At 43.1% G+C, this 242294-nt stretch overlaps 2 protein-coding genes and 1 non-coding gene across 3 annotated transcripts; 1 reads left to right on the plus strand and 2 right to left on the minus strand.

Annotated features, from left to right (window-relative positions):
- Positions 1-11233: 11233 nt before the first annotated feature.
- On the minus strand, positions 11234-43063 carry TFCP2L1 (transcription factor CP2 like 1). The gene is made up of 15 exons (XM_064718815.1): positions 42916-43063; positions 38600-38751; positions 25854-25930; positions 24178-24283; positions 23824-23930; positions 23088-23240; positions 22105-22215; positions 20283-20374; positions 18892-18940; positions 18702-18795; positions 17750-17840; positions 17069-17169; positions 15955-16097; positions 13520-13571; positions 11234-13081 (listed from the first exon to the last, which is right to left on the minus strand). The coding sequence occupies exons 1-15, from the start codon at positions 42975-42977 to the stop codon at positions 13044-13046; spliced, it is 1428 nt and encodes a 475-aa protein (XP_064574885.1). The 5' UTR covers positions 42978-43063; the 3' UTR covers positions 11234-13043.
- A 20468-nt stretch (positions 43064-63531) lies between these two features.
- CLASP1 (cytoplasmic linker associated protein 1) lies at positions 63532-234225 on the minus strand. The gene is made up of 41 exons (XM_064718115.1): positions 234097-234225; positions 222239-222713; positions 189178-189256; positions 188839-188942; positions 188263-188354; positions 188103-188178; positions 185450-185547; positions 184056-184123; positions 153712-153864; positions 152674-152747; positions 151912-152004; positions 150439-150584; positions 149579-149714; positions 148784-148854; positions 147750-147809; positions 146954-147031; positions 144996-145163; positions 144181-144230; positions 142844-143014; positions 133920-134027; positions 132417-132443; positions 130839-131006; positions 125630-125737; positions 122035-122097; positions 118063-118166; positions 114419-114663; positions 110764-110827; positions 109439-109441; positions 109037-109200; positions 108075-108153; positions 107662-107805; positions 95569-95712; positions 94228-94334; positions 89222-89338; positions 85503-85653; positions 84617-84863; positions 83660-83850; positions 81896-82024; positions 71548-71754; positions 69320-69436; positions 63532-67578 (listed from the first exon to the last, which is right to left on the minus strand). Exons 2-41 carry the CDS (start codon positions 222431-222433, stop codon positions 67492-67494), a joined length of 4686 nt encoding a protein of 1561 aa, XP_064574185.1. The 5' UTR covers positions 222434-222713; positions 234097-234225; the 3' UTR covers positions 63532-67491.
- LOC135450723 (U4atac minor spliceosomal RNA) lies at positions 190408-190524 on the plus strand. The gene has a single exon (XR_010441141.1). It is a non-coding gene; the product is annotated as a U4atac minor spliceosomal RNA (small nuclear RNA).
- Positions 234226-242294: the final 8069 nt, after the last annotated feature.

Below are 242294 nucleotides of genomic sequence, written 5' to 3' on the forward strand. Positions count from 1 at the left end.
CTAAGTGTTGTTCCAGTGACCCTCAGGAAGGCTGATACAAACATCCAAGAGTTTCAGCTGCAGTACAACATACACCTCATCCATTTTTGCAGCTGTCCAGCAAAACCAACCCTACAGCTCAGTCATAGTTTGCTGTGGAAAATATTTATCAACCCATGAAATCTTTGGATCTACTTGGGAATATCTAAATACTCAGGCAAGCCCTTCAAAGAGAAAATATTTCTGGGTATCAAGTGCTACAGAAAAATTCTTACTCAAGAATACACAGGGCAGATGTTGGTGAGTGTGGTGGGATGCACTGCCTGGCCAGCACACAGGGCTGTTTCACTGACCACCACTGAAGGGATGCTGCAGGGTGTGCACACCTCAAACACTGAGCAGGCACACCCATCCCATCTCCTCCCTGTGGAAAAGAGGGATCAGCCATGCTTCCCCAGTTCAGTTACTGCCACAGGTTTCTATCAGACCAAAACTATGTTTGCACTACAGAACTTCCCTCTTCATAAAGATTATGTGGAAGAGAAATCATCAAGCCCCCAAAAGTCCATCTGAACATAACAAAAGTGTAAAAAAAAATCTTGCCATTTTTCAGCGACTTTTGCAAGAACTAGGACATACCAAGCATGGCTGCCTTTTATATGCTGAGAAAACTCAACAACATTAAATTTCCCCAGAAAAACACTGTGTCTTTTTAAGGTCTTTCAAAGGCACTCCACTAAAAATACATGAAGATATAAAGTGTTACAGATAATAGTTAGCAAAGACTGGTCTTAAATTTAATTCTAAGAAAGTTCCTATCAACCCTATAGATCTCAGCTGAACTGGTCCCAGGGATGCTGCAACAATACTCAGGAGGCTTCCAGACCTATCAAACATAATTCCATGGGTCTTGGGGCCAAGCCATCATGTCAAGTACCTGTTCAGAAAACAGTTTGTGTTCTCAAAGCAGTGAGAACAAAGTGTACAGGCTAAATAACTTGATAAATAAAAATGTACCTTAAGCTATTAGTGCTTTACCCAGCTCTGCTGCCTTTAATTTACTGAGGTGAAAAATGAATTTAGTAATACTCTGCCAAGGGGAAAGAAGTCAGTGTCAGAATATCCTATTTTGAAAATGAGGCAGGAGTAATTTTGAATGGCAAAGCCTAAATTTATGATTTGTTGAATTGCAATTTTTAAGTAATATTTTCACCCTAAATATCAATTACGCCAAAAAAATCACTATGAAACAGAATAAATCTTTTCTTTTCCATAAGCTTTATCAGTCACAGGTAGACTGTTTGAAGGAAGCTTGAAATTAAATTCCATGATGCATTTACTACTGAACGTACCACAGTATCTACAGATGCTCAGTAATGTTGGCAGGGACTATTCTGAGTAGAAAATATGTCAAGTAAGATTTTAAATGGAGAAAACCTGAAACATAGAACTGATTTTATTATCATCATCAGTTTATGCCATTTTCCACATTTAAATCTTCCTAAAGTCAAAACCCTTTCTAGCATGCATCTCACATTCTTCTGAGAGAGTTGCACTTAGAACAGGACTCTTCAGTGTGAAGTCCATGGCCACAACTTGGGTGATTTAGTTTTCCCATCAAGTTCCCTCTAGAATTTTCCACCTTTTTGAAGGAACACAATGATGATTTTCCTCAAAGAAGACACATGAAGGCACCATGTAATGCTTCTTGTGCTTATATAGCCCATGATCCAAGCTCAGCTTGTAAGACTCTCCTTAGTTTCAGGATACAAAGCCCTGCCAGTTGCAGCCTCTCCATCCAAATTAAAATGCACTGAAAACAACTCACATCTTTATTTACTTCAAGACTAACTTAAGGATAAGCATCTCTTATCCACCAACTCCAGAACCATTTCTCCTGTTAATTGTGTGTTCTTTCATCATGCACAAAAAAAAAAAAAATAAGCCAAGTTAATGCAACCTCTCACATCTGGAAACATCAGAACAAGCAAGCAGAGCTGAGAATCTGCAGCACACACAACCAATTGCACAAGAACCCAGTTTGGAGATTTAATGCATCCACAGCACAGGTTCCCCAGGCTCCCCAAGATGTAGACTGCGCTGCCAGGGACATGTGGAGCATGATGGCATCTGCACAGTGTGGAAAAGCTCATCCATTGAAGTTTCACCCCAATTTAAAGCCCCTCAAACTGCCAATCCCACCCATCATTGTGAAGCAGTACTGTTAGCAAGTACAACCTTAAGTTTTTAGTGTCCAGCTCCATCTTTAGCTGGCAAACACACCACCACAAGAACTGCCCAACTTGGTAGAAAGTGGTTGCCAAGTCATATTTTTCCTATTTGCTGGGGAAAATTAATAAATATATCCCAAGTAAAGTAAAATATAATTTCTAAATAGACATTCTTAAGGGATGAACTGAAAGATAATTATGGCTTAGCACACCTATGTTGTTTTACTTTTCTCCCACCCACCACTGAAAAGACAAAAATTGTTTTTTAGTGATTCATAAATTCTCTGAGGCAAGAATGGGATATTATAATCTGTGGTTGGATTGCCTGGCTAGCACTGGCCATGGGCTTCCCCTGCTGACCCTGCACAACAAGCAGCCTTTGGCCTAGCCCAGATGACTTTTGAAGACTCCTTCCACACTAAATTACTTTATGAGCCTGTGAGTTTATAGCCTTTATCACAATAACAGGTTGACGTCAATCACACTTTCTGGCAAGATAGTGAAACCTGATATTAAGGCTGGGAGCAAGTTTCACCCATACTGCCAGCTTTCCAGAGTAATTATTCCATTGAATGCAAAATCGCCAGTCTGTAATTGCCTTAATTGCATCCTTCTCCAGCTCCAGCCGTGCCAAGCACTGCACAGCCAGCCCTGGGCTGGCAATTCCTTGAGCAGCCCCAGGTGAGGGAGGTGTGAGCCCCAGCAGGAGGGATCAGCGCAGGTCACAGCTGCAGGGGATGCTGCTGGCTGTACCAAGGTTTGGCCCTAGAGTCTGGGGACAGAAAGTGACTTGACCATTTTTATGGCCTGGACAGCTGAGATGTGATGAGTTTTGCTCTGAATTGCTCAGGATTTGTCTCATTTACACACCCAGAAAGGCAAAACCTGGAGTCACACAGGCCCTTAAGGAACACAGCAGAAGGAACAATGGAGCACCACTCACTAAAAAACCATCACCAGTTGCTCCCATCACAAAACTTCTCCAGACTATGCCATAGCTTCATTTAACAGCAAAACCTTGTATCACAGCTGGCATGAACCATGCACTGCCAGTCCCTGATGAAATGAGAGACAAAGAGAGAAGAGGGGAAAATACTGCAAGGGTGGGGAAAGCATTAGGGATTTTCATGCTGTGGGACCTGGTACAGACACTTAGGGAGCTTTATTGCAGCTTTCCATACTCAAAGGGCAAACATTTTAGCAAAACTTATGAAATGGGACAAGGGATAATGGCTTTAAACTAAAGACCCACAATAATGACTTTAAAATTTATGACCCACATAAATTTTTAAATTTAAATTTATTTTAATAATAAAATATTTTAACCACTCACCTGAGATACCACCCCTGCTCTGCCCCCAACTCCACCACCAAAGGAGGGAAGGATGTGGTTTATAAAGCCAGGTCTCCTGAGCAGGTGCAGGGAGGGCTCCTTGTGTCCAAGCTAGTAATGCTGACCCCACCGTGGGCCAGTTTGGGAAATCAAAACTCCCAGGAACACCTGCTGGCTCATCTGCACCTCCCAGGATATCCTCCCAGCTATAGCAAAAAGGGTATTTTCAGCCCTGGCTTCCCTGGAAGACCACCTAAAAAGTCAAATGTGGGTGAAAAAGTGTCACTCTTAATTAAGGGCCATCAATTCCTTCCCCAACACCTCCTTGTCAGCTTCCTTGCCCTCCACCCACCTGGCACCCAGCTAAGGTGACAAGGAAACACCTGAAGAAGGACCCCGGCTGTGACACTCTGCTGGGATGGGGCTTAGTGTCTTGTACTCCTGACTATCAAAATGGCCTGTTAATGTTTTACCTAATGTCTGACCCACACTTCAGCTATAAATCTCCACAGGAAGAATTAAGCTAAAAATCAGACACTGCAGAGAAAACACGTGGCAGAGTGCTGCCGTGGTATTTAAATTCTTACCATTCTTCCTGTGCTTTGTGGGTGTATAGAATGGAATTCCTTTTTTAAAATGTATATGTCTTTTATTTATTCCCTTCTCAAACCTGAAATCACCTCCCCACATTTCCCATATTTTTTCAACCAAGAGTGGTGGCCACCCGTCAGGAATGTACCAAGAGTCTGGTGGTTTGGGGGTTTCTGAGTTTCACAGCACTGTAATGTCATAAGAATTTAATTTTATAAGCAAGTGTCATGCTAGTTTTTCTCCACAGCCCTAAACCCTTATTATCTCATCCATCTCTTTGGCCCAGGGTCTGAGTTTGGGCTCTTGGTCATGCTCTTTGCACCACTGGGGCTCAGATGCTTTGCACAAAAATATAATTTTAAGGACATTTTCACAGAAGGAGACACAGAGTTATCACCTGTGGGCATGGGAGCCTGAAAGATGACAGATGTTCATGAGAGAGAAAAAATGGTTTCATTGTTTTAAAGTGGGAGTCTCCAAGAATCCAAAGGTTCATTTTCTCAATTACTTTGCTTGTGTAGCTGGCCAGCAGTGACCAAACCATCACCATAACTGGATCAAAAAATCAACTGTTGGAGAATTGAAAAGTGCAAACATTGGCAAGGGCTGGAAGGACCAAAAGGGAGCCAAAGCTTTATAAAAAAAAGAATGTCTCTTCCTTTCTTCCCCCAGTAATCACTTCAACAATCACCAAAATTATCCCCACATTTTCTTTTGGGGATACATTTCTTTCTTCATTTCTTTCAAGCCATGCATGTGGCAGTAAATAACTATGGCTGCTAGAGGAACAAGAGTTGTGGCCTCGTAGGCACTGCTGTGAAATGAGGTGAATCTGATGGAAAAGGGAAACTGTGGGCTGCTCTGGAATGATTTTGTCTGGGCCGATGTTTTTGTCCTCAGGACAGCTGAGCACCCTTGGCTCAATGCATGTGGCCTCCAAGCCTTTGTGCTGGGTTTGCTCTGGCCATGCACCCTCAGCCAGGATTTCCTACCTGCACTGAGTCATGGGCTCACCTTTTAACTTAACTTTTCCCTTATTTTACTACCACAGGTTAAGCCATTAGGTGTTGTCATGGAGATCTTAATTCCCCAAGTGGTGCCAGCCCATCCAGGAACTTTCTTCTGGGAGATAGTAGGCTTTGAAAATATTTTCAAGGAGGAATTCCTCTCACATTGCTTTTTTTTTTTTTTTAAGTGTATCCAACATAATATTTCTAGCACGTCTCTTCTCTACATCAAAGTCTTCAGCATTTAAATTGTCACTGGAAAAACTATTTCTCAGTGCACTAATGTGCTCAGCTAATTTTGGATTCTTGCTAATCAAACTTTTTTCCAGCTGCATCATACTTGCTTATTACTTAATATCAGATAAATCAGAACTGAGGCTTTTCTAGACAGCAAAATGGACAGTGGCACTGATTGCAACAGCCAAAAATAGAAGATTTAGGATGGGATAGGATGAGACAGTCCTGCCTCCCTGGGCCACACATCTCTGGGGAGCAGTGGAGTCAACACTTGTCTGAAACTCCAGTTTGATCAGGACAACCAGCCTCTGCTGTAATATACTAAAAAAACCTTCAGCAATTTAATTTATTGCAGGATCAAATCTTTCCTACTCAGGTAAGCCTGGAAGCATATAGCTTCTTTACAGGACGAGTATGACAGGTGGTATTTCCCTGTCTGCTCTATAGTTGTGACTAATCTAGCTGAAAGACTGCATTGTTTTGGGAATTAGAAAATTAATTTCAAAATGTTTACTTTCTGTTGAGGATTTAGATGATACTATGTCAATGCTTTGACTAAACAGCTCCAGTCCTAAGTCTTGTTTCTCCTCACTCATTAAAAGCTCTTAAGAATTCCTGTCCAGTCCTATAGCTGCTGCTAACTTCTGGATCTATTCGAAGTTGTTTACATGTGTTTCCCACAGAAATGCTATTGTGCAGAATTACCACTTTCCCAGTCCTTGAACCCTTTGTATTAGGTAAAAACCTTCCTGGTGTTCCTTTCCACATTGACCAACCCTTGCCAGCACATGGGCCAGGCTTACAGGAGAGGGATAGCTGTGTGTGGAGTTTGGTAGGAACTCTCCATGCACATGGCACTCCCACCTTGCAGGATCAGGGAGATTCATGCCCAGCTCCTAAGAGCCCCAGGGATGGCCCCTGCAGCAGGCAGGGCTCATACACCCACCAAGGCACCAAGGATTTGCTGCCAGTGACCCCCCACACTCTGCGCCCTCCAGCCAGCCCTGAAGAGCCCAGATGCCAGCCTTGGACCCTGGAGTGCCTACCAGCATCCTGCCCTCAGGGAACAACCCACCCAAATCCCCTCAAATCCCCTCTTGCTGCCCCGATGTGGATTTGAAGCTGCACTGAAGCTGAGTGAGTCCTGTGGGACACAGTGCTGCCTCACCATGCATGGAGCAGCTGAATACAGTACCAGGCCTCAGATGGCTGGACTTCTGCCTCCAGAGGAATTTCAAGCTAACAGAAACTGGGGTAGACAGTCCCTTTCCTCCTCTCAGGGACACGTGAGTCACTGGTAGGAAAAGATATTAAATTCTCTTGAACCTCTACCTAGGAACATTGTCTGTGCCCTTATTCTTTGCATATGAACTGCTATTCACACCCAAGGCCCAAGATGTGTTTTCTAATTTTGAGATTCAAATACTTCTTCAGCAGAGGAAAGGAGCTGAAATGGCTTGAGGTCAATTCAGACTAAGGAGCACCCTTACACTGGTTGTACAGCCATTCTCACTACTTTGCCTTGACATGAAGTTTGGCTGCTGGAAGAGTATACTATCTCCAAACTGGGCTCCATCTTCTCTGACTGGAAAATGACTCTGAACATCTGCTAATTTCCTGACTATGTAAGTTACTAGATCTATGGTTTAAACCTTAGAGGATACTGGAGTTCTTCCAGCCAAACCACTGTGAATGCTCCACAGTCCAAGCCTCACTGCCGGCATGTGCCTCACAGCTGCTCAATGGGACAGAGCATTGCCGTCAGGAGGGACTCTGCTCATCTCTGATGTCTGAAATGGCTGTGCCTTCTGAGCACTGCAAGACCAAAGCCAGCTGCCATCTGACACAGCTGGTGCCCCCAGTCAAGCACATGCCTATGGTCACAGCCCTGCAGGGATGAGGCTTCTCCTCGTGCCGTGACCGGATCAAACACGAGCTGGGCACTGCGCTGTGCTGTGGGGAAATGGAGGCAGTCCCAACTCGAGGAAATCGCTGCAGGACATTTGGCTGCAGCCAACATGCTCTTCCCAGCACTCTGCACCCCCTGCTCCCCCTCACCCCGAGGTGGTGCCCAGCCCCTCATTGAGCAGCAGCCGATGCCGAGGCGCTCCTGTGCCCAACCGCACCAAATAAACCAGAGACCAAAGCGTGCTTCTTACAAACAGATTTATTTGCATTTTGACTGGAGCACAGATTCTAGATACAGATTTCTTCTGCACAACAGTACAAGAGCCAGTGCAAAATATGCTTTTTTTATTATTTATTCATGTACAAAAAACCCCAAAAACCAACAAAGGAAAAGACGAAGAGTGTGGCAGTATTTACTCACAACTGGTACGCCTCAGCCTCCCATCGACCCACCTCCACCCACCCTTGCCCATCATGCCAGCTTTGTGGCCAGCACTGCCTGCCTCTAACAGCTGCACTGTCAGTGAAGAGTGGTAACTCCCTTTTGAAAGATAAACACTCACCCCAAGCAAACCAGGACAGCAGGCTACTTTAAAAAGTTGGGCACACCATCTGGTCACCAATGCACCCCCTGCCAGGGAGCAGATTTTTGAGGGAATGGGAAAAAAAAAGGTACAAATCAAAAATGCACAAAAAATTAGGCACTAGCTTAACCCATTTATTAGAGAGAGCCAAGTATGTTAGATACACCTCCAGTCTGCCTTCTCATATTCACCCACAGTAGTGATGATCAAAGCCAAACACTCCCCACTCTGAGTACCCTGTGCTGTCAAAGAGATTATAATCTAATGAAAATATTTCCATTACTAGCATAAAGTTAAACCATTTCATAACTGGAGGAGAAAGAGAAGCTACAGTCTGACTATAAGCATTTCTTTGAAAAGTAAAGAAAATCCCAACAGATAAGAGACAAAAAAACCTATTTGAGTCATCCACCAGATGATTGTTAGAATTACAGCCAATGCTTAAGCAATACAACATTGAGCTAGGAAAAGTCATCGTATGGTTGTTCTGCTTATGGAGTAGCCTTACTAGTTCACTAAGCATTGGGCAATCTATTTTTCTGTTACTCTAACTAATTTTCAGAAGCTGCAATGTAGAACTGCAGTGTTAGTGAAAGTATATGCTCATCTTCACCAAGGCCTGGGATTTGTATTGCAGAAATTTATCAAACTTACATCACTCCAAGTGTACCATGTCCAAATCACCTAGTTGCTACTATGGACTTTTACATTTCTACCCAAGGAATGGCTGGGTTTTGAAGCTTGATCAACCAGAGTCTTTTACACTGAACTGCAACTAAACAAAGCAGAGTACCAGTTAAAGCCAAAGAACACATGTACCCAGCACAAATATGTGTTGATACAGTACAGTATGTATGTGGATATATATGTATATATATATGCATATATATGTATATGTTACATTATAAGGAGAGTGCCATTCAGGGCTTCTCAAATGCAAGAATCCTTTTACCACCTCAAAGTCTTGAAATTTCAGCCCATTAAATTTCACACTAAGACAATGAGAACTCCAGTATTTTCCATATTGAATGATTATTTCTACTTTAGCCAATTAACCATGCAGGGCCAGCAGAAAGAACAGGAGCTTTAATTTTAATAGCACCAGTCCTGCCACCTTAATCAGATGGCCAAGATTTTATCACCAGATCGTTTGCCCTCTCCCTGCCCTGCAGGTGTGTATCATGGGCATTACTGTGAGTTTTCCAGACCTCATCAGAGTCATATTAATTGATCTCTGTAATTTTACTCCATTGATAGAGAAAATGCCACAATTTATGAAATTTCAAACAGACAGTACAGATCCGACAAGAATGAAAGTTTATACTCTGCAGTACTGGCTAGAGTCATATTGGTATTAATCAGATAATGATCCTGCCTTTTCATCCCCAGCAAGCCCTTCTACACATAGTGGCTGTCATCATACATACAACTGAAGAGCTGGACAGCTTGATAAACAGTGTTACTCACTGTTATCCTAAGCCCCAGTCCTTATAAAGTTCTGCTGCACAAATTTCACATATAGCTGTAAGAAGTTCCAGTTAAATCACTTTGAGTAGGTTTTCTTACTTTTTAAGAAAGAAGTAGAAGCAACAACTATAAAAAAAGAGTAAAAATAAATGTAACAGGCAATTAGTAAAAAAACTAAATGTTATTTAGATGAGTGGGAGCTACTCACCTCCCTTGCCTTTAGCCTATCTAGAATTTAGATATCTAACCCAGACTAGACACTTGTGCTTCCTCCACTGTTGAGGAAACAAAAGTTTCCTTCTGGAGGCTGTCACTTCCACAAACGAGTCAAACAAGTCCCTCCAGGGATGGCAGATCCAAGGACAGTCAAGGATTACCTGACACACAGGTGAGACAAGTCTTTCCTTCTCTCTTTATCCCTCTGCACTTTCCTCAAGGGCAGCAGGGGAGGGAGGTGCTGATGTCCCCTCTCTGGTGACCAGCAGCAGAAGCAAGGGAAGGCAGTGAAGCTGAATCAGGGCAAGTTCAGACTGGACATTGGAGAAGGTTCTTCACTGGGAGGGTGGCTGGTCACTGGGACAGGCTGCCAGGGACCTCCCTTGCCCCTGGTCATGGCACCAAGCCTGCCAGAGTTCCAGGAGCCCCTGGGCTGCTCTGGATGACGCTCATAGTAACAGAGATCAGTTTTAGGTACTTCTGTAAGGACCAGGGCATTGGGCTCTGTGACCCTTCAGGTCCCTTCCAACTCAAGACAGTGTGTGATTCTAAGCTGAAGTAACTCAGCAGTCTCCTGGACACCAAACCAGCCATGCTGTGCCTTCATGGACGTGTATGTTACTTAACCACAAACCTCCAAATTCCTGATGGGGCTACAGAGGCTAAACAAGGACTAGAACTACTCTGTCAAATAAGGATAGGTATTACACACACCCCTAAGCCATACAGCTTTACAACAGGCTCACACAGAGCCAACCCATAGGAAAATATACATAGGCTATGGGATTGTTTACTCTGGTGTATCCTTTTAGAGCATGACAGCAAGATATCAAATTCATCCTAAAATTATTTATTTTAAAAAATCTAAATACAGGAAGGCCCTAAGAGACTTCTTTTTGTTCAAAATTCATCAAGCAAGTGCAATTGAAACACTATGAGGACCCTGGCATATAATTCCTTACAGGCAAGAGTTAGTTTTTAAAAAAATCAGGAAGTTAGACATTTTATAACAAAAACAGCTCTCAGTCCCTAACTCTGGCAGCAAAGCCACCTCTATCCTGCCTTCACTCTACTGTATCAGTATTGCTGTGTCCCCTCAGTTAGAGGGCTATCACATCCAAGTGGATAGGATATGACACAGGCTACACTCCTGGCAAATTCAAGGTCTATTTAGAACCCTTCGCACAAGGTCAGATTCACCTGAGCTGCATGCCCATGACAGTCAGTATTACAGAGCAGCATGAAAAACCACAGCCAACATCCATCTTCCAAAGCATCTTCTAGAAAATAAATCAAGCAGCTCCTGGTGCACAAGGGCACACTTGTCCCACCTGCTCACAAAGGCATCTGGAATTCATTCACTGTTTTGGAAGGCAGCTGTGTTTGGCCACAACCTGGATTCCATGGCCAGGAGCTCCTCCTTGCCCACACAGCTTGGTTCTCAACCAAGAAGCCTCAATTTCTTCATTACAGAAGGGGGAACCGCCACATCCCAAAGCCTAAACATCCTTTTTGCATGCCTACAATTCATGGAGCATCCATGACAGTCACAGTTGAGCAAGATCGTGCCTAAGGAGGCATTGCTGCTCAATTAGCTGAGTTGGCTGAAGGCTTTCCCATTGTAACACAAGTTTTCTATTCTAGTATTATTTTCAGTGTTTAAAAAAAAAAAAAAAATCAGTGGAGATGGGTGGGGTTTTTTGCGCAAAACTTGATGCTTTAATGAAAAAAAGGTTGCTTTTCTCAATATTTTGCTGTTTATTTCTGTTGGGAACACTTGAAACACATAACTTTTGTCAGAGAGATATCAGTCCGTGTCTGTCCGAATTCCTCCAGTGTCAGCTGGGAGCTGTAACTCAAGGGCTCCGCGGCCCCCTCTCTCCCTGGGCACCTCTCCAGCCCTCATGACGCATTCCCTGTTTGACTAACCCAGGGTAGGAGCATCATGGGATCTGTGATTCAGCCAAAGAGCTCAGCCCCAAGGGAGACATGGCGCACAAGGCACTCGAATGACAATTTCTGAGGGCTGCAACAGTAGCTCAAACTGATGCTGCTTTAAGGGCCAAATGGATTTAATTAAATGTTTCCATTTCAAAAGGCTGGAACATTTTATTCAGTGTTTTCCAGTTGACAATTTCTCATTTTTTCAAAAATTTCCATTCCAGGAAAATGTTTGGTATTTCAGCTTTCCATGTCAGTTCAGGATGAAATTAAATGAAATGTTCAAGAATCAGATTTTGATGGTATATGGACACTCAGTTTGGGGAAACAGCCACATTAGTTAGCTGTCAAATGTGAAATGCTTTCATCCATGCAAGAAAGGTGCAATGCAGTTTGCCTTTGACTTCAGCAGAAGCCACCTTTTTAGGTCAATGGAGCTTGGATGGAGTCCCAAAAGACCAAGGGAGAGTGGAGCTGATCACAGTTACAGATATGGGAAACAGAGGTCAAAGGTGAAAGAGCAAGAATATAGGAAGCAGCAACTAAGATGATCTGTTACCTGGTCTTGATCAAAACAGTTTTACTTCAGTAACAGGATGAAAATCCATTAAGATTATAACTTCTAATTCCCAGTTACAGTAAAGATAGCAGTTAATCACTAATTTGTAGAGTAGAATAAATCCATAGTATGAATTTGTCACGAGCACTATAGCTTCCAATGCTCAAAAGAGTTCCTCAGAAAATCTTCATATGCTCCATTCAAGGAGACTACTCTTAAGCCACAGATAATAAGGTACTCAACTGCTCACCACAAGTTGTCTGTCCTGCACTGAACCCCCCAGAACTGCTCTGCTGGATCAGTACTACAGGAGCTCTGTCAGGAGGGACCAGGGTCTCTGGACTTGGAGCACACCTGCAGGTGCAGAACAGCAAAGTGTGGGGGGCTTCCAGAGCTGACACTTCAGTGAAGGGTGGGCACCAAACCCATCCTCTGCACTGCCCAATCTGTTCTGGGAGTAGCCCCAAGCCTTCCACCTCAAAGAGTACAAGAGGAACCCTGGGGAGTCCACATCCATCAGCATCAGGGTGTGTGTCGAAAGCAAGAGAGCACTCAGAACTGTAAGTAAATCAATTCACCTGAACATGAGGGGTGAAGAGAATTGGGATTTGTTTATCTTTCATTTCCCTTTAGTACATGGCAGATGTTTCTAAGTAATAAGCAGAAACCTCTACAATTTTCAAGACTGAAGAGGAAGGGAGGGAGGAAAAAACATGTACAAGCTTTGAGGATGTTCTCAGCTCCAGCTTAAAAAAAACAAAAGAACCAAAACAAAAATGAAACCAAACAAACAAAAAAAACCAAACCCACCAAAATCACACACCACCAAAAATTTCTATCTGTAAAAGCAAGTTTTTTCTTAAGCTGTTTGGTAATTCTTAGTTCACAGGAGCATTTATCCAGAAGGTTCTTCGTGTTTCCAGTCTAGGTTGTAGCAATCTCAGTGAGGCACTAAGTTTTAGGCCGTTAAAGTCTCTCTGTGCAGCACGGTCATTTTAAAATGATGTGGTAGCCATCATTGCTCTCAGCTATAAAAAGAAATGCAAAACATGTTTTCATTGCTTTAAAGAAACACCAGAGATACAGAACTTGAAATTTTCTTTCTAGGTAGTTTGCAATAGTTCCTACACTTGTTTCAAAATCCACTCATGAAAACCAATGTTGAACAGCTCAGTCAAATAATTTACATTAAAAACTCCTACATACTATCATATTTTATTGTTTTACTCAAAGGCTTCCTGCTCATTTATGTCAGTGGTGTCAATGCATTTATGGAATTTTTGTAGCAGTGTAACTGAAAGTAAAGCATTGATCAGTCTATCATAGTGTACTCAACAGCTTGACTTATACTAGATTAGATTACTTATCTTTTCAGGATAACAGCAGTGAGTTTGTGATAACATTTAGCGCAATTGAAAGGAGGAATTATCTTTAGAGAAACAGGTAACAGCAGCAGGAATACACACCTTTCAATGTACTGATAACAAAACAGGACTCGTCTTGGAAGTTTTGCACCATCTGAAGGGCAGAAGGAAAAAGCCAACACAATACATTTTTAGCAATTAAATTCACAATTCTTTCAGAGCCAGTACAGACTTAGAGGAGAGGTATTAAACAGCATTTGGTGTCTAATCCTGCCCAGTCCTGAGTAACCCTGCCCATGAGATTATTAATGTACATGACTGATCAATAAGGTCCTTGCAATGGCTACTGTGTTTAAGGGAAGCTCACACTAAATGTGCTTGCCTGAAACTGATCTAGCTTATTCAGCATTTTACCATCCTCTTTGCAGCTCTTGATCCTGAAGGTTCCTTTACCACTCCAAATATTTTATTAAAGATCACACCCTTTGCTGTGTTCAGTGAAGCTGTACTAGTTTAGATAGGATTAAGGTAGTCCCTTTCCTAAAAATCCAACAGTGGTAATTATATATTCAGCTAAACTATGGAGCTCAGCTAAACTTACATCAGCATTTAATGAAAACCTGGAAATGGTAAACCCCAAGAAATGGACTCCCTGCTGAATAAAGGAATTGCTACTGAAAAGCCACCTCAGCAGCATCCAACTATTTTGATCAGACATTAAGTACAGGTGCTGTGCTTGCAGGATTCCTTTACCTTTTTGTATTTTGTCAAGGAAGAAGAATTGTAATGAAACTGTTATAAGAAGCAAGGCAAATCATGGGAAGAAAGACCAGAACCTAAAGCTATTGAGCTATTCATGAGAGGCACCTAGATTTTCAGAAGAGGTGCAGATTCTAGTGACAGCCTTAAATAAGGAGATAAAGATTATTTCAGTTGCGATATGAAAAGCCCATTTAAGCCTCATCCTTAGTCAATGCTTCCTCCCATCTTAGAGTAGTTATGTGGGACAGAAGAGGTAAATTACCTTCAGGATGTGTCTCATACAGTTGAGGCAAATGCTGGACACAATTCCAGAGAAGGGAGGTGTGACCTGAACCTCTCTGATCAGTTAATGAAATCCAGCCTTGTGAAAAAGCCTTCTCCTAGCTACTGAGTATCATTCAAGAAGTGCATTTTTCAGCTGTAAATTCTCACATCAAAACACCCTTTTCAACTTGGACTGATCTCCCTATACTCTTTTGGATTTAACATCCAGCCCCTACTCCTCCAAATCAGGCTTCTCTGGCCAGTTTGTGTGTCTTTGCCTAATGATGCATGAAGTACATTCACAGAGTGCCACACTCTTGCCACTGTAGTACTAGAACAAGAAAAAAATATTAGAAAAGCAATAGAACTTGTTAATAATTGACTTAAGCAAATACTTAAAGCCTTATACCCAGGCTGGTTCATGCAATTCCCCTACCAAGAGCTGCCTCCAAGCACTTTGCATCCATAAAGCACTGAAGTTTCAGATTTAATCAGGCTGGAATAGCAAGGAGACTTCAGGAATAAGCATTACAGCCTTCCATTTAGGCTCCAGTTGAGACCTATGCTCTGCTTCATTTGTTTTAACAATGCTTCTTTAAATGAAGCTCCTTAAGTGACTCTGGTGCATGAATGAGTAATTTAGTAGAGGAAAAAGAGGAAGAAGGGCAATTCACTATTAACCTGTAAGTTAATGGAATGGACTAAATTAAGGCATCATATAATGGGACACAAACAGTATCAGAGGTCCATAAATTATAGTATGCATATAGTGATAGACCCAGTGCCTGGAAACATGGGCCAAGATGTAAAACTAATTGCCCTACAGATTTTAAAACTTACCTTCTTTGGGCAACTTACCTATTTAATTTTGAAAGTTCTTTAGATCCTTACTTAAAAAAATGTGTGTAAGTAGCCAAAATGAAAAGAAATTCATAGAATCATTTAGGTTGGAAAAAACCTCTAAGATCACCATGCACAAACATTGACCTGGCACTAGCAAGTCCAACTCTAAACCACATCCACAAGTGCCACAGCTACACAACTTTTAAACACCTCCAGGGATGGTAACTCAACCACTTCCCTGATCAGCCTGCTCCAATGCTTGGTAACCCTTTCAATTAACAATTTTTTCCTAATACCCAATCTAAACTTTCCCTGGTACAACTTGAGGCCATTTCCTCTCATCCTGATACTTGTTATTTGGGAGCAGAGACAGAGCCCCACACTGCCACAACCTCTTTTCAGGTAGAGCGCAATAAATGACCAATTTAGTTTGTTTTTTTTACTTTAAAAAAGCAAACAAAAACCCCAACATCTTTTACAAAGCAAAGGTCTTGAAACCACACCAAAATCAGTGTTGTGCATGCTGATTCGCTACTTTAACTTGGTGGGATTAACGGCTTTACAGTTCTCCCTTGAAAAAGCATTCCATAATTTGAAAGTTCATTCTAACTCCAAGAAGTCAGACAAGTGTTGCACCCCTGACCAAGCTGCAGCCCTCAGCCCCTCACCTCATTGCTCACTAGGACGTGGATGCCCGTGGGTCCCTGCCGGTAGATGCGGTTGATCTGCTGTGGAGAAATGCTGTACAGGTTCGCAATCTTCTCCAGCAACTCCAGCGTGGTCAGCTCCTCCAAGAAGATTGCGTGGTACACTGCAACAAGTGGAAAGCAGCTACAGAATAGCAAATACAGATGGCACCAAGACACTCAGCATCAACAACCAAATGGGTTTAAGATGAAGGTTCAAGTGGAATAAACAAGTTTAGTATTTTAAAGCATCCTCCAAATATCTGACTTGATGATTTGCAGAAAAATACCCACTATTCCTATGCAGCAGGCAATTAAAACATCACTTTTACCCAGAGGAAAACATGGGGACTAATTACAACTTACATCATGAGGCACTAAAACAGCCTTCTCATAAAGCTGCTTATATTTTTAGATAATCTTTTTTTACTGATTATTGAAGTTTAAAAAAAAAATAATTCAATCAAATAGTAAAACACATGCTGTGTGACACAAAAGCAGTGTTTTATTAGACACCATTCACTGATTCCATAGGCACAAACTAAAACATACAATGTAAAAGGTAACACCATGGATGACAGTATTGCTTTAGAAATCCAAATTATAGCTACCAGGTAGGAAAGCTGTGCCTGTTTATTACTAAATGCAAGATTTAAGGATAATCTTTGTTCTCATTTGATTGCACATTGTGTCATGAGGGATGAAAAATTCCCAAAAGCTTTGAACTTTCAAGAATTATAACATTACTTTAAGACATACTCACTTTTAATTTCCCTGAATTTTTTCAAACAAGAAGACATAATCTAAAGCAAATTGTGGATGGAAGGGTGGTTTTTAATGCTGTTGTGCCTACTAAGAACTGAATAGAGATTTTGCTGTGGCATTCTGCAGATAATTTGTAAGCTGAGTCTGTCCCCCAGGCAGACAGTGTCATTTGGAATCTGTAGCTGTGAAACCACAACCAAAGTGGCAAAACTGGGATAAAAAGGATCCCTTCAAACACTAAGGACACCAAGCTGTCCTGCACAGGAGCTCAGGCAGAAAGCAGCATTCTTACCAGGTAAGTGTTTAACAAAATCCATCCATAAGAACTTACCACAAAGACTGCCATCTCCATTTTCTCGTTTTTGGTGGAGATGAGACCTGTTTTGCTCTGGTTCTTGACAGACATAAATTGTCATCTTGGGCCTCACATTTCTATGGATTAATCAAAGACAGTAGTAAGTTACCAAGTAGATCTGAAATAGATCTGGAAGTTCCAAGTCAGCTATCAGACAATAAGAGATGGAATCATTCATGCCGTGCATAAGTAACAAACTAAGGGATAGTCTTGATGCTGGTGACTAGACAGCCTAGGATGTCTAGCAAGAGACTCCTGGGAGGTGATGCAGAGCATCTTAATCTTTTCAACATCAGGTAAGAACAGTTTACAGCACTTGCTAAGCAGTTCATCATACCTGCCTCTACTGAGTTAAATCCTGCTCAGCTGTAGAATTTATGAGCAGCATAGGGTAGTGTAGGCTGTGTATCTCATGAAATGGATGCAAGCTATCAGCTGGTAGCAAATAAACCACTAGAGATCTACATTATGTTGCTTTGTTTTGGCAACATTTCTGAGCTGTGCTTGGATTTGAATATCATTGTGATCTCCAGTCCCTGAGAGAACCTCTCTGAAGTATTAAAAGGAAATTTAAATGCTACAACTCCAAGATTAACTTCTAGTTAACACTGAAATTATCAAGGGATCATAAAAAAATAGGAAGGAAACAGTACAAACCTTCCTTTAATTGCATTAAAGAGCCGAATTCCATCAGCAGGCCCACAGATTTGAACAAAATCTTCTTTGGACATCTTCAGTAAGTCGGCACCTACATATTTCAAATTGATTTTTCTTCAGAAGTTAAGCAAATCTCAGCTTCCAAATAGTATGTATGGGCAGCAGAAAAGGGCAGGGGTAGAGGGCATAGAGAATCCACAAAGCTAAACCAGATCGATTTATATAGAGAAGTTGCAAATTCAGAGAGGTGTGCACTTTAAATCAATCACTGTGGAACTGAAAGCTGGAAGCTGCCAAAAGAACAGTGCTGCATTGGAAAATATTCCAGCCAACTTATAAACAAGCCAGATATTTCACACTGGCCATTAAATGACCTGGTCTTCTGTAACTGTCACATTCACTGAGTTATTTCATCGTGCTGCAAGCCAGAGAGAGTCTCCTCATGGTTTCAACACCTCTAACAGCTGCCCCTTCCACCACCTTACTGGTGTGTACAACTACTGAATGGAGGGCACAGTGAAGGTGCCAGATGCTTCTTAAATATGCACATGGACAGGATGGGAGGCAGCAGACAGAAGATGAAGTGCTGACTAGACATAAGAATAAACATTTTCACTGTCAGAATAGTTAAGTATTTGAAGAAGTTTAGAGACACTGTGCAATTTCCAGCCTTGGAGATGTTCAAAGGCAACTGCACAAGGCCCTGGACTTGCTTTGAAGTTGCACTTCCTGAACTTACAAAGTCCCTTCCATCTTAACTTATTTCCTTCCATTTTTACTTACTCTGTAGGTCTACAAACAGTTTTGATAACTGGTAACTAATCTAAGAACCAAAGAACAACCACACTGGATCAGACCAAGGATCCCATCAAATGTGGCCAGCAGCAGATGCTACATGAGCTGCACTTACAGAGGAGAAAAAAACCAGAATATTTGGACTGTTTAAACTCACCCGAAAAACTTGAGAAGAGTCTACAGAATGGAGAGAACCTATTACGATGAAGCCACTGCTGGGCATCTTGAATAGAAGCAGAAGGAAGGAGATGCTACATTGCAAAAAGAATAAGAAGGTCTTGAAATGAACTGTTCACCAGTGTCCTAAAAGAGAAAAGCACCACATTAACATGATCTCAAGTACTTACATCATTGGTGGGAGGCAGGAGCTCCATTTGGTGGGTTGGAGAACTGTTGCTAAAAGAAATTATATAAAGTTGGAAGAGAAAAAAAACACATTATTTTAAGTTTTACATTGCAGTGTCCATCCTCTTCCCCCTCCTCTATTTGACTCAATTTTCACAAGTTACATCCAACTTGGCTTTTTTTTGTCTATCAGATCTTTAAAAAGTGTTCAAAATTTGGTACAAGAATTTTAAAAAAACACTCTCTACCTGAGTCTTTTTTTGGTCAGTTGAGGCTCTCCTCAAAACTGAGAGAAAAACCTCAGGTTTACTGACCTCAATCAAGCTTTTCCATACGGTTGACTCACTAATGTGACATCACCTAAGCAAGAAAATCGTAACCTACAGGGTGGCTGAATTTGAAATTTCTATGAGCCAGAAATATCCTAACTAAATCCATTGTCTAATAATAATTCTTTTAAAAAATTGAATAAAGGATCTTATAATTCAACCCTGGTGTTATCTTAAACATAGTCAAGTGGCATAAATCATGCAAAACCACATTTCTAGTAAATTCTCCTAAACACAGACAGGACTCCTAAACATATCAGAGATTTTGCCAAAGGCAAAAAATACTCAGCAGATCTCTCTACTAACACAAAATTTTGTAATTTCAGTGTTTGTTCTTTTTCATAGTCTGAGGGGATTCATTGAAAATTAGTGATACAACATGGATGAATACAACATGGTAATTAAGTTGTGTGGGAAGGCAGTAAGATGGCAGAGTCCTACCAAAAGTAAAAGCCTATACCAAATTCCTAAGGGGAAGTATGTAGCAGGGAGGACTGATAAGTACTGAGGGACACTTCTGTACCTTTCTGATACCAGTTACCATCTTCAGCATTTCAGAATCACTAGAGCTGTCTCATTATGATGGCTATTTAATGAATTAAACATATCTTCATTAGCCCTTTGTTCTGAAAAGGCATCTCAAAAGCCAGGCTGTTTTGCCCCAAACAGGATTTCTTTATGTGTCATTCACCCAGGAATTCAGCACCCCAAACTACCTCAAGACAGAAATTAAGGAAGAAACACCTACTCTGAAGAGGTGCTGAAAGCCTTTACACACTTGTGAGAAGATACTGGGGTTGGTGGTACAGGGCATGGTGTGTTCTCACCAGGGGTTGCCTGAGGCCCTCTGATGCTCCCCTTCCAGCCACCACATAAACATGTACAAACAGTACTCTGCACTACAGGGAATTCCTGGATGGAAGGTCTTAAAGGCTTTGGGAAAATACTTTCTGCTTGCCAGAAAGGGGGGAGGTCCTTAACATCATCTTGCAGGGTAAGAAATGCACAAACACACAAAGGCTACCATATCAAGAGGGAAGATAATGCATGTATTTGTTACATACCCATCTCCGAGGTTGAAGCTGTTGGGAGAACTGTTGTAGCTTGGAGATGGAGCATTGTTCATTTGATAAGGCACATCTGGCCAGGGAGAGCACTGTTGGAAGAAAGGCAGTGGGGAAACTTTCATAAGGATGGAAATAAAGGATTTGATTCTCCTCTAATACCACATTCATGCTGTTGCCACGCCACTAGCTTCAGCTCATCACTCCTGCTGGGAGGAGGAGACAGGCCATGGATTTTCTACACTGCTCTCCAAGTGGGCTGTCAGGGGGCCAAGATTGATTCCAGTTGTGCATTCCACATTTCTTTCTCCCATTTCACAAAGCCTGTCCCCAAATAACACTGGGCCAAAGCGTGCACAGCTGTAAGTCAGAGCAACACCAGTAAGTCAACTCAGACTGAAGGCAGCAATGATACAGAAATACCCCTGGTCTCAATTATAAATCCCTAATTAAATCCAGGCAAGAGTGACAAAAATGCTCCTGTGGCATTGCTTCAGGTTTATACCAGCAAAAGAGCAGAATCTGAACCAGCCTGCTGAAACCTCTGGCTATTAGCCAAACAGCTCCAGACATAAATGGGTACTAAGTGGAGAAAATTTAAGAAAGACAGACAGACACAAAGCTACTAAAAGCCTTCACAAGTATAGGTCAGACTCCACATTCCATGACAGTAGTATAAAACCAGAGTAACCCAGCTAGAATTGGTGACTCTGTCCTGAATTTAAGCCACAGTAATCAGCAGGAGAAATCTAGCCCTGTTGAACCCCCCACCACCAAGAGCTCAAGAAAATGCTCTGTAGTGGCCTTGTTTGCAATGATGAAAAGGCAGCAAGTGTAGCTTTGGAGCTTTATCATCTCCACAAACACTAGCAAATGTTTTATAATCTCCGCAAGCACTGGCAAATATTTAACTCTTTGGCAACCCACATTTCCCCACGCAATATGTCAAAGTGCATCAGAGCTCACAGGGAGAGTCTGGGATCTGCCAACTCAGTAGAATTAGGTCTGTCAATCAGAAAACATGCTGGTTGCTCCTGGCAACATGAGGAAAATGGAGTGGGAGAGATTGGATCTCACAAATAGGAAGTTGATTTAAATTAAGAATAATTAACATCATTTTTGGAAGTCCAGCAAGCCCCTCCAAAAAAAGAAGAACTCAATCAAATAACAAGTCATTCCCATAGGGAGACTGAACAACACTTTTAAATATCTTGAGTCCTGTTGCTAATTCTAATTAGACTAATTCTACAGCCCATGGTAAGTTTATACAAACATCTTAGTAATGACAGGGAGGGGCAGAAACACACACAACGCTACACCAGATGCATCAGAACATAAGACAAGATATTCCTAGAGTACAACCCAAAATCTTGCATGTAACAACAGCTTCATAGGCACACTCACAGAAAAACAGATTAATAATTTAATCAGACAGCCTATTCATCTGCTCGAGTGTCCCATCTTCAACATGAGCTTTTGCCAAGCAGTTCTGAAAAAAATACAGACAACTGTATTTTCATACAATGGGCACCTGAGGGCCATGACAAGTGCCCAGGAGCACAGTGGTGAAAACTGAGAAAGTTGTTGTTTTGGTGTTTTTTTTAAGCCAGGCTTCTAAGGGTTATAGTTTATACCCCAAGACAAACTTTGGCACCTTTCACAAATCTCAGCAGTGAGTCATTTTATAATTTTGCTTCACTCTCAGTTTCACTCAGATCTGAGCACACATGTCTCCACAAGACAATCTCCAGGGCTCAGATGCTGTTTTCTTTTAAATTTATCTCCCAACATGATGTAGTATGATGTGTCTAAAACACTTTACCTCTGTGAGAATAGTTGTCTCATAGGAAGGCTGATACTTCTCCTTCTCTTGGGTGGTCTTCTTTTCCATTTTTTCCCTGTCAGTCTTCTGTTTTCTGTCTGCTCCTTTAGGCTATAAGTACAAGCACAGGCTCTCCCTTATGCCAAGCATTACTAGTTTGGAGACAGAGGCCAACAGATTTATCTAATCTGTTCACAAAAGCCTCCTTAAGATTTACATGCATTCTACATATGAAACAAGATCAGATCTGCATTTTCTAGACAAAAGAATTAATCAAGCATCCCTACTGTTTCTGTACATCCACCACTGATGCCTATTGCAATTCTGAAATAGACTGACCACAGCCCCGAGATGTGATTCCAACTACTTCAGTCCATAAGTTATGCACCTCAACTGGCATTTGTAGCATCTTTCCAGAAACAGGAAAGACACTGCTCACAGGAACAAACTGGAGCAGCAGATCCCTTGAGCAAACAGGCCTATGGAGAGTTTGTGGTTAAGTAGCTATAGGTCTGCCATGCCTGGATTAGGAGCTTCACAGATGCTTGTTCTCTGAACCTTTTTCTCCTCCAGGTACCACAGAGACAAACTGTGCACCAACAACAGCAAAAAGGTATTTAAGATCTCCACAATAAAATTTTATTGTTCATGGAAAGCTCAAAAAAGAAACTGAAGATGCCCTAATGCCTTGATTGCCTAGGAGCATCAAAACACACTGGATACCCCAAATATGTCAGTATTTTTGTAGTGTTTGAGGTGCAACAGACTGGCACAAGTCTTGGTGTAACATTTCAACTAGAATTACTGTGTAGGTCAGTGTTTATAGCAACATGTGCACAGGAGTCCTGTTTAAGATCTTAAGCATATCCAGTTAAAAGTCTGTTCTTTTACGTCAATATTTGCATCACTCCTATACCACCTGAAATCTTTGCATGTTCCTGTGCCTTAATCTAGTTGATGACAAAGCCGAAACTACCTCATACCTTGAACACTTTGATCTGGCAGCTTGCAGAATGCAAGTGTTCTGTGTATTCACCATTTTCATTCTGCTTAAAGGTGTCGATTTGCACCCGGAAGGGCACCCCCTTCTCTCCTCCATGTTTCCGTGGAGTAAACTCTGTGCTGATGCAATGTACCTGGCAAAACAGAAACTGTGCTCATCTCTGGAGACAGCTGGAACCTGTGCTCATCTGAATTTCAGATACTGCCTGAACATGAGGTTTTGGCTCCTCACAAAAACCTAAGAGGCAGAAGAGCTTGTATGTTTTCATTTCTGTTCCTTTTGACAAAATAATCAGAACAAGCAGTTCAGAAAGAAACAGGGCATCAGGAAAAGCACCCTTTAAGTAAATCCCTCATTTAGATTAAAAACAGATTGTTGATGCTCAGAATGAGAAACAGTCATGAAAGAGGAAAGCAAGGAAAACAGGTTATGAACAGTTTTCTCAAAATAAAACCTATGCTTAGAAAGCAACACCAGTGTCTGAGTACTTTTTTAAAGAAAATCCTGGCAGTAGCAGGTAGTACTCCAACATTAACAAGTAGCCAGTGAATTGATTTAGCGAGTATCCTACAAATTAATTACACATGATTATCACAAGTTAGTAATTATCATTACCACTCTTCTCTATTGTTCATGTACTGGCTATTTTGTCTCCCCAGGTCTTTAAAAGATATCTAACCACTGTATTTAGCACAGAAATATGATTTATCTCTTACCTGAATGAATGCTGAAGCCCTCTTTGACGGATCCCAGAGAAATTCAACAGTGTTCAGCTGGGTTGGGCTAGCCCTGGGATCCAAGATACCAACTGACAGCGGGATATCTGTAGAAGAAAACCCCTAAAATTTTAAAAATATTAAATTGAAGAAGAGAAAGCATTTCCATACAATCAGAACATGCATGTGAAAGCGAAGCCATCAAAGACAGCTCTACTCGGGACCTATAGCGCTAGATCTCCTTCCCTCCCAAAGACATACAGGATTCTTAGGAAACCTAAACACTCATGCAAACACTGCATGCACCACTCACGTCCCCAGCAGAGCAGAGGTGCCACAATGAAATAGCCTCACCTATATCAAGGATGCGGTCCCCAGGCCGACTCCACCTCCAGCCCTCGAGCTGCTGATGCTCCGTGTACTGCAGGCGGCGGTCGTGGAAAACCACACGAATTATACTCTGTTAAAAAAAGACAGCAGCATGAGCAATGGCATCCAGAACCCTCTCTCAAGATGACTTTGGTTTTCCAGAGTAGAAGCAAAAGCTGATCTGTTATGCTTCTCACCCCCATTGATGAGGAGAGTAGAAGGGTCCCCCTAAGAGACCCATCATCATGGGTATCAAATTCCTAAGGGACCCCTGAGAGAGAAACACACTTCCCCCTTCACAGGGCACATCTTACAGGAGTAACACAGCCCTGTACAGCTTTCTGGGATTCACTCTGGAATTCACTATAGCAATGTCCACCTAATCTTAGGTGTCATGGCATGTAAACGTCACTATTTTGCCTCAACACCAAAAAAGGCTCATATGGGGGTAATATTTAATGAGTCTGTACCATGTCCCAACCCCAGTATATCCCGTTGTGATATGCAAATGTGGAAGTCAGCTCACCTGTCCCTGTCCCAGTGGAGCTGACATGTCCAGACACCTTGTCAGTGGGAATTAAACTTTATTCCAGCCATTAGGAGCCATTCATAGGATTTGCCCCAGAATAGTGAAACAAGGGGAGGTAGAGTAGGAAAGCATCTGTAACAGCAGGCTGGTCTGCAATGGTGCAGCCATGCCAATAACTGGAGATAAAAGGCTGGAATAAAGGCAATCCCCAGGGCAGACAAGTCCTAAGTACTCCTAACTGAAACATTCTTTTGTATATTCACAGTGCTATACTTATGTGAGTTAATGACCCCTAACATCCCAGTTTCTCAAGCCCACACTCTTGCTGGGGACTTCTGTATCAAGTGAGTGAGAAACTTTTGCCAGTGAACCTGAGAAATGCCTAAATCAAACCCTAGCTTCAAGATGCAAACATGCCACAGTGGGAACACCTGCAAAATTGGAATCCCAATCCACATACTACCTGAAATGGGCCAAAAGACAAACAGAGAACGGCCTAAACTTGGACAACAAATCCAAATTGGAATACTAATTTTGCAACTAGTTCCCACTTCTCAAAGGAAATCCTGAGGCAGAAAGTCAAGAATTGAAGGTTGGATCCAGAACCAGGGTCCAGACCAATGTTTTTGAATTTGAACTGTTTTGGCAGTGGAGGAAACAACAGGAAAAAGTCCCCCAAACCAAATGATCAAGTTCTATATGTTCATCATTATGCTCATTACCAAAGTAAACCAGAGCTATACAGAATCTACCTGGCAGAACTATGTAAACACCTGGGCCCTCCATTTGGCACGTAACAACCCAGGCATGCTGCTGTGATTCAGCAGGGAGACAAGTCTGCCTCTCCACAGCTTTGACCGTGTTCACCACTGAACTTTGGGATTCCCCTGAACCCAATATTCATAGTGAAACTCTGGGGTCATGATCACAAATAGAATAAAGGTCGCCCTGAAGCCCTGCAAAGCCAAGCTGCATAGTCCCATGAAACTAGCACTCAACAACTCCATCACCCCTGCTTCCATTAAAAACAATGGCAAAGTGCTTTCCATTGTCTCAGTGGGAGCAAGGTCAGGCCCTTCATTAAAGGCTGTATGTAGTAGCAGGAAGAAAAGAAATCTATGTTTCTCCTTACCTTTACATATTTTGTGTTTAAATCTTGAAACTCTCCCAATTTCCTATTCTCAAGTAGACGGATTTCATAAGACTGACCTAGAGTTTAAGGAAACATTTCCAAGGTGTTTAATATGTTGTAGCAATGAGAGAGTCATGCTGGCATTTATGTGGCTGATAAAGCAAACGTTTGATCAGGGAAAGCTTATTTTTGCTAACATAATGCATTTGCCCCAGTAATCGACAGGCACTAAAGCACAGCAGAAATCTGAGGGGAAGGTTTGCCTTTTGGCAGCTAAAAGCTCTGCATTAGGGCATCAATTATATCTGTCTCCCGAGGCTGCTATGGTTTTCTGGTCACCCTCCAGAATGTCACCGGGGTGCTTGAGGCAGTTGTCCCCCCATGCCACATGGCTGTAACAGCACTGCCTCTGCCTCCCTTCTGCCAAAGCAATTCTGCCAAAGCAGTGCTTGTTCGAAGAGGTGCTGGCACAACAGGTCCAGGAACAATTCTGCAGAGGATGGCAACTGGGGAAAATCTTGCAATCCTCAGGGAGCAGTCAGGCCTGTAAGGTGTTTTGGTGAACCACAAAAAAAAAAGTTTCATAAGGCCTGGAAAGTCGCTGCCAAGGGCATAAATATTCCTCCAGACTGGTGTGGAGGCAGCAATGGGTATTACAGCATGTGCAAGGACCAGTTCCAGGAAGGGAATACACACTCCCATCACCCCACCACCACCCTCACATAAGGAATTTAGTCAATTCAACAGAATTCAGCTAACTGGTTTATGAAATAACATCTCTTCAAGGCTGACAGCAGACAAAGGAGGCTGATGTCTCAATACCTTACACACAGAAATGACTAAGACAGTACAAATGCTCACTGTACTACACCAAGTCTTTACAATAAGCCGGCAACCAGTACCAAGGCAGGGTAGGATCATTAGGATTAATGGAGCATATGTGTACCTTATGGCTAGCTTTTCTTGTTCATCTTGCTATCCTCCCTTTTCCTGAAAAATGCACAGGGTAGGACAAGGCAGGCACCAAGAAGCAGACCAGTTTGGTTTTTCTGGCTCAACCAGTATCTCTGCAGAACTGGCCCTGCAGAAAACTGCAAAGCAGATCTATCTCCCTCTAAGCAGTTTCTACCAGCAGAGACAAAAATGCTGAATTTTCAGATCTGGATTTAGAAATGGGAAACTTATGACAGCAGATGTGTCAGAAAGGCAGACTGCCTTTTGAGAATCCCACCTGCATGGGCACAGACCATATCCACAGAGCACAGAGATAATTGTGCTTATTCAGCTGGCTGGCAGATAGCAAAAAGAAAAAAAAGGAAGGACAAAAGAGGGCATATTGAAGCCCCAAATGTTTGCACAACAGCCCTTCTGATGTTAGCAGGAGTTCTGCAAACAGGAAATGACCCCCTGAATCCAGCAAGTGACTGAGGGCATGGGGAGAACAGAGAATAAACCACATGAAGTACCAAAATAACCATGGCAACATGCACCGATCTTTACCCATCTCCTGGCACACGAGTAAAACAAATTAAAACAGTGACCTGCTTCTGAAGACTGCTAGACAACAAAAGTAGATTTTGTAAACCATAGTCCTGAAATTGAGGTCTTCCACACTTAAACTCACAAGACTTTCCAATGCTTCCATTGATACATGTTAATATTGTTCACCTGGCAAATTTTAGAGATATGTACAGCATCAATTCTGTTATATTAGCATAAAAAAGATCAAGGTCAGGTTAAAAAAAATGGGTTTCTCTCAGAATCATAGAAAAGACCCTTTAGACCATCAAGTCCAACCATTAACCTAGGAATGCCAGGTTCACCACTAAAACATGTCCCTAAGGGCCACATCTGCTGTGCTATGCACTTGTATGTGCTGTACATGTTTATCTATGTTGGCTGCTCAGTGGTTCACTCTGGAGATACACTTCAGCTACAGAGTGATACAGTTCATCATCTTGAGCCCATTCACACAGCCAAGTATCCCTTGCACTTACAGTTCATTCCCAAGCAGGTATGAGGCTAATTAATCATTACAGAATATTAATTTAGGTTTTGAAAGCAAGAGACAGTAAAAGACATCTGTGACTGTACTCAGGGGTAACAAGGACAGCAAAATGTAGTGGTATGAGCTGTGCTATGGAGGAAGGCAGTGGTCAAACCAGAAGCATTGTCAGCCACTCAGCAAGTATCTCAGGAATGAGCAGGTTTTTGGGACACCCTTGTGCACTGATACACTCTCGCTCTTTGGTCAGCCTGATCTGCTTAACTTCAGTTACAATGAGACAAAAGAAAAGAACAGGTATAAAAGCATCATCCATATTCCTTTCAAACTAGCATCAAGCACTCAAAAACTCTGCAGCACGCCATCTCTGACCCCCTTGCAGGGATAGGGGCAGAACTGCAGCCTGGAATGCAGTAGGCACCACACATCCCCACCTGACAGGAGTGATTCACCTTGGAGGGAGTCAGAAACAGATCCTGCAGACCAGTGAAATAGAAACTGCAGTGTAGACAGAGTTAATATTAAACAGAAAGCCAAAGAGGAAATAACATGCTTTGATGAAAGATATATGGGTCATCTGATGGAAGCCCTGGAATGCAGTTTATGCCACGAAAAGCCTCAATCAAAATGGTATTTTATGCTAACTGCTTTCCCCTTGAACTCTGAATGTTTAACTTGAGTTGCTACATGATTATCAAACAAGACTGCTCCCAGCCAAGCTTCAGAAAACATGAGGGTATTTTCTCCTTGCTGTGAAACTCTATCAGTGAGAATTTGGTCCCAATTCCTCAAAGTTCCCTTATCTATCCATCTTCTGGCAGTGGTTTTTAATTTATTCTCCTTAAAGCTTTCTAGCAAATTCATTGCTTTGTGGCTTATGGTACCCAGAATTTATTAGCATGGACAGCATTCAGATACTTGTACTTTTATAGCACCAAACTGCTTGGATTATACTTTTTCCTTAGAAAATACCTTGCAAACCTTGTTCACCCTGTATTTTCCACCATTGCTACCAGTAAAACTAGTGAAATAGTGAATTACAATCTCAGCCCTGCAATTATTACTGTAGAGAAAAAAGGCTCTAAAGAATGACCACTTGGATGTTGGAAAACAAAATCCCTTGGTAAAATAAAGCAAATAATAGCAATCTAACCTGAAGGAAGCTGAACTCCCCCTGGCATCAAAAAGGGCAAAGAAGTCACACAAGGCTCTGATAGATCATTTATAAATCCTGCACCGCTGACTCACCAGCACGAGCAGGCACACACTGACAGTTTTCTGCTAAAACTAAATCTGTAACAGATCATTCTTAGTCAGGTGTCCAAATCTGTACAGAAACATGTCTGAAAGTGTGATTAAACAATCTGCACTTCCAGTTCTCAAGTTAAACTACAACTAGCTAAGCCCAAAACAAAGCTGAAATACAGAGTTCCCCTATACTGAGTTTTTCCATGTGTCTCAGAGGGAAACACTGATAAATACCAGTGCTGAGACGAACAGTGATTTGATTGAACAGCCCAGGCCAGGTGTAATACTGGGCACATGCACAGGGGCACCTAAAGCACTTCTGTCACCACCTGAAATGAAGGGGACACTTTGCAAGCAATCCCCAGCACAGCTGATGCTGCAGCAGCCTCCTGCACAACTGTGTGACCCTGTGCTCCCCTCACTCACCACAATCCTTCTTCGCTACCTCAGGCAGAGAACAGGACAGTAATAATACTCAGAAAACCACAACACATTCCTGAGATGCTGTTTGTGTCCCAACTTCACTGAAAGCTTCAGGGGCACCAATAAAAACCTGGGCAGGTGAAAATATACTCAATACACTGTAATTTCTATTTTAAACAGACATTCCCTGGGCAAAAGGAAATTCATGTAATCTCCTCCTAGGCTAGAGCTTGAGCAACTCACTTTACAAACTAAGTAGTACCCAGTAAAATAGCAACCACCCAGGCCCAGAGAGTTCCTGGTTCATAATTTATGAAGCAATTTCACCTATCTGAAGGAGGATTTATAGACTGCTTACTTTTTCAAACTTGCATTGTCTTTGATAATTAACACACATTAAATGTGGGCATGGCCACTTAATGTGGGGCCAGTAGAATTTAAAGTCAAGCACTTACTACAGATGAAAAATAATTCTGTTCAACACAGGAATGATATCACCTGCTCAAAAGGTACAAGTTTAACAGCTTACTGATTTCCATGGAATTTAGACAGCCACAGAAATTTTAGGCAATTTCTGAATACAAAAGATTATCACTATTTCAAGCTCAAAGTTACATTCTGTTCAAATGTCATTTTACTACACAACCACAATATCCTGTTTGCTTTTCTTTGTTTTGGTGTTACATTTCAGGGGCCACTTGCACTATGCATTTTGTGGTTTTCTGCACAATACACCGATAAAATACACTCATTTCCAATTAGGATGCTGATGTTCCAGGCTGATATGACTCAGGCCTTACTTAATCTAACAAAGTAGCCTTTCCAGAAATTAATTAAACCCTAACCTTTGAATCAGCAATATCCCCAACTAAAGTCTGTGGAAAAGGGAAAAAAAGCCCCAAAAAACAACAGTGTCCTCTTTCTCAGAATAGATCCACATAGCACTAGACAGAACCAGCCTGGAAACTGTTTGATTATTAAGCCAAGCCAATAAAAATTCCATTTAGCAACTTTATATGGACATCCTAAAGAGCGCACAGATAAAGGCAAAGGAATGCTGACAGTCAAATGCACCATGCAGAAGGAGGGGGAGGGAAGAAAAACCCCAAGCATTTATCATACCAAACCAAAGACTATCCAGCAGGTGATCCAGGAGGATCACCTTTGAAACAGCCAAAACAACTATTCACGGCATCAGGCACACACAAAGATTTTTCTGACAAGAAAGATTAATGAACCCTCAGGGTAAACACACAAGAGTGGCAGAGCTGGCATGTGAACTTGCATGCTTAATGATACACACCTTTTTAGCCAGTCACAAGCTAAAATAAAAATTAGCATAAGACTTGCTCGTGTCCCATGTGTGGACACTCTGCAGGACAAGAGGCAAAAGCAGAACCCTCAATCCCTGAACCACAATGACAGTGAGATATTCTGCAGTTGCTTGCTGTAGCCTCCTTTGACAAGATGCTGTAGATGTTTATCCAGTGGATATTTTGAATTCACCAGCTACACAATAGGCCACCCTGGAAGTTCCCACTATGCTAGGAACATGGAAATCCTGCAAAGGAGGACAAGCTGTGGGCCAAGAAATGCAAAAGGAACACTAGAGTCGTTCTAACACTGCAGGCCCATCTTGCCCCACATCCCATCTTCAACACAGCAGTCAGAGATGGAGCAGGGTCAATAAAGCCAGCCTTTTCTTCCTTGCCATATCTTCTCAGCTTCTGGTATTCAGAGTCCAGACTGCATCTACATTGAGCTGCCCAGCCATGACCAATGCTCATTAACTCTTTTGTGTGGTCTCTTTCTGAATTTGCTTGTACTGTGGCCATCAGAACCACAATTTCCACACACCTTGCTTTAGCACTGACAGTCTGGGCCTTCACCTGCCTCCTGCCTCTCCCCTTGCACAAAGCTCCCTTAGCAACACCGTATTTTGGTACCCAGGGGTTTAACACTGAGGATTCCTGCTCTGCTTGCCCCTACCATCAGGGCAGCAGTGCTACAGGAAGACAGCAATTCAACTCCTAATTCTACCACCACACCACAGAGCTTCACCCTCATTATGTCCCTTTTATGTTTTTCCTCCTTTTACAATGTGCCCCCAACTCAAGGGGGTTTTTCTTGCCCCCTTTTTCTACTTCCCTACCTCTTTCTTGTGGGAAAGCCAAAGAGCTGCCTGGGAGCCAAGTTCGCTGCAGGAAAATTTCACTGCTCATTTACTATATGAACATTTTTCTGAGTCCTACTCTCTACAGACTTTTGAAGACGGTCTATTTTACAGTGGTGACACTTCATAGCTAACAGGCACTAACAGAAACACTCCTCATTTACAATGGTTTCCACTCAAGAGAGGGAGGTGCATTTAAATCCCCAAAGTCTCACTTTGAATCAAGGACACAAAACAAGCCAGTGGGCACAAAAACTCTTCTAGTTGCTAACTTCACTGTGTGCACTTGGGCTTCTGTTGCATAGACTTCCACTTGATCTCACCTAAGCTAAACCATGTTATAAACTTTGATTTTTAATACAAATTAATCAGAAAAAAAATTATGGACCTCCGATGGAAAGCTGAAAAAAATACCTACCCTTTGAAAATAATTTCTTCCTGTATTTCCACTCCTTCAGCATGTACTTGAAACACCCAGGATTATCTTAGTCACATCTGTCCAGCTCAGAAAACCTCAACCTTCTCTGTGTAAGTAAAAAATACAGGCTTTTTCTGGTTTCAGCCTGTTTTAAGTCAATTTGGACAACAGGTTTTATAGCTTTGAAGGAGTAGCTTTGTGTGTAATATTTACTTGAGTTTCAGATAACTAAAATGAATGGTCCTGGGTGAGGGTGCTGACGAGGGATGCAGAGGAGCTGAGTATGACTCCTGACCCCACCTAGCAGCTCCCTCAGATGCCCCCAGGTGAAGTCCCTTCCTCCACCACATTTCTGCAATAGCAAACTGGGAGAAGCCAGTCCCACTCCCACCCGTGGCTGCTCAACCAGGCTGCCACCACAGGGCAGGGAAGGGGATGGGATAAAAGCTGACTGTACCTTCCACACACACGTGGCACCAAGCTGGGACAGGAGGAATTTCACTACTTGCTGTCTAGTTTCAGGGACACATAATAAATGCTTCATAGGAAGCAAATAGGAGAAAAAAAAAAGGTGCTTTTTTTCCCCCCTACGTCTTATGGAAAAAAAAGTATGGTCTCTTACAAAAATGTATATTATTCCTACAAAAACAGCCAATCAGGTCAAACCTACAGTATTTCTCAAGCTTCTTACTGCTACCTAAAATGTGAACTTTTAGGGCACAAATTAGAGGAGGCTAATTGGAAAACTTCTATACCACCTCACATTGACAGTAATATTCACACAAACATCAAATCCTGTACAATCAGAGGCAAAAAATTCTTTGTCATAATTAAAGGAATCTCAGATATGGATAATGAGGTAAAGTAAAAAAATTACGTGGAATATCAGGCAAAAGTCTTCCCAATATTTTCATACTTCTTACTACACTCTGAGGAACTTCTGAGCACTCCCTTTTTTCACAGATATTGAAGATTTATGGGGGAACAAAACACAGTCTAGGGGCTTCCAGTAGGATCTGTGCACAGGCTACAATCCAGCAAGCTCACAATCCCGTTTGAATTTCATCCAGATGTTAGCAACAGAAGAAAGGATTACAAAAAGAATAGAAAACAGCCTCTTGGTTAAAAGACAACTGAGATTCTAGCTTCCTCGGGACAACAGAAGTCAGATGCTCTACTTACACAGAGGTGCCCTGTCATCTGAAGCAAGATTCATGGTGAGCTTTGGGATGGTGTGGTTTGGAGACAGGGTTGTTTATCCTGGGCTGCCAAGTGAAGACAGAGCTGCCAAACATATGGGGAAATTGCTTCTAGCACAATTAATGGCTTCAGCTGAGACACCAGAACCTACTCAGAGCTGTCTTCAAAGTCAGGCAGGAGACAAATTCCTTCTCCAAAGATGAAGTGCACCACAAGAACCAAAAACACCAAAAGCCACTTTCAGAAATGGGAAAGACAAATTAGCATTGTTAGCCATTTCATTTTTTAAGCCATCCAAACCCCAGAACAGAGTGGAAAGGGGTCAAGGAGCAGTATGGCATCCCATAACAATTAGGAAGAAGGATGCATGGGTGGGTGGGCAGGAACCAGGAGCACCTGGTACTCACAGTCTCAATGGCACAAAGCCACTGCTGTGCCTGTGATCGCAGGCAAGGGTGGAATGTTTGTCCACATGGGAGAAGCCACCAGCAGCAGAGCTCCCACACATGCCCAGGGCCTGCTCAGTGGTGGCAGTCACTGTTAGGAAAAGAGGTAGTGCTAGCATGGGACAAAGCAAAAATATCCCCATAAACAGAGCTATAATTAAACCAGAAGCACACACAGCCAGAGCTGGTCACTCAACTTTCTCTATACTTCATTTAGGCAAATAAAGAACCATTCCAGGAAAAGTATAAACATCCAGGCAGTTGTGACCCCATAAAAACTCAATTACGTAGGAGTTAATGTCAATATAAAACAGCATTTTTCATTTACTGTAAAGCTCAGTGTTTAAAACTGGGTTCTCTTGCTGCAGATTAGGCAACCAAATTTGAGCTTTAGACTTTTTAAAGGAGGCAAAGGTTCTCTTCTTCCTCCTGCTGTAAGCAATTTCATCTCCTACTCAAACAATCAGGCATCTACTCCAAAGTACCCTCTTGCCCAGTGCTTCCTGCACCTTTCTTTGGAGAAGCAACCTGAGCACATCTATAGTTGAGCTGAGGCAGGACAACACCTAACAGATTTTAATGCAGCACCATTTAAAATGTATCAATTTATGCACACACATCTTGAACCCGGATATATGCCTTGGCATTTTGGGGTTGAAATTTGGGCTTTTGTTTAGGTGTGACCCAGACTCAAGTCCATCATGAGGTTTATGAGGCATCACTTGCTAATGCACCTCTACAGCAACACTCCCAAAATCACAGGTTCTCTCAGATATTAGTGGTTTTCCTTCATGGCCTGGGTTTTTGGCTTGTTTGTCTTCTGAACCGTGCAGGACTGGCACTAAGGCTGACTCCTGGTAGACACCATAATGCAGGGGTGTCCAGCCTTCCAAACCCCAGCCAGCTGTACACTAAAGTCTTTGCAGAGCCAAGAACCACAAGTCACACACTGCAGATCGGGAGAGCTGAACGGAGCCCAAGGAAACTTTACAGCCAGATGACGGCAAAGTTACTGTGAAATACCTCTGGGACTCTGGGCTGGATCTCTCACACAGCTCTCAGTGACCTTCTGCCACCAAACTTAGCCTCCCTCCATTTGAAGTAATTACCATCTGAAGTTCTGAGCCAGCTCAACACTGGTCATGAAATAAAATCATGACTTGAACAGCTCACAGTCCACATGTGGTTCTGGCACTACAAGCTGATTCCCCTGGGCAATGACTTTCAGGTTTTTGTGATTTTTGACATTTTGTTTTTCACAATAATGACTTTATTCCTCAACTTTATTAGCATTCAGATCTACTGTACACAGTGCTTGTTTCCTCCACATTCCTTCTGCGGCAATTTCTGGAACCACCTTTCGTTGCACCCAATTCTGTCCGTGTTTGAAACTGGTTTCAGCCAGCCATGGTGAAACCACACCCCATATGACCATGGAATATGCACTGCATCAAGCCATCTTGCTGAAGCAGTGGTTTGTAATATGGTTGCTGGTTGATTGTTTGCTTGAAAATTCCTATCCACAAGAGACACTGAAACAGTGCTAAAAGGCAGGCTAGTTCCAGAAACGTTAGGATGTTTGTGCTGCAGACTTCTGGACAATGTAGTTCTTGTTGACAGATGTGATCCCCGACCAAAGGAGAAATGCCAGCAGCAGCTTCCAGTGCAAGGACAGCACCTTTACCAGTCTCATGGACTGAAGGTGGAGTGGTATTGAGACACCTTACTAATAATGTACTTTGTCCCATCAGATGAGTAATCCTCCTGAGATCCAGTAAAGACCTCTTAATGAAGGAACTGCCCTAAGGATCAACAAACTAATACTGAGTTCAATTTGGCTCCAGTCTCCCAAGGAATGTGGGAAGGCAGGAGAGGAAAGAGATTGGGACTGACAAGTGTAATGAGTCAGTCTTTGGAAACCAAGCTACAGATCTGACTCTAGTTACCTCATTTACAGGCTGGTTCTAGAGTTGTGGCCAGAGAGCACTCATGGTTTCAAACCGGAGCAGAAAAACTTGGGACTCTGCCACTGCTGAATGTCCCCAAGTCAACTTAACAGCTAAGCTCACTTTGTTATGCTCCCTCACAAATCCTTCCCCTGCCCCTTTGTGCAAACACTGCACTCTGGTTTCCAGTCCTCTCAGCCTCCCTCCTTGGGGAGAGTCCAGACCAAAGATCTCTTCCTCCTCCACCCCACTGACCATCCCTCTAGGTCTATCCCGCAAGAAGCAAGGCTCAAGAGAAGCCATTATGCTTCACAAGTCTGGAGCCCTCTCCCACGTGCACACAAACACAGCCACAGGACAGTCCTCCTTCCTAGCCAATATGAAGTCTTTTCAGACCCCACACGGAACTCTCCACTGATTCCTCTTGCATCTCTGCTACTCAACATGGCCTTCAGTTTGCTACCCAGTACTTCCAGCTTTCCACAGCCCATAGGTCAGGTTGGTCAGAGCTTTCTTCCATGCACTTCTGCATATGGACATTCCTGAGCTGGTCCACTCACCACCACTGGAACCTGTCACGTGTGGAGAATGTGTTCCAGAGCAGGAAGCAGAGCTGCTTCACAGTGACAAAAGGTCATAACTGAGTGGTGAAGAGCTAAAGCTGAGAAGGAACATTTGAACAGCAAGAATCACCTAGCAAGCAGAAAACCCCAAAGCCCTTACTCACAGTTTGAGAAAGCAACCACAATGGATGTGAATTGCTTTGTTGGGGCTGCTGGGACAGCCACTGTCTTTGTACCTACCTTACTACAAGCCAGCCATGACTGACACACAGGCAGGGCAGAGGAACATTCATTAATGAAGTTACCGATTTGCTAAAGTAATCCATCACAACACTCAAGAAGGGAAGTCTTATGTAACAGTGCTTGGCCAATCCATGATAAACACAGAGGGAGGTTAAGGTGCAAGAGGTGTCCCTTTGCTTACAGCCAGCACAAGGTGATAAGGTACAAGGAATGGTCCTGAATTGCTTCATGAGATGTGGCACTGCAGCTAGGTCACAGTGCTTTGTAGTCAGCCAGTTCTTCTCCCATGCCACAAGCATTGGTTCCAGAAACTTCAGCTGCCTCGAGGTCCCCTTCACACACCTCCTCAAGCTCATAGAACATAACTCTACTAAGGGGATTCATTTTCTGACAGAGCCTTTTAATCCTCACCCCTTTTTAACCCATGGCAATGTTCTCACCAATAGCCCACTAACAGAAACTAGACAGACCAGCTCAGCCCCTCTGCACAGCTCCTGCCAGCCCCATCCCTGCTTTGCCCCTCCAGGCCTGCCCACATTCATGCTCTTCTGTATTCTGCAAATACACATCCCACCTCGAGGGGTGAAAGACAGATGATGTCCAAGAAATGACAACAAAGCAGGAAGCACTGTCAAGATGTAACAGTAGACAACTCCTTGCAATAGTAAGCAGGACAAAGCCTAACACAACATGGTCTATATAAAAGGCAGTAACAGTCTCACTTTACAAAGGAAAACATGGATTGCTCCAGTCACGCAATTTTTAAAAAAACTCACGGTATTGCACTAAGAGTTGTCTAACTTTTTCCCTGCCAAGGTAAAAAAGTAGGCACTGCTTCAAGTATGCTAAAATATTTGGCTGTCAACAGATTTTCATTTTAAAAAATCTTTTATTCCAGTAGGAAAGAATTGCGTTTCATAGGAAGACTGATCTCAATCTCTCAATTGATATGTCCCATTATAATCTCCTGGGATCTGCTGTGTTTAGATGACTAAATTGAGATGACAGAGTCACATATCCCAAGCATCTTTTGATCCTGAGAGACAGAACAGTGCCAGCTTATGTGACAGGAAATACCTCGTTCCTTGGGTAGAGCCTGATCTTTCTGTGGGGGTTCTATGGGTCTACCAGCTGTCAACACAGATCCAGCAGCCAGCTGCACCTGAGCTCAGAGACCAAAGGAGGTCAGGGCTCTGATTTCAACCAGCATTAAGAGAAATCTATCCAGAGAGGCACCCAAGTGGGCATCCTACTCAGGGCATGAAGCTTAGACATGAGGCAGTATCCTGAGGCAGGAGAGGATCTCAGTGAGAGGGCAGACAGCCTTCAGCTTGTTGTTAGGCCCTTTCTTACAGCCTGGCAGAAACTGAGTGAAAATGTGTTTTAGCATAATCTGTGCATGGAGAGGTCTCATCCCCTCAAGACCCACGCACAGGAGGTGCCGCAAAGCAACAGCCAAACACCAACCACAGATGTGTCTGCACAAACGCTGCCAAAGGGGGGAAAAGAAAAGAACACAGAGAAACAAAGTGCTTATCCAGGAGTACCAACCACTCTGTGAGGTCTGCTATAGAGGACCCTGCTGCACTGAACCCCGGCAACTTGTCAAGTTAGGCACAGAGCAGAGCCACCAGCCTGTTGGAGAGATGTCACTGCCCAGACCTCAGAGCAGCCCTTGGATACCTGCTAAATCATTGCCTGGCTATGCCCTCCAGCAGTGCCAGGGGACTTGCAGTGGTACGAGCCCTCCCCAGTCCATCATCAAACTGGCCTTGTGAGATGAAGGCAGGAGACTGCAGCTTAAGGTGTGTGAGATCAAGCCAGTATTTTGCCACAGGGAACTGTGCATGCTGTAACACTGCCTTAAGCCAACAGTTAATCAGTGGTATTTATTTTAAAATAGTTGATAATCTGGTACATAAATGTGGAAAATTAAATATTCCTCCTTTCTTCCACCCCCCTCCCCACTTCTACCCCTCTTTTCCCATCCCGCTACCCTCCCAGTAAGGCAAATTATGGGATCACATCTCATGAACTGTTCCCAGGAAACATCCTCTCCTTCAGTGTACTGCAGACCCTACCTTGGTTGAGGTAGGTCAGAGTCTCCTCGTGCAGTTTCACGGCGGGGGAGGTGGCTGTGCAGAGGACGTACTGAAAGGGGGGCAGCTTGGCATCGTTCTCAGGAGACAGCTGCGGCTCCTCCTGCTTGAAGATGGGCAGCGCAAGCACATCTCTGCAACGCACAAGTTACACACAGTCAGAAGGAGTTTATGGGCTATCCTAGCCTCAATCCGCATCTGCTTCTCATGATCTGAGATAACAGGATGGTCTCTGGAGAAACACCGGGTTAAAATGGCTAAAAGAGGAAGAGTTTGGCCTGTTTAATATAACCAGGCAACTTCTGCATCTAAGATATCAGCACTGCACGGAAAAGAACGTAGCGCTGGCAAAACAGAGTATGTCTGAGAACTAATGCAAGTTTTTAAGAAATAAATCAGATTCACTTTTCAGTTAAACAGTCTTCTTGACAAGGAAAAACTATATCAAAATAGAGCCTTCATCCTTGTGGACATACTTGATTTAAGAGTTCTCAGGTTCTCAGACAAAAGCCTTTCAGAAAAAAAAAAAAAGGCAAGAAAGGGCACTTTGACAGCCAAAAGTCAGATCAGTAAAATGTCTTCAAGCAGCAGCCATGGGTGGGAAGCAGACACAACTCTGGTGTACAAAGGAGATATTCACGTAAATGATGGCATGCACAGCTGGATTAATTTATTCATAATATCTCCTTGCATTCTAGTAAACCTGGTTCGAGGGAATCACACAGCTCTTAAGTCAGCACTGGGCTACCTTTGTAAATGCACACCCAGATGTGTGGGAGCAGCTTCACTAGGACCTGCACACAGCCCCAGCTCCCACTCCTTTACAAAATGCTGATAGTGACCTGCCTGCTGCTTTAGTCCCAGGCTGATCCCAACCCACACTAATCCCCAAGCAGAACTGGTATTAGCAAGGCTGAGAGCTCAACAAATGATGAGTTGATTAGTACAAAATGAGATGTCAGGAATAAGCATCCTTATCTCAGCCTGTCTGATACTGAAGAACCACATTAGCCTTCCCATGCCACTAATGCTGCTGATCACTGTGTCCACCTGCTTAAAACATTAATACCCTTCCAAATTAGGAGGATTATACTGAACACAGTGACAATTCAGAACAAGTGATTCTTTTTCTCCTCTATTTCTTCCAGATTGTCTTTACACAGGCTGTAGCTCTGCTCCTTTTGACAACCCCATACACAAAATGCTCCAAGAAAAACCATCCAGCACATACAGGCACGCAACCTGAAAGGGCATTAAGAATTTTTTCCTTGCCTGTTCAGTTAATGATCCACTTATAGCACTCACAACCTTGAAGGCTACCCAGGTCATCAGTGAAACAGTGCAGCAGTTCAGAGTAAACTGCTCAAGTGCCTGGTTCAAACACAGGTACTCCTGTTTAATAGAAAACAATGCCAGAGAGCAAATTGTGCCGTTTCAGATGCAGACAGAAGAAAAGAAACACCCATCTCTGTTTCCATTCTCTCTTCCAACCCCACGCCCCCAGTATTATCAGGGACTCGAAGGCATCCAGCCCCATTTGCTTCCTGGCATTACTGACATAATCACAGCTCTTGCCTAACTGCTGCCACAGAGAGGCTTTTTTTTTCCTTAGTGATGATTTACTACAGCAATGAAGTGACAGAAATGCCTGCAGTAGATTTCTGAAATAGATAGCATTGCTCCACACACATGCAGGATCTGATACTGCTCCGGAGTCATCTCACCCAGCCTGGATGCCAACATTTGCTCCTGAGGATGCCAACATTTGCTCCTAACCTGCTCTGCACAATGCTCTCTGAATGCCTGTGGCTTTGCAGATGAGAACAGGTCAAAAACTCCAGCACGAAAACTCCCGCAGTCTGGCAGAAACAGTGCACAAAATCCAGCCTGGGTTTAAGTGTTGGGGTGAGGAATTTGTACATACACTCACCTGAAACAGTTCAGAAATTTAGGCAAGGGGAAGTCAAAATTTAAATACCATATTTCACATCAGGTTCTCTGCATCCCTACACCTGCCAGCACAGCTGTCTGATCACTGAATTCTGCAAGCACGGAGGAATCCATGACTTGCTTTCTGGAAAGCTTCACCATATTTAAGCTCAAACAAAGCCACACAATCACATTTTTACTCCTAGAGCATTTAAACTAATGGCCTGTGCTATAACTGCTTTCGGTCAAGACCTTCTTAAGAGTTCGACCTTATTGTAAGTGTTTGGAACTTAGAATGAGGTCAAAAGAATTTTTAAGTTATAAGCATATAAGCCATCACAACACTTATTCAACTCTTCACTCAAGAGCAAATCAAGTTTAGGGAAAATCAGGCTTTCACAACAGTTCCTATCCTTAAAAAGAAAAAGAAACGTTGAACCCCTTAAAACTATCCTGATTTTCACCGTTATGCTACAAATTTACAGTTCTGGATTTAAATAAAAATTAATTTGCATAACTAGAAGGAGAGAAAGTTAATTGAGAGTTCAGTCAGCTGACAGAACAGAGGGTAAAACATGTACTGCGTTTTCATAAAAAATGAATGAAAATTTATAAGAATTTTTCTGTAGCATTATCTTGCTCCAGCTACAAATACCACTGAAATATAGCAGAACTTACATGAATACACAGAAAGCTCTCAATCTCTACAAAATATAACTTATACAAACTTTTCTTACAGCAATTTCAAATATTGTACTATTTCAGTTTCTTGTAGTCACTAAAAGGCGCTATGGAAAGCCTTCAGAAGGGCATTGCTCAGCAGAAAAAATGCCCCTGTTAGAAATGCATGTCCTGACACATTCTCATGGAAAGTGAATTGGCCAGAATTAGCCATCTCTACATAAAAAAAACAAGGGTTTTGTTCAACCAACCTCCCCTGAAACATCTGAGGGCATTGTTGCCATAAAAGTGGCTATAGGGATTTTAATCCCAAATCAAACGTACCACTTAACAGAGACAGGTACTCATTAAAACTGAAGTTTGTTCCTAAAACACCAACAGGTCACCTCCATACCAACAGCATTCCTGACAGAACAGATATCTTTTATCCCCCAGTTAGCACCAAGCCAGCAAAAATAAGCTAATATGTTTTCTGGCCCATTAAACGGAATTTAAATTGTGAAGTAAAGCCTGACCCAGACCTGATGATCTTGTAGAACTCCTGCTACAAATCCATGGAGTTACTGCAGCAGCCTGATCACCATAAACACTCTCTAATGGAGAATACACTGATGCTTCTCTGCTAGTACCATTTTCACTGTCCTAAATTAATCAGATTTGCAAGTGCAAAGCAAGAGAGAACAAGATTTTTGCCACACACATGTTGTGAAACTGAGTTATTGACATAGAGAGAGGAGATGAAGAATCTTGTACGAAGAAACGGAAAAGCTGCCAGAAGGCAAGAATCTCCCAATATTGTATAATTGGATAACAGGGAATTATTATTTAGTCCAAAATAAAATTCCTTTGCAAGTACACTGATAGGCTGCAGGAATAGTCAAGATAGCATGTCTCCCTGAAAGAGAAGCATTATCTGCATTCGAAGTGCTTCCCCCGACAAACTCAATGCTCTCTCAAGAGTGGTTATTTGGGGGTACATTGGAAAGTCAGGGTTCTTGGGCCACAGCCAGGCTCTCCACTGCCACAATTCAGCAAAATCCCACTCCGGCAATCGCCACCAGCTGACGGCTGAGCTTTACATCTTCAGAAGGCAAATAATTCACAAGCACCCAGCAAAAGGGGAACTCCCAAAGTTGCCTGCTTTGACATCGTTTGGAGGGAGGAAACACGGGTTTGTGCTACACATGTCACAGACTATTGTTTAGCAGCCCTTGTACTTAAATTAGGCACATTTAATTAAACGCAACTGTGCGGAGGCAGGAAAAAGCTGGTTTAGGCAAGTTCAGAAAGTGAAATTCTGCGCTTTTCACACATCGTCCTAAAACGCAGAGAAAGAAATCCCATCCCAAGAAAAGTGGGTGCCTTCTCAATTTGCCAGCAGGCGTTTTCCTCAGACCTCTGACAGCGCTCCGCCGCCGCCGCACCTCCTCCCTCGGAGCCGCGCTACCCCAGCCCGGAGAGGACGGAACCCGGCACAAGCAAGAAAGCAACGCTGCAGAGAGCTGCCTACCCAGGCGCTAAAAAATAAAGAAGGGAAAAGAGAAAGCAAAAAAGGAAAACGGTCTCTCGGGCAGAGGGAGCGGCGCTGCGGGGCACCGGGAGGGAAGGCGGCGGGCGGGCGGCCGCGGGACGGGGGCACCCGACCGAACACGCACCCGGTGCCAGGGCTGCCGCCGCCCGGGACTCACCGCAGGTAACTGCCGGTCGAGTGCTGGTTGTAATGCTCCGGCTGCGTGTGCCAAAACAGCATCTTGGGGGCGGCCGGCGGCGGTCCCTGCGCTGCGGAGCGGCGGCCGCGCTGCCCTGCCCGCCCCACGAGCACCCGACACGGCTGCCGCCAACTGGAGCCGCGGCCCCGGCGGCTCCCGGCGCTTTTATGGCCCAGCCCCGGCGGGCGCGGGTTGGCCGGGCTGGGGCGCCGCAGCCCGGCGAGCCCTCCCCCGGCCCGCCCCAGCGCCAGCCCCGGCCCCCGGCGGGCACGGGCCGCGCGGCCCCGGGGCGGAGCGCCGGCGCCGAGGGACGGGCCTGGCCCAGAGCGGGGTGTGAGGGTCCTGGGGGGCCGGCCCCCGGGCGGACACGGGAACCCCAGGGCGGCCCAGGGCGATGTCCGCTGTGCTGGGGCTGCCGCCTGGGCTCTGGGCTGTGATTTAAACCGGGCCACTCCATCCTACAGCAGTGTGAAAGTGCTGCTCAGGCTCCTCGGAGGTCCCTGTTTTCTTGTAGTGAACGACAGGTGATGGCTTTAGGCCCGTGCTGTCTCTTACTCTGCCCTGTGCCTCAGGTTAATGCGACCTTTGTGTCAGGGGGTGTTTTCCAACTGAGAGAGCAAGAGGCAAAGTTTGCCAGAGGAGATGGATGAAGAAGAGAGCAGTGTCAGAGACTAAACTCACCTCTAGCCCATTGGAAACCCTCCTGTCCTTTCTACCTCAACTCCCCCACACAGTACGGAGAAATCTGTTTCTTTTCCATTTCAAATTGCAGATCCTGATCCTCACCCACAAAGCTGCCCATAGCTGTCATTTTCCTAAGCCCCTGCTCTCCGGGCACCTTCATGTCCTACCAGTCCTTCTCCGGTCTGATAGTTTGGACAGAAGGGAATAAAAGGGGAGAGGGATTCCCTGTTTAGTCATTTCATACCTGGTCTGTCCACCAGCAGAAATGGGAACAGATCCTTAGTTACTCTGAGTCATTAAACATCTTTCAGTCAATTCTTCAGGAGAGGGCTTCCTATCCCTGAGGTTCCTGGTCAAATTTCAGCTGAGAAAAAGGCACTTCCCTCAGGGTACTTGTCAGCACTGGCTGTCAGATTTCACTGTCGGGTGAGTTTTTTCAGATAGATGAATTTTCTATTCTCCTGCCATTATTATAGAATATTGATATTGTGATAGGATTTATAGATCATAGTTAGGTCAAGCCCAATAGAGTCAGATGCAATATAATGATGGTCATTGGTGTTTCGTATCTTGAGATAAAGAACAAGGTAGCCTGAAAAACAACTAAGCAGCTTTACAGAGATGTTATGAGTCTAAAAGTTTTTAGGATGCATTTTTTATATCTGCTTGTTAATTTCAGAGTAAGAAATTGCACAAATCAATGAGCCTTTACAGTACCCTCGGTTGCTACAAATTTAGACAAACACTGGCTCTAGCAAAGCAAAATGGCTGGAGTTATCTTTTTTATACTCTCGAAAATATTTAGCTCTGCTCACACAACATCTGAGACCTTGATTAAGCAAAGACTATATATAGCTCTTGGACAGAGAAACAAGGCAAAGTTTGCAGAGCTGTCCAAGGACTTCTAGAAATAGTAAATATCCTTCCACAGTTTAAGTAGTTAGCTGCACCTACTGGGGAAATATGAAGTCCAGTGTAAAAGTAACTTGCCACACTGTGTGAAACAAAGGACCCCATCAAGTTTGGTGTGATATGTTTTCTTTACTATCCTTCTAGAAAATACATATGTTGGAATGAAAATTAGTTTAAAATTATTCTACTCATTTCCTCTCCAGCCTGTTGATGAATGTAGAAAATAAAGTCTACTAATTAATTTTACAGAGACTCTGGCAGCAGCTCTGTCTTCTAAACGTTCTCGTCCTTCCCATTCCTTAATCCCATCAGAATCCCATCAGATTCTAAGCCAAATCTGATGAAGAAAAAGACTTCTTTGTTCTTTGTCTACCTCTCCTGAAAGAAATCTCAGCCATTTTCTGGTCTAACTGCTGCTCTTCCCCCAGTGTGGAAGTTTGTGCCACAACATAAAATACCTTCTCCTGGCCTTCAGAACCCACCACATCACATAGGCCAAATCACCCTCTGCACTTCTCTCTCTGGGGCTCCAGCATCTGCTCTTCCTTTTATCTTAACACAACCCCTCACTGAAGAAGTCTTGTCCACCACGGCTTTGTCACCCAAACTTCCCTGTACTCTCCTACTTCCTCCCAGATTAAAGTAATTTCTTTGCTGTGCTGATTGCTTTTCATCTCTCGTTTTAGATGCTTGTTCAATTTGCCATGGTAAAACACTTTGATCATATGATTAAAAGAGATTGATTGAATATTTTGTTTGATGGATTTTTCTACTTGAGGTAATGCTGTGAAGGGACCTGGGGATACTTTTTGTGTTGAAAAAAGGTATTTAAAAACACAGGTGTCTTTTCCTGTAGATGTTTGTACCTGGAAACTCAAGTAGTGTGCCAGTGAGTTCAGTCCAAAAGTTCATTCTGCTGCTTCACTGTTTGTTGCAATCCCTTTAGTTAAGTACTGAGTGGGAATCATCTTTCATCTGCTTCACTGGAGAGTCGAGAGGTTTTGATCAGCTTTTCAACACCTGGAACCAAACTAGCAGAATTTGCAATGAAGTGATTGAGATATTCACATATTCAGTTCCATTTCTGCTCTGGAAAAACAATGTTCCCATTAGCCAAGGGCTAAATGGACTTGAGCATTGTAACACTGTAGAGATGGCTACAGGTCTGTAAAGGGATTGAAACACTTCACTTGCATGAAACTGAAAAGAAACAGAACATCTCCATACCTTTATGACTTCCATTACAAACATCTGAGTTGCTTCTAGGAAGTCTAAGAGGATGTTCTGTATCAGTTTAGCAATTTTGTGTTCACAAAGCCCCAGATTAAAGGATCAAAGTTGAACATTATACTGTACCCAAGAGCTCCCAAAACCAGACAGTTATTCAGGGATTACTCCACCTCCTTCCTGATTCACAGACCATGGAATCTGGATGGACTGCAGGCATCTGAAATGAGCTGCAGAGACTTACTGAGATGGTCACCCAAGCGCTGAATATGCTCTTATGAAAAATAGTCAGCATGTGCCTTTGTGCTGCCTTTCTGTGTATTTTAGCTCACAGGTTTCCAGCCTTTTGCTTGGGGATCCTCAGGGGAGTAATATTGAAGGAGGCTCTCCAAGATAACCAAGAAATGTGACTGGGCTATGACTGACTAAATTTGTTCAACTTTCCCTGGAAAATACTGAAGGCACCAGAAAACAGAAAGGACTCCAAACCTGAGGTTTTAATCAACAGCAATATTATGAATGAAGAAAGGAGCAGCTTTTACACAGCCCTTATTGCTTTAAATTAGAAAAAGCATTGCTTTGGCTTTGACAGGGTTTGGGACTGCTTCCAGTGGCAAGTACAGGCTTTCACAGGTACTGACCCTCAAGTTCTTCTCATCTATTCCATGCTGGTCTACTTTTCAGATGGAAACCAGCCCAGATGGGTTCCCATTGCCCTCTGCTGAGCAGAAGCTCTGGGCAGTGGCTACCACCAGGAGTATGAATGCAATGATGGTATAACAGCCAAGAAGGAGGACACTGAACTGGAAAAACTGAGAATGAATGAGGTCTTGAAAGTGTGCATTATACTGACAGAAACACAGAGCTTATTTTGGTTTTACAAGAGGAAGATTAACAGGTGACTCAATCATAGTCTATAAATACTCCCATGGAAAATCAACATTTTACAAAATATGCTCCTGAACCTCAGAACAAAGATACAAGAGCCACAGAATAAACACTGCAAGTTAATAAAGTGAGGCTAAGAACATACTGCAGTGAATGTAATCCACCATGAGTGTAACTTTCCCAAACTTTGTGGTTAAAGCCACCTCCTGCCACCCCTATTTTCTAGATATAATTACAGAGTAATTTTTTTCACACGCACATAAAAGAAAAGAAAAGAAAAGAAAAGAAAAGAAAAGAAAAGTTGAACAGAAAGGAGTTCATTTAGGTCCTATGGCCAGTTTGAGAGAGGAGAGCAAAGAAGCTCATCAGGACTCTTTCTGTCATTACAATCTCTGACGTCTCCTGCCAAAGGCTTCCAAAAGTCACCTCCCTGCTCTACCTCGTGATTGTGGAGCAATGTGTCCCCTTCTCTGACAGTCAAACTGCCCCATGCTCATATGTTGTGATGTGCTGTCAACACAGTCATCCTGACACAATGAGAACCACATTAACTGAACTTAATAGCAAAACAAATATCAGGAAGAATACCACACAGACTGACTTATTTTCTTATTCAAGTCATTCATTAAAACCCTCACCATTTTCTTACTTATCAGAGGTCACCATCAAATTTCCAGCTGCCACTAAATTTCCAGGCACAACATAGCACTGATGTATCCACGAGGTCTTTTTGCCGCAGAAATTAAGCCTCATTTGCGAGCTCTCCCCAATGTCATATTAATCATTTTGACTGTCCTGATTTTATCACCAGAATCAAAATTTTCTTTCTTCCTGGTGAACATTTCTTTTAAAGTCATTTTGTCGTGGAAACAAAAAAAAATATTTACACAATGAGGAAGACGGATGATTGGATGACAAAATAAGTGCTTTTTAAATGCTCATTATACATCTATTGGCATTGGCTGTCTCATTGTGAGCTACAGGCTGCAATCATGGGGACACACAGTAGCCGTGTTTACATTGCTGCAAGAGGGATCTCTGGAGCCAGCAGCACAAGTAGGAAAGCAGCACATGATTTAAAAAAAAATATTAAAAAACTAACAACAGCAAAAAAAGAAAAATCATGTACTTTTTGGCCAGCAGCAGACACTGACTCTGCAAACAGCTGTGCCCAGAACATGGCTGGGTTTCAGTTCTGGTCCCTCTGCCTGAGGTCACCGTCTGTGCTGCGCTCCTGTGCTGGCTGGAGCAGCGTGAATACATCACACCTCACACACCAGGGTGGCAGAGAGGGGGGACTGTCACTGCCTGGAGCTTTGTGGGGAGCCGTGGCAGGAGGTGAAGCATCGTCACTCAGAGCTGACAACAGCCCAGCTCTGCTCACAGCTCTGCTGCTAGAGGAAGCTTTGCTTCATAGCTGAAAAATTGTAGCTGGGCCAAAAATATCTGTGATGGCTGAGTGTATCCCACATCCGCCCAGCAGCCTGGTCTGCCACCCTGCCCCAAGCACTGGTGTCAGCACTTGCAGGGAGAGGAGAGCAGGGAAAGGAGAGGCCAGGAGCCAGGCTGCAGCAGGAACTGACTGCTTCAGCCAGCTTTGCCCCCAGTGGGTGTGGGAAAGCAAAAGAGGTGCCAGAAGATGTCTAGTCCTTAGATCCCACAGACCAAGGCTGTGTCCTCTCTACTCATGGAAAGGGAGTCCTAAAAGCCTGAACAAGAGGCAGAAGACTCCCTCTGGAGATTTGCAGGCACCACCAAACTGGGTGGGGTGGTTGGCATTCTGAGCACCCATGCTTTGATCAGCAGGACCTCGGGAGGCTTGAGGCCATGAGAAACCTCAGTGAGTTTTGCAGAGCCATGCAAAGCACTGCACCACGCTGGAATAACCCCATGCATCAGTTTCAGGCTGGGAACCAGCTGACTGCAGAGCAGCCCTGATGAGGAGGACCCAAGTGTTGTCTTGAAAGATTAAGTACAAAACAGCAGTTCCCCCTTGCTACAAATGAGCAAACCATTCCTCATAATGCAGAGATCAAGGAAAGCTGTCACACCTCTCCTTGGTGCTGGTGGAACTGCACCTGTTTGAGCCTCCTGTTCACGGTGGAGAGTTTGGACAGATCCAGCAGGTGAACTGCTGAAATACTCAGTAGGGCACAAACCACCTCTCCTGTGAGGAGAGCTTGAAGGCATTAGGCTTGCTGGGTCTGAGGATGATGAGGTCAAGACAGGTCCTAATAGCATCCCACTGTGCAAAGGCATTAAAAAAGGTGAGGTCAAGCACTGCTCATTAGCAGCAGTGATCAAGGCAATGTCCACAAGCTGTCACTTGGAGATTAGACTGAGCATTAACAAAAACTTCTTCACCCGAGGGCTGGAACAGGCTACCAGACAGGCTGTGGCATCTCCATCCTTGCAGGTGCTCAAGACGACAGCAGCAGAGCCATGGTTGATGCAGTCCAGAGGAGGCTCCAGCCCTGTTTGGAGGTGGAGTTTAGATTAGAGACATTCAGAAGTCACTTCCCACCAACATTTCAACAAGTCTAAGAAATCCTGCAAGGGGTGCTGTGGTCCTGACCCAGGTTTTAGTCTACATGCTCCATAATCCCCTTCCTGCTCAAGGCAATGTCCAGGTCTTTACCAAACGTGTAATGGGATGTCCACAACTTTCTACTTCCTGAAGAGACTCATGGCAAAAGGTCTGCAGACTGCTCTACTGCATGTGCTGTCCTGCCCCAGTGAGACTACTATGCAAAAGCCAGCTGAAAAGTGGTTATTTTTAACTCTAGAGGAAATGCTTTATTATAATCTGGAGTTGGCAAAGTTACAGTGTCAAGTAGCCACATCCTCTCCAATGTAAACTCTTCAGACATGAAATAATTTCAGGGTAATTACTAGACACAGTTGAGCACGTAGAAAGAACTCAAATCTCCACTCCAGGGCATTTATCTGTTATAGGACAGCACTAAGTATGAAATACATTACAGTTTCTCATTTCCCCTGAAACACTTTAGAGACATGTTAAATTCCTTGAGAGGAAAACAATTCAAGATGCTTCATGTACTCAAAACACCTTTCAATAGTCCTTCAGAGAATGCTTAGTACCTCAGCAGAATCACATAGTCCTTCACAAACACTATGTTTAAAAACTCAAAATACAAGAATACATTGTCAATATTATCATTATTATTATTATTATAATATTTGTTCTTTGCTTCAAAGTAAAGCTTCCATCAAATTAGGTTTTTCTTACAGAAATGGCCTAGTTAGATAATTCACACAACAAATTCATAACTAAGAAGATAGACTGGAAAAGGGAGTGTGGTTTTCTTTTATTAGCTACATGTAGTCTGACTGTAATTATTCCCAACTGGAATATTTGTACATAAAAGCAATTTTGCAATGGCAGTAATTTGTACAATTATTCTAATAACATGTTATTCCCTTAATTTTTATAAACAAATTCTAAGACTTTTTTATTGTGTTTGCAGAGCAATTCCCAAGTCAAATAATGAGGCCTCCCAAGTTCCCTGCAAGGTAAGGTAAGGTGAGGTGAGTGGAGACTGACCTCTACTGCTAGTTACAAATGCATTTATTTCCTCAACATTCCTTTCTCCCCCAGGATATCCCAGATTTCCTCCTTATACAAGGTGTCCTCTCTTGTCTCTGCAAGTCCTGTAGGGCAAGTAAATACATGTATTGTATTAATGAGTTAATACATTTGTATTAACTTCATATGATGGCACAGAGTGTGGGTGAACCTGCAAATATCCCATCACCATTAGATAATGACCACGTCACCTCACACTGCAGGAAAATTAAGGGCAAGCTGACATCACCAAGAACAGTGGTGGATGTGTAAGTCCCAGGGTGATGAGGCCCAGTCTAGCTCTCCTCAGCAGCCATACAGTAGGGCCATGGAGAAGCCATCCCTTTCAAGGTGGGGCGTGCAGTACTGACGTCTGTGATTTCACTTTCTTCTTATGCATCCAGGGGTAAACTTAAGAATTGTCTGACAAAAAGTAGTGGAGTTACAGGAATCTCAAAAGTGTGCACGTGGAAGAAGAATCATAGAAACACAGAGTATCCTGAGCTGGAAGGGAAGCACAAGGATCATCGAGTGCAGCTCCTGTTCCTGCAGAAGACATCCCAAGACTCTCGCCATGTGCCTGAGGACATTGTCCAAACTCTTCTTGAGATCTGGCAGGCTCAGTGTTGTGACCACTTCCCTGGGAAGCCAGTTCCAGTGTCCACTCACCCTCTAGGGGAAGAACCTTTTCCTGATATCTTAATATCTAACTTGGAGACTTTTTATTTTCCACATAACAGTGGGCACATTGATGTGACTTTACAATAACCAGAGTGGGACCAATAGAAATGTGACAATTCCAGCACCTTCCCACATAACCCAGGGCAATGGTTTAAGATACTGTACTTTCCAAATTTTATAAGACTTGAAATCCCAGTTTCAAGTCTCTAATACACAAATCATCTGCCCACCAAGTCTTGTGCTGTGGATAGACTTCCCAGAAGGAATGGGATAGCATCTGAGGGCACAAACAGACTATTTGAATGAATACCCTCAAATAAGGCAATCCCAGTGACCAAAGCACAGAAGTGCTGCACCTGCCCTTGCAAAAGAGGGATTGTGGTTTGTTTTCACAGTGCAATGACCAACCTCACTGTACAGCCCTCCTGGGGGCCATCACTGCAGCTTTTCCCATGGTGTAGTTGGGGAAGGTCAGCAGCAGTTCAGATGCACACTATTCAGTACTGCTGGCTACAGCATGGCAAAAATGACCCATTTCTTGCCTCCTCTAGGTCTGACTGTCCAACAGCAGCTGGACTAAAGGGACAGCAGATACCAGGGGTAAAATTAAAGCTCACTGTACTGAGTAGAAACTGCTGTCTGCAGCAGGATTTTGTCTCAGGCTAGAAGCACTCCCGTATTTCATAGCAAAGACAAGCGCAGACTTTCAGAGGGAATTTTTTCTATTGTTCCACTTTAATCAATCAGTGCCAATTAACCAACATTTCGTTTCAGCTTGAGGAAGGAATGACAGAAATAATTATGTCCTGAGACAAACATCCCATCAACTTCTCCAAATCATTAACTGCCTCAGATGAATTGGCAATCAATTAACTGAGATTAAAAAGTCTAACACACACACCATTTTCATTCCCCTGTCTAGAACCAGGATGACACAAAGTTACTACCCAACCTCTGCATGTGTTCGTATAAATGCAGCCTTACTCTGTCCATAAACAGTGTTGCTAGTTCATCTCAGGGCAGGGGTCCCTCTGACACTGAAATTCAACGTGGATTTGCTCTTAGCTGACCCTGAGCAGGGAATGGAATAACCCCTCCTGACATGTCTGTTTATAAGGCATCAGCTAAACAGCTGTGCTACCACGGAATGATTCAATCAAGGGCCTTGTGCTATAGATGCATGTTGCCCATTGTAAAAGAAATTTGTGGGCTTGAAGACAGATTATTGTAGATAGACTAAAGATAAAAAATAGAAATACTAGTGTGAAATAGGGTAAGGTTGTAGTAGTTTCACTGTAGCTCTGCCTTCCTTATTTGAGTTATTATAAATATTTTTTTAGTATAGGGTGCAGAGCATCCTGAATTCCCTGGATTGTGCCAGTGTGATTCCATTGGTATAAACACTGAAGATGAATCAGATGAATCCTGCCAAACATCTGCTTTCATTTATCAAAACAAGGATAAGAAACCTGGTCATAATTTATAAACATCTCTTGGGAAGGGTCTCTTCTTGACAGAAGAAGAGATGGTAACACTGAAGGGGAAGCTGAGTGCATCCAGCAATGACCAGCTCATAACACCTGGTGTGGGCAGTGGCAGTTATGGGGATTATTAATGGTGAGACAGGACCATTTTTTAAATGATAAATAAATAGAATAAGCCCAAAGTGACATCATCTACTTAGTAGTGTCAAGCAGTCAGATTAATCTAATCATCATTGCTGCTTTTCAATAGTTTCCATTTATTTGCAGTGGCTGGCATTTTGATTTTATCATTATACCTGCCTCTTGTGCTTTTTTTGTTCAAAAGCATAAAATACATTATTCTGCAGGTTTCTTGTTTGGCCTGTTCTAACCTTAGCAGTGAGTAAACTTACAAGGTTTTAATCCAGCCATCCAAACATAAGCTGCATTGAAGAACTGGCTGAACCATTGGTGCCAGTGTACAGCATGACTGGGAATCCATGGGGAATTCCAGAAAAAAGGCCAGATTGTGATAATATTTACAAAAGGGGAGGGATGGCCTCCTTGAGCAGCTTGCTGACTGCCCAGCTGTAGGAATCAAGCAGTGAGGAACACAATGATATGGGGAGATGTCTCTTGGTAGAGGCTGTGGGTGGCACACCTGGTGTTATCCCAGCTCAGCAGCAGCAGTTGGGAACAATGACCTTGGAGTGAAAAGAAATGTGCTTTAATAAAGGTAACTTCTCCTGCTGTCCCCCCTGGGATGGTCTGAGGCTCTGTTTCACCTGTGGGATTCCTTTGCTGCAGACCATCCCTTGTTTGCTGGCTCCAGCGTGATGTGCATCTCTGCCAGCTCCAGCCCAGCGCAGCTGGGTGTGGATGAATGTGACCAGAAGGGTTTTCCTCTGCAGCCCCTCACCTGTGGGGATTTAGATGCCAGCAGCTGCAGAGCAATCCCCTGGCTCCTCCTGGATGAGGGGGTGATGCTGCAGCAGGTTCAACCCTGCAAGGGCCCAGGTTGCTCCTCGTGTCATTTCCCCTCCAGTGGAGAGTGACTGCGCTCCACAGGCCAGCTGCCTGTCGATGGGACTTTTGGGGGATTCCCATCTCTACTGGAAATAAAAATAATGGTTGAAAATCATTGAGCTACACAAATGCAAGAGCCTTCCAGTGGCCTTGAATATGCTATTCATTGAGGTCGGAAGCTGCTATGGAATTTTTCAATACATGATTTAATCTGGGCAGCCTGAGCTCCAGAAGCAGAGGGAGGAAACCCTTCCACTGTGGAGCCAGGGCCCCCAGGCAAGGAAAGGGAACATTTTCAATAGCTTTTAGAGGACACATTGGCCAAGTCATGCATGTTCCAGCAGTTCACTGGCAGCACTGTAAAGCTAGAAAAGAAGTGTCAGGTGAGCTTTCTAAAAGGGCAAAGATTGCTCCCTACTCTGGAGCATGCTAACATTTGGACATTTGTGGGTTTTAACTGCATCATGGTTTGAAGGCAACCTCTCAGCACAGAGATTTTTGGCCACCCTAAACAGAGTCAGCAGAAGCTCCTCAGCAGGCAGAAACCTGCTGTGGCACCCACTTCTCAGCAACTGAGGTGCCCCTGGTTGGGTCTAGGGTGACACAGCCCTGCCCTGAGAGCTGCACTGCCTCCCCATGCACTTCCATCCACCTGCAAGACACACTATCCCTCTTCCCTCACCTGTACCAGCAGTGCCAGGAGGTGAGCAGCTCCCTCTGGGAATTGTTCTTTCTTCAGGAGATGAAAATATGCCTTTTTTGGTCTTCAGTTTGCTTCTGAGATGGATCAGTCCCTGGATCTGAGTCCCAGTGTGGAGTGGTGGTGCCAGCACAGTGTGGGGAGCAGGGAGGGCTGGGGATGGATTCTGCTCTCAGCCTAGTGAGGTGTGAATACTACTGAGGGTACAGCATAGTCTCAACTCCAAAGAGACCAGTGTCTGAGCAGGTTTCCATGAACTACTTCCACATCTTCCTGCCTTGATGGCACTCCTTCCCTCCTGACAAAGCTTGCTGACATTTTTTGCATACAGCATCTTCTTTTCTATTCCAGAAAATCTGGAACCTTATTAATAAAGTAAACAAACCCATGAGTCCTAACCTTCACTGTTTTGTTTCATTCAGTCCCAAGAACCCAAGGGAAAGTAAAACACAACGTTCACTGAGTGGCTCCTGAAGGGTATGGGAGCAGCTCTCAGCAGGGAGAGGAGACCCAGAGCTGAAGGACACAGACTGTCTCTCCTCACCCTGCACTACACAGCTCTCCAGGCCCTCTGGTAAATGTGTGTTGAGCTTCAAAAGTGATGTCCTCAAGTCAAGGGAACATCATAACCAAAGAGGCACCTATTCAATTTTCTGTCCTTCAAATGCCAGTGGCCTTTTTGTGGGTGTCTTTGATTTTAGAGACTGGTCAAGGAATTTGTGCTTCACACTCAATTGCATCCAATTGCTTTTAAAGCAGAGAGAACTGCCTGCCCAAGAAATACAATCTTATCCCAAGGCCTTGAGAAACGTGGTGGCTGTTTTTAAGTGTCTTCCTCCATCACAAGCAGCTCTTTGTCAAGGGCACCCAAGGCTAACCAACAGTGATAAGAGGATCACATCCCCCACTGCAGCTCCAAGGGAATCAGGCTCTAAAGGGAAAACCTTGCAAGGCCTGGTGCACCAGGGCTGAGGCAGAGCTCCCAGCCCACCCCAGGTACCCCTGGCACCAAGGGTGGCAGTGCTTGGTTCAGGGTGCTGAGCTCACTGGCCTGAGTCCCAAGGGCAGTGGCATCATCCCACACAGGCAGGGACCATCAGCTGCATTTCCCATCTCAGGGCCAGTTACCCTGGGAGAGCCAAGGGAGGGGAGCTCCCCCTGGCAAAGGTGCCTTCTGCAACTTCCATGAGATGGGGGAACCCAGGACATAAGGTTAGAAACTAACCCTAACACAAACAGAGCTGAAGTGATTGTTAAAAAATGGATAAAATTTGAATGTGTTTCAGCAATGGAGGAAGCCCATGACTGAACAAGTGTTTTAACTCCCTACAGATATGTAATAGCTGTGGAGGGATCCTGAAAGTGCTGAGAAACAGCAGAAAAGCAGAAACTCACCATCCCCTTGATAACAGGAACCCTGAAGGAAGATGTGCCCCATGTCCCCAGATGATCTCCCAGTGACTGTACACTGCTTTGCTAATTTTTTTTCTGGATGCAGAGTTTGCAAGGTCTTCTCCTGAAAGGGACCTGGTTAGTGCAGCATCCCATGCTGCTGTTTCCCCACCTGCACATCCAGGGCAACTGGGCTGTCACCACAGGAGCACTGGGAAGATGGATTAGTTAATATTTGCTTAGTGCTCTGGAGATAGCACTATATAAGTCTAATTGCATTTTATGCCCTCATGTGATAAGGATGTCATCTTGGATTAGAGGGGATTAGTTGTTAATGCCATTCCTGTACATACCGGTCCCCTCCAGGCCTCTCATTTCTGCTGAGAAGGTTATTTACCCTGCTCTCAAATCAGTGAGGTCCTCCTGGTTATGATCATCGTGGAAACCAAAGATTTTTGATGGATGAAAACAAGGCTTGGTGAGTACCTGACTGCTGTCAGCCAGCCATAGGTGTGTGCTCAGTGAGTGATGGTGTGCACTCTCTTGCTGTGGCATCCCTAAACCTTTGGCAAGGCCAGGAGAAGGGGGTTGAGGGTGTCCCCTCCCTCTGCACTGAGCTCCAAACACACCACCAAGTTATTAAGTACAAATCTAAGTTAATGTTTAGCACTTGCCCAAAACAGAGTGATTGCCAAAAGCCAAAACAGAGTGAGGATACACACGCTGGTAATGACTGCAGGGAAAATGCCACTGAGAGGACATTCCCACATCCTAGCAGTGCTGCCCTCCAGGGAGTGCTCCAAGCTGGGGACATGTCCCAGAGGGATGCAGGGGGCCTCTGGCTCCCATGCTGCATGGCAGGAGCTGAGCAATCACAGCGATTTGGCTTTTTGAAGCCTGTCGCAGTGAAGCTTGCATCCCTTCCCCACAGCGACCCTGATGGCTCTCAGGAGAGCCAAGGACCCTGCCCTGGCTGCAGAGGTGTCACAGATTATTCCAAGATCCCTTTCAAAGTTCCCTTTTCAGCACTCCCAGTTGCTCCAAGCATTATTGTGGAGCAGGCTGATTTCAGCTTCTAGCTCAGAACTAAAAGGGCTGTCCTGTCTCCTCCTCCCACCAACCAGGGTGTGTCCCAGAGGGAACCCTGGATCTGTCTCCTGTGGCTGACCACCCAGGGATATCAAAGGGTTGGGCACAGGCACCTCTCAGCAGCAGAAGTTAGGGATATCACCTCCTGGCTCCCAGCCCCCAGCTGAGAGGAGCACTTTGGGCTTACCAGCATGATGAAGAAACTCATTGGGAAGGAAAACCTCCAGGGACTTCTTAAAAGCTGCATCAGACTTTCAGAGACAGGTCCCACCATGGTACTTTAGCAGGGACCATCTGCAGGCAGGTATAAAACAGGGAGCTGCAGCAGGAAGTGGTGAACAGCAAAAGGAGTGAACAGCATAAGGAGCCCTTTCTGGGCTTCATGGGGAGCACCCATGACAGCTAAGAGGGCACAGCTGAGTGAGGAGGAAGGTGAGGGCCCCACCTCTGGGAGCCTGAGGGCTCAGGTGAGCACAGTTCAGGCTGGTGCTGCTGGGAGCCAAACTGGGTCAGACTGGAGGTGCTTCTCCATCATCAGTGGAATGCAAAAGCAACTGGAGCTTTCTGCTTACCTGGGTTGGCTCTACAGGGCAAATACCCAGCTCCATTTATTTCTTATTGTTGGCCAGAAGAGCTGGTCTTTTGCAAGAGGAATAAATTACTCCCACTGTCACTCTGGGTGGGTGTTCTCCATCCTTCCAGGGCAAGAGGTGCCGGGTTGCAGGTGGGGTGCAAAATGTGTGAGGAGAAAAAGGTTAGTTTGGTGTCTGAAACCAGACATGTTCCATGGAGGACACCCCATGGAGCACCAGGGGCAGCTGCCAGGCAGAGTGCTGGGGGACAGGAGGCTGAAGGTGCCACCAGGGTGCCCTGGCTTGGCACAGCCTGTGCAGAGCCATCACCCTGGGAGCCCTGAGCATCGCATTCCTTTGGCTGCGAGACTGACCTCCCTCCCAGCAGCTACTCCAAATGCAGGGCAGGGAGCCAAGCTGTCAGGGAAGCCAGCAGGATCCCTTAGCAATTTTATCAAACTCAGCATTTTTTGGGAGAACATTTCCATTTCAGTGAGTCAGCAGCCTTGGGAAGTGTCCGTCTGTCGGCAGCGATGGAGCTCGAGGTGGGCACACAGGGAAAGGCCCCTGGGACACACACCTGACCCAGCATGAACACTGCTCAGGAGCAGACATCCAATGAACCTCCCACTTTCTGGCTAGTTCTCCACCTTGTCCACCAGCAGAGAGGCTTGTCCAAGCTGAGTTTTCAGGTTTGAGTGGACTGACACACAACAGGTCAAAACAACAGGATTCTGTTCCTTCACATGCTTGATCACATCATCCCCTTGCAAAATTAGGCCTGGAAACAAGATGATCATAACTAGGAGGATCTCACTGATTTGAAAGCAGGGTGAATAACCTTCTCAGCAGAAATCAATTTATTACTCTGATTGTTATGTTTTCCTCATCTAAATTTTTCTTCCTAAACCCAAAATGTCTTGCACTATCCAGAGAAGAGATTAACCCCACTGTGGAATTGCCTCTTGCGTATTTGAGGGCTGCTCTCATGCCTCCCTGAGCCCCTTCTGTTGCCTGTTATCCAGCCCAGGGCAAGCTTGCTGGGAGTCATCATGTCCTTGCTCATCTCTGGCCTCCCTCCAACCTGCCCATGTCTTCCTCACCGCAGTGGGAAGCCAGCTTATCCTCCCAGGCCTTCTCTGCAAACCCCCATTCCCTTCTCCCAGCAGGTCCTCACAAGGATTTACAGCCTGTCGCTCAGCAGGGATGGAGCTGTTCTTGTTGTTGGAGAGATGGAGGAGATAGGGCAGGGGATGCAGCCTTGGGGGTACACAGCAGATTGGAGACTTGCAAAGAGACCAAAATGCTGTCAGCCCCCACTCCCTGTTCCTTCTCCACCAAAAGGGATTTTTCACCCAGGGAGCTGAACCAGGTCTACCACATCAGCTTGCAGTGCTTGAACCAGGGCTTCACCTGTCCCAAAAGGGGATGATGGCTCTGGGGCAGCTCTGGAGGGGCAAGGCAGGGAGCCAAACTGGGCTGGACACTCTCAGGACTAACCAGGACCCTGCAGTCCCTCCCAGGGCAGGGCTTGGTTTCTCTCCTTCCTTTTTTTGTTTTTGTTTGTGTGTGTGTGTTACTGGGAGTAGCACTGACACCGAGTCTCATCGGGCAGGACTCGGCTGCTCCTCATCCATCTTCTCCCAGCAGGGTTGGCAGGGCTGCAAACTGTGGCAGTTGCAGGTACCTCCTTGCAGGAAAAAGCAGGAAAAAACTGGCAGGGAGTGGAAACAAGTGACAAGCAGATTAGAAACCCAGCTCCTATTTATAGAGCGGCAGTCAAGAAACTGCCCCTGTGACAGGGCCATCCGTTTAACCCTTCTAGTGCCAAGCACCAACCCACCCAGAGATGCTGAGCCCACCCAGCCTATGCCATGAGAATTTTGGCACAGGGGAAACAGGATCCTGCACCAGGGCACCTGTGGAGGGGGCAGAAGACAGGTCCAGGCACAATGGAGCTTACAGGGGTAATTCCTCAGCAAGGCACTGAGGAGGGTTATGGTTGTTAAGAAATTGGGTCTCCAGGACAAGGAAAACAATATCCCAAGTACCCTGCTGCATGGCAGACAGAGACAGACAAAAATATTTCCTCTAAGAGGGAGGTAATGAACATGTTTTAGGGGCAGCTCCAATGTTTGCAGCCTCTTTTGTGTCCCCTGGGCTTTGGTAAGTTTGAATGTAGTGGGGGCCCTGCCTTTGAGGGGCACTGTGTATCCCATGCCCAGGAGGGGTTGCTGGTGCTCACACAGGGCTGCTGCATCCCTCAGGAGTGCCTGTGACCCCTGCTCACTGCTGCTCCTCACCATGGACTCCCAGAGCTCAGACCCTTCACCAGACCCTGCTGCACTTGCAGTGATTTGTTAAATGGATGCCGAAGCTCCTCTTGGCTGTTCCTGTACCTGCTGTCACTTAAGGGTGTCTTTATGCCACACATGGTTGTTTTATACACTGCCATGGCAAGACTTTCCAGCTGTTCCCCCACTTGCTTGTGTCAATAGCTATTTTTACAAGATTGCCTTTCTTTACTTCTTAATTGATCTAAATCCTTTCCCTTAGCTTTCTTGTTAAAGGTGGATTTAAAGAAAAGGACTTCATTATCTCGGACATTTTTGAGTCATTATGAATTTCATCCCTGTCTTCATTAATTACTCATTACCCCTCAGCTCTGGAGGGCTGCTTTGTGCTCGAGGTGTTTGTGAGCAGCTTCCCTGGCACCCTGTAATCCCGCCAGCCCCTGTTAGCTGGGTCTGGTTTACACTGCCCTCACCATCCCTTGGCTGCTCCCAGAGCAGCTCCTGCCTTTCCCTGTGCCCAGCAGCCTCTGCACACTCCTGTGGCCCGGCTCCCTCCGTGGGGCGCACCCCATGAGCATCACCCTGTGCTTCCTGCCTGCCCCAAGGGACAAGCACCCATCCCCTCTGTCCCTGAGCCATCCCTGGCTCCTGGTTAATGGGCTGGCACCCACGTCTGGATGTAAATACTGGGTTTTGGAAAGCTGTAGGGCTTTCCAAAAAGGCTTTGCTGGGCCTGTTTCAGTACATGCCAAGTTGTGACAAAGCAGCATGGAGAACAGAGTAATGTTGTGTAAGGGCCTTGGGATTAACAGGCCAATACTTCCCAAGACATGGGCTGCAGTCAGATCCAAAGGAGAATCTGCACCGTGCTGCAGTGGTCCAGGGGCACAGTGGCTGCAGTGGGTGTCACTCCCTCCCATCCTGCTGGCAGAGGGAGGCTGTGCTCACTCAGGCACTCAGGTGCTGACCCTGCTACTGAACCAGCCCTGCAGCCCATTTTACATGCACATCCTGGCTGTAATCCCATTATGTCCACAAATGGATCCATGACTGGGCATCACAATCAGGGATGGCCTTTCTCTGGACCTATACAAGCACACAGCCACCTGAGAGCCCTGGTTCATGCTCTGCCCTCTCCTCCCTGGGTCAGTGCTACATCCATTTCTGCCCTGAGCCTCTTCCCTGGGCTGGAGTGCAGCTGCTGGGGTGGGCCCTTTCCATACCTCAAGGAAATGTATGAAAAGGCAAAGCAGGAAAAATGGGTTGGTGAAAGGAAGAGAGTATAAATAAGGGTTGCACAATCAGAAGCAGTGGAATTATTTAGGTTACCACTGATCAACTGAGCTGTATTTTCTTGGGGGGGTTAAACCAAAATATCTTATTTTTAAGTGAAGAAAATTGAGATAAGACACCTACCTGGTCCAGGAGTGGAACTCTGCTGACATGTCCTGAGTCACTCCTTGCCACTTCCCTTATTGGGAGGGAAGGAGTCACAAAATCATTAGAGGGGGAATGCAGAGGGAAGAAGCAGGAGCAGCTCAGATTCTTCAGGACAGAGAAATGAATTGAGAATGGGCTATAAGTGCTTCCAGCAAATCTTCACACTTGCCAGGAATCTTCTACCTACCTTTAATGGCTGGCAGTGACTCCAGTCCTCCTCCACAGGGTGGGCTCAGCAAAACTCTCTAAACCAAGGATACAGCCATTCCTCATCCTCCATCTGTGAAGCAGGCATGTGGCTGAGGACAAGGGACTTCACCACAAAGGGGATACAAGGGACAGATACCTTCAGGTGGTTCAATAAAAAAAACTCTCTTCTGTCTCATCCCAAAGAACACATGAAAATCCATAGAATCATTTAGGTTGGAAAAGTCCCCTGATGTCACCAAGCCCAGCTGTTAACTCAGCACTGACAAGTCCACCATAAAACCATGTCATAAGGTACCCATCTACATCTTTTAAATACCTCCACAGATGGTGACTCAGCCACTTCCCTGGACAGCCTGTTCAATGCCTGACAACACTTTCTACGAATTTTTTTCCTAATATCTAATCTAAACCTCTGCTGGTGAAACCTGAGGCCCTTTTCCTATGATTTGTTACTTGGGAGAACACCTCTCTACAGCTTCTTTCAGCTGGTTGTAGAGACCTATAAGGTGTCCCCTTTTCTCCAAAGCAAGCTCCCCCAGCCACTCCTTGCAGTGTTTATTCTCCACACCCTTCCACAGCTCCCTTTCAGCCCCTCCATGTCCTTCCTGCAGGGAGGGGCCCAAACCCAGATTTGAGGTGCAGCCTCACCTGTGCCCAGCGCAGAGGGACAGTCCCTGCCCAGCCCTGCTGGCCACACCACTGCTGGTCCAGGCCCGGTGCCACTGGGCTCCTTGGCCACCTGGGCACAGCTGGCTCGTGTTCAGTCACTGCTGACAGCACCCCTGGGTTCCTCTCTGCTGGAGACCCTTCCAGCCACTCTCCCCAGCCTGAGGCACTGCCTGGGGTTTGTGATCCAAGGGCTGCATTTGACACCTCACCTAATTGAACCTCATACAATTGTCCTCAGACCATCAACCCAGCCTGCCAGATCCATGTGCAGAGCCTTCCTGCCATCCAGCAGCAACACTCCTGCCCAGCTGGGCACTGTCTGTAAACTGACTGAGGGTGCATTTGATCCCTTCATTTGGATCATTGATGGAGACATGAAACAGCAGTGCCCCCCACACTGAGTTCTGAGGAACACCACTGGTGACCAGCTGCTCATTGGGTTTGACTCCCTTCAGCACCTCTCTGGGATGGCCTTCCAGACAGTTTTAACCTAGCAAAGAGAGCACCTGTCCAAACCATGAGCAGCCAACATCTCCAGGAGGTGCTGTGGGAAGTGGTGTCAAAGGCTTTACAAAAGTCCAGGTAGAAAACATCCAAAGCACTCCCCTCACCCACTCAGTGGGTCACCCTGCCACAGAAGGAGATCAGGTCAGTCAAACAGGACCTGCCTTTCACAAACAAATGCTGGCTGGCTCTGGTTCCCTGACTCTGCTGTACATGCCCTGTGATGGCACTCAGGAGGATCTGCTTCATGCATTTCCCTCATCCTTTGTCACTATGTTTCCTGTGCATCCAATAAAGGATGGGGATTCCCCCTCTGGCTGTTAATTGCTTATTGTCTTTTACAGCAGCAGCCAGATTAAGTTCTAGCTGAGATTCAGCCCCTCTAATTTTCTCTCTGCACAGCCACACGGAGAGTGCTCTGGGAAGAAGCCAAGGTTCACTGGGCAAGGTTGGCCTTCCCTCCTACTGTTCTGGCACACAGCAGAGTCATAACAGACCCTGTCACCACAGGGGCAAGATCTGCAGCAGGGAGAGCCAGCACTGCCCCTTGCTCCCAGCCCAGCCCCTGAATCTCAGTGCAGAAGGGTCCCTGGGCTGGCATGGGGCAGGGCTTGGTGACAGTGAGGAGTGCCAGTGCTGCTGTTCATGCTCTCTGACACTCTCCATATACTCTTCTGTCTAGGAATATTCAAACCAAAAGCCTCCTCTACAAAATATGAACCTCTTGTGCACTCCTGGCTTCCTTGCTCCCAGCACAAGGTGTTTGAGGAGCTTTTGCCTTGACCATCAAGATAAAAATCATTCAGACCTTAGGGAACTAATTTCCTGAGTGCAGAGCACAGCTTCTTTACAGATTTTTAAATTGTGATGAGTTACTATTCCCACAGGAAAACACACAAGTGCTTGAGTGCTCAGGCTGTCCAGACAATTCAAATTCAAGTTCTTTGTCATTTGGTACCAGGCACACAGACCTGTGCAATTCCCAGCATTCCTTCACTTCCCCAAATGCTTCATCACCCAAATTTCTACAGCCATGTATTTAAGACCTCTGTAATTCTCTCAACAAGCTTCAGAATACAGGTATCTTTGAAGCACTTCCTCCTTGAGTTACATGACTTTGCACAACCATCTGCTTTCAAACACAGTAGTGTCAAATAAGACCAAGTTATCTACAAGCACAGGTTGCAATACGGAGCTGTGTTGGACAGTGAATTACTTTGATGTTTCTCCCCCAAGAAGAAACCCACCTTCCACTTACTCTAGGGCAAACTCAAAAGGTTTTATTTTAATTTTTTTTTTTTAGCAAATTCTATCACGTAAATGTTAACAAAAAACATCTGTACAATTGCCATGATACACTCAAAAGTGAAACAAATAAGATATAAATACAGATATGGATGTAACATGACAAAAGCGGAAAAAATAGAAAAAAATACATGCGCATGAACACGGTGCCAACAAAGTCATTTCTCATGGCTGGCATTTTTCAGAGCATTTTTAACTTCCCATTTAAAACATTGTTAGCAACATCCTGCTGTGTACTACAAAGGTCTATTTTTCTGTCCCTTAATATGTAATATTATGCTTGATAAATAAAGGGGTGGGGAGAAAAGGTTCTGATGACAAAGATGCAAGTTACATTACTTATACAGGTTATTGGTAAGCTAGTAATAAGCAATTAAAAAGACAGTCTTGTATTGTATTGTAATCCAGGCAAGCACACATAGTGTACCTTAAGAAAGCCACATGCCTCGGTATTTCTGAACTACATGAGAACTACAGTACGTAGACCTGTGGGGCAGATGGAGCCGGGATTTGCCCATGCCCACGGAGCACTGGTGCAGCCAATGGCAGAAAAAACATCCACATCTGAGATTTCGGCAACCTTGCAGCCACGAGCTGCTGTCTGCTGAGAGTTTTCTCCCATTCAGATTTTTAAAGCATGGTGGGCAAAGAAAATACGTTTTTTTTTTCTTTTTTTTTTTCTTTTTTTTCTTTTCCTTTTTTTAAAGGTACGAAAAATTGAAGCCCTGCGTAATGGGCAGCAAGAAAAAAAAAGGCAGCTGCAGTAGGTGGCTACTGCCAGGAAAAGGTGAACAGAAGCTTCACCGGAGCAGTGAGGCACTGCAGCATGCAGACCTTCCTCTGCAAGCGTGCGTGGACACTGTGATTTGTAGCCAGAGAGACCTTTATGCTTGCTGAAGAGAAAACAAGATGATTGTACAGCTTGTTGAAGTCAAAACTGCAGATCAGAGAGGTGACATTCAGAGCTAGCCCTTTGAGTACTTCAAAGGAAACACAAAATAAAAACTGGGTCATGTTCAACATCCTAAAGAACCCTACTATGTACATTGTCGGCGATGATTCATAAATACCCCAGCAGAATGCTCCTACTGTGGGCAGGCAGAACACACCCTGGAGTCCTCCCAGGATGGACAGTGCTCCACCCACACCGTGAAATCAAGTAGCACATGGATGAGCATCTGCTGACAAAGAGAACTGAATCTGATTCAGAAGCAAGGCCGGATCCCCCTGCAGGGCCAGGGAAGCCAGGCTGGCCGCAAGGACGAGCTCAGACCCCGACGGCGGGGTCAGGGACGTACAGTGCGCTCACTCTCAGTGCATACCAACAGCGTTTTATAAAGCATTTAAAATCATTGCAGAAGGAATTCGATTCCTGGAGATTTGCTACAGTGTGCCATTCAATGGAAAGGAAAAAAATTAAAACCAACCAACAGCAAATGATGATAGACCAAGCTCCATCACAGCTGGGAGGGACTAACACCACCTGGTCAGCTATGCTGACCTTCTGAACCCCAGACCTGGAACAGAAGATGCTGAGCTGAGATGGGGAGAAAGAGAGGCATAAATACTAAGCAGTTAAGAGCACAATTTAAAAAAACAAAACAAAACAAAAAACCAACATCCCCCCCAAAAAAACCTAGCCCACTACTAAAAATTCAAACAAGACAGCTTAACTGCTGCCAACAAGTCAACTGAGTATTTCCTCAAAAGGAAAAATAAATTTGTGTTAAAATCAAATTTGAAGCATTCAAAAAAATTAAAAAAGAGCATTCTAACAAGCACACAGAAAGATGTGGAAAAGAAATGGTCCACAGAAAGGCAGACATGAACCATGGAGCAGCCAATCCCCCCCTTTAGTGAGGATGGCTTTTCTGAGCCTGCAGAAAGACCCTGGGGGAATCCCCCACCCCAGGAAAGCACATGGTTTCTCCTGCCATAGCATTACTGGCTGGGAAAGATGAGGGAATTAGCCCTGCAGCCAGCAAAAGCCTCACACGTGTGTAGCAGAGCAGGTCACCTCCCCTGCTCTCAGGTAACCAGGGAAAGGGACCAACAACCTTTGCAGCCCAGTGACACACAGTCCCCCACCAGCCCCAATCCCTCCTGGGAAGAGAATTGGGAGAGAAGCTGGCACCAAGTGTCAGCTCCTCAGGGATGGGGTTGAAACACAGAGGGATAATTGATGGAAGGAGCTTTACCCTCCCCTGCTGCAGCAATGGAGTCTCATGTTCTCAGTGTGCTCCCAAGGTGTCCCTTCAGCTCCCTAAAGGGGAGGTGGAGGAAGCTGGAGAGACTCCAGGGCACTGAGAGCAGCCAGGGAACACACATCCATCACCACAGCTGCAGCCATGAGCTGCAAGTCCATCACCCTCTTGCATCACTGGCATGGAGGCAAAATCCCAGCTGGGATCCATGGCAGGTTTGGGGTGGGCATGCCCATCAGCCAGGATCCAGCCCAGGGCCAAAGCCAGCACGGTAATTAGCAACCTCCTGCCTTCCCTGGTTACAGGCAGGCCAGGGGGAGCTCCCCCTGTGCAGGAAGAAGGGTCTCTGTTGAGGGAAGGGCAATGCTGTGGGTGTTTCATTGCTGCTGGTTTGCCTCTGTCCTGGTCTGTGTCACCAGGCTGCAAACACCTCACCCAGAGCACCCTGCTGCCAGCAGTGCCTGGTGAGGGACCCTCAGTCTTCTGAAATGCAGAGCACTCAGCAAGCCTGTGCATGGAGATGGCACAAAGGAGGCTTCTAAGGGCAGTTAACAGCACTGCAGGGTCCTCAGGAACAGGAGGGGCTGTGGCAGGCAACCAGCACTGTCCCAGCTGGCTCAGAGGTGCTTCCATGTGGTATTTCTGTTCAGATTCAGACACCCTTTCTGTCCTCTGGGATGAACATTTTGCCCAAAGTGCAAAGGAGCTGTGGGGACAAAGCCATCCAGCATCAGTGGGTCAGTCAGAGCAGCAGATCAGCCCTTTGATGCTACAGATTTCAAGGAAAACAGCTGGCACTGCAGTACAGCTCTGCCAGCTCCCACTGCCCACCCACTGACACACTCAGAGCCTAACCCAATCCCACCCACCCAACTCCACTATCCTATTTGCAGAAGCAGTCCCAGAACTGGGTCTCAGGTTCCCTTTGGGGAGTAACAGGTAACCTGGAGATTCTTTTGAACATATGAAAGAGCCAAATGGGTTGAGAGGGGAGAAGTATTTACAAAGTCAATGAAAAGAGCAAGAGCCCAGCTGTTATGCACAGCACAGCTGGCTGGATAGCAGTTACAGAGAGATCAGCCCATCTGGGGTCTGTCAGAACTATGTACAAAACTCAGATGTTTAAAAAGAACCTACTTTCATTACTCACTTGGTATCTCTCAGTATTAAAGCATCTGAGGCTGGAATCACAGCCATACCTGCAATGATCTCCCCATAGAGGGCCCTGCAAGTCAGCTTAGCTGCAACAGGGAGTACAGAACAGGAACACACGACTTGAAAGAAGAGAAGGACCCAGCCAGAACGGGTGAGGGGAGAGAGCAGGTAATTAACACACAGGAACCAAAACTGGGTATGAACTAAACCCACAAGATTTGTTTGACTTTTACACATGCCCAGGTTCTTGGACTCAGTGTTAGAATGCTAACCTAAACATATTTCTGAGATTTCAGCAGGCTATACAAATATGTTTAAGTATGGCTTTCTGATGTTCACTTTTAATGAAGACTGCGACACAGACCTTGCTTCCTTTACATTCAATACCAGTAAGATTCTACATAAAAGCTTTGAAGGGACTAAAATACTGATTGCAATAAATATCTGCATGGCCTCCTTGAGCTGATGGAGCGCGCCAGTGAAGAGTAGCAGAAAGGTCTCTGAGAGGCACCGTTGATTGCTTCTAAGTCTACACACATGTCCACACATCTCCATTAACTGTGCGTTGAAACATCTGAAGAGGAGCTGCTGTTGCTGTTGGTGGTCTGTGCCCTCTTTATATACAAGTTTAGTAGCTTCATCTGAAAGAAAGAAAGAAATATCAGGAGAAGATGCCAGAAAAAAACAGGGGGGAAAAAAGCTGACTGTCAATGTAAAAACTCGCATTCCGTGGGGAGCTCATTTTGGGGTGAGCTGACACTGGGTACTCTGGAGGAAAAGCAAGAAAACTGACCATATTTCAGAACAGAGACAAGAGGCTATGCCTAGTCCCATTGAAGTTACTGACAGACTTAATGGGATTTAGAAAAGCCTCTTGCATTTCACTTCAGCAGCCATCAGTTCACAGCCCTCAATCCTGCAGCCAGGCCAGGTCAAGCAGGATCCCCACAGAGGTCAGTAGGGCTGCAGGCACACTGGTGATCCAAGAGCCAAGGGTCTCCCTCCTAGGAAACACCCTGAACCTTCCCTGTTGTATAAAATGTTCTTTTTCAATGACATTATATCTTCACTAATGTGGTACATCTAGTGCAATTGCAGTTGTTATGACTATATACTTCCCTTGCATGTATTTGTTTTCTTTTTCCTCCTTGCCACCTAAACTCCAGATCCTGTAATGACTCATGTTAACATTTAACTTTAAACAGGCAGGTAGTCTGCATAAACCCAGAAGAATTACTTACATGTTTATAGTTAGTGATGTGGTGGACTGTGTTTGTGGCACCTAGGATACTGGAATAATAAAGCCTCTACAACATTTTATAGGAGGATTTCCTAACATTCCAAATATAAACCTCATCACACATAGCTGACTCCTTGCAGACCAATTTGAAGGCACAATTGTAATTTTTTTAGTGACAAGACAGAAATAAAATCCAAGTGTTTTTAGTTTCATATTGTTTTGGTCTATACCACACTGCCTTACCCATGAAAGAAATTGACTTCAAAATGACAGAATTAAATCCTCTGAAGTAAGTAGCTATTCATGTGCACAGATTTGTTTTAGAAACAAAACCTGCAGAATTCATCTTAAAATTGTGTAGAAATCTTGGGTATGAAGACTTCAAACAGCAGAAAAAAAAAATTTGTGGTGGCTTGTTGAGAGCTCTGAAAAGCAATCAACCACCAACACAAAATTCTTGTCTGAAGGACAGAGTTGAATTTAGGGCTTGGTTTCACTTGCAGCATCAGGTCAGAATTTGAGTTTTGCAGCTAGTCTGACTCCAGGGTACAAATTCCTTTGAAGGGTCATTTGAGCTTGCTGTTGTCCCAGAAGGAAAGGGACACACGTGCCCTGCTGTTAAGAGTGAAGCTTTACCTGCATCTCTACCAGCCCTAATCACAACTTGCTGCTGAGAGGATCTGCTCTCCCACCACCTCCATGCACTCCCATCACTCTCTGCATGAGGATGCCCGTGTGGCCACAGAGCAGACTAAAAGCTATTTAATTTGTATTGCAGATCTGGTTTTCAGCCAGAGCCAGCTGAGCCAGCTCACTCCACAATCACCTCTGGATGTAATGCCAAAGGAGGAAGGCAAACATGGCTGGAGAAGGACCAGAGGCAGCCTGCAGTTACACAAGATCAAATGTATCACAGAACCAATCTCCAAACACCATTAAAATTTTCTAAGTGGGATTTCAAATCCTCACACTGCTGAGCAGGTGCAGTGCTGCTGCTGTGGCATTTGTCAGGGTGAGAGAGGATTTAACAGAGTTCAGGGAACCCACCCCAGAGCTACAGTGAAGCCACTGGTCTTGCTGCTAGTAACAGCCAGCAGAATGGCTTGCAGGACCAAAACACCAGAGACACATTACTCATGTACCTTGCTTCCTGTGAGTTGTGCGAGATGAGGTTTCAGTTCTTCTCCAATTACTGAATAAATAGCCACTAGGCAAAATACACTGGCTTTTCTGACACTGCTCTCTGTGTTATCATAACCCTGGAAATGAGAGGAAAAGGTCAGAAGACAAACAGCACTCCCCAACACCCTTCCTGAGCAATACACTGCAGAGCTGATGTACATTTTGCAAATGTAGCTGACCTAAGAGATCAATTAAAAAACCTCTGCTTAACATAACAGTCTGCAACCTGAATACTCAAAGAACAAGAGAATGCAATCACCCTATCTGTTCCTTCTGATATTACGTACTACTGCCATGTTGTAAGTTATTAATATCTAGTTATTTATAGCATTAGCTAACAACACATGGTTTCCTAACACAAGCTCAGGACTCCATCAGATACACACATTTCTGTGTCCAGTTCAGATAACCATGAACTGTCCTGAACAGTCTGAAAGACCCCTGTACATGTGCTGATCTCTGCAGCTTGGGCAGAGCTCACACTAGCCAGCAGGTCACTCAGCAGCTATGGACAGCAGTGCCAGGCTCAGGCAGCATCACTCAGCAGCCATCCCACCCATGAGAAAGGCAGACACCACTCCAGCCTTAGGGATGCCAGCTCCTCTGGCTGCAGGGTGACCTCTGCCAGGAAAGCCAGAGGAGGGATGCAGCACAGCTGGGGCTGTCCCAGCTGCAGGGCCCAAGCACAGCCCAAAACAACAGTCTGCAATGCCACAGAGCACTGAGCTGGGAAAGCAGGAGACCTCGGTGAGCTCAGAGAAACTCCAAGCTATTGAGCATCAAGGTGGAGAAAAGGCTGAGCCTCCTCATCAGGACCAGGGCAAGCACCACAGCTCTCCCCTGCCAAGCCCTGCTCTTCCATGGGGTGCCCCCTGTCCATGGAGAGCCTGCTCCAGGCTGTTGAGCTGCACACTTGTGCCCACACTGCTGCTGACACTCCTCCCCTCCTCACCCCTCTGCCAGGACCCTCAGCGTGGTGAACAAGCACAAAGGGGATTCTCTCCACACACAGTCCTTCAGCCAGCATCCCAAAATACTTCCCAAATGTAAGGAGTAAATTCCTTCTATCACTGAGTTTCTAAGGTAAGGAAATACCTCAGGCAGACTCTGCTCTGAAATAAGAACCATTTAAAGTAATTAAAGAAGACAAATAAAACTGCCTTTTTAAAGGCATGCTGCTCTCAGATTTTTCCAGTGCATCAAAGCTTCGCTGTTCAGATTGTTGTCTCCAACAATGATGGCTAAAACTATTTTACAACAAAAGTTTAGATGAATACAGAATTGTACAATTCCCAGAAGCTGAGATTTAAGAATTGTAAGAACTGACACTACAAAGTTGGGAAGAATGCCAGGATGCATAAGGGGAATTTCAGACTTTGCTCTTGTCCTTCCAACATTTTAAGCTCACAATGAGGAGGCCTCTTTATCCCAGTTCTCCATGGAAGTCTTACCCACCTAAACACATCTCCCCCTTTCACTCTGACTGATCTGTTCCTGTCACAGTCTCTCCTCAGTAAACACACACATTTTTTCTCCTCCCTCATTGCTACTTCACATATTTTCTTCTTGTTTGCAGCCCCATCCCAGCACTGCCAGCTGCTTGTGCAGGGGACCAAAGACAGCACTGCTACAGCCAGTGCTCAAAACTAAATCCACAGTGTCCAACTAAGCCTTAGCACTGGCAAAAACACAGCTCCCCACCCAGCCCGAGAGAGTTATGAAAGAGGCTGAATAAAGTCAGCAAGCAGCTTGGTCCTAATTTCAGAGAGAAAAGAGGAAAGGAGCAACCTGCCTGCTGGGATTCAAATTCAAGTGCACAGCACCATCAAAGCACAGAACAGCTCAGCAGAACTAAAGGGGAATTAAAGGGGACTATAAGATGTACAGAGACAGTGTAAAATGTGGCTAACTTCTATCCTCAAATTTATTTCATGGCTGCTACTGGCTTATTTGGGAGTCAGGAAAAGGCATGCAATTGTGGAATATCCATGCAAGAAACTGAATTTTCCTTTCCTTAACATTAAAAGGATGAAAAACTCATATATATAAATTTTATTTTACCAGAAATAAATGGCTTAAATTACCAAAATCTGGCCCCATAGGGTCCATCATTCTCCCTCCCTTGTGGCAGAGATGTCACAAATTAATGGTGGCTTGTGCTCAGGAGCAGTGACATGGGATTCTGTACCTGTAACAACCCAGGAATGATATCAGGTAGGAGCTGATGCAACGATTCCTTGGAAATCCTCTCAATGACTTTTGTCTGCATTTTGATGGCAGCCAAGTTAATTGGATAGTCCGCAGTCTGAATGATGGGGCAGAGCACCTTGATGCACTGCTCGGGGTGGATGGAGCTGGCCAGGGTGGAAGCAGCTTCTTCAGCAGCTCTGACGACCTGGAATGAAAGTAGAGCAAAGCCTTGTGTTAATGAGGTCACCCTTGACAGCCAACACTGCTGCTGTGTGCTAGGAATGACTGCCAGGAAGTGCTTGGGGATGTTCATTAACAGATCTGCAGGAGGCTTTGTTGAGGGGCAGTGACTCTGAGACTTCACATCCTCTGTCTCCAGTGACATCTTTGTTCCAGCCAGTGGCAAGAACTCCTTCCTGCCTCATGTAACTGTGTCAGAGCTGTGGCTAGGTTGAAAAAATGATCTGTCACCCAAGGCAGACAGACACTCCCAATCCCAGGAGGAGAGAGAGGATGACATCTCTCCAGCCATTGCCAAAGAACCCAAACCCACCAGCTTAGAGTTACACCAAAGGTTTCTCCTTAACCATTATCACAAATGGCTCCGCCACAGCTCCCAGTGTGCACTCAGTGCTGAGTGGCACATGCCATGCTGAGGCACCCCTGGCAGCTGTGTCCTGCCTCTCCCCAGCTGAACCACACTGCAGCCCAACCCAGGTCACAGACACAAATGGGCTCAGGGAGTCCCTGACTCAGCACAGGTAACCATCCAGGCAGCACTGGGATCACCATACAAAATGGGAGCAAGAATAAGTGGAAACAGCAGCAGCACCCACCCTCTGAACCAGCCCACACTGTACAGGAGTCACACAAAGCAAGGATGATGCTAAATTCAACTCTACCCTGAGAGAAAGCAGATTCACAACTTTCACTCTTCCCCAGCAGGTAGGACAGCTAGTTCAAAGAAGAAAGACCCAAATCTGGTCTCTCCTCCCAAGAGAATTTATTAATTTTACATTCTGCAGTAATTGGATAAAAAAGAACAGGATGGGAAGGCAGGTTTTCTTTTTTCAAGTGTCTGTGCTAATTGCCAGGCAACAAAATGAAGCTTCCTCTTGGCTGTCCTCTTCCTGGCCACAAATAACACACTCTTTGCTCCTCGTGTTCTTGTTACAACACAAAAGATGGAGGATGCTATTTTCCATCTTCTCTCACTCCCCTCTTCTCAGGACTTATTTTAAAGGGAGGGTAAATCCTGAGCAGACAGATGCCCCCATGGGCAGACTTAAATCCAACACCTCAACTTTAAGAAGAAAGAAGCATCCACAAATCCTCATGTTTGGGCTCTTCCAGCTAGTCCCAGGCAGTCCCTAACAAAGCCCAGGAACATTAAAGCACCCCTCTTTCCTGGTTGTGTGGGAGGCTCACGTGCCCAGCACCAGTTCTCTACCTGCTCCTAAACTGAACTACCTGGGGCAGTCTGAAGTCAATACTTTGAAACCAGCACCAGGAAATCTGTCCCAGGCAATCTGCAAAACAGCAAATCAATCAAACCACAGGTCTCCTGGCACTTGGACTGAAGTCATGGCTGCTGAATTCGTGTTGTTCTCCTCTCCCACACACTGTGATGGCATCAAACTCAGGGACTTTTATTTGAGTAAGGCAATCTATGGATGTAGCTCTATCAAAGCCTCAAAAGAAAGTGAGCTTTCATTATTTTTAAGAAGCTACTATGGATAATGCATGAACAAGGAGTAGCTGGAAGTTTATCTTAGCCTATGGACTACAAAACACAAGGTTTAATTGACTTTTAAGAGAACAGCAATTAATAGTGACCAGAAGGGATCATCTCCACCTACAGAGCCAGCTTCACCCACAGTCACAGCATCACAGCCATGCTGCTAACATTTATCTTCCACTCATGCTCCCTCCCTGAAACAGGAATGGCACAAGACACTTGTATTCCCAGGAAACAGCAGAACTCCTCCACTTGGCTTTTGGCATTCTCTAAGGCAGATCCAACAGTGAATGTGACCTCAGACACTTCACACAGCACAAATATTGCATGCAGGCAAGATATGGGCAGGATGGTGAAGTAACCTGAGATTTTGGACTGCTTCTGTACCAGTGCCCTATTTACAGAAATAAAGCTGCTCAAGTGCTCCATTTACTTCAAGCCTTTCTCAGCATTTAATTAAAACATTAAAACACATTCCAAAATGAATGGCAATCCACAATGTGGTCAATATGAAAAAAAAATTCTTCCTGAAAGATCTGTGAATGAGCAGCTATGCAGAACAGAATGCTTGCTTTCCCACTTACAGCAATTTTCCCTCTTCCAGCTATGTCTTTGCTAATTTCTCTTCAATTTCACACATGAGGAGCATGAAAGTTAATATTTTTTCCACATAAGTTAGTACTAGCTTAGGAGCCAGCACTGTGTGATTTTGTGGGGAAAGAAGAGAAACACCCAAGTGCTTAAGGGAAATCTAATGCCAGGCTTTGATAGCACAGAGTGGAATTGCTGGAGTAGATGAAGCCAGCAGCTCCCAGAAGGTCTCTAAAGGAATCCACTTCCAGGCACTGCAGCTTCTGATGTCTGCTTTCCACAAATGATGGAAAGCATGAACTTAGAGGGCCCTGATATTTACCACCAATTTAACTATTCCCTAGCAAGCCACTAACTAAAAAACTCCAAACATTACTATTTGAACACAGGCCACTTGGGATTTTGTTCTGCAGCAATGCCAAACACTGCTGGGAGGGTGTTTTCAGACACTCTCAGAAAGAAAAGCTTACACGTATATCACAACACACAAAAAGAAAATTGTAAAAAAAACTAAACCTTTTATTCTCTCGGTATCCTACTTGATAAAAAAGCAACAATATCTTAGTATAAACCTACAGCTAGACTCTGATCTCAAACATACTACCATTAAAAAAAGCAGTAGGTGAAAAACTTAATGAATATTCTATCTGGGTTTCAGCTCCATATTCTGTTTGCAGCATACTATGTCTATTAAGTTGAAGGTATGAAGCAAGTCCATGAGACAAAAAGCCCATTAACCAATTCCAAGCACAAGGAGCATTAAAATACAGTGAATTTTTCACAAAATGAGCAAGAGTTCAACAGCAACAAAGGTCACACATTTTGCCCATCAAAAGATGAGTAAGAAAAGTTGTAAAGGTACAGACATTATTTATACCCCTGACAGTCCTGCTGCCCAGTTCTAGCATGGATGTGGCTACATTTAGGCAGTGGCTGGCTGTTTCATATCCCTTCCCCCCAAACACAGGAGGATGCATTACACCTATCCAGCATGACAGGAGCTTGTAAATGTGACAACACCAGGGAGACTTCCAAGCCTCCCATGAGCACATCTGGCAGACAATGCCTGCATCTCAGCCACACTTCATCAAACTCCCTGAGCTGTGATTAACTTTAATAACATGCTCAGGTCTCACTGACATCAACAGGATTCCAGCATGTGCTAACATGCTTGTTTGGATGAGAGCCTCTGCAGGTAACAGCTCCTGGCTCCCTGGGGAAGTACCAGCAGGTGACAGGGCTTAGGAAGGGGTAGGGCAATACCAGCTGACAGTGAGCCAAAGGGAAAAACTCGTCCCTGCTGGCACAGGAAGCCAAATGCCACCATTTTGCAATGCAAGTACCAGCCCTGTCCTTCCTGCTGGCTTTGGCAAAACAAAACACTCAGCCACCCAGAGAGACTGTGCATCCCATGTGGGGCTCTCAGTATTCACCCAACTGGCTCAGAGTTCTGCTCACCTGGCACTGCCAGAGAAATCAGCAGCATTCCCAAACACAGGGGAGTGCATTATCAGAAGGTACAACCTGCCAGGTCATTTGGCAACAAGAACATGCAATTGTGACAGAGTTTAGCAAAGACGTTTTGCCATGAGGCACGCTCCTTGTGTCTTGCAAACTGGACATACCTTACAGCATCAAAAAATGAAATGTCATTTTTAATCAGGGCTTTAACCTGACCAGCAGACCTTAAAAGGAGTGGGAGAAATGAATAAATAGGATCAAGGAACAAGTCTTCCTCCCAGCTTTGAAGGCAAGATCAACAGATACACACTGGGAAGTGACAGGAAAGGCTCATACTAACAGTGACACCACAGTAAGTAGTGTCTATGTAATCTACCCTTTAAGCCCAAGAAAATGAAAGGGTGCTGTTTGTTACGTGCTCAGACTGGAGAGCTTGCTGTCACAAGAGGATTAGAAGTTAGACAAGTTAACCAAAGGGAAAAAAAAAATCCAACCCGCACAGGGAAGCAAGGCAGAACCATTCACACGGAAAGGCTTTAAGACAGCTGGAAGGGGGAAGAATATCCACAGGGAAGCATCTCTGTATGCTTGCTTCTTGCTAGTGAGTCAGGGAGGGTATCAAGTGAAGCAAGATTTTTCTCTGACCTAATATAATTATTCTTCAGAATCTCAGAGATACAAAGTACAAGTAGAAAAGCCATCAAATGATGACAGCAGCCGGAAGCAGCAGGTTCAAAAGGGTGGCTGCGAAGCAAGATGTGCAAGACTACAGAGAGCCTGCAGTTCTTTAAAAGCACAGACACTAAGCTGTACGTAAGGTATGCCACAAACATGATTTTACCTCCCAGTAAAAGCTTAGAGCAAACCATGGCTTGAACTGGATAGTCTGAAATCGTTCAACACAGGGCAGGTAGCCCTGGAATGCAGATCTAAGAGATAGCTCTTGGCCTTAAAGCAGCAGGTTTTTCTCCTTTCTAAAGGCTTACCTTATGCTCTACACACTGGAGACTAGATTCAGCCTGACTTTTGCAGGCATAACATAAGCTCTGTGTGCTGGAGGGTTCCTTGAAAGACATCTGTGATACACTGAGACCTTTCTAGTGAGTCTCATGAAAGAGAAGTTTTTATACTTCCACCCAGCTTGCTTTAGGGAAGGAGCCATATTCACATGCACAAAGCCAGTGAGGTGAAGCACACAGAAAGCTATTCATCACCAATGTCTTCCTTAATGCTACCAAGGAGCAAACTTCTTGTTAGGCAGTAGCAGGTCAGGCAGTTCCAGGAATATGCATGGGAATTGCTTCCTGATTTCAGTGTGAGGGGATATGCTGATGTGCAGCATTAGTGTGATCAAGACAGTGAACAGTCACAGAGCCTTCTCTTCAAACAGAAAAGCACACTGGAATCATCAAATCACAACATTTGCTGGACAAACTTTGGATGACAATTCCCACTGGTTTACCTGGTTAACAGAGCACTGCAGCCACAGGATCCTATTCACTTAAGACAGCCAGAGCTCAGACTCCATTCGCTTCCACTCAATTTCTTCTGCTCGGCTACTACACTTCATGCATGAACATGTTGCTTGCTGCCTGACAGCTGCAGCAATCAGCTTATGAGTTCTGAATAGTTTAATTTCTGCTCTAAAGAGGCACAAAGTACTGGAAAATAAGTAAAGAAAAATGTCCTGACTCCCCTAAGGCATGCCAGGTTCATGGGCTACACAGGGGATCAGTGTAACATGTAGGATCTCAGCAAAGCAGCACCTGTAGCACCTGGATGAGAGCTTCCCACAGCAACTCAAGCTCCTTTGGGAAGTACTTTGGGAGTACTTTGTCATGATTGCTAGTTCCAGTGTCTCTGCAGAAGGTTGTAGAGGATGGGGCAGTGCAGGCAAAGCCTCACTGAAAGTTTAGAGGCTTTGTACACCACTGTGAAACAAGCAGAGCACCAGAGTGTTTATTAAGCAGAAGAGTAAGGTTTTGCTTTCAGGCTTACAAGACATGTGGCTGGGCTTTTGAGCCAATTTTTGCCATCTAGAGGTGGTTACTTAAAGCCTGTATAATCTGAGCTGGAGGGGAAGGAGGTTTACCAGTACCTAGTCAGGCAAACTCCCACCCCTGAAGGCTTTACAGTCTAATTCAGACAGGAACAAACAATTATGGACTTGGTTTCAAAGCAGGAAGTGGACTCAGCAATGGGTGAGATGAAAAAGCAGTGTGATTTTTATAAGGATTCAGAGATGAAGTAGATTAGACTGCTTCTCCTGGGCACTAAACATTTGAAATGTATTGGGAAACTGAAAAAGCACATAAACATATATTATGAAACATCAGTGACTGCCCAGCTGCAGCACTCTGTAGCTTCCAGCATAGACTAAGTAACAATCTTCAGGACTATGATCATTTAGTGCTTTTCTTTTTGCAGAGACCTACATAGATCATACCATCACCAGAGGACAGTTACAATATATAAATATCAGAGGCCAATCTAAAAGCACCTCAGCAAGATAATAAATATTATCAACAGGTAATGGGTAACTGATTTCTTCTTCTCCCTCTTTCAGAGGGTTACAACAAAGAACGTACAACAATAAGCATCCCAATTATGCTTATGGGCTTTCTATATCATAAAATACAGAAATTAGATATCTAAGATATGGCACAGGATTCTTTCCTTACACATAGAAAATAGACATCAGTTAAGTCTATAGGATTTGTGCTAGAGACAGAAGCTGGGAATTAGCTATCCTATGATTTCTAACTCTGCTGCTGATTTCCAAGATACTAAACTATTCCTGATTTAAAATACTCAATAATAAGAAATTATCCTCATTTTGCTGGCATGAATCTGAAGCAATGTCATTATCAGTGGTATGGGGTCAGCAAGCAGAATCTCTCCTTAGTTATGGGTGAGTAACTACACTGGAACAAATGAGTTAATATTAACTAATTGGCAACAGAAAGATGGTTCTCTTCCAAATAACTACAAACAAAGATTGATTAAAATCAACAAGATTTAATAGCATCCACAACTTCAATTACGTTCTAATGCTCCTAAAGTAAGTGAAAGGCATTTCCATGCCAACCCCCCTAAATGTTCCCAGTTATAACTGAAGCAGGCTTGACTCTTCACATCACTCCATTAAACCAACAGCACTGAATAGACTGTTGTACTACAAACAGTATAAAAACAGGACAAAGTTAAGAAATGCAAACTAAACATGAATCCCAACCCAGAGCCCTCTAGTCTGTAGCCTAGGGTTACATTAATTTTGACCTGCTATTGAGGTCTGTGCTTTGCCAATCTCCTGCATTTGCACTCACAACAAGGTGTGACTCAGCTCCAACTCCATGTACCAACTTTTCCTCTCCCATATCCCTGGGGGGAATTGTGGTGCCCTCAGCTGTGCTGCTCTGCCGATCCCAGACCTTGCCTTCAGCAACAGAAGGCAGACGATTTTTAGCCATGGCAAAGACCCAACTGTCTAAAGACTTCTGCTTGGCCTTGGAAAAACAGCCAATTACCCAGGCATCCCAAAATATCCAACTATGCTACCACTGTTTTGATACTTCCAGCTATGTAATCTGGAATAAAGTCACAGGTCTTTTCTTGTTTAAAAATGAAAGAAACTTTAACTAGATATCAGCACTCAGCTGGGGGAGGGGGTGATATTTGCTTGTTGGTGAATATATTGTTTCTGACATTTGATGTCTCCTGGTGATGCTGAACAACAGCAATATTGGAATTTGTGTAGACAAACCAACCTTCTTAATTTCCAAAGAACTTCCTCCTACTATGACTTCTTGGAGACAGTACCCAACCTTAACACTTCTGCTCCTCTTCAAATTCCCTTTGCTTGGTCACTTTAGATTGAGTCTCTGTGGGTCACATATAACTGAAAATGTGAGCAGTAGCTGGGAGCAATTAGTAGTCCCTGTGCTGAAGGGGAAATTCAGGTAAAAAAGACTGAAACAGATACAGCATGCTCAAAACAGACATTTTCTCCTAACTTACACAGCCTGTCGGACACCAAATTGTCAAATCTTAACCAAGGATAACTTCTGTCTTCTGCTACAAGGCAGAAGCAGCCCAGAAACATAAACTGCAGTGTCATCTTATCAGGGCATCACTGACACAAAGATTAACCCTGTCCCAACTAAATTATATACCAGCTTTTCTTGAAATAGTTCTTACAGTCTAGAGGAAGATTTGGTTTTATGTAGTTTAAGAACAGTGCAATCACTTCCTTTAATACTGCTCTGATATAGTGAGAAAGCAAGCTGTAGAACAGACTGCTCAGGACCTCCTTTCCCTCTTCAGCTATCCTTTCCAAGTGCCCTTCACTCCAAGCTGATGAATCCTCATTTAATCCCCTGCTCAGTGGGATCCAGTCAAAGGGCAGCTCCTCCTGCCCTCCTGGAGAGAGCAGGGCCACAAAGTCAGCAGAGGCAGGGAGCTGGAGGGCCACCAAGGGAAGGGAATTTGTGACCTCCTGGCTCCAGGCTATGAGTTTGACCAACTGAGCCATGCCCAAATGATCTCTCAGTTAATTTTTCACAGACTTAACTGAATCAGCAAGTCCCAACTACAGGCAAAACTACTTTGAGCATATTACCAGGTGTATACTTAGCCTAGCTCATGTGGACACTCAAGTGCAGGTACCTTTCTTAACTTCAGGAATGCTGATATCTTCCAACTACTGACAGGCAGATGATACTTTCCTGGGCTGCATCATGGTTCTGAGAGCCTCATTTACACAGGGATCAGAAAATATTCATACACAGAATGAAAAATCCAAAACCAATGTCCCCACTTAGTACAGCAGTGCACACACAACAGATGGCAAAACAGGGTTATACCTGCAGTGTCCTGCTGTGACAGCTGCCACCCAAAGGTCTCACTGAGCTGATGTCTCATTAGGAAGCTGCTGGGAAAGCCATGTAAAATCAAAGCCACACTGTGTGCAGCACAGCAGCAACTTGCTGAGCACAGCACAGCTCCGTTATTCTATAAAGAAGCGCCAGAACTCCCACCTCTCATTCCTGGTGTATCTTTCCCTGCTTTTCCCTGGGAGGCAACTCATGAAAATCCTAAAGAACCTTTCCACATCACAAGAATACAGAGGCATAAAGCATGGTGCTATCAACATCAGTCTTGATTTCTGTAAAACCCACCAGTCCCACAAGGACAGTGAATTCTGAGGGACATTAAAAACAATGCCAGGGACTATCTGGAAAGGTCCTGCTAGAAATGTTAGTTCTGGAGGATTCTCAGACAAAAAATACAAAGGGCACTGAGTCAAGGTGAGCTGAGAAGCATGCAAGCAGGAAAACTTGCCAATAAAAGGCACTCCTTCAGAACATAATGTTTTGTCTGACTGCTTTATCAGAATATCAATTTACAACTGCTTCTCACTACTCTGAACTGAAAAAGACAGGGGTGCAAAGGCTCTAAATCAAAAAGAGGAAGGTAGGCAGAGTAGGGTGGCCCTCATTCACTAAAGCAATAAACATATTCTACTTCTGCATTTTAGAGAAATCCAGACTGTTATTTTCTTTCCCTGAGGGTGTTTTTTGTTTGGCTGTTTTGATTTTCAAACAGTACAATTTCTGCTACCCATGGTTAAATAATCTTGTGTTATTCACCCAATGCTCTGGAGCAGTCTGGTCTATTTTAATAATCTTTTCATGGCTGAATATCTTTAGAGATGCCTAAAACTGCTAATTTAGAATAACCCTGTTGTAGAGAAGACTAAATGCCTTAGATTTCAAACCAAGGACTTTCATAACAAAACCATCACAGACTGATAGGGAAGTTCTGGTCGCACTTACCAGAAGGTTTAGTTCAAACTTCCAGCATGCATGAGGTAGATTTAAAAGATCCAACTTGGAAATCAATCTACAAAGACTAACTTTAAATGTAAATTGAATTGATCTACTTAAAATGTTACCATGACCCTTTATTCTAGCTTTACTGCAGAATACTTTCAGTTTTGTATATGAGTTCTCTCACAAAAAGGAAAATGCAATTCACCCTTCCCTTTGCTTCTTCCTCTGCCACTGCAGCATGGCCTCTGTCCATTTTCTCCTGTTACTCACCAGTTCCCAATTTTCCAGCACAGCCCAATTTCACCATTCAGTTTTCACACACAATTCTGCTTGAACACAGCCTTTGTGTTCTCCAGTACATTTTGTATTCTTAACCTGTACACACAGAGGCAGCACAGTGCCCCCAGCATGCTCTAAAAAGTAATTAAACATGCACTTTTTTTTTCCTACAGTTCTCAACCTGTCCCAGAATGAGCAGGGAAATTAACAAACAGTGGAATACCACTCCACACAGCTCCAAGTCTACATAAATAGCTCTGACAGTCTCCACTTTTTTCCTCACTCTTTCAGCATGTAAAAATCCTGCCTCTTCATACCTGGGAGACTTAATACTGATTTGTTCCACTGTCAAGATGATTCAACACGTTTGCCTGTTAAGCCTCACAGGTCCTACCTTTCTTCAGCAGGTCCATGTTGCTTTTCCAGTAGCTGAAAGGTTCACTCACCTCCTTGTGGGAATCCTTATGTGCTTCCAGTGTTTTCATGATAGTCAACTCCGCGTAGTTCTTGAACCGCGCCGGCTGGTTCCGCAGGATCTCCCTCAGGACACGCAGTGCCAGGGCTCTGATTGAATGCTGTGTCAGGAAAAACAGACATTAGAAAAAGATTAGAAAGAGTCACTTGTCAAAATTGTAGTTTGAAGTGAATTCTCGTGGCTCATCAGAAATTTGCATGGCTCCCTACACCACCAGCTCCAGTGGAGTGAGCAGTGGAGTCAATGTAACAAAATTCAGAATTGGGCTCCTTGCTTGCTCTTGCACAAAAAGCCACATAAAATGACTGTTCTCACATATACAAGAATCAGAATGACTACTTTCCTAAATTCCATTTTCTTTTGGCAATGAAGTACAAATTTGTACTCACAGGAGGACATCTACATTGCATGAACATGTATGTTTTGCCTTTCCTCTTTCGCTCAGCTTGGCAGATCCAACTGGGCTCCATCCATGCCACAAAGCTGTTTTTCAAGTACTAAAGAAGTAAAACTGACTTGTCCTGTAACTCCTATGGAAATTACTTTCAAGGACTTAAGTTACTGTAGTCAACACTGATCTATGTCTTCATCCTTTGTATCAAAAGATCATGAGCAGAGGGGATTTGTAACAGCTGTTTCAATTTCATAACTTACATTACATTTTTGACCTGTGGCATTCCAAATAGATGTCATCATTTCAGCAGAGGAATACATACTTTACTTCATCCTTTTCAGTCTTTAAAATATGTGCTTTGCTATTCATCTGCAAAATTCCTACAGTAGCACAATTCACGTGTAGTTAAGACAAAGTCACCAGACCTTCTGATACTTGTGTGATGGTGCTATCATTAAACAAGTAAAACTACAGCAGTTCATGCTTAAACTAAGAACAATGACTAAGAAAATGTTAGCAACCTACCCTGCTTCAGAACTAACATTTCTGAGAGCCTGATATGTATTTTACAAGTAGTATAAAAAATACAACAGATTTTTGAATCAGATGAAACAAAAAAAAGAACTGTGAGTGCTTTGAAGCCTCAGTATTGTAACACTCAGATGGAGCATGGCTCTGATGTGAAGGTGCAGTGGGGTGTTGAGCCTTTACCAAATATCATTGAGCTGCAAGCTGAACAAATATCCCCAAATGGAAAAAATCCTAGCCTGTACATTTCCACTTTGATCAACTACCAAACATAAAGCTGTGATAATAACAAAGTTTTTTTTAACATTTCAAAACAAGATCCCCTATAAAAGCAGCTTGCTCTTGATGACATTTTTAAAAGTGACAGAGACTCATCCCATGAGATCTAATACCCTGGGTCTTTAAACCACCCAGGGGAAAAAAATTAATTTATTCTAGAATGCCTTTATTCTGCTTGCTGGAAATGGGTTTAATATAGCTAAGAGCTTGTAACTTCATTCTAACTCAGAAGAAAATAACTGAAGTCTTGACAGTTTCTTACTAGACTAGAACTTCTTTTCTGATTCTAGTTCAATTTCCTATCTATTTATTAGTAACACTCTGGAGGGAGGGGAAAAAACTGGGACATTTTGGAGTAACTTAAAACTCTTCAATGAACAGAGTGAAAACTAAAGAGTTGTTAAAATTCAAAAGAAAAAATGAGCAGTGCAGTTATCACTGATGAGTGGCAGGTTTCATTTAAACTGGTGTGTAGGAATTATTACCCAAGATGAAGCAATGGACAGGAGAGTTAAGACAAAATCTACATCTCACATCTTTGTCTCCAAGCGTTTCCAGCAGCAAGAGCAGAATGGTTTTGAAATGCTCCTCCCAAACTCCAAGATTATCCTCCCTTGTGATCTTCAGCAGTTCCAGGAGAGCTCCTTTCCGCTCCTCCACCCGCTCGTTGTGGTTGGAGAGCTCTTTCAGAAGATCAGCCACCAAATCCGAATGGTCAATGGGTACTTCTAGGACAAATGGCAGCAAATCATTTGGAGAAATGTGGAAAAGATCAAAGGTGCCAAGACTGCTCACCCTCTATGGAATAAGGTTCATGTAACAAGGGCCCCCTAAAAATGCATTAATGTCCAGGTGGTCTCAGTCAAGCAGGCAACAGAATCAGACTAGCCCATTATTTAACCTGAGTTCATAGCAGGGCTCATGCATCTGCACGTGGCTTCTAATGAACCAGGAAGAGATGGCAATTGGATTTCTTCCAGTTCCAACAATTACTTCTACAAGATGAGAACTGCCGTGGTTTTTCCCAGACATACACACCCAAAACCAATGGTCACATGTATGACCTTTAGAATAAAGTACAGTGACTCATCAGTGTACTGCAAAAGAATAAAGCTGATGTGTAGCTGCACTTAATGAAGTCAAACACTCACTAACAACAAGCTGTTGAGTGAGACATTTCAGCCATGAAGAGGGGAAGGTCCCAAAGCAGTGTCCCTACAGATGCACGCGGATGCTTAAGGGAGTAGTTTACAGGAAACCCCAGGCAAACAAGAATCAAAACCACAGTATAACATTTTTTCTCAGTATCCGCAGATGAGGTTCTGCTGGGACATGAGAACAAAGGGTATTTCATACCAAGCTTTGGCTCAGATGCAATGTAATACACAACACATGCACAGGCAGGCACGTATCTGAGGGCACCAGCCATACACAAGTACACCAGAGTGGCAGTGAGCTGCCTGCAGTGCTACAAGGTGAGCGGATACAAACCATCCCGGAGCTGATCCATGTCATCATCAAACACTGCTTCCTTCAGGGCAGTCTTGTCGTAAGTGTTAATGGTGTCCGCGTAAGGATAGGGGTTGTACTCCCGAGCACGGGGCCCCGAAAAGGCGCGGGGAGGCTGCGTGTTCAGGAGGGAGGTTTTGTTATCCAGAGCCATCCTGCCGCCTTCCACAACGTCACCGCTTCCGCGGACATCGCCGCTAGGGAGAGCAAGGCCACCGTCCCGGGACACCTAGGGGAATCAAACAGAGGGGAAAAAGGGAGGTTCAAAATTCTATGGAAACTGTAGCATTTTTGGAGTTCACCCACCAACAGGAAAAGGCACAGATTTACATGTATTATTTATACATAATACTTACGTAAAGCTTTGATTACTACCTCTTTCTTGCACACAATTGCACCTGCTCAAAAATATCTCATAATCATAGTTTCTGTAACCAGTCTTGCACCATAAGAAACTGTATGAGCTGTGCACTTGGAGTGATCACAGGTCCTAAGCCTGTGAGGGAAACCATCCATACATTTTAAGAACATTTCCCATTACAGACATGACTACACAAACTCCAGGCAAAAGCCATCACTGAGCCATGCTGAGCCTGAGGAACACCAGCACTGTTTCCATCCTTCACGGCACTTGCACAGAAGCCCAGTGATCATATTCCACAGGAGGCCAGAGTTCAAAGGGAGCCAAGGGAAAGTCAGTGAAACCCCATAATTAAAGTATGAGAAATTAACAACCAATAAGCAGAAGACGCCTGTAAGAATATAGCAGGAGTAACTGGATTTTGTACACTAACAATCTAGAGGCAGGTTTGATCACAATGTTTTAAAATTTCATCTATTGGGGGACAGTAAACAACAGAACACTTACAATGTCACAGTCCTTCTTTCCATCACGTTTGATTGGCTCATTCAGGTCCTCTTGACTACGGAAACTAAATTTCTCAATCGCTTCTGTGACTCCACGAAGAGAGCTGTAGATTTCATCAGAGTTTAGGTTCTCCGTGTCATAATCCAGCATACTAAAGACCAAACGTATATGAAATGTTACAAATGAAACTGGAATCCACTTCTGACTGTCAACAAAAACAAGCTGGAGACATATGGTTTGGAGTGCCCTTTCTAACAGTGACTTGTAACACAACATGGATGGAATCAAAGCAGAGTTCAGGTCTGAGCTTCCCCTCAAATGGGGCTAAAACAAGGAGAACACATTGCTGTAAGTGAAGGGAAAGCAGGTCCACTGTTTCTTACATTCAGTAAGTGTGCTACCTTCTGTAAACCAAAAAACCCTATCCCCAGTGTGGCAGTGGTGTAATTTAAAAACGAAAATAGTATCAATCACTCTAAGAACTCAAATGGTTGTGACAGCTGGCGGAAATGAAATCAGTGAAATTTATGTTTAACAATATATGAAACTATGACAGATTTAAATGGAAAGGAAAACATAACTTGACATAAGCCTTAGTCTAACATGGCCCATTTTAAAGTAGTAAAACCTAACTCACTCGCACAGTGCCTTGATAAAAATAGCATTTCAGTATTTGGCCTAAGTTTGGGAATTCTCTCACTCAAACCTGACACCTTCTTGCAGTTTATCAGTTCCTCAGAAATTTCTGAGCCAAAAGTTTTGGGATTCCTTGAGGAGTTATTCAAAATTAAGTCCCATGATAAAATGCCTTGCATGCAAGGGCAGATGATATTAAAGATCTGGCAAAAGAGAAGTTCCTACAATCTTTGAGAAAATAAAACAGCATTATTGGCAGGGCTTTGCTCTATCTAGGAGAAGTTGAGTTTGCATGACAATCACTAAATTAATAGATCCAGCAAGACAGAACAATTTCTGGCGGAGTCTCAGATCTCAGTAGAGCCAGAAGCAAACAGACTGAATCAGACATTTACATCAAGTTGTTTGTCAATAAATGCAAGAAGTGGCTCCCTACAGTGGTGAATTACTATTTCATAACATTTTGGGAAGAATGACAGGATAGGCTTGGAGGCAGATGGCTGAACTGAGTTGTGTTCCTTTTCCACAAAAGAAAGATTCTCTATGAGGTGGGTGGGGGAAAAACCCAAACAAACAAACAAGAAAATCCCTTCTGAATTCTGCATACACAGCTGTTATTTTCAATGGAACCAAAAGCAGGATATTAAATATCTACTAAATATCTAGAACCACAGCTTTTTTTTCTGGAAGAAACTTGGGGACTTCAGACAGAGGATAAGATGGGCTGCCCAATTCCTTTGGGATTAACACACTGAAAGTAGCCATAATCCCTGGCTCCCAAGCAACGTGTTCACACTACACTCACACAAGCATCAGCACCATGTATTTTGGCAAAGAAACCAAAGAACAATTCCCCAAACAGTGTCTGGCAGACCAGGGAGAATGAGCAATCATTTAACAGACCAAGATCAGGAAACAAAAGCTGTTCATAAACCTACAGAAGTTGAAGTATTTAAGGCTTTTCAGACAGCTGAACAACAGTAATGCACTGTGATGGCTTTCCAGACAGAAGGCAAGGCAGTTTTTAGGTTCTTTAGAAGTACCAGTCAGGAATGGGAAAATCTTTGTTTCATACAACCTCAAATATATATGTTTTGAGCTCAAGCACGTTTAATTCACAGATCTTAGTTTTTCATGTAACTTTGAAGCGGGCAATGAAACCCCCATTTGAAAAGGTATACATGTGACTGTACTTGTGTTCTCACACCAAGAGATGACATGACTTACCAAAGGTCACACAATTAAATCCATGGCAGAAAAACCAAGAAATAATCACAAATATAATACTGACAATGAATCTGCTGAAGTCATCACTTCTTTCCTCAGGGATGAATTTTGCCCTACACTGTCACCAAAGAACAATGAGAATACAGACTCTTCACTGCTAAGAGACTAAGGTAATGTCTCAGAGCCACCAATCTGATGCATTTGTCAAAGCACAAACCCACATTTTAATAAAGATCTAAAGAATCCAGTCATTTCATATATCAGAAGTAAGCCTGTGTAGGAGGTCACATTATGGCTGTGCTCTACATGAATGAAAATTCTACAATGTGAACACACGTCTCTACTGACAGTATGTGCACTGGAATACTTCACAGACAACACAATGGGGGGAATAAAAGCAAAATGGAACTACACTCACCTTTCAGGAAAAAAAAGGCACAAAAGGGAAAAAAAATTATGACCCATGCAGAAAACTAGAGGAAAGGCACAGGATGAATAAGAAGTGAGTAGAGATGAGCAGTGTTTAGGGATGTCACAACATTATTTTCCATCTGCTGCACAAAACCAATGCAGCTGTCTGTAAGCTTATAAAGATACAATTTGGTAGTTTTCCAGTATGGCATGAAATACATTTTACTTCCATAAATTGTTATTCAGTTTCCAATCCAAACTATGTGTAAGTAGTCCACAGTTTAGTGTCTTCAAGCAGTACACAGTAACTCACGTCCTTGCACTTTCAGGCTCTGGGCTGGAATATATGTTACATTATTCCAAACCTTATTATCTGGTGTCAGATAAAAGAAGACAGAAAAAACACTCTCAACTAGTTTTATTCCAAAAATTAATATGGATCCCCTCCATAGATATCTCCACAGTGTCCTAGCAGAGTCAGAACATTCATTTGAAGTTTTTAATTCTGCAGGCATTCACAGAGTTACCTACTACTGCATTCTACTTTCTCTCTCAGATGTTACAGGTTCTCAAACTTTGAGGCCTCAAAGAAAAATTCCTTTGCTTTTTTTTTCATTAGTTTTTCATTAGGAAAAATTAAAGTCTTTTCTTTGGCTTTAAGGAAAGACTATACAGTCCTTCCTCAGGTAACAGTCATATCTAAGTCAGGAGAAACCACATTTACAGATGGTTTGTTGTCAGGGTTTAAACTTTAAAGAAGCCAAGGAATTTAACAGATATCTGACAAATTAAATTTGTATTCAGGTTGGGTTTTTTTATTAAAACCAGCATACAGCTTTAGTCCACTTTATTGATTCAAGAGCTGTATGCAGACTGGAACAACATTTGAGGGCACAGGAGGAGGAATAGAGGTTGAAATTGTGATTGATAAACTCAAAATCTTGTGGTAAGAACAATTTTAGTTTCAATACTATAAATTTCCAAGATGTTCCACGAACACATTATACAAGCAAAGCTCTATGTGAAGTCACTCCTGAGCTGTATGTGTCCATCTGAAGGTCCTCTAGTGCCACACGCACAGTGCAGCCAAACTGAAAGATCCTGCCCCTGGTATTGTAATGCAACCAGTGCCTGCCAAAAGTGCTCAGCAACTGTGTTCTGCATTGGAAACTGACTGTGAAGCATCTCCCCTGCCATCTTCTGGAATGAGTGAAAGAGTCTGGAAAAATCCACTTTATTTTATCCCCACTTGCATGCTGCATCTTCCCCAAGCAGCAAGCAAGTGGCCGCCTGTCACCCCTGCTCTCTGAAAGGTATCATCATCATCTCTGCCCCTCTTCCAACCAAAGCCTCTGCAAGGCCCACATTTGAACAAATCCTGTGGTGTGAAAGGTAAATAATACTGTGACACCTCAGACAAGTTGGTTTAACAGGTAGCTTGTTACCTGGGAGAGTAAGAGCGTCTGAAAGTCTTGTGGGAAGGAGCAGTGGGGATGGAGTTAGGCTGAGAAAGGGGAGGGGGGTGCTTCGACAGCCCATCTGCACTCCAACCCCAGAGCCGACTGCCGTGACCAGAGGAGAAACAAAAGAGAGAAAAAACAGAGAAAGGAGAGGGAGGAAAAAAAAAAGAAACTATAATCTGAGTGGCTTAGTGCTGTCATGCTGCCTTGGAGAGAGAAAAAAATTAATAGAAACAAAATTAAACAAGAATACTCCATTGCGCCTCACAAGTCTTTGTTTTGGTCTTTATTATTCATTTCCATTTTTATTCCTAACATAATATGATTCATAAAAAATCCAGTCCCTGCTTGTACTAACCAGTAGATTTCACAAATGGATATAGCCTCTATAAACAACTGCATTTATAATGTTCTACGCAAGCAATCCCTGGCCACACGTGTATTCAAACTCTAAGCAGGTGTTTCTAAGCAACAGGATTTCCCTGGAAGAAAGAAAAATTGGAATTTATTTTATTAGACACCTGAAGATACCTTATAAAGTTTGTCTTCTGGTGCCTCTATAAAAGCCTGTAGTCAGGCCCTACATAATCAGAAAACTTTTGCAGGGCTTAAGATCTGATCCTGTTTCACCAGATTCAAACTGAACCCAAATATGCAGCAAGTAAAAAGTCAGTCTGGAGTGTAAATGTATCATGGGGACCTGGCCCAGGTCTCAGCAGACAAAGCTGCAAAGACTGGGTGAAACCAGCCTCTGAGCTAATTCAGATTGCTCCTTAAACTTTCACAGGCCCCTTTCAGTTATTGCATGACCCTGTGTCTTTGGGTCAAGACATCCATTCCTGTGTCAATTTATCCAATCTCTGCTTTTCTCCTTTTCCTATTACAGTACATGGATTTTCAAAACCACCTTCCAAATGAGAATAGATGCTTCAGCTGGTGGAGTATTCACAACACTACTTTGTTTCTATTACATTTCAGCACATTGTCTTGGATATTGTCTTTGTACATATGCAAGTGAAAGATACTTTCACGTGAGAAGTGACAAGTCAAGAATTGCTCCAGTGCAAACAGCAGCAAAGCCAGTTAAAAAACTCCTCTGAAGAGCAGTGTCAAGAATTTCACTCATTAACCAGCAATCAAATCCCACAGCTATTACATGCCAGTATTATCAAGGAAATACTCCAGACTTCCAGACTGCTTATCAGAAGTTTCACAGCTCAGGTCTCACCTACCTGAACACAGGCCACCAAACAATGCAGGCTTGTTCTTATTGCATAAAGTGAGTGGCTTATTTTAATTCTGTTTCCATGTCTTTGTTTGCTCAACTTAATACTGAAAGTGTCAATCAAATTTTGTTTTTAATGGTATTTTTTATTATCAGTGAAATAGCAAGTATGTAAACTTACATAGCCAGATAAAATTGTAGCCTTTTATTCTGATGCATTTCCTCTAAAGATCTTTGAAAGACTAAATTGTTTTCTTTAATTTTGGGTGATTTTTGTTTATTTGTTTTCAATAACTAAGCACAGGCTTCTGGACTACTAATAATGGCAGAAACTCATTCCAAATGCATTCATTCAATTACTCCTACAAAATTCTAATATGTGAAGTTTCCAACCTGAATGTAAAATTTAAGTTTGCAGAAGTCAATTTATCATTCAGAACAGTATTCTAACACCAAAGGACTTCACAACCTAGTCTTTTCAATTTTGTACTACAACATCATTTATTAAATCTCAGAAGATTTCTCTGTCCTACATAAACCCAAGCCATTTATTTGTGCTTTGCCTAGGAAACATTCTTCTCTTTCAGTCTGAAGTCTGGTGGTCTTTTCCTATTATTTTCAGTGTTCCCAAATGCCCTTCCCTGTTTTCTTTTTCAGAAAGCACATCTCTCTTCCATAACTCCTCTCACCAAAAACTAAAACTGTTAATGAAAAAAAAAAGCAGATACAAATGCAGAAGTAACTCACAGATGTAGTGGATATGTTATAGTGACCATAAAGCAGAACTGGAGGGAGTAAATGAAGGCAGGAGAAAGGACTCTGCCCAAGACCCTGAAGGCATGCAACCCTCCTGAAGACTTCAGGGGATACTTAAGCAGATGTTATCATCTGGATAGGCAAATCAGCTGTTTGCAGAGTCCACTTCTGCCAAAACATTCAAAATCTATCCACAGAGCCCAAATACATGTACACATAAATACACACACAACTCCCAAAAAATCAGTCACCTGCAACACACAGATAATACAGTAAATCTGTATCAAGGGAACCTTGCTGACTAATGTTGAGGGTATTGCCCACAAATCATCAGTAATATGGGAGAGCAGCTATGCTTAGAAGCATTTTCATATTTTTACAGGACCCAGTCATCCTTTTTGCACATATCCCAGCTCCAAAGACCTCTATGCCTCTGCATTTGACTCCAATCTGTGAACCAAGAAAAAAATGCAAGGAAAGCATAACCTTCAAAACCAGAGCTGGTGTTAAGAACTGAGATAATCCTTGCACTGACTTCACTCAGGCTGCCTGTACAAGACATGGGCAGGGACAGGGTAAGCAGGGCCTGCACACAGAGCACCCCAGGAGGCAATGGGAATGCACAACCTGACTACAAACCTTTGGCAACAGGCCCCATTAAAATGAAAGGCCAAGCCTACTTTTGGAGGAGAGCTACACAAAGAAACTGGGAATCTTTATCCTTTACACTGCTATCAGAATGACCTGGGCATGCTTATGTTCTGAGTTTGTAGAGAGAAAAGTGACATTTCCCAGCAATGCTGAATAGCAAACAAGCATTTGAAATGGAAACATGACACTGAAACACCTATCCCAAAGAATGCAATACTGCAGCACACCCTACTTACCACAACCTGTCAGCACATCTTTCAAAGCCTCTTCTCTGAAAGGACAACCAGAGCTAAATTCTCCCTTAAAGTCAGGACCATGCCCAAACTGTGCTACACAAGACATTTTCAAGAAGGATGCAGCCCAGCAGAGCTTCAGAAGCTCCTGCCCCTCATTTGCAGTATTTGTCACTGCCTTTTCTACAAATGGCAAAAATCTGCAGATACTGTTACAGCTCAGAGGGCACTCACCACAAAAATATACAGCTTCTCCCTTCCAAATATTTTGAAGGGCTTTTATAGCAGTTTCCACCTTCACCTATCACTGAAGAGTAACTTTTAAACATCACTCTTGAAAAACTAAATCTAGCAAGGAAGCAAGACACACTTCTCAAAAAGACACCTAAATTTTTAATTAAACACCTCCAAGAACTCTATATAAAATGGAAGGAATGATTGTTTTCTAAAGGAAATTCCTGGCCAACTGCATCCATGGCAGAATGCTTTGGAATTATATGCCCTCTCAAACTAGTCCTTGTGAACAAATCACATATAGAAAAAACCCTTTAGTTTCTAAATCCAAAATGTAAGAAAGCAACAGCAACAATGCACACTGGATGCTTTAATCAATACTTGGATATTTGCCTCCTGACATTCAAGAGGTGAGAAGAATGCAAAGACAAATAGAAAACAGTGAGTGAAGTGGCAATAAACAATTGTGTCCCAATGGCAAAACCCAAAAGGCATGGTAAAAGGTTGTGGAATTACAAAATAAGTGCCACATGCCAACATGGCCAACAAAACCACAACGTAACCACAGGGAGACACAGTCAGTAATTTCCCATGACAGAAATCAGCAGGGCAACAATGCTCAAGCTAGTCAAAAAGGAAGCAACATAGTTGGAACTGTTCCCCTGAAACTCTACCACTTAATTTCTTAATGAAACCTTTGTGGAAAAAACTCATAATAGGCAACTTGGCTTTGGCTTTCAGACTCTTGGTTCAGTTTTGAATTACAGCAGATTTAGAAGTCACAAAGATGTATTTAGATACCCAAAATTTTCTCAGGAAACACCAATGATTCCTATGCTGCTGGTATTAGTATAATTATTCATTAAATGCTAAAGGTCTGTACTTTTCCTGACACACTGGAACTCACATGTCTAAGCATCCCTTCAGACAGAGTTTTGTAAGTAACATGAGCAGATCAACAGATTTCAATGTCATCTGCTACACTGCACTATGAACTGCAGTCCCCACCCAACATGGTTCCTTTTTTGCTTTTTCCACAACCTGCCATGAAGAGGACAGGCAGACATGGACAGCAGAATTTAAGCTTCTCCAGCATGAACTAGAGCTTGTCCAGATAACAGCTTGCTGCTTTCCTCCAATACTGTCTACAATGTCATCTCCCCTGCTCTAAGTTTTAATGCTGCAAAACATCCACATTGCCAGCAGCCAAGGGCCCATGTTGGCTGAATACAAGATTTTGGAGTGGACCAAAATATTCTAGGGCAGCATCTGCAGCTTCAGCTGAACACCTGGTTGGAACAGACCTGCTGCTCAAAAGACCAGGCCACTGCTCAGCTGCTGAGGAGCCACGTGAGCAATTTGGGAGGTACTCAGCACTGAAACACAGCCACCAACTCTCTTTGTCCTGCATACTCACAAAGAATAAGAGGGGAACAGCAGATACAGCACCTCTCTCAGCAGCTCAAGCCATGTAATACAGCCAGAAGAATTACTGATTACAGGTACACACCTAAAAAATGGCACAATCTGAAAGTCCTGTTCTGAGAGTCATCACAGGCTTTGTGATATATGCAATCTCAACAAGCATATTTCTAATGCTGCCAATTAATATTACCTTCATTATCCACAAATGTAATTCTGAAGAAGGCCACAAAAGAAAACTATTATGATAAGAAAAGATATTAAGATTACACAGACAGCATGAGGACTGGAACACTGAAGTCAATCACCAGCCACATATTATCATGTTCAAACACTGCTTCTTTGCAGAAATCTACTGCAAACTTATTGTCTTGTTTTTGCTTTCAAAGTGAGTCATATTCTGCAAGCACACACTTGGTGTTGAAATCCTTTAGTATTTTGCAAGGGGTTTAATTAGCCTGCCACATTACCTTGGAGACAGTCCACCATGGGAGCAGTTGGTAGGTGAAGTTAAGGGGCTGGTTCTGCTGCTGGAGTGCCGGGAAGGAGTCCGACCAAGGGTATTGCTGGGGGAACCCTGACACAGAAGCAGGAAGACAGGGATTAGCAACGTGTTGCAATGCACAGGCAGGTACAGCAACAGGTCCAAACAGTGCCTCTGTTTGCTCTAGACAAGCTTAGTGCAGTTCTGATTATGCCTTTTGACCTAAAAATCTGCAGCCATGGCTCCTGTAGTCATTAATATGCTCCTTCCTTTATCTGAGGATAAAGAAAGTGTATGTGCACATCTCTACAACCCACAGTACCTGTAATTTAAATACACAACATGTATGGCCTGCAAATACTGCCAGAGAAATGGTCAATCAATCCAGCTTCTCAAACAAGATTTGCAAGGCTCCAAAATATGCTCATCATTACACTGACAATTTAGTATTCTAATTACACAGCTATTTTCCACATTGTCTAAAGCATTCTGATTATGCTTGTTAGGAGCATAAGTAAGCGGTCTAACTTAGCATTTTTCCACTGGCCTGCACAATCTTTTATACCACAGCAAAATGAAATTGCTCTCAATTCTGACACTTTTCACATAGAGTCAAAAGTATTAGAGAATCCAGACCATTTGCCTGGAAGCCTAATGCTGCAGTTCTAGCTTACACTAAATTCTATTTAGCCCTGTGGAAGTGCAAAGATAGGGGGGTTCAAATTCCAGCAAGTTCACAAGATTTCCACATTAAAAAGACAAAAAATTCCCTAATCCTTGCTGCTCTGGAAAGGGAAAGAAATTTCCTATTTAAATCTACTAATATATTCCTTCAGTGAAATAAAAATATGTAAGAGCTTCATATAAAAGCAAAACATAAGGTAATAGGCATAGAGTGAGGTGACCTTGTAGGTCATATTAAAGATCCTGCAGGCTCCTTAACAGACAGTATAACAGTAATTAAATTGATCTCAATAACAGTCATAAGCCCAGAAAATCTGTGGTATCAGGATCTGTTTTAGCCAAAAAGTCATTACTGGCAGGACTTTCAAAAGCACCACCAACTTGAAAGCACAAACCCCACCAATTTTAATGCACTTCTCAGTAATTTTTTTAATCTCTTCTGGTTAGGACTATATTGAATTTTAAAATAACTGTGTTTTTTATTTTAATGGTTCCTTTTAAAAGCAAAATCAAACAAAAGCCTCTGTTGCCATATTGCTTCAAGACAACAGTTACAGATAATTCAAACTGAACATCTGCAACAGCTTATCAATGAGCTGCTGTCCTTGGGGCTCTGCTGTTTGCAAGGACAAGGGCTTCTCACCACACTGGTGTTACTGGAGTTCTTGAGGTGGTTGTGCAGGAGCTTGGTAGCACCATCCTGGAATGTTTTTGGCAAGGCACCAAGTAACATGGTAAACTCAGGAGTGTTCAATTCAAAGAGAGAAATCAGGACTATTTGTGCTGCCTGAAAAAAAGAAGAAAAAAGAGACCATCAGTTTTTGTTCTTTGAAAAGAGCATGCATTCTCTTGGTAGTGATCCTTATAGTAAGTGATGTGTCCTTCACTCAAAAAGAAGACTCCCCTACCAGACAAATTTTTGAAATGTTCTTTGTGATATATCATAACAAATTACTAACAGCAACAGTTAGCTTTAGTTCTTAAAGTTTAAATATATTTCTCCATTTATAGCATTGTTTTCCCAGATGTGAAGTGTACAGCTATTCATAGCCTAGTGAGAAACTCTTACCATTGTCCTGTCCAGCACTTATTTCAACTGAACAAGTTACTGCAAAGATTTACTGAAAACAAATAAAACAAGAAGTTCAAACAAATATGAAGACTCTAGGACTGCAATTTGTCATTCCTGTGCTTTTTATTCTATGTGTGAATGGGATGAGCTCTCTTCCTACCCAACCTCTTCTCTTCCTAGGGATCCCAAGTTTGTTTCATCAAACAGATTATTCACCTCTCCTTTTAAGTCTTGACCACTCAGGCTTTTTCAGCAATAAAAGACTCCATCTGAAGTGGAAGACTTATGAGGATGGTGACAATCACCATTCTCTAGACCATGGACCAGCTAAACTCCACCACATTTCCTAAATTTAGTAAGTGAAACTGAGGTACCACTGAAACAATTGAGAATTCTATCATTAATTTTATTGGACAGGGTTTTCTTTATGGGCCTCAGAGAATCCTGCCAGAACAGGATCTCCCCATGTCCATTAGCAATCACACTGCTCTGCAGATCCTGAACTAAGACAATGGAATCAAATGGGAATGGAAGCAGAATAAATCACAGTGTGCAGACCTGAAAAAGTAATTAACATCACATGCTCCTAACTGGACTTCCCCAGCAGCATCCAACCTGTGTGGATGAATCAGTTCTGTGAGCTTTTTCCCTGACTACCTTGAAAAAACAAACATCAATAAAAAGGAAAAAAAAAAAAGAAAAAGAAGCTATGATGAAGGTCCTCTGATAGTCTGCAGCAGCACCTGCTCCAAGCAGGGTGTAGCCATTGACACACCAATTTCCAGAATACCTATCTGCACACAAAGCAGTGGCTTGGGCTCACAAAGTTAAGCAGCAAAGCTACACATGCTCTTGTTTTGGAAAAGCATACACATATGCTTAGGAAGAGCAGACAGTTGGGTTGGACTCTTTCAGAAACTTTCTAAAATCTCCTAAAAATGAAAAATAACTTTGAAAAGGGTACAAATGTAATTCACTGCTGTGGCGATAAATGTACGTTCATTGTCCTCATCACTTTAAAGAAGGATTTTTTAGTAAGTTATGTGCTCACAAAGTTGCCATAATTAATTGAATCTGCAATTCCCTGTGGAGTGGAATTCTTCACAGATGATGAACTTGGGTACACAAGCACCCATCATAGTGGAAGGGGATCACAGCACCCCACTGTTTCAGTGTGCAAACTGCAGTTCAAGCTATACTGTTTCTTCTGCCATCAGCAGCAACCAGCATAGCTTTGTATAGAAAAAGATTTTCCATCCATGAAAGTTTGGTATCATCCTTTTCATATGGCCAACAGAGGAACCAAGGCCCACAACACTCCACAGGCTTCCAAGGAGTGCAGCAAACAACAGGTCTTCAGACTTCATACCAGATGGATCATGATGCCTCTCCTGCCAAAACTCTTACTGACTTGAACAGAAACACAGCATGTCATTATTCACTCCATTCTATACATCTAAGGATGAAAGAAGTGGGGAAATAGTTTTTCCCCATGCCTTTCTCAACTCCATTGTCTACCCTCCTCTGACCTGAAGTTTTGGACAACTCTGCCATGAAGCCTGCCTGGTATCCAACAAGGAAGTGTATTTCTGTCCATTTTGATCCAAGAACTTTTAAGCTTTCACCAGCAAGTATTTTCTGTAATAAAAATATGACTGCACACAAGAGATCTCAGAACAAGGAACAGCAAGTTGAACTGAATGCAAAGTGACAAGCCATGCCAATGAACATTCCCACTGGTGAATGGCATGCATATCCTTGATAGTTAGGAGTGGACATGCAGATCCTCTGTGTCAGAACAAGCAGATCTCACATTCACTGAGATTAAATAAAGACCAACAAAACCAAAAAACCCGAAACCAAAAAACCCCAAACCAAACCCCACAAAAACTGATCAACAAGGTTCACAGATTGAGAGATTGCCTAAAAATTAGAATCTGGAGTTATCAACTGGTAAAGTCAGGAGCTGCCCAAGAGAAATGTTTGAGATGCATCTCAGAGATCTGAGAGAAACCTTCAGCAAAGCTCCACCACAAACACTAATAGCACAGACATTGTCCTACAGGAGTAGCTGAGAGAAGTTTCAGGTCTCAGAGGTCACTACAGTTTTGTTCCACTTTTGTTTTTTGGCTTTAATAACAACAGAAATGTGTCTGCTCTCCTTCTTTGCACAAATACAGTTTGTCTTTAGGGGTGTCTGCCAGAATTCTGTATACCCTGTGCTCTTCAACAGCTTTCCTGTCACCTGTAAGTAGTCACTGGGCTTTGAAAGACGTGCTTAACAGTTGTTCCCAATGCTCACAATCTTCTGTGGCCTCAAACAAAAGAGACCTATAGTTTATGTCTTTTGAAATAAAGCCAAGGACTACTACATCCTGAGAGTGGTGCTCCAGGAAAGGTCTCAAAGACAACACTGGAGTTACATGGGGTAAAACCCTGTCTGTGTTCTTTTTAAATTGTCCTCAGACATCCAACAGCCCTTTCAGGTTTATTTCAGGCAAAAGTCATTATTTGAAAGGGTGCCCATAATTTCCTACTTATTATTTAATACACAAAGGTCTTAGTCCCTACCACTGTACCAACAGTGCTACTTAGTGGCCTCAAAAGCTGGAAGCTAGCTTGAAATTACATTTGTAAAGTGCTTCAAGTTTCACTCCTGAAATGCTTCTAACACAAGTAATTTTATTTTGGCAATGAAGAACATCAGGAGCAGCATTTCCACATCTGTTTTAATAGTTAGATCAGGACACACTTGCTAATCCTCTAAGTTCCACTTATCTAGCATATTTTTACTTAATCAAAGGACATCTTCTACTGATAATGCTTCTAAGAAATTTAAATCTGTGGATTTTCAGCTTGTGACAAACAAGAGACATTTTCATAATCTCTGAATTTCTGGACGTCTTGCTTCATTAGATTACTGTCAGAGTAAATAAATACAACAAGCAATAAAAAAACCCTTATTTCTGTACACAATGTGCAAACATTCTCCATGCAACACTCATGCTTGATGATATATAGTCTGAAGAAAGTCATATCTGAATTTTCCCTTGCCTTTGTGTCCCTGTACCATTAGTACAGAACACTAATCCATCTCCTTCAGTGACATAGAACGTAGACCCTATAGATTATCTAATCTTAATGAAGCCATTCTCTGCTGCCTTCAGCTGGAGAAACTCCAGTCACTTCAGAGCCTGACTGTGCTAGAGAGGGGGTCTGGCTCAGTGTCAGGTTCTGAATCATTTGCAAAGGATTGCTTATGTCACTTTGTTATTTTCCTTATCACAATGCAGTGGGAGATCAGGTTCCACAAGCCAGTAGCAGCTCCCAAAGTTTCACACTCAGGTCACTGCAATTCCTGCTGTCCAACAGTGTCAATTGCTAAAGGGACACGAATGCTTCAGCAGTATCTGGGGTTTTTTTTACCTAGATGGTGGATGATAGTCAGATTCATCAAAATCTGTAACTTTTTCAACTTGGCTGAATTATAATAAGATGTCTTGGAAATCTTTTGGGTTTATTAAGCAAACAGATCAAGGCTAAGTGGAAAAATCCATTGATTTTAGAAAGGAAATGTGGTCAGTGACCTAGGGTTAACAGAAGTGCCTTATGACTGCTGCTGATCCAGGGGACCAAGCAGAACAAGCAGATAGTTGCCTGAGCTACATGAAGGCAGTTTCCAAGTTACTCAAACATCTATTGGTGATGGGCTCCCAACACTGGCAGCCCCATAAAAGAAAGGGACTTTGCACCCTGATGCTTTATGAGGAATTGCAACAATAGAGTTAACAGAAAAACACATCAAAGCCAAAAATTACTTGAGACAGACACACTTTTTTCAGGCTCCCAGTCCAGGTCTCTTTACACAGCTAGACAGTTGAGTTGAGACTGCAAACACAATTAGTGTGATTAGTGCACAAGGCTTTCAGTCTACCTGTTTACATTTCTCTTCCAAGTTTCCTTCACCAGGCCCTGAGGAGGCTGTAGTTGTCCTAGCTGGCAAATCCTCACCCACCCAACTATGCATCGTCTGGGTTTGACAAACAGGAAAGTTGGTATTATTCAAAGAAAACATCGATTTCAACTCAATCACCTAAACAATACACATGGTATCTTTCTGTGGAAGAATATTGATCAATTTCTTGTTTCATTTCATAATACAAAAAGCATTATTTGATGTGATCAAAAGAGCATTCCTTTTGGCAGAGGGCAGCTGAAATTAAATTCAAAATTAAATTTGGCCACAGTTCTCAGGCTTACATATGATCCCTTAGTTTTTCTACAAGGCATTGCTTTGGCAACCTCCTGGTGGCCTCCACAATCACCTGAAAACCTCTGCTGAGGTGCAGAGCTTGGGCAGTGCTGAACTGGGATGAACTTGCATCTGGCCAGCCAGGAATGGGGCAATAGGTGCATCTCCCCACACCTGCCCTCACAGAGATCTCTAAGTTCAGAGGAAGTTATGGTGAAAAACTTGCAAACTCCTGTCTCCAGTCTGGATATCAGTCTGATGGACCAACACTGCCTATAAATGCCTTTTATCATGTGATCAGTCTGGGGAAGAGCCTCACTAACATCTACTCTCTTTTGACAAGCACAATTATATTCTGAACGCATCACACACAATTACATTCTGAATGCATAAGCATCCAGTCTAAGAAAAATGTGGTTTTTAATAACTTAAGGCACAATGGAGCAGAGAAGCTCTCTCTCATGTCACTTTGATTTATACTAAACTGCAGATCAAATAGAGATGCACTGAGATCAAGGGGTAGCACTTGCACATTAGGCAGCTGCATTAGCACACACTGGCACATGGCTGCAATTCTCCAATGAGTAGCTGGTGTTAAGTGAGTTATTCACATCTATTGAGAGTTTGCAAGCTCTAAACAAGTATTATTTCAGTGTACTTTCCAGCAGACAATTAAGCATTTGCTGGCACTGAGTTAAAACTATTTACCAAACCAAACCTTCTGCTTGTTCCTTTTCCAGGCCTAGAATCAGATGAGCAAGGACATCCACATCACAGACATGGCAATGTGAAGCAATAAATGGCTTTAGCAGTTTGTATATAATTCAAGCATGTTAGCTTGAGTACAAGTTTTTAAACACACAGTTTTCCCAAAACACTTGTATTCACATATGCTGTTCATACCCATATCCTGAAAAGGAAGAATTTGTTTAACAGATTTAAATACAGAAACAGATTAAATCCATGTTGCTATTCTGTTTTACACAGTACATACTTTATACATCACAAAAGGCTTTTACAAGTCAGAGATAGTTGCATTACAAGTGTCAAAGGCATCTCAGAAAAGTGACAGCAAAAAAGATGCACCACCAAACCACCACATGTTTGGATTACTGTTCTACAGCAAATTATGACTCATGAGTGCTGTTGTTTTGTGACCTGGGGACAGAAAAGACCATGGCAAAAATGTTCATTGTTTCTTGAGAACCAAACATGACCCCAGAAATCAAGTTTAATGAAGGTTACCCTGAGTAATTTTGCTCATTGTAAAATGGCAGTTGTTGCAAAAACAGGTTTCAGGACTAGAAACATAGGTTACCTTTCATTAACAACTGAGAAACTTATAAACTTGGCACGATAGAAGTCTGAATGCTCAGACAAAAGTTCCCACACATAACCTAAGAAAGAAGAAGAGCTACTGAAATCATATGGTTTGTAATGAAAACATGCACTTTAATCTGCATGGATTTTTGAAATGCTAGCTGAAGTATGGCAGAATTACCTGTCACACTGCAAACAGCTCTGCAATGCAGCATGTAAACATCACCTCTAGACTTAATTTTCAAAATAGAAACAACACATATACCTGGGTAGGTGTGTGAGTGCTTATATAAATGGCACACACAAACATTGTTCACAGATACATAAGTGTGACTGTACAAATTTTGGGAAGCCATTTCTTCTCTTGTACCAGCACTAGCTCTTCTAGCAAACAGAGTAAATGCAGAGTAAGTGTATTCAAACTGCTTTCAGTTTAAGAAAATCCTTCCTGGCACCATGCTCCCAATAAGCACATCCCCATTTTCAGGCCACTGACATTGGGTGAAAGCCATTTTCCTTACACTGCGTACACCAAAAACATTTGGGCTCTCATAGCTCTGCAGCATCAAATTCAAAACAAACAGAAAATGAGGGATACTATTTTGGAAACACAGCTAGGACACAGAGATCCTTTTTGTTCTAATAGCTTTAAATCAAGTAAACATTACAGTCCACCAGGTGCCTTTCTTCATGCATTACACTATTTTTCCTAACACTGACTATATTTTAAATGCCTGATAGAAGTTCCTCTGGGCATTTACACTGAGTTTGACTTTTTTTGGTATACTCTTTGGCTAAAAGGCTGACCTCAGCAATATGGATATAGTCCTATTTCAGATTTCATAAGCCTGAAACGAAATCCTAATGCCTGGTGCAGCCAAGGTAACTTGGCTCATCGTGGAATCCATGAGATGCACAAGTCTGGTGCAGGAATACTGCAAGAGTGCTAGAGAAACCTCTGACCCAGAAAGGTAAGGTCCTATGGCTAGAGAGTACTAAAATAATTTGCCATTCCAAAGTATTTCTTTGCCCCTGCTACTGTAAGAGTACAGACCAACACGTTCACTGTGTCAATGAGTGCTCACTGCTCAACACCAGTGCAAATAAGCAACACCACTGCAGCTCACTGAGAGGCTCTGAGGGTGCACTTACACATCTGTCCCAGAGCAGCTGAAATCAGACCCATGCTAGATGGATGATTAAAACTTACAAGAGATTTTAGAGGTTTCATGGCATCACCATGCAAAGGAGCCTAATTTCCTTCCCTTAAAAGTGTTTGCTTTCCTGTCACTGGTCCTCCTACAGATATCACAGAAAGATTTCCTCTAAAGTTGCTCAAGCTAGGTTTCACTGATAGATAGGTTTTGTTGATCAAAGTGACAATGTCAATATTTCTGAAGAAATGACCTCGAGGATTACTAATTAAAGAAGTAAATAAATCTTCATTGACTGCTTCAGCATGTGAAGTGCCTCTTGGCCTGCAGTTTTCTCTCTGGAATCTTCCTCATCTTCTTCATAATTCAGAAACTGTTCCTCAATCAATTTTAGTGAAAAAATCTGATCCCAAACTCATTTTCTTGGATATTCCTCAACTTCACCTGCAAACCAGTAGTAGCAATCCAAGGAGGGCCTTTCTCAAGGTACTCTCAGGAGGGCTTAATCTTCATGAAAATTAGAGCAACACAAGCACTCTCTTGGGCTTTTTGATTCAGTGCAATGAATTTGGATTTTCTTACCAAACCCATCCAACTGTGTGTACTCAAGGGCAGCTTGCAGTGACAAGTGGGGCAGTTGAAAGAGAACTTTTCCCAGTTACATAAGTGGAAGGCAGAACGTGATGTACACGTGACACAAGGCTGCCCATAACATGTAAAAATGCCTTCAGGCTTGTAAAATAAAACCACCATAGGAATGTTTCATCAACAGAGAAGTCAGTCAGGATATTTGGAGCAAAGGAAAATATTTCTTCTGCCCTGAGATCAGCAGTCCAAATACCAATCAAGCAATACAGATCTTGTTATTTATCATTAAGACCAGGGCTGGGCTGATTAACAAGATGGTAAGAATTGTCACTGGCCCTTCACCTCAGGAGGCCTCATTCCCCTTCAGCCTGTACAAAGTCCTCCTAAACCCTAAGATCCTGCATGCCCTCACAGCTGATTCCACACCCACAAATTCTGGGCACTCAGGTTAAACAAAAGTTTCCACTCAGACAAGCCTTGGACATGAGGTTTCTGTAGGCTTTGGCCAAAGTCAAATGAGAAGCCTTATGGTTATTTCCATTCTCAAACTGATGGCTCTTTTCCAGGATCAAAGTATTTTCCCACACAGAGCCCATGCCTGTCATCCAAATTCAATCAGCACTTTACCTACGTAAGGATTGCATAACTTTTCTGGCAATATCACTAATAGAATGGTGAAGTTACTGACTTACAATGTCCTCAGAGACCAGTCATCACTGCCATTGCCATTGTGTTACTTTTCTGTGTGGTAATTAACTGCCTTTTGTAAAATTATTTAATCAAATCTTAAACAATTTTCAGAGGAAAATCAGAATTAACACCCTGCTACAGCAGGAAACAAATCAGTAGAGGAAAGCCAAGTATCTTAGATGCTACTGCAGTCGGAATTACAGCTCAGTTATCTGAAATCCTGATCTGTGCCCTGCCCACTGATAAGCTCTGCTTGAGGAAAATGCCATGAGGTGGCTGCATGTGCAGGAATCACCAACAGGTGCTCTCCTCACGCTGGAAGCACACCCCATCCAGGTCTCCACATGGCACTGCACGACCTGCTCCTGCCCTGTGGCTGCTGTTCAGCACGGAAGGAAAATGTCCTCACCTTTCTTCCAGCACTGCTTGCAGGAAGTGAACCTTAAGCTGAATGCAGGGTAAACACCCACAAGTACTTTAAAACAAGACAAATATTTACTCATAACACACTGCAGATCACCTTATTTTAATCTTAAAGCTTGACAATAATTTTAACAGCACATAGCTTATGGCTACTGTCAGCAGTTTAAATGTTTCTGCCCTGAGAGTGAATCACAACATTTTGTCAATGCACACTTTAGTACCAATTCCATGTTCCTCACAGTACATCACGTCCTCCTTGTGATAACAGACCTTATGTTTTAACTACAGATGTCATTTCATACAGGACCATAAACTGCTTTATGCAAATCAGCATTTCTTTTGACTTTTTCTTATCTCACTAGTTACAAAACATGAGCTGTAGTTCAAATTGTGTCAGATTGGTTAAGTGCGCTCATTAAGTGTGTTTAAGTGCTGCCACAAGAAAACACAAAGTTATTAATAAAGCTGTAGCATTCAGTTTGAAAACGTTTTTGGGCTAAACTACATTTTTTGTTCTTTTTTCCCCAGTGCCTTAAACCTATGTCTCTGGAACCTCCATGACCATCACACATAGTAAGTAGTAGTAATGGACAGACCATCACTAACAAAAGGATAATCTCAGCATAGACTGAAAATCTAATCAGTTCTGTTCTTGAACAGATGCCTTGATTGCTATTACAGGATCAGGTTTGCATGACTAATTGCCAGGTGCACACAGCAGCCACATGCCTTCCTCACTGCCAGACATCACCAGTCTAAAGAAGTTTGCTTTACCTGCCTCTGCTCCCAGGCAAACCCCAGGCAGAGCAGCATGGCCACCACACACAGGTATTACTGGCATTATGGTAGAATTCAGTAACTCAAACTTCCTCAGGGTGAAGAGGATATTGGCTGTGGAACTCCTTTCTTGGGGGAAAAGTGTCCCTCCCTCCACAAGCAGCTGAGCAGCAGCATCACTGCTCCACCAAGTCAGCCATAGCTGGAAACTGGATTGCACCACCCAGGAGCTCTCCATGCCACAAATGTTGTGCACTCTTGTCACCGGCAGGAGCTGAGCTCATTGCACTGACAGTCTTAACACCAGATTCTATTGAAAAACTATTTTTACACTTTTTACAGACTTCTTGTGGCACTTCAATCACCTGAAGACAAAACTGATTTTTCTCCCCAATAATCTCCACTGCTGTCTCCATTCTCAGTATTTACAAGACGTGGTCTGCTTTGCATTTAGAAAACCACAGATCTTGAAGGTCACCATAACACCTTCCACAAGGGCAGAATCTTCTGATGCTTAAATGAATCATCTTGATACTAAAAAGGTACTAGTACCACTTCCCCCCATCCCCAAGTTATATTGCCAGGAAAAAACATGGCAATATTTAATTGTGTTCTTCAGAACATTTCACCTACCTAGATTGGCTCTTGATAATCCAATTCACTATTGCATAATAAATTTATAAGTCTGTTAACTACAGTCCTGACAGAGATAATGGCCAATGATTGTTTATAAATCCTTAGCTGCACTGTTTCTTCTAAAGCCTCTGCTTTGTACTATGTTCTTAATAAAATCATAGTACAGCAAGATATGATGAAATAAAGATCACCTGTGCATTTGTTTTTAGTAGCCTAAATTAGCTTAACTGTGTAATGATTTATTTGGAAACTACTGGCACCAAAGGCAAATTCAAGTCACATGCAGGTTTAATAAAAACAATTTTGATTCAGTAATCTCTTGCCAGCCCCAGGCACTTGCCCAAGTACAACTCAGGTAGAGTTTGGTGGAAGTTTTGCCAGAGCTGTGCAAGCCATTGGAACAGACAGAAGGATGGACACCACACAGTGAGCACCTGTCCCCCACAGCCCACAGGGAACAGCAAACACCCAATTTTCCAGCTGCAGCAGATACTCTCTGCTTCCCTTTGCACGCAGCAATGATGACCCCTAACGGTGGAATGTTTCTCCTGCTGAGCAATACGAAGAGATTTTGCTTTCCAAAGCATATTTCTACTTAAAACAATTACAACTTCCCTCACAGCCCAGCGGCCAAATAAACTGCTTGAGACTCACCTAAACTGTAACACCAAAGCAGCTGCTTTGCCTGATCAATTGTTTCTGACTTTGGACAGGGAAACATTAAAATGCAAATCCATATTCCAGATGTAAGTCCGGAATTTAAAGTATCCCTTTTTTCCTGAGGGAGACTATCTTACAGAAGCAAGTTTCAGTTACAGTGCTGTGAATAATCCCTACAAGAAGTCTTCAGAAAAGGGGTTATTCCTTTTTCCCCCAGAACTAATCATCTGTATGTGAGCAAGCAAACAGCACACGCCCAAACAGCTTCTTTGAAGCCTTCCTTCAGCTACTGGATAATGCTGCACACATGTGTGTGGCAGCACATTTGATACTCAGCAATCTTTCCATCAGAATCAAATAAAAGTAATTTTATTATTTCCAAAGTTATAAAACTGCATGCTATTCTAGTATTAAGTCAACATTTTATGTGCATATAATGTCAAGTTCTCATACATTTTTTACATTCTGGAATTATTAAAATTTGGCTGGGATTTTTAAATCTAAGTTCATCTCAAAGCCTTTAACTCCTACTGGAAATAAAAGGTAATTTTAAATTGCGTTACAGATGCCAGCTCCAAAAAACTAAGTCTTGCTTTTCTCTTGGGAGAGATGAGTATCACTAGCTGTCCCATTTTAGCTTGCCTGACACTTGCATGGAGAGAAGATTAAGAACAAGGTAACTATTACCCAGGCCTGACCTAATTGTGTCAGTTTTTTCCAGGTAGAGATAAACACACAGCACTTAAAAGAGAAGGGCTGAGAGCCCCTGGCAGCTTACTGATTTGTTTACTTTCTTTTAACAACATTATAACACTGAAGTTGTGCTAGCTTTCAGTCTACAAAGCACAAAGCCTTCACCTAAACAAAATACAAACCTAAAGATATTTCCAGAATGCTCAAGAAAAAGCACATTTTCAAACCATGATCTCTTTTTGTATGCTAATAGTAGTTAAAGTCACACAAGTAAAAAATATATGAAGACATGCTTTGGAATTGTGTGTGGACTGAATTGACAGTTTTGTTTGGACAGTGAGGTGTGTAAAATCAGGGCTTTTTAAAGTTTGAGTCTGATTACTGAATTTTTCATTATGACAGGTTTGTTTAGTTTTTTTCTCCTTCCTGAAGAGCAATAATCACTACAATTACTTCATCATCCTGGCTTACCTTTCTCACATCTGAGCTCTTTGGTTCTGTAGTCCAAGTTATAATTCTAGATACAGCAAGTCTTGTCTCACTGGAATTCACAAAGTCTGTTGGATCCATCTGTCTTGCCAAGGACTCAATATACTTCAGGATAGCAACTTTGACCTGAGAAATGCAAAGGGATTTGTGAAGCTCAGCAGCTGGCAAAGATGCATTTTTCCATAGGAACAGATCCCACTACAGATTGACAAGACAATCACATGGTGGAGAGGAAGCATTCCTGGCACGTGTCTCCAAGTTACCAATTCAGTTTCTATATCATGCCCATAATACCATAATTGCCTTCTCATGGGTTCTATGCTTTATGGCATGCCTGACATGACAAGCTAAGACAAGCACATTGATGCTTTAGTGAAATGGCTTTTGATACTGACCTTCAGGTTTGGTGTCTGGGTCTGATCTACAATAAACCTCATCAAAATATTAAATTGCTGATCAAATGGAAAAGAATCCCTGTCCAAAGGAAACAAAAGCAAAGATGTAATGCAACATAAATGAAATTAAATCAATACCTCAAAGCTTACATTGGAGCTTTCAACACACTTTTCTTCTTGGTAACTTTACCATCAATAAGAAGAACTCTAAGTTTAAGGATTAGCTAGTTATTGACACAATACTGGAGCAAACTGCTAAATCAGCATCTTTGCACACAGTTACTCTACTGTCTGCACACTTCTCTTGGCATGCCTGTCCATTTCATTTCAGACTCTGCTTTGTTCCCTTATCTCTAGAAGCAGCTTGGTTTATCTTGTCCTTGGGGTTCATACCTGGTTTTGATCTCTCTCCTCTTTTTTCCCCACTATTTTCTCCTAGATTATGACTACTTTTTCTTTTCTTTTTAACTATCCTATTTCTAGAATGAGCTCAACTTTACTGTAATAGTGTCCTGGGCTGGACATCCTTTGCAAAGGACATGGGGTACAGAATTGGTGTGAGCACTGCATTAGTATTCAAGATCTCATCCTGACCTGTTATTTGTGTTTGAACAACATGAAAGAGATGCTAAACTTTGTGGTAAAGCACCATTCATATTCTGAATACTGCATTTCTTTTGGGTGCCTGACAATCAAAAAAACCTGATATCTGAGCATACACCCCACAAACCCCTAAAATTAATCCATTATATATTTTGAAATTTATGCTTTAAAGTTATTTATTTAGAAGAGAGACTTTTTAATTCAATACTTGAAACACTGCGACATAACTTTTTTTCTCCTTTGTTCTGATATTCATCAAGATTGAGCCCTCAAAATACACAGCACTGCTGAATTTCTAAAATCACACCTTCCTGTAATCCAAAAAAACCTCAGCAACATTTGCCATCTGAGTACTCTACCTGGTGACATCCAGAGCTTTTTGAACTTTTGCCTGCACAGACCCCAACAAATCTGCTCCCATTTTCTTTAGCAACTGGGTCAGGAGAACAAACAGCCAATCCTGCAAGTCATCTTTATGAATGATGATGAAATCAACCAGGGTTTCCAGAAACATGCTGAAGACCTATAAACAAAACAAATGTCAGAAAAAGAAACGCAGTTCTTAAAATAAAAATATTCAAAGGGGAAGGGGGTTTACAGTCTGAGTTTCAGAATGATTTTGTTATAAGAGTTTCATGAATGAATGATTTTAGTGACTACATTGCTCTGGGAAAAAAAATCAGGCAAGACATGTCTAAAATGTGTTGTATTAAAATACCACATGTAACAAATGAAGGAAGGAAGGGGTAGGAAAGACTTACTCTCTGTTGGGAATTCCACGGCAAAGCAGGCCATGCAACAAAACAAACCACTCGTTAGCACACAGAGTGATCAAGGATGCAGTTTCTCAACAGATAAAAGACACATTCATTCAAAGTTTACATTTTCTTAAAACACAATCTCTTATTATATACCTTGGATCAGATTCTGTCTCATCAGTCAAGAAAGTAACATATGTTTATATAGAGTTATATGAACAAAGTTAATCTGTTTACACCTTAACTAATGAGTTTGTATCAGTAATTCTACAAAAGCAGTGAAGATGACAGATCACTGCTGCCACAAAGGATATACTTGAGCCCAGTGTGCAATAAACTCCCACCTTACTCAGAAACTGGAATTATTTTGCAAGCAAATAATTACATCTTTGCCCTTTCTACTACACAAACCTTGGGGAACCAAAGTATTAAGAACCTTCAGGTCGGTACTACAATCTCAGTGAGACCTGTGGGACAGCTGGCCCACAGCAGAATTAAGGCAAAAAATGCACATTTTGAGCAGGACCTGTGACAGGCTACTCTACCTGCTTGTGGAATTTCCACCCAACAATCATTTATTAAAACTGGTTTACCAAGAGGTCTTGAAGTACAAAGATTTATACAACTTATTCTTTCTCAAACTGCATTTAACCCAGCTGCTTATGTTTTTACACAGCCATACTGGTTTTCCTCAACTAGCAAAACTCAGAAAAGGGCATGAAATTTCCTTTTCCTTTCTCCCTGCTCCTCCTTAGCTGTCCATAGAAATCCACTAGTTTTGAACATGTCTATGGGTCGTACCTCCCCATTCTGCAACCCACTTCTTAAAAAACGTCTGTAAATTCATGCCACAGCCTTTAACTTCCAAGGTCAGTGATTTAAGGAAGGCAAAGTAGCTGTATTAAAGACCTTGATTATGAGAAGCAGAATAGTGTCTTGGAGAGACACCTGCTCTCAGGTGTTCACAACACACAAATCCCAGAGGCTGTGATGTGGCTCATGACTCCTCGAGGACCACTCTTCCCTGTATAACACCAGAAATACACCCTAGAGAAGTGCAACTCAAACTGAACTCCTGGCTCCAGGAGGTGACCTCTGAAAGGCACCAGGCTGCTCCTCAGGCAGCATGGAGTAACCACCTACTAGTAACATAAAAGAGACTGAGACACACCCCCTCTTGTAAAACAAATGCAAACCAAGGAAATTTTTAAATGCCAGTTTTCCCCAGCAGATGGCAGGGGTAGAAATGCAAACCACTCATCTTGGAACAGTGCCAAATGTGCACACACAGTAATGCAGGAGAGCGAGCCAAGGTTTTGTGATCTTACCTTGCTGTGAGGGTCAGCAAACATGCGAGTAAATATTTCACACAGCCTTTTTAACTCCACTCGGCTAAAATACATAAACAAAACACAACATTAATGCCAACGTTTTAGTTGCAGCAAAGAAAATAAAAAGCAGCTAATAAATATTAACAGCTAAAAGATCTAACCTTCTTTATTTAAATGTTACTTCGGTCACACTTCTGAAAACTTTGTATATCTAGGCAAAGCCTTTACTGGCACTTCAGTTTAACTGCTGGGATCATAATTTTTACATTAAGAATCTAAGAAACAGTTATTTTTTTAAATCTTAAACCAGACAATTTTATTTTCTGCTGGTTTTATTTTCTTTTACATTCTGAATTACAGAAGACAACTTGAAACGTGCATGTTTGGGAGGCACTCAGTTTCTGTCTGGGTTAAGGTTGCTGAATCATTGAATTGTGCATTTTTTTCACCTTAAACATAGGTTTTTCAAGTCTCCTTTGTGTCAAGGATTTCAAATTTTCAAGTAAAATCAGAACTTTCTGGTTATATACTAATCACATCTTTTGGTTTAAATTCCCAGTTGCTTCAGTAGTATCAGTCTAGAATCACAGATTATTAACAGATCAGAATTGAATCCAAAGTCCGACAACAGGCACATTGAGGAGCCAAACATATAGAAATGGAAGGAACATTAACAAATGGCCAACTATTAAATCAGAAGATAATTACATCAAGGAACAATCTAACTTCCTATTCATAAGACATTATTAGCAGCTCAGTAGTACTCTTTTTATGGCAGGGGGAAAAAAGAATGATGCATGAGATACTAAGTTGGAGTTAAATGCAGAACTCTTTGGTGCCAAAGCTCTGCAATGTATTGACTCAAGTCTTAGCTTTCCTGCAAAGCAAACTGGCAAAAAATACAGAAGCTCTTCTTGTTTATGGTGCAAATGAAACCAGAGCAAGGCAGTTAGGTTACATTTCCTGCATACTCTGGATGCGAACAGACATTTTTCACCATTACAATGAAACCAGAGCCACTAGTGAAATGAACACTGACTGCTCAGAGAAGAGTTACTGAAGATTTTGACTACAGGGAATGTATTTCCAGACCAACATTAATTCTGCAATCCAACAATGTCTCTCTTTCTAAAAATAATCTTCGAACAGGCCAGAATAAGGCAGTACTCTACGGATGCTTTATGTTAGATTGCTTCTAAGAAACACAGGACTTTTTTCCCCCCCAATAAATCTATGCATGAAAGGCTGATTAAATTTTAAAAGGGCACAAAACCAATGGGTTTAAGAGTCTGGTAGAGAGGGAAAAGTCTTTGTAACAACATCACAGTAGGCTGTCAGCTTAATTCAGGGTGAGGCTGCACAGGCTCAAAATGACTACAGCACTCTCCTGACATCATGCAGATTGCAGGTCTCTGAACGAACCCATGTTTATTACTCTAATGAATTTTCTTTCTGGACAAAGGTTAAATAAAGTTAGCAAGTATATGCATGTCTGTTTCTAAAAGCTCACAGACCCAAGGTAACAATGCAAGTACTGAACTGCAACAGGCAGTGGAAGAACATTTCCTTAAGGGACTCGTTTGCCTTGTTTTATTGAGGAGACCTTATGGGGAGCCCTTGAAAAAGTAGGCCACATAAAGCTCTATAAAAAAAAGAGGATGGGTAAGTGCCATTCCACTTTGCATGCACATCTCTGGCTATGCAAATCCCAGCTAGCACAGGATCAGCCATCTTTCAGTTCAGAATACTAAAGAAAGCCCAACCACATCATCACCTCTTATTAACGTGTTTCACCACAACAGAAGGCATCAGGTTTAATTACAAGACAGACTTGCCCCTTGGACTAATGACCTTGATGATGTTCTCAAGATGCCGTGGGAACAAGCAGGATGATAAAATCTAATCATTAGAACAGGCACCAGATCAACTCTGAACCAAGGAGGAAGCAGATCAAAAGAAAACCAAAATGAAATACAGAGAACTAATCACAGTATCAAATTTAAAAAATAACTGCACAGAGGTGTAGTTTCTGGGACAGATTTAACAATTATTCAGGATCAAAGCTAAGACAACTTGCTAGCTTGAGGGACTGGTGACAGCACAGTTCAAAAACTACAACCAGCAGGGTTGAAATCAAGAGTTTAATTCCACCAGTATTTCTGCAAAGATCTACTGACCTGGATAAACAGCCCATCACCAAAACTTCTCAGAGCTTCCTCCCTTGCAACTATCCCCAGCAGCACTCCAAACCCTGCTTACAATACTCACACACTTTTGTGGCAAAATAAAATCTCACCCAACTTTTTCATAGAAGTAATGAGGTGCCACAGTTTTTCCAGACAGTTTGTTAAAGAGAAAGAAAAAAGACAGCCTACATGATGGAAGTATCTTTTAAGAGACTCAGAAATAGACCACATCAAAAAGCATCTGTGATCTAGAGACTAACTACCCATTTTAAAAACCTGTAGCACTTCCCATTTAAGGCCTGAATTACATCATGTGAAGTGCTAGAATATTTTTATAATGGCAAGAAACCATCTTTTTCAGGCCAGCCCTCAACACACTTTTATTTGGATTGTTAACATGAACAATCAAACTCTTTTCAGCCAGTGTGAAGCCCTTTTAAAATAGAAACAATTGCACAAACCCAAGTAGGGAGGCTCTAAAAAAACCACTTATAAACTTGGCTATAAATTAAGTACATATGATTCATAACAGAAAAATAAAATTGTCATTCACAACTATTTGTGAATGTTACCTTCAAAGAAGCCAAGAGATAAACAACTTATTTCAAACACTTTCTCTATATATATAAACTAAGGGTGAAATGTCTATGGCCTGAGAGCCACTTGTCCAGTTAATATGACCTGTGGCCCATTGGGAGTTTCCAAATGACTACTGGATAATTCTGAGACCTAGTGGGTAATTCTAAAACCACTTTAAAGGCATGATGTGCCGAAGGTGTTGGAAGGGGTTATGTGGTTCTAGCAAGGGGAAAAGGTGTCCCTCTCCTATGATATGCAGTTTCAGAGCTGGGACACATACTCCATAGCCCTAAGAAACTTCCCTCTACATTACACACTACGCCATTTATAAGACACAAGTTTCTGATATAAAACTTTTCAAGAGCTACAAACAGGATCTATAATTACACCTAACACAGCCTTCACAAAGAGTCAGAGTACAGCCAGTGCCAGCACTGTCTGATCTCAGCTTTGAAACACACACCCCAAGTCATTTTAGAGTAAGTGCAATGTTTGCTTCACCAACTAAATTGCCATGGGAAAAATACTGAAGGTTCAAACAGGCTAATGTAAAAATGGCACCACCCTTGGAGTATGTTTACAACAGCACCACTGTGGGAAATCTCACTGTGCGACAACAACACCGGTCACTGGAGGTCTTCATGAGACAAATGAAGGCTGAGAGAAGACAGTGTGCTTACCTGAGCCCTTTCTACACTACTGCCACCAATTATACTGATTATGATGCAGAAACCTTTCCAAAAGTTAACTGCAATCCCACACTGTGGAGACAAAGCCTTCACAGCCATGGAAGACACTACCTGTCTCCATAAGGCAGGTACACAATACTGCCTTCTGGCTGTAGCCATCCCTAATGAATTACTGGCACCAGAAATCCATGAAGTCACCTCAGTGTCCTCTGGCTCTTCAGCAGATTCTGAAGGCCTATGAGCCCCTCTTTCCTTTCAGACCAGTTGGAGCTGGCGCAGTGGTTGAGGACCTCAGCCACGTCCTCGGTCTGGCGCAGGTAGTGCGGAATGCCCCCGTTCCTGGAGCCGTAGGAGCGCTCCGAGCAGGCGCTGGAGGCGTCGCTGTTGGCATCGTCATCCGAGTACATCCCATAGGGCTCATACCTCCTCCGCACTGGCTTCTTCTGGAAAAGGGGAAACTCAGAGTTATCAACTTATTTACAGTTACATCGATGGCAAAAGCAAAACATTCTACTTGCAATCACTAAAAAGGAGATTAGTGCTACTGTGATAGTGACTGAAGTGTTTTAAAGATGCCACCATGCATTGCCTGCTTACCTCTCACAGCAGTGCAAGACAGAGCCCACTGATTTCAGTGAGACTGAGTGACTCAGGGGAAGAGAGCCTGCCTTCCTCAGCATGAAAATGATGTATTTATGCCCAGTAGAATTAAGTTACTGGCAATGAAATTAAATACAATATATGTTCTATTGGCAATAATGGTCAGTTCCATTGTTGCAGATACTAGGACGATGCAACCTCTACTTTAAAAAAAATTAAGATAAGGAAGAAACAGCTAAAAGAATCAGTGCTGACATGCCCAGTCACTTTGATATCAATACTGAAGTGACTCTAGAAATGCACTGGATATGGGAGATGGCAATTTCTCTGTTAGTCTGGACTAGGACTCTTTCCAGAGGCTGCTAAGGGAGTTGAGTACTCAAATCCCACTCATTTCCATAGCATGGCATTAGAGGACCTAATTCCCTTAGGTACATCTTTGACTGCCTTGATCCTTACAGAAAGAATAGCAGCATAATTGGCAGCAAAAAAACCTCTTAAAAAAACCTTAAAAGAACAGGGTTGACAAGATAATGTATGAAAAAAAAATATGTATATTCTAAAGTGTTTGCTACAGAAGTCCTTCCAGTGTCCAGTCCTGCAGGTCTTGGACTTGTGAAGCCAGCAGAGTTTTGCTTCCACTAGGACTGGAGGACTGAAGCATAGAAATTAACTCACATGCAGTATCATGGGCGTTAGCAACAGGGCGGGGAGAGTTGGAAAGTAGAAATAAAAAGTCAAGAAAGCACTAGTACCTTGCTCCTGGAGTCTCCTAACAGCTGTAGGCAGGAAAATATTGAAGGGTGGGAAAAAGCATAGAGAATTATGTCAGAAGCTTATGTAGGGTTTGTTTTTGCAACAAAAACGTATAGCAAATGTGTCTTAGCAAATAAAAAAAATACAGTTTTTGCAAAATAAAAGTGGGTATAATAATGCCTGACTTTATCTCCTAACTGTTGCACTACTCATACTGGCTACAATTTCCCTTAGGGGTCTCGGAAGTGAGAATATCTGTTAAAAATTTTTTTAGGAACAGATATATATTTATCACCTCTTTTCTTACTTTTAGGAAATCTACAATGAAAGATACCAGAGATTTTGGGAGTGATTTCTTTTTCCCCCACATATTACTAGCAGCATTTCATTTTAGAATCTTGCAAAGAAATCCTGATGTGAGGAGTCGCTATCTACAGTACAGCACACTTAATAAACTTCACTTGCCAAGTTCTCTTTCAACCCCCAGTTCATACATCACACTGTTTTGAAGATTAGCTTCTTTTAAGACCCCCTGGTTGGCACCACTGGCTTAAAGGCCTTACTTAACAGCAAAGTTTCCATCACCCTTTGAGCTCTTCTGACAGACCCAAGCACCAATTCCCAGTATTGACACTGTGGGTTTAGGCCAAGTCCAGCTCAAACAGAAGTAGTGGATCCAACTGCAATTGTACAGAGGGAGTGGAGGTCACAGAATGACCTACCATGTTTTGTTTCAATTGAGGATTTGGCTGAAGCCATCTTTGGAGAAGCTCTTTTCATTTCTTACTACATGGAAAAGACAACTCTCTGAAAACAAGGTTACTGTGTAAAAGCTGGCATCGCAACACTCTCTCAAAAGGAGCCTACACAGGCTTTGTAAGTTGCCTGTTGTCAGAAGGCAATGAAGAGAAAACTGGGGTGGTGGGAAAGAAGGGATTAACAAGATTGTGTTGCATCTCCTGAAGCTGTACAAATTCAGATTGATCAACCAAGTCAGCAGCACCAGCTAGTTTCCAGCTAGATTTAAGTATTTCCCTTTTAAAGTGTTCAACCCTTCAAAATTTTAACATTTCAGTTTAATGTTACTTAACATCAAAGCTGGAATATTTAAAAGAGCACTCCAAGTCTTGCTGAAGATTAAGTCACACCCAAAGAAATCTCAGGGCTCAGCAGTCAGTTGAAATACTGTGAGACTCTTCTCCCTTAAGAAACCTGTATTCAGCAGCTGCTCACATGCAGGGATAAAGGCTGATTTCATTTACACAGGCAAACCATTGTCTGTAATTAGGTCCTAAACTGCTCTGGTAGCAAGTTTGAGGTGCTGAGAGCAGAAATGGGCTCACAAGCTGTTAGATTTGGTGATGAAAATGCTCACTAGTGATTCAACCCACTAAATGCAACAGTCCCATCCATTATACACTGCTCTACCTTTGTTCACAAATACTTCCTTTGTTTTAAAAGATAAATTTTGTAAAAAGGGCCATTTTTCTCAAAGTACTCTAATAGGTGCCATGAGCTGGGTAATAATTAGACACAAAAAGGAAAATGTTATCCCTCCTTGGGGAAAGTGGACTAGGAAATGGAGAAAGGCCATCTACCAAAAACACTGGCAGCATGGTTCATCTTCCTTAAAGTGCATCTGAGACAGATTCTGAGAGATTTGTTTCAAGATACATCAGGAAATCCTTCCCTCTTTCAGGTCTACAGCTGGACAGGACCAATGGATACCCACCTAGCACTGTACAGTAATTTCTCCTGCCTCTACACATCCTCACTCCCCCAAATATTCAAGGTACATACAAAGGCTTATGTGCCTTCTGAAAAGCAGAAGACACTTTCTGGGTTCTATCCAAGAGATACCATAGTATCTCTTAGATACAATAAGATTATACAGGAGAACATAATTTTTTAAAATGACACAAAATTTACTAGGAAAAGCAGTGAATGTTTGAAAGTATTAGCAGCAAACCAGACAAATACAATTCAACTTACACCATAACAGCATGAGATGGTACAGATTCCATGCAAGCCAAGTTATGAGCTCTCTGTGTATCTACCCAGGTACAAATAACAAAGGGCAGAAACTTATTCTTGCTAAAACCTAATCAGGAATTGACACTAACAGAGAATGCTGTTTTTCTGACAAAATCTTCATGCAGGTAATAGGACTGATGGAAATCTCTGACCCCCTGAGTGCTGAGCACATCCTCTGACAGCCAAGTGAAAGGCACACAGCTGATTCAAGCCATCCTGCAGCTGTAGCACCAACCCACAGCACTATATGACAACAGCTGCAGAGAAGTGACACGGAATCAAGAAAAACATTCTGCTGCCAGTATTCCCAAAGTCAAACCAGCAAAAGGTAACTCTACAGCATCAGACACTGGCAAGATCAGGATAAAGCTATTTAGAAAGAGGAGAACATACGTACAGGTAACTTTAAGCCACTTTCCGGAGTTGGAAGCATTTTGTATTTTCCCTCTTACCAGTGCATCAGCCACAGCAGCCTCCAGATCAGTGCTGGTGCTCAGGACTCGCATGGCATTCACAGAAGCAGGCATCCTGCCTGGCTGTCCGAGCCCAAACCGGTCTGCACAAAAGACAACAGTAAAAGGGATTGTTAAATGAATTCACATCCACTTGGAATCCTAATCAGGTGCCCCAGTTGTTCTCCCCACAGACTCTGGGAACTCACAGTGCTTTTCCATTAAATGCCCTTTTACCCAGAGCTCCACAGAGTCTGCCATTAGGGTAAGAAATAAACTACTGTTTGTTGGGCGTTGGAAGCAATTTTGGATCCTCAGGGCAACTTTTCATTTATTTATTTTAAGATGGGAAGCAGGGTATCTATTTTCTGTTTCTTTTTACTCAGTTGTCTCAAAGTTTTATTTTAATGTCAGAGGCAGACAGGCCCATCCCAATCTGGCACTCTCAAAAATCAAGAGAGCTTCTCATTAACTTCAGAGAGACAGAGCCATGCCCAGTGTCAGAACATGTAAATACTCAAGCACTCATCTATCCTGCAGCCTTTTCTCTCAGGCAAGGATGTGAGACTAGCAGCATCAGATTAGTCTATTTTATGTCTCAAGCTTGATTAACCAGTAGAATATACCCCTACACCTTCACAGTATAAAAATTAAGTTAACAACTCACTTGTGAAGTGACTCCAATTTCTGGTTCTCTTTGACAAGAAGTTTAAATTCCAGAGCTCTATATCAAAACTGGCTTTGAGCAGACAATATAATCTTTTTTCCATTTGAATTTGATGGCAAAGCTCTCAATGGCATCCAAAGCAATGGCATTGAGTCTAAAATGCCATTTACACTCCTAACATTAATTAGTTTACTATCATTTGCCCAGTTTACCAAAAAAGTTACTGAAATTAGGTTTTTTTTAGAAAAGCCAAATTCAGAAAGGCCCACCAGCAGACCTATGACAGAATCAGTAACTTAAGTATCACAGGCCAGGTTCTGGCCGCTGAGTCCTTCCAGAGGGGGCAGATCAGGTACCAAATACTGGGATCCTGGCTCTGCTCCATAAGCAGAAAGATTGGTTATGACATTCCAAGTTTTTCTTTTCTGTGTGGGCTGTTGTTTGCTCATGCAGGACTCAGACTATTCCTCCTGGAACACATGTTACACCTCTGTCCCTGTAGCCACACATGCCAACAGGAGTTTTGCCAGCAAATTCAGTGGTGCATGGATCAAGGTGCAGGAACCCATTTGAGAGACCTTCAGCTGACCCACATCAAGCAGCAGGAGAGTGGGGTCAAGTCACACAGGTCTTTTAATACTTAATCTATAATTAATTTAACAGTGGAAAAATACTGCTTATCAAACTGCTGAACCATATTGTGGAATTGCTCAAAACTGAAGCCAAACATGGTATTCAGCAGCTTAATGTGTTTTTTGGGGAAAATACTGCATATCAAAAATTTTATTGCTTTCTCTTTTATGAACCTACTGCACTGAAATATCTTTTAGGGATTAGCTTACACTGACATGCATAATTTATATCAGAGATTGAAGCTGGCCAATTCTACTGTCCTAATTACAAAGCTTTATTTGAGATTAAGCTACTGTGGGGAAATAGGGAAGATTTTTAAAGTCCAAAGTATTTTGAAAAGAAAAAAACCCTGCAAACTAATATTTATTTCAAACAGAAGTGATACCTATCAAAATTTGCTGTTTCTTAGAGTTACATACCCAGACAAGACATTTCTGATTTACAACAAAAGCACATTTTCTACAAAACACATTACAAGGGGAAAAAAAAAAGAAACAAAGTTCTTAGAACTACTGCCAAAAAGTAATCAAATCATGACATTTCACAAAGAAATAAAAGTTGTATGTGTTATTACTATCCCCTTTTTTAATGCACTTTGGTCAAAGAATAATTTCACATATGAAGATGAAACAGTGCTTTATTCCTAAAATGGAAAAGTCTGTGCACACTTAACAGAAGCACAGAGATGATAATGCAGTTGGTCTGACTGAAACTAAAGCTACCACTACAGAGATATATACACTATAAAGTTGTACAGAGGACAAGGATTTTCCTAAGTATAAATGAGATCTGGTACAGTACAAGGGCTGTAACTGTTGAGGTAAGTTCTTTGTTTTATATTTAAATCCAAACCAATTACATTACTCAAGTGCTACTGAGATGAAAATTTGGCTTTAACTTTTGAAACTACATAGCATGAAAAATACCACTGTCATTTATTTTTGAATAAATTTAGTATTACATTAGAAAAGGGAAGATAGTTGGTTGGGTTTTTTTTTTAAATGAAGAACAAAACAACAAAGTAATTCAATTGTAGATCAGTTTAAATAACCAGCATAAAGAAACAAAATTGAGCTTTTTTAACACATTAAGTACAGTGTGGCATGCTGGCTTCTATCTCCATGGCTATCAGGAATCTTCTGAACTACTTTGTTCAGTGTTTTTGAATTTACAACACCCAAGTTACTCCGGGTTTCTCCCCAAGACACTGCTGCCACCCTGGAGTGCTGGAATAAGACCACAGGAGAGACCTCAATGTATCTCTGATGTGGGGCTGGGAACAAACCCGGCTCCAGGAATAACCAGCACAGTCAAGCCCAAGGTTACTGGGCAAGAAATCTGCAGATTATGCTCTGGCCACATTCATTCACTATACTTGTTACAAACTTGGTGAAAATTTGCAACCACCATTATTAATCCTATTTTGCCATTTTTTAGACTATTTTGGCCTTCTGTAGCACACAGGTAACCATACAAAATTTGATTATGCATTGTACCAAACCACAGGAGCCAAACATGAAGTGACTATCACAGGAAGTCAAAAGCAAACAAAGCTTAAATCTGTATTATTAAGCAAACAAAGCTTAAATCTGAGCTATTTTAAATATTTTTAATTATTTTGATTAAATACAAATTCAAATTGTTATCTGAAAAATGCCACTCAAATCAGCTTGCATCATTTCTGTTGAGTAACATGATAAGGGAAATGTTCTGAGAGTTTTAATTAAGTGATAGCCATTTAACTAGACTCATGAGAAACAGAGTATTTTTCACTCCCTATCTGAAGGGTGTTAATTAAAAAACTTTCATTATAACAAATTCCTTATAAGATTTAAGCCTCCAAGAAAACATTGAACCCCTCATCTTCTACATTATCTTTGTCCCCACAATTAAGTCTCTGTTGTACCGAAGCTAACAGCCCTCATTCAATTATTTTTAAGATTCCCAGTAAAATATCCTTATTTAAAAGGAATTCCAGGTTCTCCATAACTGCAAATCCAGTACAGGGGTGGGAGAGAAGCAACTGGAATCTGCAGATTTTTCTTATTACATGAAACCAACAGTCACATTATGCAAAGCCCAGTGAAATTAAGGGATTTTTTATTCTTTCAAAAGCTTCCATGTACTTTGGCAAGGCCTTGAGAATTATATGAAGGATGGATCAGCATGTGTTATGCTCCAAAGTTCATTCTGAAAGCTCATCAGGTGCTTAATTTTTGCTGCTCTTGTGTATTTTGGAGGGGATCCCACAAAGAACTTTTATTAATAGAGACAGGAGTCCATAATATTGAGTAATAAATGGGATAAAACCCATTGGGATCCTGTCCTAGGCACTGAAAAGTGCTACACTGCTAAAGAGGGAAAAGAATCTGCATCAGTCAGGATTTAGCCCATGCTGCACAACTGATCCAATTTACAGGAGAATTGAGAAAGCCCTGGATCACCCTTTGTTTAAACACTGTTCACAATGTTCCTAAAATGCACAAAATTAAAAACATCCAATAAATGAAACTCAAAACAAAAAGCCACGTTGAACAAAAGCAGAACAGAAAGCCCGGCAGCGGTGAGAAGCACATGCCAAGTCTGGCTGATGCACACGATGGCAGATGTTAAGATGGTGTAAAACAAGACTACGATTAAGAAGCGGATTCATGCAGTTAGCGCTTGTTCACCTGACTGCCCAACAGAATCAGCAGTGGAGAGAGCACTAGTGGACCTGGAATGACGTCGAGAAGCTGCAAGTAGAAGGAATGGCAACACCCACAGGATTAACACACATTGAACCCGAGACAGAAAATGCCACAATCCAACGGGGATGCGTGTGAGCGCCACCGGCAGAGGCGTTCCATAGTGACGGGGAACGGCGCTGCGCGTGGATGCGGAACAGCGACAGTGCGAGCCCCACCTCCGCCTGCAGCTCCCCCCTGCCCCATGGCCACTAATACAATGCATGACAGAGCTCATTTGGAACAGTCCCAAACTGGGTGCAGCTCAGCAACAACACCCCGATGCACATCAGTCACGTTCCAGACCTGCAGGTCTGGCGGGCGGCCGTCACGAGAACGTGGAGCACGGAACTACAGAGAAGGGTTTAGATGTGTCTGATCTAAACCCCAAAGTGAAGCCATGAGGAATGGTGACGAATTGTGCTTGCAGGTATTTTTCCACAACATTCTAGCCTATGCATAATAAAATCAACGTTAACAAAGAGGATGTGTAACCACATAAGTAGGAAGAGTCATACAGGGAGGTCACCAACCACTGCACAGGTCCTCGGGTTGGTTTCTTTTCCAGGTAAACACACGTACACACATATTCAGGTGTTGCTACTTCCAAAGGTCCCTTGCTTTTAACAAATTTTGCATACATGTTTCTTGAACCTCAGTATGTACATGCAGAGCTAAGGAGAATATGCACATCACACACCCATCTAGAACGATACATGTATACAAATTGTTAAAAGCAATGGAGTGCACACAGTAGCAGAGGAGCCCAAGCCAAATATAGCTCCCACTTCAGTTCCCAGTTGTTAGCAGCACATCAATCACAAAATGCCTTTGGAGAGGTTTTCAGTTCTTGGCTTCAGCATACAAGTGAGTTCTTTATGAAGGCAAATGAAGAACGGGCCCAGTCATTCCCAAATTACAGAAATTTTGTCTTTCTAAAGAAGTTTTCCCTATGTCTAGCAATGACATGCTCACCAGCTCAAAGCAACTGACCCAAGAAACCGATTGTTCATTTAAGCAATTCATCACCACAGACTCACTGAAGGCCTTGCTGCTTTAACATCATAACTAGTACTGTCAAGAAACTGAAAAAATAAAGCAGAATCACCTTACAATACAAATAGGCTTTGTCAGTTATGTACGTAAGTGTGCAGCAGAAAATTCTAAGTGTTCTGTTTAAGGCAAAGCATTCATAAACACAAATACTAATATAATGAAATAGGAATCAGCAACGTGAGAAAAATAAAATTTTGGGTTTCTCTGACTCTGAGAGCTTCACTAAAAGTTATATGTAATGTGGCCTTTGGCCATGGAGAACACATGCATTTATTCAAGAGAATTATCCCATGGATATCATAAGTAAACTCATGGAAGTTTTGCATGATCAGTGCAGGATTATGGTCTGAACCTCACAATTAAGGTTCATTGCTTTCCCCCAAGCCATCCACTGTGCCCCTGTGGACACCACTGCAAGATCAAGGCCCAGGGAAAAACAAGAATAACAAAAAAATTTTAAAAACCTACATTTCTGCAAGGAGGCTGACTGTTTTTACTAACTTAGGAAGCAGGACTCATGATACACAGACATGTATGCCTGCACTGCAGCCCCCAAACAAGAGGATGACAGTGCTGATATTAACCATAATGCCACTAAATACAACAATCTTGTCATTTCCATTTAGTTACTCTAAATATAATTCATAAATATACAAGTTAATCTTTATAAGTAAAACCAGACTATGAACAGCAGGATTATATTACCTTTGAATTATTGCAAGATTAACTGGGTTCTAAAAATACTGTCAGAGAACCACACTGTTTTGGCTTAAACTGACAAATAAAAATTTCTTTGAGATGAATTACACACCACATAATTAACAAATTCATGAACATATTTGATCTTAAAGCATTTCAATGAAAACACAAGGAAACATAATAAGGTATTGGGTTATTGTAGTATTAAACTACATTGGGTTTTGTTGTTACATTGATATTTCCTCCCCATGTAACCTTTATGACTTAATAACAATGTATTTCTAGAAATGCATTACTCTTCAGGTAATTAAAAATCATCAACTAAAATGAGAATGTGCTTTCCTCACAATTTCCTCACAATAAAACAGAATAACACACATCTGTAACTGACTGTACACTTAGAGTAAGAGTCAGATTCAGCCCTGGTAGAAGTCCAAAGCTCACACCAACTGTGGTTCTGATACACTGCATTTGCTTTTCAGAACAAGGACTCAAGGCAGTATTTCAATGACTGTATTTTCAATAAAATAAACAAAACACAGCACAGTGACATAGAACACTGACAAATTAATACTGAAATCCAGCCTACTTACACATTTTGGCTGGAGGGAAAAAAGCTTCATTCAAAATTAAAGCTAGGCAGGTTAACTATAAAAATAAGCTACAGTTATGGATCTACTGCCTTTTTCTAGATCTGGTATGAAATCAGCCTCATTTAATCAATAAAATGTTCATCTATTTATCTTAAAGAGCTATGAACCAAGTTATGAGTGCAAAGTTGAACTCCTTCCATTTCTCAGCAGAAGCTGAGATAATAATGTAAAACAGATTATTTTATAGCTCAATATAATGAAGTCATTGAACCCAAAAGCTTCTCCAATATTAAAACTTATGATCTCTTCCATTTACACATTACATCATATAACTGTATTTTGTCACTATGTGCAAAATAGATACTGTAACACCATTCTTCATTGAATTACTACATAAATGAAGAGAGCCTGGAGATTACTGTATTTCATGTCTGAGATGACAAGTTTTGATACAAGAAGTAATGTATTGGGTTGAACATATGATATGGCATTTGATCAGAAACATTAACTATCTTGCTGTATTCAGCATTGTGCAGAAAAACTTCTGCATATGGTAAGTGTAATGAGATTTTCTATTTGTACTGTACACTTTAACTGCAGTTTCATGATGCTCCTTTAAAATCTCAGTCTTTCCTTGGTTTTACACTGCCTGTCAAAGCTTCTTACAGCATGTAAAACTTAACTGATGATTGACTATCCTGTAAAACCTCTACAAAAAGAGGGCTGCTATCTCTGCTGGAGGATTCAGGGTAGAAATTATATACTGTAACTGTACCTAGCTGTAAGAAAATCCAATCATGAATAATTGAGTCACTCAACAACAGGCTACAATGCTACAAAAACTACTTCAGTGTGACCTAGAAAATCCAGGCTTGCCCTCCCATAGATTTCCATCAGTGTTATTAAGCGAAGCACAGCAGCCCAATAGAAGCTGATTCAATCAAACTAAAAATTGCAAAAGTTCAAACTAAGCTATTTCCCTGCTAACAGTGAAGTGCTGAGAACCAGAATTGAAGCATGCAGAAGAAAACAGAAGGGGGAAAAAAAACGGGGTTTGAAACGGGGAGTGTCAGGAATCCAGAGGACAGAAAAGAGCTCATTCCACCTAGCAGTGTCTTGAAAGGGTAATCACAACAAGGGAAAAAGGAAAAAAAATATTGACCCTTAAAGCTCCAATGCCTACATGTACTCACCAAGTGGAGGGAAGCCCCGAGCAGGGCTTGTATCTCGACTGCTCTCACGGCTGGTATCACGACTGCACCCCTGACTCATGCTGGGTCGGGGGATGCGACTGCTCCGTGCTAGCATGCAGCATGGAGAGTTTCAGAGAAGGTGAACAAGTTTAATGAGGACAGAAAGCTCAAAGTCAAGTCACAGTTCTGTTAGTTATGGTAATTATTACATTAGTAATTACAATTTGTAGCTGCCTGCTCAGGCTCTTTACAAACCAACTACCTTACATGCTGAGCTGTGTTTGTGATGCGAAATTTCAGCAGCCTTAATGTCTGGCTGACAGTCTGCTTTTTTCTTAAGCAATCCAAGTTTTGTTATTCAAGTAGAGCAGGAATCTTCAATCATTTAGGGAAGCTCTACTGTTGCAAAACAGATGAGGCTGAAAGAAACCCTTCCGGAATATTTCTTCCTTCATTTTAAAATAAACACCCTTCTGGAACAAATGAGCAGAGAAACATTTCTTTAAGTAATACCAATACGATGTTTTTACATAGATTTGCCTTTCACAGGGAGAGTTTTTTTGAACAAATATCCTAAGGAAAAAAAAGGTGTACTGCACAGACTTGCAGAGATATCTTTCTCTAATGAAAGATACTGGGGAAAAAATATTTAGAACCTGAATACCTGAAAGACAGGTTAAAAAGTGATTTGAATTTGAAGAGAGCGGTAGCTTCAGATATTTAACAGAAGCTAACTTCTGCTCCTCAGACATTTCTAGAAGTTTATGATTTTATATGCACACAGTTTGAAGCTTATGCACACTTCAGGGGAGCCTTAAACTATATTCCTTACTTGTACAAAACCCTACATGCTTGCACATGTTTGAGACCCTGAATGTTTCAAAAATGCTTGCAGAAAGTTATTTAGTAAGATTTATGTCTGATGAAGAATACAATATTTTCTTAGAGCAAAACCCAGCAGTTAATTGTCAGAAAAATTTAATGACAAGAGGGATTTCCCTTGCTGTTTTAAAAAGGCAGTAGCATATTTCAAGTGTTCAGGAACCGCCACAGAGGAATTTTCTCAGGCACAGAGTAAAGCCTAATCTGCCAGCTTCGGTGACAACACAGCAGAGGTACATATGCATGAACATGAGGGTGCTAACACTTTGACTGTACCCTCATTTTTATAAAAATTATGTCATTTGCATGCTTCAGAATATATATATATTCTTAAAAATCTCTATTGGTTTGTATATAGAATTTAAATGCCTAGACTCAAGCTGAAGTTCCTCTACAGTGCTTCAGTGCTCTCACATCCTTGAAGTGTCCTTCAAGCAAAAAAGTACAGAACAAAATAGAAACCTTCATATTTAGGTTTTAAAATTCAAATAGAGTCATCTGCCAGATTCTTGCTTTGTCAAATCCCTCCCAGTTTTGCAAAACCAAGTTCATATCTCTGTGATGAATTAATGGTTCTGATGGTTGACCTCTGATGTCAGACAATGTGAGATGAGCTATGAACCAAGCTGATTAGATCACCACAATGTCTAATGATAGTGAGTTAGATGGTCTTACAATAAGTAAGACAGACTAAATTATAAGAGCTGGATGAAATTAGGGTTCATGAGTACAATAATCCCATCTCAGATGTACAAGGGAAAAAGCTGACAAGTGAACTATAGGTAAGACTAACACTAAAGTTCTCCACACAAATACTGGTTTGAAATTGCAGACTCTCTAGAAGCAAACTTCTCATTCTTGGGTCTCATGCTTAGATGTAAATAATGGCAGCCTTCACATCAGGTTTGCACAAGCAGTCATTTCTCTTAAACAGAGAAAATCTGCCCATCTTTTCTATAATAGAACCGTACTAAAAACAGTAAAGGCTCTTTAGAGAGGGAGAGATACGAATGCTTACAAAAATTTTGGATGCACACAACAGATTCTCCTTCCATACCAGCTAACAGCAGCAGCATGAATATGAGGAAAATGCACTTTAATTGCATTGTCCTACACTAGAGTAGGACAATGCTACAGATGAAGCATAATACTGACTGCACAAACAGAATAACCAAAGCCAAACACTGGGTACTTCAGGATTAATGGTCAAATAAAAGGGTTGCATGTTGCTGGATACAAAAGAAAATTAAGGAGAAAAAAAAAAAAAGGATTGAAAAAACTGAAGGATGAGTCTGCTGTGGACTCCCAGGCACCTGCCCCACATTTTCATCACCATGTTGTGTAAAGAAGATTTTGTATTAGCTACTCAGACTATTTCCTTCAGACACTGCCAGCAGTAAAGGCCAGCAGTGTTGTCACTTAGCTAAGTCTCTCACACTGTCACAGCCTGTCTCTGCAGTGCAGGGAGCAAAAGCAAAGAAGACTGACCAAGTCTCAATTGGAGAATTCTCAATCCCCAAAAGCTGGACAGAAATCAAGTGAATGAGTAGCAAAATGGATTAAGAGGAGTAGGCAGCATGAAAGCACACAGTGTGTCCACAGCCAGCTCTGCTGTGAGAAAGTCTAGGACAAGACAAGGATGAGTTGTTTCCAATAATATTCCAACTTTGTAATGTGTACTGTTACCAATTTCACCTGGAAAGTCAGAGCACTTAGACATGGCTCCCACCATTATTAAAACACACTATCCAGCAGTCTTATGCCAGTGGAACCCAGCAGATGCAAATATCCCCAGCAGAACATGAAAGTGCCCCTGTTTACCAATCTACCAGAAGAAACTGGTATTTCATTAGGGTGTGAATTTTAATGATTCTTAAGTGGAGACTAAAAATCAGCAGACGCTTTCTTACATCAATAGCAGCCTTTTAAAGAGCCTGAAATTCTGCCAAACAGCCAAAGGAAAGCTCTGCAGTGGGGAACACCCAGGCAAGGCAAGTCAAGAACTGCCTGCAGGTTTCCAATGAATGTACATAGCATAACCCCAACAGAAATAGTGCTGCTGCATGAAGCTGATGGGCAGCTGTGCCTGCTCCACTTTTTGGAGAATGGCTGTCTTGGATCTCTCACTTCTTTCAGATCCAGCTGCACCACATGATCTGCAGAGCATCCAGCACAATTAATTTCAGGCTGGTAATTTTCAATCCATGGGAAATGGACATCATCTGTTTGAGCACATGATCTCCTTCATGGAGCCCAAAGAAATGCTCAAGATTAAATGGACTGCACTCCTCCTTCCCTTATAAAACTCACTGAGCAGACAGCAGAGGCAGGTTTAAAACTGAAGTGTCACAAGCAGAGACATACAGGTGACCACACAGGACCTCAGAACACTGAATGTTCCTTGTTGCACTGCCTCTGGGGAAACAAAATCTTCTTCAAGATTACCAGCACACAGAAGGAATCTACTTCATGGCTACCTGTAGTCATCATGGAAATCAAAGCTAGCAGCAAGGTACTGATGCTAACAGCATCCACATGCAGAGGGCTCTATTATTGCTACTGCCCCAGGAGAGCCCGAAAAACCCCGGGGGTTGGTTTCCGTATTTGGAATCAAGGTGAGTGGGAGTTTATTTAATGAAATGAACAAACAAAATAAAATATCAAGAAAATATAGAGACTGAAGCAACACAATAAAAAAAAGCATAAAATACTGTTAGCTACTATGTCATAAAGTCATAAGTACAATGGAATAATGGTATATAGCTGACAGCTCAAAAGTTATTTCCATCTGGGTCAGTATTACAAGTTTAAAAATCCAATAAATAGAAAGAATTTCTGCATCTGAATAGTAAAGTGTCAGACACTCCTGTTCCCATAACAGCTCAACCCAGGATGTGTCCACCAACATGGGGGTGATAGGTGAAAGCCACACACTGATACATGTCAGATCTCTCTCCCACTCTCAAAGAACAAGCACTAATTATGTTCCCAGGGAGCACATCAGAGAAATGATACAAACTACTCTTTCAAAAGAATTAAAGGCTCCTGTAATATACCTGAAAGCAGGCAACCCAAGAGTGAGGATTCTACACGAGGCAATTTCCCTTCATGTGCTCAAGAATGTTTCAAATCAGACCACACAGTATGATGATCAGCTTAAGCATGTGTGATGGTACCATCCACCATTCTTTGCTTTCTCCTAAAAAACAATGCTCTTCTACACAGTGACAGCAAAACAATTACCTCTAGTGTTTGGGAGGCACTTTACATTTTCAAAGCAACAAACAGAAAAGCATAATGTACTAATACAGAGCCCATAAAATAGATCAGACATCAGAAGAACACTGAATTTGGAAAAGCAGTCACAATGAATACACAGTATTTTTTATGAATCATAATGGCATATACACTCAGGTGCTTTAAACTCATTTCAGTATACTGGAAAGAATGAATAAAATAGTTCTTTATTAACGACCTTCTCTGCATAAAGATGCAGCTCAAATGCAAAATATAAAACTATTGCTAAGGCAATAGTTACAAATTTAACTGCCAACAGTAAGGCTACAATTTCAATAAATTTCAATCTACTGGTAAAGTCTCTGGAGATAAAAATAATTTAGAATCAGTATCATTTAAAATGTTCTTCTACATTAGCTTCAAACTTATAAAATAATTTATATTAAAAATGAAAATGTTCAGATAGCACACTGAATACCTTTTCACTTCAACTCAGATATAAAGTTTTATATATATGATATTTACTTACCTGACTTAAAAAAAAAGTCTGCTGATAAATTTGAAAAAAAGAAACTATTAAAGAATATTTACATAACAGTCACTGAGACGAAAGTATCAAAAGCAGAACAATTACTACATAAGTCTAAAACGTGTTCTAAGAACGTGGCCAGGATATTAAGGATGAGAGAAGCAAACCATTTCAAATGCAAAATTTCTAAAATAATCCAAGAAGGTACTTTTTGCCCTTGATTCCATGTGACTGTAAAGATTGCTCAACTCATTTTAGGAATAAGCTTAAATGAGGTCTCATTGTTCTGATGGTTATTCACAATTGTTCTTGCTTCCTGATCTAATAATATTGCTCATGTTGAATTTCAAACAGAAAACACATCATGACATCTTTAGGCTTACTTTGAAACCATAAGCTCAACCTGGAAAATTGAAATTACTCTCCTGCAAACCACAATCACATTAACTTGTCAGCTGAAAAACCCAGAAGAATAACAGCAACATGAAGAGTTCCCCAGCCAAGAGGCAAGCCCCTCCTTCAGGCACATGGCCAGCAGGTCCCTGCAGTGACTGCTCTTACCTAGGCCTATTCTGTTGGGACTCGTCTCCCGACTGCAGCCCTGGCTCCGCGGGATCTTGCTGCGCTTCTCTGAGGATGATGGCACTGCCTGGACTCGGGATGCTCCACTGCTCAGGCCACCATAGGAGCTTCCTAAGAGCTTACCCGGAGAGCTAGACCGGCTACCAGCTAGGAGAGAACCAGAAACGAGGAACAGACAATTAAAATCCCCCAAGATTTTAAACACACTCACAGCAAAACTGGAACACAATCACCTCTATGTAAGAATCTAATCCAAATCCCTCAGAAAACTAATGGGAGTGCTCCCTATAAGCTTTCAAGAAGACTGAGAAAAGCCCATGGACAATGAACACTGACGTCAGCAACCCTCTGCTGCCCATGAAGATCAAGCCCAAAGCAGACACTGCAGTGTATAACCACCCTAGCTGGCTTTAGGAGAGCTTGTGGAGGTGCTGGGGCAGCCCTGCTGCAGCAGCAAAGGATTTACAGGCTGCCTCACCTCCTCATAAAGCAACCCCAACCAGGCTGTGTGCAGAGCTGTGCTGCAGTGCCCTGGCTTCTGGCACAGGTCACCTGCTGCAAATCGGCTCAGGCACCTTCGTGCTACACTGCAGTGGTGGCATTGCTTCCCTGCAATAATTCAGTGAAGGAAAATAAAAAACCCACCACATCTGAACAGATCAGCACAATAATGGATAAATCCCATGAGCATCACACTCATAGAGATGCTGGCTTACTTAGGTCTGGCTGGTTAAACCCAAGTTATTTATTTTTCAGATAATAAAAATTTTTAGCAACTTGAATAGTTGGCCTGTTTGAATAGTCCACAGCAACTTTACATTTCTTCTAAGAAATGAGTATTTGAGTCCCTGAAAATCTGCTGTTGTCATTACTATTTCTGACATTAAATTTATTTGCTGAAACAGCCTGGAAAAGTGTATTTGAAAGGGTTGCAAGAGCATACTCAGGCAAGCTCACATTTTGAACTAATATTCACACTGATTTCTTGCTGAAATGCATCTTACATCTCAGAAAAATTTCATTTCCAAATACTGTTACAACTAGAGTATGACAAAACTTTTCTTCTGTCTTAATGTAAGAAGATAGGGAACTCTATTAGCATCATGAACAATCCCATAGCACATATATGAAGTTACTTGCCCCCTCCAATTTCTTGGCCAGAGCCATTCTGAACCAATCAAATACACTCCAATACTGTATGAAATGCCAGCTCCATTCTCCCCACCCCAAAGTGACAGATGCCAGTCTTCCACACAGCACCATGACCTAAGAATCACCTCACTGGTGTGAGCAGGGATGCACTGAAGTAACTGAGAGAAGAATTCAGCCCCTGGAGTTTGAGCTGCAGCAGTGAGCTCTGACATCAGAACATATGCTTACCATGTTTGATTAGTGGGAGAAAGCAAAGTCCCCTGCCATACACATTTTGATTTGTGACTTTAACAAAATGCTTTTAAGTCTTACAGTTAGGAGAGAATGAGGAAAGCTAAAAGCTTAGCAGTTAAAAAATGTGAAGGAAATAAGGTGAAAAAGCAAGAAAGGGAAAATGTTTCTTACCACCAGCAGGATTAGCTGATCTGGATCCTTGATTATGAGGGCAGACCAAGGGACAGGCAAAAAGTGGATTAAAAGACAGCAAGACAATACAGCGTTCAGCATGCGGTTTGTGCTATACACAATACACACAGATTTATTTACAAACATGTCACTCCTAAAGCCTCTGCAGAATGCAGTGAGTTAATGTGCAGATGCAACTAAACTTCCCAAGGTTGACCAACTTCTCAGCAAAATGTCAACCAAGACCCAAGCTCTGCTCTAAACTGCACCCCAGCCCAGTCTGTGAAATTACAACATGGTTATCCACTGTGTGGGCATGGAGAATCTGGTTATGTGACCAACTCAACATATTTAAATTTGTAAATAATTCCATGCAACATTTTTTTAAGGATAAAGATCACATCTGGTTGAGAAACTCAGCAAACACTAGACCAAGACAGCAGGTCCAGACATGACCACCTGAAATTTTCATAAGGCATTCTATAGAAACATTAGGTCCATAATCTTTGAAACCTTTAAAGAATAACTATTATTTAAATACTTCTGAGACTTGTCTCATTTGGTCTGACCATTTTTCTCCAAACTAAGAAAAAAGTGACTTCTGGCTTTGGATAAGTTCTAAGTACAATACTGAAGAAATCAATTTACATTAGCATCCCAAAGCCCAAATATATCCTTATGACCTCAATGTAAAGATTTCCATTTGGCCCCATGCTCAATATACTAAGTCTTTCTACAGATCACCCAGTCTAACACAAGGCTATAAACAGCTTTTTCAACCCTCCAGCATGACAGAGCAAAGCAATGAAAGAATGAACAGAGAAGGGCTTTCAAATAGGGGTACAAAGCAAGACAAGTCCTCAGAACAGACAGGTCCTTCACAAACCCAATCTCCTATTGACAAGGCTGAAGGTCCTCATAACAGGGAGTTTCTCATTCCCTCCAGTTCATTTTTAAAGTCTGAGTGACAAAATTCTCCTCAGATACACATGACAAATATGCAGCAGCACCATATGTGTGGCTCCTAGGAGAAAACCTTGCCTTGCCAGGAAGCCAGAGAGCGCAGATGTGTCATGTGAATCAAAGCAGAACCCTTTTTCCCATATCTACACAAAATAGGTAATGTCCTATTTTCAACTGATGCCAAACCCCATTAATTTTAGACAGCTCACGTGTTCACACATACAAAAATAGAGTCACATAAGCAGGAGAGGCTTGGCAGGGTAAGCAGTCAGCTACAGGCACAGAAGGTGTCTCAGCAAGACACAGTGCCAGCTATTTAGAGCTACACATCACAGCGACACGCAATTCTGCTGCACAACTGGTAAAAAGGCCACAATTAAGCACTGGGACTTGGGGCCCTGTTTGGCAGCAGGAGCACACACTGGCTAGGTGGGATTCGATTTGTCCAAAGGGAGCCCAATTCTCTGATGGTGCTACTGCAATTCAAGAGAAACACGTGAGTAACTCTGCCCTGCTGCCCCGAGAATAAAGGCTCCTTACGCTGGGACTGGGACACCACTTTGGCGCGGCTGCGGCCCCGGGTGTCGGCAGGCGTGGAGGTGACGCTGGTGGCGCTGCCAGAGCTCTGCCTCCTGGTGCGGATCCGGCCTGCAGGGATGCAAACACAAGCACACTGTTAGCAAGGCTCTCACAAAGGCAGCAGCAGCGTCTAACACGCTATGCACACAATTAGCCAGGGTACAAAAGAAATTTACTGGGAGAGGCAACACCTTTTATTAGGCTGGCTGAGATGCAGGGGAGGGAGTGGAAACAGCCACAGCCCATAGTCCAAAGCCTTCTTTGCTTTCTGTAATGCTATCAGCCAGTTTAATTAAAAAATATTACCTCTCCATAGCCTTTGCTCCTGTTCTATAGTAGCTTCTTAACAAAGGATCTACAACAAAAAAATTCAAGCCTCCTAAATACAAATTCCTGTATCAAATTATTACTTTCTGACAAGGTGATCACCCTTTCAGAGACAGGTGTGACAGATGCCCTCCCAAATTCCATCACTAGGATTTCCAACTAGCTGTCTGGTGCTTTATATCCTGCTCCACCTGCACAGGCTGGCAGGCACTCCTGTGACAGTCTGTCAACACAGCCTGACCACACTTTTATTTCAGGCTCATTGAATTTTCCCTGCTGTTTACAGGTCCCTCATATTTATCCAAGATCAGTGCAACTTGTAATGGAGAGCCCTATTTAACATAATCAGTGTTGAGGAAAATAGATTCTGTGTGCCTTCTCTTTATTTAAGCAGAGAATGGATATAAAGTCTCAAAGTGTTCTCAGTCCTTGTTCTGTCCTTTCCTCATGGAAAAGCCACTGAAATTTGAGCTAGGAAAGCTTACAGGGTCATCAGTTCATCCCCTTCCTGGCGTAGGGTTGTTTCCTACAGAATACTCTTTCCAGTTCTATGCTTCAATTATCTGTCTCTAGTTAATGGGAAAGAAATGATAATTAAGAGTAACACAAAGAAAGCCTCCATCAATACTTTTCCACACGTCAGTTCTTAGCCAAGACTCAAGTTCTTTTCTCAGGACTCATGCCAGTGCTATCCTGCATTCAGAGGATGACTTCTAGTCTCGGGCACAATAATGAAAGGAAAAAACCCACAGCAGGTAAGAGAAGTCTAGACAACTGCACCCACTGGTTATAGATACTCATCTCCTGCCCTCTGTCTCCACCATAAGCATACAGAGATATATGAACAGGGAAACACACACACTTCCCACCCAAAAAAACCCACTTCACATAAGGCACACATGCAGGACAAGACAATGGCAAGCAGCCCAGACAGAGCGGTTGGGAGCTATGTTCCTTCTCTGAGCTCTCAAAATATTCATAACATGGTCTGAAAGCTTCTGCTAGACCCAAAGTGACAAGGAGATGCCTAACTTTGAGAAGAAAGGGCAAATTTGTTTGCAAGGGAAAAAGCCTACAAGACAGCTCTACTTCAAACCTCTCCACCAGCACCTAGCTTTAAAAGAGCTGAGTAGGCAAAGTACAGGGAAGTACATTCAAACAAGTGTTTATAGACAAGGAAGGCATCATCAGCAGAAAACTGGGAAAACACAAACAAAACTTTTTTACCACTGTCTCAACTGAACAAGCTCTGAGCACACCCCTGTGGGTCCAACAGCCCTACAACTGGCTGCTGATGTCTTCTTCACCACAAGCAAGGCTGCAGGTTCCTCTGCTCTAGGGCATTCTTGCCCCTTACAAAGGGTCAGCCTGATGCACTGCCAGAGGCAAGCTCTAGAGCTCTCTGCCAGCCAGATCCCACCCCGTGCAAGCTTGGCACAGCTCCACAAAGGTGAGCAGAGCCACCCTGTCAATTGTTAATGAGGTGGACCCAAAGCCTGACACAGGCTCCAAGGCAGGCAGGCACGGGGAAGGTGGCAGGCAGACATCATGCTCTTCTCAGAAACCTCAAGGCTTCCCTTCACTTCTGTCAGGAAGGCATCATAGTAAGACAAGAATTTAAACCTGACCATCTTTGGAACCAGCAATGGAATTAATTTACATCCTTCCAGAAGGCCATTGGGAGGCCTTGGCATTGCAGGAAGTCTTAGGGGGAAATCAAGTTGAAATTCAACACTACACACAGTAACAGGCAGTACTGGAAGACACATTTAGTGACGTGCATGGGCCAAGAATGGGTGAGAAGGGACTGATGTCTCCTTTTACACACAGGCCACTTAAGACCCTCAAAATTTTCTGGATTTTTCTGCATCTACAAAATTTGGGGTGTTTTTTCCCCCTTTCTTGTATCTTCATCAGCAGGTGACTAAGAAGGGGAAAACTGGGATAAGATGTGTGACTTTTACAACTTAAGAAAAACAAAGTCTAAAACAATATATAAAGCGAAACTGAGACTAGCCTCTGAAACCATTTCTAGGGGCTTAAAAAATTAAACAGAACTAACACAAACTTAATTAACATGTGATTATCAACAGGACTGGAAGAAGAAAATTCAGCCCTATTTTGAAACCCCTGAGGGCTGGTGGACAGATTCCTACCAATTACCAATTTCAGCAGTTTGTAAATGAATGAACAAATGTCCAGAAACAAAATTCTGCTTCCTTTAGGACTGGTACATTTGCACACTGATTTAGGCCTATTGGGTGTCAGAGAGAACCCTGTGAGAGGAGTTGTTCTTCCACAGTAAGAAGAGAGTTCAAACACTGATACAGATTTTCCCACCCTTTAAAAAATGCTGACAAGCATTTGAACTAACACTGCATTGGACTTGCATTGTGCAAATGGATTTTTAATATATATTATGCCAAATACAACATGCATATATAGTAGTTAATCCATACAACACAAATGTGGCTTCCACATTCCCCCAGGAATTTCATTTGCAAACAAGAATCTGCACTCACATCCAAGAGTTATTTGCACATAGGACCATGTGTGTGGCTTTATCTCTATCATTCTAACCCAGACAGAAAAACTCATTTCAAGCAGAACTGGAAATATAATATCAAGTAAGCTATTTAGAATGTTTCTTGTTCTTAAATTCAAGCAAACACCTCCCCTCCCAAAACTTCTTTGCTTTCAAGTGGGTTTGTCTCCATATCTAGTTCAAACTACAGATGTAGCAATCCATATTTCACAACCATTATTTTTCTGCTGCTTTTAAAAGTATTTCTGCATTCTAACAACAACAGCACAGCAAAGGAACAGATAAAGACTGCCCCAACATGGTTTCAAAAAACCATGAAACTATTTCCATAAAAAAGCCCTTGATCTAAATTTGACATGTGACACACTGTTGTTGGTAGAGAAAAGATTTTGAAAGATTCCATATAAATATGTTGTGTTAAGAAACCATTTCTGGATTTTTAGGAGGTTTTGGTTTTATTTTTTAAAGTTATTGTCGTTTTTTCTAAACAACAATATTATTTTTTAAAGTTACTGTCGTTGATTCTGAACAATGGTTCAGAATCAACCCTGAAATGTCTAACAAATGGCTAAACCTAGAAAGGTTGTTTTGTCTTGTTTTTTTTCAGAAGAGGAACAAATTAAGGAAGATTCTGCGATAACATTTGTGCTTTACAAGAGGCTTCACCTGGCAGGTTGAATCCTCTGGGTGGATACTGCAGCATCCCCACCCCCAGTGCACAGAACAGCCAAAGGCTTTGTGACACTCAGTCTGCATATGACACTGAAGAAAATGGTTTTCAAATAGTCTAGAAATGGTATGCAACAGCCTCACAACTCACTTTAATTAATTCCATGCAGTGTATAGGGACACCTACAACCATACAAGTCATACATGGACACACTGGGGCAATGATGGTCTCTCCAGGGACCACATTAATGCATTTATGTTACCCAGCACTGGGGGTTTTGCCCCACTTGGAGAAAAACATTCCTGAAAGAGCCTCTAGCCCTAGCTGTGTCACTCCTAAATAACACATGGACATGGAAGACACACAGAGATCAATTAAAAACATAGATAATATTTAAAGAACTTTTTACAACCTCCATCAGAATGGTTTCTATGCATATTTAGCACTTCTCCAATGTTAGAAAGACCTGACTCTGCACAATGATTTTCCCTGAGAGGCACTTGATCCTTATTGGAAACCATCAGGCTGTGCTGCCTCAGGGTTTTACATGAGATCTCCCTCCAAAGCAGAGGGCTCAGTGAACACTTCACCCTACCCAAACACAGCCAAATCAACTCAGCAGTTACAATGGGATGGAGCAAGAAAAGCAAAAAACCTGCTACCTGAGCAATTTTGTGTAAGGTACCACAGTCAGTCATGACTTTGAATCAAGCCTCAGTCTTAAGGACAAGGGAGAGCTTTAAGGCAGAGAAGAAAACAGGAACGATGATTTCTTTCAACTTGTGTTACTCCTAAAGCCTTTGATAATGCACTCAAGGTGTCCACCTGAGCCTAAGTTATCTGAAAACTGTAACAAACCCCATTTTATTGCCTTTCTGGTGAATACTAAAAACTATTAAAAATTGTGCCACTGACTGCAAACTGCTGATTTTGTTGTGAGCTTGCCAATCAATCACAGGTCAAACCAGCATTTATGCTTTCCCTTTTGGAGAAAGGCTTTGTCTGAAGGGCTTGACTTCATGCTTGCTTTGAAAAAAAGGTAACACAAATACTCTGAACCACTCTAATTAATGAAAGCATTATGCAGCCTTTTAAAATACTACTTGAAAAGCTGTTTCATGATAAAATAAGCAGAAGCTTTTCTAATTGTTTTCCTTTTATCAGGTATAACAAGGCACAAGGGCCACCTCCCTAGCACTAGCTGTGAAGATCAAGACTGTAAAGGTTTATCTCTTTCTGTGTGTAAAGCCCTTAATGCAGTTCAGAAGATCCCCATACATGAAGAGTCTGGGCAATTAAGGCACATCTGTGCACTGCATGAAGACCTGCACAAGCCTCACTGGAATACAGACTCACCTACCTTTCCATAAGGAGGTGCATTCCTACAGCATTTGCCTATTGTTGGGGTGTCACAACTTCAAACCAAAGGACTGATACTCAGCTCTTAGCTGGCATTCTTGCACTGGCATCACCTACTCTATCTTGCTCCTTTGTTTGAGCTGCCTGACTCCAAACCAAACCATGAGGAGAACCAAGGGCAAAGCAGAAGGGAACGGCCAAGTCTACACAATGCTGGCACCCAGCTGAGGGGAATGAGCGGGATTTTACAATGTAGCTACAGAAAGCCATGATGGGAACCAGGCTGCAGATTTAATGTCAAGCTGAACCACACAAAATAACACAGGAATTTTCTCTTAAATTACTTACTGGTGACCTGCAAAAAAACCAAAACAAACCACAGGAGCACAACTGTAGATGACATTTCTGCTTTATGTTCTGTTTCCTTCTGGTTCCAGAGCAAGAGGATGTTTTTTTCTAACCCCACCCTCTTAATTTTTACATTTATGTCAAGAATACCAAGTTCTATCTTCCCTGCAGTTCCTGACTCAATTTGCAAGATCACAGAGTTGGCAGAAGACCTTACTCAGTTTCATTATTGAGTGAAGGACACACTCAATCCTGAATAAAGGGGTTTTTGCCTCAACTACCTCAAAGGGAAAAGATGAAGAGTTTCAAACAGTGATTAAACTCATTCTTGAAGTACTCTAGCTATTACAGTGTACTGAGTTTTAATTCTCCCTGATCTTCCTCATCAAAGAAGAGAGAATCCTACGGCAAAAAGAAGGGATAAGACTTGGTATCTAAAAATGAGGGGATAGCAAACTCTGTTTCTGAAAGTTCATCTCAATCTTCCCTGCCCCAAGCAACTTGCTGGTTTCTATTACAGATTTTTACCAAATCCAATCTGCTCCTAATGTAACTGAATTGAAAACAGTAACCAAATAAAACTCCCACCCTTTTGCATCATGGCAATAAAGTATTTAATAAACTAAAAATAGAGGTATTGCACAGGACAGCTGTTGTAACAGGCCTCTGCAAACATTATTACAGCCAAGGAGAGGATTGAAAGCTGGTATTTCATATAAAACATTAAACCCTCAACATTTCAAATGTAGGCCAAAAATAGATAGGTTTGAGAACTAAGACAAAAAAAGAGAAAAGAGTCAACAATTTAAAAAAAAAAAAGGAAGAATAAAAGAGATCAGTTATTACAACAACTTGGAATTTTCGTCTAACTCATGACTGATTTAGAAATACAGGTTTCAGGTAAACTTCATATTCCTTATCACTGACAGATCACAAAGCACAAATACTTCCTGCTCAAGATGAGATGTAGCTCCTCTCTCAACACTAAGTACCATTTCCAAAAATGGTACAGACCTTTTCTTCCAAATAATAAATCAACGTGTCACTAACAGTAAAGAAAATAACACAGATGTCACAACAGCACAGTGGCACTTCTCAGACCACCACATCCAAATACAAGCAGCCATCAAAGATATGAGCACAGTCCCACAAGACAGTAATAGATCCCTTGAAAAGAGACTTGCACTGGGAAAAAAAAGGCTTTGCTGCAGAGTGTGGTATCTCCATTCTGTGTAGAAAACATTTTTGTTTTCAACTCCTGTCTAGCTCAGAAAAAGTAATTTCCCAGTGGTCTGTTTTTGCTGAAGAAATAAGAAATAAAGAACAAGTTTTGACAACGAGCCAGAAAAACAGACTGGGATCCTTCCCAAACTTGCAGGCTCAGTGTTCTAGTATAAAAAGCCTTTCCTCCAACTGTCTTTGGTGTAAGCCATCTCACTCAGACAGTTAACAACAAAAAGAGAGAGGTCAGGTTTAAAGAGGTTGACTAAATATTCCTTCCCTAGAGATCATTGTTTACTGTCCTCATTTTTCTGCCATGTGATCATCTCATTCAATTCTCTCACTGCCCAGTCTCTTCCCGAAAGCATTTGGCAGTTGTGACCTGAGCTTTGGATGGAAAAACACAGCAAACCTTTACACATCAAGGAGAAAAGAAATCACAAGCCTTGTGTTGTTTGGGAGTTTTTTGGGGGTTTTTTTTGGTTGAGGTTTTTTTTAGTCCATACACAGGTCACCTTGAACCAAAAGCAGAGCTTTAAATAGAGAAACACACATAATAACTTAGTGACCAGAGTCATAAAAGCAGACTAATGGTTTTTAGCAGGGAGGAGCTCAAAGAGAAAGTGAAGAATACCCCATGGCATCAAAATGAGCAGGACAACCATGCAACACTTCATGCAGGTCACCAGTGAACATGGATGAGAACCAGGTAACACTTTGAGAACAGAGACCAGGAGGGCAGTACGACTGTGGACACACCTCAGTTACACACAGACTGCTTACCCTCGGCTTTACTGGTTGTACCATCTTTAGGCAAATTAAAGAAAAGTAAGGACAGGGTTAATAGGGAAAAATCAGTAACATCAACAGAAGTGGGCACTATATATTAGCTAAATAAATGTGCAAAAAAAAAATTAATACAATTAAAGAAATTAAAAAAGTTGGACCAAGCAGCAAATCAAACCTTGATGTATCAGAAGAAAACACTTGCAGGCTTTCCCTCCTGCAACAACCAACCTTTGCCCAACTCCATTTTCATTGTTTGCCTCACCATTTCTCTCATGGGAATGTGCAGGTGATACATGTCCCTACTAGGTAAAAAGGAAGCAGGATCCTTCAGGAGCAGCCATGCTTGCATCACTTAAGAGTGAATTTGCTACTTTTCTCCTAGAGCCTGGTTAAAGAACGAGACTGACACTGGATTCAGTCTCTAAGCTTCAAGGACCAAGTCAGCTCTAAGTAGATACTTCCTCCCCCTTCATTCTTCCTTAAGAAATAAGACTGCTCGAAGGCAGTGTAGCCACTGAAGCCAGAGTGCAGCACAACTCAAAAGTGGCTGCATCTGTAAGCCCACCATCATGGGATCAACTTCATGTTCTGTAATTACACTTCCACTGGAATGTATCTGCATCTTGAGCCAAGTAAGAACACTTTAAATCAGAGTAAGAATTCAACTTCTGAACTGAATACAGCCAACACACCTAAGCCAAGGTAAAGCATTTCAGATGTGAAAGAAACCTGTCTGAAAATTGAATCCATAAAAATCATCCCTATATAATTCACCACTTACTTTTTAACAGGTTAAAGAGCAAATGCCCTACATTAAAAGAAGAAACTCCTCAACCCTTCTCAGTGAAGACAATGTACACAGCTTAAATCAAGAGCACAGACCCCTGAGTTTCTTCCCTGTTGTAAAGGCAGATCGATGGCAAGTCTGGGATTAGATTAGTGTGAAACCAGCAGAATGAAGAAGGAGCTCAGATGATCAGCTCTGCTCACAACTGAGATGAAGCTCAGCAAATACGATGTCAATTTCTGCCTTGCATTTCCTCCTCCGTGACTCCCTCGATGGCAACTCCAGGAGAGAAAGATCCAATGCAAAGTTTGTTTTAAGAAACCCTGAGACACCTGAAGGAGATACACAATGCTCTGAGGGAATAATGTGACATGGCTATTATCCAAAGAGTCAGCTTAAGGAACAGATACTTCTATCCTGCCTGACGCCATGGCAAGGCCGACCTCCTCTTAGCTTCTCCATCTTTGTCCTTTGTGAAACAGAAAGGGAGCAAACTCAACTAAGATGTACTACTCAAAGCATAAAAGTATGGAAAAGCAGTTTCAGGAAAGGAGGGAAGGAAAAGAAGGAAAAGAGACAGGGAAACGTGTCAAAAGGAATTGAGTAGCATTGTCCTCAATCTGTGAGACGCAGATTATTACACAATTCAAAACTGTTGCTTCAAGTCAGTTCAGCTGTATATTTTTTTTCCTTAATCCCAAAGGGCAAGAGATCACACACTGATCCTGGAGAGCTGGTAACTACCTCAGAGGCACGTTCTTCTAGTCAGAGTTTATTATTCCAATAAAACTGCGAGGCACTAAAGGAAGCTAACTGCAATTGTAGAACAGTAGATTTACCTAGTGATGCGTATGACCCTGGGGGCAAGGCTGCAGCAGAACTGAAGGGGGTGGATGCTCCAGCAGACGTCACTTTTGACTTGGCACTAGCTGCTGCATTCACATCGACGTCACTGCGGGATCGCTGCAGAGATCCTGGTGTTGACACAGATTTTGTACTTACTGTAGATGCTGCAGATGGGAGTGGGAGATCCAGAATAAAGAAGATTAATTTTTTGAGCTGTGTGCTTCAAAGAGCCTGACAAGCAGTTTAAAGTACTATTTTTAACACTCCCTGCTGGCACTGAAATACCTCAACTAAGAATGCTTTATCAGGGCAATGTGGGCTTCCCCACGCTGCCTGCAAAGATATTTCATCAATGCTGCCCTGGATACTACCTCTAAGAACTTGATAAAGTTCTATAAGCTTAAATGATAAGATAAAAAGGCTGTCAGGCCAGTAAAAAGAAATTTCTAACAGAGTATAGATGGGAAAGTTCAACCACAGTACCCATCACTGGCACGTGAGAGTTGCTGGCCAGAACAGACCTGCAGGTCCTTCAGTCCAGGTTCTAATAACTTCCTTCCCAACACCTCATCTTCTCATGAGGATCGTTGTTCCCATCACTTGTTGATGCTCACCCTCTTAAGCATGAAGCTTGACTACTCAGCTGCAAGCAAACATGCATTTGTGTGCACAGTCAAGTAGGTTACACAACAACATCTCCTTGAATCAAAGGTCTCAGTAGTTACAGACAAACCAGCCAGAACCCAACCTTGGTCAGGTGTAAAAGGCAGCTTATCTTTTACAAACAAAGTTTTGTCTATTATATTCTATATTAAAATGTATTGTTTAGATTATTGTATGCATTAACATAGGACAGAAAAGCTGTACCTAAATATTCCATCTGACAAGAAAAACAGATTAGCAATGAGATGGAAATTAACACTGTAGGACTTGTGTGCAGACACCTCCAGTAAGTGCTGAAACCACAGAGAATAAATAACAAAAATTGTAAAACTGAAGGCATTATTAGACTACGTAGCTGCATGTCTTAGCATCAGCAGCAGTTTATTCAAGCTATTACAAAGCATACCTTGGCTACAATTTTCAAGGCTTTTTAGGCTTCCTTTCAGGTGTAAGAAATTATTGATTTACTAACTTATTTTAAAAGCATTATTTTATCAGCAGCTGATGCACAGAATATGGTGTAAATTGCAAAAGTAATTAAGATTTCTACATTCTGAGCTGCTGTTTTTTACTGAGCAGTAAACAGTGATCAAAGCTGGTTTTTGATTATCACAATGTCACACTTCCTCAGCAACACCTAAGTACATTTTCCAGCTCCTGTTCTCACCTCTTGATGTTGTACTTCCAGTAGGACTTCTTTTGGCAGACAGTGGACGGCTGGAAGTTAATACGAACACTTATTAAAACAAAACTTATATTTCAGTCACTAAGAGCAGTACAATTCTGTTCCGTCAGTACACAACTAAGCTAATAGGAAATTATTTATATGCAGGAATAAACTGCCAAAGTTTGTTGTTTAAGAATACAGCACCACCATGAAATTATTTATAAAAGCATTAAGAAATAAATAAGTACTCACATTATTAGTGCAAAAAAATATTTTTAAGAACACTTTTTGTAGATTTAAAAAGTTACATTAGTAAGTTATGGATATTTTTCATATAGGTCTTACACTAAAATCACACACATTTGGCGTTTAAGTTGATTGTATACCTGAGAGTAGATAAAATACATACATTCAACATAGGAGTGACATAAGTTACCACTCAAGTTTAATTTACTCTTTTTTTTTCTTTTATCTGGAAAGACTTACACCTCTAGGCTTAATGCTAAAGGCAGAACTTGAATTTAAGCACTGTTTTAAGCACCTGAAAGGAATAACTAATAGTATCTGCTGAGCACAAATAACTTCCTAGAAAATTATTTATGGAGTCAAGATAATGATTATGTTTTAAAGCCAGTACAGGGTTTTGTTGTTCATACACTGTTGGGTAAAAAGCCAACCAACCAACCAACCAACCAAATAAATAAACAATTTATTGTGGAGTAACCAAGTGTAGAGTCCAAATAATGACCAGATGAGCCAAAGCAATGTGATGGCTCCCTTCAGTTCAATGGAGAGGCAGTGACACAAAGCCTTACTTGAGACTCTCCTGGGAGCTGGAGGAGGAGCGATCCGACTGTGGCAGGGACACGATGCTGTCAGAGTTCTTCAGGTGGGACTGCAGGGCCTTCTGGTAGGAAGACTCCAAGGTGTGGTACAAATGCTCTGCCTCTCTGCTGAAGTGACTGTGGAAACCCCAGTAGCACCTGGAAATGAGGCACAGCACTGTGAACACACCCTTGCCAGGCTTTAGGGGCTTTAGGCACAAAGCCAGGGCCCTTCTCACTATACCCATCAGTGGGGCCAATGCCCACCCATTTCCAAGCTCCTACTGCCCTGACACATTTAAGACAAACAGCTTTTTCAACCATTGTGTTGCTCAAACAGCTGCACAAAGACAAACCAAATAAAAGAACCATTTGGTGCATTTGTTGTAAAAGCAGGAGCAGCCAACAAAGGTGAATTAGGGAAGAAGCCCTCATCCCCCCAGCTGTCTATTGCACATGGGAGACTGCAGGCCCACCAGACTGACACTAGTTTGGGACTGGGTGTGCAGCAGCTACTTCAAAACCTGCCAAAGGCAGAACACACATGAATGGGCCTGATTCAGGAAAGCACCAGCTGCTGCTTCCTTCCTTAAGTTTAACCAACAGGTCCCCAAGAATGCTGCAGAGACATGTCTCTGTACTGAACTGAGGATGCTGCCTGTCTTTTTGGAAAAAAAACCAAAAAACAAACCAACAAGAAAAAGGAAAGAGATGCTCACGTGCACTTCAAATCAGTGCCATGATGAAAATAAAAGAGCATTTTAAGATGAGGGAAGAATTCCTCTATGGTCCAAACCTCCTGGCTGATGGCTAAACACCATTCACTCTTGAGGCACAAAGGAGATGAAGACTCTCAGTACTTTTCAAGGGGCAACTAATGGGCAGTTCAAAAGTAAGATCATCAGATCAAATGAATCAAGAATTGTTTGTGTGTGACAGCCAGTCCTCAGAGAAGCCACATGCACTCTCACATCACAAGAAGAAAACAATCAGCCACACTACTATTGAATAAACATGTGAAGAGAGAATTAAGCATGCTCTCTGAAGTCCCATGCCATTCTCCTTGCTGTCTATTCAGCTTAACTAGTCACCCACTGTGAAGTCTCAGTGACTACTGCAATTTTCAGTGATGGACATGCTACTTCTCAAAAGGATTTAAGCATCCTACTGTGAAACACCACTGCTTAAAACACAGCATTTAGATTAATAAAATTTATTATTCATTGTTTTTATGTTTTACACTATCCTCTTTCTGCAGAAAAACGTTCCTGTAGTTCTGTTCAGAAAAGCAGGACCCTGGTACACAGCACACTACTGTAAGTACGATCATATTAATGGAAAGGCATAAAATCTTCAAAAGAATAAAATCAATTGCAAATATTAAAATTTCCTATAGATTTTTTTTCACTGTCATAAAATACTACCTTAATTTAGGATACCATTTAGCAGTGTACTAGCACAAGGACTTTGATTTCAGGAGTAGCAAATAACAATAGAATAGGCTACTTCAGTGGGATAGGACCTATAAGAGACATCTAGTCCAGCTGTCTGACCAATTCAGAACTGACCAAAAGTTGAAGTGTGTTGTCAAGGACATTGTCCAAGTGCCCCTGAAACAGGTTTCTGTAGGAACCCTGTTCAGTGTTTGACCCCTCTCTTGGTAGAGGAATGTTTCCTGATGTCCAGCCAGAACTTCCCTCACAGTTTTAAAGTATTCCCACCTATCACCAGATCACAGGAAGAAAGGATCAGCATCTCCTTCTCTGTTTCCCCTCCTCAAGGAACTGTACAGAATGGCCACTCCTCAGCCTCTCTTTTTTCCACCAGCTGGGTAGTCAAGAGAATGTATCTTGACTGGATTTTTGTCTCAACCATTCAGTGTCATTGACTCACAAAACAGGGGCAAAGAAGGGGAGGAAGAAGAGACACCAACAACAGCTTCCACTTACTTTCTTGCCTCTATCCTAGCTTCAGAGTCTGCATCATGAATTCCCTTCTTTATTGTTTCAGCCAATACTGATATGTGTCTGAAATAAGAAAGAAAATATTATCCAGCAGTTCAGAAAGATGTGTCACACTTAGAAAGAAATTACTTATTTGATTTTGCCTCCGTTTCTGAGAACAAACAGTTCACCACATCCTTTCATTGCCATCAAGGATCTTTTGTGCCCTTTATTTATTTATTCTTACAAGTCAGTTTTATTTCATCCACACTGCTGTCTAGGAGACAGCAAGCAGCATCCTTCATAGACCTTTACTTAGCTATCCAAACTGCCTGGATTCTAGAACAGTCTCCTAAGCCCTGAATAGTCTTGTGCAGTCTAGGGCTAAGGAATTGTGTCCTAGTCTCTCTTTGCACAATTACTTCAACTGGTCACTAGTCTAAAGTAATTTAGAAGTCTCAGAAGGTCCTGATAAGACATGAAGCAGATTTAACCTCATCATCTCACTTCAGGGTGCAAAAGGAAAAAAAATTCTTAAACAAAAGTTATTGAGTTCAGAGATTTGCTCAGCCAGGTTTTCCAAGGCTGGCATAGGAGACATACCCACCAAACTCTGAGAGAACTACAGAACAAACAATGTGTGTACATATGTGCCTCTTTTGGATGGCAAAAACATCTCTACTACAGCTACCTAATATGGTCTTCTCTCCTAATGATCCTTTCTCCAGAATGACCCAGGAAATTATCTCCTCTCCAGATAAATAGGACAGAACAAACCCACTGCTATTCATTCAGAACTTACCTTTCTAAGGAGTGTGTTTGCCATTCCTGCAACAGCAAGTCTAAAAATTCAAAGCAGCGCCTGAGAGGAGAGAGAAGAAAGAGAAGAAATGCTGAGTTTAAGTTAATTGGGGCACACTGGCTTTGCCATAGCTGACTCTGAACAACACCAAGGTTTGCTTAGGAAACATTTTGGGACATCAAAATTCAGTGTTGGCCCCAATAAAAAATATCAACAGCTCTAAAACAACATTAATAAACAGTCAGAAGTATTAATTGGAGGCAGCTTGCTATAGAGAAGCCTGAAGAGAGGAACTGCCATAAAACAATTCTGGAAGCTTCCTTTTTCATTAAACAGGATAAGTCCCAGGAGATTGGCACTGATACTCTGTACCTCTTAGTACAGGCTTCACACAGAAACCTCACAGCTAGCCTCATGTGGGGAGAGACCTTTCCAACTTTGATCTCCTTTCCTCACTTCAAGAACCGTAAGGCACAAGTGTGCTGAAATGTGCTCAAAGTTTGTCACCAAATACAGCTACAAAGCCCTTCCTTTTGTCTAACTCAAAGAGAGCCAGTTAATGCATAAGGAAGAGACAAGAGTCTCCCAGTGAGGTAGTGGACTGAAGCACGTAGATTCCAAGTGCAGAAAGGATCATTAGACCATTCAGTCCAGCTTCCCTTCCACATGACGTTTTCCTGTAAGACTGATTTACTGGCTCAAAGAAAAGAAGCCACTGTAACAGCCAACAGTGGGGAAGAGGAACGTGTCGGTAAAAATGCCAAAATATGTTGTTATAACAACATGCAAGGACAACAATTAGTTTAAAAAACATTTCTCCTTGTGGAAAAATGCCTTTTCCTCTCTGCAGTGATGCAGTTTACACAGGATAGCTGACTTTTAATCTGAAGTCAAATCATGGAGAAGAATGAGATTTATGTTATAATAAGTAAGTGTGTTTTCAACCCTTTTCACAAATAACAACAAGCACATTCACATTTTCAGAAAGCATCTATTTACTATTAAAAAGCAGTAAATGCAAACTCAATTCTCACCTTCTAACTGCAACAGACTTGGAGGTACAATTACTGGTTATGATGGGTATTAACCGAGGGATGTGCGTGTGCTGGAAATAAAGAAACAAGAACAGGAAGAAATCTTTACACAACAATTCCACAGAATGAAAGACCATCTCCTTCAGCCACCTGAGCTCAGTACTCAGATCCTTATTGTTGCTCAATACTTAAAAACAGAACTGCTAGATAAAGGAAGACTAACAGATATAGGCAGACTTTTAATATCAAAAATATTTTACAATTTATCAGCTAAAATACCCTTAACAAATACTTGATTTTCTTCTATAATGACACTCTCTAAAGTGAAGTAGCTAAAGTCACTGCAGGAGGATCTAAACTGCCAATGGTGACAATTTTAGAGACATTAGGCCACCTACAGCTTACCCAATTAATCACTAGGCAGGAGTCACCACTGTGAACTAAGACTTTTGAGATACACAGACTGTCTGTGAGGTATTTTAGAGCATAATTAGGAGGATGAATCTGTGCTGCAAGGCTGGTCTAACACCCTTTCAAAGAAAAATGTTTGCTCAGCTCTTAGAGAGATGGAAATATCTTGCCCTGCAAAAAGAAGCATTTTCCCTACTATTTTGGCAGAGCTCAACAAACATCATCTGCACAAGGCTGCAGAACATCTGAAACAGCCAAGCCCAGCACTATCAGAAAAGTAGATTAGGCATTAATCTCATTTTTATTGCAGCAGCATTCATATTTCATCAGAAACACTGCAGTGTTTGGAAATTATAACACTGTTCTCTTTTGATGTATACTTACTCGAATGATTAATCTAACTGCTACAACACCAGAAGTGGCCATGACTTTGGCACTATTTGGAATCAGATTAAAAATTGTTGGCATGATGGCTTCTGCCCCATGGTCAAACTTGTTTCCCAGAACTGATGACAAATGTCTGAAAAACAGAATGAAGTCATGCTGGTAAGTGAGCTGAAGATAAAGCAAGTCAGACTTGTACAGAATATGTGACATAAGCACATCTGACATCTCAATCTTCACAACTGTCACCTCCTCTCCAACTCCAAAGGACAGATAACACCATGTTTCAAAAATCAGTTCCTTTCATTTCAAACTTGTGTCCTATATTCATCTGAACCCTGAGAAACTGTAAGGTCAGCATAAAATAAAGTAACTAGCACAGCTAAAAATTTATTATCAAACAAATGGGATCAAGGTGATAGAATATTGTTGTTATTTTATACTTTATATTACAACTTCTCTAAAGCTCCCTATTTAAAAAAAAATGTCAGAAACACTGCAGCACACTTTTTCTTGAACTATTTCACAAAGAATAGACCATCAGAAATAAAAACTAGCTCAATCTGAACCAGAACAAAATGCAAACATTTCCAGCTTTATTGTTCAGTGCTTCCCTACGTGTGCATGAAGGCATGGCTTGCTCATTCACTCTGTGCATCCCCCATCAGCATTGTTTAGTACTCAGGAACACAGCTTGGCAAAATTACAATTAGTGGCTTACATGATGGGGTTTGAAACAGATGCAGACAAATCATGTTCTAGCTTTAACTACTTAGCACTAGCTGCACCCTGTGCTTTAACCAATGCCTGATCCTTTTCTTCTACATCCCATTTCAAACACACACAGAAAATAAACTCACCCCAAGGTGATACAAGCCTCTCTGACAACTTGAGAGCGCAGGTCTTTAGCAGATAATTTAAATGCTCCATCCAAAAGTCTTAAGTGCTGGAAGAAGTTATCATATTCTGCAGCTCCAGCCAAAAGTAAGGAGCGGATCTTTTTCAACTGTTAGGAGTATAAAAGAAATCAGTGACTGTTAATGAGCAGCAAATAAAAAGACAGCTCAAGACCAATAGCTGGTTCCAGGTTTCCTGTGCAATTATTCACCTACATGCAATGAGAAAATTGATTCTTGATGTCCAAGTAATTTTATTATTTCCTATCTTATATTCAACCCATGGTTAGTTAACATACTAAGTACAATAAGCTAAACATCCTTGCTAACTTAGAGAAATCCAGAAGTGCTGCATTCAGCAATTCAAATTGTATAGTTAATAACCCAAACAATATTTTTTTTTAACTAAAAGGTGTCTTGATTCCCCTTTGTTCCCTTATTTACAGCAGCTTCTAATGTTTAGGTAATCTCACAGTTGACTCTTGTGTTAAAAAGATATCTAGACTTAAAGGGCATGGTTCACACTGAGGCCTGGGTAATAATGACAGACCCAGAATGTGTCCATTGACTTCATTAAAAGTTATCTGTCTCTAGCAGAAGGGGAACCTTGACCCCATCAAAATGGGAAATTTCCTATTAATATTACAGGGACCACCATCTCATCCTACAGACAATCCTCTGACACCTTCTCAGGCCCTCCTGTGCACCAGTGCATCTGCACATGGGCTCGATTTCAGCTCCCTGTTACTCAGTACAGAAATAAAATTAAACAGAAGTAAACTGAATCAGCCCAGTCTGCCACTCAGATCTGTAATTCAGAGTTTGACAGACATGGCAAAGCTGCTACACCAGTGATGAAAGTCTACTGTGTAGACAAGACTGCATCTATTTGTACCATGAAAACACAGCTCACCTCAGTAAGCAGTATATGGTCTTGACATGCATATAACACCCAATTTCCACTTCCACACTCCCACAGTCATATTTATTTATTCAGAACTTAAGTGTGTAGATTCTTGCTGAACTATTTTACACCTCCCTTTTGCAGAAGTATAAATAAGTTCTCTGTAAGCAAAGTAATATTCTGCCTTATCAGGTAAGTTTTAAGATATTCTGAGTAAGACTTGACATTTTGATCTTAGAACCTGCTAGCAAATTTCTAGCTTTGAACCTGGATTTGCTGCACAACTTCCAGTTCCACCTGATGCTGTCTCAACAGACTCCTGTATACCAAACAGCAATTTTCCTCACAAATGTGGCTTAAATTCAGTCTGAAAAGGAAACATTTCTCACAAATCTGGGGGAACATAACAAGTGCTCACCACTAAAACTACATTCCAGCCTTAGTCTGAGGTTTTCTCAGTACCCTCAGTGGGATTAAGCTCAGTGTAGAAAAAGCTTCTATTAATAGAGATCCTATCTAAATTCACGACTTACCGCAGAAACTCTCTGTTCCCAGTCATGTTTATCATCTGACAGGATCTCTCTGATCTTGTTTATGGATTCCTCAAGATCCCGGCTGGAATAAATCTACAAATTGAAATACAGAGTAGCACTGTAATGCAGGATTTACTCCATAAAATCAGATCACTTCCCAACTACATTCTTATGTCCTTTGCACCTCAATGTTTAAACATCATGTGCTAGCCTTGGACACAACTGGCTTTGCACAATGCAGAGAATTTACACCCATTGTCTGCAACTAAAAACTTAGCAATTATCACAAGATGATTAAAGGATCATATCGCATTATTTTAGTATAGTTTCACAATTTTAAGCAGCATTTCTGCAGCTACTAGTGGCTATATTAGTCAAAACCTACAGAAGATCATGAGTAGACACATGTGCTTTTCAGCTGTCCCAAATATAAAGGTCCAGTGAAGGAGAGGGGATACATGATGCATCTCAGCTATCCAGCTAAATCAGCAAACATGCATGGTCCAGATGTCACACTCACAACAGCAGTGATCCCTGAGACACAAGTCACCTTTACTGCTTTCAGTTCCCAGAGGGTTTCATATAAACTACTAGCACATCCCACCATTTAAAACCTGCCTCCCCCTTCAACTTCTAACCTGCTTTCCCCTTAAAGATTTGCCAACATCACAATGAAGCACAATTTGCCAGTGATTAGCATGAGATCCTATATCCACCTTCTGCTTTTTAGTACAGCATGGTTTAACAGTTAACTCTACTTACCTGAACTGTTGGGACATCTTCAAATGCCTTAATGAAGTCTTCTTCATCCACAGCACCTGCCCCCTCTTTGGCTGCTGACACACAAGTGAAAAAGCCTTTTCAATCTTGTTATCAACAAGAGAATCAATTAAGAAACCACCAGCTATCAAGGCATTTAATCAGGAGAAAGTTCACTACTCATGCAGCCTGGGAGTGCTGCAGATGTAATGAAAGCAGAAGCAGGGAAATTCAATGCCAGGCACTGGTGAGACATTCATGGCATCCTTCACCTCACAGGCACACAGGGCACATTAGGGAAGTCATTACAGTAGTCACTCAACAGTTAGGGGACACAGTCTGAAAGATGAAAGGGAATACTTACTTTAATTATATGGGAGACTTTATTTTAAAGGATTTAATCCCATCTATAATAGATGAAGGTGGAGATCTGACAGGTGCACAAACAGACGAACGATAAGGAAGATAAACAGTCTCTGGAATACTAATCAGATTAGAGACTGCCTGATATAGGGAACTTTCTCCCTTTCCCTAGGACACATAGAGAATTAGAGCTACATGTAGAATAAGTGCTAACATTCAGAATGACTGATCAGTATCCTTTCTGCACCTTCATTACCAGAAATGCCCAAAGGTCTTAAAAGAAAGCTAGTGTGTCAGGTTTAGACTGCAAGGGCTGAAGTGTGGCTATATAGCTTATGTAGCTATAAGCAGCCTCAGTTCAGATAGAGTTGAAACTACAAAGGCAAAAATCTACACACTGGAGCACCAATATGATTTACTCATTGCCCTCAGTGCATAACTACACCGGTGCAACCTCTCACAAAATGCAAAATAAATTATGGGGATATGGGGATTGCTTGGAGATTCATCCTACCAGACTCTGGTTGTGGCATGCAGAGAACACAAGACATAATGACTGCATAAGGAAAAATTTGTTACTGGATTCTGGGGGCCAGTCTGGAAGTGCTTGCAAGAAGCTCAGTATGAACACTGTAAATACTTCACAGGCACATCAATTTACACAGGCAATTGGCTTACTTGAAGACTTGGAGCCCAGAGGTGCAGAGCCAAGCCTGCGGGTAGTGCCCATCCCAACTCTGCGTGAGTTTGCAGGGGCCTTTGAAGATGTAGAGGAGCTGGCTGAGGAAGGTCTGTTCCCATCCACGGAGTCTTCATCATCAAAAATTTTATCTGTCAAAAAACCCACATTCAGCTGTAAGACCAATGAAGCAAAGGGATGGCACAAGGAACATGACTGTGTTATGGCAAACATGCTACATTTTCCAGCCTGGTCTGCCAGCTCCCATCTTAGCAGTGTCCTCATGCTAAAATCCAGTTAGCCATGGAATAGCACCAGCTCACTGAACCCAATACTTCTCCACTGCAGCCACTATGTTATAAACTATTCAATAAATGCATTCAGATGAAAAGAATGAACTTCAAATCTACAGCAAAAAGATGCAAGCCCCAGAAAATACTTGGGGTGTTGACAGTCTGCAGCTCTCACGTTTATGTCTGCAATAACTCTTTTGACACAGACTGTAGTGAAACTAAGACCACAAGCAAATCCAAGATCCAGCAGCAACTGCCTGCACCAGACCAAGGATAAACAGTCATTCAACAAAGTTCATATGGTAACACCCATGTTGTTGATGAACAACAAACCATTAATCACAGACCCATCTGGAGCTACAAATCCCCTTTAACTCTTTAAATTAACACCAGAGATTCCTTACACGACAATACAAAAAGTTTCCTCAAATTCATAAAAACATAATTATAACGTGCATTAAACCTTACAGAACCTTCTGTGTACATCCAACTTCAGCCTCTACCACCAAATGTGAACATAAATTAACTAAAAATGAATTACAGCCACTTTGATTCTCAGTCAAGGTTACTTCAATTACAAAGGACTGCTTATATTGCAGTTTTACACAGATTAGCTAATTCACTTGAAAAAACAGCCTTAGGTTGAAAGGTGACAAAGCAGTTGGGCAGCTGATATAGATGGAACACGTAATTATTGAGGCCAGAAAGCCAGCTCATCCCCCATCACTCAGCATCTCCACAGGAACACTTCATTCAAGATTTGAGATCAGCTTCATGCCCATCCCTCTCCAGCAGCCCAAGGTACACACTCACTCTCCACCAGATTAGCAACATTTCCTTCACAATTTTCACTAGGCAAAAAGTCAAGCAGGTGCTTTAATCCATCCCTGCTCAGGAAAGCGCCTGGGAACATCTAGTAACAAATACAGGCTCCTAGTGAGACACTAATGAGTGAAATTTAATACAAGCTGAGCTTTCTGAAAGTAAAAAAAAACTTGATAACAGTACAGACATATTCTTGGGGAGGCAAAAGAACAGGAAGAAAAGCCTGTTTTGTTCTCAGCTCAACCATCTTCAGTTTTCTCTGCCCTAAGTGGCACTGGCTTATTAGCAGCTGGACACAGGAGAACTATCACAGATCATGTAAAAACCTACACCCGCCCCCCCATTTTGATATGCAGCAGTGCACATGATGCCATACTCCAATCACAACTCAATACTGACATGGCAGCTACAAAAAAGCATCCCAAAAGTGAAAACAGGTGGACATTTCTTCATTTTGATGTTTAAGATGTCTTGAAATATGGGAAAGGGCTAGGGGGAAAAAAACAACTCTAAAGGAAAGGGGTAAAATAATAACTGTTGTTCTATTACTGTTATTGTACTGTTGTTCAGGAAAAAGTGAACAAGGCAAAAGTGAAAAGAATATAGATAAATAGATAAATTCCAGGTCACACAGCTGAAGAGAATATAAACCACAATTAGGATGTGGGCTGTCTCTTTAACACAGTGCCTGAAGGCAGCCATGGAGACCGTGCTATCTCCCTATTGACACCAGTCTTGTTCTGACATATGTAATTCAAAACTAATTTGAAAAGAGCTCAGGGAACAATCATGAGAATGATTAAAGGATTAGAAAATATGTTTTTAATTCAATTAAATGAAAATTCTCTGCAAGAGATTGTTTAGTCTAGCCAGATTCCTAATAAGTTGCTTGATTATGTTCTGTGTTAACACAGCTACTGAAGATTTATTAACACAGTTTTCCAGTGTGATTTATTAATATTATTTCTTACCTAATAGAAAAATATACAACAAGGCAACTGGCTAGAGGTTAAAAACAAATTAAATTCTGAGTTGCCTTTTTTTTCTCTCTTCCCCCTTGCTCCCCCCTTCATTTTCTGCAATAATCACAGGGCTAACCCTCTGTGAGGTTAGGAGGTACATCACCCAGTGAATTCTACCACAGGCAGCTCTTAAAAAAGCAAAACTGAATTTTTTTTTCCCTCCCAAAAGACACAGTCTAGTTCAAACAGGAATTATTTCAAAAACACTACTTGGTGTGAGTTGCACCAAGGTCAGGGCAGATCAAAATAGGCTTTAAAATGTGTAATCTCTGAAGCCTCTAGGACAAAGTTTAAGTGATTCAGAAAGACTTGGACAGCCATTCAATTCAAAAAACTTCAAGCAAAACTTGTTCCAGGTGCAATTGTTTCAAAAGCTCCTATATAAATATTTAGCCAACTATTATTTGACATGTGTGTATTAACAGCCAGGTGAAAGCCAGTCATATTTGAAACAAAAGGTACTTTTACTAGTTCATAGCCTCTTCCATCAGGTAATAAAATTCTCCATCAGCTGCATTTCAGACCATCTGGATGCAGCCTTAGTTAACTCACTTCCTCTTCTATATGCATTTTTAAAGCCTCAGTCCGCTGAAGGGAGAAGAGGGTGTGGTTTCCTATTTCATATAATAAATCAAAACTAAAAAAAAAATCCAGATATTAAAGGCATTGCACTCCTGTAGTATTTTAGCAACTAAATAAGACTATAATTTCTTTCTAAAACAGGCTTTTCTGAGCATTAGCAAAAAACACAACACTCCAAAAATCAAACCAGCCCACCCACAGTTCTGGGGATGACTGGATTACAATCTCATCTTCCTGCTCATTAAGTCTGCAAACTAAGCATCACATATTTATCAAACTAGAATAGCCCTTCAACAACCCAACAGCATTTTCTCATCTGAGCAGTGCAGAATGACAGCACCACGTTCAGAACTGCACATCAAGTCTGCCCGAGCACGTGTGCAGAACAGAAAGAGAAACAAAGAACAGAAAGGAACCTGGACAGGGAGTACAGAAAAGAACAGAAAACCAAGCTATTATACATTATTTTACAAACCCCTTTTTTTTCTTTGCCACCCATTGATTCCTGCTCATAATAATCATTTGAATCAGGATCATATTTTTCATCATATCTGCAAATGGCAAATTCAGCAAGGGTGTAACTCTCAGGACGCCAGCTGAGGTGCACTGAAGCGGGATCAGTGCCCCACTCTAACATTAAATAACCATTTAATTCTCCCATCCCAAGACACCCCCAGTGCTCTGTTATAAGGACCTTACAGTACTCTCTGTCAGAGACATGCCCTTATAAAAGAGGCCTTTGTCTGCTCGCCACTCTGCTGTCTCAGAGACAGAAAGAAGACAATCTGCTTTACGTTTTTCAATTCCTTTACATTATTTAAGAAGAAGAGAAAATTGCTTACAAGTACATATCCTTCTGCAAATAAGCTTCCTCAACATTCCTTCATATTTTCCATAGCGTGCCCAGATGTAAGAGTGCTTCACGGAGCGCCGCGGCTTTCAGTCCACAACATAATCAATCATTGCCCCTCGGATTCATTAAGCATGCTGTCTTCACACGTGGATTTAAACAGCCATGGCCTCTGTCCTCTCTCTCTCTCTACGGCTGCAGATCTGCACAATTCTTATTAGCAACACCCATTTCAGCCCAGCAAACTTGGGTTCACTTCTAGGGAGGAAATTCCCTACTAGCGAGGGGAAGCCAGGACAAATAATCCGGGATGAAGATGAGCTGAGCGTGCCTGGCTCGGCTGCCTTGCACTAGGAGCCAGCCTGACTTTATCCCCTGGGAAGCGCTAACAGGAGCATCTCAACAGCTGTCATCATTTGTCCATGACGAATAAATTTAGTCATTATTCATTTTAAAACGTAACCCCTTCAGGTCTGGCCAAGGTGAAAAGTGGGGAGAAGAGGCTGCTACTCAGGAACCATGGTAAACAAGGGCCAGCACTTCCCTTGCCTGCACCACCAGCCTGGGACCTTTTAAAGCAGAGCCTCAAATGTCCTTTCCAATGAAAAAAGATGTTTTCTGGCTTTCAAAAACTTCAGGATATCAGATTCAAATCTTTTAGTTATTTGTTTGTAAGCTTTAGAGAAGACAGCTACTCTGTAGTGATGACAGACTGGGAAGAGAGCTTTCCATCACATCCGTTCCTCACAAAGATGCCCCACTACGATCCTCAGATTTGACTCTGTAAAGGACTAAACTTGTGCTGGGCCCACTGTGCCCACTCATCATCTGTTCCATTTCCAAGCATCAGAGCAGCTGAAACAGGCAGGATGGGTACCTCTTGCATGAATCACCTGCAACACTCTCAGAAGAATCCCACTTTTGGGTGCAGATGGAAGTGGACAACACCAGAGGAGTTTGCCTCCCACCATTCCTATGGCACGCTCCACCACCAGGAGCAGACAGGTAGCTGCTAAAGCTGACAAACATTACAGCACTTCCAGATTCCATGCTCAATCCCCACTAGGTGGGCAAAGCCCAGCTCCCTGAAGATCTGAGAGCCCTTTACAAGCCAAGAACACACACCAGCAAAACTACCAATGCCAAAGGAAACAGGGTGGGTTCCTCTTTAATCCTTTCTGCCAGGCACAAGTCCATGAGCACTGGACCATATTTTTGTGACAGACACCCCTCTGACATCTCAGCTCATGCCCTCCCCCCAGGGCAGCATCTGGCACCCCCATCTCCAGCTGTGACTTCTGCTGTCACCCTCTGTTGGGGGTCCAAGTGAGACAGCTTCAGCTGAGAAGCCTTTTCCCATTAGCACACATGAAATCCAGGCATGGCTTAGCTGCAAGGCTGTCCAACTCCAACATAGGTGTTGTAGAGGTTTCTCCAGGAAAATGAGTTTCTAAACCCACTAAAGATAAAGAGACATGCATATGGTCCTCAGCAGAATTAAGTGTTTAAAAACACAGCAGTGGCAGCTACAGGCAGGAGTCCATGGGCACAGCACATCATTAAGGTTTCCTGCTTGGCCATCTCCCAGTGTCCCAGCTGTGTCCCTGGCCCCAGACACAGCTCCTCCTTCCCACCCTCCACACCAGGCAGTGTTTTGCACCTAAAAAGCCACTCACTTGGCCTCAGTGACACTGGTCAGTCCTGCCAATGCCACCTGCCCCTCTCTCTCCCACCATATCCAGTTATCCCAGTTTGACCCAGTCACCAGCTCCAGTCCCAGCCCACCCAGGCTGCCTTCTGGAACCATGTGCTGAACAACCTCATCTCCTTCACAACTGGCTTTGGAGTCCCAAAAACCTGACTTCAGCATGAACTGCTCCAGGGGCTGAACAATGACAAGGACATGCATATCACCCAGAACCTTGGCTTTTTTTCTCTTTTCTCATGTATCACCCTATTTAAGCAACAATCCCCATCATTATGGGTAGGAGATTTTTGGAATAAGGTTTCAACAATGCAAGTCTAGTCAAAGTATTTATGGCAATAATAAATACAATAAACAACACAGCTGCCATCAGCCACAGGTAAGGTGGTGCTTAGAGACTCAGGCCAAGAATGTCAGGCCAGGCAGGTGCAAAATTAAATTATTCTTAAACACCACGTGCTTTTCATTAATCCCAAATGCTTCCATTTTCCCTCCTTAGCAAGGAAAGCCATCATCTTGGTTACTGCCTCATTCTGTCTAATCACTACCTAATGAATCTAATAGGTCTTCAACTTTCTTATCACAAAGGAAAAGAAAAATCCTCAAAGAAGTAGCAGCTGGAATTGTCTTCTGCTCCAAATACATTGTATTTACATATGCTATTGTTCTAATACACATACTGCTTAGACTCAAGCACCCAACGACAGCAATTTCTGAGTATTCATGCCTGCCATCCCTCTATAAGCAGAAGAACATTTAGGCATAGAAATCATTTACAAAGGACATTCTTGTTAGTGAGGAACCCTATATTTATTAAACCCATATCAGTACGATAAAATTAACTTTACCAAACTGGTATGAGGGGATTGTTGCACACATTGACCTGACCACATCCAACCCCAGACTAGGCAGACACAATAAGCATATGGAAAGTAAATTCCAACTTCAATCTGCAAGAATAAGCAACAGCCCAGCAACACCCAAAATCTGCTCTCAGGGACTGGCCTGGTAAGTCAAACAAAATCATCCTGCAGAAGACTGATCTGAAATCATGCAGCTAATGATGATTTAAGTTACTTTTCTGAGGGACATTAAAATTTTCAATCCTGGAATCAGATTATTCCAATTTAAGATGTAGCCATGATGAACAGCTGCAAGCATGATTGAGAACAAGAATTTTAAAGACTTGAAAACAAGAGACAAATAAAAAGGATTTAATGAGCCTGCTTACTTCAAAACAGAACTTTTTTTAACCATAATGTTGACAGTATTAATGCCATCATGTCAACAAGTCACAGCATGCCCCCTCTAATAGCATCTATGAGCACTAGCACAACTAAGAGCACAGCAAACAAAACTTTAAAGAAACTTCTGTTCATGAAACTAACACACCTGGAAATGGGAGTTTTTAAAAGTCAGTGAAACTGTCACTTTTCAGCCATATGAAAATCTCCATTAGCTTTAAGCAGATTTAGAAAAGAGACGGTACAAATGTTATATTTCTATCAGCTTTATTAAATTAAATACCAATAGCAGACAACATAATAACTATGATACTGAGTGAAAGAGTACCAGCTCAAATAACCAAAATAATCCACAAAAGCATCAAATATTGAAATAAACTCATTAAGAGCTAGGATTTATAAGTTTCACCAATTACTTTACCACAGTTCATAGAGACACCTAAAGGAGAATCAAACACCCATGTGTGAGGAGCTGCACAGACACAGCTTTTACCCCATAATGATTTTTAAAAATTAAGTAACTGAGAGACAGACACAAACATGTACATGAGGCAAAATCAAAGTGGAGAAGAGACAGAGATAAGGATTTACTTTCCTCAAAGTAATCCTTGGAAATACAATATTCCCACAGTGCTTTTTCCAGCCAGCCACACAGCCATCCCCCAGACCTCAAGAGCACCAGGAAATCCACAGCGCATACCTTGGAAAAACACACCCACCCCAAAATCCCACACATTTACATAAAGTTTCAATTTAAAGAGCAAAAGCAGCTTCTCCCTGCCCTGCACTTACCCCTGTGGTTTCCCAGAGGTTGGTCACTATGCCTTGTGGGGCACCCACCCTCCATCCCTGCCAGGCTGTCCACACATCTCCCCAGCCTTCACAAACACCCCAGCTATTTCAGAGCCTCCAACACACTCCACACCAGGGTGTTGCTGCTGTGGCTTTCCCTGCTGCCTGTGCCAGGGGGTGCTGCCCCACTTCTGTTCTGGACCCTTGGAAATACCCTTTAAATTGCATTGCCTTATTACTCCCTCCTCACTGTGCTATCATTAGCATAATCTTCAGAGATGAAAGAGACAAAGTGGGTCCCTGGGCCCTAGAGATACCAATCAGTGAGAAAGGCTGTGGATGCAGGATGGATCAGGGAGATCTTCTAGAGTCAGAAAACATCTTTTGACAGAACTTCAGGAATGAGCCTTGTCACAGCATCCTGTCACACCCAAACTGCAGATTTCACTATTTCCCACTTTAATATTAATCCTCTGTGCTGCACTGCAGTGGCAATGTTAAGATTTTGCCTCAGCCTTACTGAAGTTTAATTATTTATGCAAATAATTATATAAATGAAAGTGAATTCTTCTGCCTTCATTCACAAGACAGAAAAATTCCATTCTGCAGAGGCAGAGGAACTCTCTCAGGCACCACTTCCCCATGCACACATAGCAGGGATGTGTCAGGTTAAAGAGCAATCCATGAACCTTCCCCTTTCCTTGCTCTCACCTCCATCTCTGCATTTGCTGGAAAACTTATGGCAACAGCCTGGACTCCCTGTGTTTGCAGCAAGTCAACATCAGGATTCAGGCAGCAAAGGGCATCAGCATCACCCAGCTGCCGGTCACCCACACTACATCCAGCACCCCAGGCAACAGCCTCCTTTGCCAGGTCTGTGATCAGCTTTGCACAGCATTCACTTTAAAAATTATATAAATGTAACTAAAAAGCAGAGCCTTTCAACAAGAGCAAGAAGTATTTGTTGTTATTTTAATGTGTGAGTAAACTGAGACAGAGCTGAGGGACATTCTCAGGGGTGTGAAGAATCCAGGGCACTGCCAGAGCCTACATTAAGCTCCATTCCTGAACAGTTTTTTGTACTGGTCTCTTTCTCTTCCTCCTACTAAAGATGCAAGGAGTGCCACAAATGTTTTCTTATTTTCCCAATGTTATCTTCAAACCTGCTCTATGCATATTCAGAAAAGAACATTTGCAAAGGGCTTGGGAAAAGTAGAAATAACATCATATATTAGAATCAACATATTAGAAATAAAAATTTTAATTTAGTTGTTCTTATATGATGCTTGAAGCTTAGCCACACCTGAAACTGAGTTCTCTGTATTTCCCAGGACTGGCACTACAGGAAAACTGCAACCAAGATTAAACCAAGCTCCCAGGGAGACACCTGCTGGCAGCAGCCTGGGGCTTATTTGCCAAAACCTGAAGGAACAAGGAGATACCTGTGGAACTAAATAGGTGATATTTTGTCTTACCTGGACTGCCTATACCCTATGGAACTCAATTAGCAGGCACACCAACAATCTGAAGCCTTCCAATGGACAGTGTTTCTCAGCAGTGAGTGCAGGAGCCCCATGTGCAGACAGGGCAGGTGACTCCAGCCCCACAACCAGGTCCAGATTTCCAGCTATTTGCACCATCTGCTGCCATGACATCACAGGGTGAGGCACTTCTCCAGCCTGCACTCCCCAGTTGGCATTCCCTGCACAGATCCCTCTGCCTCCTCGGGCAATAATGACCAGTGCAGCTCACCTCGATGCTGACTGCCACAACACCATCATTGTCAACACAAGGAAATTGCAGTTTCTACTGTTAGCACTTATCACTTCTTGAAGGGATGCTCATTCTCAACACACACAACACCGAGGTGTAAAGCACTGACAAGGAGCACACTGAGCTGGTTTTGGAAGGAAAGAGCATCCTGACGTTTCTAGGACAAAGCGCTGTTACAAAAAAAGGCAAAGGATCTTATTGCCTCCAGATCCACAGAGCACATTGGGGGACAGAAATGCTGCAGATCCCACTTCCAGCCACCACAGAACATCCTGCAAAGCCTGCTAATGCACCAAGTCCTGCAGAAGAAAGCTTTCTAGAGATATCCACATGGAGATGAAAATGCCAAGCTGCAGCCTTGTTTCTTTTGGGTTAATTCTCAGAGGATGGCCAGGTCAGCGAAGTTTAGCCAGTAAGCTGAGCTGGAGGGACCTGGGGAAGCTGCAGAACCAGCCCATCCCAGTACCTTCATTTATGTTTATTTGCAATCATTAACAGGGACATGCTGCTCAGCAACTCCTGTGAGATGGTGGGGCATCCTAAACTTTCCAGGCAGCCACCTCTGAGCCAAAAAATAGGTGCAGTTATCCCAGAACAATGAAGGAAAAACCAAGGCTGTCAGCCTACAGCCTGTACAGCCACAGAAAACAGGAGCCCTCTGTCCCAAGGCATTCTGTCTGTCCCATTAAAGGCTAATGCAAGCACATGGGTACTGCACTGGCAAAAACTGTACAGTGTTACGCTCATCACACATCAGTGACTCCCATCCAGAATGCCTGGCCTGATGCATAATTAATGTACTTTAATTAGATGACCATTTAAAATACTGTCAAATGCTCAGTGGGCAATAATCATGAGATAAGAATGTCTTAGACTGAAGGCAGTTGAGACAAAAGAAAAACCATAGGGAAAACTATGGAACAACTCCCCAGCCTACATGCCTTTTGAGAAAGATTATCAACTAGTAAAACAGGCATGACCAGCATGATAACCAGGAATTTCTACCATAAATAAATGCTTCATCTTTATAAAGATGCATACTACTACAGACTGTGAAGACACATATACAAGCAAAGCGTACAGACAAGTTCTGTTTATTTAAGAATAATCCAAAGTTGAATTTTATGATCCAGGCTATGCTCTGTAACGAGAAATGGTTACCAACCAATGGTCTGAGATGCCTCTGAGCTCCTGCCACAATGGCTGCTAAGTTAAAGAGCTGGCTCTGTATCTCCACTGCAGCTGTCAGCAAAGGAAAGGGATGGGGAGCCAGACTTGATGCTGACGCTTCTCCGGAGATTCAGCAGCTCTGCCTGCCTGCCACTCTCCTGATGCACTGGAAGGCACAAGCTTCTGCCTACTCCTAACTAATAAAAGCAGGACTTGGGAACATTCCTGTCTCCCCACCACTTCAGTATAGCTCCCTGAGAGCAAGCAGAGCCTTTGAGAAGCTGCTTCAGCACCAGTACACCAGGCCAGTGTTTGCAATGTCTGCATGAGCACATTCGACTGCAACCAGAGCTGAGAGCAGCAGCTCCTTAGAGCTGGGGAGAAATACCCATTCCCACTCACACCACACTCATTTTGGCTAACACTGGCAGAGGGAAGCAATGGCTTCCTGACAATCAAGCCCATTTGTTTTTACCCCCGGAGTCTTAAAGAGAATAAACACGGTAAATGAAAAGCTAGCATTTCACTTTTCTCAGGATCATTGTAGAAAAATCTTATTGTATTTATTATGATCACTCAGGACCAGTGACTCCAAAGGTAGCATTGAAAATATTTGGGGTTTTTTTAAGATGCAAAAACAAAAACTAGTGAGTATATGAGACAGGTTTTACTTTAAGTGAAAAAACGCTTGTTCAGTAATTTTTAGAATGCATGTTCACTGGCAATAACTTATAATACCACTCTACACAAATTTGTGTATGATCTAGATAGGATTAGTTCCACTTCTTTCACACAGTGGAAACAAAGGCCAAGTACCACATGAGGAAGCTGACTGCAGGTGGTGCAGAAAAGTCAGAATCAGAGCACATGCCAGAAGATGTATAATATCAGATCTCCTTTATTTAATCACCATCACATTAGGCTAAATTCTGCTTCCAGCTCTATACCTGTAGGATGGAGGGGAATCCAGCAGCATGCAGAACTTTGCAGAATTTTTTTAAAGTTGCTATTATCTCAGATTTTCTTCTATATGGTTTCAAGTGAGCACAGAGAGGTTTCAGGACATCAGCTAGCAGCCTATTTGACAGATACTTCAGTACAGCACATGGTTTCCACATGGCTGGCTATCATAAACAATTCAGACTGATATTTCATCTTCAAATAAATATTTAAGCTTCAAATAAATATAAGCACAGTCTGAATGCTTGATTTACAAGTGGAAAGCTCCAATTCCTGAGATACATCAATTTCTTGGGCCTTTTTCACCTGTCGTTCAAAGCCTCCATTTAAGAAAACCATGGGCTTAAGGAAAAAAGTCACAGGAGAAAAGCACCAAAACCAAAAATGGGTCACAATTTATAAAATATTAATAGTCAGCAGGGCTTCTGTTTTCCTGAAGCTTGTTTCATCCACTCCCCAACACCTTTAAAAGAAAAGGTAGATCTTCATTCCTTCATCCACGTTCCTCCCCACAAGAAATCATCAGGTAGAGCAAATAGAGCAGTCATACTCAGAGGGAGAAAAGCAGACAAAAAGGTAGAGTGAAGACATTGCTGAAACTTTCCTTCCTTATGTCGTTAATTACTTCAGCCTACTAAATTTGGTATTCATATTTCAGAGGCAACATGAAACTCCAAGCAAGCAGGGGAACTTTAATGTGCTACAAAGCAGAAAGCCTCTTTCTCAAAGTGCTTGCAATATAAATAATGCATAGCACAGATAAAAATAATTACTATTATTTGACTATATTATTAGACTTTATAAAAAAAACAAGCACAAATATCCCCCTCCTTCTCTTTTAAAAGAAAAAAAGGAGTTAAAAAATGCAGGTAGTTGTGTTCTAATAAGTCTAAAATATTCCTGCCCAACCCATTTTTATTTGGCCTCAGCCAGTGCTGCTGTTCACTTTCTCCCCATGGCTCAGCACCCTTTTTCAACCCTCCTCAGGTCCCTGCACCTGGGTAAAACTTAAGCCTGTCATCCAGCCATCCAAAACCATCTGCCATGACTGAAAGTTGGACTTAATAATTGATTCTGATCACAGCTGGTCATTTGACTGCTTTAGTAACCATGCTCTTTTCTTCCCACATACACGTTCACAGTAGAAGACTTGCACAGCTGGTCTGTCCAAGAAGTAACAATGAAAGAAATCAGTTTTACCACTTACTGCATCACATAACAATATGTTAGGATCAAACAGGAAATTCAGATTGAAAAAATGTGTTTGGCAGATCAGTAAAATCTTGATTCATCTGATCTGAACTCTGCCAGTTTCTCTGCTGTACCTCCTGTACCACTTCACTCTAACTCCGAGACCATCTCATCCACAAGAAGAACTAAACAAAGGGACTAAGGGCAGACTTGTTTTTGACATTAATCTCTTAGCTTTAATCAAGTTCAAAACTTGCTAAGAGGTGGTGGAAGCTCTGAATAAACATTCACAAGCAAGCAGATTCCCTCTGGTTCAAGGGCAAAGTCTGTCAAGTGAAAAGGAAGGATGAGTTTGCCTCAGGACTCAGACGCACAATCAAATTATTGCTGCTTAACAAGTTATAAGACACCAGCTGAGCCAAAGTAGCAGCCCTTGAGATGCTATTAAACTATGGCAAGTATAAGGTAATTTAATTTAACTTAGCCCTAAAGAAAGAAAATTAGGCCAAGCAGAATCACTCACATTTACCACAAAGAATACAAACACTCACCACAACCCAGCTAAACATCTTACTCTGGATCTGCTCATTAAGCACTCCACAAAACAAATGCTGACCTAAACAGAACTGGAGACATTAAAAACCAAAGGGGTTCCCATGCAAAAGCTGGGAATGCTGATTGCAGAAAAAAGCCTGGCACAGCCATTTTCACCACTACTGGGGAAAAGAAGTCACAATCACTCATCTTTCCTTAGCATTTCTCACAGGTGATTCTGCCAAGAAAAGCTGATGTGGAACAAGATGGAGACAAGGTGGTGAGCATGGCTGGTTAAGTCTTTTCTCATTCAGAAAAGTTACTGGAATCATTATCATCACAGAATACTGAAGCGCAACTGATTTCCATCCATATAGACGTCTGGTTTCAGACAGGCACATCTACTGCCTCCATGCAAGACTTAAAGAAGTCAACAAGTCAAAACAAAAAAGAAAACACTTTATTAATACAAAGAACCATTTTCTAAGCAGCTTGAGAACTCTCTTTTCCCTGAGGCAAGTCTGGCTGGCACAGTGACTTTGTACATCTGTGACCCTGAAAGATCACTGCAATGATAATTCAAACGGACAAATTAGATAGCAGCTTCTTCCCTCTTGCACTGCTTTGTCTATGCTGTAGAGAGATGTGTCCCTTCAATATGTGACATTTACACTTTAGTCCTAAACAGCAAGCTGTAAAGTGCAGTCCTTGTGAACGCTCAGCTGCTAGAAGCAAGCTGTCCCCTTTCCAGCAGGCTGCTTATGATACAAACACAGAAGTCACCAGGAGAACCAGACTCCACTACACCGCACTTCTGCTTTGCTACATTGTAAAGATGAGCATAAACACACCTTGAGATGAACAGTTCCTACTTTTATTTCAGCTCTAGGACATACAATTCACTCCAAAGCTTAAACTCAATAACCTTAAAACTTAAAAGGATTTTTACTACTTGCCTGAAACACTGATTACCCAACAGAGACAAAATCTAGATAACCAGGGCTTAGTACGGTGTTTGATGTGCACTGCCTGAGTTAAAGTTTGGGGAGATGGAAATAGGCTCTGGAAATTACAGAGGAGAGGCAGAGATTAAATTTCTACGACACACCAGGAAGGACAGACAGCGAGTAGAGAAGGGAATAGAGAAATTCTTGTAAAACACATATGACAGGAATTCACACACTGTGCTTTGTGAGCCATCCAGGAACTGGTGCATATGCAACTTCTTACTTGTCAGATCAAATAATGTCATGCTCAAAAAGCAAGAGGCAGGAATTCCTTTCAGTCCAGCAATTCAATTAAATACTTCCTAGTGACTGAAGCCTTGATTCCTTATTCCCCACTACTATAAAGTCACTCCCCACAGTTTGATGTCAAAATCAAATATTACTAAAACAGTATCAGCCCAAGAGATAATTTAAATGTCAAATTTTCCCACTAACAATCACTTCTTAGGTGGTATTTTTTAAGTTGCCAGACAAGCTCAAAGCCTGGCATAACTATCTAGGGTGATTCAAGGATGACCAATTCAGATCTTCCTCTTGTTCACGCATGTTGTGGCATGTACAGTAATGCAGGAGACTTTTAGATCCACCTGCTCTCTGGAACTTAAAGGACAGAAATCCTTGTATTCAGGGGTGTGGGAGAACAGACAGAAATAGAGATTAAATGGATTCATATCATTGTAATATCCTACCATTTAGGAATAGAAGAGAGCACATGGGCAGCCAACTGCAAAACCAAAGAGCTCAACATCTGAGCATAAATCCTAATCAGGAGCAAGAACAGAAACTAACAGATTGCTTTAATCCTAAAGAAGCTTCTTTCAAGGTTATTCAACAAAATAAAATAGGGATGAAGTCTGAGACATTTCTATTTTGGAAACTCTGCAACAGGTTCCCAGGCTGAGATAATGGTCTTCAAGCACTTACTGGGCCTTTTACAGTGCAACAGCACAGATGAAATCTTTCCCTGAAACCAGGTTTACAGTAAGTGATGACTGGGAAGAAGAATTTGTTTTCTAAGTTTGCTCTGAAGATACTGATCCCAAGGTAAGTATCTGTACCCACCAGGTCACAGAGGTGGAAGAGCTGAGGGAAGGAAAGCTCTTTGAAGCACCTCTGAAATCAAAGTATGATGCATCCTCACATCTGCATGATTTCTTATATCCCCATTTTATTAAGTCTTTATTTTTAGACCACTTTGTTGTCATCTTCCACTCACTCCACATTGTTGAACAGGAGAAAAGGCATGACTCAGAGAAGAGAAGGTGCAGAAGAGCATCATTTCTCTTTCACAAGAGGCAAAATGGATGACTTTTCTTTGTAAGGGTGAGGCCACCCAGTGAACACCCTCCTGCCAGTCCTCACTCAAATTATGATGCTCTGTAATACATCTGTGAACTGAGTGACAAACAAAAAGTCCAAGTTCAAGGTTATTAAAGGTACTTTGTCTCTCATGGGCTGTAAGGTGTCCAGACACACCTAGAATTTACATTCCAGAGCAGGAAAAGAACACATGTCAAAGAATTCAAATATCTTATTTTAAACACATTTCATTTCAGACACAGGAATGGAGAGAATTAAAAATATGGTACTAAGTTGTTAAAAATGAAATGTGTGTTAGAGAGTAAAATCTAACAAGGAAAACAATGGTTCTTCCACATCATTCATTTCACCCAGCTTCCCACTCACACGTGCAAAGCAAAATACACTTGTATTATATACAAGTAAAATATATTTGGTGGTTTGTATTTATTAATTGTGTAGTAACATCAGGATTCCAGGTGACACCAAGACCTTCCTTCTACCAGCTGGAAGAGACTCTGAAACCAATCTTCAAATGATAACAACTAGTCATAGACTTTATCTGAGAGTTTCCCTTCTGAACCTTCAATTTTGGGGCTTTCACAGTGACTCACAGGAGTGCAAATACATTTGTCCAAAAGCACACTTGAACCAGTTGTAAAAACGGAGAGCTACGACTCACTATTTCTATTTATTCCTTCACCAAGTAAAAGGATCCTGACACTCAAATTATTTGGAAATTATAATACTGCTTAAGATCAACAGTCAGATTCCACACTCTCATGCATTTGCTTTACATTTTCACAGATCAGAAGCAGGAGTGACCATGTGTTACCCTCTGTGTAACCAAGTGTTAATACTCACTTTGACAGGCAGGATTACTATCTGTTGACACACTGAAAAATGCTCACAAACTCCATGACTGAAACACTATCAGGTATGGAAGTGGTAATACCACAGAGGAGGTGTGAAAGCAGAGGCAGATATGAGAACCAAATTAGCAAGTTTTTATTATTAGCAGGTGTTTCCAGGCATTGCTTAGACTATCCAAAGAACCAGTATGAAAATTTTAAAAATTTGCATGAACAGCTGACTGTAACACAAAGAAAACAAAGAAGTGTATCAGTAGTTGCACATCAGAAAATGTCAAGCAGACCAAGTTGCAGAAGAAAAAGCCATATAAATCTTTCTCTAGCCAGTTCAGTAATTTTTAGCAGACTATATAGGCTGCTGCTGCCTTGTTGTTTAACACAAGTAACAGGGAATGCTCATAGGGCACTGCCATCTGTCAGCAGCTGTTACTGAAAACCAAAGATGGGGCAAGTGAGCAGTTCACAGCACTCTGCCTCCAGATGCAAACAAAATTCAGAAGAAATAGGAATAAAGTGTAGGGGAAAATAATGTCTTATCAAATCCCTAAACCCAAATTCTGTGCTCAAATGTGCATAAACCTTCAGCATTTCTGGAGAAGACAAGTATCAGTCATAGCTTGACCACTTCATTCCTTTCACAAGAAGGAGTGCTGAAGGTCCTGTACACATGCAGATACTATAGAAGAGATTTCTGTCTAGGCATGATTATTCCTCAAATGTGGCCAATTGCTTTACCAGGTATCAATTTATTCAGACAGAAAAAAATATTTGAAGCCTCCCAAAACATGAAAGCAGCATCAGCCTGGTTCATCTGAAGTTTCCACCATTAACCAGCTTGAGCCACCTGAATTGCTCACCTCCCTTACAGATCACTTACCTTAATTTCAAGTAGCAAGAATTGTTATTTTGTCCAGACTGGAACTGAATGGCTCAGTTACAGAACAGTTCTTTACTATTTGTGCTGCTGTGGCTGCCTGCAGCAATCAGTGACCAGCAGCATCCTTTTTCATTGGATATAGTGCACATCCCATCAGCTCCCTAGATGTTGTCAAACACTGAATCCATGCTTAGAAGCCACAAGCCAGCCAGGGAAGCAAGCTTTGGACCATTACCCTGCATATTAACCAGCACCCAGGGGCCTTTCAGGCCAGCTAAACTTGTCAGTTGAGCTAAAAAGATGAAATTACACTCACGCTGCCCCTCTGGTGAGAGTCTCTTGGCATGATTTAGTTTGAAGAGTCTGTGAAGGGATGAGAACAACTTTGCCTCCTGGCACTATGGAGAGAAGAACCCCTAAGTGTCTTACAGAATTAATGCATGACCTACATGAACTTCTCCATTCATGGCTGATTCATGTCCCATTCTTGTTTAGGCTCAACAGGTAACAAGCATGGCTCCTGAACAACAAGTGACTGAAAGGTCAGCAAGCATCTTGCTAGAATTAAAAAACCCATAAATGAATCACACCACAAACTAAAGATGGCGGCAAAACTTAGGAATTTCAACTTTCTACATGAAAATTTCAAACTCAAGGCAATGACAACAAATCAGCCTTAGGCCTGTCCAAGTCCCACTCCTGCAAGCACACCACCATGCTGGCAAATCATCTGGTTCTCTTTAGCAACCATCTGTGCTTGACTGCACTTAAAGAAGAATTAGCAAACAGAGGAACTGGCACATGAGAAGCACAGCACGTAACAGACAATTACAGATTCACTCTTAGTATTGCTCAGAGATTGAAAGCAAGTAGTAAGTTCAGGGTTTTTTAAATAGGAGGCAGGAATTTCAATAAAACCTTTACATAAGGATGCCCATAAGAAGTCAATGCTTCAATTAGCATAAACTCAAATTGTCTGCCTTGCCTCTTTACCCATGGAAAGCTTCAAGGCTGCCCACTCTCTCCTCTTTACAGTCTGGAGAAAGAATTGATGAAGTCTTCACTGAAAAAAAGAACCAAGAAGATGGGCTGGAGAACTTCCAGTCCCTCTTTTTTAATAGTAATTTTGTGTTAAGTTTCTAAATATTTGAAACAGGGTCCTTTAATTCATCTGGAAAGCCTCTCCCACTGACACAAAGAACCACTGATAATTCCTGCTTGGAATAGGAGTGGATTTGTTGAGGTGATCTAGGTTAGTCATCTAGATTACATTTAAACCAGGCTTACTTAGCTTCCTTTTCCAAATATTACACAGAAAGAAGGCAAAAAACCTTACTGAGATGAAGAAAATAAATTCAAACATCCTGAGTTATATTTAGGCTGTCTACATAGGGAAGAGGAACACAGAGCTCTGTCTGCAAAATAAAGCTTGCCATTACAAGTGAAGTTTCAGGAGACTCCTAGTAATAGTATTTTGAAGAATGGCATGAAGATTAAATGGAAAAAAATACAGCTCACCTACTAATTTGTAGCAAACTGCTCTTCACATAAACAGTTAGAATAGATCTACATTTAAATATCAAGCCTTAAATTCTTAATATTAAAATCAAAGAGCAATCTGCGTCTTAATGCTTCACTGAAAATGCCCATGTGCAACTTGACAGCCACAGTGATGACAGACCAATAAAACTAAAGTGAAGCATTATCACCCATTCTAGCATAACACCAAATCAGCAGAGGATGTGCATTAAAGGATTCATGCTGCCATTTATAGAGGTGCCTCTGTGGTGGCTTGCAGCCTTTTCATGCTGACATCAGGCTGTGTTTTAGCTGAGGTCACATTCTCTTCTGCCTTTAGCCCTGTTACCACTCGTGATAAACTGGAGAGCTGAAAATCAGACACAATCTCAAATGACACTGGCAAACCTTGCCTTCAGCTCACTGACACACACAGCTAGAGAGTACTGCGCAAAAAAAACATTGAATCAATTTGAAGATCTTCCATAACTACTGCATCCTACAGGAGGAAAAATGAAATAATGGCATAATTTAGGTTAAAGGGACCTCTGAAGGTCAAGTGACTCAACCTCCTTTTGAAAGCAGAGCTGACAAAGTTGTTTTGCTCAAGAACACATCCAGACTAATTTTAAAAACCTCAATAGATGAAGATTCTCTGGGCAACCTCTTTCAGTGCTTCACGCACTATCTTAAAGTGAAGAAAAATAACACATGGGAAAAAACCCCAAGCATAAGGCTGTCCTCTCAGTCCCTAAAGTATGTGGACTGCTGGAACTTGCATAAAACCAACTGAAAACCTCTTGAAGAAAAAAACCCTACTTCTAATTCATACGTTTTCTGGAATTAGTGGTCTATGCATTATAGGTACAGGAAAGTCAAGATTCCAGCCCAAAATGTACAAGATGAGCTGCTCATCACAGCTTTTTACTGGCATTTATCCTGTGTGCAGTGTCACAGAAACCCCCTGCATGCCATGAGGGAGCAGAGATCACCTGCTTTCAAATACTGGTCAGACCATGGCTGGCCAAGGGTGCAGAGCACCATCACACACAGTTCAGGTACATTCTCACCTCTAACTGGAACTATTTACTGTTTTTAGGGCATGGTAAGCATGGTGTTTCAGCTGGCCCTGTGATGCAGCTTTCCTGGGAAGAAGCTGTGGAAAGGACCAAACATGACATGCTCCCACGGGAGGCCCTGAGGGAACGCTCTGCTGCAGCTGATGGAGTGCCTGGCCCGCTCTGTACAAACACACAGGACCTGGCACAGTCCAACCCTGTCACAAAGCTGCCAGGGGCCCAGAATTCTGCCACATCTCCCACACTTTCAGCAGAGTGAACAGAGCTCCTTATAATGTGCTGCTGCAAACAAGAAATAGCTAGGACAAAAATAGGGACAAGCCTGCTTTAGAGCCCATGAGAATAAATAGGCTTCAGGGAGTGCCATGAAGGGAAGCAGCAAGCACAGAGCACAATGTGCATACAAAGACCTACAATACAGAGGCTTTGGAGAAATCCCACTGCAGTGAGACAAAATTCAGTGCACACATCAAAAAGAAAAGGAAAAAAAAAAAAGACATCTAAGGAAAGCACTAGAGACAAGTATGGAGCTTCTTAAGGGGAAGGGAGCAGAGAATAAGTTTCAGCATGCTGGTGCATAAATATTTTGCCTGTGGAAGCTTGGGATCAGATCTTATTTAAGTCTCCAGTGAAAAGGAGCGTGACTGTCCCTCCACATCACAGCAGCTCCATGTGATTGGAACCCTCTGCAGACTCAGCTCCTGCCCAGCACAGAGCTCAAGCAGCAGGAGCATAAATCGGAGCTGAAGTGCACTGGCAGAGCTGCAGCACGGAGAAGTGTGCCCAGCCCTCTCCAGGGCTGCCTCTGGGATTGCCCCTGATCCCAGCAGGAGCTGGGGGGAGCTCAGGGGAAGAAACAGAAATGATGGAGAACAGAGTTAGACCCATTCTTCATAAAGCTGCCCTAATTAGAAATGTCAGGCCTCATTATGAGCCAGCTCTCACTAGACAGGAGTCCCATTGCTGGGCACAGACGTATGTGGGAGACATGCATTTCTTAAAGATGTACACATCCTTCCCTACCCACACCACAGCCAAGGGAACAGCCTCACTGCATGGGGGTGAAGGCAGCACCGTGCTGCCAACTGCATAAACACCAGCAGAACCAGTGCCAACACTGTTTCATACCTGAAACTTCTGTCTCCCCCTTCCCTGTGGAAGGCAAGGAGCACTCATGCCTAGAATACTCATAACAAGGCTTTTTATAACATAATCTACCAGAAATTTACATAGGGGACTGTTCATCTCCCATGGAAATAATTAGAAAAAGTCCATTAGTGTCAAAGGGAGCAGATTTTGAGTAAAAGAATAGTGTAAATTTCTCTCTTCTACCTCTGCATTCAAGCACTCACCTCCCAAGAAGCCCAGATATGTCTCATATTTCTTAGACATCAGCATCTGCACCTCATACTAGACACATCTACGTCAAGCATCTAAAGGATTTTGTCGTGCACTGACAAGCTCTGAGAGAAGGCAGGTTAGGTGTGTCACAGGAAAGGAAACAGCTCTGCAAATGTGGTTGCTACAGGTTTTGCAATTCCTGAAAAAAGCAGTTCAGGTGACACTTCACAGTGAATGAGGTATTTCTCTCTTGCTCTGTAGTGCATTGTTTATAAATTTTGATAAAATTCACCTGGCTTGAATCTGAAAGCCACCTGCAAAGCAGCAGCCATCAGCTGCTTTCCTCATGAAGATTTGTCTGCAGTGAGATCCCTGCAGGCTACACGTGGGGTGTAAACCTAGCCAGGATTATTCAGGGCTCTCTGCAGCTTTGGGGCTGCAGGGGAATAAACAAAAAAAGATACTCAAACTGCTCAGCACAATGCAACAAAAGGATTCTTTTGACAGAGCAGCAAAGCAGAATTAATTCCTTCAGCAGGCAGAAGAAACCCAGTCATTATGCAGTATTTGCTGTCTTAATACTACAAAAATAGGATGCATTTACTTATTATAGCTCAGTTTTGTTCTATTTCACATCACTGTATTTGAGCTACAAACAAAATACTTCAGCCAAACATAACAGAGGAGGAAGGCAGTGTATTGCCAGACCAGGGCCAAGTACAGACAATGCCTTCCCTGTACCTCCCCTCTGGAGTAACAAACCAGCACTTGTCCACTCCTGCATTTTGGAAAAAGCTCCTCTTCATGCCTGCCACTAACATGGCTGTAAGGGCAGGTTTTGTTCCACCACTGCATGTTAAAACTGGATATACCATCAGTATTAGTAAGTCTTCCTCAGAAATGGGCTCAGCAGTCTTATCTCATCCAGCCTAAGGTCAATGATCTCAAAATGGAAAGTAACTAGGTACAAAAAGACCTTCAAGCTTCCAGGTATTGGGTCTCAGGTTCTTTAGAAATCAACCAGGTGCTCTTCAGTCCAGACTCTTTAATAAAACCTCACAGTTATGGAAGCTGCAGCTACTGTGGTTACAATATACAGGGACAGGGATGTTATTTGTTGCTGGTAGGAAAAACATGTTTCATGAACTTCTGCTGCCCATAAAAGCCTATTCTGTATTTCACCAATTACCACAGAGTGACTGCTGTCCTCAGAGGCTGCTAATTACAGCAGCTAAACCCAGTCCACTTGTTACATACTCAACCTGAAAATAAATCTCATCAAATGAATGAGAGCAGCAGCACAGAATTTATCAAAGTGCTCCACAAGTGGTGCAAGAAATTTCATTTCTTCCTCAAGCAGTCTTTGGCTACCATTGAGGCAGCTGATTAAGGACAGCAACTGAATTCTAACTGGGACAGTGATTCTATATAAAAACAGCCCAGAGCATTCATTTAAAAGTAGTTATTAGGAAACTACTCTCCAGCACCCAGCCAGCATACAGAAAGGAAAAAGAAAGACACCTACTCCTCCACCACTTTCTTGGAAACTGAACTATTTGTGAGCCTCAGGCAAGGACTTCAATGCCAAGAACAATTTTGTAATTATTGTCATAGGAGCAGAGAGCTTGTGATACCTTCCCTTGTGCTCACAGAAGTACTCTTCTATGTACCCCCAACAAGTGTTGAAGGCAGTGTGTGTGAAACACAAATAACCCAAATAAACTTCACAAATCTGCACAGTGTACAACTACGGGATATTTTTTACTCCCACCAGATTGCCCTCCAGTGTGCCAGTCTTCCTCTACGATATTTGACTAGTTTGTACTCCCATCTCTCAGAGAATTGCTGAGAATTAAAAGGCTGACTTAAAATCACTGCTGTGTTGATAGTGACCAATATGTGTGTGCACAAGCATGTGTATGAACCATCCTACTGATGAACTTGCCCCTGGAAGATTCTGTGTACCATAAACAAAGCTAAGTGATCAAAACCATAAGATTTAGTTAGTCCTTTCATGTAAAAATGTCACTGGAGTTAATATTGCTCCAGCTTTGACTGCAAGCTCTTTCTGACAGAACAACTACGAAGGAGAGCCAGCTGGGAAAAACAGCACAGGAAAACACCACTAAACTGGTGCAAAGACTTTAATGACCACCGCAAATTTAAGGCTTTGTTTTAGAGGTGAAACCAACCTGACACCAAAACACGTGAAAGAATTTGAAAGAAAAGGTCATAGCAGAGAAATCAGCAAACTACTAAGCATTCCTGAACTGTGATCACCACAGCTGTACCAGATGTTACTGCAGTTTCCTTGGGAGGGAAGGATGTAGGATTTTTTCGTTCTAATTCTTTATGAACACTGGCCAATAAATTCATACTTGCCATGGTTCTAAGTTGCATGTGTTTCCTGAGGCAGCCACTGAGTTTGCTCAGATACACATGGTACTTTACCAATGGGGAAGAAGAGAACAGGCCCTGCATGAAGAAATTAATCTCCAGATGTGCAGGACATTCATGCATTTAACTTCCATCAGTAATAATGGAATGGTTCACATTAATCTTTCACCGATGAACCCCACACTAAACAGCAGCATCTCATCCTTTAACTGCCCACTCCTTCAGCCTGTATTTATGCATGTCTGTTAGTGATGCTGGTAGTAAAGTGGTTCTGCTTAACTACACCAAAGCTTTGCCAAAACAGCATTTGTGTGCTCATATAAAACCAATGGGTTTAGGGGAAGTGATGAAACAACCAGAGGAACTCTGGTCTTCTCTGCAAGGAAATCCTGGATCAAGGTACTTGGATTCAATCCAGAATTCACAACACACTAACGACTTACACACATACTTTTCTTCTGACATTTGCTGCTACTACAGTTCAGACAACCAGCAGTGACCTGGAGGTCAGACATTTCCCAACTGATAAGATCAGCTAGACCACTGCCCCAGGCTCTTCCTTCCACCAGCTGATCTTTTAGAGCTGAGAAGTTCCCAGCATGATGAAATCATCACACTTCATTGGCAACAACAAATACATGCTTGCTTTCTGCAATCAGCAATGAAGTACATTAATTATTTAACACAATTCTGACTTTGGAAAAATCATGGATTATTCTCCTCCTTTGAGAGACAGGAGAAGCCAGAGTGCAAAGGTTTCTCTTCTGTAGATGGTACAGGTGATGCAGTCCATGAGCAGGAGAACCAGCCCAGACAGGTTTCAGTATTAATTTCCTGGCATTGGGAGGCATTTACTGATGGTGAACAAGGAACACCACATATATGTATCCACTGCTTCCTCTGAAAATACATGCAGCAATTGCCTTGGAAAACAGTATTCCAAAAGCATAAAATAAAGATCTGTCCATGGAAATGGCACATATTGTAGCATGCAGTATTCATTCCACAGCATTCAATTTGCCCAGGAGATTTCCATGTTCTGTTACAAAAAACCTGCCAATTAACTCACACCTTGAGATAGTAAATATCAATACAAACCCAAGGTCTATAAAATTCGGATACTGACCGCCTCAGACTTCCTAAAATTAGTCTACTACATCCACAGTGTAGGAAGGATTTCAAAAAGACAACAGGTACACTGAATCGAGAGAAAAAGGGGAAGAAAGAAAATGCAGCTTTTACAAACATGGCTAACAGAAATCATCTCCTCTGAAAGCTCAGATGAAAAGCACAGGGTTCTTAAGTACCAAAAATACATACAATATATGCTTCCCTCCTGTAAATCAATTCTTCACAGGTGAATAGATACAAATCTCCTCTGCCTTTTCATTTCACCAAGTCCCAATCCAGCCTCACCGACTACCACAGACAATCTGTTACAGAAATGCAGTTGAAATACAAAAATACAGGTTTAAAAAAAGTGGTATCTCTATTTGGTACATTCTTGGAACTATGATTCAATGCTAATTCAAAAGTACTCATAACAAATTTAAATAGTCTTCCCAACTGGTGCTGCAGAAGGAAACAGTTAGGAAATGGAAGTCTCAGTGATCACTCAAAAACAACACAGACCAGCAGGGTTTCTGAAAATTCATGTCCTTCACCTCTCTCAACCTGTTCTGGTCCCTTACTTATGCACACATTCTTCTTCTTCACCCCATCAAACAGACCATTTATCATATTTTATATAATCTTAAACTAAGCTTGATGACACCAGGCTACAGATGCTCGCAGACTATTTTAAGTTCCACTTTTACTGCAATACTGCTTCAGTCTCCAAACACCGTTAAAAAGAAACAGAGCAGTCGAACACTCAGCCATGAACAAACAAACACATCCACCCATGGGGCACATTCATTAGCACCTACCTTTCCCTGTAGTCATTATTCTCTTCTCTGCAGTGCTGGGGAGCTGCTGGAGAAGGCTCTGTGCTGGGGAGCAGCCTCTCTCAGTACATGTTTCTCAGCAACTTAATCACCAGCAAACTCGCCAGCCTCCTACACCCCTTTGCTGTGTGACCTAGCAGGCGAGTGCCAGCTCTCCTCCAAAATAAAAGCCTGTTCAGCCTGAGCTGAGCTCCATGTGCCCCCCTGTGCCTGCCTGCTCACTCCCCTCCCCTTCTGCATGAGAGAATTTCAGCAATATGCTTATTTACAGAGCTGTCAGAAAGGGAGCAGAGCTCCTCTGGTCCATTTATACCTTCCACAAGGATGAACTATCAATTAATGGTGTTCATTCAAATATCACTCACACATTACTGCTCTCTCTCGGCCCACACAGGTGAAGAGGCATTTATTTGCTTTTTTCATGCCCTGAAAATGCTGAGTCAATGAAATCAATCTTCTGTTTCATTTTGTATTCCAACCTGAGAACTGTATTAATAGAGAGCAAGCCATAATGGCAATTTAATTGCACAAGGAGGTATGAATGCAAAAAAGCACAGTGCAGCATTTACTGTTATCCTGGACCATTGTCACTCCTTCCCATCTGCAATTCTGCTGCTTGGATTTGTGTTGACAAACAAACAATATTCCACCCTCAGATGCATGGAACCACTTGGCAAATGTGGGTGGTTTTCCTTCATATAATAAATATGAAAATAGTTTCCAATGACTCAGCTTTATTACCAGCAAAAAACAGGAATCTAAAATAGCTCCACTTTTCATCTATTTAACTCCAATTTCACAACTTCACAAACAGAATTCATTTAGTAAATAGCATATTTGTCTTATACACCGTCCCAAATATAGAAGTAGTTCTACTGAAAAATAGCATTGCTCCCTCTTCATAAGTTTTCAGTAACTGAAATTATCATGTCTTTTATTTCAGCACTGTTTTAATTAACTTGCTTACTCTTAGAACACACACTCATGCAGTCAGCTACCAAAATTGCATCCTCCCCTCACCTTACTCCACAAGTACCCGTGGGGGAGAGATCTCAGCTCCAGAATTCTGGCTCTAAGATCCTGCTTTGATTTCCTTCCAGCCCAAGACCACTACCACCTCCACTGTCCCTAAATCTTGCTCTTCTGAATCAAAATTCAACATCAACAAGAAAGTTCAGTGCCTTCCTTTGCCACAGGAACACCACCACAATATCCCTTCCAGCACAAATATAAATGCATCTCACAAAAATTGTGTGACTTACATAAAAAAAAATGAAGGTTTGCATCATATTAGGATAATCACAATGATGAAAAGCATAAAAATCACACTGAAACAAACATTTTGGTTGCTAAAAACTTTGGTTTGGGTCATTGGTTCCTATCAGCCTGTATTTTTCAGAAAATAATTTATTTTATTCTTAATCTTCACTGAAACTTGATTATAACATGTTCTGGAGTCCAGATCTGATTCAAAGTCAACTCAAATCTATGGAAAACCTGTACAGTTTCTATAAAGGCCCTTCCAGACAATACCAAGGAAACCCATGAATTTCTTGGAGTCTCTGTCCAATAGCCTCTCTCTGTATCACATCCAACTGAAGATCATCACACAATGCCACTCAAAAACAGCAGCTGACTAGCTGGCAATTACTGGCTCTTTCATGCTGAAAATGTATTTGTCCCAGGGGAATAAGGCATCTGCATAATTAGCAAAAGCAGTTACACAGAAAATAATTAGCTTGCTGAAAGCCCAAAGGGGGAAAAACTATAATTTTTGCTTCAAGAGGCTGACTAATTATATGCCAAATAACAAAACAGAGATGCACTACTGAGCATCATCAAGAAATCCAGCATGGATTTTAACTTCATATTCTAGCTATAAGGGCTGCTGGTAGCCTAGCAACAAGCAGCATACTTGGGCATGCCAAAACCTCCTCCGACTTAATGAAACACCTCAGATTACTATGCAAACCTCCCCCACCCCACTATGCATTTGATTCTTGTACTAAATGATAAAAACAAAGCCTAGCCAAAAAAACAATCAAACAATTCAAGATAAACTCAAACAAGCACTAAAGGACTATAGTATAGAAAGATAAGCCAAAACAAAACATGAATTATTTTCAGAGACTTGAAATTCAGTGTGATTAGAGTTGACTCATTAGATTTCTTCTGTGGGTTAAGAGAATGTCCTATTATTTTAAGCAACTTTTCTAGTAGTCTGTGTAAGATTTCTGTTTGTTTGTGTCTTGGGAACCACTAGATATGAAAACTTTAACAAGTTAGAGCAACTCACTAATCTCCAAAGTACTGCTGACATACAGAGAAAGTGCTGCTGCCATTCCTTCCTTTTACTTGGATCATCAGTGACCTGGCACAGGAAACTGTTATCCCAAACAGTAGTCTCAGAGGCAAGAGACCAGTTTTTACTGTTTTGCACTGTTCCAGAAGCCACACTGCTGTCCCAGCTGCCCAGTGGCACTGTGTTCTGTGGTAAGAGAGGTTTGACAACCACTTTCAAGTCTCACTGTGATTAGCACAACTCTGGTGCTCAGTTATGAGTGACCTTTCTGCCAACAGCCTGCTCTTGGTTACCCACAAGAGCAGCACATTCAGTCACCCACCCAACCACTCTGCCAGATTCAAAGGGTTAACAACACTGAGCTATTTCCACTATTTCCTGAGAAAGGCGAATCTTGTGCACGTGCAATATCTATCACCATCCTCCCTGGTGACTCTGACAACTGCTGAAAGTGTCACCTTTGCTCAGAAAGTGTCAGGGACACCAGAAACCTGACAAATTTAGCTTGTCTTTCTCTCACAGGCCACAATAAACTTGTGACTGTGGGTGAAGATAAGGCTCCTTTTGCTGGCTTACACAATCTCAGACAGATAAACTGAAAGTTGCACAGAGCTGTTGACACACAAGATAGGACGAGCATGTAATGCTGTATTTGTGCTGTGCTTGGAGGGCAGGGGAGAAGCAACAAACAAATAAACCTATGGCACTAAGGGAAACCAAACCCTCCCCTCAAACACACACAAAAATGTTAATAAGTAATGTTATCATTACTAACTTCAAAAATGGGAAATACGTTAATTCTGCAACTACAGAACTTATAGAACAACGTTTTCATTTCTAGAGAACCTGAAAAGGTTCTGGCAGAACAATCGGAGATCCTAGCTTTGCTCTCTTTGACCCTTAACATGTCTCCAGCCTCCCTTTTCCCCCAGACTACCTTTTTGTGTCAATGTTCATACAGGAGACTCTACTGAGGAGAAATCCTACCCCACACACAGACTCCAGAGATTGCATCCTGCCACAGCACAAACCAAGAGCAGGGAGGCATCAGGAGATCAGGTTAAACAGAGTGCAGAATACAGGAGTACTTGTGTTGGGAGGTACTGAAAGCCTGTCCATGGAGTCCGAAGATGGAGATCATAACATCTCAGGACCTCACTGCACAAAAAGGGTAAATCTTTCACTGAAACAGCGACAAAGGGGTATAAAAAAAAATAATTTTCAATTAAGCCTAAAAGCAGAAGATCTGATACACACCAGTGCTTCAGATGTAGCAATACATCTCAGATCACAAGTCTGCCTCCTAGAAACACCAAACAACAGCAATCTACGTAGTACAATGATGCATCAAATTGCTTTTTCTTTTTTTGAAAGTTCATTCTATTCCACTGCTAGCAAGACAAAAATTCCACCTGAGCCTAGCCAAGCAGAAAGCAAGGAAGTTGAGTCAGCAGTAAATCTGTTTCAGTTTGAGTAGGGGTTTCAGAGAAATCACCTGGAGGCTGGGAACCTAAACAAGTTTGCTAAGGGATTAAATATTTACTTCCCCTCCCACCTGTTAAAAAAGAACAAGGACATTTGTTTCTCAACTGCACTTTTTTATCCCTGTAAGGCTCATCCACCTGGACATACAAAATAGTCCCATGTTATGCAAAAGTGTAATTTTAACCCATTCCATCACAAAGGAACTTGTCCTAGGTCTTCATCATTCACAAACATACAAGATAATACATCACATTTCTGAATAATCCAAACTATAACTTCAAGATTTTCAAATCAGTTAATTTTATTGATTCTGCAAGGATGAAGTTTACTGTGTTATAAAATGGCTATGGCAAGAAGAATGGTGCCTGGAAGTGAAAAAGGTTTTTTTTCCTATTTAAAAGAGAAAACACCTCTCTGCTCTCTTGACTTTGAGGAGCATGGTGGGAATGGCTGGGACATCATCTCCCCTGCTCCTGGCCCTGCAGAGGGTGTGAGCTTGATAGGAACACACAGTGCTGAACTCAGGTTCTTCATCTGCTCTACTCAACTGTCAGCAGAAAGATGCATTTCCTCACCAAGGATTCTCACAAAAATCTACTGTTAAACAATACTTATTCAATTTATAATACCTGTTAAAATTATTTCCTAGCCCATAAGCTTATCTGTAAACACAGTAATAAACACTTGTTACTACCGTAAGCTTGTTACTACTAGTCTCAGACAAGACAGACAGAATTAAGGCTCAGATTAAGGGTCTTTGGCTATCAGTCCTAAACACACAAAATATGCAAATGTAGTGTCCTGGTTTGGGACAGATTTGGGAGGAATCCCAGACACTTAGGAACTGCAAAATACAAACAACATGAGCTTTAAACAGAATACTGCTGCATTTTTGTGTACACTCTCTGTGCCTTTTAGGGCATTAAACTGAAAAGACAATTCTTCTCTGAAATTACTATTTAATACACCTTATGAACAATTTACATGCACATGGACTTGAGAACAGGAGATGTATTTCCCTAATGTAACTCAAGAGGACAAGAAGACAGTTACAGCACCACCTTCTCTTCTCAAAACTTAGGCTTCCTTCTCCTTCTGATACTACAAAAGGACAGCAGACAAACTAAACATCCATTTTATTTGTTGCAAAGGCACTGTGTATATTTCTGAACAATCACCATTCCTGCTTCCCCTAACAGAATACTTGCGGTATATCCATTTGAATGCCTCACCAACTGAAAATTGCTAAAAGCACCAAACAGAGAATACTTCTACTCACCAACTGAAGTCTGGACCATGTTTCCAGATTTTTGGACCTCATCGAATTTAGTAAAAATTACATTCAACCTGTTTGAAAGTTAAAGAAATACACAATGAACAACTGAATTTAAATTTTAGGAATATTAGAATCATAAAATCACTGAAGTTGGAAAAGACCTCTAAGGCCATCGAGTTCAACCTTTAACCCAGCACCACCGTGTTTACTACTAAACCATGTCCTCAAATTCCACATCCACATGGCTTCTGAACACTTCCAGGGGTGGTGATTGCACCACTTCCCTGGGCAGCCAAATTCTAACATCTTCTGATCTTATAGAAGAGATTTGGCATCACTCAGGTCATTGGGAGCACTGTCAAAAATGTCAGCAGAAGATGTCAATGCAAGGAAGTTATTTTAATATCTTAAAAAAAACAAAAAACATCAACACACAGAAGTGGAAAGGAAAACCTGAGATATAACTGAAAATACTACATTACTGAAGATGTGATAAAGCTGATTGTAGACGCATTTCCAGTTCATCACCCCTTTTTCTACCTTAACTATTTACAGAAATACCACAAAACACACCCCTAAAAACCAACTTGATTTGTCTCTGGCCCTGACACATTCCCATTTATGTTACAGGTCTAGCAGAGCAGAAGATTCTTATCACATCTCATCATTCCTTCCCAGTGAGTTTATTTCTTTAAGGCACATTGTGGGAGCAGATGTTTCCACTGGAGAACAGGAGGCAACAACAACAGTGCTGCCTCCACCTGCATGTGCCCCAACTCCAAAAGCACCTCTTCCCTCGGAGCACTGGCAAGCTGCCACCTCCTCCATCCTCAGGGCTAACCATGCTCTGCCCTGAGCGCTGGAGGCAAGATGCAGAGCAGCTTTCTAATGCACCTCAAACAGCAGAAGCACAGGGACATGGCTTTGGTTTTGACATAAGATTGGTTGCTTTTTGTTTGAGGTTTGGCTGGGGGGGCAGGGGAGGGAAGCTGCTTTTTTTTTCTTAAATAAAATATTAAAATGGATTATTTTGTTTGTGCATTTTTGTTGTTTATGACAGCCTAAGTTACATAAACACAAGGTACTCTGAAGTGTCTCCTCCCTGCATATGCAGAATATACAGGAAAAATATTAATTCCCTTAATTTTAAGTCAGTTAGCTAAATATCTGTAATATTTTTTGTGGTTTTCCAAAGATGCTGTGGCATACTTGGGCAAAGATACAAGATCTGCACTAAGTAAATCTGAGTGCTTATTAGATTAAAAAATAAAAATAAAAAATGAAACAATGATCCTGGGAGAAGGTTCAATCATGAGGTTCCTGAAGTCTTCTGAAAGGAGGAAGGGAATAAAAAGCAGCCCAAAAGTAGTGAAGACCTAAGGACATTCCCAACTTACCGAGACTGGGGTAATCCTTTTTTACTGAGATCAGCCCTTACACGTTCACCAACATGTCTGTAAATTTCCACAAGGCTGTTTATTGCTGCATCTCGAACCTGGATGTGAGACATGAGAGAAATCAATCATCTTTACAATTTAAATTAATAAAATCCCTAATAAGTCCTACATTAGAGAACTAAATTTGTTTTATTTCTCAGCAACAACAGCTGCCACTATACACATCAGCACACAGCTCATGAAGGAGCTTCCAACCCTGCCTTTCACATGTTAACAGTATCAGCAGGTAATTGAATTGAAAAGGCAGCGGAGGTGTAAGATGAAAGGTTTCATGCAAAAGGAGCTTGGCTGCCTTTGCCAAACTCCTCCCATTGTATACAACAGGTATATTTACTGGATGAAAAAGGATAGAGACACAAACAGACCTTATATTAGTGGGATATTATCAAATAAATTGATTTTTAATGCTGTCTTAAGAACTTACATTTCTATGTTGATAACAAAACAGGGAGGAAGGGAGGAGTATTCAATCACCTGAGTCACCATGAATTTTGCATATTTTCAAAACTGATTTGCAAGAAATTGCTGAGCACATCTTTCCTTCCAGCCAACAGAAGAGACATAAATCTGATTAAGTGTCACCTTTCTGTACTTAAACCCTTCCTCCACTAGACACAGCAGGCAGAGAAGGTAAACAAAGTGCTCTGCCTACAGAAACACCAACTGTGCACTTCTGCTTTACAGAAGATGGCCCAGCAGCTACCCTCACACACACCCCAGAACTAGAGATGGAATATTCTGAGACAGAAGGCAGAACTGACTGTGGGTGGGAGTCAGAGGGCAGGCACACATACCCTGCCTCCTGGCCAAAGAAAACCCCAACACCTGACTCACACCCACCCTAACACCTCTCCCCGCTCTCCTGCCCGCTCAGCAGGTCCCTGCCCGCCTCCAAACCGCTCCTGCACTCATGGCAGCCCTCACTCAGCACTGCTGCCCATCAGCCCCATTTGCCACCAGTGCTGCTGGGCACAGCAGGCTGTGGGGACCCTCTGGTGCCCCCAGTTTTGGGTACACAGACCCCAGCCCAGCCTGAGCACTGCAAGGATTGCCCTGTGTGCACAGCTAAGCAGAGGCACAGCTGCAGGACTGTAAATCCCAAGGAGCAAGGCAAGGAGCTCCCACCATCATACTTGGTTTACTCCACCACAGCAATAATAAAGCTTTAGTAATTTTATTTTTGAGGAGCGTTGAAGGAGCTTAAGTATTGTTGGCACACCAGATGCACATTGGGTTAACTCAATCACATCAGCTGAAAACAACAAAAGCACTATTTCTGAAAAGGGCTCTGGTGGAACAGCTTCCACATCCACAACAAAAGAATAAAACTGGACTTGACCGGGATTGTTTCTCCCCTCTGTCCGGGAGAGGGCAGCAGTGCCCGAGCCCAGCGAGTCTGGCAGCGCTCAGCAGCAGCTGCAGGGGAGCGCAGGAGCAGCCCTGCCCAGGGCAGACACTGTTCCACCCAGAGCCGCTGGCACAGCCATTTCTGTCTGACCAGTTCAGGCACAGGCTTTATGGGGATGAGGGACCAGACACAGGAGAAAGGGAAAGAGATCAGCCTGGTTTCCCCCTGCAGCTGGACACAGGACAAGGGGCTGTGGCAGGCACAAGGAAGAGGGAACACAGAGGAAAAATGTCTCAGTGCCCTCACCAGCTTTCCAATTAATTCAACAGCTCACCTATGGCAGCACCAAGGCACCTGTGTGCTTAAGCCATAAACTCAGGATTTCCTTGGAGGGTAACAGCTTGCTTAGTCCCAGCTCAGAACTACAGAGGACCCTAAACATTAAATTTCTTGGAGAAATGGTTTTACCATCCTGCACTGGTACAAGCAGCAAGGGAAGGCTGCGTCACTCAGTCCTTTTCTTAACAAGGGGAGACCCTGACAGCCACAGAAATCTGGCCAACTCCCCAGAGCAAACACAAACCCATTCTCCAGCTGAACACCCTCTCCAGACCTGGATCACAGATGTGTCACCCGGGGTGGCAGAACAACCAACAGCATTATTCAAAAACTGCCAGTCCACATTACACAGCGAGTTTGAACACTACTTCTCCTCCTCCCTCTTCTCACTAACCCCACAGACTTGCATTTAATCCCAAACAAGACAAAAAGCACTAAGGAGAAACAGATTTTATTCCACTTGTATTTTCATTGGGTAGCACTGCTGATTAAAGGTTGTCTTCCCCCCTGTTCAGAAACTGCCTGGACAACTTGTGGCAGTGCACATGGCCAGGCTGTCTGACTGGCCCCATCTGCCCTCCCTGCCCAGACTGGTTTCTCTCTGAAGGTGAGGGGTGCTGCACTGAGCCCACGGGGATCCCTGCAGCCTCCAAGGCACAGGAGTTCCCTTCCCACAGAGGTTTCCCTCTTCTGTTCATCTCATCTGCAGATTCGTGTTGTTCTGCTGAACCCTTGGAGTAACTGATATGCTGGTTTGGATATACTTCAAATTACACCTCTCCAAAACCAGCCAAGGGTTCTGTGTGCACAGCATTGTTCAGAGCTCACCACCAGCAGCACAATTAGCTCATTTACCAACAAGGCAAGCAGCACAACCTTTAGATGTGACTCACAGCAAAAGCTCACCTGGCTGTTTGGATCTCCAAGTAAGTTACATATATGTGGCACTATCTTACTCAGTGTTAAACTCTGAGCTCCAGATCTGGGAATAAAGAACAAAAAGCACCATTATGAATCAGAGCAGGCTCATGTACACAACACAGGTTTGCAGAAGGCTCTGACTTACGCATTGAGTGTTGCAATAAGGCAGAGGCAAATCCCTTCTCTTGTCCGAAAATTCTTGTGTTTGAATCCTCCCAGCATCCTGTCCCACACGTACTGAGGAAGACAGGAAAGAGGAAAATGAGATGGGGTAAGAAACAGATTCTGTCTTCCAGCAGACATACACCACACCACCTCTGGAGCTCAAATACAAGCTTTACACCCATCCAAATAGAACAGGACAAAAAGGAGCAAGATACTTTTAGATCTGACTGACTAATTCTTAGTTTTGTGCTCACTTCACAGTAACTCCCCTCTACCTAAAAAAATGCTCATACTTACAGAAAGCAAGCACCTTCCAAAAACCTGGAAAAATGGCTCTTGACATATACCCATCCCATCCTTGAGAAATCCACTGACATGCTCTTGTGTATCCTATCAGGCAATAGCCTTCCCAAGTAAAGTAAACACCTTATAAAAAGGTCTAGGGAGATGAAGTTATTTCAGACAGAAAAATGGCAGAGGAAACCTTCTGACACAAAAAAGGTTTCCTTTTTTCACACAGCCAGTCATTCATGCTGTGGAGGACTGCTGAACATACCTGAGGGTTAGCAGCTTGTTCCATGATTTTCAGCAGCAAGGTCTGATCCTGCTCCCTCACTGAGTCCTTAGAATCTCCCAGCCTATCAAGTAAACTTGGCAGCACTAAGGAAAGAAAACAGGAACATTCATATGCCTCTGGAAAAAACTGTAACAGTGACAGAGCCCCGCTGCTCTCCCCCCAAAGCCCAATGCAGGCACCAGCCTCACTGCCCTTCAGCAGAGCATGAAAACCACCAAGAGCCTCCCAAGTGCTTTCCTGGGAACAAAGACAGCTCTGAGTCCAGCAGCCAGTGCAGGTGGTGGCAGTGATGGTGACACTCACACAGAGACCCCTCACCTGTGCCAATCTGGGCCTTGAAGCGATCTTGCAAGCGGGACACCAGTGCAGAGATGATGTCAATCCCCAGGAGAACCACCTGCAAGCACAGAACAGGCAATGAACTAATGAACACTGCAATTGCCATTGCTGCTGAGTGCTAAATTCATATGCATAGATGTGCAAGGTACACAAACCGTGTGCATAAACCATTTCAGTATTTGCTGTAACTAGCATTCCTAATTCATTGCAATGATTACAATTATAATTAGAAAATGGTAGGCACTAAGAGCTGCTTAATTATTTACTAGCAAAAATGAAACCAAACACTTTTATGACGTAACTAGAATTCAAAGAAAGACACCTAGTTTGAGAGAAGCTTCATGACAGGCTGCAGATCAGAAAACCTGCTCTGATTTTAACTAAGCTTACTTACTAAAAAAAGGGACATCACATACTGAAAGTACTGTGCAGCCTGTATGTGAAACACTTCACAAAACTCTACAGATCATGATCGTGCTGGTACAAGACACTTCTCCCTAGGTTTTTGGATAAGCACTGGGGTTAATCACCCTGGAAGCATTAGGGACAGCCAGGCTCCTGAGGCGGTGCCACCGGGGCTGTCCCAACACAGCCCAGCTCCCTGTACATACCCACAACTGTACATATATACACAAACAACCAGGGCAGTGGTGGTGGCCCCAAGCCTGCCGGAGCTCAAGGAGTGTTTGGACAAGGCTCTCAGGCACATATGGGAGTGTTGGGGCTGTCCTGTGCAAGAGCCAGGAACTGCAGCTGACGATCCTTGTGAGTCACTTCCAGCTCAGGATATTCTATGATACATACATATATTTGCACTCCCGTGTGTACACGTGCACAGCTGTACTCGTTGTGTACCCGCTGTCCCTCCGGTACCGGGAGCTCGGTTATCCCCGCAGCCGCGCGTTACCGGAGCCGTGCCCTGCTGTGCTGCAGCCGCTCGGCAGGGGGCGCGCTCCGTCGCCGCTGCCGCCGCGCGGTGACCCCGCCCTCTATGCAAATCTGCACCCGTCTGGCGCGGAGCACTCTGGGTAGCGGCGCCGCCGAAGGGCTCGAACCCGGGTCGGAGCCGCCCGGGCGCGCCGGGCCCCGCGCGGTGCGCGCCCCCGAGCCGGGCGTCGGGCAGCGGGCGGGCCGGGGGCGCGCCACCCCTCGCCGGGACCTTGGCGAGGTTCGCGCTCCCCTACGGGCGGCGCGCCCCAGCGGCCGCCAACCGTCCTTATCTGGGGGTTGCGCGGCTGCTCAATGAGCGTATGGCGAGAGCAGCCCTGCTAACGCCTTAAACAACACAGCAGCGCCCGCTCCGTGCGCGGCGCAATTTTTGGAACCTCGCACCGCGGCGTGTGCGCGGCGCGTTCTGAACAACGCTCACCTCGAGCAGAACCGACCGAACACCCCGCGGGGCTGTGCGGGACCCGCGTGGGGCTGCGACCTCCGGGCACCGCTCCCGCCTCCCGGCACCGCCCCCACTGTCCCTTCCCCCTCCCTGCCCAGCGCGGCTCCAGCGGAGCCCGTGCAGGGCACACCCGGCGCTGCTCTGCACTGAACCCCGTGCGCTACTTGCGCACCAGCGGCCACCCCACAGCCCTCAGCCTGTCACATGGATCCGCTCCAAATTCGGCTCCGGAACACCCAGGCAACCACGCGTGGTGTGGCAGGGGAAACAGCCTACTACTACATGCCAAGTATCCTGTGAAAAAAACCTTCCTAAATACCAGCCCCTGGATCCTAACTTGTCACAACAATACAACTTCACCTTCTCCAAAGAGCGCCTGCAGTCTTCTCCCCTCACAGTAACAGACCCTTCAAGACTGCCAATTTTTAATTCAACAATATTTATTCATACACCAAAGGAGCTTTTTCCTCGTGCTTTTGTTTAGCTGTGTGTCGTTTTCACATTCATCTCGCCCACTGGATTTAATCTCCCATTGCCAAATGCTCAGCCAGCTGCCCTAAGGGCTATCGCTGCCCGTGTCTGCCGGCTCAGGGCAGCCTCACCCGCCTGGGGCCCGGCAGCAGAGCCCAGCAAGGGGGTGGGCTCCAGAGCCGCATCAGTGCGGAGATGCTTTTAGGGAAAGTCAATGGCACTCTGAGTGCCAGTCACCATTCACAGCTGCCTCATCAGAGCCCCATCACGGCAGCATCCTGCACAGAGATAAGTGCGCTGCCTGCAATTACAGAGATGTGCCCCAGGGATAAATTCGATCCCGGGAGAGGAAGGAATCCATCTCTTCTTCAAACTGCCCGAAAGCCAGGAAGAGTGAGGGGAACTCATCACTCAAACATGAAAGGAAACACATGCACAGTGCAAATATACCCTGCAGTTCACCCCCAGGAGAAGGCCAGGAGGATAAGCTAAGCCATGCACGATTTTTGCTGTTGTCCTTATAAATTAGCACAATTATTACAGTGGTGCCTGGACAGCTATTGAGGAAACAGCAACTGGGGTGAGCAAATGTTACTCCCAACTATGCTGGATTCATTTATCAACCCCAATGTGACACCTGCCTCAGAAGGTCAGAGGCAGAAAGCAGAAATCATGTATGGATTGACAGAGTCAACAGATCCGCTACAGACAGATAACAGACAACCCAGGGCACGGCTGGCAAATGAACAAAGAATTAATTGAATTCCAGCCCTGGCTGCATTGCACTGAGTGCACTGAAGAGCCCACCCGTTCACTGCTGGAACAGTTACTGAGGCTCTGCCTGAATTAACACACACCAGGGGCCAGGAGGAAGCTCGGGAGCAGCGATGGGAGCAGCGATGGGCCTGGCAGCAGCCATCCCACTGCCTGATCCCGATGGAGGCCTCTCCCCAGGGCAGCGATGGGCCTGGCAGCAGCCATCCCACTGCCTGATCCCGATGCCGGCCTCTCCCCAAGGCAGCGATGGGCCTGGCAGCAGCCATCCCACTGCCTGATCCCGATGGAGGCCTCTCCCCAGGGCAGCGATGGGCCTGGCAGCAGCCATCCCACTGCCTGATCCCGATGGAGGCCTCTCCCCAAGGCAGCGATGGGCCTGGCAGCAGCCATCCCACTGCCTGATCCCGATGGAGGCCTCTCCCCAGGGCAGCCAGCTGGCGGGCACAGCCCCACACCAAGGCACAGGAAGGGCAGCTCTCCATCCGAAATTCCAGATAATGCTGCAATGCTGATAACTACAGAGCTATTCCAGGCCTTGACATCCACCCAGATCTTTCAGCCTCCTATTTACACGGGCCCCCAAAAGAGCGAGCACAGAACCAGAGAGTGACAGCCCTCAGCCTGAGGGTCTGCTTCTGCTCATTTGACTCCTGAGGTTCCCCAAGACAGGCAATAAAGCAAGTTGTGCCACCCAGTATTCAGCTCATTTGGCATCTGCTGCTGCTTTGCCTTGTCTCAGCGTACTTTCTGTAGGTGCCAAGGGCTGTCAGCAAACCCTTCTCCTGTCTCTCTCCAAATGCCAGGTCATCTCCCCCAGTAAAGAAGTCTCTTGTTAGTTCCCAGGATGCAACACAGCCTTTCCCAATAGAGACAGTCCTTTTTTTCAGAGGTCAACAAAAACAACTCAAAGCATCTGTCCTTTAATATCTGGCTGGTGTTGAAAGACTTGCAGGCAGCTCCCCATATCAGAGAGCAGAGAGTCCATCATCATTGCTCCACAGTACATGGTCACCAAGCATGGCAGACAAATCCATCCAGTTTAAAACAAGATACACCTAAACACACTCCCAGAAAAGGATAAAGAAGCTTCACAATCTAGCAACATCTGACTAAGCAGAAAGAAACCAGAGTGAATCAGCTCCAGGCCACCCCAATGGCCTGGACAAACTCAGAGGAGGGGAAAGAGACAAGCCCTTCCTTCCACTCACCACACCACGCCACAGCAGGGATGTGGTGGTGCCTGCAGGAACCTTCATCCCCCTCTCTGCAGGGAAGCAGCAGTGGGGTGGGCAGTACATCCCCACAAAGTCACTGCACTCTGCCAGCCTCCTGCTGAACCTTCCACGCCTGGCAGCTTGGGACTAAACGGGAATGCTGGAGAGAGCTTCTGCAGCAGCTGTGCCACCAGCTTGCTTCATGCTGCTCCAACATGCTGATTGTCACCACTGGTGACACAGCTCAGCTATATATCACTTTGAACTCTGAGAGGTTCTCTTTGGAGAAGGGATGGGAAAAGGAAGACAAGACTTCTAAATCTCAATATGAAGAAAAAAACCCAGAATTTGAAGAGTATTCAACCAGGTTTATTTTTTTAAGAGTTGCTTAGCTAATCTTCTAGATTCATCAGCAAAAACATGGAGAAGCGCTTGCACACTTTGAGTAAATTTAATATACTTTTGAAAAAAGTGTAACACTTCAGATTACACACTGAAAAGTCCAAGGCAAGCAGGCAAGCATAGATGGCTCACATCACTGCTGGTGTGATCAGTCAGAGAGGGAGCAGTTCTAATTCCTTGTGACATGAAACATCCATCACAAATGAACTGGGCACTCAGGACCAAGCTGAAGTTAGATGATATTGGCAAATTTAGTTTTGAAGCCAGGTATTTTGGGTCAGCACAGCAGTAACCAAAGTCCTGTCAGAGAAACCTGGAATCAGCTTCTGAAATGCTGTATCCCATCTGCACACAACTATAACCACATCTACCCTGGAATAGTCCATCTCCTTCTGCCATTCCAAGAATTCTCATTCATTTTCCAAGGCAGCACCACATCTGCACTGGAAGCATGAGCCTCTCTCCCCAGCCCAACAATCCTCACACAGACACAGATGCTAAGTTTTTTTGTACAACACAATTTGCAAAACCAACACCAGCAAAGAAAAAGGTAGCAAGAGTAGCACAACTGATTTTACTGTCATGACTGCAAGCTATGCTCGAAGAGCTGAATGAGGCAAAACTTTGAATATATATTCTTGAGTTCTTTCTCTAGATTGATGAGATACCATCCATTCTGTCACAGACACCACCTTGAAAATCCTCAAATTCCCTGATGGAATTAGGTGAACCGAAACACCCAACGAAACCACCAGCACTTGTAAAATAAGCAAAAAAATGGTTATTGAAAGTTGTTCTTCATTTACAAGCCTCGTAACAGATGAGCAACTCAGTAAATATGCATAGTTCTACAGTGAAATAAATTCCAGGAGAACAAAGGTCATTTAAATATTGGGAGACATTAAGAAAAGGTTGTCAGAAATTATCTCCACAGAGATGTATTTTTACCACTACTGTTAGGACACAAGGGCACCTTTCATGTGCAAAAGCAAAAAATTCCAGTAACTATCTTCTGGATTCAGTAAAAAAAGCCAACAAAGTGCCTCAGTTGTCTCTTGATCTAAAAGCTAAAGATTTGGTAGAACACATGAGAAATTCAAAACAATTTAAAGAAAATGCACTGCAGAGCAAAAAGTTATCATTACAAAAATTCCACAGAGTGATGCTTAAAAGAACATGGTCACCCTGAAATGCAGACATCTGCTTCCAGAAGAGCTGACAAGTATGCCCCAGGTGACAGGGCTGGCTGGACCAAGTCAGCCCTCAATCACAGTGCTCCCCTACCTGCCTCTGCTCAAGGGAACTGAAGGGGGAGTTCCAAAGAACAAATTCACCCTGTTTTGCAAAGATTCTCAACTTGTGGTTGTGTATGATGAGAAGAGGAGCAGCCACTGGGCTTTCTCCACAGGACATGGAGGGAAGCACAAGTTGCAGAGTCACTGTGTGGTAGAAAAGCAGGAGGCTTTTCTACCCTGAGCAAGGTCAGAGCTCCAGACAGCACAGCAGGTAAATCACCACTGACACAAAATACAGTCTGCTAAGTCTCCAGAGAAGCAGAACTCATGGTAATACAACAGGAGACTTTGCAGTTGAAAGCAGAGTTACAACTTACTTCACACTGTCACATCTCAATTACCCCAAACACTGCTGGGAAAACAGCAGCAGCACCATTGTTTCAGGAAGGTGGTCCTGCTTATGCAGCACCTTACCTATGGATACTCAATGCTTAGTGTCTTCACATGAATTGATATCAGAACAAAACACCTGCACTACCAACTGCTATTACCTTTGGTTCCTCACCACACAACAGCTAAATATCTTAGTCAAAACACTGCCACTATTCCATACATTTCCACTGCCCTCAGCTGAGCATTTACACTTAGAGCCAGGCCCTCAGCCAGGAAAGAAAAATTAATATAACTCTGTGAGCACTGATGAGATCTTGCCCTGGGATCAGCACCACTTCCCTGTAGCTTTGGTAACCAGTTGCATCTCAGAGTTCAAGGCATAATGAAGCCTCATACAATGAGGCTTCATTGTATGAAGCATTCCTTTTGCTACAGAAAAGCAAAAAGAAAACGGCAAGGACAATAACAAGGCCATTGCATTGCCCTGTTTAGTTTTTTGTAGGAAAAGGGAAAGCCTTTATTATGGCAACTAATCAATTGCCAGCACAGCAATGTGCCTTATTAGCAGAGCAGGCTGCTTTACCTAATAACACTGCCTTCCCCTCCATTAGCAGCAAAAGGCTGCTACAGTGCACAGAGCAAGGGAGAATTCACACTGGGAATCTGCCTACAGGCAGAGCCATATTAGCTGGAGCACCTCAAAAGCTCCGAGCACAGAAGCACTGACCCCAACTCCATCTCTAACACTACAAGAATAGAAAGGGTCAACACATTTTAAAACTGGAACAGAAGTGTTTCTGAGGGTTTAGACAGCATCTGGAAAAAAACAAGGCAAGCACACAACCTAGCAGATAATCACTGACAATCTTCTGCTCCCTTAGGACTCACAAAGTCCAGTAACAACTGTGAGGACGTTCAAATATCCAGATACTCCCCTTAATCACTAGTTCCCAAGCTTCTGAACATCTGCACTTGCAGATTACACCATTCAACACCAGCTTTTATGATGCAATGATGACAGGATGCATGGCCAGCCTCATGAGGAGGGCACCAACGAGGTGCAGACACAGCAAAGTCCCAGCAGCTGTTGGCAATGTGAAAAAAGTGGGGATCAGTCAGGGAGGCAGAGCGGCCCCAGTGGTGAGGAGCAGGCAGCAGCCAAATTGAGTGGGAAACTTACAAGATGATGACAGCTTTTGCTAGGTCGTGGCTAATGAAGCTTTGTTCTTGCCTTGTTTGGGAAGAAAGGAACACATGCAATTAAAAATGCAATAGCATTTTCAGTAGCCCCAGTCTTTGTAACACTCTGGAAACACCCAAAGACCTCGAGCTTTCACAGCACCTCCCACCCTGCACAGACAGACTGCCTGCTCAGCACGTACCACACAGTCCTACGCCTTTGGAAAGCATCTCCAGACACAATCAGCAACAGCTTAATGTACAACAGTGAAGAACTCCATTCAGAAAAGAAGAAAGGTTCCAGATGCCTTTGTCAGCCACAGAAAGATACAATAGCCCAGGAAAGTGAAGAGATGGGTGCTAGGAAGAGAAAAGGGTGAGAGGTGGGAAGAAGGAATTCCACAGAGGAAGGCACCACTTCAGCCAGAATCCTGCTCATACTCTTTCTGACCCATGCAGGAGAAAGGCCAGAGGATGACCCTTAAAGGCACAGGTTAAAACACTTCCTAGTCTCACCAACACCAGTGAGGGGTGCAGCTGAGCTACATCTAACCCAGCACCTACAGCAGCCACAGGACCTAGCACAGCCCATACAGAGATGCTTCCCACTGTTCTATAACGTCAGTGAAGACTGAGAGCTGTTGCCTGAACTGTTGACTACATCAGTCTCTTCTTTTGCCATTCCCTCTTACTCCCTCTCCAAGCTATTCTTAATTACTATTTCTCAATTCATGTCAAACAACTTTAAGGGAAAGCTTTCAGAGCTTACCATCAGTGCTATACTCCAGCTAAAACCAGGACCCAGCAGAAACAGTGTCACAAGAACACAGAAGGGGACAGCTCCTGCTCCCCTGAGTGTGCCTGTGCAGGTGGAACCAGACCTCACAGCAGCAGGTATGCACCAGTGCCTGTCTGCAGGCTGGGCAGCTGTCAGCATGCCCTCTGCTTGAGCTGCTGTGTGATCCTGCAAGGGACAGGGACGTTTGAGTGAAGTGACACCAGTGGCCCAGCCTAGCACTCTGCACACCTTACACAGCTTTTGGCTCAGCAGCTTCAACCACTGTAGCCCGTGCACACCTCTTGCAGCTAACCATGTCTTACATCCAGACTTGATCAAGTCCAGCATAATTTTTAATATCATTTAACTTTTGGCAATTAGATCTCTTTCAAGACTTTGATCTATCTGGTCTAGGAAACCAACGAAAAAATATTCTGTCCCTGCCCATTTAAAAGTTAATTCTAGCTTAGAGAGTAATGCTTTCCACATGCTTCAGAACCAAATCCCACATGTCACTTAACACAAAGGAAATAGAAATTATTTAATGTTGATCTCCTCAAGTCCTTTTGCCGTGTGTGTCTTTCCTTTTGCCTTTTTGGCTGTCATCACTGAGATCTGGAGCAACAGCTGATGCATCACTGTGAGCTCTCACAAGAGAATAAAACATCTGTTTTCCTCCCTCAGACTGAAAACAGATGCCTTTTTAGTTGTGTCCAACAGATACTCAATTATGTGACAGCATAGTGAGGCACAATGCATCTAAATCAGGGCACACCCTCGGGCCACATGGGTGCCTGGCATGTGCTCAGGAATCCAAAAAGGCTCTGCAATCTCATGTAGGCTACCTATGCACAAGTATCCTGGGTCTGGGACACCTGCACACATCAAGGGGAGTTTTCTTGCCATGGGAATATCTGCAGAACTGCTCAGGAGCAAACACCACATGCACCAAGTGCTGTGCAGTCTCCCTGTGGCTCTGCTGTGTACTTGGGGCTTCTCTAATAAGCTGCCTGGAAAACCCAATTCCATACAAAAACCACTCCTTTTCAACCAACTCACCTGACATTCCAGATTTGAAAGAGGTGACAGTAGTCACCATGGGACAACTCTTCAACAAAACCTGCCAGAAGAGAGTTTTCTGGCTACTGTAGTCACAGCATAACTCACTGCTATGAAAAACTCCTGCAAAGACACCTGGGGAAGCCCAGGCACAGCAGAGCAGGGTGACAGCCTGGCAATCATTGGTTCAAGACTCAGCCTGGGACACATGGATGGGCTGACACTGCTATGACAGCTCAGGCAGTGCCTGTTCCATGTCTGTTTCTGTGGCTGAAGCAATCCAGTCTCCAGACCTGTTCAACTGCAAGCATTTTACAGAGAAAAAAACCAACCAAATCCCAAAGAAACAAACAACCAAACCCCCACTCACCAACAAATCAAAAACAGGAAAAAAAACCAAACCCAAACATCCTCAGCCAAACCAAAACAAACAAACAAAAAAAAAAATCAACCACAAACAAGGGAAGAGCAGGGAATTCTGCATCCTGCACTGCTTGAGGGAGCCAGCATTTTGCTAAGGGAAAAGAACAAGCCATCTGAGCAGCTGACAGCACAAGTGGAAAACCAATTGGAAAATTATAGGGACAAACCACATACATTCTGGCTTCTATATCCAGCTCTAGAAACACATTTAAACAAGTCAGGCAAATAGCTCCTATCAATGCTCTAGTGCCACAGCTACACAAACAAGCATCCATCATGTTAAGAGGTTTCCACGAATTCTTGTGGATTAATACAAGTAAAGTATTAATTAAGTGTTCAACTAAATCATTAGTTCTTGGATTAATTATCTTAAACAGAACTCTTTAGACCTGAAACAGATCAGAGGAACAGAAGCTGTAAGTGTAACAGAAGAAGCCACTCCGGGTTCAGCACAGGTACACAAGAGCTGACACCCCGGGAGAGCTCAGACCAAGCAGGTACCTCTGGACAGGCTCTACTCACCTTCCACAATGCTTTCACTACATTTTTCTCTCCTTCACAACTATTGTTATTTTCAACATAATAATGGCTAAGCTGAAGCAAGTGTTTAAATAACTTTTCTTTTGTAATTTTACAAGACTGATGCCTTGTTTTGTAATTCTGTTATTTTCTCAGAGGTTTGTTCTCACTGGACACTTGCTGACAAGATCAGCTTGCTTTCTGCTGAACAGGTTGGAAGCTCTGTAAGCCTTCCTGCTCCTGTAACTCCAGAAGTGGTTTGTTTCCTTTGAGATACCTCTTCCAAACTGAAGTATCCCATTATTATTTTTTGTTTTAAATAAAGCAGCAAAACTTGCACACAGATGGGAAAGCATGGTCACTTTTAGAACTCCAAAACTTGATGTCTTGTGAATTCTGAAACAAGACACACCACAGAATGCTGGATGTGATAGTGTGCCATTGTTAACCTGACATGAAAAGGATGCCAGACTGCTTCCTCCCATCCCAGTCAGCCTTACTGCATATTCCAAACTGAGTAAAATGAAACAGTAACTCTTTACTTTTAGCAAAAGAAGGGGCCTCATCAATAAATTCAGCTGAGTATTTGTTTCTGAAGGCCAATTAGTTCAACACCATCTCACCTCTGCTGCTCAAATTAAATCAGTCAGGCCACTTTTCTAGAGAAGGTGTTCTGTTGTACTTGATTCTTAACACAGAGGTCTTCAGCTGAAACTGACTTCTACTGTTCATTAAAACCTGAACACTTTTCTGTATTCTAGTTAGAAGCAGCCCTGTCAATCCAAAACCAGGCTTAATGAGCTGCCACGACGCCACCTGTAAGACCCTGCTGACAGACTGTGAAACAGAAAAACTAATTTTATTTTCTTAATCCTTCTCCATGTACAGTAGTGTAAGCCAGGCAACATTTTATAGCCCCCAAAGACTCCAGCTACATGATCTGACCCACGATAATCTTGGACTTCAGGGGTGTTTCACACAGCTAATAAAGGATCTGCAACACGGATAAGGGAGCAAGATACACACACACTTCTAGTTCAAATACTGCCAGTCATACCAGGAATTGAGTTATTCTTTTCAGCAAAGAAAAAGGCATTTTGGTTCATTTATCTAGGAGGTTTTAACTTGACATCATCTGATAAAAGTAAAAACTTCAAAGTCACGCAGCGATAGGCTTCAATTACTGTTTCTCTATCAGTCTGTCAGTGGCAGAGTGATTCAGGAAGGAGGAGGGAATGCTGCTGGCAAGTCTCCTGCAGTCTAAGGCACAGAAGCTATTTCAGCTGAATTGGAGATTGAGTTTCACAGATAGTAACTATGTCAGGCTAGAAAACATAATTTAGAGGATTTAAAATATGACAATGCCCAAGGATAACACAGAAACATAATATGCTTTTCAGATAACACTGCTTGTAGTACAGGTTAGAGATCAAGTGGCTGCTTTTCTTAAGAACAGACGTTGTAAGAGAAGTCAAGCAGATAAGTTACTAAGTCTTCCACAAAATCAACACCACAAACTGACTCAGAAGCAGATGCAGCTACAGTTATGCCTCTTCTTGCCCTTCATCCTTTTCCTCCTGTAGGTTAATAGCACTTTCCTGCACCACAGCAAGACAGGAGATACAAGGTAGTGTTTTTCATTAGTTTTCATATCCTCATCTAGAACTACAGAGCATTATTACTACCATAAACTTGTCACATTGAGGTCTAGCAGTACTGTGTGTTGGAAAGAGGTATTGTATTATTTGGCTTCTTCATATACATCTGCCTGCAGTGTTGGGACTGTGCCAGCATGCAGCCCAGTAACAAATGTAGTTCAGTCCAAGATCTATAGATGCAGGAAAAAAATATCCATGCAGACCTACTCATACACTCACATCACCATTTAAAGAGATTTCTCCTCCATCTTTCAAAGGACTGGGAATTTGAGTGTGCACATACACATTCTGTTCCTTGTCTCCCAATTCATACATCAAAGAAGATGCCACAACCACAAAGCAACACAGAAACAAAGTACAGATTCTTTATTAACTCTTTCTTTATAAAAAATTCTTCAAGAGGTACGCAGGTCCTGCAGTGGTTGCTGCTGTATCTTGACATTTTCATCAACCAAAAGTAAGGAATTTGGATTAGCTGCTACAGGCCAGATTCTGACCCATCACACTAGCACAAAACCAGAATCTTGAGCCAGCTGTCTGCATTCACATTCTCTCTGTCCAGAAACAGGACAGGGAAATCAACTGTCACTGCAAATTTCTCTCCTTTTGATGACTTAATTCAGAGTCACCTAAATTCTACTAGGTAGAGAAAAAAAAATCCAGAAACAGATTTTTAGCTACTAAGCTACTTCAACATACTACAGAGACCACACGTTCTTTAAAGAGTTGCCCAATTATATGCTGACCTTACATGGGCTTTGATGGTTTCTTTAAGTGACTCATTAAATAATCCAAGATAGTGAAAACTTTATTTTGCAAGAGAGGTTAATGCAATTACATTATTTTCCATAAAATTCTTCTTGATCACTAGATAATTAGGACTAGGAGTCAAGATACAGCAGCATTAACATCTCCCTTTTACCACTTCTCTCCAGCAAGAAATACAGGGTCCCAGGAAAACCACCCAGGGAAAGCAATCCCAAATGCCTCCTTAGGAGGATTTGAGAAGACATGTAACACCAATCAACACCAGCACTGGTTTTATTGTTTTCATCTGTACAAAGCAGCATGCAGGCAAACAGCACCCTTCTCTGAAAGAACTTGAGGAAATTCTCTGACTTTACAGAAAGGAACTGGGTGCTCCCAGGTGACTCTGAGCACCACAAAACAGAGCTGCTGTAGCAGAGGTAGGCTGGGTCTCCCAAGTGTGCCCCCTGAAGCCTTTGGTCAGGGTCTGTTCCCGCACACAGGTGATGTGGGGCTGCCCACAGGTGCCCCACAGCCACCCTGAGCCAAGAGGCAGCCCAGCACAGCCAGCTCAGCAGGGAGCTGACACACACCGCTCTCTGTCCTCACCAGGGACACAAGAGCAGCACGAGTCAAACCAGTTTTCTGCTCCCATAATAGCAGCTCAAGAACTTCTTCTGAGGCAAGTCTAAGAGCCATTGCTGGCTTCTTGCAGGCCCTCACTACAGCAGGACACTGCAGTGCAGCCACAGTGCCTGTGAAAGGCACATTCCTCAGGCTGCAGAGCTAACCAGGAACACCAAAAGCAGAGCTCCACCAAGGAATGGAGAGGAAAGACTGTGAGCCTTAAACAGACAGTCACAAACCAAGGCACCATTAACACCACCCATCACTCCTGCCATGTACATCAGATGGCTGTAAGACACTCCATAAGCACAGTGACCACCAAGGGAAGCTACAGCCCAGCTGTACTTGTACAGGACATTTCTGCTGCAGCCTCCAAGACTGATTTGATTCTCTCTGCTGTTGCTTTTCAGGCTGTACATGCAAGTTCATCCAGAGGAGACTGATTTGAACCCTCTGTCTCCAAGGGCAAAATCTTCCATGCACAAAGGATGGACTATCTCTTCTACAGGTTCCCTTCCCAGAAATGCCCTTAATTCATATCATCACATTCTTGATCACAGCTGAAGTTCCCAGAGTGACATATCAACACTGTGACCCACCTGTCTGCCACAGCAGGAAAGCCTCACAACAGTGTCTCCTTGGTATGACTGTAGCTGCACTCCCCCCATCTGCCAGCGTGCTCTTTTCCCTGCCACATGCTGTGCCTTTCTAGAGATTACCAAAACTATCTCTGCCCACAACAATTCCTTTAAAGCTTTATCCCACATCTCCCCCCAGCTCTTTGTTAATGACACTGCTACAGACCTGGAGCTGGAGCCAGAGCAGCTACCACAATATGGCTAAAGATTCCTTTAGATCTTCATTAAATAATGAAGATGTTACACCTCCAAAGGCACATGACCCCTCAATGAAAAGGAGGCATAAACAAGGCCTTTGCACTACCTACAGGCAGAGAAGTTCTGTTCTTTACCCTTCAATTTTTTGGCACCTTTCTGGGATGAAGAGTCGTGTGCCCTCCCTCAGTATCCCACCAGATCCAGCAGCACAAAGCTCTGCCAACACACTGCAGAACAAGGCACAAACCACCAGCCTCATTTGGCACACATCAGCAATTGTACTGAAAATCACACTGAACAGATTTTGCTAGCATGGACTTGAACAAAGGTGGTGATCATCTTTTCCCATATCCTCCAGGAAAAGGATAAAGAGAAATCCTCTTAGATTAGCTAGAAAGAAAATTAAACATGCAGAGCAGAGGGGCACTGGAGCAGACTGATTGGGGAGAATGTGAAATCTTCAAAGGATGTATTTTAAGCATAGGTTGGATAAATATCTGACAGAAGACATCCGGGTATATTCATTTGTCTTCTGTGAACAATAAACTGGATTTGACTGTTTCCTGAAGTCCCTGGTATTACAATACCTACAAAGCCTCAAAATTTCCTCCCTTGCCATTAGAAACACATTAACAGCAATGTAAGTTATTAGTTAGTAAGCATCCTTTATGAACAATAAAAGGCAGAGTGATAGACTCTTATTAGCAATCCTCTGTAGGAATACACTACACTGGCTAATAAAAGCTACTCCCCAGGGTAAGGTTGACACCCTGGTTAACAGAACTCTGCAATACTGGCTTAAATCAAGATTAATGTACAGTCATGAAGTATATAAAGACTACGCTGAACCTTAGGCTCCCTCTCCTAGGTCTGAAACTCAAACCATACCCATCCTTTCTTCCCCTGCAGGATCCTTAACAAATTCTACCCCAATGATGCCAACTTAAACATACACACACAAATACAATTTTCTTCTTGACAAAACTTACTTTGAGTCAAGCTTTGAGAAATATGGAACATGTACATCACAAGATTTCTTGGAATAATGTATTAGAGAAGGGCTCACTCAGAGAACATGAAAAGCTTTCTCCTCACTGCAAGATGCAAGGAGACATTTGGATTCTATCATGCTAAGCTGCTCCAAGACTCAGTAAAACTCCTCATATTTGTGACATTCATTATCCAACAGCAATCAATACATCTTAACAAACTTTTGGCTCTTCAGAACAACTCTCTAACCACCTCTACACCTAACTTCACAAAACACACATGCTGGACTCTGCATGGAAAGGAAACAATCTCAGAATATTCAGCATGCTCTGTCTTGGGTTCCATATCAGTATGACTCAGTTATGCTGCTTTGCAAGACCTGCTACCAAAGCCAGAATAACACACAGACCAGCCCTTTCCCAATTAAATCCAACTCATTTATGCCACACTAAGGGAGTTAAACCTTGTAAAAAAGGCTCCAGGCCACTCAAAGCAATAGAAAAATTACTTTAGGCTTGCAGTGTTTTACTTATTAGGGAGAAATTTAAACTAAATTGCACAAAACTGTGTCAAAAGAGATTTGCACGACTTCCCAGACCATATGGAAATTGTCTTACTACCATATAGCTAAAATTGTCTTACCACCACATCATCTTTAGCTGTTGGTTCTGGAAGGGGCAAGACACAAGCTGATCTTAAGTTAGACATCTCTCCCCAACCTCAGATGTCTCGACACCACCCTCATTTTCAAATCACTACAATGGGCCAATATCCTCAATTTAAGCACAAACATTTTCCCTAAAGAACAGATAAGAGACAGGAAGAAGGGAAGACTTTATAAACTTGGACACTGTATACTGAACTGAGTCTGTAACAGCCCAGCTCCTGCATGAAGCACAAGCCCTGCCCTCCACTGACTCCAGCTGGGAGGTTCACAGCTCCCAGGCCTTGCAAGCAGACTCACTGCTCTTCATACAAGAGAGGATATTGAACAGCCCAGGTTACCTGGAAATAGAAGCTTTATTTTAAAACCTTACCTCAGGAGATTTTTTTTTTTTGCTGTGGGTAGCCTGAATACCATAAAGACAACGACCACCAAAACACATTAGTTACTACAGGTTAGTCGTACACATTAATGTGTAGAACTCATATCACATTACTGCAATGCCTTTTCATCCTAAAACCACAGGGAAAATACAGCCAAGCTTGTAGTCAGCGTTTCCTAAAATTTCACATTCAATCTCTGAAACTCTTTAACAAATTTTCTCCAGAGCTTTCCCCTGAACACAGATGAACAAATGGGCAACAACTTCCAAGTGGGGCACTGCACCGCTCCTGCAGCCTTCAAGCAGAGAGGCTAAAGGACCTCCTTAAAGACCTCCTACAGGCAGGGAATGCATGTCCTTGCTGACTGCAAACACTTGCAAGCAGGACAGAAACACGCCCAAAAGCTCTGCTGGTGTCTGGGAGGAATCTAAAGTGTCATCTCATGAGCCACTGCAAAGTTACTGGACTGCTATTCTGACTCCTACACAGAAGAGCTCGGTTGTGGTGCAGACCTGTGGTTTGCAAACATGGCTTTTACCACCACCACCTTTTACAGCCTCAGCACCCAGTGAGGGAGAAGGGTTTGCTGCAAGCGGAGTCAACAGCAGCCCCTTCATTATTAACAACTCTTGACTATCGCTCTCCTCGTACTGACACCAGAGAAAATCCACACAGCTCTTTCACTGCTCAGACTGGGAGCAGTAGAGGTTGCTTGACAAAGATCTGCAAGAGAAGTTTTCTTCTTTCAAACCTGGACTATACAATATGCTTGGGAAGGGGAGAATGGCAAGGTTCTGCCCTCCAGTCATTTCCCAAGAGCCCAAAACACTGGAGGCACAATTGCAATCACCTGCTGCTAGAGCTGCCAGCTCAGCAGCAACTAAGCCCTGCCCATGGCTCCAGAGTGAATTCACTGCGCTGGTTTGAGGAGCTGGGCAAACAGACCAGACTCAACAACTGAATCCTGTCAATACACTGCTCTCTCCTTTAAACAACCTCCTTGAGACCTGGGGGCACAAAGCATCATTAATCTGGAACGAGAAGCATCTGCATGTGGCATTAGCTAGAACACCTGCATATAGCAACAAGAGAGAAAACACCTTTTCCCCTGGAGCTAATCCCTGCAAGGGCACCTGCTTTCCCAGCAAACCTTTACACCAGCAGAAACCCAGTTCCCACCCAGCTGATCACCATTCAGCAACCCAGACAGATGGTCTTTAACCTGTAATTGTAATCTTCTGACACACACAAAACCCACCTACAGGAGTTTAATCATCTTTTTACACAGAAGGGGCCAAGGCTGGCAAGCCACTCACCTTCCACACAGTGAAGAATCCTTTACAACAGGAATTTGTGGAGCAGCCTCCATACTTTGGGGGGTGTCTTACAGCTTCATAGAAACATAAGGCAAAAAATGAAGAATGAAGACTGTGAAAAATATCCAGGGATTTCCTCTTCAGTGTGCAGTCACCTTGCCTGCCAGCCTATTTCAGTCATGCAGGCAGAGGAGGCTTCCTCCCACCATGCCTGGTACAAGTGCATTCCTAGCACTGGTGCTGTGCCTCTCCCTGTGCCAGTGCTGCACACCAGGTTCTGTGCTCAGTCCCACCAGAGCAGTGCTGGCCTCCAGAGCCAGGCTACCTAATGCCCCTGCTGCTGCAGCAGTCAGGGCAGGGGAGCAGCTCCACATGAACCCCTACCAATGCTGCAGTAAATAAATACACTTAAATCTGCAGAGCAGTTTCCTTACCCATCTGTGGGCAGAAGGGAGGCAGGGTACACTGCAAGCCCACTTCCAGATTTTCCCTGTAGTATTGCCTCACTACTTTATCTGTGAACTAAGAACCAAATACAATCTCTGCCTTAATGCCTGCTGACTAAAGAACATATCATCAATATTTAAACCAGTCAAATTCCCTTGACAGAAAGCAACACATTTATGCCATGTCTATTGTTCAGGCAGGTAGGAGCAGCAGGCTTCAATGATGGATTTAGCCATTTTGTTGGTCTGAAAAGTAATTCCAGATACTTTCAGCTGAAATGCACTACACAATTTAAAAACTTATATTAATCTCCTTCTTCCAAAATGATTTTATTTTCTTTTGATCCAGCATCAAAGACTTTAAAGATATGTATATCATTAACTATGTCAATCAGAAGAGCAGTGAACCTGCAAACCAACTATTTACAGTATATGCTGAAAAAACATGAACTAAGTATTTCTAAATCAGATCTTGCAAGATCAGGGGAGAAGCAGGGAGGTTTCTCATAACAAGCAGGACTTTCAGGAAGTTTTATACAGATTAGCTCTAGTGAAAGCTTTAGACATCAGACATCAAATAGCATTATCTCTATTGAAGGAGTCCATGCTCAAATACTCTGGACAAACACAGAAGATGGCACTACACAAAGCATGGGCCACCACCACAGCTGAGACCCACCAGGCCCAGAAATGACAAAGACTGACATGAGGCTCAGCTGTCCAGAGTGCAGCCAGATCACCTGCTGCTCACCACTAACAAAGGAGCAGAAACAAACAGGGAATCTCCCAGGAAACAAAAATTTACCTCCCTGTGACTCTCCCCTCGCAGACTCCTGGTGCATGTGCACAAACTTGCTTTCAGCAGCAACTTGAAGCTCACAGCATTAAGGAGAAAATTAGCTGTGCAAGTCAAATAAAAGCACGTATGCTTCTTTTCAAGTTTCCTTTTAATCTTTTGATGCTAGATAAAAGGAAAAAACAAGATTCATCTCACAGATATGCAACAGTTCCAAAAATGAGCATTGAAGAGCAGAGATTCAAAACAGGCACAAAGATGAAAACAATATCCATATGCAGGTTAAGCATGTCATCCACAAACACTGAACCTGTCAGTGAGAAAGAGAATGCTTGTGGCAAAGAACCTCTTTCAGCTCTCTGTGGGTTCACTCCTTATCTCCCTCCCTGCCAAGCCTCAAGCCTCAGAGGAGCAGGATGCACCCTCAAGTTCAAGAAGAATGTAGAAGAATGCAAAGATGTGGACGCTACCACAGGTCCTGGGACAACCAAGTATCACTCTCAGCTCTGGTATTTGCCACAGAACAGCAACCCTTTCAATACAGTGATACAACCCTCAGTTGGTCACCCAGCATGAACCCAAGCAGCCAATGGTCTGGACAGGGACAGCTCTCATGACTGAAACCTTAATTCCAAATCACAATCCAGCTTGTAATGTTGGTTAGTCAGCCTCTCTCCTCAGATGCTTATACCTAGAGTGATTCTATTCAAGTCAAATGAGATAGCAGATTCCCCATAAAGTAACCAAGAGAAGATTTCAGGATGTCAAAACAAACATTGTCTGGAGGAGATGGAATCTCACACTACTGATCTAGGTAGTACAAAGGAAACAGCAAGAAGAGAAGAAAATTATTGAAAACAATATCTGTCTAGTGTCAAGCTACATTATTTTAAAGAATACAGGCAGCAAAAACTATGCCCTCTTTATCCTACATTATTTGCACTAGTAACAGATTTTTAGAGGCAGAAGGGCCTCATTAGATCAGTTAATCTGATATCCCATGTAATACAGTATACAAAATCCCAAGCAGTTCCTTCTGCACTGAAACCAATTATTTTCTATGAATAAAGTATTTCTTCTGAAACAGCGTTAGGGTTTAACTTGATTTAAGATCCTCAAATCAAATAAAGGAAGAAAATCAGAACTAAGAATTGTGACCAACAATTTATTTTTTGCTATAAATACAGACATTCCCTATACCACAGTAAAATGCAGGAAAACAAGCATTTTTGTCATCTGCCAAAAGGGGACTCCCACCCCCAATTCTAAACCAATAGTTTTCAGCCTTCTGAAACATACAGTGATCTACATACTTTCTAATAAGGATGTGGATCTCTACAGAGCAAACAGAAGCCCACAGATAACAGCCTCATTTCCTTCAAGTTATCTTTACAGCTCCCTAAACAATAAACCAAGTTCCACGTGGCTGAGAGCTCACAGTTTCAAAACTGTTGTGATCCTCCAAGAGCACAAAACAGCACAGAGGGCTGGGGTTGTTCCCTTATCCATTCCTAGGGCAGTATAAAAAAACACTGTAATAGTCCAAGATTTTCCCCCATCTTCTACTGTGTAAGATTTATACAAAATAGCACATTTAGAAGATGCCACAATCACAAAATACCAAAGTAACTAGCACAGCAGCCAAAATTTCTGATGTAAATTCACATATAACTGATTCAGAAAAAAGAACTATCAATGTGTTGTTACTTTAAAATCACTGAAACTATCACATGGAAATACAGATTCAAAAGCTTCAAATAATGGGAGTGGAAAATCATAAATTTCAATCACAAACTCTGACTTCCGTAACAAAAGACTAAACAAGATTAGTTACCCCCCCATTATTATTATTAAAGGAATGCCTCAAAGGAATGTCTGCTAGGAAAAATCTCCATAAGAAACAAAATTCAGATGTAAATTAATCCTTATTAACATGCACACAAGTAACACAGGCATGTTATTAACAGCATTTGAAGAGCTCAAACTAAAAATAAACAGACAGATCTTCCGCACATTAGAGGTGGTGCTCATCCAAAATTCCGTCCCGTCTCTGGAGAGCCTGCACATGGCACACTGCAGCAGCTGGGGTCAATCTGAGTTTCTCCAACTTCAGTGGCAGCAGGATTTGGCTCTTAATTAAGTTCCAGACTTCCCATTGTCCCAACCCTACCACACCTTTCCTGACTAAAAAAGCAGGTTTTAGAGCATTTTTGTTTTAATTGTTCCCCAGCCAAGTCTGGCTGTAGAGCCATTTTTCAGCACATGTTCACTTACCAGAACTGCTTCTCTCATTTGTCACAAGTATCCTTCTGATCCCTGGAAAACAACCCCCCAGTAACACACTTTATTTTCATCCTCCCAGTCTGATGATGCCAGACTTCAATGGTGATAGCCATGAAGAAAACAGAAGGAAGATAAACAGGCTCAGGGCATCTTCCTGACGTGCCAGAAGTTTTTCCTGGCTTAACTCCCACCCTGATGAACACCATCTAAAAGTCCTGCCCTTGGCCTCTTCTCTTTGCCTGTGATTCCCTTATCCCAGTTTAAAAAGACACACCAGAATCTCTCCTCCTGCTCTTTTCCTCTCAGACTGCCACATAAGAGGCATCACTGGATATCTTCCCACAAGGACCAGAGTCTATCCCATACTCATCTTTCCCCACAATTCCATCTCTTCCCAGATCAGCAGCTCCTTTCTCCTCCAAGCTCCTGGCTCATGCACACCTTCAGATTCCCCAGAGGGCTTTAGCCAAGCCTTGTGCACTGCCAGCATTAAGCTGTCTGCACAAAAACTGGTTCTTTGAGATGGTTCTTTGCACAGCTGCCCCTCTTTCTCACTGTGTGTCTCACCCCCCAAAGCAGAGCCTTTGCTCAGCAGTGTTCGAGCAAAGGAGCCCCTCTGAATGGGAGCATGAAAACAGCAGGACCCCCTGAACCACCCTCTGTGCCAACAGACTGACACTGATGTTTGAATCATCAGGGGAATCATCACAAAACACACTCCTGCAAAATAATTGTGATAAAGGTGGATTGTAGTTAAAACATAAAGAACGCCACATGGAAGCCTGGAGTACCCACACAGAGTATAAAGTACATATTCCAGCAATTCACCCTGGCTTTCCTGTCTAAATCAGCTTTCCCTTCACCTTATTTCCCTCTTTTATGTTAGCTGAAAGAACTGGGGAGCCCATGGACCCATGTGACCTAGACAACTTCACTACTACATCAGGAGAAACCTGCTTTCCACAGACAAAAGCCAGCAAGCCGCCCTCACACCAGCTTTCACAAGGGTTAGTTTTGTAACAGAGCTACCACCTAGAAAAGACACCAACTCTCATTCTTAAGTGTTTGCCCAGCTTCAGCACACTCTGCTACAATTCTCATGCACTGTTTCCTCCTGAAAATGGCCACCAGAAAACTGAGAAATGCCTATCAGAGAGCCATCAATTACATCAATTAGCATCAGCCCCAGATACCTCGGTGATAGGAGAATGAAGGATTAACAGCTAAGACCATGCTAGTACCTAGTACCCAAGATCTCTCCCTGATAGAAACCTGAAAGATACTTTTCAAGTCTGTTAAATCTCTAAACTTGCATGCAGACCTAACATCCAGCCCATCTCATCTGATTAAACAGCTTGAAGTTCTCACATGGTTCTCAGCAGCTCACCTTTCTGCTATTACAAAGCCTCTCCCTTCCACCTTTCCCAAATGTATGCCCCAATTTGTACCACTGCTCCTGTAAGGGAATTATCTTACAGATATCTTTTTTCATGGATGATCCTTCTTTTCACACCACCATCACTCTTTAGCTGTTCTGCAAATTGAAGTTTCAGATCTCCACCTTCAAAGCACTGTCATTTGGTCCAAGATGTCAGCTCCTGCCTTTCCATTCATCTGCAGGACTAGTTCCCATCAAACCACCTCTAGGTGCAACTTTTCACAGCACTTTTCTCCACACATGCCCTCCTGCTTAGGAAACCTTCTCATTAACTTTCAGCAGGCTTATAGAACAGGAAATTCCAGAAGGAAACAGATTAAACTGCAAGCAGAGAATGGGACCTGACCAGCATGAAGAAAGGAGAGTTCTTTGAAGGCAACAAGAAAGTTCAGATCTTGATGGGGATTGAAGCTAGTAGCCTTTCACAAGCAAGCCTACTCACATAACTTATTCACATTCCACCAACATTATGCAGGTAACAACTTCCCAAAGACCTAAAGGGAAAGAAAGCAGAAGAGGCAGACAGGAAAACCAGGAAAGCCACCCATACAGGCCTGGAAGAAAAGCTCTAGCCAGACAGACAGAATATTCCAATCTGTAAGAGCATGCACCTCCCAAAACCTGTGTGCAGTTTCAGCTTTCCATACCACATCAAATCATTGAGTGAGAAATTCCTTTTGGAGGTCAAGCAGTTCAGCCAGGCACACAACAGCAGCACAGTGATGGCACCCTTGGTGCCTCAGGACAGGACACTGCAGTGCCCCTCTGAGCATCTCAGAGTCAATCAAGGTGCACAACTGCCTTCTCCAAGGGCTTAACTTACAAAAGTAGGAGTGTACTGCAGTATTTGCACAAGGATCATTCTGTCCACAGCACTCCAAACACAAGAAAGCACACACAAATACACAGATTATTGAGGAGCATTGGGTTAAACAATTTGGTGCATCAGGACTGATTCCATCAACTATGAGCAAACAGAATTCCGTCCAAAACTCAGGTGCACTTTTTATTCCAATGTGAAAACTCAAGGTGTCTATATTTACAGAGCTATTACAGTAACTGCAGTATGAACAGGTCTGGCTCCATCACACCACTCTGGTGATGGGTGTACATCAGTAAAAGCCTGTAAAGCCCAGCTCCATACCACACTGAACGAGCTGTGACCCTTTATTTAAGCTCCCAACAGTGAGACATGAACTCCTCCCAAATTGTTAAAAGCAGAGATTTGTTCCATGTCACTGCACAAGCAGTGATGCCTCCATTTGCTGCAGGATTTCCAATCAGATCCAACACAACTATGTCACTTGGTATTAGTCAAATGGAGAGTCATGGCAATACAAGGCAAACCCACTGTCTTTTAATAGAGCAAGGTCTAACAGACACAAAGAAAATTAGTACAAAGAGCTGATTCCTAATATACATTTCACAGTAAATGCAGATATTACTCAGACAATATAACTTCAAAACACACTGAACTGAAGCAACTTTAGGTTTCCCATTTGCTGTTACCAGGTTCTCAACTACAGCTGACTGGCACAAACACTCAACACTGGCAGGGTGGCACCACCACAGTTCACCCCACAGTGCTTCCACACCCCAAGGAAACCCTGCCAGCCTTTGTGTGTGTGTGCAGCTCCTGCCTGTAGGAGCAGAGCTGCCACACCAAGGGCATGGCCAGGCTGGGTGAGGCTTTGAGCACCCTGTTCTGGTGGAAGGTGCCCCACCAGTGGCAGGGGGGCTGGAACCAGATTATGTTTAAGGTTCCTTCCAACCCAAGCCATTCTGTGTTTCTATGTCAGAACAGGACTGTACTGTGCAATTTTTCATCATTTCCACAAACTTCTCTCCAGGAGGCTACTTCTAGAGATGAAAAAGCATTAGTAGCCACAGAAATTTTCTCACACTTAATACAGATTCAATCCTACGCATTCTTTCCTCTGGCCAAAATCCCAGCCACACTAAAAAAAAATATCAGGCTCTCCACAGTCTGATAACTGTGTGTCTTTGCTCTGATTCTTGAATACTCAAATGTTGTTTCGTTTTAAAGTTCCATGTTTAGCACAAATGAAGAACTGAGAAGGTTTTGCCTAATTAAAAAAAAAAGGGATCTCATCTAGAAAGAAAGTAATGAATGATTTGTGGGAGGCAACATTCATTTGGAAAAATTCAGACTACATGTCTCCAGTGTGTTCCCTCCTACATTTAATGATACAGCCACAGACCAGAGGACACACGGGATACAATTACATGAGGCAGCTCCATACAGACTCACACAAAGCCCAGTTCAGCCACCAGCTCTGAGCAAGGCAAGCTGACTGTGCCCAGCCTCAGTGAAGCTGTCACTGGTACCCTGGGTGACTCAGAGCCACCACACAACACTGCTGGCATCACTGGCATCCCAAAAACATTTACATGGGAGTCAGTTCATGCAAGCACCTCTGACACTGCGACACTTAGTACTTATCAGCTAATACATTCTGCTAAAAAACAAGTAATAAATAAGTTTTAGGGCCTTGACAGCATACAGTGGTAGGGTGGATGAAACTAGACAGTGAGTCCAGAGGCACCTGCAACCTGAGTTACCCTGTGATCCTACAGCTAATGTCACCTTTCTGTTCCAAAATGCACCTGCTGAAAAAGGAGGGCTGCCAGAGCCAGAAATGCACATCTAAAACACAAAGGTAACCCTGCAACAGATTACCTAGTCCCATGGGCTGGTCTTCCAAAATAACCCATAGGTGCACTTAATGCTAAAAGCACACTGGAATGTTTAAAAAAGCATTATCAGGTATTTTCCAGTCCTATTTTTAAGGAAGAGATCATTAAATTGTTGATCTAATATTCAGCTATTCTTTTTTCACCCAGCTTCTGAATTCTTTAGCCAATTTTAACAAATTTCAACTTAATATGATAGGGAAAACAGAGATACCAAAGATTATATGCAAATACAGTAATGAAAAGAGAATCCACTGAAACATAGACCTCAGCATGAGGAAAACCAAAGCATGAGATACCAGCAAATCTACAGAGAAAAAGGCAAAGGAAATGAGGTTTCCTACAACTTCCCAACTTACAAAATGACTTAATTAAAACTAGACCAAGAGGCAACTAGAGCCCACTGACAGTGGGACTTTCAGTATACAATTTGTTCATGTGGAAGTTCAAAGGGTGAGACAAGGATGGCTTTTAAGACAACTTCAAGGAATATCCCACAAAGAAGACATGGAAGAATGTGCATGCTTTCTTTCAGTGGAGAAGCTAACAGGGTGGTGCTGGTGGGAGGACTCTGGGGGCTGATGAGTATTTCTTTCAGCATCAAGAGGACAACAAAACTCCATTGAACAAATTCAGAGACTAGCAAAAAAATCAAGGTCCCAGTAAATCCAGCACTGACAACAACCTTGCATTCAGGTCGTGTCAGGGAAAGTGAGGATTCACTCCTACTCACCCTGCTACCTACTAAACATGAAGGCAGATGGGTCCCACATGCATATAAATGACTGCTAATTTTACTCCAGAGGTAACAAGCACAATATGAACAGTCTCTGTAAGTCACTTTGGGATTTCTGAGGATCAAAACCAGTACACTGTTCAAAATATTTTATTTAAAGTATTCAAGCAGTTTAAGACATATTATCATATCTGTTCTACCACACAAAGGACTGAAACAAAATTGTCCTACCACTATGTAGAATCCTGTTACTCTACACTGAACATAAACAATTCAAAATAATCGCAAGTTCTATCCTAAAACCAAATGTCTTGTCCTCCTCTGTTCATCTCCAGGAGTTTCCAGTGTTCTTTCTGCAGGCAACTTTCATCTGACAGGCAGTCTAAATTTACTCACAGCCAGTTTATACCCATTCGTTCTTGTGCTAACCTTGCCCTTTAAATCTAAGAGTTCTTTCCCAACCCTGACGGTCACTCCTCTGATGTATTTATGGACAGCAGTCATGTTCCCTGTCAGCCTTCATACTGTAAACTAAGCAAGCCAAACCTCTTCATCTCCTCTGGTTAGGCAGGCTCTCCAATGCCCTGGACACCCCACTAGCCCTTCCCTGCACCTGTTCCAGCTTGAATTCCTTTCCTGCAGACAGGCAACTAGAACTGTACAACACATGCCACAGAAGGGCCCAGTAAGGCACTCTACAATAGCATTAGTGCACTCTTATCCCATGAAAATAAATCCCCAATAATCTGCCTTTTCCACCAATGCATCAGCTGTGACCCTTAGCCTGCAGTGAAGCAACACACACCAAGGTTTTCTGAGACCTGGCTAACTCTGTTAGACCTCTAATAAACCCTAGAGACAAGAGTGAAGTGCTGCAAATGAAACACTACACCAGCATTAAAGGAATAGCTTTATCCTCTCAATTTAGTAACCACAATGGTTCAGTCTGTCGTGTGTTGACCCAGACTCACAGTCCCAAACAAGAACCTCTTGGCTTTGCCAATGCTGAGGCAGTCACTCTACCAAACACACAAGAGAAAACATATCTAACAAAACAAAAAGATAACAAAAACATCCAAACAAATACACACCAAAAAACACCCTCCCAAAAAAAAACACACACCAAAAAAAATCAACAAAATCAAAACCACAGGCACACAAAAATTAAAACACTTAACAAAAACAACAAAGCAAGCAAACAAACAAGAAAAAAAATAGCTCCAGACAACTTTTCTTAGTCCCAGCACTAAAATCCTAAGGGAGCTTAATTTGGTCAGCAAACAAAACCGGGAATCAAATCCCTACAAGACAGTGATATGCAAGGGAGACTTTTACTTTGTATCCCAGATTTCCATTTATTTCTCACCATCCACTATGGGCCACCAAGAGACAGGACATCAAGCTGCAATTTAATTAAAACTCCATGTAAGTGTTGCAATTACCCTCAGGCTGCTTAGGTCAAAACAAGAGAGATAGAAATGGTTGGAAGGGTTTTACTGAGTGTGAAATTCTTGGTTGGTTTAAAGCATCTCCTTATGGTTTGTAAGGTTGCTGTGCTGCAGACACTTCTGGGATACCTGAGGATTCTGCTCCAGGCTTCAACTACTTCTGAAACAGGTGACCCAAAGGAAATACACTTTGGTTTACAAAAGCTACCTGTCTTCTCAGGGATGGGGTTATTTTCCCCTCCAATTCATGAATGAGTTTTGGATATTGAGCTTTAAAGCCAGGAGAAAAAGAGGTTAGACCTTGAATGTGCCACTATGGAAACAAACTTCTGCCCTAATTATTTCAACACTCTGTCTCCACTCTGCACGTTCCCTTGGGATCCTGTAGGTTCTCATTATTTGTATTTGATTTGGTAATACCTTGGTAAACAACTGAGAGACTGTTCTTTAACATGCTCAGGATCACAAACCTTTTTTTATGCAGCCAGTAGCACATGCACTTTGTGCATAAAAAAGAAAGTATTACTGCTCCACTAGAGTTCTTCCCACTGCAGCCAGAAAAGGACAATCCTTCCTGCTACACCAGTCATTATCACCTTTTAAGTATGAAGAAAAAGCTACAGGGGAATTCTAAATGCTGACTTGCTAAAGCAGGTCATTTTTCCCTTGCTCTGAATCCAAAGGTCTGAAACTAGCACTGCATTTGATCTATTCCAGCTGCTACAATCTTCTGTTCTCCACTGCACCCTCTGTGGCACTCCCCACACTGCTGATACCAGAGAGGTAAGAGCTGCACCATAATCCAATCAAATTGCCATACAGAGCAGTTAAGTGCTGGCAATGCAGGTCCAGCTATTAGAGACAGAGAAAAAACAACTGATCAGCTGGACTGGGAATGAACATCAATGCCCACAGGAAACTGGAGCCCAAACTCTGCTCTTCCATAAGTTAAAGGCAGGAAAACCCACCTATTAGGAGCATGCCAGCACAGAAGCCTAAAAATAAGGACTGGGCAGACTCCACAAATGCAGCTCAAACAGAATGAGTCTTTAGCCCTTGCTAAGGTAACTCTTCTCCCCACAAGGGAAGCCATCAACAGCAGTTTCTGCCACAGTCCCTTCTGCAATATGGGCATATGGAAGGAATGGGCTGTACTCTCCAGTCCAGATCTCAAGATCACTTTTCCTCCATTGTCCCTTTCTCATGTCTTTTGTACATCAAAACTAATTTAATTCATCATTATTAGCAATTTCAGCTTCATGGTAAAGAGTGATGAAAGCAATAGCTGACTGTGTACATTACTGATCTCCATGCACCCCCAGCAGCTCAAAACTCAGCAGCTAACAGCAGCTGCTTGGAAACCCTTTACAAGTCTCTTTTTCTTCCACAGATGGTGAAGTCCTTTCCCTCCGTGCATTAAATACTCAACAAAACACACTCACCAAATTATCATATCAACCCATAACCATGCATGATAATTATGTCTTAAATCAGGATTTCTTCTACCGAATTTCAACCAAAATAAACATGGTATAGAGGACAAATGTATGCTTATAGTGAACAACCATTCATCAGCTTAAGTAACTCTAATGGATGTCACTTTAAACTAAGCCTGCACCATCTGTTCTACCCCTCAATTAGCAAGCAAAAAAAATTATTCGATGCACAGTTTAAGAAAGCCAGCTAATTTATGTAAGTTTTATTTCTTTTCAGCTCAGTGAAACATGCTCTTGTAATGCTTGATATTCAGAAACAGATCAGAATGGAAGGTTGCTTTCTCTAATGCTATTAGGAATTTTGTCAGGGGAATAAAATATCTGTGCAATATTTCACCATATCAAAAAAAATGCTCGTTAACATCTTACATTTTACTTTAAAGAGAATGATGTCTCTCTCAGTACCAAAATCAGCTGGGAACTAAAATCAAATCCGAAGTGCTGCATACATGAACACAAACAAAGCCCAGGACACAGCCCTGCCCTGACAGACTGAGCCTGCCAGCACAGCAGGAGGCTGTGGATGTGTCCTCAGACCTGGGGGTCTGTTAACCATGTCAGCTCCTAACTCGCCTCTCAGAGGCAAAACCCAGCCCTACAGGCTGCTGGGCACAGAGCCTCACACAGAGCTGGCTGCCCTGGGACAAGGGCACCATTCCATGCAAGGTGAGATACCCTCCTTGGAAAGCAAACCCTGTCCAGTGAGAGCAGTGCAGTGCCAAAAAATCACTTGTCAAAGTGCACAAAAAAAAAAAAAAAGCTGCATCCAATTCCTTACTGCAAACCTCCATCCAGTTTCCCTTCAAGCTGGGCTCTCCTACCACTCTGCAACAAGTGAAAACACTGAATAGAATCTCTCTTCAGTATGTGGGACCCTGACCTGTTTGAAGGCTCTGTTACCACCAATCTCCCTCTTGGATGTTTGTCTAAAAAACCCTGCAATAATAAGAGCTATTTCCACTGGAAACCTCAACTCCACCAGCAAAGGCAACACATCCCAGGGAAAGTGGTGCAAGAGACCTCATCTCCCAATACTGCTGAGGGGAAGCAGGCAAGAGAAGGTCACTGCCAAACACTCTCAGCTCACCTCTTGGAATAGCATCCTGGTTGAAATGACTTTAACATCCTGGACATATTAGTTTATATTACACCTTAATTTACATCATGCTTTGGGTATTGAGAAAGGCTCATCAGGCACGGATAGCCAGGGGACCCTGCACACTCAACATCGGCATTACTAAATGCTGCAGAAGCAGCTCAGAGCGAGATGGCTCACCAGGGGATTACTGACATTTCAGCTCTCTCCCCTTGCCACAGCATTCTGGAACCTGAGAGGACATGCTGAAGCCTCTGACACTGCTCTGCTGTTTTGCCCTATGTTTTAAGACAGACAGCTCTGTACAGGCCTTAGTTATTGTTCAGAGATTCAAAGCTCAGCAAAACAACTCTCTTTTATGCTTAGCAGGGGAAGAAAAGGAGTCAAGCAGAACCACCATCCTGAAACAGCACAGACCAGGCAAACAAAGCACAAATGAAGAAACAGACCAGAGGCAGAATTCCTCTTTGGCCTAAAGCATCCTGCAATACCTTCCCCAGCCCAACCTCACTGGTGTAATCCACAACTCCTAGTGCTCACACAAACACAGGCTCTCTGCTATAAGCAACTGTGCTCCAAAGAGGAGTAAGAGCTCTCAAAGGGAATTCATCTTATCTCTCTGCACCATTCTTATGTCTTCTAAACACCTGTAAGCACTGCTGAGAAAGCTCAAGCCTGCAATGGCTGTTAGGTGCAGTTCAAGCAACTCCTAGCAAGCATAAACAGGCAAATGGCTTTGCACTGGACTTCAGTGCCTTGTTTCTTACAATCACCTTTATGTTTCCTTGACTTGAAAAGCATCCTGACCCATCCAGGTGCCCTCTGCACCTATGGCATCTGTCTGTTACAAAGCAGGGACCAGTGATCAGGTCACAAGATGATTTTTTAAGGAGTTTTAGAGTACTGAATGCTATCAGAAGTATGTTAGGCCTCACTGTTTTACACATGCTGTTTTCAACAGACTTGAGACAGCACCAACCAAAGAAAAACATATCTGCCCTCCATCATTCTTTTTTTTCCGGAATATCTTGAAAAAAAAGACTCCATTATCTGCAGTCATGGTGCTGAGGTCAAGGACTTCACAAAGTAGTGTAATGAGAAAATCAAAACAATGTACAGAAAACCAACAAAGCCTAAAAAGGTCAATGATGGACATGACATAAACAGATCAGACATGGATGCCAATGAGGGAGATAGCTTGGGCCCTTCCTGTAAAGCTGCAATTTCATCACCAGTTCAAGCTCCTTTTAACCCAAACTAAACTGGTTTGCCTTTGAGATGCCTCTTCTCTGGTCCACTGATGTTTCCTTGGTGATAACATATAAGCACAAGTGCTCAGTTGGAGGAGTCCTAGACAGGCAGGAGCCACGAATCCACTGGATGCTGTCCAGAATAATGGCTCTTGTTATCCACACTCAGTCTTATTCTGAGAACACACACTTTATTGGTGAAGTGTTAGGAAATTTCAAATCATGCAGATGATCTCAATCTTTGTTTTAAACTGATACTCTGAGGTGAGAAGAGAAACAGACTACAAATGTTCAGCTTCTTCCACTGTGAGCAGACCCCTCACTGCAGTTCAGCTCTCCAGATGGCTGTCCTAGGGCAGTGATGCTTAGCCTTTCACTCCTAAAGTTGACAAACTAATCCATGAACTGGATCAGATGGCACCAGCTCCCCTGTGCTCTCACACCAGACAAAGCTGAGCTTCTGAACCCCTATCCCACAAGCAGTCAGGGAAAAAGGCAATGATAATGCAGATGCAGGCATTAAAACAGAAGGAAGAGACTGGCATAAGAGGGGCACTGAGCCTTGGCTGGATCCTGAAGCAGACTTCACACCACTGACCTTCTCATAGCCAATTTGCCCCACTCAAAGGCTTCACATCTCCTACTGTACTCATTCACTGAGAAAACACCCTCCAGACATCTGAGACATGTCTCTGTTATGCTTACTAGAACTTATTAATCACAGCAAATGCTATCTATAGAACACACACATTAATGAACAGCCAGCTCAGCAGCATGAGTTCTGGAACAGAGTCACTACAGTACAGAAGTGCCACCAGTTTGTTACTGGAAAATGAATACCACAGAGATCATTATAAGCATGTAGTTCAACAGACAAAAGATTGGGAAGAGAGCAAGTTATCTGAATAGAAATTCTGCAAACTAAGTGCAATACTGGGATTGCAAAGCACTGCACAGCTCTATGATCTACATCACTTCATGAAATCCATGCAACATCCCGTAAAAATTTCAGTTTCACTGTGCTTGGGTTACTCTTCCACTGAGAATCATGGAAGTTTGTAAGAAAAAGCCAGTTAGCAAGAAAAGGGGCAGTAAGAATATGTAATACTCTCAGAAGATTATATGTACGCTGCTTGTTCACAACAGCAAGCTAAATATTCCTTTATTTGTTCCACCAGAACAGATTCTCTATTGAGACCATATTAGCTTTGGTGGTTGGGTGATAGTATTTCTAGTTTTTGGGGTTTTTTTTCTCCTACATGCCAAACAGCTTCTACAACAGCTGCTTGTTGACAAAAATGAAAAGAAAGAAATGCAGTTGTGCAGAACACTCTGCAATGCCACAACCACCTCCCAATCAAAATTTCTGTTAAAAATAATTTTAATTAAATATGCTGAGCTCCAGAGCACTCACAACCTACACAGCCAGTCCCACTTTCACTTCTACAGGTGTGAACTTCAGTACAACCCCCATCTTTAGGCCCAGCTGTAGGAACCTTTACTCTGAGATTCCCCACCACTTAACAAAAAGGAACATTATTACATCCCATACAACAGCTTCAGTACTTCATTAGACTTTTCAGAGAGCCTCATGAACAGACCAGGACAAGAGTTTTCCAAGTCACAGCTGAGAATGCCTCTCCATTCCCACAGTACTTGGCTGTGGTAGGACTTCCTCATTAAATCTGAAGGGAAATGAAATAACATGGCAGGGATAACAAGGCACTGGAGTTCCATGTCCTACCAACTCATCTCAACATTGTCAAATTCCAAAGAAGACACACACACACACGTTATCTTTCTTGAGCTAAGCACGGTTCATCAACTATGCTGCCCACACAAAACAGCAAAAGTCTAGCAAGATTTAATGCCAGTGAAAACAAATACAGTTCATATATGCTTTTTTCAGATTGCTAAACCTTTTAGTATGGCAGAAAATCATGAACACTGCTAAACTATTGGGATGATCAAAGCATGGCACCAGCTAACAAAGTATACAAAGAAACCAGGATATCACAAACTATGAACACCAAACGTAAATCCACTTGTGCTTCAAACACCATTCACTGAATTCCTACTGCCTTGAGTCCTTGATATCATAGCAGCTATCAGCTACCAGGATATGGAACAACAATCACTGCTTCAGTCGAATTACCAGCTTACAGAACAGTGTCATAGAATGTCTACTATACAGCTTTCTTTTAGATCAAGTAGCATTTGCCATCGACACTTCTGACAGTAATCACATTCCACATGACAAAGTCTTACTTACCTTATAATTGCTGGAATTTACCCAAGAAGTGGCCAGTCCATCAACCATTTTATCCAGCATAGTCTGATCATGTTCAAGATCAGCTGACTTCTGTTTATCTGAGAAATAGTCTATCAATTCCTGGCCAACCTGAAGTCTTTTTCCAACATCCTTCTGCAGCACCTGTGCTAAGCAGTACTCCATGCTGGGCTCCATAGTGTCTCAGAAATCCAGCAGCAGCCAGAAAGCCAGAGGGCAGCAGGGCCAAAAACTCCCTCTACAAACGCACGCAGGAGGTCGCCTCTTTCTTCTGTGAAGGTTACTGAGGGCCTGGGTTTCAAAGATGCAATTCTGAGAATGGCAACAATGCACCATGTGTGTGTGGACAGCAGCTGGCAGGATATTAAAAGTCCAATTTAAATAACTGGTAATAGATGAAGCAATGAGCAGCGCTGTACAGTTGAGTCTGCAATAAATCCCAATTCAGCAGTCCATTCTGAAAGAAATGAAAAAGAACAGTATTATAGGTTAAATTAAGACTGGAGAGAAAAAAAGAGATTGAAAGCATGTCACAAAATAGGTTATTCACATACAGCTGTGAAGCTGTGTAACTCAGATACGAGCAGCACTGGTCTATTTTAAGGAATCAAACAAGGTAGGTCAGGACAAAAACCTTATTCTTTACAATAGCAGTTACCCATCAGTTCCCTGAAGTTTTAGTGACAGACAGTAAATTTGTGGCTTAAAGTAACAGCTGATTAATAATCAGTATTATTGCAACTGCCACCATCCACCCCAAAAGGTGGAGACAAAATCCTTAAGCAGGTCGCCAGGAAAACCTCTCTACTTTAAGTGAAAGCAGGAAGAGGTCTGGATCCTGTTTTGACTGTTGGCCTTCAGCAATCAATGTCATCAGCTGGTCAGCAGGACAAAGCACTAACACAGGGCTCCAGGAATGCACAATGATCAGTTTTCAAAAACTAGGTGCTCAAGCTGTTTCCAGGGTGAATTCTGTTACATCCCAACTACACACGTCCAGGAAACAGCACTCACTGGCACACTCTAAATGCAGTTCTGACAGCCAAGGCCACACACAAGGGAGGTCAGGCTGAACTTTGCTGCCACTCTGAGGCTCAGCATCACCTTAGAAGCATTTGGCTTATGAAAAAAAAAAAACAAAACTGTATATTAGGGCTCTGTTTATGTTCTTGAACCCTAGGAACTCTCTTGTCCCCTTCATTAGTGATTCTTTTTGTCCCTCCATCTGCAGCCAAATTAATCCCTCCAGGCAGCCAGGGACCAGACTAAGGGCCTGTCCTCCACCTTCCCACAGACAGGGTTCCTGGCATCACCACCACAGTGCTTCCTGAAGCACTCCCTCATCACAGGTTAGCTCTTTTAGGAAGTGGGTGATAAAAACCCAGGGTGTCTTTTTGTTTCCTGGCTAATAATACCCAAAGCTAGAAATCTGCCCTACTTTTTCCACCAACATGAGGAAAGCAGGTCAAGCTCAGAGTAAGGGAAGAGGTTGTGCAGCGGACACCTGGTTCAATAAACAACTGGAAGGAAGCATAAATTCGCTAATTGGAAGCACAGGGGCAGCAAATAAATACCTTCTGATTGAGCAAATAAAGCCTTCAAAAAGGTCTTAATAAGGCAAAATGGACCTGTCAGCAGATGAGATGCACACAGGAACCCCAGCCTGGAAACAAAAGCACCCTTTGCACAGCAGGTATTCAGTTCATTACCTCACCCCATCCTCCCTGGCCACATCTCACCACCACCAGCACAGCATCTATACTCAGCTCTGAGGGCCTCAGCTTCCCCAACCCTACAACCACACATCCCAGCTTCCCACACTGCTTGTGCAGGAGTCACCAGAGTGCTCCCTCCATTCCTGGCACTTCAAATCCCTGCTGGTGACGGGCATCAAAACTGGTTCAGTAAACCAAAGGACTCACTTCAACCAACTGCCAGGCAAATCCTACCCTCAGCCAGAAGGGATTGTGTATTTGTACACTAAGCTCCCTCCTTGTCAGCAAAACCTCATCCCCAGAGCAGGAGGGAAGCCTTGGCTGCTGCTGCACACACAGCACCTCGAGCTTTGAATTAGGGCTGTGCCAGATCACTGCTTGTGACCCCTAACCCCAATCTAAACCATCTCAAAGACACACAGAATTCCCACCATCTTGGTTCAAATCACCTCAGGAGGGATTTGATTTTAAATACTAAGACTGTCAACACCCCTTCCAATCAGTGCTCTTAACACCTTTTTTCTTCTAAAAGAAAGTTCCAAACTAGAAGGAAGCATTGCCTTTTTATTGCAGTTTCTACTGATGCTACAGTTTCTCACTTGGTCAATTTAGCACCAAATCTGAAAGAAGCACTCTGAGCTTTCCCACCCTCAACCAAAAATGGTTCATGACATGGCACTCACTCCATGGCAGCACAGGCACAAAACCAGAGCCACTTCCACAATTGTACAGGCACAGCAGATGCTCTCATTCAGGTCTCCCTGCAGCTTTGAATACTGGCCCCTGCCCTGCCCTCTAGCACAGGCTGGCCTCGCTCCTCGCTGCAGACACTCCACTTAAGGGAGACAGTCTTACACACAGCATCTAAATACCCAGGGGATGGATTGTCACATAGCAGAGAAACATTTCACTGGACACCTCTCTAGCATGGAGCTACTGGAGAAGGAACAGCGAACTGGCATTAAACTGCTACCACATTCTAGCTGAAACCCTCCAAGTTAGCTGGGCAGTTTGTTTCTGGACTCCAGAAGCTGCACACATGTTCAAAAAGGGACTCTTCTGTTAAACTGCATACATAGTGAAGAAAGTCTAAATGCTTTTAAAATGGAAATTTAGAACTTGCTTAAACTTGAAAATTCAGATTACAGAAGGGTGTGAATGAGTGCTAGTTGCCACAAAATAGCCATTTTTTATTAACATCACACGGAGGCATGTCCCAACACGTCCAGTAACAATTAGCTGGCCAATCTGCCATGAGAAATGAGCATTCAAAGCTTCAGGTCTGCCTTCTATGTGGTTTTCATTAAAGAGTTTGTAAGTCTCTGCCTATGGAGACTTATAAGCACAGAAACAATCTTTAAAGCAAACGAACGTAAATAAATTTCTCTCCACTTTCCTTGCTTATTAAACACATGAAGAAAGGCATAGGGCAAAAATCTTGGTGCACTACAGAACAAATTCGTGTCACAACCTTGAGGACTGCAGTCTAAAGAAGATCCACTATACATTACGGTACCACTATCAAATGCATATGGGGAAGAAGAGCCAGAAATATCTTTGAATCCTGGGGAAAACATTAATAGGAAACCAAGAGGAAAAGCTCAATGTGGCTTGCATCTACCAACTAACAGATGTTTAAGTAGCACTTTTCTGAAAAAAAAAGCTATCCTACACATGTTAGGAAGTCTGTTGACTCCCCTCTTCCCAAAAGGAGGAAGTGGAAAAAAAAACCACCTGAGAAAAACAAGACCCACGCTGACAAAAAAGCTAACCTGCCAGACAATGAAGCTGCTGCATCTCACCAAGTCTGCAATCACCTGGGCAGATGCTCCCCACATGAGTTTTGAAAACCACCAAGCCACAGTTGTCAGCCCCAGAGATCCACTCCTGGACTTTTGGGTAGCCAACGTTACAAGACATAAACGACTTTGGACTGGGATGTTGAGTACAACCTCTTCCTACAGAAGAACAGTCATGCAGAACTCAAAATTAATAACTCAGTGGCACAGGTCTTGTGTTTGGAGTTCCCCAAGTTTTGAGAAGGGTTGCCAGTATAAGCTCCAGAGCAAGGGTTTGCTCCAATCCCCCCAAGCCCTGCAGTCTGACCTCAAAGAGACAGGCTAGGCTCAACACACAGACAAAATAATCCAAGAGAAAAAGCTACCCCAATTCTGTCATTGAAAAAGAGTGCTTTGTTTCACTAATCAGCCATCAAAACTAAGTGCTTCACAACACCCAATTTTTCCATCAACAGCTATCCAGCAGAAAGCCACTATACAAAGGTTTATGTTTAATGCCACTTTGGAGCTCAAAATAATGAATTTAAAGGGGAAAGCTGACAAAGATCAAACAGCCCAAAGTTACTCAGCTTAGATACTACCATCATAATAGCATAAAAGCTGATACTATTTACAGTAAAGCAACTGCTCAACACATAGAATAAATTAATCCAAGCACTAATAAGGAAATACTTGTTACCTAAGATGCTATGGCAATATTAAACTGGGTACCTAAGACAATGAATTTTTTTCAGCACTTAGGAGAACACCACCTCAGACTAAGTGAAAGTGCATGATTTGCAATTCTCAAGTTAGATTTTATGTTAGGAAACTTCACAGGAAATTCTGAATCTTCTTTCTCTTGCAAGGAAGGGAACCTGAAGCACATAAAGAATGCACTACTACTGTCTTGGTGTCCTGCCTATCCTTGGGAGTTCTTCCAATAGAACTATTTGACTTTAAAAATTATGTTCTACTCTCTTCTGCTCTAGACATCAGGTTATCATCTTTGTCATGTTCCACTGTCATCTTCACTTGCCAAAAAGTCAGTGCAGTCCATAACATCCCCAGACAACTGTTCCAACACAACTGCTCCAACACAAGCTTGCAGACAAGCCTCTTGCTGCCACTCACAGTCACTAGAGGCAAGAGCCAGCACCACTCAGTAACCAGTCATCTTCCTGAAGGTATCTCTCAACTTCCAGCCAGCGAGCTTCATTTGTAACCAACCTGTAAACATGACCACACTCCTTTGGTGCCTTTTATTTTTTGTGTACATGGTTAGCTGTAGCCCAACATCTGTAGAAATAACACAGCAACACAATGGTACCAACAAGTCTCCTTCTTCACAAGTCTCAGGACCTAATTGCACAGTCACTTCAGTTTAAAATTAGTTTAAGGTATATTCAACAGACCTCTGTCAACAACTCAACTCTGATCCTTCAGATCTCCACCCTAGCCAAATGGAACAATTTTTTCAAATGTAAAAGCAACCAGGCACCCAACCTGCAGTAGCTCACCACTTCTGCAAGGTGGGCAGTGTAAACACACAACTAACTTGTTTTGCCAGCCAAGCCCCCTTGGGCAAGAAATTCAGAGCACTTAGAACAGCATGTGGAAACCATGTGGTGCAAAGACTAAGTGGGGATCTCATCAGCAAGGCAGTGTCAAATTGCAGCTCTGCAGCGTGGAAGTTCTCAGCCCTCTGTCCACTTCTCTATTTTTGCTTCCACCAGTACAGCTATGCCCTCCCCAGAGGGGACTGGTGTTAGGCCTCTACAGCATTACAATCACCAGCACGCAATCAAACCCAATCTTCCCTCGGGTGTGCAAGCAGCCGTGAACAAAGCAGCTCAAAGTGCTCCTACTCGTTCAAACTCTGAGACAAGGAGGTGGCAAGTACCACATCAAGTGTCCTACTTGAAGAAGAAAGCAACATTTTTCTGGAGCCAAAGGGAGTTGTAGGAAACACCCACCGAGCAACTGACAGCTGGGCTCTCCCCATTGTTCACCTGTATCCATGAGAAGGTAATAATGTTTCTTTAGTGACAGGGAGTATTACACAATCACTGTGACTGTTTTAAATCAGTAATTAGGGTTGCCCTGTACTTGAGCCTCCCCCTAATCCAAAGATGGCATCTTAGATTTCCAGACTGACAACTCATGCTTTTCTAATTAGCTGTGGGACAGCCCCGTGCTTATCTGCCTGTACCAAGTGTCTCTGGTGGCACCTGATGCGCTCCTTCCACGCCCCATCCAGTAACTTTTAACTGTCCTCAGACAGCGCCAGTGCCACCACTTCAGTCCAACCTCGCTGAGAAGCAAAGCACTGCCCAGATGGATGCAGTTGCTTTCAGGAAGGTCTTCCAAGGAGGGTTTCTTTGTTTTCCCGCAGCACCAGCTGCACTAAAGCAGTGTAAAATTCTACTGCTGCAGGCAGCCTATCCTTAGAAGAGCCAGGTCTGGCCGAAGGCTTCCTAGGACTCTGCTAAATACTGGCTGGTCTTCAAACTTACCTGCAGTCTGTTCAGGGGCTCATCTTCAAAAGTACAGACAGTGACCAACCTGCAGCAGGGCACAGCTCCACTGCCATCAGGAAAACTGAAGCAGATCTCTAGAATGAAGACAGCTGAAAGATTTCCAGGGCTTAAGCTAACCATGGCCTTCCAGGCCAGATGCTGGCTGTGAAAGTTGCATTACTTAGCCTGGGTAAAATGAGAGATAAGCTTCAGATAACAGAAATTCTTATGCCTCCACTAAGGGTTTACATTGCTGCCTGGGTAACTGAACACCTCACACAGAGCTACCAATTTCAGCAATGCAACAATCTTCAGAAAAATCTCCTCAGTAATGAAGCTGCAGCGAATCAAGACAAGTCACAGGTCACCTCAATGTGACTCCAATATCCTACACTAATGAAACCACTTTGCAGACTGGAGTAACCCTTCCAGAGTGGGGTAGAAAATGAGATGAGCTTTAACATCTTTTGTTTTCCTAATACAACCCTCTCTGAAATTAGTTTGGTTTTAACTTTGTCTGAGACAAGGACAAGTCTAGAATGAGCTTTCAAGGTCTCCTTCCTTTTTAACAATTCAAGTGCCAAGACACAGCTCAAAATCCTACAATGGCAGGAGCTCCTCTCCATGGACTCCCTCTTGCAGCCATCTCAGTTCATGGTTCCAAGGAAATTTACTACAAGCAACTTCCTAGGGGCCTGTGGGACCAGTGGGGGGGGGGGGACTATCATCATGACACTTAATTCTGTGAATAATTCTCGAGTTTTGAGTTTATGTGTAAGAAAATATCCTCCCTGTGTTTTACTCTAGAGATCTAACCTTATCTCAGAGCCTGCAGCTCTGACACTGTGGGACCCTGGCACACAAACATCCAGCACTGGCTCTGCACGGTGATCCAGCCAAGGGTGCACAGGGTTCCCTCCAGGGGGATGCCTGACAGCCCAGAAGAATGGAAGTGTCATCAGCCCCCTTTTTGCAGCACCTAGGAGAGCAGGACAGAATTTTCCAGCCACATCTTAACCCTCTCCTCCAGAATCCAGCAGCAATATGGGATCATCTGGAAAAAACAAAGGAAGGATAGACTTTCACCTGTAGCCTTGTGGGCAAAATGCTTAGCAAGGTTTGGAAGTAGAACACTACTGAGAATTGGAGCAGTGACCCATCATCACTTGCAGTTTGCTGGCACAAGTGCCTTCACAGAACATCTGAATCTTCTAATTTCTCTTTGCATTGTGAATTATTAAGTCCCTCAGGCCAAGATTACTAGTTTAGGCAGTCCTGAAGATGGAAAGCATCTACTTTGTGTACTTGAAGAAAAAAGTAATGTAATACCACCTTCCTATTTTACAGGCAGGTACAGGAATTCAGTGCCTTTCCCAGAGTCACTCTAAAGTAAGTCTCCAGTGGCAGTGGTAACTGAGGGTGAGATAACACCTTGGGAAAAGAAAAAACCAATACATCACATAAGATTCATATAACTGAATTTTAAAGAGAGCAGTGGGTTTGACATGAATTTCTTACTCCAGTCATCCAGGACCTTGCTGCTCCTATTGATATATAAGTGGTCAGTGACACAGAAGTCAGTTTTTGTGTGAAAGTCCAAGCCAGAACTACCCTGGAAGGAAGTACTTGAGAGACAAGTGCTTTTAGTAAAATGACAGGTTGGAACAGGAAAATCATACAGAAGATCAAACCTTGGGTGCAAGCCCTCAAGGGACACTGGCTGTGGGGTGCAACAGCAGCAGTTTACAAGCCCACAGTTTCAGAAAAAGGTTATTTTCTTGGTCTCATTTCAGGCTTCCCAGCTAATGCCCATCTCTCTATCTCTCTTCCATGATTCTAAGCACAATTCTCTGCATGGCAAAACAGAGGTCTTTGCCTACCCCTGTTCCCCAGGGCTGCCATGGGAACTCCTGGCCAGAGAGAGGAGAACTCAGCAGCAGCAGCAGGATTCCAGCTGCTGATGGGCTGGGGTGCAGAAGGCAGCACCCAGAACCAGGGCAGCTCCAGGGGGGGAAGGAGGGCTGCCCTCACACTCAGGCATCAGCAGATCCCACTCAGCCTGGCACTTGCAACTGCACAGAAGGGGCTGCCAAAGAAATCCCTCAGCACAGACTGCAGGGGAGTGCAGAAAGCCACCATGACACTCTGAGGTGTATAAAACACTGGGTGGAGGAAACACAGGACATGGAGGAGCAGAGGGAGGTTTTATTTGACAGTACCATGAATTGGGCTGAGCCCTAGCAACAGTTAAGGGAGTTTCTGGCCTATGAAACCACCTGCATGTAACAGGCAGAGACACACCTGCAATTCCTCCCTTCTGCTCAGCAGCACTTTGAAACACCTGTCAAAATTTGACTTTATTTTGATCAGATCTCTGCCTCAGCAAATTACTGTTGGTTCAATTTGGCTTTCTGAAGTATCTTGGAATCAGAAGTATCTACACAAGATGTAAAGAAAGGGCTACAGACTAAGCCTGAAATACTGACACACTGCATCAGGGACTGGCCTGGTTAGGCTGTTTAGTCTGTTATCCTGCCGGCAGTGGAAACAAATTAGAGATTTTTAAATCTTCCCACTCACAATAAACTAATGATGATGACGCTTCCCTAATAATTAATTTTGTGGCTCCTGCTTGGCATACTTATTTCTGGATGCAGAATGGGCATCTCCCTCCCTGCAGAGCCAAATGTGTAGAGATTTGATTAAGGGGCAAGACAGGAAGCCAGATGAACTCAAACACTAACCATGAACTGGAATCAAATCTCTTGGGGAGCACCTGCAACCTCTCCAACAAAACCCATTTATTGCCCTTCTACAACTTGAACAGTTACAACTCCATGCAGTTCATTTGGGTTTTGTGGTGTGGCTTTTTTTTCCAGGTGCAAGAGTGCTAAATGCTCCCGAAGAGAGGAGAAAGTGAACTCTCCCATGTATGACAGAGCTAGTGCAGAATGCCAAGGAACATGTATGTGCTCAGCTCCTCAGAATGCCACTGTGCAAAGCTCACAAACAGCTCACATCATGCTTTCACACAGCTTTGAGAACTGGTAACAGGTTGGTGCAATGGACAAGATCCAAACCACTGAATGAGCTCTGAAGAAACAGTAATGCAAGCTTCAACACTGTACAGTGTGATGGAAATGGAACAACTGAGCAAAGCACAACATGAAGAGGACACCATCAAACAGCAAGGTAAAGCTAAAGCTGCACATCACTGTCACATCAACCTTCATCAAGGAAAAAAGCAAACCCCTTTCCTCACAGTCAGACTGCTCAGAATTTACTCAAGTCACAGTCTGAAGAAATTAATAGACATGGACAGTCTATTTTACTTGTTGAGGTGACAGACCTTTCTACACTTGCCAGCATTTTCTCCACTGCGCTGGCAATCACTGCTCCAAGGTGTGCTGGCACTGTCACAGTCCAGGAGAAGCTTCAATTACAAGTGCCAGCCAAGGAGGCACAAACAGCAGCAAGCCCCAGCCAGGGACACCACCGAGATTTCCAGCCCTAGTCTAGGCAAGGCTGAGCTAATGAGACACTCAGTGACACATGAGCCTGATCCAAAGTCATCTGAGGCCAGAAGGGACCTGTAATGGCAGTCCACAGGCTTCAAAGCCACACTACTCCCACAGAAATCCACGTGTATGTTGAAATTGTGAGGTACATGCAAGGAAGGTCACTACTTTATCCCTCTGAACATTTCATGTCCAGCCTCCTGAAACATTTTCTGACCTGCCCCTGACACAAAGGCTGTTGAGGGCTCCTCTGTAGAGGACATCTTGCCCCCATCCTCCTCTGTGATGTTGTAAACCACTACAGTGGCCAGACTTGCTGTCAACTCTCATCCTCTTAACATCCAAGTGCCCTGACCAAACTGCTTGATGGACAGAGAAGGATTGATTAATATGGGAGAAACAGAGAAATTTCATTTCAGTTGGACTTTTGCTGTTTAGATACATGGTTTTCTTAATACCTAAGCTGTAGCACAGATTCAAGATCCCCACAGAACTTCAAAGATGCCTGGAGGACCAACTCATTCAAACACAGGCACTCTCTCCAGCTGTACTTCTGGGAACATCACGTGAACTACAGAAACATTTCCACTTCCAAAATCTGCTGCTCTATCACTTTTAACAGCACTTGTTATCAGCTAAGTGAAGCAAGGCTGAAGTGTATAATGCCATGGCATTTTTCCTCTTGAAACAGAAAGTTTTGAAGCTGCTTGACAAATTATAAGGACTTCATAGGAATGTTGCAGGCATCAGTATGAAAAAAATCTATTTATGTTGGCAACAATTAAATAAAGAATTAGGCAAGTGAGACTATGAAACAGAGAGAATCACCCCTGGTGACATGTCATTGCTCTGTCCCTCTCGTAACTTCCAGGCGTCAGTCCCACTGACAGGGCTCAACAGGGAAAACAAGCAAAGGCTCGACTTTGCCAAGCCCAGGAATGCAGCACAAAGGCTTGCTCCACACAGCAGGCTGTGTTGCCACGACAAGGAAGACCCTGGATATGACAGCACTGCAGCTCCACTCTGCACTTGGGTGTAGTCCTTTACTCAAGAGAAAGCTGACTCCTCTTGCAAGTTCTCAAACATCCCTTCTCCAGCTGCAAAACTCTTAAATCTAATTCAGAATCCCACATGGAAACAAACACTTGCACTTCCAACACCTTCCGAGAACTATCCAAGCACTACTGATCTGAATGATGGATCTCTCTCCAGGTGTCAAGTGACAATACTTTGATTTGTCCTCAAAGGTGCCCAGGGAGCATCAAGAGGAGCAGAGAACAGAGATGCAACAGCTCAAAGGACGCAGAGAAATGGGCTACACTGCTCAGCAACAAACTGGACTAAGACATTCGTCTCTGATGCTGGCACAAGTGCTGGGCTGGAGACCACAACCCTGCCCTCTTAACACTGGCATGGCACGGCACATGCTACTTTACTTAACCCCAGACTTCTTTACTGAACACTGACTTGTGAAGCAATTCCACATGGGGCAGAGAGATCTATTGGTCAGGACAACCCACACACCTGAGGAGCCTCTGTGCTTCTCAGACAGCCCTGAGCCTGTTATCCTACCTCAGTTTCCCACATCCTTCTCAAGCAGCTGTGCGGGGTACTGGGGCAGGAGGCAGCCTTTCTCTTCCGCACCAGTATCTTCAGACATATAACATTAAAAATACCTTAGGCAGAGCCCACACAGGCCTGTAGCATGCACAATTACATATTATTTACTCGGACTTAGAATCTCTCTTGAAGCATTTCTGCAGGATTTGCCTAACGACCAACCCAGCCCTTCGCACAAACTCACAGTTCTGACCCAACTTCCATTGAAAACGCTGCCAGAAACGAGCGAAGCGGAGCTCGGCACGTGCACAAAGGGGCCAAGCACAAGGGCCGAACCCACCCAACCCACACGATGCTCCGGGAGCGCAGCAGCCCCAAGCGTTAGCGAAGCCCCGCGCCGCCGGCACAGCGGCCGCACCTTTCTCCGCTCCCGAGCCGTCCGTTCCAGCAGAGCCCGGCTCTGACGCGGCCCCGGCACCGGCGGTGCTCGGCGGCCCCAGGGCGGGGGGCCGAGGGGCGGCCCCGCTCCAGGCCCCGGCAGCCCTGGTCCCACCGGACCGCCCTCCCTTGCCCTTCCCGAACCGCGCCGCTGCGAGAGCCGGCACCGCGCTGCTCCCGGCCGGTACCGCGGGCGGCTCGGCCCCGCCCCGAACCGCGCTCCCCGCGGTCACCCGGCGGCGGCACCGCACACAAAGCCCCCCGGCCGCGCGTCTCCCCGCGGCGCCCCCGCGGTGCGGGCGCGGGCGGTACCTGCGGGGCGGGGGCGGGGGCCGGGCGGACGCGCTCCCTTCTCCCTCTCGCGTCTCCCTCCCTCAGTGCCGGCGGCGGCGGCGCCCGCTCCGCTCCATGGCCGCGCGCGCGCCCCGCTGACCACGGGAAGAATGGGGGACCCAGCGCGCACGCGCCGCCCGCGCCCGCCCCGCCCCGCCCCGCGCGCCGGCGCGGCACCGCCCTGCGGCCGCTGGTACCGCGGTGAGGTCAGCGCGCGCCGTGCGCATGCGCCGGGACCGTTACCGCGCGCCCCGTCGCCATGGCGACCCCGCCCGCCGGGAGCCGGGAGCGCGGACACGCGTGTGCCTGGGAGTGCCACTCGTATTCCCGGGAATGCCACTCGCGTTCCCGGGCATGTCACGGCATCGTTCCCGCTGACCGGCCTCCAACCACTGCCGCGCCCCCGGCTGCTGCTCCGACCGGGCACAGGCCGGAACCCTTTGAGAGGAGCCCCGCAGGCTGCTCGCGGAGCGTGAGGGCTCAGCGCCGCCGCGGGCCCTGAGCGCGCTGCCCGCCTTCGGGAGGAGCCGCAGAAACACCGGGCGCGGCAGCCCGGACGGACACAGCGGGACACCCGGGCCAACATCCCTGCTCCGGCAGGGCCGTCCCACAGCACAGGGCACGGCATTGTGCCAGGGCAGCGCTGGAGTGAGGGAAACTCCGCACTGTGTCTGGACGAGCTGTTCCAGTCCAGAGTGTGCGCGGTCACTGCACACTAAAGTTCTCCCTGATGTTCAGGCAGAAATTCCTGTGCATCAATTTCTGTCTGTTGCCTCTTCTGTTGCTGGGCACCTCTGAGCAGACCCTGGATCCATCCCCTTGACATCCCCCTTTAGATATTTATGCACATGGATGAGGTCCCCTCTGTCATCTCAAGGCTGAACAGCCCCAATCCTCTCAGCCTTCTCTGATACCAGAGATGCTCTAGTCTCTTAATGATCTTTGTTGTCCTCCCACTAGACCCACTCTGTGTCTGGTTTTTGTAGCCTTAGTTTAAAAGCTGCATTTAAAAGCAACCACTTCTTTCTCCTTCATGGAAAAAATTGCAGTACACCACTCTATAACTGAGGTGAGAATGGGATATAAATGTCCTGTGCAGAAGCTCTTTACCAACGTGTATTTGGCCATCTTGTTCCCTGGGCTCATGACTGCTGTTCTCCTGTTGGTTGTGGGAAATGAACCTCCACATCCCCTCAAAGCACCACTGTCCTCGTCCTCTGTGCTGCAGAAAGCAGCTGACCTCCATAACACTGCAGCTCCCAATGAGCACCGAGACTGAGCCATCGAAACGTGGGAGAGCAGCACATGGAACAAAGGATCGATTTTCATTCATAACTTTGTGAAATAATAACACCCTTCTCCTCGGCTCACAGCTCTGCCACAGCAGGGACTTTTGGCAAGCTCCCTCCAAATAATCCAAGATTTTCCAGCTTGTTCTTTTTTGCCATCAGGTTGCAGAGCAATACCTACCTGCTGCTCTGGGTGAAGCCATCGGCACAGGCTGAGCATAGTCTGGAACAGGCTGCACAGATGTCAAGGGAAAGCTGGGGATATTAGTGCTTAAAAGGATGCCAGGTCTGAGTGAACTGAAAGCAGGTGATTACAAACCAGCTTTAGAAATTACCATGGTTCTCACCCCCAGGCAGTAGCTAATCTCCTGAGAGCCCTAACTGGCTAAGCACTACCCACAGCACAGCCTGTGTGCCGGGTGTTTCCCCTCCCTGGCTGGGCAGCTCTGCAAACAGGACTCCTCCAGAGTTTTGCCCTTCTCCTGTTATGCAGTCCCCCAACAGCAGCTGAGGCCAGAGATCATGGGTACATTAACAAAGGACCAATCATTCCACTTCATCTGATCTGCTAGAACTACAGGCAAAGTTCTCACAGAGTCTCTAAATAGTTCCTGCTCTGTTCCCAAAATACCTTCACAAAACACCTTGCTCATTTTGAGTGAGAAAATGAGATAAAAACAGAATTGTAGTAAGTTAGGTGAATTATGATAAGCAATATTTTGTTTAGTTTTAGTAAGAAATCATTAGCTTTGTATCACACATTTATTATTGCATGTCACACATTTGCTGTGAATTTATTCTCTTCAGTATTACAATGAAGAGGCATTTACTTTGGAAATCTCCCAAAACTGCCTTCTGATACAATTGTATGTTTGCTCTTTTTTCACAGATTCTTTCTTCTGGTGATTCTACATTCACTGCTTGGCAGGCTAAAGCTTTGTAACGAAATGCTGAGAAATGCAACTGACATAGGTTAAAGTATTTTTTTTCTCCACTCCTAGGTAAAACTTGCACAGAAAATGTTATTTTTATTCTCTCTTTTGTTGCAAGACTTTGGCGGACAACAACTGCATAAAACCTAGAAGCTTCCTTGTGCAACTGACAGATTGTGGACATGGTCTTTATGCATTTTCTCCACATTTTTATTTTAAGCATGTAAAGTCTGCAGAAATGAATTTGTCACATAATCAGCTCTAATATTTGGATTTTTTTTCCTGTTGCTACATGACTGTTTCCTTGCTCCCTGCAGAGACTTTCAGAACAGTTGATGCCTATATTCACGACATTGTTCCATGAGCAGCAGCACTAATGATGCCTGGTTCCTCACAGGTCTGTGTTCTTTGTCCCTCTAATCCGCCCTGCTCTCTCAGCAGCCCTACCTTCCTTTGTGTCCTGTGCCACTCCCCTCCAAGGGGACACGGTGGCACGGTGGGTTAGTCCAGGGCTGTATCCCCGTGCAGATGGGAGGGCAGCCCTCCATCACAAGGGATCAACCACACCCGAGCTCCCTCCTGCCTTCCCCTGAGGCTGGCAATGATTATTTCTCTCTTCTATTCTCATGAAACTTGAGATTGTTTCCTCCCCCCCAAACAGTGAGAAGGGAAAAGGAGGGGGTTAGCCTGACAGCTGAATAGAAGCAGACAGACAGACTGGTCACATAAGCCTTGTTTTCATTAGGAAAAGAAGTCAAAAATGCTTTGTAACCTGCAGGTTTTCTTCCAACTTTTTAAAAGTAGGAGGTGAAAGCATTCTTCTGATTCTTGGCCTTTAGGTTTCTTAACATTATTCTCAGTATTCTTTAATTCTGCTCTCGATTCCATGGCACAATCCATCAGCTTTCCCAGGGCCATCACTCTGCATTAGTTCTGGCACACCTGTGACAAGCTGCACATCCATTGCCTGAGACAGTTCCCAATGGAAACACAGTGAAGGCATTGCAGGATACCCCAAGGGCAACCAGATCCAAGCTTCTGCATGGAATCCAGTCTGCAGGGACACCTCAGCTTCTCCAAAGTTATGGTTAGGTAACAACTGTGCTATTGCTAAGGAGCCCTTGGGGATTCATCCTGGGCTGCAGAGAGGACTCTCCAAATGAAGGAAATGGAAGTCACCACTGGAGGAGCTGCTGCCATCACATGAGAGTGCTTGACCAGGCCCTCACTACCAGTGGCTCAGCAGCAGGTATTTGGCAGTTCCCCTATCAATAACATACCTAAAAAAGGTACTTTTTACTATGCTCTCATTTCTCAAAGATCTCCATTTAATTTAGCCACCTGTCCCAAAACAAAGAGGCCAGTGCAGCAGAAAAGTCTCCTGAGAGGATACTGCTCCCAGTGAAGCTGCAGGCAGCTCTCTAATCAGACCACTGCAAAGTACACTGTTCCCTGCTTGGTGAGAAAGGTCTGGTTGGACACAAGGAGCTGTGTGCTTATACACATGCAAAACAAAGCACAGCCCATCTGCAAGGTGAAGAAAGAGATGAACTTATGGACATCTGCAGCAAGGGCATAAAAAGTTTTAAGTAAGGGCAAAACAAAGTCAGAAAGCTTTCTAAAATAAAGAAATGTAAGGATATTCTAGCTTTCAGTTACAACGACTGCTCTTTCAAATAAAAACACATCATCAGAACTAGTGGGAAGCAGATGGATGGACTATTTCAGCAGAAACACTGACTATACCTGAATGACCTGCTCTTCCCCTTTCCTTCAGGGCTTTTTTGCACAACATCTGCTCAGGAACCTGAGAGCCTGGTGCTTCAGGGAGAAATGTTTTTATTTATGAATGACAGTATGATGATGTAGCTGCCCATAACAGCAGAGGACAACAGTGTGAAAGCCTGGCTGTCCTTGGGTTGCTTTCCTACAGCTGAGCACAGTGCTATGTAGACTCTGCCACATTTCCTTTATGTGCTGTCCCAACTTGACTGCTTGTATGGCTAAGGGGGAGAACAGCTTCACTTGACTCATGTAGCAATGGACCTCTCCCTTTGCAATCTCCTTGCACTTACATCTCCTGCACAGCCTTGTGCCATGCTGAGGAGAAGGCTGGACTGCTGTTGGCACAAATACCATGGGCCAACATGAGGTGATGTCCAAGTACCCAACTTCTGAGTGCTGCTGATTCTACTCTGGCACAGGTCCCCAGTGTGACTCACCTCTTCTACCCCTCACTTACCTGGGAAACAGAATAAACTCCTCGTCCATGCTGCATGAGAACAACACTTGAGACAGGGAAAGCACAAGTACTTCAGATCAACGTGAAATTTAACAATTCCTCGTTCTTCCCTTTGCACATGGCAGTTGTCACAGCCCCAGATTTGAGCACTTTCAGCTCACACAATGTGCTCCCGCACCGCTATCTTTAATTGGCACTTTCCTGCCAAGCCTCAGTGTTTTGCATCGGACTTTTTCCACGTGAGAGCTGCCACGAACAAAGCATCCCACTGACCCACTTAACTCCCACGTGAAGGCACATGAAGCTTCGCTTCAGTCACCAAACAGAAAAGAAAACACAAGAGCAGAAGGTTTTGATTAAAGGGAAATGAGCAAATGGCTTCAAGGCCCATGGAGCGCACACTGGCTCGTCTACGTGTGCTCACTCCTTGCAGACATTTGGCCACCCAAGGAGAAACATCCTGCACAAAGCAGGTAGTCCTCAGGCAGTGTGAATTGGGTTGGATTCGAGATTTCCCGTTGGCAGGAAGGTCCTGTGAGCCATGCGACATCCCCACAGGCTTCTTGCCCTGACCTGGAGTGACTGCCTCCAGGAAGGCAGGGAATGGCTCATTCTCCCTGACCAAACATCAAGGAAGGTACCAATTAGTGTTAATTGTGGTGTTCTTTGTTTTGTGACCAGAGCCTGAGCTGAAACCCCCAAAACTGAACACAGGCTACTGGCAACAGTTTTCCATGCTTTCTGAGCTGTGCTACATTTAATGCAGTAGCCTGGAAGATCAGCTCTGGCCTTACCAAGGCATGGGCACCAGGTCTTGTATTTGCATCAGAGACTGTATTTTTCCTGGCTGCCCTCAGGCCTCTGGGAAGAGACATTTACAGGTCAAACTTACAAGAGTTCTATTTTGTCTTGCACTTAAATTTACATTAAATGAGATTTCATCCCCATTTCCGCTTCCCTCATTGTTTCCCGGTTATGCTGTTTCTAATGGATTTACCTCTTCCTGTGCTTGTTCTCTGTAGTCATCTGCTGATACTATTTTATCTTTTTCCCACCATCCAAACACAATCATGCTCATATCTCCTTTTTTTTTATACTTGCACATTGCATGTGCACATACCTTACCAGCATGGGTTCTTTCAGTATTTGAAAAACATTTCCTTTTATCCTCACTCAAATATTAAGCCAACTGGAAAGTGACACATCAAGGTTAGGAATGCAGTCTGCTTCTGACAAGGAAAAAATGCTGAGCTTTGCAATAGAGGCTAAGTGGATTAAGATCCTTTTTAAAGATTAGGTCACCCTTCAGCCCAAATGCAGATTTCTACTGAAATTAATGGAAGCTCTAACAGAATGCAATGGGAGGGCTGACATTGAATGGCAACACAGCAAACATACACTGGCAGCCCACCCAATCCCAAGTGTCCAAATCACTAACTCCAAATGAGTCTTAACAACCAACTGGTTGATTCTGTACTGTATATTAACAGGCTTTAATCTTGTAAAATTATGAGCTGATGGGGGAAAAAAGATGAGGTAGTAGTTCTCAGGATAAAAACTTAGGCTGTGACTCATCTGATGGAGCTGCACTGACATAACACCAACAGACACATTTGCCTTAGGAGAATCCATACTGCCTCTGGAGCTAGTCCTTTGCACTTGCATAGCTCCTGCCAGACCAGCCACAAAGCTCCAGCAGCTCCAACCTGGAATTTGTTTTTAAGGATACAGTTCAACAGAACACACTTTTAGCACTGCCCTGTTAATAAACCACAAACAGCATGTCTTTGTGTGGGATAGCTAAAGGAAAACTTTATGGATTTGTCTTACATTCCCTCTGCCATCACCTCTGGGCAGATGAACCCAACCCCCTTCTACCAGGCAGACCTGCAAACGCAGCCCAGCACCTGAAAATCACACCAGAGCCCTTCCAGCTCTCACATCAACAGAAATAAAAATAGTGCAGGTGACAAAGCAGCTTTGCTGCTGCTGCTGCACAGCTGGCACAGACCCTGCTCACTCCTCACTGCATGGCTCCTTGTGTGAGAAACAGTAACTGAGCAAACACAGCAGAGAGGCAAATCCTGCCTTCACTCTCCAAATGCTGCAATGCTCTCAGCCACCCTGACAGAAGTAACTGTACTTCCCTGCTTGTTTAAAAAAAAACAATACACAAGCAAACTGGAAGTTTGTGCAAGCCTTTGTGGGAAACTGGCAGCAATGCCTCACTGCAGAGCAAGCAGCCCAATTTCCACATCTGCACCTGCTCACCAAGGCTCCTCTCAACCAGTACTGGAAAAACACACAGAAAAGAACAGGGTTTTCCAAAATCACTATCACAAAAATGAGATTTGTTTCTTCCCTTCCTGTTCTTTAAAACAACAAGTTTCAAATCCAGAGCAAGCCCCATTCTCCACGTGAAGGATCAAATGGACAGACAGGGAAAGGAAGTGAGCCCAGTGCCTGTGGCTCCCTGCAGGCCCCAACTCGCTGTCTCAAAGTCCTGCAGAGTTAGCCCTCACAGTTCTGCCTCTCTTCAACAACACTGCTTATGAGGACTATCATAAACCAGCACTTTCTTCCCTGATCAGAGCCAAGACTTGTGTAGGAGCTTCTCTGCAGCTTTTCCTTTCCCAGCACAGGAGAACCCCATGGTTACTGGCCACAGACACACAGGTGTGTAACTACTCCAAGCCTCCCAGTTCAGCCAAGATCTCTGTTCCTGCCATATGTTTAATTAATGCAGGGTGTCAGAAGTGATGAGAGGCCTTGCTGCACCCTGCATGGAAGAAAACGTTTCACTTCAGGAATTCTCCCTCACACATTAACCATTTCCTCAGCTTGCTCTGACAGCTGCTGCCCTTGGGCAGGGAGGGATGTGCTGCATTAGCAGTGCCAGCAGCAGCCTGACACACAGAATGGCCTTCCCACCATTCCAGCAGCACCCTGGGCTGGCCCTCAGCGTCTCTCTGGCTAAGAAGTGCAGATTATTGCTGCCTAGAGTTAGACATTTCAAGAATCTGAGAGTTAGATGGAAAAGTCAGGAGAAAAGGATGTGTTTGAAGAGCATCTTGGACAATGAAGGAGTCTGGTGCAAGAGGATTTGTGGATATTCCTGGAAAACATGCAATGGAGATCACACTCCCTGTACTCCTGCTTTCACCTGCAGCACCCTGCCCAGGGCAGGGATGTGCACAGCACCTCACACAGCACAGCCAACCCCAGTGGCTGCATCACACTGCAAAGTGAGAGCCAAGCTCCCCAGCACTCAGCACAGGAATTTGCTGGAGCTCTCTCCTGCCTCACTACTTGGTTGGAGAGGAGAGCATGTCACCCCTCAGAGCCATGCCTAAGTCCTCCCTTGCACCATGAGCCATTTGCAGACAGGTTTTAACTTTGCTCCCCAGGGCTGCAGCCATTTCCAAAGCCAGGTATGCAAGCAAACAGGCTTGGTGCCACTTGCCCAGCCTGCTCTCCTCCTTCACCTGGCTCATGAGCAAGTACCAGCACTTGGACTGTGATGGCAGCAGACTCCTTATGCAGCCTGGGCACCCCACAGCACATCCAACAGGCAAAATTAGTAGTAGGAAAACATAAAACTGCATCTTTAATTTTGAGCACTCGCACCCTGCAACATTCACCAGTATCTTTGTCTTGAGAGGTGAGCATTGTCTTCATCATTCCTTTCTCCCCTCTGTCTTGCAGCCAATTCTG

Source organism: Zonotrichia leucophrys, chromosome 7, assembly GCF_028769735.1.
Source record: "Zonotrichia leucophrys gambelii isolate GWCS_2022_RI chromosome 7, RI_Zleu_2.0, whole genome shotgun sequence".
NCBI classification, from domain to species: domain Eukaryota; kingdom Metazoa; phylum Chordata; class Aves; order Passeriformes; family Passerellidae; genus Zonotrichia; species Zonotrichia leucophrys.

Excerpts from the sequence above, each read along its gene's own strand:
- TFCP2L1 (XM_064718815.1), bottom strand. The coding sequence starts at position 42,977 with ATGCTGTTTTGGCACACGCAGCCGGAGCATTACAACCAGCACTCGACC. Across the intron at positions 23,241-23,823 it reads GGGCTTCAGCATTCATTCAG|GTACATTGCATCAGCACAGA; the intron begins GTAAGAGATAAA and ends CTGTTTTGCCAG. Across the intron at positions 18,941-20,282 it reads AGCTTCAACCTCGGAGATGG|CAACAGTTCTCCAACCCACC; the intron begins GTATGTAACAAA and ends AATTTCTTTTAG.
- CLASP1 (XM_064718115.1), bottom strand. The coding sequence starts at position 222,433 with ATGGAGCCCAGCATGGAGTACTGCTTAGCACAGGTGCTGCAGAAGGAT. Across the intron at positions 83,851-84,616 it reads CATGGATCAGCTCCGGGATG|TACCCATTGACCATTCGGAT; the intron begins GTTTGTATCCGC and ends TTGTCCTAGAAG. Across the intron at positions 69,437-71,547 it reads TCATTCCTGGGTTGTTACAG|GGTTATGATAACACAGAGAG; the intron begins GTACAGAATCCC and ends TCTCATTTCCAG.